This window comes from Balearica regulorum, chromosome 7, assembly GCF_011004875.1.
Source record: "Balearica regulorum gibbericeps isolate bBalReg1 chromosome 7, bBalReg1.pri, whole genome shotgun sequence".
In the NCBI taxonomy this organism is placed as follows: Eukaryota; Metazoa; Chordata; class Aves; order Gruiformes; family Gruidae; genus Balearica; species Balearica regulorum.
In genome coordinates this window covers 11,798,488-12,086,845 of record NC_046190.1, presented here as the reverse complement: position 1 = coordinate 12,086,845, position 288,358 = coordinate 11,798,488, and the positions used below count along the sequence as shown (strand labels likewise).

General features: G+C 43.1%; 2 protein-coding genes and 2 long non-coding RNA genes across 17 annotated transcripts; 2 read left to right on the top strand and 2 right to left on the bottom strand.

The window, feature by feature from the left end:
* Positions 1–111,122: 111,122 nt before the first annotated feature.
* XPNPEP1 (X-prolyl aminopeptidase 1) lies at positions 111,123–144,272 on the bottom strand. 3 transcript variants are annotated; one of them, XM_075757973.1, is made up of 21 exons: positions 143,817–144,272; positions 142,420–142,515; positions 139,580–139,710; positions 133,845–133,908; positions 132,021–132,125; positions 131,626–131,718; positions 130,549–130,692; positions 130,058–130,153; positions 127,756–127,837; positions 126,607–126,817; positions 122,563–122,652; positions 121,196–121,246; positions 119,959–120,017; positions 119,212–119,289; positions 118,614–118,685; positions 116,773–116,833; positions 115,846–115,915; positions 114,477–114,650; positions 113,524–113,600; positions 112,730–112,828; positions 111,123–111,681 (listed from the first exon to the last, which is right to left on the bottom strand). In XM_075757973.1, the coding sequence occupies exons 3-21, from the start codon at positions 139,694–139,696 to the stop codon at positions 111,553–111,555; spliced, it is 1,872 nt and encodes a 623-aa protein (XP_075614088.1). In that variant the 5' UTR covers positions 139,697–139,710; positions 142,420–142,515; positions 143,817–144,272; the 3' UTR covers positions 111,123–111,552. The 3 variants fall into 3 exon arrangements, with proteins under 3 accessions (XP_075614088.1, XP_075614089.1, XP_075614090.1); XM_075757974.1 differs by having other exon boundaries at positions 143,779–143,856; XM_075757975.1 differs by lacking the exon at positions 142,420–142,515 and having other exon boundaries at positions 143,817–144,240.
* Positions 144,273–150,328: 6,056 nt separating this feature from the next.
* Positions 150,329–167,463, bottom strand: LOC142602578 (uncharacterized). The gene is made up of 3 exons (XR_012836321.1): positions 167,337–167,463; positions 152,861–153,107; positions 150,329–150,690 (listed from the first exon to the last, which is right to left on the bottom strand). It is a non-coding gene; the product is annotated as an uncharacterized LOC142602578 (long non-coding RNA).
* Positions 154,084–158,519, top strand: LOC142602579 (uncharacterized). Its single transcript, XR_012836322.1, has 3 exons — positions 154,084–154,401; positions 154,801–154,877; positions 158,414–158,519. It is a non-coding gene; the product is annotated as an uncharacterized LOC142602579 (long non-coding RNA).
* ADD3 (adducin 3) lies at positions 165,752–266,683 on the top strand. Of its 12 annotated transcripts, XM_075757956.1 has the most exons (18): positions 166,225–166,342; positions 191,500–191,617; positions 192,549–192,631; positions 201,629–201,673; positions 238,770–238,993; positions 252,415–252,553; positions 254,032–254,183; positions 254,307–254,387; positions 255,492–255,641; positions 256,511–256,654; positions 256,743–256,841; positions 257,877–258,059; positions 258,599–258,856; positions 259,710–259,829; positions 261,148–261,237; positions 262,439–262,562; positions 263,475–263,570; positions 264,294–266,683. In XM_075757956.1, exons 5-18 carry the CDS (start codon positions 238,799–238,801, stop codon positions 264,590–264,592), a joined length of 2,130 nt encoding a protein of 709 aa, XP_075614071.1. In that variant the 5' UTR covers positions 166,225–166,342; positions 191,500–191,617; positions 192,549–192,631; positions 201,629–201,673; positions 238,770–238,798; the 3' UTR covers positions 264,593–266,683. The 12 variants fall into 12 exon arrangements, with proteins under 12 accessions (XP_075614072.1, XP_075614070.1, XP_075614079.1 ...); XM_075757959.1 differs by lacking the exon at positions 192,549–192,631; XM_075757958.1 differs by lacking the exon at positions 192,549–192,631 and having other exon boundaries at positions 191,500–191,649.
* The last annotated feature ends 21,675 nt before the right edge of the window (positions 266,684–288,358 follow it).

Sequence of the window (288,358 nt, the reverse complement as noted above, 5' to 3'; positions counted from 1 at the left end):
TAATTAGCAAATTGTTATCTCCAAAAAGGTGTAATTCTGATTAAGTGAGGCTATTTTTCTCCTCCACTCTGCTAATCACTGCCCTTCACTCGCAAACAGATACAACCACCCTGGATATCTAAGCCGTACTGCAGCATCAGGCCCCAAACAGTGCAAGCAGGAAAAGCATTCATGTGCTTGTCTTATTTTTTCCTGCATAGCTCCCTGCTCAGTGGAAACTGTCAAGCCCTTCCTCTCCTCCTCCCACCCAGGGACAAATAACTTGCAAATAAATAGTCATTCTAGACATCCTAGTTTTAGTGAACAAACTATTTTGTTAAATCAGGAAACGTAGCATTGGAGCTGCTCCTTTTTTTAATATAAATTATGAAAGTGTTTTCTTTTTGGCTTGGGTTTTCAAATTGCAATGAAGATGCTTTTTTTTTTTTTTTTTTCTTTCTCAGAGATAAAACACAAGCCTTCACATTACAGCTTCTGCTTCTGCCAAGCTGCATGGGTGTGTCGGCAAAGGAGTGGAGAAGAGAGCTCTCCCAAGCCTAACAGAGAGGGACTGGAGTCTCAGGGGACTGGGGCAGGGTGGGGACACAGATGGGGGGGAGTCTTTCTCTAAGGCCCTACAGTTCTGGGTTTTGAATTTGAATCTGAAACCATTCAGGGCTGGATTTCAATAATTTGTAGGAAATTGGTAATTCTAAAAGAATAATCTGCAGAAAAACAAAGAGGAGCAAATAAGAGTCAGGGAAGGTGGAGCACCACATAATGAATGAGAAGACTTCCACAAAGGCCTACATGGCAGGGTACTGGGATTTTACTCTGTGTTCATAAGGTCCTCAATATGATGAAGCTGTGGTGTCAGATATGGCATTGCTGCAAGCCATAGTTAGGACGATCAGAGGGGAGGAGTTGTATAAGAGATCTCTCTCTCAGCCTCTTCCATCTCCTGTTCTTCCTACCATAAGAAGGCATCAGGTAGCTGAGAAATTCAGGTGGCTGGATAATTCACCTACCTGGATTTTACCAAATACACAGCATTAAAGCTTCTGTCATCACTCAATGAAATGAGCTCCCTTAAGCTGTGTTCGCTCATAACCATTGCACAGCATCTTTCGTGTAATCATGGTAGTATTTTTCCCTGAAGGAAGCAAAATTTTAACACTTACAGAGATGGTTCCTGAAGATGAAATAAGGCACCTTTCATACTACTGAATTCATGCTCCATGCCCATGTTGGTATATTGGATTAATAGGGCTTCAACAGAATGTCAGTATTTTACTTGACTGGAGGTTCATAACTTCGTACGCTGAGTTTCAGGGTCTGTTCTTCAACTGACTGTAATTATAATTGGCAGGGGGAAATGCTTTACAGATGACCCTCCTCCCTAAGTGAAATTCCCACAAATAGACCTGAGCTCAGTGTAGTTTGCAGCACTTAGGCAAAGCTCTGGACTGTATCACAGAGTCTCCTTTAATAGGTTCGCCTCAGCAGATGTAAAGTCCTATTGAATCGTAAAGGAAAGATCATTTGAAAGGCCTATAGACATTTCACTGATTGCCTGTCACTGAAAGGCAGCAAGTAAAAGATTTGAGCGAAAGGGTCCCTAGGAGTCTCAAATCTTTAAATCTGTCAGACTACACAGCCCCTGTATATTTAAAATTAGGGTAGTTTAAAGAATTCATCTCTCTGAGAAGGACGCTGTGCATATTATGCATAGCATCCTCTGCTATGCTGCTGGTACCCTGTACTTTTTTCATGACAGAATCTATTCATTTAATCCACTCCCCTCTGATTTAGAGCTTGATAACATATGGCAAGTCATCAAACAGAAATTATCGCTAATAGATAACTGCCAATCAATTTCCATTATGCCCAACAAGATGTGACTGAGCCTTTTTTTTTACAAGACATATTGATTCGCAGAGCTGATTTCCCTGTCATTTCAAACATCTCCATGGGATATTTCTATTGAGCTTGCTGTATGCATTTGCTGCAATGAACCAGATGCTTGTTTTCTCTTTGGCCTAAAGATTATTTATTTTGCTTTTTGAGTTAATCTGAAGGCCATATATCAAAAGTCCCTATCTTTTATATCAGAGAAAAGTCAAATCCCAAAGGATAAACAGAGGAAGATGACACATATTTAGTATTGAAATTGTTTAAGGTGACATCATTTCATAGCTTTCCAACCGAGCTGCAAGACATTTCTGTGGGACGTGAGATTATTTGCTTGCTGGAGTATGGTCAGGGCAAAATGTTGCCACAGCTACATGGGCTGTGGATGCTTTCCCACCTGGTACAAGAATGCTCCAGAGGGGTTGGGGAGATGCTGCCAACTACCTGTCCCCTGCTGTGGGACTGAGCCCACACAAAATGCCCCTTGGAGTTGAGAGCTGGCATGAAGTTGACCATGTACAAGGTCATCTAAATAGATGACGAGGAATGGCTCTTGCCCTGCTTTTTGGGTGCACAGCTGGTGCTGAAATAAGGCAGAACAGTCATAATGTCCCTAAGTAGTCACAGGAAGAAGGAAATAGAGATATACCCTGTCCATAGACTCCATAGGACACTAATGTATTTCATGTTGGAGAGTTATCTGGAGAAGTAGCCCAGTGTCAGATGTTTAAACAATCCGGGGGCAGGGAGGCACGGCAATGGTATGATTGCCTCATCTCTGCTCTATTTGATGTGGCTGAGTCAGGGCATGAGTGAAGGCTAGGTTAGTGAGACCTCAGTCTATGCAAAATCCACTTTGCCAAAAGTGTAAGATTTTGCCCACCAAATCCAACACTAAATGACATTGAAGGGGAGGAGGAGGGAAAAAAGAACCGTTCCAAGCTCTCAGCAGCAGCTAATTTCACCTTTGGAAACCAAAATGGGTTTGATCATCCTCTCCAAGTAAACCTTATCTGTGTGTTTTTAATGTGAGTAACACTATCTCTAGCCCTGCTAAAATCTACTAACTATTTGACTCAGGGACTCTCCTAGGGAAGTGAATTTCACAGCCTGACTGCTTTTTAATTCTTTTAAACCTGTAAGCCATTAATTTAATCAAATGAAGCATTATTCTTTGGTTCTGGGACTTAAAAGAGAGGACTGATCAGTTTTTCACCCTGTCTATCAATCTTGCAAAGGAAATTACTGTAGAATTTCAATTAGAAGCAGCCACACTGCTTGGGACTTTTTAGAGTGAGACTAGGGAAAACTGTGGCAAATACGTAACATGGGGATATACTGGTTGGGCTGGGGGGATCCTCCATTATTGAAATTAGTGGAAGTAAAACCGTATCTGTGGATGGTGCTTATTCTTTGATTTCTACCATATTCTTTATTTCTGTCTGTCCAAGATTCATCAGGGAAATCTCCCACACCAATAAAATTACTTCCAAAATGCAAACATCAATCCAAAGACTGGAAATGCCTGAGAAACAAGACCCAAGAATACAGTGAGAGAGTATGTAAGAAGCCAGTTAAAAAAGGAACTGAAGCAGTGGGTAGTAGATGAAAGTGCGTTCAATGAGCACGATGCAATCTGACAGTGTGCAGCAGATCTCTGCTCTCAGGGGCACATGCCAGGCCCTCTTATTCTGTAGCTCTTTACCTAAACATCCACATTATATGTCCAACAGGTAATGTATCGTGCAGTTTACTTTTTAAGTTAATTTGGAAAGCACCTTTATTCTGTAACAGGTAAATATTAAAATGTGTGTGTCCAACAAAGACTGAAACAGCTTTCAGGACTAAACAGTCCCAGATACAACATGCACCTCTGATAAAAGTTCAAGACCCAGAAATGCCGAGGATATATCTTCAGTGCTAGTTCTCAGGGAGCTGGAAAAGAAGATGTGAAATGATTTGAAGAAAGAAATTAAATGCTCTGTTCCACTTCTGTAACTGTGCTGGGTTTATATATGTATGTATGTGTACATATATTTCAGCATTGCAAAACCTAGAGGTGTTACAGGAAGAAAGATTGTGTTAGAAGAAAATTGGAAATAAAGTTACTAGGGAGGACAGTAAAAGAGTTGAAGTATTAAATGGGGACTTCATAAATGTCCTTGCGCAGGGATGCACTGAAAATATTGCATCTAAAATAATGCTAGCTGTGTCTTTGCTAATGTAAATAAATCTAGGAAGAGTAAGGCAGGTGCTTAGTTTAAAAAGTAATGCCAAACAGTAAAGTCACTAGGAAGAGAATGGGAATTAACTTAAAGTTATAAATGTGTTGTTAGGGAAAAAAAAAGAAATCCTTGCGGTCTAGTGTACTCCTCCATAAGAATGATGGGAAAGCAAAATAAGAGGACAGGTTTATAATAGCACAGGCTGAGAATGCGGGCTTGATGGATCCCTCTTTGGGTCCTTGTTCCCCACACATGATTTGAAGTGATTAAATTACATGAAAAGCAAATCCTGGAGTCCAACACTTTCCTCTTTTCCAGGGCCCCAATATGAGATACAAGGTACAAGAGAGACCTGAAATCAATTTCTGCGGGAGGTGTAAAAGCCTGTGAGTAAGAATGGGGTGGAGACGGAAGATGTTCTCTGAGTGGGAGCAACTTCATCTGCTTTTTCATTCATTTTCTCTCATACACTTTGAATGGTTAATGAAAACAGTTAGGACACTCCATAATTGACTGGCTTTGGGGGAACTGAGATAAGGATTTGTGTCTGGGGATACACAAAGACACCTTAGTATTTCGACAGTAATTGGCAAGGTTTGGGTAGAGGACTGGGTGTTTCTTTTCATAGGAAAATATTCGGAATGCCCTAAAATTCTACTTGATTTACACATTAAAAATAAATACAGCTTTGAGTGTGAACCAAACAGTTGCAAGAAGTTTCCTCTAGTTTAAACAGAACGTTCATTTCAATTATCTCTTCTTACCTCTACCAAATAAAACACATTACAAACAATGCAGTCACAATCTCTTTTTTCATATGCATATGTACAGAAAGATGCTGCTCACGGTGCTCTTCAGGCCCAAGTGATCAATTTTGGTTGGGGGAAATGTATTTTCTTTTTGCTTTGTACTGGTTTGGGAGCTACTGTGTGGGAGCCTACAAAAAACCAGCGGTGGTACCCTTGAGATGACAGCAGCTGTCTCACTCCCCAGTTCACCTCCCTGGGTGACGGCGTTTGCTGGCACATTGGCAGCGGCCCGTGAAAAGCTGGACACCTGGCTGCCTCACAAACAGGCCCAGGAACAAGCAAGGAATTAGATCTGGTTTTGAGTTATGATTTGCTAGATCTGACTTTACATTGTATGTGGTTTCTCAGATACAAAGCGGTGGCGTCAGCGGCAATTCCAGAACCGCAGTTAGGCTGTGATTTGTGCATTAAAATAGGACCAGACATACTTTGTTTTATAATATTTAACCAGAGATTGAACACAGCCCTTTGAGGACAAAGATGTATTGATTCTGGTAAGCTTTTTACTGTCTCGTTTTGAATTTTTTCCAAGAATCAGACTTCTGGGAGAAAGGACAGATCCAAAATCCCAGCAAGCATCTCCCCCACAGATCTCAAACCACATATGCAGCTAATTTCTTGTGTTGCATTTCACACACACAAAAAAAAATGAGTGGGTTATTCTTGTCATCATGATTAAGCTACCTGAAGGAAAGGCAGCAAGTACCTATCTTGTTCATTACCACTTTTCTCATGGCTAGGTACTGGGCACTGGCCTATGTCTTAATTTAACACACACGCCTCATTGTTCACTTGATTTGGGCAACAGCATCTGTTTGTATGACGATTCTCTTCACTGCAGTGATTTTATTTTATAGGAAATTACTTGGAGTTCCCCTGTAAGTGGGATATTTTTAAATCACAACTACAGTGAATCACCTCTCACATCTTTCACTTTCTGAGGCTCAACACACCAGAATCTTCATTTTCCTCTGCTAAAATAGACTCTGTGTTCCTGTGGTCACCTGTGCAGACCTCATCTGTTTGGGTTCTTCTCTCCTCCTTAGCACCTGGGATGCTTGAGATAAGGGTCCTTATAGGGTTCTCTGCTAATCCTCTCCAAAAAAATTTGGAAAAGGTTTTGGGAAAACCTTGCCTGATAGGATTGCATTTGCATTTTTATAGGCACATCTCATTGCTGGCTTGTAGAGATCCTGCAATTAAGACAACCAGGCCTTTCTCTTTCCCTCTCATTTCCAGCTGGTAACCTCCCTGATGGGTCCATTGAAAGAAGGAATGCCTTTCATTAGTCCCCGTATACATGACCTTGCAATCTGGGCAATTACATTTAATCCCATTATATTATTCTAGCCTGGTTGTTCCAAAATACCAATTCAGGCTTTCTCCACGCTGGCAAAGCTTTTAATCTGTGTTTCACCAGCACAGACCCACTCTTCATGCCAAAGTCATTACAGAAAATATCAAATATGATCAGTCCCCAGAATGATCCTTGAAAAAACTTCATTCCAACCCAGTTAGGTCCCCTTCCAGCACAATTTCTCTCATCAGTTTCTTTATCCACCTGCAATTCACCTATTCATTCTCTTCTTCTATGGCTTGCCTGCTCACGTCCCACGCAGTCTTGAACCCAGCACTTTGCTGCAGTCTGGGCAGATTTGTTCCACTGCATTTCTCTGGCCTAAAAAAAAAAAATCAAGTTGGACAGATAGATCTCACTGGTATGCAACACTCATAAATACCTTTTTGTATTATTTTCCCATTTATCTCCACATCTTCTAATTATTCTTTCCTTCAGATTTGCCTAATGCTTTCCATACCTTCAAGGTCAGAGTAATACCCTGCTGCCTGCTCCCCTGCCCTCTCCCTGCCCACCTTCTTTTGGACACCAAGTGTGTAAGTAGCTGCCTGTCTGGCACTGAAATACTCTCTTCCTTTAAAAATCCATGAGTGCATTTTCTGTGCCAAAATCTGTCTTTCTTCCAAGAGAGAGAATGCCAGATGTCCCAAAGCTCAGTCATATTGAGTTCTTCTGAATTCTTGCTTCCACCTCAGACATAAGGATGATTTCCATTTCCGCTATGCTCATTCTCTGCAGGAGCCCTAACCTTTACCTCCATATTTTGCATCTTGCAAAGAATTAAGTCAAAATAGCCACTATACTTGAGGCCATATCCCAGTTACCTCTAACCTTGTCCTCATTGTGTCACAATCTATGTCCTCATTCTTTGCTATTTTTTTATTTACAAGAACCTTTTTATTTACAAGAATATATTTTAACTCTAGTGTGAGAAAAATATTGTCAGAAAATAATGTAGATTCTACAGTTTTTAAACAATCTGTAAATATGAGCTAAACCAGTCCAAATTAATCTAAATTAATAATACTTAATTTCCGGGCACTTATGAATTTTGATGCTTAAGAATAGTTTGAGATATTAAATATCTTTCTTTTAATTTATTCAAAGACACAAAATATCTCCTTCAGGGGGGGCAGAAGATCTTATTAGCCAGTATTTATGGAAACTCTAGATACGAAAGTTACCCCTTGGAACTGCCATAATCCTGAGAGGGATTTAGGGGCTGAAGAAGCTTTCAGATGCATCTTGCATGTGCCATCAGTCAGACTCGACTCTGCAGACTCTGCTTGGCCTATTAATTACCTCAGTCTCAATAACCAGAATCTCTTATGAAATAATAATGTGTTGCTCAAGCAAACTGATATGTTTTAACCATGTATACGCCAGCCCACTGGCCTATTACCATTTCTCAATAGAGCCATAACCACTGCAGTTCATCCAGCACTGATTTGTCAATGATCCTTTCCTTTTAAATCCAGTTTTGAGTCATTTTGTACCTGACAGAAAAAAACAAGCGACATCTAAAACTGAAAGGCCCGCACCATGCTTTATTCATAACCAGCGCACAGAAAAAGGCCAATTCCTCAAATCCAATTTCAGTCGAATTCGATTTATAAATAACGAGTGGCCAAACAGGAGAATAGAGTGGGGGAGAAGGTTAGAGGAAGGTGAGGGAGCAACATCTCCCTGAGGGGTAAGATTTCATCTTCTTCTTTTGGCAGATATCTGACAACTGATAAACCCCCGGAAAATAGAGCTGACAGTAAGAAAGGGTGAACACAGCTTGTTAAGCAGAAGACCAAATGACACTACTGTAATTTGCCAGCATCTATTTAAAGGAGTTACAAGGACTTTGCACAGTCCTTGACAGGGGACTCTGGGAGACTGTTGTCCCTGGGTTTCCCTTCTGTTCTTTCTAGGAATACAGTTTCCAAACGCTGAAATCGCATTAAGTTAAGGGTGTTGAAGGGAGGCAGGGATTAGCACTGTGAGATAAAGCTAGAGGCGGGGGAAGAGTGTCTTGAGATGAGCTGTTGGGGAAATAGCACAGGGGGAAAGCATGGAAGCATGTTAGGAAATTAAGATCTGATGTTCCACAGATAACCTTCACTTTCCACTAATATCCAACCCCAGAAACTTCCTGTCAGTTCTTGAGGTAGTCCCCCAAGTCACTACAGTGCAACCGCCTGCAGCTAAAAGGGATTCTTTCCACCCCCCTCTTCTCCTCAAAATTAAACTTTTCTAATTTTTTCCCTTTTTTCCCTGTGAAAAATGACAGTTTTGCATGGATTACAGTAGCCCCTTGCATCCACTTTATTCCCAGGATGAGTGGATAATCTTCCCTCATCTATGCTTGGGCCTATTTTCCATTACCTTATGGAAGAGCAGGACTTGGTGTGCCTCAGCCTAGACAAGCTCATATGTTCACTTAAGCAAGCTGGTGTCTGGGAACCAGCATCCCGGGCTCCAGGCGTTGACATTCGGCACCTGTGAAGGCAGCCCGCAGCACTCGCTGTTCCACAGCCCCAACGTGCAGAGCAATATGTTCCTCTGGTTTATACTTTTGCATTGAGTTCAATTTGGTCTTAAAACTAAAGAGAATACTGGGGGGGGGAAGGGGAAAATAGACATTGAATTGCATAGGTCTGAGTACCCTGAGAATACAGTCCTAAATGACTTCATTATGTCATGCCTTGGTCACATCGTAATTTATGCTAATCCTGAAGCTGTAGTGGAAAGTACTACATCATATGCCCATGATTTGAAAGAAATGGTTTTAATCTTCTGTATTAACAAGTTGTCTTTTTTTCTTCCCTCACTCAGGCTCCACAGGTGTTTGTCTTACAGCCAAAGAGCTTATAAAAGATAAGAACCAATTTCTTTTCCCTTTCTTTTCCTTCCCTTCCTCCTGCCCACCACCAGGCTACTCAAAGCTCTGAATTCACTTGCAGCAAATCCAGCCCTCAGTTTCAGGAAATTTTTCTCTTCCTGTTCCCCCGCACTATTGAGAGCAAGGACAGCATTTTGCTGTGACTTTTCAGCTATCTCTGCAACGAGGCAAGGGGTGAAACACCCCGAAACAGCTGAAGGGGACTCCAGGTGTGAGAACTGGCCCTGGGTCATGAGACAACAGGCTTGACCATGCAGACACATAACTTGAAACACGAGGTTACCATGCACAAACTGCATCAGTATAGGTCAGCTGAAAGTTTATAATATTTCCCTCCAAATTTCATATTGCATACAAGGTTTTGAAGACTTTCTACCCTCACTCACCAAAAAAGACTCTCATTTTTTTTTTGCATAACAGCAAAAATTAGTCTGTGATTATATTAAAACTGGGAAGCTAAGCCCTTGGTTGTTTCACTGAATACATGGCATTGGAAGTATTTAAACTAGTGTTTATCTCTGCACTTCTAAAATTGCCGGGAGTGGGATCAAAGTTCAAAATGATAAACTCTAGCAAGAAGAGGTCCTTGTCATATGTTTGTATAACACCTAGAAAAATGTAGGCCTAATCTTGCTTAATCCCCCAAGATTTACCATAAAATTAAATACTTCATTTTTAAGCAAATATAAAACCACACATGTAGAATATGAAGTGTCCAGTCCTACTAGTGTGGAATACTACAAATTCCATATGAAATTGTTTAAAAGCTGAGAATACTGAAGGACCAATCCCTAATTCATTTTGTTTTCCTATTTATTCAAAATAAATCATAGAGAGACCTTCCACGGGGTTTTTAAGGTGTTAGTTATTAATTTTCGCTGTGTGCTTCTGAAACAGATAAGCATTGCCTCCCATTTTACAGATTGAAAAGCTGAGAAAGGGATGTGAAATGAGTTTCCTTGAGCTAGAGAAGGAGACATTCCTGAAAAGCCATGTGATTGCAAGGATTAGGGGGAACGCTGTGAATGACTGACCAGGGCAAATTTGTAAACTCACTATAGTAAGTGTAATGACTAACTGTGTTGGTTTTGTGTGGCAAGGTTTTGGTAGCGGGGGGGCTACAGGGGTGGCTTCTGTGAGAAGCTGCTAGAAGCTTCCCCTGTGTCTGATAGAGCCAATGCCAGCCGGCTCCAAGACGGACCCGCCGCTGGCCAAGGCCAAGCCAATCAGCGCCTCTGTGATAACATATTTAAGAAAGAGAAAAACAGTTTGAGAGCGCTTTTGCAGCCAGAGAGAGGAGGGAGAAGATGTAAGAACATCTGCAGACACCAAGGTCAGTGAAGAAGGAGGGGGAGGAGGTGCTCCAGGCGCCGGAGCAAGATCCCCCTGCAGCCCGTGGTGAAGACCATGGTGAAGCAGGCTGTCCCCCTGCAGCCCATGGAGGGAGGATGAGGGGGTGTAGAGATTCCACCTGCAGCCCGTGGAGGACCCCACGCCGGAGCAGGTGGAGACACCTGAAGGAGGCTGTGGCCCCGTGGGAAGCCCGTGCTGGAGCAAGCTCCTGGCAGGACCTGTGGATCCGTGGAGAGAGGAGCCCACGCCAGAGCAGGTTTGCTGACAGGACTTGTGACCCCGTGGGGGACCCACGCTGGAGCAGTTTGCTCCTGAAGGTCTGCACCCCGTGGAGGAGACTCACGTTGGAGAAGGCCGTGAAGGACTGTCTCCCGTGAGAGGGACCCCACGCTGGAGCGGGGGAACAATGAGTCCTCCCCCTGAGGATGAAGAAGCGGCAGAAACACCGCGTGAGGAACTGACCGTAACCCCCACTCCCCGTCCCCCTGTGCCACTGGGGGGGGCGGAGGTTGAAGCCGGGAGTGAAGTTGAGCCCGGGAAGATGGGAGGGGTGGGGGGAGGTGGTTTTAAGATTTGGTTTTATTTCTCATTCCTCTACTCTGTTTTGCTTAGTAATAAATAAGATGAATTCCCTCTCTAAGTTCGGTCTGTTTTTGCTCGTGATGATAATTAGAGAATGATCTCTCCCTGTCCTTATCTCGACCCGTAAGTTTTTTTTTTTCATTGTACTTTTTCTCCCCTGTCTAATGAAAGAGGGGAGTGATAGAGCGGCTCTGGTGGGCACCTGGCCCTCAGCCAGGGTCAACCCACCACACTAACTTAATTTTTTGTGTGTAAATTCCTTCACTCATAATTCCACGGCCGATGAGCTCAGATACTTCAGTGTACCATGGAGGGTTGCTTTCAGACCTTGATCACACCCAGGTTTCTTCAGCCCTGATTGGCAAAACGTGACACTTCAAAACAGTTTGCATTTATTATCTGCAGGCAGCAAATGACAAATTGAAGCTAAGCAATATGTTGGAGAAGAGAGGGACAGATTTGGTTTTTCCAAACAGCTCCACATGCCATCTCCCTTTGTGCCTTGCTTTATTCCCAGAAGTCTTGGTTTTGCCAGATCTCCCTTACCAAGAGATCCCCTGCATCCTCTCCTGCCTCCAGGGTTCACTGCTACGTCAGTGTGATTCCCCATTGCATGTGACTTGTCCACACCGTCTATTTTCTCCTGTTCCACACCTTTTTACTTGTTGTTTTACTTTGTAGATAGTTGCTCATTCATCGATTCAAGGCCGTTAATAGACCAGTGATCAGATAAAAGGACCTCAGGCATAAACGTGACAAGAGGGGGAAAAAAAAAAGTAAAGAAAAAAGGCTATACAGAATCTTCTAAAATCATATTATTCCTGTGATACTGTACAGTTTTTGACCTTAAGCAAAGGAAAGTTGATGACTTTAATAGAGTTTCTCCATAAAGTTTTGTCTTTCTCTTTCCTCCTGAAAAAAAAAAAAAAAAAAAAATCCCAAACAATCCTACTATCTTTTTTCATTCATTCTTTTTAAGCAAGACACTCTCTCCTGCCCTACCAGAGCAATCAGACCTGTGATTCACAGGGCTGGCTTCAAGCTACTAGCCTGGGAACTAGGCAGCACTTAAAGGAAATTAATCTGAATTTTGCTTCGTATAAAGGGCATATTTTCACTTTATTTTTAAATTAAAGAAGGAAAAGTAGAAAGAAGGGGGAGCAGAGGGGAATGAAGAAGGGTGGGGCTCATTATGAAACTGCAGGACAAAATTGGTTCACATTAGAAATGCTTCAGAGCTCAGCATTAACTTTGTTCCTTCATAGTAAATAAGCTAGTAAGCAATAAGAAATGTGAAAGTACTGCCAGGGGGGTTGTAGATTGATAGACACAGGGGTTTGTTTAATGTCTCCCTCTACGTGCATATTGTAGTTGATATTAAAAATTGGATATTAGAATTTGCCTTGGACTATTCTATTATTATTTTGTTCTGTGATGGAGAATGAAATTCTGCATCCCTTTTTTTATGGGTGGTTAAGCTAGATAATCTAATCATCCCTCCTGGCCCTACACTCTACACAGCTGGAGGTTGCAATAAGGACTGGAAGGCTCCATCTTATTAAATACCAGAGCAAAGTCACCATTATCATTTCTTGCTTTGTAAGAATACATCAAGAGGAGAGCGTTGTTGAGTTAGATGATCTACAAACACAGAGCCAAGGTGCAGTCTTTACTGAGAAGTGTTTACAGCTTAAGGTGACAGAAACAGGCGGGAAGAGAGGGAACAAATTCATAGCTTCTCTGATGCTAGTCAGTATGATAAGCCTAGATCCTGCCTTCGTAAAAGTCCTTTCCCTGAAGTTGTGGCCATTCACCAGACACTTAACTCTTCATTAAATCCAGGATGGCTGTCCTGTGCCCCAAGGGCTACACCTGGATTCTGGGAGAAAGGGACCACACCAATAACAAGGCTGGATGGACATGAGCTGGTCTCTGCAGAGCCACCCATGAGTCTCTACTGCTTGGGGATCTACTGGCCAAAGCCCACTCCTTCTTTTCCTGGGATGTCCAAGGTTGGGAGATGTAGCCATCCCACTAGCTTGTCCTGCCTTTGTAGGGTTGCCTGGAGAAGATGGACCATAGCGCAGAGTGGCTGATCCCTGGTTAGGAACAGAGATATAAATCACACACATCTCAAAGGCTGGTTGCCAAACTGTGTTTGTTCAGAGGCTGCAGATTGTCTTTTAGCTCATGTTGTCCAAGCCCAGAGAAAATGAACAGGCTGAAACTTGGTTAAATGGCAGCTACAATGAGGGAAAATATCAAAGGGCCACAAAATCTTTGGAGACAGGTAAAGTTCCCCCAAAAAGTGAGTGAATGCTGCTCAGAAAGCATAGGAACCTTTACTGGGGCTTTCATGTGTGCTATCTGGTTCTTCCTAATGAATCTGTGATGCTCTCAGGTGATTTGAGTGGTTTTTCTATGCCTCCATGTAAATCTGTTTAGGACTGTGAAGTACTCAAAAATGAGATCCAAACACTGCCAGACTCTTAATTTGGGGATTTCAGATACTCATTCACAGTTTCTGTCCCTCATCCCATTTGGGGCCTGTGACGGACAAGTAAGAGCCATGATATCCGTCTCCTGTCCCGCAGCCTTGCCTGCAGCCCTTCCCAGCCTTTATTTCAGTTCTGCTACCTAGGAAAAGCACGTTATCTGTTGTGCGCTGTGCTGTTCACATCTAAGAGGTGACCTTTTAGAGGAGTTAACAATTTTACTGAAGGAGGGGAAAAAAAGAAGGGAAAAAGAAGTTTTTTTATCTGATACTATATTTTTTAAAGTTTCACTAATGGAGATTGTATGTGCCATGTTATTAACACTTGGGAAGATGGGTAAGGGCTGATATTTGAACAGGCTTTTACTCTTTTCTCTACAATGACAATGAACCCAAATTCCAGATTCTCATGCTACTAAAGGTCAACCAACTTTTGCAAAAAAACCACAGGAATGGCCATATTGTCTGACACCATCTAGCACACAAACCCTTAGGGAAAAGTAAAACTGCACAATTATATATGACTTTTCCCCTAAGCTTCCTGTGGCCTGTCTGTTTAATAAGTCCAAAAAGCTCTCTGTTCTAACTATTTCTCTAGCCTTCCTTTCAACCCATGTAAGTCTGCATCCAGAATATCCCCAGGAAATGAATTACACAGGTCTACCACAATTTTTGTGAAGAACCAGCTCCTCTTGCTCGTTTTAAATCTGACTCCTACTACTCTGGGGAGCTTGGGTTCTCACTCTTTGGCCCCTTGTTCTTATTTCAAAGTCGATGGTGAACACTAGATCCCTCTCTGCCCTTTCTGGATATTTATACCCACTTCTGCTACTACTTTTTCTTAATATACTTCTTAGCATTGTAGTTTTGGAAACTTCTGCTCCAGCCTCTCCTCCCTAACTGCTTGCTAAGCTGTGCCTTAAAAGATTTCAGGCAGCTTTGATTCTGTCATTTCTCTCAGATATTGGCTCCCTCCCTCAAGGGTTGATTGTATGCTCATAACTTATTTTCTTTCCCCCCTTTTTTTTTTAATTGTAATTATACTTCCCATAGGACAGCTGTTGTGTTTTATATACACAAAAACATCCTGAAAATTTAATGTCAGCATAGCAATGGGGAATTCAGAATCTAAATGCAACCATGCATTCATTTCCCTTCCACTGTTCATAAATTCTTACAATAACAAAAGCTCCCAAGTAAGTTGACTACCTTTAAGTCACCTCCTCTCAACTCTCCCTTTATTTTTGTCATCAGCCAGGAACCGTGTCCTGGTTTTTGAGGAAGGGAAAAGTCTTTTTTAGAGGAGGAAGGAAGAGAGGCGCTAGCTAGATTTTCTCTTCAATTTATTTTGAATGTCCTTTATATTTATGTGGCAGAAAGCAGGCCTGCTTTATACCACAGGCCAGGACAAAATATGCAGCGCTATTCCTTTCCCTTTTCTCATTTGTGCAAAACCAGGAGGGTGCTACATTATCCAAAAGGCAGAACAGACTTATCTGTCACTAGCAGAGCTTGGCTAATGTATGTTGCAGTTGTCCCAGGAATACTGCCTCAGCGATATAAAAGTAATAGAGGCAGTACAAATGCACGGCATTAAATCAAACATCAACTCTGACCTTTAGAGGTCAGAGGATCAAAAGCAGGGAGTCACAGATGGTCTTCTTGAAGCTCCCTGGAGATTTCCTACACCGCGTCCAAGAAAAACTCTGATACTTCAAGCACGTTTGCAGACTGCGGGGTGCTGAGGGCTTATCCTTGCTGGCTCTTGAGGGAGCTGTGGGATCCCCCTCGACCCAGGGCAACAGCACCCCTCTCTCAAGAGACACCCCTTGAGTAGGGAGAAGTTTATCCTAGCTGCAAAAGGGAGGAAGGAGGCTCCAGTTGCTGTGTTTTAGCTATGAAAGTAACACAGCTCCTTTTGCTGGACAGTTTTTGTCAGTCTTGTGGCATTTTGCAATAAGAAATAGCAGTGCCTTGAAGGAACCCTGAGAAGGAAGCTGGTGTTTTCAGAGCACATGCTGGGAAAGAGACTAACTTAGAAATGGAGGCGGGGGTGGGGGGGGGTGGATCTTCAATTCAAGCAAATCCCTGGTAGAGACAATAGTTGAAAGCCCTGAGCTTGCTTTAACCGCAGTATTCATCTCTTCTGAAACAATATATGCTCCACGGACAGCAGCAAATCTTGAAGTACATGAATATTGCCTCAGCAGATCTGAAAAAGAGAGAAATGGAACAATGCCATACAGGAAGGACTCCCCAAACAAGGAAAGATCTTGGGACTGAATAGAAGCTTGACCAAGAAAAGATCAGTTATCCCACCATCCCATCAACACCCATCCCTCCTCTGTCCCACCCACAGTGCTACCGAACATCATTCTCAGGGGCCAAACAATGGATGCCATTTCCTGCCTGGAGGGTGGTCCAGAGATCAGCATAGGTGGACCCAGGGAGGACATGTCAGGGGACCAGCTCTGTCACTGCAAAGTCACCTCCACGAGGGCACCGCCGTACCCAGGTGTGGTATTTATTTCTTAGTTTCTCCACCACCAGGTTTCTGTCAGATCAAGAAGCTGAGCTGGTGACACCCAGGACTGCTACCAGGGAAGAGTGAAAAGGTGTCACTGGAGCCTGCTGATCTCCGGTGGCATTGGCGCACCTCGTTATAGCCAGTCATGAAACAGGCATCACAGTAGTATCAGAACAAACTGAAATGTGGGATTTCCCATGAAGTTTCCTCATCCAAGTGCAACATTAATTAAGCCTGACCCTGCTTAGCTTGTTGAAATAAGAGGTTTTATTCCTGGAGGTGTCAGGTCTTTAGGCTAAACAGATTAACAGACAGGTAAGATACAAAATATCGCATGGCCCAAAAGGGTTAATACTCAGTCTGATGCTGACAGTGCCTTTCCAAAGCAGGTTAATTAAAGTAATAGTTTAGTTTTTCTCATTTTTATATACATTTGTTCAAAGAAAATTATTACTTTGAATATCTCCCTGTGTTTTCCTTAATTATGCAACCTATTACAACAAGGAACTAATTAGGAAATATATCTGGGGTTGGAAACCAACTGCATCAATGCATTTTCACAAAGGGTTTTCATCTTCTTGAGACAAAGATCGCTCTCAGCTATAATTAAGGCTGATAAACACAGTAAAGAGGAAATTAACAAAAATCGCAGTGTGCTGAGCAGCTCAAAGGGCTTATGAAAATATACTTTTGAAAATTAAAAAAAAAAATCAAAACATAAGTGAACACACCTCATGACATTCTTAATTATACCAAAAATTCATGGATTTTTTTATCAAATTGAGCGTTCCCTCTTACGTTCTACAGTTCGATGTTTCATGCCATTTAATTGCTGCTGAGTAAGAGTGGAAGTCACTTTTCCATACACGTTAAGGGAAGCAGCAATCACCAATAAATTCCTAGAAAATGGCTTGTACAGATCGTTTCCTTAATCAAGAGAACTCGGAAGCACTGCCTGATTTACAGTTCCTTTTTTTAATGCATGTTTGTCTTTTGGGAACAGGTGTCAGCACCCCAGGGTCTTGTCCCAGGTTCTGTCCTTGATTTATTCTCAAGCTGTGGACAAATCACTTAACCTCTTTCAAACTCACTTTGTCTCCCTATAAAATGGACATATGAATTTCTTCATCTAAGTCCTGGGTTGAATCTGGCTATAGCAATGTTCCCTGAGAATCTAATACAAAAAGTGGGCTACCATACACATGACAAGTATTGAAATATGAGGGTGTTTCAGATGCCAGCCAGGTTCCCATGGGAACCTCTTCATTCAGTGCCTTTAAATAGCGAAGGATCTTATGCTGTGTTTACCACTACCCATGAACTGTCCATGAAGACTAATCACCTAAGTTTATCCTGTAACACTACAAGGAAGGTTCAGATTGAAAAGTCTCTTAAAACTAGAAAAAAAAAAAAAATCCTGAAAATACAATCAGACCAGATGTTATAAGTCTTAGATATGACATCTTCAGCATACCAGTAAGGGGCTTTCTGTTCCAGCTGATGGCAAGGTGACATCCCACCAGACATTTTCATCTCTCAGGTGAGCACTTTCTAGAAGACCATGAATCTTCCATATAACATTGTCAGCCTCCGCTCTCCAAAAACTGATGGACTGAATTTAAAATCTTGCAGTCTTCATGTTGTCAATCGTGCCAGCGTAGTGTATATGGCACATTGGTGTAAGCAAAGACATCCTGTAAAGAAGCAAGACTAATAGAATTAATGGGATGCTGACAAGGCCCATAGGCTTAACCAGCACCTCACCTACTGAGCCATTAACAGGAGTAACAAATTACACTCCTACAGGGCCTCCTCCTCCCGCTCCACAAGCCTGGAAGAACGTACAGATCAACTTCAAATTTAATAAAAAGGATAAATCCAAGCATCACCTTACTCATGGCTGAGTTTGAAATTGTTCTTAGCCTGCTGTAGGAGATGTTGCTGTCTATCCAGAAAGACAGGAGCAGATGGCTTCTCCACTGATGCTATAGAGAAGATGGTTCCCCTACTTTTTCCTTAGTAAGTGTTGTTGTTGAGAGGAGGGTGTAGTCACGCTGCCTTGGGAGTAATACATTGAAATTTAAAATAACAATGAGCTAACCAGTTCCCCCGTTTGCTCTGTGGAAGCTGTACCTTCAGACAGATTGGCCAACCCAAGGGGCTATGAAACACTGTTAGCTTCTCAGAGGGAAGATATAGTTATGCAAAGCACACTCTTCCAGGTCTCCTAGAGACTGCTTCTGCCAGTCAGTATGATGGTAGGGGTTAGTGGCTTTGTGCAGCACAAGTCAGAGACCAGAACTACACTCACTGTTGGTTTTATCACAGCTTTCCAAGACCACAAGAAATATTGCCTGGAAGCATCAAGGGATTTAGGAGACAAAAAAATGACAGTGCTTTCTGTCCTGAAGAGAATAGGCCAGAAAATAGCAGGGTTTTTGCGCTTCTAATAATATCAGTTGACAAGAAGGTTATTAACCACCCCGTTGAAACTCCCTTTCTCTGTCTATATTTAAAGGCTGCATGTGTTGATCAAAGGATGACATAATTAAATGTTCTTCAAATGTTCAAGCCACATTTGCTGAAAGCCTCATTTTGTTCTTGTTGTTTTTGCATTGTATTTCAAACAAATCATGAGCTGATTAATTATTTAGCAAGTACTAACCTCCCAACCATCCCCTGCACACAAAGTGACTCTGATTCAAGCAAATGTCTTTTTGACAAATGGCTTCAGCCTGTCTGATTTATCGACATAATGTAAATGGGGTACTTTGATAATGTGGCATTGGTTACAGACTTTTCTTTCTGTCAGTGGTCTTATATTCCAGCCTGCTTGCAAGGATGTGCTGAGAAAGGGTTTGGTCTGAAAAGAAAAGATGTGATCTATATCAGTTTGAAAATATGTGTCTTGACAGCCCCCATCCCAAAAAAAAGCAATATGACATAAAATTTTGGCTTCTCTTTTGGTAGTGAAAGTCATCTGCTGACTCTAAGGCAGAAAAATTAAGAATATCATTGCAGTTAAATGAGACTATGAAATTATGAACGACAAAATAACTTCTCAATTTATAAATCTCTTCCAGAGAGGCTCACAGAATCACAGAATCACAGAATGGTAGAGGTTGGAAGGGACCTCTGGCGATCTTCTAGTCCAACCCCCCTACTAGAGCAGGATCACCTAGAGCAGGTTGCACAGGATCATGTCCAGGCGGGTTTTGAATATCTCCAGAGAAGGAGACTCCACAACCTCTCTGGGCAGCCTGTTCCAGTGCTCTGTCACCCTCAAAAAGAAGAACTTCTTTCTCATATTGAGATGGAACTTCCTGTGTTCCAGTTTGTGCATGTTGCCCCTTGTCCTGTCGCTGGGCACCACTGAAAAGAGTCTGAAATGTAAAGAGTTTGCTCCTGTGAAGTGAAATTTTATGTAGGCCATGATAGGTTAAATTTCACCAACAAAGCCTTTCCTCCTCTTGTGCAAATGGAGACAGGCAGTCCCACCGTAGGAAGTCACAGCTGAGAATCTGTCCTTTTCAGTCTTGTTCCTGGGTTTTGCAATGCTATTGCCTCCGCTGAGATAACGACCTTTTGCCCATGGGACACAGCTTTCACTGCTGTGGGTAGGGTGGGGTGTGCTGTCCAGCCAGCCAGCTACAGAGCTATTCTGACTCAAGCATCAGGTAGGAGATCATGATTGTCTCCTCCTCCCAAATCTCAGACCACAGCCAGGGCATATGGCATTACATCTGCAGCAAATGTAATTCAGACGTAATTCTTCCAGCTTCCTGCCCTTCGGCCTTCTCAGACACCAGCAATCTCAGCTAAATCCATTATACTTGGAGACTGAGGGCTTCCCAGTAAAAAAGAGCCATTGGCCTTGTGGAAGTCAAGGTTCCTGGCTGTGGCAGTACAACTCCCTCTCATGAGATCTAATGGACTAGAACTACTGTACCTCTTGAGATATCTCACACAAGGTGGTCTTGAAATGAAAGAGAGAGATAACTCTTATGGTGTATTCATCTATGAGTTCACTTCCGTGCTGAATGAGGTAGGATAAGTATACAGCACAGTTGTGACTGTTGTATAAAGAGTGTTGCATCAGCACCGATTTACTTGGCACGTAGGAGGTGAGCAACCTGGAGCAGCCTGCAGACCACATTGCTCCTTCCTTGCTGTGTCTCGTCAGGCTTCCCCAGCAATTCACCCCAGAGGGGTGAATTTAGGATTATATTGCCTGAATGACAACAAGGCAAACCTTTTCAAACAGGGTAAAAAATAACCTTCCCTTTCTGAAGAAACAGACAAGCAATCTGGAGCTACCAATCACTTAAGGTGAATAGTTGAACCATCACATGTTGAGGAACATGCTTTCTAAACCTTCCAAATCCCCTCTGTGTGGATAGGTGTCTGTTTTGCATATGTAAGGCAGAAAAAAGGCCAGTCCATGAGAGACTGAATAACCTGAATAATTTATCTCATTCCTGGGCATGTGGCAGTGGGAACTTTTCAGCTCTTACTAAAATGAACCGGGTTTTAATTGAGTCCCACACTCAATTCAAGTCAACGAAAATTCTGTTCCTTCTTAATCAGCTCTAACTTTTCTGCTTTTTCTCTTCCTTCTGCCTCACTGCTATCTTTGCATGGATCTCCCCTGATTTCTCAAAAGAGACCCTTGAAAGAGTATGACCATCAGTCAGCCCTCACCCTCACACAGACTGTCTCAGCCATTCCTCCTCTCCTGTCTGGCGTCAGCACAAGGTCACACACGGGTTAAAGCAGAGCTCGCCTTTCGCACCCTCCTTGTCATCCCTTTTCTCGGTCACTGTGAATCTCACTCCTGTGCTGCCCATAACTCCAACCAAGGACCTGAGCATCTTCTTGCATACCTTAGATTCTGGCAGTGTCTAAATGTTGCTTCTGTCTTCATTCCTCAAAGCTTTTGCCTTTCTCAGCCGGTACTATGAGTAAAGTCCATCTGTCCCTGCTTACATCAGCATTTGTTCCCAGCAAATACAACCCTTTCCTACACATTCAGAAGGCTTCCAGATAGGAACTGCTCCAGCCCTGGCACAGGAAACCAAGTACAGAGCTTAGGAGGCCGGTGTGGTACCTAAGTTCAACATGTTTTTAAGCAATTCCTTTCACTGCGTATGGAGAATGTCTGACTCTCTTTATGTATCGAGAAGTGGACTGGGCTCCAACTCCATACCACATGTACATAACTGAAACTCCCCAGGCGCTGCTCTTCACTGACTATGCAAGGAGGCAAGTCCAAGCATCCTTGGGAAGGAGGCTGTTTGGATCATTCCTGACTGCAGGAGCCACAGGAGGAGCCACAGCTGAAAGCTGTGCTGACCCCAGCTGAGATTTCCTCCCTTGGTTTAGAGTCCTTTCCCTCTTGGGGGCAAGAAAACCTGACTTGGATGCACATTGTAGGAAAGCTGTTTATTTTGTCTTGATCGTAACCCAATGCAGTCCTCTTCCTCCAGCTGAACTAGCAGATGCAATTAGAAAAATAAAATAAAAAGAATGTATTTGATTTCCCAGACAAGAAAAAATTTTAAAATATACAACCATGGGTCTCCAAACTTCTATTTTCTCTGTTCCCATCTGGAGCATCAGATCATAGAATAAATGTGCAAGGGAAATAAAAGTCTCTCTTAACTCCTCGGAACCTTATTTTTTTTTAAATACAAAAGGCTGGAAAGGGACTGGGCTTACTCTGTTGTCAAGGTACCAGTATTTTACAAGAACTATTGCCTATATTCATCCTAAGAGAACTGTGAATAAAAATACAGAATCTCATTTATACCCATAGGTGAAAAGATTTCAAGGTTTAACACGAAGCATCTCAGTAGCATGGCAACAAATTTGCTACCCTTTCTCAAAGGATTTTATTATTTTTATCAGCTACAGTTGCCTCAGGATGTAACTGTGCAAGGTACTGTGCAAACATGGAGCATGTTTCTGCTAGAAAAGATCATGTTAAAGCAGATTCCAAAAGGCAAAGTATCAAAGGAAGGAAATGAGAGGGAAACTGAGGCACAGGGAATGGTGGTTAGATGTCCAAAGAGGAATCTTCAGCCAATGGGCTGCACCTTGACTCCAGAGCCCCTAAGAACCAGCTGAGGACCAAAAACATGAGAGCATCCTTCCTCTGCCAGGCAGACAGGGCAAGTATGAGAAAACCTGCAGCAGATTTCCCTTGTCCATGAGACCTGCTTGGCCATTGTTCTGTTTGTCAATTTGAATCTAAAGACATGAAAGATCAGACCACTGGGAATAACAGTCCAACCCCTTGTGCAGAGGCTGGAGGGAGACCAGGCAAATTCTCCTGGGGGACTACATGGGGGTAACAGTGGAAGTTTTTTTGGGGGTTCAGAAAGATGTGAAGCTGTACCTCAGCAGGGCAGTTTACTGAACCAAGACTCTCTCCAGCTAGTGGAAATGTGCTCATTTTCTGCCTCTGGACTTGGGATCACCTGGGGATGCCTGTTCCAGGCATCATTTTTTCTGACATTACAAAGTTTAGATACTTTGACTGCTGCTGAAAATTGTTCTATAAGACACACGTAGCATTATTGTTGAAAACATGCTTTTAAAGTATTGAAAAGGGTTCATAAATGGCGGGTGATCTTCTGCAGGTGAAGACACAAGGGATGAGGATTTCCTGAAGTTCATCCATATGCTGGTAAAATAGGAATAAAAAAACCCTTTCACTACAACACATGAATTCAACTGGTAAAGGCAGAAAAAGACACAGAGTTGGCAGTGCATTTGAATCACAGATTTTCATTCAGACCTATTTTTATGAATAGGATGGGTTATTCTTTTCCTTAATGGTTTAAACTTAACTGGTGGAGAAGCATTTTAGCATGCAAACATCTTCTGGAAAGCAATAAACAACCCCTCCTTCCATATCATTTACATCTGAGAAACACATCCCATTAGGTCAGGACAAAAAAAAACCCAAACATAGAGAACAAGCTCAAAATGTACTGCTAGTTCTGAGTTATGTGCTGTTGTTTTTCCTAATTATTCTTATAGTTGCAAACATCGTTAGTTGCAAATGTCTCTTTCCCTGGAGTACAGAAATGAGAAGCAAGTCTATTTTGAACGAAAGAAAAAAAAAAACAACAGCTACTATATATGAATGATGCTTTCTTTCTTGGATTCCATCTGCATGTATTGGCAGCATTTCCATAAGCACTTTTTTTTCTTTTTATTTCACTAATTTTCCATTGGGAAAAGAATACAACTGAATGGGTCTGAGTGCATTAACAGGGCTGGAGGAAACTCTTCCTGTATTCCTGTCAGATAGAGGCACTGGGGGAAAGGTAAGCAAGTACAGTTCTGTTCCACAGGTTGAGACAATAATAGCTTGACTGAACTTAAAATGCATTTCTTGTTTCTGTACAGGCTCAGCTCTAAAGATGGCAGGGGCATAGGGACATCTAACCATCTCTGAATACTGTCTCCAGCTGTTAGTTTTTAATCTTGTCCTTATTTTCTACTGGTCACTGTCTTGCCAAAATGGCAGAAAAGTTATTTTACCAGGAAGGAACCTGCAATTTGGGCTATGAATGACAATTTTGGAAGCTTCTACTTTAGAAGCAAAAAGGTTAACGTACCAGAGAAAACATTTGTTCGATCTGGAAAGATGTCACTAAATGTTTTGAGGACTGCTTCTATTTCAAATGAGTAAACTGTGTACAGTGATCTGAGCCTTTATAATCTTTTCTTGAAATGACTTATGCTATTAAAATCATGATATAAAAGACTTGAGGGCTTCTGTCATTGGATCTCCACTTATGGAAAATGAAGGTGCTGTTCCTTGTTCTTTAAAGAAAAGCATCATTAAACTGTTCTAACATCTTGCAGATCGTACTGCAATTCTTTCACCCCCCGAATTAATGGCAAAGTGAACAAGGGCAGTTTTAAAAAAAATCCAACTAGGATCATGCAGCATAAGATGCACTTTATTTCTTTGACAAGCATAGTTTATTTTTAATTATTCCTTTTGCTTTACAGTACATTAATAAATGCTCTGGAGTATATTTAGTGTAAGTAATGAAATCTTAGTAATACAAGGCTTCACTACAAGCTTCTGATGCTTGCTGACAAAGAGGCAGGGACCTTGGGGGAGATTTTGTTCATGAAAGATACTTCCATGAAAATTAGCAGCCCATAAATTAATGAGGTTGTCCCGGAAGGGGGGATGCTGCTCCGCAATATGAGCTCCCTGAATTTGGGATCCCTTTCCAAACTAGTATACAGACTTCTTGGAAATTCAGCAGAGAAAGAGCCTGACTCATCCTCATCCCATCCTGAAGGAGGATGTCAGACTGCAGAGGCAGCAGAAGGTAGACCCAGAGTGGTGTCATGAGCTAAAGCACCAGCCTCTACAGCACCAGCACCAGTGACAGTCAGTGCCCATCAAGGCCTGATTACAGCGATAGCAGCAAAACCCCCACACCTTTCCTACAGGGATCCCAGCACAGCAAACTTGCTGTTGGAAGAGAAGAGGCTCCAGGGTTTCCCAGCCCCAGGACCTGGGATATCACTACCCTGAGGTGACCTCTAGGACAGAAACCTCCAGGATTTCAACAGGATTTCCCTGCCAGATCCCATGGCCCATGCCACACACCTTCAGTCACTGTTGACTGCACATGCCGAATGATGGAAAACCGTTACTACTCAAGACAACCACCTCCTGCTTCCTGGCCTCTCCTCAGCAGAGGAGCAGTAACGGGAGAGAGGGCTCTCCGAAGCAGGGGGAACACACACTGAAGCAAGTGTTGGCAGTAATTTGGACAGCCCACCCATGCAATAGCACACCAGTTTGTCTTCCTTAAGCAGCAATCATGGGATGCTCATGGGACAAAGGGAGGGAGATTGCAGTAATAGAAGGAAAATGAAAAGGACATGAAGAACAAGTGGGAGAACAACTCTGCTGTTGAATTTCTAGTCACAAGGGAGATTAATTATAGCCTCCTGCTTAATGCAGACAGCAAGGCACTGAAGTCAAAATGGAAGCTGAAGCTGGACAGAGCCATCAACAGGCACACCAACTTCCTTATCTTCGAGCTGACATGGTTCGATTTCCACCAGTGCAATGGAGGAGTTTAGCACACCTCTGTGGGGATGGATGCACCTTCAGCTTAACAGCCATTCCTTCAGCTGCAGGACTTCCTCTGCACCGCCTGCTTTCAGCTCCACTTACACATGTTAGTTCTTGTGCTAAGACAAGTCAGGGTTGTATTTCAGGGTGGAAGGCCAATTTTAAATCCCTTCAGCTTATATTTCATGATCCCTGGGAATCTATTTAATTATAACCTCATCCACTGAAGACTGGTGTTTGCACAGCACCTAGCATGTTAAGCTTGTCATCCCTGAGCAGATATCCTAGAAACTACCATGTGCCAGCAGCAGCAATGACAGTACAAGCTAGCAATTCTGGTACGAGTTTCTGAAGAGTTCAGAGGAAAAATGCAGTTGATGGCATAAACTTCTGCTAAAATGCCTTCTTACCTGCCTCCCTGCAAGAACTGCAGAGGCTTTCTGTTACCCTGCTTCATTCCCCTGTGACAAGTCTGTGAAAGGGATGGTACAGTCAGTTATCCAACTGAAGAGTATCCATCCTCCATCTCCCTCACCAACCAATTCAGTCTGATTTCTTGAACTGCATAAGCATGATTCCTCCCTAACTGCAGTTAAAATCAGTCATAAAGAGAAGGCAATCACTCAAGACAAACTCAGAGCGAACACTTTCCTACACTTCATATCTTCCAATGCAGCAAAGTGTCTGTTTGAAAAAAAAAATAAAAAATAAGGAAGCCCTCTTAACTGCAGGATAGTTCAGAGCAATCACATTAGAAAATCATTTTCCCTGTCTGGCAGCTGCCAGTTTTCTACCAGTCAGAAAGTAGAAGATGCAGAATTAGTTCCTTAATGTCTGTTGTTAAAATATTTCCGTCCAATATTTCTCATACGAGCAAGAAGTCTCCTCGGCTCTCGGTTTATTTCACTGAGACATGGACCTGACTAATATCTCTGGCAAGTGTTGTGGCATTGAACAGACTGCAGTGCGGGAAGGGCTTTGAAGGCAGGAGATGACAGCGAGAAGAGATACTTTGCCTTCATCTTTTGGAGAGAAAAATATGTGTGTGAAGCAGCAAATCGTACAGAGCAATTTGTTGTGTAAGATTCCCTGTCTAATTCCAGCTTTTAACATGATTTACATGACCTGCAAGACCACATGTTTTTTCTTATTTCTGATTTTGAGATAATTGTGTTTATGTTTTAGGTAATTATGCTTAAAGTGTAAATACTGTCCTTTATATAACTTCTAGAAATAAAAATACTATATAACAAAAATTCAAACAGAAGCAGAAACAGGCTAAGAGACATCTTCTCCATGGAAGAATATAACACCCAAGAGCCAGATTCACAGACTCTGGGAGACCAAAATGGCCAGATTTGGCTCCTCTCCATAAATCTTGTTTGTGTCACAGTATCAACTCTAAGACGACTGCTAAATACTGTTGAATAGCAGGTATGGATTTCCCCAACATGGAAGGCAACCAGCAAAGCTCCCATCCACCTCTTCCCCACACACACCCCTCTCTGAGGTGCAGCTGTGGAGGAAGAAGAGGCACTGCAACAGATGTGAGGCTGTGAGACACTGTGTGTTAATTAAAATAGTGTATTGCCCTGAGGGGACTATTTTAATGTGAGGGACGCTCATGTCGTTAACGTCTCTCTCCTTTCCAAACAACATCCTTCCCAGCACAGCCCTTTCTGTCCCCTACATAAACAAGGTCCTCCAGCTGTTGTTTTCCTGTCCTCAGACCACAAACCATCTCCAAGGTCTCAGATCATACTATGCAGATACATATTTAGGTGGGAGGAGAATTAAATACAAAACATAGCTTTCCACATTAAAGTGCATCTAGATATACCAGAAACAGACTCAGAGGCACCTGAAGCACTGTGCTGGAGAAACATGGTGATGTTTGGTAACTTCCAAACAAAGGACCACTTCAGTGCAGGTTATACATGCAGGTTCCTGACACCGAAATTCAGCAAAAGCAAAACCACTTTGCTTGAGCTGGGGCTTGAATCCTGTGTCACAGGATACAGCCAAGGAGGAATTTGGAAACAGAAGGTGATGCTGTGATGAGCATCTCCAAGTCCCAGGCATAGGTAACCACACTGCAATTCTATCTAACAGAGCTCCTGCTCAGTGTCCTACCACTTTATTTGTCAGTGCTTGGCTTTTGGAGAGCTTCTGTGAGAGACCTCTCCATGGTGACATGCAATTAGCTCTAAAGTCCGGTCCCAGTTCTCTGTCTAGCTGGAGAAAAGATGAGCCCAGGATGATACTGGTTGAATGATATTTGGTGACTCTCATATTCAGTGAAATTTAGCAGCAGGGTGAGAAATTTATTTGATTCCCACTGGACTAGTAGTACATCCAGTATAAACACGGTTTTAAATCCTGCTGTGACTTTCTGAATAATTATACATCAAATACTTTTTTTGTTTGTTTTTAAACAGTATTTATCCATCCTCTATTTGGTTTTAAAAGGAAGCAAGAAACTGACTAAAATGCAGAGGCTTTCAAATTTGTGATTTAAATTCAATAAAGATATGAAAGAGTAAAGATCATCTGTAGGCCATACAGTTAAGCTTAAAAGCTTTGCATAAAAGCAATAGCACAGTATCACATTGGTGTATTATATACTACTAGAGCAGTGCAGTCCTCCAGTCAGGAAAACTGAAGAACATTCTTTATCATAGCTTGGTCTATTGCTGATACCTATATGATAAAAGAAACTGTGTATACACATGATTTGAAGGAGGCAATTAACTTCCTCCTGGAACTGCTAGGAAGAGATTGTACCCCCATCTGCTTCAACCACAGTCTACTTTTATATCTTGCAGCTGTTGTTCTTAGTCCTTATCTCAGACAGAAAAGAAAACTGAGTCTGAATAAATCCCCTCCGGTTCATAATTTAGAAATATCTTATGTGTTCACCACAGACTCAGTAAGAGGATTCCAGTGTAGCCTGATTGCTCTTGCCATCATTTGAGCAACAGGTCAAAGATTAAGCATTCCAGATCTCAGACTTTCTACTTTCTAATTCTGCCATTGATTTATTTTACATCATAATCTCATTTCTCTGCCACAAAGAGAAGTTGTCCCTGACTAAATCCATCCTTCTAAAGCCTTTTGCAGTTCCCTCATCCCAGACTGTAAAGCAGACGTGAGCGTGTGTATGTGTCTACAATAAGACAAGTGTGTCATTCGAAGATGACTTTTCATGGTAGACTCCTGGCCTTGCTAGCATCCTTGCTTCAGCTCACTGTGCAAAAAAATGGTCTGTGCTGTCTCTAGAGAAGACCTGCATTTACAGTATTTTAACTCCAGTCACTGGATAACACTGAGCATGAAATTCGTATCAACCAAGATGTAGCAATAACAAACAGGATGTCTTATACAACTGTGATTTTTCTGCCTGGCTTTCACAGTGCTGTCTGATGGGTTGGCTTTTTTTCTTTTTTTCTTTTTTTTTTTTTTTTTCCCCCCCCTTTACAAATATATAGGTGGAGGTATCCAGGAGCAATTTGAATTCCTGAATTTCCTGAGCACGGTCAGGTGCTTAAACATTTGAATGACCTCCAGCAGAGAAGTGATTAAATTCCCCAAAGGAAAATGTACCTTGTTATGCCAGGTAAAGAGACAATATGATTGGAAAGTTGACACCAAATTCTAGGTTCCTTGGTTGCCATGATACCTGACTGATAATGCTGTCATTTTCCCTGTTTAAATCTAAGGCTTGCTGCTCACCTTCATCAGCACTGGTATAATTTTCGTTTTCTTCATTTCACTTAGGAAACAACTTCAGCATTTATCACTTCTTTCATTGCACATGGTTGTAGACCTTGAAAATCTTGCTGTATGCAGAGGATCTAAATGTGTTTTGAACAGTACCTCAGTGCCATTCAGCCTGAAAGGCAGGCAGAAATTATAGGCACCAAGAATATATGGAACATTGGCATTTTGCATGTGTATGGCTATCCTCATTCAATCAAAGAATGATCATTGATTACCATAATCTTACTGCCCACCCTGCAACAACCAGAGATATAACATGGTCTCTGTTTCAAAGAAAGGGAAACTAAACCACAGGAACTGATTTATGGCATATGAAAAGTCTGAATCAATGCTGTGACTGAAATCTAAATTGGTAGGTTTTAGTCCATAGTTATATTTAAAAAAAATAAAACTTTTCAAAGAAAATTAAATAATATTGAGAAACTGAGGCCACTAATATGTGGTTTATAATGTCTTAATATAAAAATTGATGATGTTCAAGTGAAATGTTTCCCTAAAGACTATTATCAAAACACCAACATGGGAGAGAAGAAGGGAGGAAATGAGTGGGGTTTTTTTTCAAATGTGTATAATGCCCCAGTGTATTGGCAAGACAGAGATGCAAAAAGAATGTTTCATGCAGAGCCGAAAGAGGGAAGATGCTTGTCACAAAGCAATGGGATGGCTAGGGGAACCCACAATAGCTGAGTTACTGGGCAATTTAGAGACTGGGAGGCCATCCATTGGTCAGAAGCAATAAACAGTATCTGTCGTCTTTCCTGCAGTGGGCACAGATAGATAATGAGATTATCTTGGGCAGCAGCTGCCAATGTGAGCCTTTGGTGGCAAAGATGGCACTGGACAGAGTTGCACGCAGACTCAAACTATCTACAACACCTTCCTTTGGGAGCCCCTAGACTTGTCTCCAGTAGTCCTCAAAACTGTGATTAATAAGTGTCACTGCTCATTTTGCTGCCATGGCTGCTGAGTAATAGGAAGGTTAAATGATTTGTGCAGCATGGGACAGTATTTTAGCTCACCTCTAATGCCTTTTATGCACATGATTGCAGCTCCAAGAGCTTCTTCTCTGACATGCTTGGCCCCTGGATCCCTCCTGGCCCACCCATACTTTGTGTCAGACTTCATCTTTCACTAAAGTCCAAAGTCAGGAGGACACCAAGACCGCTGGAGAGGGGATCTGTAAGCCAATCATATCAGTTAACTTCAAAGCACAGAATCAATGAGGAGCTCTCAGGAGCCCCTGCCAGACATTCACCCCATCAGCTGCTCCTTCCCTCCATGTAAGCAGAGTTGGCAGCAAGTGAGCTGCAACAAGATAAAATGGTGCATGAGCTCCATGTCTATGCACCATCAGCGTGGTCATGCTGGACAATGAGGTGTCCAGCTGAGTCACAGGAAAGATTCATCTCCTACACAGGTGAGAATGAAGGAATATGAGCTGGAGCCAAAAATACCCTGTATGACTCCACATTTCAACACTCTTCTGAATCAGTTACATTATTTCCCTACTCATTTCGCGCTCTCTTTTTTCGTACCCAGTTAGGACCTCATTAACCATCTACCTACAGTGCTTCTAGTCTCAGCCATATTTAGCCCCTCATTACATGACACACAGCTTGGTAATCATCACTGCAGGGGGATCTGCAGATGTTCTGCAGAAAAATCCAGCTCCTCCAGCCATAACCCTCAGCTATCCTAGAGATGATGTTTTTGTTATGATTTTTGTATATATGCAAACAGCCGCAGGCAACATAATCCATTTTCGGGTTGTATTTCCTTGATGACAGAAGTGCAGCCACTTCTGCTGCAGGAGGAAAGAGCATATGACTGGGGATACTAGAGCATCTTTCCATTTCTCAGTACTCGTGTTTCCCAATTCATCATTTTTCTACCTCATCTACTTAGACTGGTAGCACAGATTTATGGTCCTTCCCTTTGTTTCTAGCAGAGCATCTAAGTGCTGCCTTTTAGGAGCATAAAATTGAACAGTTCTGCAGGTTGAAGACAATGGTGATATGGACCATGTTCTATCATTGTACAGGAGCTCAAGGGAGAAAATAGGACAAGTTCTGGAGAATTTCTTGGCCTAAAGTGGGTCAAAACTGTTCGCCATTTTATTTTTTTTAAAGGAACAAAATGCAGGGTATAGTCATTGAAATAAACATCCTGAAATCTGTGCCAGCTGTTTGCTTGGAGATCTTCCACAGTCATCGGTCATCCATTCCAGAAATCATACAGTTAGAAAGAGAAGATGAGAAAGCCTAAAGCCCACAGATGAGCAACAGCTGTCAACATTTCTCAAGACCTTATGTCAGAATATGCTCATTTATCACCACATATGTGAATCACATGTATATCAATCTGAAAATGAAGCCTGCTTCATGGTCAGGAGATCAGCAGAGAGGCACCTCAGTTTCCCAGGAAGACTCCAGTCTATGTACATGTAGTGTTGGCACTCGTTATGAACTCCTTCTCAGTGAGGGGTTTCCTGGAGAGTTATCAGGCATAAAGCTATTGCTCTGTGACATGTACACCTAAACAGACAGTAAAACACAGTATGATACAAAGATGGTTCTTTACTCCCAGACTGAATTTGAAGACCTCACTTCCTGCATGCACAATAAGAAACCATCACAGCTTCAGAGTTCAACTCTGCTCACTGAGGTACTGAACTCTGGACCTCCAGAGATTTGTCTCATGCAAGCCTGGCCATGTCCAGAGGGGGAATACAAGATCTGTCTTTTTCTGTTGCTGCTGTCTGTATATAGCAGCTGTTCTCTGAGGTGATGTATCAAGGGGAAAACAGAATACAAACTGGAAAAAAAAAAAAAAAAGATAAAATAATAGATATATAGGGAACAAAGGAAAAAGGGGATAATAGATAATAGATCATTATTTAATCAACAGAAAGCTGACTATATTTTACAGCCACAGAGTTACATTACACAATTGGTTCTTGGGGTTCTTAGAATCACAATAAATCAAAATATGATGCAATATCCACCTGAAAAAACATCATTAGAACAGATACCAGTGTAAATACATGTGAGACAGCCAATTTACACTAGCTAATCTGCTTTACAATACTCAGAATCACAGGGTTAAGGAAAATCCTCAAGAATGCAAAATAGGGATTACCCGTGGATAGCAAACATTTCTGTCCTGCCCCCACGCACAGGGCACCTAACCTGAGAGTCAATTGCCACAACTCCAGCAATTCATGAATAATGTATTATGGTATGAATTATTCAGGAGAATATGGGTTAATAATGCCAGTACAAACCAGGAGAGACAGCCCCACATTCATCATTTGCTAATGTTCAGCCTTGAGCCAGACCAGAGTGGGAGACACAAGATAAATGACAAAAAGCCAGACAGGTTCATAGTTAAAAACATGATAACTTACCACAGTCTTCCACTGGTGCTGAGCTGGAAAGGAGGGAAGATGATTTATTGACATTATCTTGGTTTATTTTTGTTTAAAAGCTTGGCAATGGAGAGTGAAGTGATACTGAAAAAGATCGTGCCAGGTCCTGGTAGGAGACTTGATATATCCTTCTAAAATAGAGTTAGAAAATGTCTCTGTGCAGTCTTTCAAGCAAAATGGTGAGCAAGGAGGGAAATGATCTTTAACTGAACAGTCTTTTACTGATGCTCTCACCTCTGTGGGGTACATACAAGTGGAGGGATGAGAAAAAACAGTGAAATGGATTAGTGTGAGGGCACTCTAAAGTCAAACCTTTCTTCAGTGTACCAAGCTGCAGATGTGGTATCATGGCATCCATGACTTTTGTGGTCCCTGTCAATTGTTGTGGTGAAATCTGTGTCCCCCAGCATCCAGAAGGAGATCATATTTGACAGGCTACTCAAGGTAAACCGAAGGGAAGGGAAGTGAGCTTGGCATCAGGCAGACCTACCCACCAGCAGAAAGTTTTACAGTTCACTTTTGCTTCCCTCAGACTGAACTCTTGGTTTTCTTTAAAATAGTTCATATAAACTTTTAGACTCCAGACTTACCTTAGAACAACTCCTCAAAAAATGACACAGGTCCTAGGGAGTCTCTTGTAAAAGGGGGTACATGACAAACATTCATGAGTGAAACTGCTGAGAAATGGCTAAGTAAAAGGCCTTAGCCTTGGTCACACAAGCAGAGTATGAGGAGACAGTCTGAGGTGGAAAAACCTCCTTTGACTTTGGCTTTCTTGGTAAGCCATCTCCCAGTGCCTGGTACTGGGGGCAAGCACAGGCTAGGAAGGCAAGCCAGAATCAGGAGACAAATTAGTGGGGAAGAGGATGTAATACATTCCTTAAGTCCCAAGATGACGTGATATGGAGTAATACAAAAACCCATTTTCTGAAGTTGAAGCCTTTTGGGAATTCTGTTCTTATTACTTTTTAGAAAAGAAAAACACATCTAATTTATCTTGTTCTGTTCAAAATATCTGATTTATCTTGCTCTGTCCAAATACAGCAAAAGGTTTATGTAAATTCGTTATTTTCAGAAGTGTCATCTGGCTTTGCTTTTTATTAAATATTAATACGTTTGTCTAGGGAAAAAAATTAAATTCCTTCCTTGGCAAATCCTCCGGAAGTAGAAAGTTAAACTGGAGGAATTAGAGCTAGTATTGTCTTCTGTGGAATCTCATCAAAGCAGATCTTTTTCCTGGGCTAACTTTCATTACATAAAAGCTTTTCTGTACTTTCCACAGCCACAGTAGGAAACAGGCAAAGCAATAAAGTGAGTACAGGCACTGACCATGGAATCAGAGCTTACAGCTGATCCTCTCTCTGCACTGAGAGGCGGGGAGGAAGGGAGGTCAAGATGCAGTTTTGTAGTCACTTGCTCCCTTGTTTTCATTTGAGTGATAACCTGGAATTTTCTGTTTTGAGAAATGTGGAAATATCACATTACTCACACTCTTTCTTTCCTTCCCTCTCCGTGACTAAATAGAAAATTAGCATGGCTCTGTGGACTCCCTTCTTTCACCATCCCTTGATATCCCTTGGCACCACGCTTACTGGACACTTGAAGGGGTAGATCCCTCCCCACTTACTGGCCACATGGATCTTCAGGTTTTTCCCAGCCACCCTTGAGAGCGTTGTGGTTAACCTCCATCCATACATGGGGACACTCAACAACATTCCCACATGCCAGGGCTCCCTCTTCCTTTCCTCAAGCCAAGCTCCACCTTGCTCCTAGCAGGCACTCCAACATTTCACCAAGCTGAGTTTCTCAATGCCATCCTCACCCTCACGTATCATCCTCTGTGCAGTCCTGCTTCTCCCTGGCCCTTGACCAGCACTAGGACAGAGAAGGCCACGGCCAAAGAAACTCATATCAACCTGTCTTGTCACAATCCAGAGCCAGGGCATTTGTGGAAAGTCTTTGTTCTGTGTCACTTACAGTTGGTAACTATATTGAGATGAAAATCAGTATTTCCTCAAACTGGAATTCAAATTTTATCCAAGATTTGCTAATATCCATTTGCAAAAAAAAAAAAAAAAAAAAAGAAAGAAAATTCAAAAATTCATAGCAAGTTGTACATGAAGGTGATTTTCATTCCTTCAACGATTCTTGAAGAACAAATAAACCATTTCCCAAACTATTTTGAGTCTCTAGCCCAGATCTCCCAGACCACAAACATACAGCTATTTGACTCTCTGTAAGGACTTTCCTGTGTAACCCACAGAAACCCAGCTATCCCCATCCTATTCAGCTTCATGGTTCCACACTCTCAGCGTCCCTTCAATTTAACCACTCTGCAGGAGTCTCCCATTTCAACTCTTGTTTCCTTGCAAGACTGGTCCTCCTTCCATTTTTGGCTAAGCTGTCTCACTTTCTTCCTCCACACACGCGCACCTCTTTGCATAGCAAACTGGCCATTTTCTGGACCAACAATTAGTTCTGTGAGGTTTCCATGTGGATGATCTTCCTGCTTTGTCTGTCACATATCACTACAACAGTGTCTGTATTGCCAAAATAATCTCCACATCTCATGCCTGACCTTTCTCTTTGTTCTGATGAGAGGGGCAGAAAAAAATTAAAGGACAATAAAAAACATCTTCTCGTGTCTTTCTTGCACACTGGATGCCTTCTTTTCTATTCTCGAATCCTTTCTGTGTTAGAAATTCTGTATTGTTGTGATCTACAATAAAAGATCCATTTTCAGTGCCTGTGATGTGACTCTATTTCAGTCTCTTTTCCTTTTCAGTTCACACATTTTGTCCCCTTTCTTCTTGCCATTTTTGCAACAAAAGGAAGTCTCTGTGTTATATCAAAGCAAGATCTTCCTAGGGAACCATTCAATTGACTTCCTTAAAACCTCACATTCTGAGTGCTGCATGCAGAGGCTCTTTGAAATGTACTGACACTAATATTTTAAAAGACTTCCCTCTCCCCTTCTCTCCCACTGGTTCTGGTCAGGGAATCTGGACAGTGTAAGGACTTGGATATTTTCCCTCTTCCCCTTGTAAACAGCTAATAGGGAATAGGTCTCAGGTGTGCAAACTGCAGTAGGCATTGAACAGAAATGAGACACAAGCCTGGATCCAAATATTAGCAATGTCTGGAGAAGACTGGATCAAAACCCAGCAGCAGGGAGAATTTTCTCTTGCTTTGATTGTCAGGAAACGCGTGTGCTGCCCCTGTTCACCAGTCAGGCACTAAAGTATCAGTCTTTGGTCCATTTTGCTTTCCGAAGGCAATAAAAGTACTCAGCATTTGGTTCTGTGGCACTGGAGTAGAAATCAGATGGTACACAAGGACTAGAAGAAACAGGACTTGGGCTAAACTCCAACTGCCATTTTTATAAGTCTTGCTGTAACTGTAATGATTCCCTTCCACTGGCACATATTCAGCAGTGAATATTCAGTGTGAACGTGCCCTGCCTGCTGAAGGTCTTGTTTTTATAAGTCGATCCTTTTGATGGGTGGATGAATGCAGTCTCCTGAGCTCTTGCTGACAAACCAACAGTCGTGGCCTTTGCCTATACAGGAGACCCTGAGTCAGACAAGGTAAGCCCCTCTTCTCCTACTGAGGTTACCACTGCACGGGGTTACTTTTGGCTGTAGCCAGCAAGTAGAAAATAAGACTCCCTCTTATTCTGAAGAGAGAGAAGATGTCATATCCAGGAATGTGTGTGTGTGTTTTAATATCAAAAGAAATTAAACTAACGATGCGAAATGAATACGAAAATTTGCAACAGAACAATTTGATTGTTCTGGGAAAACACATCTCCCATTTTTAATCATGGTAATTAATTTCAAAGATTAAGAGGATTCATAGATGAAAATAAAGCATTAAGATTAGAAGAAGGATATGCATTTTACTGGGCATTTGGGTATTCATAGGATTTTTTCATATTAATTTTAAAAGCATAGATGATGAAGATATAAAAATTATACTTAATACTTACATACTGTAGTGCTTTTCATCTTCAAAACATTTTGCACACATTACCTCAGTTGCAGAAGACTTGCGAAGAAATGGATTTCACTTTATAAAAGTAAATGATTCAGTTGCCTCCATATTAAACTGCAGACAAAAGACATCTCTGCCATTCATGTCAAGTTACTCATAAGTATTAAACTGGAAATAGATGTACATCAAGGAAAGTTACTATTGAAAAAGAAAAATCTAGCTATCTGAAACTATAAAAATGAGGTCTTAAGGAAAGGAGATAGATATTCACACATCTTCATGGGTCGGACAAGGTGACGTTCATTCTTGTGCACAAAGGTTTGAGTGGGATGTAATCGGTGCATAGATCCTATCTGGCCTTCCGATGACTTTCACCCACAGCATCCAAATAAATGGATGCACATCAGCTACTGCACAGTTCATTGCAAAACCAACCCATCTTTCTGCTTGGCTCATCCCAGCCCAACCATGAAAGTACACAACCTAAACCATTCTTCCCCATTGTCCCTGTTAAAATGGGCATGCAGACTGCTTCACAAACAACTGAGTTTCTGCTCAATGTGTCCTAACTGCCACAATTTGGTAGCTTTCATTCAAGAAGATCTTCCCCAAATGTTTTCATTCCCGGCTATGACTTGTAAAGATCAATGTCAAACTGCCTTTTGTGCCATTCACAAAGCAAACGGCAGGTATTTCCCTCCCATACCTCAGTGACACTGGGCTTGCCTTCCCATTCTGTTGTCACAGTGTAACACCACTGATTTTCAATATTTTGTGAATAGAGCAATGGAGCCAAGATGTTGCCCTCAAAAGTGCCCCTTTCACTTTTTATGAGTCCCTTGATACCTAACCTTCCTCATAACCCGGAAGAGGAAGTGCTGACTATGGTATCACTACACTCATCATCTTTGACCTCAAAGTACCCCTTTCTCTAACCCAGCCTTAATCTCATCCCTGAGCTCCCTGCTGGAGCAGCTCCTGTTGGCCTCTCTGGAACACCCTTGCTCAGGTTGAGATTAGCACTCCAGTACACTGAAATAATCTATCTGCACCCTTCAAACATAAATTGGATGTCAAACATCCTGTGATAACTACAAATCACTGGGAGTACTCTGCGTGGGCAGTGCCTGAACCCTGACCTTGGTCAACCACCGTGGTCCATCAGAGCAGCACAGCTCACAGTGCTACATGCCATGCAGCCTCATGCTCTTGCAGTACCACCTGGTTCACAAACACACCTCCTGGAGAACAGCTGTGAAGACAGCATCTTGTAAAATGTACTAGCTTAAATAACCAAGAGAAAAAAATGCACCCAAACCCTTTAATTGCTTCAGTCTCTAAAGCAAAAGGAAGAAAAGGGGAGAAAGAAACAGCATTCTGAACTGCTTAGTTACAGGTATGGATACATTTAGCTTATTGTGTACACTAGTCTGTGCTTTCTAAAATCTCTCCTTATTAAGAACTGAAGCAAATTACCGCTGAAGAGCTCTTATCTACACTGTATTATAAGAAGTCAGCAAAAGACTGATTCAGCCCTGATGGGGAAGAAGTGCCTTGCGGCTCTGCCTGAGTGTGCGAGCGGAAGGCAGGTTCAAACAGGCTGGAATAATTATAATGAGTTGTTTGCAGTTCTGCTTGGCTGGGAGATGTTTGTTGTCACGCTTTTTTAATTGCTAAGTCCTTCTGTAGTACAATTTACTTTCATTTGATCATTATGGTCACCGATGATATTTAGAAAGAAAGAGCCTGTGTGAGATGTGGTGACTACTGGAACAGTTACTACCCAGTGAGCAGAATAATATGCTGTGGAAAAAAGAAAATTCAAAAGGGGTTGCATCTATGAGATGCGAATATAAAACCACATTGCAATAGTTAAAGGCAAACCCCTCAAGCACCTGGAAGTTAGCTGGTGACACAGTGCACTAACTCTAATTTGATCACATTTGCCATATGCAGAGAAAATACACAACCCAAACCAGGAGTCCATCTACCTGCTGCTTTAAAAGGTAGTATAATAAATTGCTCTGCACTGCAAATGGTTATGTGCCAAATGAGCCAGAAGGGAGCATCTGAACTGGGGGGTAGTGGAAAATGGAGATTTGGAAACATTTAAGAACATTTCACAATAAAGCCTAAAAGCCACACTCCTACTATCAGAAAGTTTGCTGACTAAAAAAATAACTTGTCTTAACTGAAAAGTGAGAACAGCTAAAAGGTATGTGAGTATGCATGCACATAAATCACATATACATATCCACTCAAAGGCACTGTGCAGGCATGGATATGTATTATAGATATATCGCTAGAAAATTTTTCTGGACCAGAAAAAAGGTGATAAAAAAACCACATAGTTCAGACTAATTTAAGAAAACTGCTAAAAGAAGGAAAATACCAAACCATACCAGCAGTTTATGATGTTTCCTGCTCTCTTCTGTGACACAAATGAGTTTTTGAGGGTTTTGGTCTAATGTTTCCAAAAGATCTTAAGCTTGTCATGGGATGCTGACAAGCATTTTCTGGATTGTGTTAGGCTGGAGACACAAGATGTTTGTTTGTCCTCTCTAGTCCTGTTTAGCCCAACAAGAGGAATCCTAACCACAGTGTTAATTTATTATTGCAGGACGATACTGTCACAAAAATGATTCTGGAAGAGCAGAATTTTTTGATACATATTTTTTCCAATGTTCGGGGCAACAAGTCAGGGACATCTTTCTAATCTAATATTAATGTTCCGGGACATTAAAAAACATCTATTTAAAGTTCAGCTTTTTCAAATCAATAAGAACAGATCACTTCTTACACTCAAGAGTTTTAACTCTGAATCAGAAATGTACCCTAGAATGTGACAGCAAGCACAGACCATCAAGACGCAGGAGCAGAGCCAGGAGTGATGATTCAGGTTGGCCACAGCACAGCACCCAAATTCTGACACCCTGGAGACGGGTCACGAGTACCACCAGGGTCAGGGCAAATCCCCTGTTCGGTGAAAGGCGCAGGGGAGAAGTGCTTCCTTCTTCGGAGAGAAAGCTCAGGCCTGTCTTGAGTTCTGTTGGCAAGGGCAGGGTTCCTCTCCCTACATGTTATCTGTCCGATATTTACATATCTCAGCCCAGCTGACACCAGAAGGTCTCCGAGCAGCAGAGAGGGAGGGGCTGGCTTGGCCATAGGTGAAGGCAGGCATCCCCAAAGGTGAGACCCCCACTGTCCCCAGACAGCCCCAGGGAGGACCCGAGATGCCTGCCAGGGGACAGAGATCTCACAAAACTTGTGTTGCCTTTCTCCTGCATAGAGCCTTCAGCATTTAACATGGGTGAGCCCTGCAGACCCTCTTTCTCTGCTCAGCCACCCGCCTCACTGGAAAATGTGACAGCCTGATATCCTCACACACACACCCCCCAAAATCTAGCTGAGACAAACCTAAGCAATCAGGACAGATCTTTTTTTGGAAACCAGGCAAAAGTGAGGTAGGAGCTATAGATAACTGAACCAGAAGGTAATCTTATTTACAGATGGATTTTGTTTTGTTGATGACACTTTTATTCTGGGACAACAGAAGAGGATATCCTGAATCTTCCACTGCCCTAATGATCTTTGCTGTACAGCCTGCAATGAGTCAGGATGGCATCTGAGATCTTACTGAATGAGCTACAAACCAAGCCTTGCTTTCTTTATACAGGTTCCTTGTATAAGGAAAAGATGACAAGGAATTATATTTTTATTATGCCCACTGATTAAGCCGGAAAACACCAAACATGCCTTGGTAGGTGAGGGGTTAAAAGCTTCTCTGCTTTTCCAATCATAGCAGCTAGCTTATCAAATTTAAGGCCTGCCCTTGAAATCCTTGCCATGATTGAAGTAGCTCTAAAAGTCTATTACGAATACTGATATCAATATCCACTGTAAACCTGATGGATAGATTAAAAGGGAGGGAAGTCACAAGACTAAGGTGGGCTTAAAGCAAAGAATACACCCACATCTCTTTCAAACTGTGAAAGGTGAGTTCACTGCATCCCAACTAGAAAAAATCTTGGCAGCACAGGGACTACATCACTTCTGGTACAAACACAAATAGATATGTGTAACTGCATTGAAAACTGAATAGGTGGAGAGCAAAGCTATAAGAATCTTCAACATTAACCACAAAATCTGTTGAAGTTTTTACCTCAGAAAACTCAGTGCCATCTTAGTCTAAATTTTCTGGAGAAAAATAATTTTTAAATAATTTTATATCAAGAAAAGGAAAACATTTGACTGGACCAAGTCAGCCTAAAACTCTGCATCTGTCTGAGTGATCAGTGAGCCCCATTACTTTTTCTTCATTCATCACAGGTTATTTGCCCTGATTGGACTACAAGCCCCATGAGGTACTGAGATCCAGCTCTGCATAACTGGAGCATGGACTTACACCCCAAAATGTTATGGTGCCAACACAGGCATAGAGATTACCAATAACCAAATCCTAAAGTGTCAACACACTCAAACAAATTCCATCAGAGACAGTCAAAACATCTTAGAATAAAATGTGTTGAAACAATGCAACTTGACATTTATAGATCAATATATTTGAAGATTTTTTTTCCCAAAAGTTTTGATCTTTTAATTTTTCATTCCAATTTTTAATGAAAACAAGTGTCTAAATATCAGAATTCCTCAAGGGAAACTCCATTTTTCAATCTTCTCTAGCTATAAGACCAAACTTTTCTTCTAGAACCACAGAAAGTCGCAGATATGTAGATGGGATCAGAATTTACTACCTATTGCTCAGCTAGAAATCGGATTACATACCCAAAAGACTTCACAGGTTTACAACCAATTGCAGATTTTTCCTTTCCAACAAAGCTTGAACCCAATCTGGGTTAAAACTGGGTCTCAGATGCAGGAGGAGCAGAAGTTTCCAAACACTTGGCTTCTTCCCTTTTGCAAACCCAAACGCCACTGCAGAGGAGCTGCTGCAGGAAGAGGCGTTGTCCACAGACACGGCCCAGGCGCCAAGGTCCCCAGCATCGTCTGGGTGTTGCACTGTGACCAAATCTATCACGCTGTCTCTGCCTCCAGCTGGACTAAGGGCTGGTTTCCTCAGCAAACTCAAGGTGTTAGAGGAAAGCCTTCTGCTTTAAAACTAGATTAGTTCTGCTTCACTGAGCACCCTGAGCTTAGATATTTAACACGCTGAAATTTTATTGCCTTTAACCATCATATTATAAGCACGTGAAGTTTCAGCAAAATTAAGGGAAAACTGTTTATTCTAAGAAATGCTTGGGTTGGCAATCCAATAAACTCTCTAATAAGTTGCAAATTTAAGTCATCACTGGACCTTAACCAATAGTATAATTAGCCTGGTGTACACCTCAGCTCTTAATCATTGCACAAAGACCCTGTGATGCACAGCTGAGTCTAAGCATTTGAAGGACAGGACTGCAAGGTAGGTCCTCACAAAATGAAAGTTTAGTGCCTTCAGTGATGCAGTGCTAAATTGCTGTAATTTTCCATTTCTGCCCTGTATTATTATTGTTGTTGTTCATTGAGGTTCAGCTGTTGTAACAAAAGACACAGCAGAGGTAAGACCATTACTGCCCCATGCAGACACATAGCCAGGAATAGCTCCTGCACCCAAAGAGCAAGAGCAAACAAAATGAAAGGATGAGAGAGGAGAGAAAAGCAATGAGAGAAGACTTACCCATCCTGACTGAGTGGATCACTGGCCTTCACCTTGGCACTGGTGTTTTCTCGGCTGTGCAGACAGGCGATTCCGTCACAAAGACAGACCAGATTCTCTCATTCATTTCACTACGCTCTTCACAGTTAGGGAAGAGAGTGCTTGAAGTGCCATGACTTTTGTGACTTACATGCTCACTGTCATCACTTGTTAAGGGCAAGGTGCTGTAGAAGGCATCTTGTAATTTTTCTCCATCTCATGTTAACTGGTTGAAAAGTTTAGGGACTGGTACAGTGTCCTCTTGTTTTCTTCTCAACTACCTCTTAAAGCAAGAACCTCAGCTTCTTGTTGGGAAAAAAAAATTCTAGTCCATATAGTGTCAGAAAAATGATGTAGTTGCACTGCATATACCATGCAGTGTATGGTAAGAGATGAGAACAAAACCCCTCACTGACTCCAAATCTTTCCATATAGAAAATGAATTCAAGTGTTGGCTGGAAACAATTATTTGCTGCAGCCTGCAAAGGTATCTCAATGAATTGCCTTTTATGCTTAACACCTTCTAGGTCTGTGCTCAGACATTCTTCATGCCATGTATATAGTGAACATAAAAGACCTCTGCTGTCTTCCACCAGTTTTACACTACATAAAATCTGTTGGCTCTAATGAAGATGCACCTTTTTTATATCTGTGTAAGTAAAAAGAGAACCAGATCCTCTCAGTGAAAATGTCAGGTTGCTAATTGTGTTCATTTTTAGTGTAGAAATAATGAGGACAAATATCTGGCACAGAATTTCCCTGGCATAAGGAATAATACATAAAGATGAGACTCATCTCAGACATTTCTACCCATCCAAAATACGTGTCCCAATGCCTTACATAGCAGATACAGAAAGGGATGTCCATGATGGATCCAATCTCTTTTAGGTATCAGTCTTGGGATGAGTTAAGTCTTCACTGGAAATGTTTCTTCCTCCCTCCAGTGACTGTAAAGGAAATCTATATTAGTAGCTGAGGCTAGCAAACTAAATTGACATGAATCCCATCACTGATCTTTGCATTTGTTAAGGACCTGCAAGGCTGCAAATGTTCAACTTCACTATGAGACACAGTTTTAGCACTTCAACATCCATGATGAGCCTGACTTAGGGAGCCTGCACTGACACAACAGCTAAGGAGATGAGGCAGAGCCCCTGTCTTTCAGAAACATCTCTAAAGACCCAGAACCCACAGCTCTGTGAGCAAATTTTTTTCATTATAACCATACTGAAAAATCAGAATATTCCTTTGGTTGATCCCAGGCATTGGTTTTCTTCACAAGCTGTCCAGTGAAGTACAATATTTTGTTTACCCAGAAAATGAATAATTTGTTTCATGTTATTTGCTTTACTTTTATTTGTTTTTAAGTTAAGCACAGCTGGGGTTGTTCCCATCAAATTGAATATTTGATGCCTTCTGTGCATAATAAAACAAATATTTTTGTTCTTTTTTTCCAAAAACAATCCTCAGCCAAATAGGAATAATTTGATTAACATGAAGTTTCAGTTTTCAACAAGGAAATTATTCATCCAAAGAGACTTGAAACATTAGGATCGTTAACTAATTACAGCTTGTGATATCCCCAGTGCACTCGTAAGAGGACATTTTCCATGTTATTAAATCCCAGCCAGGCTGGAATCAATGTATTTGCAAAGACTGATGAAGCATCAGATCTTTTGAACATGACCCTGTGCATCACATTCCAAGGCTGCAATTTACTGAAAAGAGCAGGTGCTTTCTTTTTACCTTTATTAAGACCACTGCGTGTTGGCTGCTGCATGTATTTAATCATGTTGCATGCTGTGACATTTGGTGACACAAGGGCTCTGAGGTCATGGAGACTGTGTTGCTTCATGTCACTGAGAGCAGCTACCCATTTATCCACCAAACACCCTATGAAGTTCTTAAAGTCGTCTGACATGGTCTTGGCTGTGTTTGACATGCAGCATCCAACTTTGTCTAGCATAAAGTGTCATTATGCCTTCCAATATGCTCTGTAGAGACAAATACAATTGCAGCTTAAAACACAAATCTATCAGGTGAGGGACAAAGTGGTCCAGGAGAGGAAAAAAAGATATTTTCAGCTTGGAAATCAATGTGAGTGGTATTCTTCATGTCAGAAACAGCCCATGAGAAGGGTCTTTCACCATAAAGGGGAAAGTGCTTATCAGAAGAAAAGGGGTTGTGTAGTGCCACCATACATCACATCGATTTACAGTAGTGCAAAGCCTCACAGGGAGCCTTTTTGCTGGTGAGGGTTAGGGCAACACACAAGGCACTTTTCCAGGCAGATAGAAACCATAGGTCACAAACGGGTACCTGCTCTGCAGTCCCTTAGGCATCAACATCCTGAGCAGGTTCTCACATGTTTCTAAATTCTGATCAAGTCCTAACAGACTTTGAGTTTGATCCCCCAAACCTCTGTCTGCTCATCTGTCTTCTAAATCTGCCAGTTCTTACTGCTCACTACAGAGTTTTCTTCTAGAATAAGGAAATCAAGACCTTAAATCAAATCTCTCTAAGTGAGCTGAGATTTTGCACATTCTCTCTGCTATATGCTTGAATAATTCCGAGCAAAACATTTGTTGCTGAGGTCTGCACCATATAACTTGACTGTTGAAGTAGTGATGCAGAAGACAGAGGAAAAGGTATACCGGGTTAATGAGCCATGCCCACATCTATGCTTGCTGCAAAAGACCTTCCAAGTGGAAACTATTGAGGTTTCCTTTGTGTCATTCTATTTATCAGAAGACCTTAATCCTTTCAAATGTTTCACCACTGGGATTTGATGTTAAAATGATGTCACAGGAAAAGTTTTGGAGCGCGAGATTTCAAGAGGTTCTGAACATCACAAGATGATGTTCCATTTTCCCTCAAAAGTCATTTCTGTGCTGAATGAGGACTCAGCATTAAAAAATTAAAAAAGCATATAGTCTGAGAAATACCACGTGCAGAGACAGTTTGATCCAACGTGTCATGATCTTCACATTTTAAATTTATCCTAAAACCTTTTTTTCCAGTTGAGTAATTCATACTTTAACAGTTTATCAGACTGATATGCAAACCCAAATTGTTTTGAATATCACATTAGTCAACTATTTGTATTCCTCATAATGATTGTTTTCTGTTTGGTTTGCTCCATGTACATGATCAAAGGCTACCAGACAGCTCAGATGATAGAAGAGGTGTATGTTCATAGATATTTTTAGCTCTAGCAGAAACATATGACATTGTATTGAATATTTTCCATTTATTTGATGAGAAATCAGAAGGCATTACCAGCTAGCTGCTTCCTGTTATAATCTGTGTCGCAAACACTTGAAGTTGCCAACCTGAGAATTAGGTACTGCTACTCTAAGAATCCTACTAAGAAGTACAATAGTTTGCCCCACCCCAATGAACTTCTTTCAAGAATTGAAAGTAAAAATACACGTTTTGTCAGAAAGAAGTACACTGCAGTAATAAAACTGGAGAAGAACAGAAATACTTCTGTGAAGTGTTTTACTGAATATGAGGTGGGCTTGGTTTGGATGCAAGACTCAAAAGGAGGGCTAAAGAGGAGGAAGGCATGTGTCATTGGTACCCAAAAATAACTGCTGTATGGGAGGCAGGAAGCAACCCTGGCTGTACCTGCATCTCATTTCACTGCCCAATTTGGACAAGCAGAAAAAAAAAAAAAAAACCTCATAAAGGTTTTTCAATTCATCTGGTGTTTCAGACAATTATTTGGGCACAGACTAGTCTTCATGCAAGACTACCCACTCCCAGGCTGCTCCACTACTCCTGCCAGTGAGAATGCCAACAGAGTTGGTGGTTTTGCAATATGTCTGTGCTAGTGCCTGGATGATAATCTCAGACTGCCTTCTCTGCCAGTAGCTAATGGGTTTTTCAGTCATCACCATCCACACAGGCCAGTCAGACGACATTGAACCAGATGCTCAATGCTCTTTATTGCATTGCCACTCTCTAAGCCATCCACACTTGACTGTTTGCCAATTTTTCTTTTAATAAAAAATGTCTTTCTTCCTGTTTATGCAGAAATCCATCACAGAAAACAATATTATTTACAGTATACTCTGGCTATTGGCTATGCCCAAAAATAGTGCTTAACAACAGGAGGTAAAGATCTGCCACTAGTACCTCTGCGGAAAGTGCTACATCTAATGCCAGCCATATAATTACTGCTCTTTCCACCTCCAGTAAAATTTATAGGCAGTACTGTCATTTAGGGTTTCATGAGGATGGACTTTCATGCTTTATGGCAAGTACATTAATAGCTTCTAACTACTGAAGTTTCTAATCATCCATATTGAAAAAAAGAAATTTATTACTACCCTATTAGAGCCATTTTAATGTTCTACAAGCATATTATTTGCACATTTGAGTATAAGTCATCAATAAGTCCTTTCTAAGGAGATTACTTTAATGTAACTAAATAACATAATGATTCTGCAGACTATGGGTGAATGTCAGGCCTCTGCTAACAACCAGAAAAACTCCTGGAAGAGGGAGGCTCAGGTGGTGGTTGTGTGGTGGATGGTGTCTTGGCTAACTCAGCAAGGGTTGAGTTGGTGATATCTGGAACAGAGACACCAAGGAGCTACAGATTAAACCTGTGGTTTACAGCCAATGAAGGAGGATTATAACTTCTATACAATGAAAACCAAAATGCTACATGTGGAGCCTATCCTGTCCCCTCCAGAAAAAGTTTATGGAATTTCTTCACAAAGGAAATTTGGAGGAGAGAGAAGGGTCTTCTTGCCATTCTTGTTTGCTGCAAAACTTCACCCGAATTGTGATGGTTTAGGAGCCTTAATGTTGTTCTTCACGATGGTGGCAGAGCTGTGAAGTCTCCAGTCCAAACTGCTGCAGAGGACAGGGCCAGCTCAGAGCTGGTTGCTCAGGGCTATGTCTAGTCAAGGTTTGAATATCTATAAGGATGGAGGACAAGGAACTCCTTGGTCCCTTGTTCCCATGTTTGGCCACTCTCATTGGGGAAAAAAAAATCTGAGTATCTCCCTTTCTGCAGCTTGTATCCACAGCCTCTCATCTCATTGCTGTGCACTGCTGAGAAGAGTTTGGCTCTGCCAGACACCGTCACACCCTCCGTCAGGCAGCTGAAGCCAGCAGTGAGGTCTCCCCTGAGAGTCAATTTCTCCCTGAGTTTCTCCCTTGGAAACACTAAGTGTTTCCCCAGTGTTTCCAGGAAACACGCAGGAGTCCATCAGAGACTCCGGGAGGACGATTTCTTTGGGCTATCACCCTGACTACTCTTCGCAAGCCAGGCAGGAGAAGCAGGTCGCAGTTGTTGCAGCCTCCTTACTTCAGGTGTGTGAACATCAGCAGATGAAAAACTTTAAGATTCCTACTGCTGTTGTCCCATCGTTTCCTTCAAATAAATGCATCCTCTCTGTAAAGATGTGATAACACACTGAGTGTCAGCGATAAGAGATTTCCAGGTGAAACATCTGCGTCAGCTGCTGTGCAGCACCTCACCACCACTGGCATCTAATTATATATCTGGGCACTTTCATCTGATATGGTGCGTGGCGCGGTTGGAAGCATCTCTGTCACTTCACACAGCTTTAAGGGTTTCTATGATGCACTCAGAAAACGCTGCCTTTGTCCCTGCGGAAGGACCGAGGCCCCATGGCAGGAACAGAGGAGCACGGAGAAGGGCAAGCACTCAGAGGTGCTGGATCCCTGCACATCCCCTCCTCTCCCCCTTGCCCCGCTGGGCTCTGACGCCAGACACTGTGGCTGGACGGGAGCAGAAATGTTGATGGTCGCCTCTGAAGCCAGCATCCCCAAGAACTGTCCCTCCTCCCCGACAGCACTTTCCAATCTCATGTGCCCTCAACCGCAGCAAAGGCACATTTTACTGGGCCGCTGTTCAAACCACTAGGTCTCCTTGTAATTGAATATCTCTTCGAGTTCCCTTTTGATTATCTGTCTGAAAACAAAACTCTGTAGCTAAGCATTACTTCTTTTTTATGTCGCTGCTGCTGCTGTGTCAGGGCAGTGGTATTAATTTTGGACACTTCATCAAAAAAAATCTCCTTTTGTGTTTCCTTCTTGCAGCCTCAAGTCAAGCAAAGCAAACAATGAAACTATTGGGACTGAAGAAAGGAACAAGGTATTAGGCTTTTTATTAGTTACAAAATTTATTTCACTGCTGTCTCAGCTTGCTCCTATCCTTGCCACAAGGCAAACGTCTGGATATATTTTATGGAAGCAAATGCTAGGGATGCCGTGGCCATGTTGCGGTGCCGTGCAGCAAGGGGCCTTAAAAGTCTGCAGCACCTTTGTAGGCATTTCAAAAGTACAAATAAGGAACAGAACAGTTTGTACACGACGCTGATTTCAGGTACAACACCGTCACTTCAATAAATATGTTTGTCCATGCACATGCAGCTCAGTACACCTGGTGAATTTTTCAAAACTACAAAGGATTCCAGGAAAAGGCCATTTGCAGCCCATCTCCAATTCAGTGATATTTGTGATAATTTCACAGCCCCATTTTTGCTGTGAGGTTGGAGGTTTTTTTCACTTGGGAGGTATTAAACAACTGTTCATTTGTAAATGTAGTTACTTGTGGAGAGGGCAGAAATCTAGAAGAAAAAAATATTGAAAAATGAAGTTTTACAATTGCCTTGAAGCAACATTTGATTTTATCAGTTCACTAAAATGCTCAAGACTTTACCTCTTTACCTGAAATTACTCTGGGAAATTGTTTCAATCTCAACAATTAGTTTGGGATGGGAAAGCCAGGTTGTCTGCAATCTCAAGCACATCTCATGATCCCCTTCACTGTTATTTGAGTCAACACTTGCAGTCTGCTAACGGAGTTACTCCATGTAGACACTGTTTTATTTGAATAGATACCTGCACTAGCAGAGGACTGGGCTTTCAATCTGGACACAGATCTAATTTTCCTCAGTGAGGGAATTGACATGCAAAAATACACATGTGCACACACCATTTTTTTTTCACATGCTAAATGTATACAGTGGGCTTTAAAAGAATGAAAAACATTAGGGCCAAAAATCTTACATTGCTCCTGCATGAGGGCAGAGTGTATTTTTATTGTCTAGGAACCTGCAATATGGGAAATGGAATAACCAGAATAGAACTCTTTAAAGGAAAGACATAAATGGAAGCTGCAAAAAAAGTATTCATCTTTATTCAGAAACACTACGTGCATCTATCCATTTCCACTTCCACAGACTAAACTTGCTTTTAAGCCAGTAACATGCAGAAAAAAACATACATATTTCAGAAAGTTTGAAGGCAGTGTTTCATTGTGCTGCCTACAGCCAAGCTAGTGTTATTGGCCTTATCTTTAGCAAAGACTCAGATCAACATCAAATAGAAACTTTTTTGTCTTGTGCAGAATGTTTAAGGATAATCCATTTCCCCTACCCAAACATATTGATTCCTTCTTTTCTCATGAACAAGTGCCCTGTGTCTCTACAAAACACACATTGACCTTTCTCCTCCATGTGTGTATGAACATAAACATAAACATAAACACAAATTTTATGTTCATATATGTGTATATGTTCATATGTGTGTGTGTGTGTATGAGACACCTGTTTACATTAGTAAAATTATATGCCGCCAAAAGAAAATGGCTGATCCTTTGAGAAATTGTACCTCTTTTATCTGCAGCACAAACTGTGGAGATACCCAGAGCCAGAGGAGGAAGAAGGGGCATCATGAGCAGAAGTTCACAATCAGCTTTGCCGGTCCACACTTCACAGGTCTTCTATTCAGACCATTTGCCCTCTCCAGAGAGATGGTCAGGAGAGGGACCAGTCCCAGTGCCCGTGTGAGAAAGGGGCACAAGCTAGGGGTTGCTTCCAGCCCCCAGGAAAATCCCTCTGGAGGGGGAACTGTGATGACAAACCAGCAGCCGCAACCAAAGCCGCTTTTCCTGCCAGCGTCTCCACCACTGTGCTGACCAATGGGTTTGCATCATTTCACATCGTTGTGCAAGGATGGCTCTGCCAAAGGATCCTGACATTTACAGACGGAAGGAACCTTAGCCCACCTCATGCAAACTACCTTTGCTGCTCTCTGTCTGCTGGTTAAGTCTGAGGTTGCTAATTAACATCTCCTTATTAACAGAGCCAGGCAGGAAGTCCCCAACAAAGTGTAATTTGAAGAATTGGGGGAAATGAAGTTTTATTGCATTGAAAATTGTATTTTAGAGAAATTAAAAGTTGGAAAATGTCAGGAGCTCAAAATGAAGTGTTTGGAATTATCTTTTTATGCATTTATTTATAGCTCATTGGTTTGATGGGGAAAAAGCACATCAAGATTTTGATTTTTTCATTCCATCTTAGAACAGGGAAAAAATTGTTCTAATCTCAGAAATTCTCCAAGGATGAAAAAACATTTCTTTCTCAGCTTTGGCTGAGCAAGGGTCATTGCTGATTTCCCACACTACTTCCCATGGATTCTTTCCATTAATGTATCTCACATTCATCCACCGCTATGGGTGACATAGCAAGCTCTTGAAAGTACAGGTTGCCTTAGTGTTCTCTGTGTGTGTATAGTGTTAATGCATCCAGTCAGCAGAGAGTAAACTTTTGCAAATCCAGATCGGATATTGACACCTGAGTATAAGGAATACATTATTTTGTTCTACACCAGACTTACTTACAAGCTTTGATCTCACTTTCAGTGGGTGATCAAAGCTGGACACCAGTTCCATCTTTGGTACCAAGCCCAAATCAATGTAATAGGACCAGAGTGTGGCAAGTGTTCACTTAAGTCCTGAGGTCCCAAAAAAGAGCCAAATGCTTTGTCACAAGGTAACTATGCTGTGTGGCACCAGGTAGCCCTCCATCCCCCTTCTAAGCTCCCCATCTCCTGCACACTCTAACAAACTTAAGATTCCTCATCCAAAAAACTGGAAGGTGTAAATGATATCGTGGCATACAAACACAGTGGGGTAAGTCAAGGACATTTGTAATGCCCAAGAGGTTCTTGTAGGAAGTAGGGAGTAGGGATTCTTTCAGTTCAATCAGTTCTTAGAAGTGCACAGAACAAATAATTTTTCCATTACTATTAATACCATCTTTATAAGCACAAAATTTTCAGCAGTTGCTGACACAAAAGCTGCTTTCTGTCACGTATTCAGGTATCTTCTCAGGTGCAACAAGACTACCAACAACCTCTTTTCCTGGGACACCCCTCACAGTACTGAAAAGATATAACTGGAAAATTAGTCAAGTGCAAACAAGTGTCAGTTGGCAATGGTACAGGGAGATATAGTTCTCTTATCTCAGTATTTGCAAACCTTTCCCAGCTCTCAACAAAGTATATACCTGTCTCAATGGTAAAGAAAAAAATAGCTTTGAAATGTGTCTGTACAATAGCACCATTACAGGAATCCCAGAGGGCTCTGGCAGTATCCTGGGCTGAATCTACCAGATGTACATACTATTTAACTCTCCCAGCTAATTCAGTGCAAAGCTCTGTTAAGTCTTTGGCACCCAGAAAGCAACTACCCAGTAAGAGAGTCGATGGGAAAAAATTAGTTTACCACTTACCATTACACTGATCGATAATCTATTAACTCTAACCTTGCTAGCAGTGGACTGTGCCACGATTTATGGTCAATCATTTGAACTTTCATTCCTCCAGAGTTATAGCCATGATAAAAAAAATTGGATGGATTATCAATGGACAGAAATTAAACATTTAACCTTTACACAGAGGTTTAATATTAAACTTCATCTAATGCATTTATCCTTTCCCTTCCATGTCACAGCCTTATAGCATTTGTTGCTCAAGTTTTAAAAATAATTGATTCGTGTTTCATTTTGTTCAGTATTGACTGGGGGGATGGCAGGAAATGACAAAGAAACACGGAGTCATCGATACAAACAGCTCCTAGGAAACAACTCCTGCTTTCCATTGTAAAAGCCATTCCTCCTTAAGGTCCATTCCTGCCATGCTTAGGTGTTGTCTGAACACTGAGAAAGCCAAAGGATCTAATGCCACATTCAAGAAGGGCAATGTCAGGTCACTGAGAAGTATCTTATACCATCACAATTTAATATCATGCTATTATTCCAAAATAGGAGCTGCATTGCAATAAGGCACCTCTGTATTGGAATAGTACCTCCACACTGGAAGGAGGTTTGCTAACTATATGGAATAGCAGGACATGCACTGGTGCTTTGTGTCAGCCAGATTGTTGTCCTGCGGAGTACCTTCCTGTGGGATTCATTATGTCATTGTACAGTGGATAACAGGGATAGTGATGTTAGTCTTGGACTTGTCATGGGAGTAATATGTACTCTTGAAAATAAGATCCATCCTTTGCTTTCCTTTCACTACAAGAAACAAGTTGCTTACCTCCAATCTATACCAAAGGCAGGTCATGTCCTCATCTGTTCTCCTTACTGACCATCTATCAGGTCTTTCTTAGAAAACAGGTCCACAGCTTTCATGGAAAGTGAAAATCCTGCTATCTAACCTGTCTGTTGGCAGGTACAGAAAGAATTGTACTGGTGTGCAAAAGGCTGGGCTGCAGTGGGTGTCATCAAGATTAATGACTTCATCATGGCAAGCTGGACAAATCAGAGTCCTTGATGGCAGTGTGTCATGGTTTAACCCCAGCCAGCAACTAAGCACCACCCAGCCACTCGCTCACTCCCCCCACGGCAAGATGGGGGAGAGAATCGGAAGAGTAAAAGTGAAAAAACTCATGGGCTGAGATAAAGACAGTTCAGTACGTAAAGCAAAAGACACACACACAAGCAAAGTAAAACCAGGAATTTGTTCCCCACTTCCCATGGGCAGACAGGTGTTCAGCCATCTCCAGGAAAGCAGGGCTCCATCACATGTAACAGTTACTTGGGAAGACAAACTCCATCACTCCAAACATCCCCCTCTTCCCTCTTCTTCCCACAGCTTTATATGCTGAGCATGACGTCATATGGTATGAAATATCCCTGTGGTCAGTTGGGGTCAGCTGTCCCAGCTGTGTCCCCTCCCAACTCCTTCTGCACCCCCAGCTACAAACTGGTGGGGCAGTGTGAGAAGCAGCAAAGGCCTTGGCTCTGTGTAAGCACGGCTCAGCAATAACAAAAACATCTCTATATTATAAATACTGTTTCAGCACAAATCCAAAACATAGCTCCATACTAGCTACTATGAAAAAATTAATCCTACCCCGGCCCAAAAGCAGCACACAGTGAAGAAGACCAGACCCCATTACCCATCCAACCCATGTGTCACCATGAGCTCCGGACACTGCTCAGCACTTGCTGGGAGGGACAGACCCCACACCTCACTGCTGCCCTCAGCTCCTGAAACACGCTCCAAAGGCCACTGTCCCTGCACACACTATTTTGTGCACCAGGTACTCCGCAAAGCTCACTGGAGACATCCTAGCCAGCTCTTCAGAGTCATCCCACCAATGCTGATGAAGAGCTGAGTAATAGTGCTCATCATGAGTGTGGCCAGATGAACTGCCCCCACTGCAATTAGACTTTCTAGGAAGCCTCTGCTTAGATTCAGATAGTTCTCAGTTCATCCCATCTACTTTCCTTTGCCTGGAAATCAGCCAGAGAAGCACATTTTTGCAAGCACTGAAAGGGGGCAATACCTTCTGTTAGCTGAGTAAGTGGCAAGGGAAGCTAAAACAGGGAAAAAAGGGAAAAAAAAAAAAAAAAAGCAGCAAGCACTGGTAAAAATTTTAATGGAAGATTAGACAGGGCTTATCTGACCAGCCAGAGAGACTAAGAAGGAGGCAGGCTATAAAGCAAAGTCAATGCATCGTCTCTTCCCCATTCCTCTGATATTCTGCCTGTGATGATGTGAGATTCTCCAGGCAAGAAAGGAACACCCCCACCTCCACAGGGCACCGTATCCTTGAAAGAGAGGAGTGTGCACAGGTGTATGACTCATTCCTCTGGTTAGGCATAGACTGAAGAACCCTTTTGCTCTCCAAAGCCGCCCACGCCAGAGAGAGACATCTGGTAAATCCTACATGAGTTAACCTCATGCCACAATCTCACAAACACACACAAATGAAACCAGGTCCCTCCTGCTGGCAGCTTCTCTGCATGAGAGGGAATGACAAGCCTTGTCCTTGAAAGGTGATTACTCTGTGGGACATGGAAAAGAGCTCCCTTTAGCACAGGGACTGGTCCCCATGTAGGGAGGTACTGCAATGCCTGTGCATGAGCCTTGTGATGATGAATGATCAAAATTTTCTCTGGTGTATTTGTACCTGATAGAAATTGCAGAGATCTGGGCCAAAGCAAGAATGGTTGCTGGAGGTGGAATACGATCCAGATGATCCAAAACATTGCTGTTCTTTTGCTCCACTCTCTGCTAGAGACCGGTGGAGGGGCCTCACCGCTGTGGAAGGGCTGGAGCTCCACATGACCCACCCTGCCTGCTCTCAGCTGCACTCTAGGGGAGTCACTCCCCCAGGGGATACACAACCCTACGTGCCCAGTCTGAGCTTTGTTAATACTCCTAACTGCTCTGTGTCTCACCTTCTTAAAGAAAAAAAAAAAGAATAAGATCACAGCACTTCCTGAGTAAAATATCCTGCAATTAACTATCACAGACCTGGGCTTGTCACTGCAGGAGTGACAGTAGACCCTCGAAGACATTTAAGTTTCTACACTCTAGACGCCAACCTCTGGTATTACGTATCAAAACATCTTTGAGGATCTAAGCTTTCTCTGGGAGCTTCTTGCTTGTAATTTGACAGGATCCACAGACAGTCCTATGGGACATCCATGGATTCAACATTTTAACGGATCAATCAAAACACTCAGTTTAAGACATTTTTCTACCACCCACACCTCAAACTAGTCACACTGCTGAAAGTCAGATGTACAGAAGGGCTTGGGCATTATGCTCTGATATAGACCATCATTTATATACACACCGTTTTTTCTACAGAGGAGAGGTGTCTGAACTCAACCACTTCTTGCAGCCCACCAAGAAATAGGACTGGGTCTTGTGAGTTGCCTCCATACAGGTCTGGGTTAAACTGAGGGCATTGATGAAATGTAAATGGAAGATACTATGTAAAAAGAATTGCATAATGTTCCCAGATGTTTTCAATTTTCTGAGTACTTCTAAAAATAAAATGAACTTTTAATACTTAATCAACATAGTTATTCATTCTCTTTTACCCAAGATGAAATTACCCATGAATTTTTTATGGATACATGTTAGTTATTATTGCCTTTGGCTTCCTGGTTCAGACGCAGTTCTGTCCTCTGTTCCACTGATTGTACAAATTCCCCACCCTGCATAGGCTGGGTACACTCTTAAGTCCTTAAGAAAGTTCTCCAATTGATTTTTATAAGTCTGTTCAGGTTTGGCTAGGCTTACTTCAGGAGAGGAAGATTTGTGAGGAGTCTACTAGCTACCTAATGGGGACATAGTCCACCTGTTTGTTAGTACCACTCGGTCACAGACCCATGTAATCCCCCTACCCCAGAGTGGCACCCGTCTTGCACAGAGCCCAGAGCAGCCTGGCAGTATGGGCAAGGTATGGCATGGCTTATCGTGGGTGCCTGGCCACTATTTGTTTCCCTTGATATCATCTTCCACTCGTAGATGCTGGTGGTAGAGATGCTTTGAACATGGTAAAATGAAAACTTCATTGGAAGGTACCAGGCTGGATGTCTCTGTGATTTTTAAATGTCTCTGTGATTTTTATTCCTATGTTTATTGCATAGCATTCAACAACACAAGTCCTTAAAGACAAGAATGTGTTTTCCGGATATGTAAGAGATGAAATACCAGCCAATTTGTGCCTAAGGTTCTTGTGTAAATGCGTTGGATGCATGTTGGTGAAGAAATTATTCAAAAGGAAAAGGAGCACAGAGGAAGCTTGAGTGACCACTGAGTGGCTGATTTGATTGTCTGAACAAATAAGAACGCTTGCATGACCACCTCCTAAAAGCAAAGTGCTGCAAACAACAGCCAAAGAAAATGACCAGGGCGATATTGAACTGTCAGCCAGAGATAACAGAGAGGACACTCAAGAGGCATGTCAGCTCCATGTAAAAATAAAAGCTTGCAGCTTCCAAATGTTTCTGTGAGTGCTTTAGCTTGTTGTGCCATCTCACATCCCTAGGGAAATGATGAACCATCAGTAAGGAGGTCTTCACGTCAGGGACAGGTGAAAGGCAGGAAAATGTGGGATTGGTATCAATCCAAGCACAGCTACTGCTTGGCTCGATATCAGCACCAGTCTCTGCTCAGCACGTCCCACTCATAAAGCAGGAGATTTCCCAACAACACTGTGTAGCCACAATTACAAAGCTGAAAGGCAATAGCCCATTATGTTGTTTTCAGCACCATTGGTACACACTCATACAGCATTTAGCAAAGGCATGTTTAGTGCCTTGTACCTCTTTTTCTGCCAAGTTTGGGAATCCATTTAGAACAAGCCATTGAGCTTTATTTTTATTTTACTTAATTTTTTTTCCAAATGCATTAAGATAAATAAGTGTATTACCAGCCACTAGGGCAAACAGAAAATACTCGTTTGTCGCAGACAGTTAGAATCCTACCACACTTTACCTCTCATAGAGGAAATTTCTCCTGTGATGAATTAATCTTTATGAGCTAGTTCTCATTTCTTTCATTTCTTCACAGCTAGCATGGGTTTTTTTTAAAGAGGAAATTAGGTTGGGTTTTTTGTTGGGTTTTTTTTTGTTACACGAATTGCATTTTCTGCTAACACCTATTTATAAAAGGGGTGCCTCATCCTTAGCTCCAACTCAGAAATCTAAAAAAGACCAGAATATTTACCTCTGTGGTATGCTCAGTCCTAAATATTTCCACTGAATTTCCAGAAGCCCTTGAAGGGTAAACATTTTTGTAATGACCCACTGCAGTCACCAGGAGAATGCTATTGCATTCTGAAATTGGCAACACAGTTTCTTCAGACTGGTCCATTTGTTTTTAGTTTATGGAAACCACCAAACAAACGGATCTGGTCTGCCACCACTCTTGTTATAAGGGGTCATGGGAAGAACAGGAGAGAGGGGGTCCAAGAGGCTTTGGTGGGGTGTGCAGCTATATTAATGTATGTCACCTGTGTGCTGCAAGAACAGCAGTCACCAAACAGCCGTTCCAAACACGCACTGAACCTCACTGCCTCTCTCCTTTCTCTTATCTTCTGCCCATCATCACACAGAGAGATTTTTCACTTCCAGACCTTATGTTTTTTCAGTTTTCTGGGTTTTAGGGGGCTCCTTTCTCTCCATGTCACCATTCTGCAGGTGCCAAAGTCACCAGGTTAAGCTGCAGGGACCACTGCGGACAGCACAAGGTGTTAGAGATCAGCCCTGGACCAGCACCGGGACAACGCGGGTTGACCCTTTGGGGAGCACTGAGTCCATAGTGGAAGCGCTGTGACTTCAACGCCTCTGCTGCCTATTGGTTGAAAATCCTGTGGTCTGAAAAGCCAATTAATTGACATTATTTAAAGACTGCTTTTCAGGGGAGTCCTTTGTTGGAGGAATTGAATCTCAGCTCTGTGCTAAATTATGCACAGGAGTTAAGGGAGGTGAGAGTAAGAAATCCACTGGGTAATCATAATCACTGTGCAATTAGGTTTGATATCATAATAGAAGGTTACTCTCCTAGGGATAATGCAGTGAGGGTGAACTTTAAAAGGCCAGATTTTAAAACTATGAGAAAAATGATTAACACAAGGCTCAAGGGCAAAGTGAAACTCTTTAACAACTTACAGCAAATTTGTTCCTAGAGTAACTCCTCTGGCAGCCCCAGGAGTTGTACCAAGGGTGAGTTTGGCTAATGTAATCAGTCTGGAGGCTGTTTAAGAACCTGTGCTAGAGAAGTAGATGGTGGTTGGACCTTTGAGCTGAAAATAAGAACAGGAAGGATAAAATCTTCATGGCTGAGCAGAGTTTATTGAAAATAAACATCCTTGTAAAAATTAAAAGAGGTATCTGACTAAAGAGCAGAACAGAGGCTAAAGTAAATGCAGGGAAGCTAGAAAGGAAATGGACATAGAGACACAGGACTATAAAAACAAAAAGAACAACAAAAAAAAACCCAAGGTGTTTCTGATACAGTAGAGATAAAAAAAAATTAAACCCCCAACCAGGCACGTAACGAGTGAAACATAGAAAGCGCTGTTGTTATGTGACAGCTTTATTGTACCTAATTAACTCAAATATATGTATCTGCTGGAAGACACCACCCTTTGTGGTAAGTCACTATCAGATGTACAAAATCAGGCATTTCTTCTGCAGAGCCCTGTATCTTTGTGGGGAGAGGCTGAAAATCAGAGGATGCTGAAGCAGGAAAGAAACCCTTGGCCTGAGTTATTCGTACAGATGTAACTAAAGAAATTCCTTGTCTGTGCCGCTTTCTGTGGGAAATTAGAGAGTGACTTCAGCGGTGATTTACTTTAACTCTGTGGAAGGTGAACAGGACCTGAGGAAGGAGTTATGTGGCTGCCAGTTCACCGGGGCAGTAAATCACCCAGACTAGCTAGTCCCTAGCCCAGGCTGTAGAGAAAACAAACTACACAATAGTGAACCTGTCAGACAAGGTGCCCCGCTCACCTTACAGGGTGAAGTGCCCCCTTGAAAATGAAGGAAGGGATTCAGTGCTGGCTCCTGTTGCACGGTAACAGCAAGGGAAAACTCACCGAGAGCTAATGCAGGAGCGGTACTCCGCGATTCTTGCAGAAATACTGCCCATGCAGGCAGCACCGCAGGCAGCGCACCAACTGCAGTCAGCATCAGCACTGTGGGGAAGGGCGCAGGGTCCCCGGGGCTGGCTCACACCCCAAAAGTGGCAGAGACACCCTGGCTGGGGAATGATCCCCCATCCCTACGAACAACCCCCATCCAGCTGGTGCCACACATGGCACAAGGGCACAGACCTCAGCATGGACAAAACTAGCACGTTTATTTAAATTATAAGTTTTCCAAAATATCACCAGTCTCTCCTTTCATGTTTGTGCAGCCTCAAGCACAACGGGGCCTCGACCTCAGCTGTAGCCTGTAATGTCACCGTAATGGAGGCAAATAAATGACAATAGGGAGCAAACCCACTTCAGTCTCCGTAAGGAAATATCGTTCTTTTAAAGCAATTCCTCATCTGAAAAGTTAATAAAATAGTACATAAAGGTGACCTGGTAGATATAGTTTACTTGGGGTTTCAAAATGCTTTTGATAAGGTCCCTCATAAAAGAATATTAATGATAATGAGAATGATCTTACATTTACGATGGTACCTTTCATTCAGATGAATCCCAAAGTGCTTTACAAAGTTTTTACTAACTGATTGTACAAATCATGTGTCATATATATCCCCAAAGTGCTGCTAGGTCTGGGAGAAGGCATGACAGCTATTTAATTGCCTAGCATGCTGCTGTTCAATATTTTAGGGCAGGGTGTAAAAGCAAAAGCTCCAACCATGTGCAATTAGAGTGAATTTAGGCAGGTAAAAGCTACTTTGCAAAGCTGAGATTTGGCTGACAACCAAGCCCATCTTCTCCATCTGCCCTCACCCAAATGTTGAGGGATGCCTTAGGCTGAACAGATGAATGGCTCAGCTGGAAGAAAGGCTTCTTTTTCATATTGCTCCCCAACATATAGTGGCCATTTCAGATTACTCCCAAACATACAGTGGACAGTTTATGAGCACCTATACTTGGCCATCTAACTCCAGAGAAGCAACAGCATTTAAATTTTCTTCTCCAAATTTTCCATAGGTTTTTAACCTATGTCCTTCAGCTTCATAAGCAGCTGCCAATGCTGACAGCCACCAGCAGAGCATCTTCAGCTCTCATTAGTGTTTGGGAAGCTATCTCTGCCTCTATTCTGCAGTCAGCTTTCCTTTGAGGTGCACATCTGAAACACTACTAATCCAGACTATTATAATCTTGATGACAGCTCCAGCCATAAGCGTATTCTGTTTAGAGAGTATCAGAACACTTAATTTAAAGGCAGAAAATGTCTCATTTAATTGCCTGAAATCAAAGGCTTCATATTTTAATTAAGCTTTTAAGAGGACTTATTTCATTGCTCTGGTTTTTTTTCTTTATTCCTCTCAGATATGAAGGTCATTAAAGAATATCTTTACTGATTAAGCACTAGTAACAATAATATCACCAAATATCTTACACAGTGTGGACACAGCCCCAGACCTGAACTTCACACATATTACCAGTGACCAGTAGATGAACATCACTTACTTGCTATGACTGGCTCAGTGCAAAGGGCCACCTGAACTTCCATGTCTTCTATTTCCTGTTACTCGCAAAGAAAGAAGATGCCAGGAAAACTGAATCATAGATTCTACCTAGATACAAATTCCTCCATGGTTAGGCTGGTTTGGCAGATTTTCTACTATCATCTCGTAAACGAGCAGCCTAAAACCAGATACATGATCAGTATAAAATCAAAGCAAGAAGCTAATAGATGGGGATCGAAGAGGACCTTGGAGGTACCAAGGTGTCCTAGTTGTGTAGGCAGAAAGATCTCAGCTCAGCTGTAATACCCTTGGGCACACCTTCGAAATGCTCCATCTAGCCTTCTGCCCGAGCTAGCACACATCTCATGTTTATCACCATCCCGCGCAAGTGCTGCTGTATTTTTTTGCAGAGCTAAACAAAGGACAGGGTCCCTTCCTCCACCGTGACAGCTTGTCAGACTTTGCAGTACATTCCATATTTCATATCAAAAGAGTCTCCCTCAAATTCAAGTTATATAAATTATATATTGCTGGGTAAACACGACCTTCCTCCGACAATTCTTTCAGGCCAGAGCCAGCAGCCAAAACTACAAAAATCTTGTGACAACAGCCATCCAGGGCCAAGTTGTCAAAAATCCCCAACAAGGAGCTGATTTGTCAACAGAAGTCATCATTTCACAGGGAGCTTGATTCCTGCTTCAGTGCTCCCCTGGCTAAATTGCTGACAGATTTTTGCTGAGTGATCCTGTGACCTCACATTATAGCCTTTTATTTCCCACATAACCCTTCTCAGAGGGTAAGAAGGTCTCATTTTTAGCACATTCCTTTGGAGACAAGAGGTAAGAGCAATGCTTATGTGAAAACACTGCCCCACAGCCTGCCCCACAGTGCAGCAGGAGCTTCCCCAGACCCCAGCAGTAAATTCACATTCCCTTGGAGATGCCCCGTCTCACCCTCTGCCTCCCACAGGCTCTGGAAAGCAAAACCCTTACTGTTTGGTGGCTTATTTTCAACTACGAATAAGCATTCATGCACTTGTGGCCTATTCAAGGAGGCTCTTTAGGCAAAATAATGGTTTTAAACTTCTTTCTGCTGCCAGGGTGACATAAAGAGGCCTCAGAGTACTGCAAGGCTGATGTATATGCAACATATTAGTTTAAATTTTGTCTCCAGTAAGTGCTCTTTGCTTGTGGTGTACACCTGGCCGCTGTAACCTGATCAACAGTTATTGCTTTGTTTCTTTACAACAGGTTTTAGTTACCTCAGTAAAGACGTTTTTAATGCAATGAGCCTGCAAGGGCCCTCGGAAACCATAGAAATAAAGGTTGGGAGGTTTTCCAAGCCCACATGAAGCTATCCACTTCCCCACACCCTCTGGTACTCTCATGCCAGGGAGACACAGGTGCAGGGTGGTGGAAAGGGGGGAAATAAAGAGAGAGAAGGTAGATCGGTCCCAGATGCCCCTCACACTGATGAAAGGCATGCTTAGACCTCAGGGTTCAAGGTACAGATCTCATCTCAGATATTCTCTTGCTTTTGGAAGTCAGCGGCACCACAGGTAACAGGGGAACATTTTTCCTGGGTACACAGTTGCTTGAAATATTGCTAGCCAGGCGTTGATTGCTACTGGCATTTGTCTTTCAGCAGCTGTCACAGCAGGCTCCTTGGGAGGTGTGGGAAATGTCTTGCAATTAGGTGCTTTATGATGCACCCCAGAGAAACATTTGACCATATGTGTTTACACAAGGATGCACATATACAGTGTGCAAGAGGGTCCGTGCTGGGTGCTGTCAGTATAACAAAATTATTCTCCCTTTCACCTCTCTGCCTGTCTCTGATGCACCTGACCACTCCCTTAAACAGATTAAGGGGGTGGAAATACTGATCTTAAGCAAGGAGGTCTCTAACTCTGATTTTCCCTTGCTTTGCATCTTGCTGCTTCCTGCCTTGTGTCATCCCTACAACCAGGTGAATCCCCTTTCCTAGGGACTGTATCTCAGCTCTTCTCAGACATTCAGAGCAGCTGGGAACTGGGCTTCCTGCCCACATCACGTACCTGTGACTGACTCCTAGACATCGAGTGCAAGTGTGTTCAATGCAGTGTTAAATCACTGACTGTCCTGGAAGCTCACTGAGCTCTGGAGTCTGTGGGACAGCCTTCTAGAAAGACTTCATTTGATTTTGTCACTGTGAACCACTTTTCAGAGCATCATCAAAAAGGCTGTGGGGATAGCAGTTTCCAACATTCCTTGGGAAAAGTGTTTGTAGTTAAAACATGACTTTTGCTCCCCAATACACTTTTTTTTTTTTTTTTTTGATTGAGGTGAACTAGTATCCCAAGAGATTTAAAGTCTTTTTCAAAATTTACCCTTGATAATGGATACTGGACCCTGGAAACCTGGTTCGGAGCTATACCAAAACCTGCCCCAGCAAGGCTGACAGAAAGCCCAACGAGCAGGAGCTAACACCATCACCTCTCCACACATGCTTGTACCATTTCTGCTTAATCATTTAGCTCTTTCTTTCACAAGCCTTTTTGTATGAGTAAGCCCCACTTTGTAACACTAAGAGTTACCCATCTGCACTCACTGCAAGTTGGTACAAAAGCAAGCTGAACAAGCCAACCAGAATTGCCTAGTCTTGATCCCTTAAATGTGTCATTTTACAACAAAACATTCTTTTTCTTCTTTTTAACCTCCCAGAGGAAAGCAAAGGAACATGGAACAGAAACTTTAAATTCCTGAACTTGTCAAACAAGCTCGAGTCTCTGGCCGGACCAGTGGTACAGCCTGCAACAGTCCTGCAGGAAAGCCTGATGGGCGGAAAGGGAGAGTCCATAGACTTCAGTCCTCTCATGAAAGCCAAACAAATTACTTCCCCACCTCCAGTGCACTGTGGTATTCTCTACATTAATCTGAGATAATTTATTTTCTTTTTTTCAGGTGTATTTTTTTCTTTTGCTCACTTTGAAGGTCCTAGAAGGACCTCCTGTGGCTTTCACAAAGCGGCTCAGAGAGGCACAGTATGGTACCTGGGCGGTTTCTATGAATCCCAGGATTAAAATGGCAAGCAGCTACACAGTATTGTTACAAAGTTAGACAAATCTGGCTGACACATGCAAAACCTGTAGTTTTAGGAACGAAAAGGACAGGAGTTTAAGCTTTAAAACCTTCTCAACCTTCCACCCACCCTCCCGACCAGCTGGTGTTATGTGGTATATGCTTTGTTTTACAAGAAAGCTAGGGAAAATGTTTCGCTTGAAAAGTCTCCTTTCAGACTTACTTAGGCAACCATTGTTACTCATTTTAGAAGAGTTTTATAGCAGCTGAAGTCCTGGAGAATAGCAATGTTTAACTGATCTTAGTTATACAACATTATTGGTACTGCTAATTCCACAGCCATTGTTTTTTTTTTTCTCAGGACAGGGAGGTAATTTTCCTAAAATTACGTTGTTTTCTAAAACAGCTCTATTCAGTGCTATACATCTACCTTCTGGCAGCATAGTTTAATTTGCATTTAAATAATTTCCTGATATCATTGGAAAAGTAATTATACATAACACTAACCAATTTTCAAGCTTCAGCTTCTAATCTGTCCACGACCAAATCCCTCTCCTAGGTTCTAAAACAACCTCCCCAAAATGTAAAATTCCCTAATACCAGAACCTGGCTCCTTTTCTTAAGGTCCCTTCATTTGCTCATTCATTTCATGTGGTGAATTCAGATCAGTAGAAAACCACATTGGTATATCTATCCTTTGGTTTCTCTTTGGTTTGCTGACTTTTTCCTGGTAGAAAGGTTTGACTCTGTCTGCTGTCTGAGCAGAAGATTTTATGGACATCCCACGCTCACGATGCTAAAAGCACCACAATGCATCATCCTTTAATAATAGTTACAGGTGTTGGATTATGGCCTGATTCTGAGATTTTTATCACAGATGAAGCAGGGAATTGATGTAGTTTGGGCCAATGAGATAGCGGACATTCAGGTGTGATCTGGAGTGTCCTGGGCCTTTTTTGTTTGGTTCTAGAGGCCATTTGTCACACTTAGATCCAGATACACTTGTTCCTGGATTTTCCAGGCTTTTGGTTCAGGTTAATTATTCAACAAAAACCAAAACCAAAACAAAAAACAAAACCAAAAACAAAACCGAAAACAGTCCACTGGATATGTAGATCACTCTTAACAAGACACTGTATCATACTAAAAGAGAATATCCCCAAAAGCTGTTTAATATGCCACAGTCTTTTTCCCTTAGAAAGATAATGCCTATAGAAGATGAGCTGTATTTTGCAGTGCTCTGATTATCTGTTCATGAGCCATGTGAAGAGAAATACAATCCCCTGTACTAAAAGTGCCAACTCAAAAGCGTTAAGCCATTAACTGTAGAACAAGTCCGATGCGAAAGAGAGAATGATGCATCATAGGGGCCATCACATGGCCCATAAAGTCAATATTGAAGCCATGAAATTCAGACGTGAGTGCAGTTTTCCTCAAGGTTTAGGATCAGCCTTGACCTAACCTGTTAGCCAAGCCCCCTCTCTACCACTAAAAGTGTTTCAACCATTAAGATAATTCAAGACTGAAATTGCTAATGACATGCTGTGGATCTGCCTTATAATCAACTCTTATCTGGTGCTTGAAGAGCCCTCAGTGCAAGGAAGGAGTCCTAAGGATTTTAGTGCAGGAAATGGCTGTCTAAAAGAGGTAACACCCTGTACAGTTAATGCTAGCAAATCAGATGTTTTGCACTGCTGTACACTGAGCCTAGAATGATATTGAAAAGGATTCCCTGGCACCAACCCTTTAGTATCATACACCAGATTTCATCAGTGAGGTGATAGTGAGCCAACGGGAGAATTTTCAGATTAAATTTCCACAGCTTGTCAGACTTGACAGTGAATGACAGTGATGACCCCTGCTATTCTCACCTCCCAACGTGTTTTTAATTTGTTCTCAAGCTTGCAACCGTTCCACCGATGCCTGCAGCAGATCACTCTGGGGCCATTCCTCATCTGGATGACAGTGGCAAGTGAAAGGTCTCCACTGCCAGCACATGAAAATGCTAAAGAATCCATTTGCACTAAGATCTGAACTAGAAGGTGGAGACAAATTAACAGATCGGTGTGTCAGCCCAGTTCAAGTGCACGAAAGATTTATCAGCCTGGAAAGATCGTCAACAAAACCACTCCGGAGGGCTATTTAAAGGCAATGGCTCTGGACTGCGGTGGGAGCTGGGAGGCATGAGATCCTCAGCAGAGAAGGCTAAACAAGCGAAGCTGCGCTGAACTCGTGAAAGGCATTGCTGCAACAGCATCGTGGTGTGATGTCCCCTTATGGCTTTTCTGTCCTACTGATTTCAATTTGGACCATGAAGGAAAATTTCCTGAGAAGTGTTTCAACATCTGTCTGGCACCTGTGTCTGGAGCAATAGGTCCTTTGCCCCTCTCCCCACCCGAACCAGCACACTCAGAATAATGTCAGTCTTTGCAAATTCACTGCAAAGTTTCCTGGTGAGGTTTTGGTTTTTTTTTTTTTGGCCTTTTGCTAACTTAAAAAGTAAAAATAGTGGAAAATAACAACATGAACAACCATATGAGAAAAAAAGCACAGCCTGGTACTACAGATAGGCCTATTTATAAGAATAGATGCATCACAACAGATGTCAGCTCTGTAACGGTGCTGCACAAAGCATCCAAGCGGCAGCCAGAGAAATAAAAAGAGAGAAAGGGAGTTGTTTTGAGCAAGGAATTGCCATAAAATTGAGAATTCTTTGTAATTTTATTTTAATTGAATATCTGTGTGAACATGTATATATATAAGTAAAATCGTTTTCACTTATTGTGCAATATAATGATTTAACAGTAACCTGAATTCTTAGTGAACCGATCACTGTATAAAATCAAGCAAATTTTTCACTTTCTATTATTCCAGCAATTTATCTTCATTGTATCTATCCTTGTTCTCCCAGTACTCTCCAGTTAAGGAGCTGATAGCTTTTTCTTTCAGAGCCTCTTTTCCCTCCAGAGAAAGAGGTGGCCAATCTTCAAAAAAACCCAGATAATTCCTGACACTTGGAGATAAGTCACGGGCATCCTACAGACTATCTGTCTCACTTATTAGAAGTCACTTCATCCTAGTCATGTCTCCCAATTTAAAAAAAAATATATAAGGCGTATGCCTCTTTTTCTATCCAAAGACTAGAAGGTCTTCAGGACAGGACTCTTGCTTTATTATATTTTTGCACAGCATTTAGATTTCTGATACTCCCATTTCTTGCTCCTGCTTGCTCTGCCTACTTCATAATACAAAATATTGCTGTTGATAGTCCTGTGTTATCATTTATTTCATTCTAGTTATGTTTTTGTCCTATAAGATACCTTAATTAATAAATTGTTTTAATTTAATTTCTTCTTTTTTCTTGCTCTGACAGAGCTCCAAAATTGAGCCTATGTATTTAGTACGCTCCAGCCCTCCTCTGGCCTTTCCACCAGCTGCAGAAGGATTATACTGGTGTGAACCTGACCTGATGTTTTATGGAGTTTTAATTTTTTTACTACACCCTCTGTAAAAGCAGTGCACACACACATACTTCCGAACAGATCTGGCCCTCACTGGATTGATGGAGAGGAGGTTAATAGCATATCTGGATAAAACAAATAGTTCGATGGATAGCACATATTGATTAATATCTGCCGCAGTGCCAGCAAAGCTGGGAGGACTACACATCGTAATTCTGTTATAACTGAAGATGTGTTGCCAATGGAAGGGGAAAGGAGATTATCACACCGCTCTGTTTTCTAGTTGTGTCTGGCAGCTCAGTCTAATACGCAGATATAGGGGCAATGTCTCCCCTCCCCTCTCGATATCAGAGACGGTGAAAGATCTGGACCGCGAAGCTGCAGAGCACTTGAAGCTCAAGACGTGCCCTACATTTAAATGTACATTGCCGGTAAATCCCTTCTAGGATGTGCCTGAAGAGGGTACGGGGGCAGATTAAAGGCAGCACCATAAGTCTGAAGAAAACGAAGCCGACATCTTGCATAGGAGCAGGAGGATCCCTGCACGGCAAGGAGCTGACAGGTGGCACAGGACCCTCCCGGTGCTCAGCCCCGGGCTGGCCAGCACGGACCAGCCCGGCAGGACGGGGAGAAGCTGTACATGAGAGGCTGAATTCTCTCACCTCCACTCACACCACCAGGGTGTCATCACTAAACACCCTTGCTTTTTGTTTGGCAGTAAATAATTCATGTCCCCGAGCTGTAGGTGGGATACGTTCCAGGCAGAAAGGGAGGATGCCGATGAGCAACTCTTTAAATATACATCGCCTCCTGTTTGCAGGCACAATGTGTGGGAGCAACTGTAAACTGAAATGGTCTTGTGTTCGCTGGCACCTCTGAATACAAAATTACCACTGTGGCTACTTATGGTGTGGAGGGGGAGGGAGGCTTCAAAAAGAAAAATCAGGCTTTTTAAATCCGATACCTTTTTTAAAACTGAAACACTTGGCGTTTCCGTGGCGGCGTTGTATCCCTGGTGGGCGAAAGAGTTACAGGTATTTTAATTATATATTAGTACAGCATTAAGCTAGTTTTATTTGCTGAACATTCTGTCAATTACTGTTGTTACTTGAGAAGCATGACTGCTCCCAGGTTGATCATGTATTTAACTAGCCAGTCAATGCTATTAATCACCAAGCATTTTCAGCCAAGGATATTAACTTTGAAACCCATCCAGGAGGGCTTATAAATGGGTACTGGTGTTCTTTGGAGGGAAATGCTGTTTTCCAATGCAAGAAAGGTTCTCTCAAGTCTTTTTTCTTTTTTTTTTTTTTTTTTAAATTGCAATCTAAATCCAAAAGGGGAATGAATAATTGCCTTTAATGAAATAACTGCCATCCCAGAAAATTAGTAAATATGTGATCATCTCATTACCATACGAACAGAGGGCAGGAGGTCTGTTTCCGTGGTGCAGCTGCTGTAAAAAGCAGTGAAGTATAAGAAAGTAGACATGAAAACCAAACAGGGACATCCTCCTTTCTGGGGACTGGAACAGGGAGAGAAAGGATCGAGGTAAGGTTGAAAAACAGTTAGCATTTAGTGACTGGAAATGGAACTCTGCAGTCTTATTCTTGATCGCAATGCCCTAGTCTTTTGGGCAGAAAAGACATTGGTCCTTCCCTGCCTGCTGCCCAGAGAAGCCGGGGACAAGAACTTGACCTGAAGGCAGAGGCTTTGATACGATACACACCATTTGGAATCAAATGCTTCAGATGATACACATTTTGCATTCTGCATTGCACTTAGTTGACACACAGAATATATTTATTTCCACATTGTGAATAATCAACTGAAAACTCACTTTCATTAGCTTCATCTCCCCATTGTTGGCTCACATCCTGAAGTTTTCATACAACATCTGCAAAAGTAATAAACTAATTATAGAAGCCATCTGGAACTAGAACAGAGTGGAATAATTATTTTCTTTTTTTTTTTTAAAAAAAAAGCCCTCACTAAATAAATGGTGCCAAAATAGATGGGATGTCAGAAGAACAATGATCGTAACAAACTCAGTATCATTAAGGAGGGATGCAAGGAGACTTACATCAAGAAACTCATGATTGCTCATTAGCAGAGACACCACAGAGAGGCATTGTGATCCATAGATGACACAGTCTCTGTACTGAGAGAGAAGTCCTACCAAAGACCAGAGGCTACTGCATGGATAGCCCAGCTGGCAAAGGAGAGGAGGAGCAATTGTTGCTTCGTCCTTGTGTTCTGCATTCAAGACCAGGAGACAAGCCCCTGAGGAGGGAAGGGTGAATCAGTCATGGGTAGTCACTTCTCTATCACCTTCCATTGATGCTGACATTAATATTTAATGTTATTGCACAACAGTGATGTGTGGTGCTGATAGGCTACTAGAGTGAGTAAGCAGTGAAATTCAGAAGAAAACACACAAAATCTTGACTCTCGTACTGCTGTGAGGTAGTCCTCTCTTTTTTCAAGACATGTCCCTTGCTTTTAGACCTTTCCAGATGAATGGGGAAGGTCTGTCCACCAAGGAACCACCCTATTGCTTCAGGGCTGTCCTCAGTCCCCTGAAATCCCCCACTTCCAGGAAACTCACAGTGACTGCAATGTTTCAGCAACGACTACTTTTGAGCCATGAACCTCTTTTTCATCCATTCCAGCACTGTGCATCCCAGCGAGCATCATCCTCTGCAACATCACCCACATCCACCAGCTCCTAGTCTCTGACATTGAAAGGGGCTCCCAGTGCAGGAGGCAGCAAGCCCCTGAGCGAAGGGGTGACTGCAGCCACCAGTGCAGGGACCAGGGACATGCACCACGAAAGCAGAGAAGAGAGCACCTCCTAGACAGAACCCTGTAGCAAGCCCTTAGCAATAGGATACCTAGATCAGCTGCAGGTACTGTCTCGTGGGCATCCATGTACAACAGGATATCCAAAGGGAGTGAGGGCCAGGAGTCCTTCTGACGTCACTAATGTCCCCAGCAGTCACCAGCTCTGGAAGGCACCATACAGCAGCGGTTTTTCTAGGAGAGGTAAAGATGGAGCTGCACTCCCTTTTCTACGAGGAGGTAGGAGTTGGTAGGCCATTTTCCCCAAATGGAGCTTGAATGTACGTTTTCACAAAATACTGGAGATTTTAAAGCAAGGCAAAAGCCTCTTTTATCTCCTTAGCCTGGTACTAAGTGATGAGCTGGAGGTCAGCTTGTGGTAAAATGGGGTTTTGTATTTATTACTGCTATTTCTTACTAATTAGGGGTGATCGCTTTGATGTAGGAGATCTGGACTGTTATCTGCTTAGTGCATAGCTTCTGTTAGCAGCACTTTCAGGGCAACCTGTGTTTCAGGTTTTTACGAGGAGAATGACACTGTGGTAACATGCCTAAATATTTTGTGCTTGATACTTGCACACAAATTCAGAAAAGTGGCACATATATTAGCATCTTTCAATAGCCCTAATGGTAAATGTATTCACATGTCCATTCTAACACTCGATCGATCGATCGATCAATAGTTAGTTTTCCCAAAAGGAAAGTCCAGCTTTAAAGAATTTCCTTATCTATATTCTAACTAATTACCTTTGGCCTGAACTTACTTAGAGGAATGTCTGAGATGCTGTTACATACCCAGCTGCTGAATCAACGGCATCCTGCTATAACATATTTCAACACACGTCATTAATTCTGATTAAAAAGCATCACCCAGTTGTGATTCTTATTAGAACTCTATTAGTGTCTCTGCTAATAGATGCCATCTCCATTATTATCATAATTATTGTTATTTATCACTTATGTTACTGCAGCAATGCCTTAAGGGCTCATTCATAAGCCATGCCCTTATTGGATCATTTGCAAATACAGAATCAAAAAATGTTTCTTGCCCTCAGCGTTTTCCTTGGTGAGAAAACAGATAAAAGATGGAGGAATATAAAGAGACAAAGGGACCATCTGGGTCAGCACTGAGACACTGCTTTCAACACATCTGGAGCCTATGTATTACCATGCTTCCACCAAACAAAACCAAAGAATGGTACCCAAAGTTCAGCACTTGCATATTGATTTTGGCATTGTCTGTGTCTTTGGATGCCGAGGATGCAGCGGCCAGTGGCTCCTGGAGTGCAGACACATTTCCAGCAGACACAAGCATGGGGATTCAGAAGACATGAATCACATAACACCGCTGCCACCCACCAGCTGCATATGTCCAAGTAAACTGTAGCTCCTACATATCTGGGGCTCACAAGATACATTCAAGGAATGCCTAAAATGCTGAAACTCATTTATAGCAGTGTTAATATAAGCAACGTGTTTCTATATTTGGTCTTATAAATAAGCAATCTGATTTTCAAAGTGCCACATCCTGAAGTCCCAACACCCTGAGTAGCAAACTTTTTATTTGACGTCCCAGCTGTGGGCAGTCATGCGGGGGGACATGACCCCTGAATACCCTCTGGAAAGTCAACTGCATAGCTGGCAGAAAGTCCTACACATGGAAGGGATAAAGAACAGGTTAGGATGAAACAAGGGAGCAGGCATATTTTCAAGTAATAAATAGAGCAGGGAGCGTAAAGTGAGTTTGATGAAGAAGGAGGCCAGACTCTCTCTAGCTCCTCTGATCCTCCCAGCCATCTGGAATCAATCATTTGTTTCTATGTGGCCTTGTAACATAAAGGAGAACATGAGCACTGTTTTGAGGCTTGTGAGATGCTTTGTAATCCCAAGACAGAAGGTATCAAAGAACTGCAGCATACTTATTGTTAAAAATGTTTTCATTCTGGATTATAGCACGTTGCAAAGAGATCTTGCATTCCTGCATCCCTGTAGCCCTGGGCTGTCTTCTTTCCACAAATTCTTTTGCAACTTAGCTTGGAAGATTAATATTTTAAGAGCATCTAATGCTGCTAATTGAACAGGGAAACAGATATGTCAACCTTTGTTTTCCACAGGACTCACTTCAGAAGCATGAATGATAAATGCACCCCAAGAGACATTATCATAATCATCACTCCAAATAAATTTTTCAGACAATGGAGTTCATGGCCATTAACTTTCAGTGAGATGCAGAAAACACACACAGTGCTAAGCTACTTCCTAAACATATGAATATGTGTTTTTTCCTGTTGTAATGAACTGATACTGTTTAGATGAAAAGGACCATGACCAGGTGAAGGCAACACGGAGGAAGCTCAAAGCAAGGAGAGATGCTGAATTAGCAATCACATTTTGCCTGTACACATACTGTGGAGCTCCACATTAAATGTCTCGATATGACCACACAGCCAACAGTTCCTGCAGCAGCTTTTGGCAGTGAAACAGGAGAGTGGTCCTGCTACCAAAGAACAGGAGATATTGGTCGGTGGGATGGAGGGTTTTAATTCCTGGCATAAAATGACCTACTGGAGCTGAGAAGAGCTGCAAAAAAATAGCTGGCTTTGTTGTGCCATTAGGCATCAATGATATAAGGTGACTTCTTTTCAAATATATTCTTCCTCAGCTCTATCATTAATTTAGTATTTTGGAAGGTGTTTCTCTGGATTGGGTTTTACCAGAGAGAAGTGGTTTTCTGAGCCAAACGTCACATCCCCACCATACATGTATGAGGATCTCCAATGTGGAGCTGGCAGATTGTTAACTGTGCAGCAGAGATGCACATCCTGTCCTGAACCCTCAGAAATTCCAGGCTGTCTGGGATTTCACTATGGAGTTGGGTCCCCTCTTCTCTGATGCAAGAGATCCTTCCCCCTAACCTTTGAAAATGAATTGTTTTGCAAATGATGCTTCCCACTCCTCTGTCCCTGATGCTTTTGTCAGTAAATAAATAAATTAAAAAATTTAAAAGTCTTTTTCTTGAATGGAAGAAAAACAGGAAACACATTTCTTTTCCCTGATTTTTAATGAAGGACATTTGGTTAAGAAATTATTAGTTGGCAACTTTTATATCAATCCTACTCAAAGGCTCTCTGCATTAAGAGGCACATAGCTGCTTTCCCAATTGCACTGCATTTCTTTGTAGATTCAGCTGAAGGAAAATATGTTAAATAAATTATTTGTTTCCAATTACTCAGCTCTAAAAACAAATATGCACACATGTCTTTACATAGAGACATAGCAGGCAGACCAAAATATTTACTATTTTTTGAGCTTATTGGGAAATACAACAGACAAATATCTCTTCTGATCATGAGCAGGTACGTCATCACTCCTTGTGCGTAACACAGAGGGCAGAGGGTTGCTCCTGTACTGCGGGCAACTGAAATAAGATAAAATTGAAGCCTATAAATATTACTCCATAAATGTTTTATTTATTTTAAAGATAAAAATGAAGGCACACACCTGTTATACTGTATCTTTGCCTTCAGAACCATAATCTATCACAGAGAAGAGATTCTGATGGTGACTTCCAAAAGCTGTGCAATCCTCCTTCCTGATGAGCTCTTGTATCATCATCTAAGTAGTAGAGATGCGGCTATGAGAGAAATGAGCATTCAAGAGAACATTTGTTAATCCTTGAAAATATGTACAAATATATTTGTTGTTTCATTATGTTTTGAAGCAGTTTCACTGTGTTTTGGAAAACAAGTTCTGTTGTCTCTTTTTCTTATCTTAGAAACACTTCTTTTTCATACTTTTCTTTTTCTTTTGGGTTTTTGGGGGAGGTTTTTTTTTGATAGTTCCAGAAGCTAGGTGCAAAGCAACATTGTCAGGAAGCTGGATGCTAACATTAAGGGATCAGCTGAACCTGTAGACCTTCCCTACGTGCTGTCCTTAGTCGTTCTTTCCTGCTTTATCATTAATCCAGTGAACGCCTCATTGGCCCATCTGCTGGCCTGAAAACAAGCTAGTATGGTTTACAGCCCCCTCCTGAGATGGGTCAGCCCAGGCAAAGCCATGGTTCTTGACCCATCCCTAGGAACCACAGCAGCAGGTAGAGCTACTTTCACCTGTAATGTGTCCTGGACAATGACGCACTGATCCACTCACTCATAGTCAGAAGAACATATACCTTCCCAGGATAAATAGAAAAAGAATGGGCTTATTGCCCTGGATACAACCTTATGGTAACTGCTAACAGAGCCACCAGATTTCCAGCCCTGCAGCTCTGTATCTGCTCATAACTGCAGACCTCAAACCATCCCTGTCTGTTTTTCCTGTTTGTTGAGGAAAGGGATAGAAGAGGCTTACAGGGGTCTTGGTTTTGCATCAGGTGAAATAATAATGCAATAATAAAGGGACTTCAGACATCTCTGAACTATTCATCAATCTGCAAAATTGCACTGGAAATTGAAAACCATCAAGCCTGTCATTAGCTCTATGATGTCCTCAAAAGACTTTTTTGCAAATCCTGACTGTGGGTTTCTCTCTTGTTGTTCACATACTTTGCTGCAAAAGGCAAAATTTTACTTTGGAAAATCAATGTTGAGTCTCTGAAGTGTAAAAAATATAAACTAAAAGGTCCTGAAATTTCTTGCTCTTTTTCATTTCAAAAAAGTCTGACTGATACAAGCCAGACTAAGCAACAAATGAACTTTAATAATATTGTCTACTTGGTATCTTCACAGTCATCTTTGTTCCAGAGAGAGAAATTGTAAAATCCAAGAGTTTACGTTATTTAACAAGTCCCTTAAGCTTATCATGCCTAAACTCATGCTTAAGCATTTTTGTTACGTGTTAATGAGTGCAGATTCAGCAATTTATTTAAGAATTCTCTTAACACTGTTTTTAGCTTTGCAGATTTCCCAGCAGGCTGCCAGCCTTCTCCAACTAATTGACCTGGCTTCTGCTTCATAAAAAAGGAAAAGCAATAAACAGGGAAGCATTCATTTCCTACAGCAGAAAAGGCCACTCTCATCTGAGCAATCCTTACTGACTTGACTGAGCAAGAACTGTAACTGCCCTAGCAAGACAGTCCTTGGGAGTCTTTACCATGAGAGAGCTCAACCCTGTCTCCACTAAGCCCGCTCAGCCTCCCACACACACAGGTCTGCGTGCTTTTTCTTGGCCATTCAGCCCAAAGAGAAGGACTGAAAGCCCCGGGGCAGCACTTTTTACGCAAGTGATTTCTGACACTGCAGGACACAGAAGTTTATTTCGACAATCAGGATCAAATCCTAACACCTTCCCACTGGGTGTCCTGTCTTAACTCCAGTCAACTCAGAAATGGCATAAAATTATCTCATAATAAAAACTGGCATGAGCATGTCAGAGGACCAGTAAAAAAGTCCTTACAACCCTTTAAATTGATTCCCACTTGGGTCAACCTCAGAAAAGCTCAAAAGAAGATGATCCACATCTTACAGCCCTGCTTGAAAAGCTGCAGCCACTCTGAGTCCCAGAAAGCTTTTACCTGAGGCTTCCCCTCCTCTTGCGTGCTAGCAAATGAAGCTGTCTCACTTTACTGCCCTGGTTGCTGAAGGGGACATGGCAAAAGGAACAAAGGTGACAGGAGAGCCTCTTCTGCTTTTACCATATCCAGTAATGGTCATTTCAGAAGAAGGTGAAGTGGGCAATTACAGGATAACCTCTCTAAGAGGTCTCTTCTGACCCATGTTTAATTGATGACATTTCGGTACAAGCACAACATCTTGGCTTAAAGCAGGGGGAAGTACTTTTCTACTGAGAAGTACAAGTACTTCTGCACAGGGAGATGAGTAGAGCAATAATAGCTTGGAGACCTGCAGCAAGACAGACTGGAGCTTACGAGCGCTGGTGGCAATGGTTGTGCAACACTCAGGCCAGGGCTTCCCGCCCTGCAGCGCTGCTGGCAGGTTCAGCAGAGGAAGCCTTATCAATTTATAAGGACCCAACACTGATGCTTTTTTAATCCTGATAATGGACAGGCAAAGTCTGCTGAGTTGGGGGATTTCTTTCCTTCTCCTGTACAAGAAATTCAGGGAGGATGATGCAAAAATCCGAGGCTGAGATTCCTCTTCCCATCCAAGCCACCTCCTCCCTATACAAGGGAAGCCCTTGAGTGTAAATATTTCCCTTCATGGAGTGACAAGGACAAATTTGCCCTGAGCTGTCTAAATGTACTAGCAAAAGTTTTTTTCTTCTGAGGACAAACCAGACCAGGAAAGATGATCTTGTGATTAAAATTCCAGCCTGATGCTCTGGATATCTTGGTTTACTCCTTGCTCATTATTCACTTTCTGCATGATATTAGAAAGGCCACTTAAACGTGCTATAAGTTCACCATCTGTAAAAGATGCATAACCATATTTCCTTTTCTCTGTTTTGCTTATTAGAGTGTAAATCGTTTGGGTCATCTCCCAGTACTAAGGGGTATTTAGTCATAAGAACAATAAAATAAATTCTGAAAGAAAAAAAAAAAAATCTGCTAGAAATCCCAGCCATCACTATGGCTCTTAGTTCACCAAGAATGTGCTGTCTGGCATCTCCTGGGTGTCCTGGCAGCTCTGAGAGGTGCCTTGACCGAGAAGCCCAAGTGGGGCACCCGTGATGAGATGACAGCACTGCTGGTTTATCAGGCTCCATGCAATGCTCTCACAGGTTGCAAGACATGTCTGGTGAACTGTTTGCACACCGGGAGATAAATGGAGTATTCATCACATCTATAGAAAATGTAAGTTTTAAAAGGATATATTGTAAAACCATGTATCAATTAGGTATCGGTGCCAGGTACCCGAGGGACTGGCATTTCCATCCTAACCAGGCATTTTTCCAGTCAATCTGAGACACTATATATGTGGAAAATTTCTGTGAGTGTGTGTGCATATATATGTGTGTGTGCATATACACACTAAAATTCCCCCTTCTGCAAAGAAAGCATATCTAGAAGAAAGTCTTGGAAAAAATGAATGAACTCTTAAAATCAAAAAAACACATGAATTCCTTGTAGTCAACAGAGTTGGACACAAAGTTACGAAGAGATTCAAAAACTCTGTGAATTCAGCAGGACTGAACCAGCAATGTCTTCACTCATTTACTGCAGAACTCTCCCAGAATGACCTCGCACAAGAAGATACAAGGCATTTCAGTACATCTGATACATAAGAAAGAAGAATAATCAAAATGAAATTAGTGAAATGAGAAATAATTCTTAAGAATTAGACTTTGAGAAGAGTACTGACTGCTAGCATTTAGAAGAACAAATTTAATTGGATCAAAGACAAGATTTTACTCTATAAATGACCAAGAACAACTCTGGATGGGGAGTTCATGAAACCAAGGAGGAAATGTTTGACAGCTGGGGCAAAACCTTACTGCTAATAAGATATGGCTTGAAAAGCATCTTCCAGGGAAGGTTAACTTAAACGACATTACTACCACCTTTAGGAAATATTGCCAGGTTACAGTCTGAGCTCCGTAATACAGTACCAGTGCAGTAATAGCACAGCCTTCACAAAAACATGAGCAATTCCATGAAAATCACTGGCTTTTTTATTACTGGTTTAAAAATTCTTCCTATAGAAATATATGGTTATGTAAATATGCATTAGCCTACCTCCCTGCTTAGGGCTATGGTCACACAAACAGAAAGTCTCCATCACCCAGCTGATTCATGGTAAATTGCTGAAGTGCAATAAATTAATCATGTGCTTGAACCCTCTTTGACAAATGACTTCTCATAATTATTCCTTTTCCTAGGGAGACTTCAAGACTAGAAATTTAATCATAAGCAAAGAAAATCCAGCAAACAATTTCTTCTAGCCCCAGATTTAAAATTTTGGATCTGTGATTATATTGGCTGTAGAAAACGCCATATTACATTAATTAGCAGAAGCTTTTGTGGTGGATTCACTCCCTCGGCAATCCACACGTATGGTGCCGTAGGTGTAAGACGCATGAGACGTTGTAGTAAACCATCCTCTGTGAATAACTACTGCTGTTGTTCAGCAGTGCCTTTTACCCAAGCAATAGGAATGTGACCGGATCTGACCCCTTGCCAGTGGAGGTCGGCTCTTTCAAAGGAAACCTCGGCCAACGAGGCACTCACTCCTTCCTGCGGCAGTAAGGAGCTCACTCGCTTTTAAATCTGATCTGGAGCAATTTCCCTCCACCACCAGTGGAGCAATCATTTAGCAGGAGCAGCCTAGAGCTTGACCCCATTTAGTGTCTGCAGACTCAGCCCCTTCTGCTCGTGCCCCTGCCAAAACCATGTGAAGCGGCAGCCAAGAGCATCTCTCGCTGCAGCCGGTCTCACCCCCCCATGCCACCGGGCTGCCCCCACACCAGCGGGGAGCTGCCGACCAAGCCTCCCTGTGCAGGGAGAGGTGGGAGGGAGAGATAAAATAGTTCTCCAGCTGGAGCTGAAAGCAAGAGAAAGCTTTTTCTCACCCAAGGCATGAGAAAGCTGTAAAACAGCACGGTACGTGTGGGAAGGAAATGGAGCCTGACGGGTTTGTATCATGAAAGCACCAAGCATAACCCATTAAAAGATTTTGCTATTACTTAGCACAGTTGTAGCGCAAAGATACTGCAGGGTGGGAATCCTAGGTCTGACCATGCCGCCGTAATGAGGGAGAGAGAGCCAGACCTGCTCCTCTGTGTGCGTGTGTGTCTGTGCAATATATGTCAGGGCTCTTTCAGAATACATGCTCTGTTTGTTCAGCATGCCTCTCCTCCCTTCCTCTCAGAAAGGGGAAAAAAAAAGAGAAAGGGAAATTTATTTGTCCATGAGGCCTTTTTAAACAGACGAGGTAATTACCTGAGTACATCTATTATATGCAGAGCTGCTCCAATCATCACAAAGCATGATTGCCAAACTATAATTAACTGGGGGAAAAAAAACCACACACACACACAAAAAAACCAAAAAAAAAAAACCAAAAAGCCACCAACCAAAAAAACCCCACCCAACCCTGTTTAACTAACTTCAATGCATGGACACGGACCAAAAATTTCTATTGTCAATCCCACCATGCAATGTCAGTGAGAGGGCTGGAGGCCAAGAGCAAGGCTTTGCCCTGAAATACATATCCTTGGCTTTTCAGCTCCCTGTGTCAAAAATTCTTAACACTGTATTTTTTTAGAACTAGTCTACTATGGAGAGTTACTAAACATACATCAGCAGCCCAACAGAGCACTAACAGGAGTATGCGGCAATCAACTAAATGGACCGAGCGAGAGCCGGGAGGAAGATAGTGTGGGAGAATTTTAAGTGAATTGGTGTGTTCATAAAAAATGACAAATGGCCCAAAAGACTCAAGGTTCCCTGTTCATTCAGGAAAGACAGAGAAGCGGTGTGAGCTCCAGCGGGGGTGGTTAGAGTGTACTGGGGCTGCAGAGCCTGTGGAGTTCCCAGGGCACAAACCCCACTTTTCCTCCCCACTTCTGTGTAGGCGTTGGTCTAAGCAGAGGCATTTCTCGAGGCTGAGAACTGTGGCCTGTTTCACTCCATTCACAACTGTCTCCAGGGGAAGAAGATGCATCAGTGGGAGCTAGACATTTTCCCAGGTCAGTGGTACCAACACCACAGCAGTGGTGCTGCCACGGGACCCCCCCAGTCCTTTCCCTTCACGTGGCTGTTTGGTGTCCCTCCTGGCGATGGAAGGAGTAGCTGGGCTGTGAGTGCCTACCCCCATTTTTTGACTCAGGCCCCAAATGCTGCCAAGGTGAACCCTGGAAATACAGGATTCAACACTTGCTGAGAGTGAGTCCCAGCAGTCCCTCTGTAGCCCACCATAGCCTCCAGCATCATGTAGTGCAGGAATAACAGAGCAGCCTTTTGCCCTTTTTTTCTCCCCTTAAAGATTTTCCCAGTTCAGTTACAGCTTCAGACGGGCTTTAGTTTCATTTCTTGCGCCTTCACCATCCGTGCCCAGGGAAAGGCAGGAGTTCAGCCAGCTGCATCCCTACTGCCTGTAGAGAGAGGGTTCAGCTGGAGCCCCACATGACCCAGTCCCTCCCCACTTCTCCTCCCTGGCCTTTGACAAACTGGGGCAAAGCTGAAATGAGCCCTTAAGTGGAGTGGATAACAGGGGAGTATGAGCCTTCGTGTGCTCAAATCCCAACGTGATGTGACAGTGCAGACACAGTGTCATTCACAAGCCTAGAGGCAGGGACCTCTGAGACTACAGAGAGTATCTCCAGAGAAAGAGATATTGCCTGGAAAAATGTTTTCTTCCTGCTCAGCCTTGCTCTGCCCTTCTTGTATGGCATCACATCCCCCCAAACACCAGAGACTGTTCCAGGGCAGAGCCACACCAGAGCAGTGTGCAGCATTGGAGACCAGCAACATGGACAGATGTCTGCAATCCCCACCGCTCCTCACTCAGCACCAGGAATTGCTCCACTGCCTGCCACTGAGAAACCTCTGGGTTTGTGGAGATGTAGGTGCCTAGAGAGGAAAGATGCCCATGAAGCATTAGGCAGGGGTAGCTAGTTAATGAAGCACCTTGAGAGAAGTGCTCTTCCATCCATAGGCTCAATATTGTGTTCAGAGGCATTGGACTGGACAGGTTCTTACTGTTGTCATCACCCCAAAAGCACTGTGCTAGGCACTTTTCAGACCCACTGGGACAAATGATCATGGCGACCATTTAGTTCTGTTTAGAAATACATATACCTACAATAGGAGGTCAGTTGCTTTAAGACGCTCATGCTGTTGGATAGCAGCCAACATCCTGTACTCACACAACAGCCATGCCTGCTCTCTTTGCAGATAAGAGAGCAGCAGCAGCAAAGCCAGGTCACTACGACTTGTTCCCTAACCCACATCCAAGCATCCAGCGACTGGGGAGAATTACAGAAGACCAGAGCAGGCAGAATGAGAAACATTTCATTTCCCCCGCCTCACCCCAATGTAATTCCACAGAGCTCAAAGTCAATTTGGCCTGACTTCCACAAGCGTGGAAGGAGAAGCAGGAGTCACATATCTATTTATTATAGCAGTAAAAGGGAAGAAATCAAGCAGATGGTAAAGCAATGGCTTTTTTTTTCTTTCTCCAGCCCTAAAATTATTGGGACATGCATTCAAGGAAGCCTCCAGAGACACCCCAGTCCTGCAGTTGACTTCCTCCATTGAGCAGATTGCTTAGCTGCATTTACACTACCTGACCCAGTTTTCATCTCCCTGTTTGAAGAGCAAACAAAATCATACAGAAAACCAAGCACAGCCCAGATGCACTTAGAGAGGCTTTGGACTGTGATTCACATTGAAAGGAAACTTGAAGAAAAGAGAGACCTCTTTTTACCCAGTGTTCAAAAGGGACTGGTATCATATTTACTTTCACAGTGACTTAACCTCCTTGCACCAGATTTCACCCTCACTAACTAGGTTAAAACCACACACGCCTGTTCTAAATCTACTGTAACTTCATGCCTGTTGTAGGTCAAAGCAAGCTGTGTGTGAGCAAATTATCGTATACTCTTACTTCTAGCAGGGAAGGGTGCTTAACCTTGAGATGTTTGTCTGCAAGAACCCCAAAGCCATCTGCCAAAATGAGGAGACTCTCAAAAGTTAAGGTCACTGACTTCAGTATTAGAAACCTTGATATCCCCCTGCTTCACACCTTTTGCAACCTCTTCTCTGGATGAAGATCCAGTCCCCAGGCCTTCAGCTCACAGCTAAGTGCACATGCATTAATTTTGAGGGGGTCGATGGCAGAGGAACCAGCTTTTCCATCAATTTGTGTAAGCCCTACCAACCTACCCAAACCTAAAGTAAATTTACTCCCTAGTCTTTCCCCACATTACGCTTTGTGACTGGTCTGACCACAGCCAGATACTGTTCCCAAAGTTCTGCCTAATGAACGTCATAATGTGGCCTTACAGTTGAGAATAGGAATGAATGGACTTGGGCTTCAAATGAGAAATAACTCCCAGCTGTCTCAGGAGGAAGAGCTCCACTTCACATATGTGTGTGGACATGTGTGCACATGTGCTCGCCCATGCATGTGACAGACCAAATTTTGCCTATTTGCAACCAAAACAGACACATTTCAGGCAGCAAGTTTCTCTCCCTACCTTGCGTGATGTGTACAAAACACATTGCAGTGTCCTATTTTCCCTTGCATTTTTAAAAGCAAGAGCTCTACAGTAATTTAATGTCCCCATTTACCACACTTTTTATTGAATACAGAGATCAATAACAAACTGCTGGTCAATAAAGAGCTGCTTATGGAAGGCAAAAGCTTCTTGCAGGTGCTAAAAAGGAAAAAATAGAGGAATAATTAATATGTGTTTGACAGTGGCCACTGGGCTGCAACTAATAAGGGGAATGTATCATCTGTTAGGAGAAAGTTTTCACTTCACAGCTGCCTTGAAGACTTGGGGACATTTCTCCGGCTGCCTGCAAGAGCCAGACATAGGTAGTTACCATCTCAGATAAATGTTTTAGCCAAGCAAGGAAAACTTTTTTGCACCTCTTTGAAAATCATTATTGCTTGCCCAGAATTGTTTCCTCCTCTCCCCAGCAAATCAAAAAGCAGCTTTTGCATTCCTGAGAAGTAGGATTGAGATCCTAATGCCCTCATCATCGTGTGGCTACATCTGCTGTCTCATCAGGGTTTAGGTTCTGCTTCCTCACTGACACAGACCTTCTAATCTCTACTGCATGACTTAAAAGCAGATGCTAAGTGCGGCCTGTCACCCATGGTTCAGTGGACTTGGTACCATCCAGCAGAGCAGGCTGGCATAAGCGCTGCCTGGTTCATTACAGAAGTGGTTTCATGCTGCCCCACTGAACTGCACAGGACCCTGGTCAGTCCCAACAGACTGGCTTCAGCTCATGGGAATAAAGCAAAAGGGAGAGGAAGAAAAATCTTACGGTGGTTACTCTGTAAAATAAAAGTGCCCATAAAAGCTGATCCCTCAAACTGGCAGAGGAATAAACGCATCAACTGACATTCACAAACGAGTTATTCCACTTTTAGGAACCTCCTTTATTCCCTCCGGTTTCCAAATCCTGCAGCGAAGCACTCCGGATAGTCAGGGTACCACCATCACCTCTGCTCAACCTCGCTTTAGCGACCTACAGATCCAAACGGCGCTGAATTCACACAGACCCAGGTGCTGTGCACGATCTTTATTTAGACAGTTTATAACCTAATTTCTTTTTTCCAGATGAAGACAGAAAGATGAAAGAGTATTGCACCAGGAAATAGTGAGTCTACAAGGCAGATATCAAATCCTTTGCCTTGACAGCCAGGCTCTTTTGGTAAGGTTTTGTGGACATAATTTCTGCTGTGTTATATCACTATCCAAACAATTCAAATGCACCTTCTGCCTTCTTTTGCTCCATAAGCTTTTATTTTTCTCCTTCAGTGCTATCATATTTTAGTTAGAAGTGATCACTCCACATTATCCCACTGTTCTGACCCCTCAGGTGCCTCAGCTATTAGATTATACTGTCCCATCCGTGAAGACAAGGATATCAATATTATCTATACATCCATCCTGATGAACCGCTAACCACTACAAGATCACCTTGAGGGAGGAGGAATTTAAAATGCCCAAGAAATGAAATTTAGAGGGGAAAAAGAAGACAAAGCCAAAAAGAAATTAGGTGTTTGCCTGCATGGGGTACAGGTCTGTGGAATAACAGCCTTCAGCAAAGATTACCTCCTTCTGACAAGGAGAAGTTGCTGCTGCTGTTGTTTTTAGAGAAGTGAGTATGAACAAAGGACAGAGCTGTTCAGGTGGGAGAAATAATTGAGCCTGTAATCAGTTATATGTCTCCAGATGGAGGCTCATTAGCTTTTTGGGCAACATACATTAACATTCTGACAAGTTCATACCAAAGTCCAAACAACTCAAACACCTCCCCCCCGCAGCATGTCTGTGGCCTGTGAGGATCTCTTTAACCCCCGCCGCTGCAGTGGTTTAGTTATAGGCAACGAGGAGAATGCTCCAGCTCTGAACCCAATCCATGCACAGCAGCGATGCGAAGGCGTCAGGATGTAAACAGACTGACATTTGGTATATTTAGGGTTTAATCTATATGTAAATTTCCTGAACATACTTCAATAAAAAATAATTCAGAAAAATTTACGTTTACAACTTTGGGTGTGATTCTTTATGTCTTTAACTAATGGTCTCATATCTGTACTGTTGTATTTTATAACACAGAGCTGATAGATCATTTGAACAGGAGCAGAACTGAACGTTTCCTTTTGTAAAAACAAAAGAGACCTGAGAGATTTTGTTAGATGGGTAACAAGCAGTGGTAAGGAACAAAAGACCTTACACTGAGTGTAAGTCTTTTCTAAGCTAGGCATCTGTGAACTGATGTAGAAAAACATAAGAACAGCGTGGATGTCCAGTTTAGCCTTTAAATCATGTGGCCAGCTGAAACCTTCCAGTTTGCCTGCTCATCTCCAGCTGTTTAGCAATATGAGATGGAAAATCCATTGCTTCACGTGAAGGGTAGGTCATTATTCCAAGTACTGGGACTGACTCCCAAGAAGCTGTTGAGCTATAAATTCAAACCACTGGACATTTCCCACCTGCTGCTAAACATCATCTGGTCTATACACATTAGAGTTGGAATTTTAATATCACATGATGTAGGTGAAATGAGTCATGACCTGCAGAAAGCTTAAATCTTTGTCCGTACAAGCAGTGGCAAAATATGAAGAGCCAAAAATAACTCCCAGTACGGATATAGGAAACACCAGTCAAGTTCAGACCACAGTTTGGTCTCCCTCAGTTCCTGTTCTCTACCAGTGGCCAGCAGCAATGCTCATGGAAAGAGTAAGAATCAGAGCAAGCTCAGTGATCATTCCTGAGACTGGACTCTCTCTCTCACTGCTTGTAAGCAGTGGCTGAATAAATCCTCTCTCAGTGGGCATGGCATTGCTTGGATTTTGTTGGACTACTTCATCTTTTAGCCTTACTCAGAATGCTGGTGCTTAATTTAAAAAGGGTTGAAGTGGATGTCCGTCTGAGGCCATCCCAGCCCAATGAGATGTTTCAGCCTAGTTGACACACTCTGTTGCAGATGGTGGTGGGAACAGCTGACTGTGCAGTAAACACTTACCAGCCTCCAAGGGCTGCTCCAGCACGCGGCTAACAGCCTGGGGCTTCCACCCTGCCCCAGTGGGAGGGTGTGGGTAGGACACCTTATCTCCCCTATCATCTACAAGTGGTAGGAGCTTCCCTGAGGTCTAAAGTTGCTTCCACATTCAGGTGCATCCCTATGTGCAGAAGGGGCATATCTGTGTAGCATGTGTCACCTGTGGCATCACAAACAGGGGATCCACTCAACGCACACATGCAGCTGCCTCCACTACCTTGACTCCCATGGAGAAGAGGTACCTCCACTTCATGGAGAAGATAGTGCCACTGTTTTTAAGTCATGACTGTGACTAACCTGGAACACTCAGGAGAGCGTCCCAGCCTATGCCCCAACTCTGTGTCAGTACACACCACTTACCTCACCATGTCCCTCAGCCCAGTTGTCTTTTGAATAGGCACACAGACCAGCAGGGATGCTCCAGCTGCATCTCCAGTTTGGAGAATCAGAGATGAGGCTTTTGGAGACCTCTGTGTAGATCACCTGCTCCACAGTCCAATCCCCACTCTCTCAGCACCATCAGCAGGAGCTGAGACCTCCAGAACATCTGGCTAGACTGAGTATTAAAAAAGCAATTTGCATCAGAGACATCATATTAAGGCCAGAAAAGGGCCTTAAAAAAAAGACATAGGTCACTACCTCCTTTAGTTCCTCCTGCAATGAGAACAATAACTCTCCAAGACAGCCAGCCTTGATTGAAAGTCTTCAAGCGATGGAGATTCATCATTCCATTAACTCTCACAATTTCTCATTTCCATGGCAGCGAAACAGTAGTTCTCATGAAAGCTGAGAAGCGAGCATGTTGAAAGTAAATGCTCATACATACAGAAGGAATGAATCACGAACGCTCGTACTTAATATCCATTTAAATATCTCACACTAACATGAAGGTTATAAACAAGACACCTGACAATTTTGAGATCTTTATCTAGATGCAGAAATGTTCTTTTTAATCTTAAATCCTGTGTAATGTATGAAATGCTAAAACATATACTTTTGCATATAACGAAGCCATTCATATTCAGATGGTTTAATTGCCTAGTTCAGTATGAGCCACATTAGTTAGCTGCATGTAATTTTAAGACTATTTTATTATGTTTGTAGAAAGACTAAAAAAAATGGATTATATGCACTTTGCTGGCCTTGTCTTAAAAAGTAGGAATATTTACATGTCATATCTGATTAAAAATTTACCAGTTAGTAATACTGAATAATTTCAAGGCAAAAAACATAAAGAGTGCATGTAGGTAAGTTAAAAGCAGACCTGTTGCAAGCAAAATCAATAAAAATATTCATTAAAAACCTTGGCTGTTCAGAGTTAATGGTTCTCTTAGAAGGCTCTCAAACACCTTAAGGGGAAGACAATGCACAATGAAGACATTTAATTAACCTTAACTCTGACCCCCATAGCAATAGCATTCACATATCTTGCAATCATTATTTCTTTCCTACCTGCAATGTAACTCTGAAAGCACACTTTCTCATCACCTTCTCACCACATGGATCTTTCATGCTTTTCTAAATTTCTCCAAGATGAGCATAAGGGACACTTAATGAAATCACATAAGGAAGCATAGGCAATGGAGTGAGATTAAAGATAAGCATAGATGGAGATCATCTCTTCTGCTGGGATGAGAAAATCTTCAAGATATGAGAAGATGATCAGTAGTAATGCAAATGCAGCTATTCCTCTCCCCTGGCTGTACCACAACAGGAGATCAATGAACAGAGGGGAAGAGTTATAGGGAGAGACAATCTTTTCTTTTACACGCAAGAAAAAATTACATGATTCTGGGAATCAGGAATGCTGCCAGACCACCCTCTTGCCTTGATTCCCTGTTCGTAAGAAATAATAACAAGGCCTTTCCCATGGACACCAAACTAGCAAGCCCTATGGAGGTAAGATGAAGGATGGGAGGAAAAGACTGGTTCAGGCTCCTCATAAAACTTCCCAGGTTTCTGCTAAAACTCTCTGTAATCTCCCCCCCACTGACACTATAACCATGATGAGAACCTCAGACTCAGTTGTTAGAGATTTATTCACTAAAAGCTTTTCAACTCACCTTCCAAATGCACGGCAAATTCACACATGAATGTCAAGAACTCCTGAAAAAAATACCATTTGGAAAAAGAAAAAGGCTGAGGATTTTTAAGAAGTGAATGAGAAATGCCTGATTTACACACAGAATTTCTCCATGTTCGCAGGGGTCTGTGAGGACACACAGGTTTAATGGAAAGGGAAAGGAACCCCACACTTCAGAGAAATTCCTGCTATGAGAAGGGATGTAAGAAAAGTGTCATTTCCTTGCCCCACAAAGAATACTCACAAAGGAAGCCAGACAGATCTTAAAAAGGTAGATCAGCCAAAGGCTGACATGCATTAAGCCTTCAGGTGCACTGAAGGAAGAGCAAAAACCACAAATGAAAGGTGTATTTGGAAGTTATTTGGAGGAGAACTCTCTCTTCTGCACTGTAACAAAATAGACTTCCTAAGACAGCACAGTTATGGGAAATAGTGCCATAAAAGGAATGCAGACCATTTAGGAGGGTAAAATTCAGTGTAACATGGATTATTTTTCCTTGACTTGCAAAGGCAGTATATTTTCACTGTACAGGGTGGTAACTGAGAACCTAACCCAAAAATCCTCTTAAGTCAATGAAGAGGCTGCCATTGACTTTATCAGACTATAAATCCAGTCCCAAAGAAGGTAAGTGCAATGTGTGTACTTTCTGTCATTGATAAATGATGGAACTGAGAAGAGCTATTTTCCAGCCATAACCAGTTCCTTTGAATGCAGCCAAGTGCAAGTCATGGCTGAAAGCAACTTTCTTTGCAACGCAACCTCTGCCGGGTCAGCACGTGGATCTTTTAAACAGCGCAGTACAGCAGCATAACCTGCTTTAGAGACAAGAGCGGCTCAAACGCTCACGTATTGGTGAAGAGCATGTACCTTTATCTGGTCGATCCCCTTGCTCATGATTGCCCAAAGATGTATGGATATGCTTTACCATCTGCAAGTCTCAAAACAAATGCAGGTGCTTCCATTGCCTCTCCCAGGCAGCCCAGGACCTAGAATTCAGTATCAGCAGAGATTCTGTTGTCCCTTCAATCACCAGACCCACTCCCTTGGAAGATGCTAAGATGAAGTCAGCTCAACCCTGTTTCATTTATGAGATTTGATGTGATGATAGGCCAAGGCCTTACAACCTGAGGGCAATGGCCTTTTGCATCCATATACAAAGCAAAATATCTGAACTCATTGCTTGCTGGAGCAGGTAGCATCTATTACATCGTGTCATCGTGTGGACTGTCAAAATAAATGACTTTTAGAAAGATCAACACTGGTAAAAGATACCGGGGGGAGGCAGAAAGATGGCTTAGATGGGAAAGCCAAACTCTTCATCATGGTTCTGATTTGTACTCATAGTGTCTTGGCTGTTTCCTTAGACCTGACTTTTCAGGGACTCGCAAACCTCCCTGCATAAACAGACCTGCCTGCAGGTGAGCTTAGAAAGCATAAAGAGACAGTCCAGACCCTGTCTGTGAGAGCTGAAATACATCACTGCTGTTGTTTCACTGGTAGAAACTAAGCCCTACATTTAGCTCCAGCATCCAGGCTTTGACTGTGCTCTCTAAGAGTGAGTCCAGTGGCACATTGCAGCAGTAAGTTTAGTCCCTTTCTTTGAACCAGACATGGAAGGGCCAGGCAACACCCGTGGCCTGAATTACCTGCTCTTGAGCACCCATCCATGTGTCTTTGGTGTTGGACCAAAACCCAGGACTTTTTGATCAAACTGCAGAAGCATCTATCTGGCAGCAGATATGAATGACTTTCTGATAAATACTCCCTCCCTGCCCTTTGAAATCCATATGCTGCTGATAGCCTAGCTATTGAGTCTTACTGGAAAAGAGTGGAGACTTTTTGCTCCACCAGCTCTTGCTTCGAGCCTAACTGCTAGTTCAATGTCGTCATGAACTTTTGCCTTCTTGCATGCAATATTTTGCTACCCAAAGCAGGAAAAGCATGAGAAAAAAAAAAAAAAAAACTCATCCTGGAAGGAAATTAGCATCTGGCAGCCTAATAACACATTCTCTGCATCACATGCAGGGTGGTGTAATTAAAGCCATAAAATATTCAGAATTGATTTCTGCATTTGGAAGATACACTCACAACATAACTAATGATGGCTGCTGCTGTGTGCCTGGGAGAGGAATTCTTCCCCAAAAGGCTGTTTTCCCTAGGAAGCCTGCTGGTCCCATTCTGCCTTTCCCAGGGGGGATGAAGGTCAGATAACCCAGGCAGCAAAAATCTTCATTTCCTGCCCAGCCCTAATCCACATCTCAAGCAGTCACAGCTCAGTGCTTCAAAATTTGAGCTGGGCTGTTCTCCATCAAAAACCCCCTGCAGCACGTTTATGCTGTCACCCAAATGCACACCCAGGCCTAGTGGCATGTCCTGCAGCGGTCCTGTGCCAATGCACAGCAGTAACCAACACCACTCAGCAGCAACTGAACTCATCAGCAAAGCAACGGGCACCCAGAGCCCAGCAGGTTAATGAGATGTGCCCACAGATTCGCAGCACTCACAGAATTGGTCCCAGTTCCCAAGAGGCTGATGACTTACCGATGCACCTTGTGGCACTGAAGTTTGCAAGTTGCCTCTCTCTGTCAGTATTGGCACTGCTTTAAACCTCCCATCTGCAATTTCCCATAGACAAAAAGATTACCTTGACCCAGGATTTTGTTTTGATCATCTTGGTTTTGTTCGACAAGTGTGAAAGTCTCCTCGAGTCTGTCATGTTCCCTTTAAAAGCAGAACAAATTCCTTAATTTAGAAAGTTTTAGAAGCAGCATGAGAATTCAAGGTGAAAAAGCTTTTAAGCAGAGTGCATTGGCAATAGTGTTTCAAGCTGTACAGTAAACAGAGAGTATCCAAACTGCTTTAACAAGAGATCTTTAAACTCTGTTTTGCGTTTTTCCTGCTCTGCTTTCTGCCCCTAATGCAGCCACTGCACTGACAGCTTTGCCAGGTCTCACTCATCACGCTGCAGGGCAGGTTTATAAAACCACTGTTCTCCTTCCGAAGCCAAAGCAGGTAATTTCTCATCTGCACCAGCCTGCTTAAGAAAAGAGAGGAGAGCAGGTTGCTGCTGCAGCCAGCAGTGCTACGGTCACAAAAGATACACGATCCATCTTGAAACTCTTTGGTAGGGGATCTCTAGGCGGATGCCTCCTGCCAAGTCTCCATCCACCTCAACACAAGAAGGAAGATGAGGAGCCCTATAGCCAGGACCAGCTCTTCTGCGCTGACCCTGCTGCAGAGCAGCAATCCCAACCTGTCACATGGAACAAAACCCATTACCAAAACCCTGGACATCAGAGCCAGCAACTGCAAGAGTTTACTTTAAAACCCAGTAGTTTCTCCCACTCTATTTCATTATGAGAACTAGAAATTCTTCTGCCACGTGCAGCTAAGAGAGCAAATGCTGCCCGAGGTCCACCCTGCAGCCATCTCTGGGCTAGAATAAAACTATTCCCACAATTCAGCTAAAATTTGCTTCTTGTCCTTTCAAAAAAAATAGCTGTCTTGTAGAGAACATCGGATGACTCTCCCTGATTTACAGCTACAGTCTTTAGGAGACGTAAGAAGTAATAATGACCTGCTTCTGAAAGCCAAAACCAATCTGAATAAAAAATTCATTGATCAATATTCTCCCACCATTTTTCGCCAATTAAGCCTGTAAGTTAGTGTACCTTAGAAACTATGCCAGAGCAAAGACTTCGTGGCATCAGTCTTGGCTGTTCACCTGTGAAAAATAAAATCTGCTTAATTTTTATGTGATAATAATTATGTAACTTACTTTTGGAAGTAAATAATTCAGCAAGGATGAGATGCACAACACAGAAAAATGGGCTGTGCCTGTGTTCTGCCTACTGATAAGGGACAGTTTTCCTGTCCCTTTGAATGCCTGCAGCACCAGCATTAACCTCTGCGAGCATCTTGAGAGAAAAATAAAAATGAGCCCTCCCAGCAAAGCTAAATTCCACTGCCAGCTGACATTTGTTTCTTTTTATCTATACATTTGTCTAATTAAGAAGATATAGTGCCGTTTTAATTTTCATATAAACTCTTAACTTCAATGGGGATGCATTCTGCAAACCAAACAAGAATTTATTAAGATAATAAAGCAAGCACTTCATAAAAATTTAAATGCCTGCTACAAGCATCTTTTTCATGGAACTAAGAGACCAAGAAAATCTCTTCAACTGGGGCAGGGATCGGCAGTAGTAAACATCTTCAGCAAGCCCATGCCCAAGCACATGTGTGAAGTGCGTGTGTGTGGGGATGGCTTCCCGTGTCGGAGGACACTCGCCCCGACACTGAGAGTTCAGCAGGATTTTAGCTGTGTGCCAGCTTTGCACCTTTTCAAGCACAGGGGTGCACTGGTTGAAATTAATTGATTCATTTACAAGATCCTCAGCTAGGGGGGGAAAGCATATTAGTTTCCCTTACTTGTGCTGCATCGTCTGTTTATAACAACATAGTTAATCAAAGGAAAGGGAGGTGAAGATCTTTTTTTGCCAGTGTGGCAGGAAAGACCGTGAAGCTTTAATTGACCCCTCGAGAGACAAAGTGAAAAGCTGGCAGAGTGAGTTGAATTTTTAACACAAGGGCACGTTTTCCTTTCAGTTCTGCTCTGGAGACTAACAGAAAGGGTCGCACTCCCAGCTCCCAGCCATCCTGGGTGCAGCTGCCGTACCACCTCCTTACCTGAACCATTTCAGAAGCAATGCAGATATTAATACCTCAGGGTAATGACTCACAATAATCCCTTAAACCCCATAATTGAAAAAAAATGGCCACTGCTGACTAATGATTTTGGAGGCTGGGCCATAATGAAGTGAGTTCTGCATAAGATGCCTGAGGATTTTAAAGTGATCAGTAGCTCTGCCTCACTTGTCTGGGCTATGCAAGGTGTTTCCGAAAGCAACATGTCCTGGGGCAGCCAGGCAAAATGTACCCGGGGCCTCTGAGACCAGGACTGGGAGGGACCAAGGATGCTGTCCCAGACGCCGTGTGCTCCATCCCCTCCCCGTACATGGAGACACCAAGGCAGATGTAGCAGTCACAGCACTGCAGCAGCCTCCCAGCAGGGTGGGCGAGGAGGGATGATGGCCCTTGTGATGGACGGGAAATTTTGCAAAATTAAAGAAATTGTTGAGAGCAGGGATAATATTGCACAACTTTTTTTTTTTTTTTTTTTTTTTTTTTTTTTTACCCCAGAGGGTGCTAAAAATTCCAAACTGGTGAAGTGCTCCTTCTATCTCTTAGATCCCATAAGATTTTACCTGACAAACTGTTCCAGTTATCTCAATCAAATCAGATTTTCCACCTTCCCCTTTAGTTCTTGGGGAGAGAGAGACCAAGAGGCTAAAAATACATGTTACAGGACCGGCGAGAAAAGGACAAGCTTCCTACTCACTCCTCCTCCCCTGGCCATGACCTACAGCAAGATTGCACAAAACTGAGGACAGGCAGAGATTAGCTGGCTGGCCAGATGAGGAAAGATGTGCTCAGAGGTAGTTTGTGATAGCAAGACTTGATGATGTTTGCCTTTCATAAAGTGTGCTGTCACATCTGGAAAGATGGACATCAGGTTTCAACATTGAGGGTTGCTGAGGATTGCTACAGTTTATTTCCCAATGCGGCATGTGAGCTCTGCATCTCTTTTCTTTCCTCTCTCCTGGTAAACCTGCAGCACAGAGGCAGCAGTTTCTTTAGTGGACATGATAGTCAATAGGTTGCTACAAGTCCCAGCCAACAATCAATGGTTTAACAATTTCCTGGAGGAAATAAGCCTATGGCTTGCAAATGCTATCATGAACAATTCCTCTAGCCAAAAAAGCAGATGATCTGCTTGCAACTTGCATGATCATTCCCCAGATGTGAACAACTATGTGGCAACAATGAAAAAAGGTTTTTTAGATAGCAGCAACAGCTTTTGTTACAACTAAAAGTTATTACTTCTTACAAAAATGATTTTGCCCTTCTCCTTATGCCACTGCAGCTCCAACAATGCTATCATAAATAATGAACGTACTCAACCGTGTGGCAAGAAAATCTAAACATCACCGTAGCTGCTACTCACTCAACTTAAAATATTTTAGTCGGATTTCCTCTCCGTTGTAACAAACATTATGTTTTCCCTCTTCTTCTCAAACAACTGTGACAATCATGACCACATTGCAAGAAAGTTCCCTGCAAGCCCCCAGGATTATGCAGCCTCATTAGTAGCTTTGATTATTTATTCGGCACATCACCAGCTTGCCTGAGTGGCTGTAAGACTGTCCTGTGCACTGATTCATATTGCTAGTGGTTAATACAGTTCAAGTGCCAAAGGCAAGCCAAAGGGCAAAGCCAAAAATAGATAGTAGCATCAGCTGGGAAAAATAACCAATTCACATAATGTCAGCAACCCCATGATGACCCCTGTTGAGCTGGTGTTTAATAGAAGGCATTGAAAACGAAGACTTCGTGCCTAAGGACATATTGATAACTTCATGGAATTGACCATAACCCAGCACTGTTCTTCTGTGAGCTGTTTTTTTAATGATTGCTAATCTTGTTTAAGACAAGAAAAACTGCAGTTTACTTGAATGTTCCGGGTCTACAGGGAGGTTTCATTTCATTCTTCCTTTCCTTTTGCTGAAGCACCAGCTGCTAGACAGGATTAGACAGCAATTTGAACTAGAATGCTAAAAAATAGCCTTAAGAAACATTTGCATTGCCTTTAAAACGCTCCTGGAACCAGACATCCAGATCCTGGTCCTCATTGGAACCAGCTTTGCTTTCCTTCACTGCAGCAGTGTTAAGGAGATTGACTGAAAGTTATCAAATATGTCCTACATGTAATGCCCCTGGGCACCACTGACCAATGGCCTGTTGACCATCACCAGTTTTTAGTGAGCAGGGCAGGAACATATCTTCAGCCTTGTCTGGAAATGTCCAGTTTTGACCTCTTTATCTTACACTCTTCATTTTGTGGAAATCAATTTCTTTAGCAGCATTGCCTCTGGCTTTCCAAATCAAATTGTCACCTAGAAATTCTTCATCGCTATACCAAAATACAAGTGATGAGCATTGTCACCAAAGGAAGCAACAGATGAATAAAAAATAGCTTTATTTTTAACTTATCCCTTAAAATGCATGACCCCAGAGCTGTCCCACAGGAGTTATCCTTTATCACCACTGGATGAATAGAGATTTTTCTGGTTCGTGAAGACCAAATCATGCATATTCATGCCAAACACAGAGTTCCTGTCAAAAAGGCTTTAATCAGACACAAGGCAGAATGTAGGTTACTCTTGCACCCGCTATGGTGATCTACAAAGTGTCATAGCAATCAGTCCTGCAATGAGCTGAATTTTCCCTGAGTTATGCCAACTACTCAAACTTCTTCTTGGGCTGCAGGCTAGAGGGAGTAACCAGTCCCAGGGCTTGATGGCCCTCTCCTTTTCAAGCTGCCAAATTCCTGGGTTGACTTACATGTGGAAAAAAAGACATGAAGTGAAAAACCAGGAAGAATTTGGACTGAAAATGTTCTTTCCACCGGAGTTAAGCAGTATGCAAAAGTTGAAGCATTATGTTCAAGAGCTGACCATTGAGAAGGCAGGTTCTCCACTCCATGGGGGTGGCTGGGATGGGATCTGGCTCCAAACACAGCTTTCTTCCTAGCTGTCAGTCCTGCCAGCAACTTTAAAGAATAGCTGGCTGTGCTGTGACCTTCACAACACACCAGCTTGTAACAGGAGAGACACACCTACCTTCAACTACACTCCTCCAGCCCACCAAAGCTCATGAGGGACCAGCACTAGAGAACTCTGCACGCTGGAGGACCATGACCTGACATTACAGGAGTACTAGAAATGCTCATGTTGCTTGTAACTCATACAGCACGGTGTGGCCACGGTGTGGCCTCAGACATGGAAGCCCAGATGTTCTCCAGCCACAAGCATCCCACCACGAGGCACAGTGTTATGGCTCCCACCATGTCTTCAAAGAGCACTCTGGGACTCCACTGCCCTACAGCGGGGAGCTCCGACAGCCAGGCAAAGCAGCTTTTCCCACATAGTTTTATCCTGTGTTTCCTCCCAAGTCTACCCTTCACACTGCAATCAGCCTTCAGACATCCCTCATCTCCTTGAAACTCACATTCCCATCTCTTCACGCGCACACCATGTGCTTCTTGTACTCTGCTGGGGGCAAGGAGAAAAGGGGAAGGGGTCATATCCCCCTTCAGGAAATGTTGATTGGATTATTTCAGCCTGCTCCCTTCAAAATGTAGCGTTATAGACCAACAAATAGCACACTCAGAGGTGACATTCCCCAAATAAACGATTACTTAAGGATTAGTCACGCAGCTGTACTGAAGGCATATGGCTGGCTTTGCAGGAAGGATTATTGTAGCAAAGATGAATACAGATGACTGAAGCAGCCAGGGCAGGAACCTGTCCTTCCACTTCAGCCAAGTATAAAACTTCTGGCTCGAGGTCTGTCTACCTGTATTTGGCATCTCCTAGATGTTCTCACAGCACTGCGTTTGGTAATTATGAAAGAAGGAAATCCTTTGCAAAAAGAAAGGAGTGAAAAATGCAAAAAAGTGTTTGATTTCCCAAAAAAATGTTGATCAATGCACTAAAAAGCCTTCCCCCTCCAGCAGGCAGTTTCTGAAGGACAGCAGAAAGACAAGAACTTTCTGAAGCACTTTCAATTGCAGAATTCATAGAGGTACCCAGAGAGCTCTTGGCACAGCCCGAGCAGGCAGCCATCATGCTGCACTGCAAGCACAGACGGTCAACAAACTCCCCTCCAAAGGGCCATTGCCTTGAGCGAGCTGAGGCCGGGGAGTTCATGTCATCCTTCAAACCCAGGAGCCGCACTCGCTTTGGGGAAAACTGTTCTCTGCAAGACCCTAATCCAAATTTTAGCCCTGATAAGGGTAAAAAAAATGGTACAGTTGAGTTCACTAAGCTTTCACATCAACCCCACTGTCTGTTACATTAATAATTGCAGCTTTTAGTGTACTGGAGCCCAGCGTTTTCTCAGGATGTAGCAGATGCCCTTTGGTTGCTCTGCTTTTTTTCCTATTTCTAATTTATTACCCTCATGACTCTGTCAAGAAAAATACACAGGGCATTTCTTTCTTTTTGCAGGGGGAAGATGGAGGGGGGGATGAGACTCACCCTCTAATGCTGAGCCACCAGCATATCTAGAGGCATATGAGGTCCCCCAAGAAAAGAGACCTTACTCCTGCTATCACCTAAACCCACACATAATCACCCCCTATTTGTGTCTTAGTGCCCATAAAATCATGAACAAGACTATTACTGTGGTGGTTTTAGCTGGGATAGAGTTAATTTTCTTCATAGTAGCTAGTATGGGGCTATGTTTTGGATTTGTGCTGAATACAGTGTTGCTAACACAGGGATGTTTTTGTTACTGCTGAGCAGTGCTTACACAGAGCCAAGGCCTTTGCTGCTTCTCACCCCACCCCACCAGTGAGTAGCTGGGGGGGCACAAGAAGCTGGGAGGGGACACAGCTGGGACAGCTGACCCCAACTGACCAAAGGGATGTTCCATACCATATGATGTCATGCTCTGTATATAACTGGGGAAGCTAGCTGGGAGGTGGGATCACTGCTCGGAAACAGACTGGGCATCAAGTTGTTGGGTTTTTTTCTCCACAGATGGTGAGTAATTGCATTTATGCATCCCTCATTTTATATATATTTATTATTATTGTTATTGCCATTGCTATTATTATTGTTATTATTCTCTTACTTGTTATCCTCTTAAACTGCCTTTATCTTAACCCATGAGGTTTTTTTTCCAATCTCCTCCCCATCCCACTGCGGGGGGGGGGGGGGCGGGCCACGACTGGGCAAGCGGCTGCGTTGTGCTTATTTACCAGCTGGGGTTAAACCACGGCAATTACAGAACAACTTTGATAGCAACAGGCCCTTCATTTTATGAAGGCTGCTCTACCTTCATAATTTCAAATACTTGTCAGCAGCAACAAGTGTCAAGCAAACTGCAGGTGACCAGAAAGTCTTGATTATTCTCTTATTCCTTTTTCCCCCATTTTTTTTTCCTTTAGCCATAGCTCTTTTCCACACTAACTTGCCACGGTAGAGAGCAGGTGATTTATGCTGGGTCCCTGCAAAGCTTTCCAACGCATTGCATCGCTGCATAATTATCAGCCGATTTTCCTAATGGCCACGTACCGACGCAGGGCCCGAGGAACGGAGGTGAATCCAACCTGTTTGACATCTCTATGCCAAGCCTGCTGGTTTCTATTTGCTCGTGTCGTCCTCTTTTTTTATTATTTTTAAGCCCGAGCTTAAAGGGGTTTCTGGGAAGCGCAGCCGGCCTTGGCTGCGGGGCCGGCAGCCCCGGTGCCCACGCAGGACCCCCCCCCGCTTGTCACCAGTTCCCCAGCCGAGCCGTGCTGGGGGACCCCATGGCCGGTCCGAGGGGTCCCTCTGGCGATGGGAAGCGGCGGCGGCCGGGAGCTCCTGCTCCTGCTCGCTCTTCACGGAGAGCTAACCGCCCAGCCAGCCCCGGGCAGGTTTGTCTCCCGGAGAGCCCTGCCCAGCCCTGCCCGGCTCCCAGCACCCTGCCCCGAGGGGTGCCCCAGCCGGGCCCGCATCCTCCCCGGGATGCTCTTACCCAGCAAGACGGGCTTTACATCGGCGGCCGTCTGGGATCTGACCCCATGGTGGTGCACGGCCCATTGGGTCGGGCAGCGTCACACCGGGCCGGTGCTAATAAACCCCATGTCAGGGGACAGAGGGTTGCTGCCCCTGTAGCAGTGCGGGATGCCATGCACCCCGCGGCATCCTTCCCCCTCCTCTGCCTCAGAGCAGGGAGAGGGTCAGCAAGTCGCACCCCAAAGGCAAAGGCAGGCACTGTCTGTGCTCCGGTTTTTCAGGCTGCCGGATAATCTGTCTTTTAACAGAGTCAGAACTTTCATGAACAAGGAATACCATTCCTCCCCGGGCTTAAGCAAATGAATCAATAGTCCCTCCTCCCAACATGGAAAGCAGGGACACAGTGACATAGCCCGACTCCCACACATGCAGCAGTTTGGGGAGAAAAAGCAGAATGGGGAAAGGATGGGTCATCCTAGTGCAGTGGGCAGAGGATGGACCAAAAGTGATTTTCTGATCACTGCAGTTCAGCAGCTCGCCCCCAATGAACTGGCTTTAAATACCTTTCTCACAAATCACCTACATGTTCCCACTGATGTAGTCCAAAATAATGAAATCTTCTTTAGAAATTGAAATCCAGCCAGTATTTACATTTCAAGTACCCCAAACCACTAGACAGAAGAGATGGCTGATTCACCATCTCTAATGACCTGCCAAACCTGGAGGAAGGGGGTCAGATCCAAGGAGTTTTTTCTAGGACCCTTGGGCTCAGGGGAGACCATAGCAGCTCTGCTAAGTGGAAAATAATGTGATGCTGGTCCCAGTCCTCCTTTCACACTCATTTAGCCAGGTGTGATGCTGTCAATAGTGGTGGCAATGCATTACTTTAACACAGGTGTAATTTAGCAGAGGGTCATGTCTGCTTTTTCCCTAAAGAGCCTTTAAAAAAAGCAATCTGTCAGACCTTCCAATTCAGGTCATTCCCAAGTCATCTTCTGCAATACAGTCACAGAGAAAAATGCAGAGTGTTTTCACTTTACAGTGTGATGATAAAAGAATACCTGGTAGCCAGCAGGAAATTTCAAGGGGTAAGAGCAGTCCTTCCAACTGCTTTGGGGGTCTGACATTACATACTCCTCAGATGAGTAAGTTATTAACTTGCTTCATTCATGCCCTTTAGCGGGAAGCAGAACTAAGTGCAAATCCAAGTCCTAAACTATTGCAAATTTCATGCCTAGTTTGGCATCTGAGTTTTCCAGCTCTCACAAGTAGGTGTTTATCATCTGAGAAGCTCAGCTTTAATAGAAGAAGAAAAGTCTGCCTCAGTGCTCCTGTTTGCAGAATACAGGTGTTTCCAGTTGCACCCTTTCAGAGGCAGCATGCTAGCTTTCTGCCAGTGCTACGGGGCAGCAGCAAGGTGTTTTATAAACTAGTGAGGACGGTGGCTCAGCAAACTCAGTTGAAGCATCTCTCGCACAGACCACACAAATGGACCCGCTTGTGTTTCAACACCAACGCACTCTAGTAAGGTCCTGTCTGAATATCCTGGATGGTGGGAATGCTCCCGCTTTCTCACTGACACCTGGACTCTGTAAGAGCTCAGTCTTGTCACCTCACGTGGGACTGGATACTTTTGCTCCACGATAAGTATTTTCAGTATGTTCATAGCTAATGGGCAGAGCTGGCCTCGTGATCAAGGGTCTCAGTCGTCTGCAGAACACAGCCAGCTCTGTCAACAAGCAGCTTTCTTTGCAGAGGCACTCACACACTCCATATGCCATTTTTAGCCTAACAGTGAGGAGTTGCAGGTGCCATCCAGCGAATGCTTTGCTCTGCTTATTACTCACCAGGAGAAGGTATTACTGCAGTCTTAGAGCTCTGTTGTCCATTCAGTGCACTCCTGCTTAGTGCTTCCTCTGCCTGGAAAAAAGAGCATTAAGGAGAAATTTTATGCTGCAATTTATTCCTATTTTACTTTCTCCACATTAAAACTGCATCCAGTCCTGCTTATAATGACAGTCTTATTCCCAGCAAGGCAACCCCCATACCCTCAGAGATGCATTTCTCTCCACATTCTCACAGTAGTAATGATACCCTCCACTTTCTTGGCACCAAACACTTTGGAGCAGACAGCCGGTGCCCCACTGAAGCGAACAGACAGACAGACAGACAGACTGCCTTTGATTCTGATGGCTCATATTAGGCTGCAGGTTCAGCCCCAAACTGTGTAGCTCCATCTGTGATAGGCCCAGGCTTCTTGCCTGATTTACTGAGGGCAAAAGCATCCAAACAGCTTCTCGCAAGAAGATTTGAAGATCTAAATGTAAAATCAATATTATGGACTGATACCAGGTTTTATCCAACGTTTTAATTGCCTGTTTTCCGCCTTCCCAACTCAAGGTGGGAAAGAAGAACTGAAGTTTGTTTCACAAGCACTGCTATGCCAAAGATGAAGCAGCAAGGACCTAGCATTTCAGAAGCTGTCTGGCAGCTTTGGTGCTACCGAGAAACTTTGAGGAACTTCAACACGTTCACCAAGTTCAGCACATCACAATGTGTTGCACAAAGAAGCCATAAGCTCTTTTCTGCATCCAGCTCTGTGATAACCAAAACATTTGATCCGCATCCCTTTGAGATCCACCAAAACTCTCCCATTAGTTTGGTCAAGGTTTGAGTTGGGCTCAGAGACAATTTCCTAAAGACTCATCTAGCTTTTGCCAAGGTCCAGCAGATGAGGAGGTGAGATATTTGTTTCTGCTTTGAAAATTTAAGATGTTCCTATTGTATAAATAACAGAGACATCCACCCCTGTCATTTCTAACTGCCAGGAGTGGGAGGACATGGCTGGAAGGGAGGGGAGCGGTGGCTGGATGCATCTCTCCACCCAAACAGCAAACAGATCTCACCATCCCCTGGCCCCGCAGCCAGCTGGTAAAGCTCCTTTGTGGCATCCACATAAAGATCAAGCTTTTCAAAATTGCACCCTACTATAGCTCTTGAAGGATGATTTTCCCACACACATGAAGAAAGAGAATATGCTCAAAACAAAACTATGATATAAATATATGAAGTGTGAAGCTGAAGGCTTATGTATCACCTTTACGGTGCCTCAAACTCCATTACACATTACATTCCATGCACAAGTTGGTTTGTTTTCCAGAAGTGTTCAATCCTGTTTCATACTTAGGAAAAGGTGGGGGGGGGGGGGGGGGTCATATATCATATAGCACTTCAGGCTACCTTGAGAAACCTCTCTCCTCCCTCATGGGAAGTAACGGCAGGCAAGGAGTCCCACCTCTCTAGCACAGACGGATGAACTGGAGCCCAGGTGCCCAGAGATGGCATTTGCACACAATTTGCCAGGTTTGGGACTGAAAAGCATAAAATTTGACCCTAATTTTGGTAGAGTTGTGCAGGGATGCTCATCCTGTCCAGAAAAACAGAGCCATGAGCACATCAGGGCGTCCCAGACTAAGCTTACCCATGGCAGGCAAAATTAGTGGGTGGTGCACAATATTAATTCAGCTCCTTATCCATGTGCACCAGGATGCTGCCTTTAATTAAATTAGCATAAGCTATATCTTTGACATTCTGAATTAATATTATAGACTCGATGTTTTATGCCAGTAAATGCATAAAATGTGACCGCATCTCAGAGTCATTTTTTCATGTTTCTCTGTACACTCACTGTTTCTATTGTCTTAATGATCTAGTTTGTCTTTGCCAGCTGGGATGTGTGTGTTACAGACCAAGCCAATATTTTGTTCTCAAAAGAGGAGAGCAAATCACTACAGTGGCTTCTTTATTGCAGGGTTGTGGGTGCTCCGCAGTGAGATGGAGGAGTCTTACAGCCATCATCTTCCCAAAAGTCATCCTGAGCCTGGGGGACAGGTGCTAATTGAAGAGCAATTTGTGTTGGGCTTGAATCTGATCCCGACACATTCATCAGGGCAGAGCTCATGTAGGTCTCCTGACAATTCTCCAGCAAACAAGGAGGGCTGTGGAAAGGCTCTTCTCCCTGGGCTGTTTCCTCTCTTTTATAAGCACTTTCACACTGTCAAGTGGTGTGAAAATGTCATGGATAGCTGAGAATCTTATTCAATATGCAATGTGCTGAGCAAGGACAGGTCATCCTGCCTTGCTCATACAAGGAGCTCCCCTGCACCCTCTTTGGGTAGGATTTGTTTTAGGCCACTTATGTGTGAAGTCTCCGGACCACACTGACCCACCTGGCCAGGACCTCATGCCCAAGTCACTGCCCACCGCCACCTGTAGGTCTCCCTCTTGCTGGGTTTCTGCCACCCAGGTAGCTGAGTGCCAGCCCAAAATCCATCCCGGATCCTTCATTGGTACCAGCACTTTTGCTTCAGACAGGCACAGAAGGCTTACTGGGAGATGGTGAACCCAGGGAAACCAAGGAACCAAACTCTGGTTGTGCAGCACGGTGTTTATGTGCTTTCATTCAGCCTTTGCATTTGCATGTTCCTGAATTAATCACTTTAAATTAATGCCTGCTGATTTTCTCATGTCAATAAATGCACTGAATGCAAAACAATATCATCCTTACAGTGACTGTTTCTAGCTCTGCAGCAGATTAAAACTAAATTTGCTGATGTTTCAAAACTGGCAAAATCATGCTTCTGCAGTACAATTTCTAATGCTAGGCAGACTGTTATTAATGGTGGGATGGCTTGTACTAAAAATTCTATAACTATGAGATGCACTTGTAAATGCTTGACCATAGCAGCATAAAGCTCACTTGCTTTGTTCTTTAAAGGTGATGGGAACCTGCTCTACTGCAGGGTCATTACCAGGTTATTTGTGACTCTGCTGCCTTTCTGGTGCCATTGCACATCTTCTACCAATTCAGCAGCTGGATCTTTTCTGTATTTTTACAATTCTTCCACCCTACTTTGGGAACCCATCCTCTTCTCCTGCTATAGGTCTAACTATATCCCAGATATTTCAACCTAGAAAGACTATCTGACCTGTGATCAAGTGAGCGATGTCCCTCTGTACACAGATAACCAAATAAACGGAGCCAGAGTTCTTTCTTCTAGAGAGCCTCCTCCGTACTATTATTAGTACTTTTCTGCCCTCACAGAAATGCCTCCCACTTTTTCAAGAGCTTTACCATTTATCCAGATCATGCACAACAGTCTGTGATCACCCATGTTGCCAGGTAACTTCGTATTTTCAGGCTCAGGAAAAGATGGGTGTCCCAGCTCTTCTTAAGACGGCTCACACCACTCAGGAGGAAGGCTGCAGGAGGGCGAGCCCTGCCCTGGAGCCCATCTTCCATCCCAGGTCAGGAGTGGTAGGACCACGTTGATACGAGTAGGGTTGCTCCTGGACGAAGCTGTTCCCTGGGAACATCCCATGCTTTGACAGTGCCAGCATCCCCGGCTAGAGCGTTGGATTCACATAATCTTCACCTTTTAGCCCCCATCACGGTTAATGAGCCAGACAGGCATTACGCAGAGAGTGCAGTGTGCTCGCCCAGTGCAAGCAAGGTCCATGTGATTTTACAGCCAGGTCTGGTAGGTTTCAAGGTTTATTTTTACTAAGAGTTGACAGTTAAAAGCAACATTAATTTCTGGTTGTCAGCTTTTGCTGCCAGTTACCATTCCTGCTCTCCACCCCTGTCAGGGCCTGCGGTACCCCCTAATGCCAGCACCTCCCTGGTGCTCAGCTGGGGTCTCGCAGAATCCAGAGCTGGTAAGAAATTATAACCAGTGCTGCAGGAGCAATAGGCAGCACACAAAAAAGCTGTCTCTATCGATACCTCACAATTAAAAACTGAGTCCTACTGAGCCTCCTTGTAGCTATGCTGAGGCTTTAATATGAGGAGATGAGTATCTGTCCATCAGGCTGCTCACACTATCACAATTAACGATGCTTTCACGGGAAGGTTTTTGCAGGAGATGTTACATTTCAGCCTGGCTTCATAAGGGGCTGGTTATTCCAAAGCAGAGGCAGTCTTACCTATTGCTTCCTGCCCAGGAAGGAGTTTGTGTTGATGACTCGCTGGTTGCTGTGGGGAAAACACATGATGTTTGCATTAAGGTGTTATGGAAACAGCCAACTTTGCTCCTGTGGTAGTAACAAAAAGCATCTTTAAACAGTGCTCTTATGGAGGGGCTATTTTTTAAGCAATGACCCAGGCACCTGCCTCCTGTCACCTCTGCTCTGTGGCAGAAGCAAGGCAATGCCATCTGACTAGCGAGCAGCAAGGAGCGCTTAACTCCACGGGACATCTCCATCCCAGCCCCTGCACTGCAAGGCGCACAGGTACCGTTACCCACAGCCTTCAATGAAGGACATCCAAAAGCATCAGTGTCCACGGTTTCTCACTTTGCCAAGTAGAAACCCTTGTTCTCTTTCCCCTGTGGGAAATCCAAAGACGGTAACAGCTCCTGACGTCTCTGCCCCAGGTGGAGAGCCCTTTGTAAACTGTCTTGCCATAATCTAGACAAGATGTTAGAAGAAACACATGTTATCATAGCTCAGTTGCGGGTAGCAGAGGTGGGATGCAGTTTGCTCGCTAGTCTGTACTGGCATACGGTGCTGCCTGTCCGCGGATGCCACAGCAGGTCTCAGCATCCGTGAGGATGAGGAAATGGCCACTGGCCACGAGTGTGGTCTGCCAGGCTGCTCACCAGGCTCAGCCCTCGCTTACCATGGCAGTTCTCATCCATCTGTGGTCAAAATCTGATCGATTCAGAGCTATTGGTCTGGATTTGAAACATTTTTAAAATCTGAATAATGAGAACTTTGTAAATGATGTGATCACTTCAGAAGCAATAACACAGCATTGATCCTAGAGGGGGATCGGTGAAGGTCCTAAGTGGGAATCATCGCCCAAGCGAAGAAGAGGTTTGCACGTCAATCCTGAGTCTTGTCACTTGAACACCGGTTTATTTATTCCACCTAGCTGTAACAACGTGCCTGAGATGGCTGAGAGAGAAGCCTTGGCTGCTTGTCCAGTCAATGGAGGAGGCGATAACCCCAAAAGGATGCTTCAACTCACAAGTATGCGACATCATTTTTGGGGTTACCTATGTCTCCCCACTGACTATGGAAAGAAAACCCAAGGTGTTAACTCTGTTTCATAGGATGAATACACAGCTCAGTGCATCTTAGCTGCTACTCCTGCTTCTCAGGAGTAGTGCAATCACTGCTGCAGGAATTTTTCAGCAAAATGTTTGACTTCAGGGGGGTTTTTTATGTTTTTTGTGTTTCTTATCTGAAAAATTCAAGTTCTTCATAATTCAATCTGCACAGAGGATTAGGGCTAGGTTTCACCAGGTTTATGTCAAAAAATATTTTAATACAGTTTCAAAAATTGTTAGATTGCCTTGTTTCAACAAGTTCTAAACTGAAAAATCCCAACTTGTACTCTTTTTTTTTCTTTAAAAATTAATCCAATCTTTTAAGTTTAATTAGAATTGCCAGTATTTACAAAACATCTTCTAAACCAATGAAAACTAAATGGTTTGACAGATGTCACTTTTTTGTCTCAATAATTTTTCCAGGCTTTTGGTTAACAAAACTTTTCATGATCTTATCATGGCTTTATCATCTCACCACAGAACAGAGTAACCCTACAAAATGTTTTCAAAAGCCAGAAAAAAGAAGACTTCTTCTTTATCCCTTGTTGTGACCAACTCTGAAATTGCAGTGATTGCTGTGGTGTTGAGCTCCCACAGGCGCTCAGGCTCCTGAAGGGAGAAAGGGAATGTTAGTTCCATGGCTGGCTTTACTTAATTAAATAAAAAGAATATTTGGGCAAGTAAAATAGAATTCTTCCCAGCCCCTGCCCTGATCAAGCTGTGCTCAGAAACATGCAATCTGATTATTCTCATTTTAGCAAACTGACTGTCAGGGTTTGCAAGCCAGCAGGAAGACAGGCTATTAACAAGTCAGGTATTTATAGTGCAGATGTCAATAATTTGAAGTATTATTTAATCACATAGTACTTCAATTTGTCCATGGCTCAGACAAACAAGCTGGCTGTGCCAAGGGTCATGGATGCGTATGGAGCTGGTCTAAGCCTATCTAATATCATTAAATATCTCCTCGTTCTTGCATAGAAAAAGAAATAATGGACCCACCCTCTCATCAAGCCATGCTGGATTATCCCATCTCTAGTCAAGGCCAGGTCCTGTACATCTACTAAAGCTCAGCTCTGTGTGGTCTTAAAGAAGCTGTGGGTGGGGACGGGCAAGATTTGCTTTTTCTGACTAATGGCATGGCATACATTTTGCTTGCAAAAGGTCTCTCAGATATGAAATTCTCAAATCTTATGAAAAGGTCTTTTCTGAGTGCCCAGAGAAGGTGCACAAGCTAATCCTGTAGCACTGAGATGATAAAAGCACACCCTGAAGGAATGAATAATTGAAGCCTGGCCCTAAATATTAATAGCATACAAGGAGAAGAGGACGCTTTCCTCAACTTGGCACTTACCGAGCTGCCTGTTTGGATTTGAGCAGATATTCTTACAACCGCTTCAAGCTCCTTAAACTCCTTCCTAGAAGACCATAGCTCTCCGAATTAATGTTACCTTCGTCTGAAATTCCCCAGCTCATTTTCTATTCAAACCTCAAGAGGAACATGGTGGTGTTTATCGGAAGATGTGATCCAAATACAAATGGAAACAAAGGATGCTCGCCAAGTCCCCCGTCACCGCAGAGCGGAGAGCAGCATCTGTGCGGGAGAGAGGATGCACAGGGGGACAGGGCATAGTGAGTGGGGGTTTGCTCCAGCTCCCGAGATGTCCAGCCATGGCTGCTTGACACAATGCTGGGGTGGGGGGTGATATTAAAAGCTCATGGTAGACCCTCTCCAATTGCCTGCGCTCCATTTTGGGAGACATTTATAAAACATTGGCCCCAGACTGGTTTTCAAGCAGGAGCAGTCCAAACTGCTCCAAAGACTGCTGCGAGAAAGGGCTCACAGCTCAGCGTGCACAGGGGAGGACACCCACCTTCAGGCTCCGCAGGCGAAAGGCTCCCGTGATGCCAGGAGCCAGAGCAAGCCACTGGCAGGTACATGAAAAATGGATGAAGAATGGGATTGGATTTCTTTTTCTTCAAATGCCATCTGAGCATGGAAATTGCTCTGCAGATGGTGCATCGTGGGAGTGGGGCAGCACTGTGCGCCAGGAGCCCGTGCTCCCAGGAAAGCTGGCAATGGGCAGCCCTGAGGAACCAAACTCCCCTGCAGCCTTCACCAGCCCTCAGGCCAGGAAAATATAAGCAATTTAAATTTAAAAAAAAGAGTTTCTCTCTGACCAGTTATATTACTTAGGCTGCTCTCTGCTGGCTCTGTGTGTTTGTGGTCAGGATCACCATCAGCGTTATATGCGCTAACACTCACCCCTGGATTCAGCCCTGGGCTGGGAGTTGGGAGGCACAGGGTCCCCTCTTCATCATGCTGAAGGTTTGTTAGAAGAGCTCAGACCTCTGTCTTTACATTTTTCTGATCCCAGTTTCTAAACCCTGCTACTGCCTCTCCTACCCTCTGCCTGCAGCCTTTGCCTGAGCAGCCAGCAGAAGACAGATGATCACACAGACCGACTTGTCCATCAGCAGAGCTCTTCAGCACGAATCTTTCTCAGACCCTTCCACCAGTGTCCCTGTCCCCCGGCCAAGCCCATCACAAAGGGTTGTGGCTGGAAAGGTGTGCATTTCCCATCCAAAGCACCAGGGACCTGGTGCATTTCTCATCCAAAGTCCCTGCAGAGGGCCCATCACTCTGCTGTCTTGCTGAGGGCTGAAGTGATCCAGCTATCCTTCCCATCCTCCTGGTCAAGCTCCTGAGCCATTTTCCCCTTGCAGCCTTCCCCCAACTCTAAGAGACACCATGGAGGGGTCCAGACCATGTGCTGTTCAGATGAGAAGAGGTTGATGGCTCCTGTTGTTCTTAAGCCCCTTCTCCACCAGACAGCGAGGTTTCATCTACCCTTTCTGCTCAGTCTTTTCTTCTTAGTGCCCTGTGGCTGAGCTTAGCTTGTCTAAATTCAAGATACGTGGCATGTGAGTGAGAACATAACATGACATACCAACCCTGGGGTTAAATTTCTTCTTCTTCTTCTTCCAAAAAGCTAGCTCTCAAGGAATGTGATGGCTAAAGCCCATCTGGTTTTGCTAATGAATCCTCTCATGAGCTCCTCCTGGAGGAAGAAGGATGAGCAGGGTCTCGGGCGCAGTGATCAGACAAGGTCATCTTGTTCAGGCTGGTCAGACGCAGGAGGTACAACTGCTCCTCAGCAGTGCATTTGCGAGGGTAAATAACCAGGGAGAAAGAGCGATTTGAACAAATGGCTCTAGTACTCAAGTACCTTCTGGCTGTGATTCAGAAGGTTCCTAGTCATCAGAGCAGCAATGCTCACTGACCACCACACCTGATTGGGGACCCCCCCCATTCCTGCTGCTTACAATGGAGCCAGGCAGGCTCCTGAAGGCTGGTGCAACACAGTGACGGGACAGCCAACGAACAGGCAACATAACTCGGCACGTCCCTTCCAAATGCACGCTGTGAGCTCACACCGGCTGTCCAGGCTGTGTGTGCCAAACCAACACACCCCACCATGAGTATGGAGCTGCCCTGCAGCCACCAAACCCTCTCCTCCTCATGGAGCGATGCAGAGAAACTGTGAGAAACAGGAGGGGTTTTACGGGGTCAGATGGCATCATGGTCCCGTTTCATTCCTGTGCTAATCTTCATCAGACAGACATCACTCCCCTGCCTCATGGAAGAAAACGTGTCCGTGGGCATCCGCCACGTCCCAAATTTAGAACAATTTGAACGAGCTGGAAGGAGTAAAATAAACAGCACTTGATCTGCAAGCTCCCCGTTCTTGACAGCATCCCCAGAGGAGGTGGAAAGCTGAGGAGATAGCTCCTTGCTTTAATTGGTACATTAAAATTCTTCCAGGCCACTACACAACTGTTAACAGGCAACTTAATTAAGCACTAACCCAGTTCATATTTCTACTCTCCAGAGGCTCTTTTTAATTTTTTTTTCTTATTACATCCAAAGCCATGGGGAGTTTTGTCCTAATCATGTAAAACAAGCTGAGGGCAGTGACACCAGGCAACTTATTTAACTCCTGATCTCCAGACACCTCCACCAGATGCCCAGGCCTGCAGTTTCTTCCCCAAAAAGAAGACTGAGGACTCTGGGAATGAGAAGTGAATTGCTACAAGTCAGCAAAAATAAATGGTAATAATCCTTAGTACCAGCAGTCAACTCACCCCCACTGAGTGCAAGAAGGAGATGGTGTTGGGCAAAGACATCAGGTGCCAACAAGTAAGTGTTTTTTAGACACTTGCCTGAATGACTGAAGAGCCTCATTCAGCCTATCATGAGCATCTTCCAAATTGCAAGTGTTCTCCATGCTGTCCTCAGCCACACACCACCCAGAGGAGACCCGTCAGAGCACCACAATAGAGAAGGAGTAGCAAAGGAAAGATGATGTTGTCTCCTGACCCCCAGGAGAGCTTTAAGTTTCGGCTGTTCCAACCACCTGCCTCTAACTGTCACTATCTGCTGAAGGAACCACAGGAATAAACATCTGTGCCCCACAACACACCCCAGTCCCTCGTCATTACTGGGGAGCTAATTCACTGGGTGCAGCTTGGATGTCAGGCTGGTTTGATGGGTTTGCTGAGGAGGTCCTCAGCAACCATGTTCTCAGAAGTTTTCCTTTTCTTTCTAAGGCTAGGCTGGGGTAAATCAAAACTTGCTCCAATAGCTGTCATGGAGAGCGATGAATTTAATGGTCATGCGAACAATAGTGGGGGTTCCATTACAGGTGAGTTATGAGCCATTTAAGTTAAAAAACAACTGGATTTTACTGCTGCCAGGTAAATAAGGTAATACCCACAGATTGAGGAAAGAGGAGTGACTGTGGAGAAGGCAAGGAATCACCTGGCTTATGGAGACAAGGAGCATTTGTTGCTGGTGATGAATGAGTATGAATCCCCCTGCTCAAGGAGAAATGGTCTATTTGCCTCAAAAGCCTTGTACACCAACAGGCACATTGCCAATGCACACGTCATGATTCGTGATTGAACGGTAAGGCCAATGTGGATTTTCCTCACTGAAATATAGGGTCTATCTCCTGCTGCCTTCCAGCCTCACAGGTCTCCCTCCGGCCGGGCGAGGCTGCGGCTTTCAGCTGCCAACTGCCCAATGGTTCAGCTTCCCTGCACGCACAGCAGTTTTGCTGATAAAGTCCTGCCTTGTCACAACACAGCCTGTTCAGAGACCCCCCCGCTTGTCCTCTGATCCTGTGGCACAGATGTCTCTACAGAGGCAACAGGCGCCTCTGGTAGAAACACGTTCCCCAACTCGTTTTAGTTGGCAGCAGGTACCCATGAGACGCAGCGGTCTGGTTGATGTGCGAGCCAGGTTTCCCACAGACACAGCTGAGACAAAAGCGAATACATCCAGGTGGTGGTGGGAAAGCACTTGGATATTTAAATACATACACCTACCTGCAGAGGCTGGGTGTGAAAATGACCTTTCAAAGCACTTCTGTTTCATTACCTTTGTCGATAGCACAAGCTAGGAGGCCAGGCAACTTTGTTTCTCTTCCCAGTCCTGTTCTGTTTGGTGACATGATACTGCTTCCAATTTCCAGAACTCTTGAGGGAAATACTAATTTCATGCCATTTAACAGAGATTAGTATTTCCCTCTCAGAATTTCTTGGGGGGTGGAGGGGAAGAAAATTATATATACAAACATTTCCATTTGCACAGAACATTTCTTTAAAATAGCAGGAATTTGAGTTGCTGTTACTCGATTGCTCTTTTTAGATCTAATATTGAAGTTGAGCTTGATCAAAACACTTTCAGCATAAACAGTAGGAATGATGACTCCTTTTAGTAAACATATTCTTACCCCATCATTTAACGTTACGAACAATGCTGTGACGCCCCTGCACACAGTGATTTTTGGAAGACCGCAGAACAGAGAACTCCCATCTGGGGAGGGGATCCCGTGCTTGACCTGCAGTAGCTCACTTAACCACCAGATGTCTTTGTGCACTGCCTGGCAATGCAGAGTGCAGTTCCTGGTGGCCAAGGCCAGGCTGATTACCAACCAAAGTTGCACCCAAGGCCTTCTTTTGTCCATTGTATGCAATTATTTTTTTTTAACTTAATAATTGCTTTGTGTCCAGGAAGAGCTGTAATTCCATGACACTGCCCACGCATCCTGCACTGCCAAGGGTTATACAAGTACTCAGTAAGTCATAACAATAGACAGAAGAAGTACTGGCCCGGGTACTCTGCACACACAAACCTCTGCTGAGTGTCACCGCATCCCTTCCACGATCTGTCACAAAGCACAGGCAGAACTGACTGCTCCTGGCAGGCCTAGCACAGGGCAGCCCTATACATATTTCTTCACTGCCTGAGCTGGATGTGCACATAAAGGTGGAATTATCTGGTTCTTGCCCTTCCTCAAGCTGTTAAATCCAACGCATCACTGACTGCAAGAGAAGGCAGACGGAGCAAACAGTGGGTTGCAAACTTTTATTCAGTGATCAGTCCTGCTGTGTGGGTAGCATCTTAGCAACTGGAACCCAAGTATGCAAAAATACTGAGTTTTCACAGTGAAAAACCAGACAGTATAAAATATTCCAGTATTGCCTCTTAGAACCACTATCTCATTAAGACCCCTGTTTCAAAGGCAACATGCCTATTTATTTTCTTCGCTTTCTATTCTCAGCCCCTCCCCCCCAAAAAAATAATTGTTCAGACAGTAACTCTCCTCACCCCTACATTACCTGCACATGTTGGGGGGAGGAAAACACTACATGAAATCCCTTCCTGATTCCCAGAGGTTTATTGAAGAACGTTCTCCCAGTGGTGTCAAGGCCCGAGAAGACATAGATTACTGTGATACTGAGCAGTCCTGATGTTCTACACACCACAGACAACTGTGGTGCTACTGGGCTCTGGTGAGAGGTTCCGTCTCCCGGATGAGCCACTGAAGAGCTTCGTGCCGGCCTTGCCTCTCCAGTTCTGCTCCAATTACTTCCCTGCACTTCCGATGGTAGTCGTTCACCCAGTTACACTAGAGAAAGGGAGGGGTATGACATTCAGAATAAACACAGAAGAGCTGGTGTCCTTACAAGTTGTGTACAGCCAGATATTTGTAGGCCCTTGTGCTCTTTGGGACTGAGCTGTTAGGCTGGGATGGGATCCTGTCCCAAAGAGACAGGTGTCTAATTATGGAAGTGACTTGTATATTTGATGAGGGTAGGAACTGAAGTAATTCATCCCAGGTTTTCAGAGGAGCCAAGGTTCAGTTCAGCTGAGAAGTATTTAAAAGTCTCTGCAAATCACTGCTTCCAGCAAGTCAGGTTAGCTACCTTGGCACAGTCTAGCAAATAACTTTGCAAATTTGTAACTGAACAATGCAGTCCTGAGACGCAAGATGCCCTATTGATCTGAACAGGCAACCTTACGGCAGATCTTGGTACTCTGCACAGTCCTCTTCAGAAAAAGGAAATGCAAATAGGATTGTCATTCAGAAAAAGAGGATGGGTTGAGGCAAAATAAAGAGTATGGTGGAAAAACAGGAAGAAACACACCATAGTGAAGGCAGTGGGAGACCTAAACAGAAAGTTTAGAGTACGAAGCTATTCAGGAAATAAATGCTGCTGAGCAGGTATCACTGATGTCTGCTCAGAGTCCATATGTACTGCAGAATGTCGTGCGGCTGAAGGGAACTGGTCACAAGTAGATACAGACAACAACATGGGATGGTCATTAGTCCGGGGAGACAGCATGATAGTCTGACAGAAACAAATCAAGGCGGGAGTACGAAAAGAAAAGAGATGACAGTGGCAAATATGATATCAAGAGAACTACCAAAACAATATCATTGGAGGGGTCCTTGCTGCCTTCATCATAGAGTAATTTAGACTGGAAGGACCTCTGGAGAGTTTGTCTAGTCCACCCTCCCACTCAGAGCTGGATCAAGTTTAAAATTAAGTCAGATTGCTCAGGATTACTCTGTGGATCTATGAAATGGAACACAGGCCAGTGGTTCTTGTAACAGAACAGAACAAGCTGGTTCTAGTGCAAAGAAGGCAATGCAAACCTACTGTTTCGCTTACCTCTTTTTGTGTTAGCAAATTAACATCAATCATTTTCGTCTGGATTGGAACCAGGGTTAAGGGTTCAAAAGTCAGGCTCCCTCTGTTTTTGAAATTGTACTGCAGCAGAAAGACAAACGGAGTTGTAAATTTTTAGAAACAGCTCTAGCCAGATCACACTTACTCCTCAGTTCATGTCATCACTACAGAACAACCCGTGTAACACTCAGATGAGAGGATAGCAACTTACAATAACATTTTTCTTATAGCTCAAGCAAAGAATCTCAATACAAGCCTTAGTTATTTCTTTCAACAGTCACTTTTTAAAGGCCATGTCCCAGCTCACAATTGTACAGGACTTGATGACTATATGGTCATTTTCAGTTTGGCATTTCTAAAAGCATAATCCAGCCAGACTGGCAATTATAATGTCAAAATCTGTTTCTGCTGCCACTGAGGACTCTCTATCAGAGAGGAAAATCCCGACTTGAAAAGATCAACCTACTCTACAGCAATGACTCCAAGGGGCTGAATAAAGATGCTTCTGATCTTTGACATCCAGACAGAAAACATTTTAAAACAACTCTCACATAGACATTTCAACCTATGGAGACTCTGCAGAAGCAGAACTGTCTTCTGTGCCCCCATTAGCAAGGGAGACTTAGAATCAGTCTTCACCAAAGTGGGGTTTTGGAGACCAGGAGCCTTGAGTAGGATTCCACTGTCTGCAATACAGTCCCACCTCAAATTCCAGTACTTTAAGTTTTACAACTAGTAAGTCACAGAGAAAGATAGATCTTGAGCAAATTATTCACCTTCGTTTCAGCAGGGATCACAAGGACAACATTTTCTATTCGGATCCCAAAGGACCCATCTTCGTAATACCCAGGCTCTGCAGAAAGAGACAGTAATTAACTACGCCATATAGCTGCACTGTGCAAATACTTACTCCCTATGGCCAAACTTAGCCTCCATGGCACTAGTCCACTGAAATCACTAAGCAATCTTGACATCAGGCACCCACAGAGGCAAACAAATTTCTGACTCTGCTTAATCTGCACAGAAGCCCCGAGCAAGGTGACAACAAAAGTTCTCAAAAGACAGGAGAGACAAGACAGACAGCCGTCCAGCTCAGAGAGTCTCCTTCCAAGACAAGAGGGACCACAGAGTACATGTGTTCCAAATACCAGAAACTCTGAAAATATTAATGTCTTTATAAAAGGCAGGTGGGTAACCCCGTCCCCAAAACACTTATTTTAGAGAGTGCTCCCCTGACTCCCTGAGAGGACTTTGCAGCCCTGAAGGAACATAAGTCTCTCAGCAAACCCCAGCAGGCTGTTAATTTACTACTGGAAGAATAAGGGATGTAAAGATTTAGCAGCTGCCTCAAATAGCCCACAGCAAATATAGGATTAGCTGCTGAAAGCTTGGTGTCCACCTTGTACTGTAGCCAGCTCTCCACTGTAGCACAGGAGGCAGTGTGCCAGAGCTGGGCTGGTCAGCGGCACAGCTCTGCTGAGGTTTGCACTGTAGAGAGCAGGAAGCAGGCCTGCAGCACCTGACTGCAGAGATGCTTTATGGAAGGTGGAAGAGCTAAAGTCAGATGGTCTTTACCAAGAGAACTTAAATGACAAAATAACAGAGAAGGTAGGATCAGAGCTTATGATCCCACCTTTCCTTTACACCATTGTCAAGATTTATTCCCTCTGCATCTTAAAGAGCTTGGTCCCTCCCCCAGTAACCAGAGAAAAGCACCAGGGCTAAATACCATCAGAAACGATCATGCCAGCCTCCAAGGGCTCATCTGCAAAGGTTTTGTAGCTAATGCCACAAGGACCCTCATGTACATTTAGGAAAGAGCCAACTCCATGTCCTGTCCCGTGCAGGTAATCCAAACCACAGTCCCACAAGGCAGAGCGGGCAAAGGAATCTAGAAGGTGACCTGCAGGCCAAGGGGAAGAGACAGACATGGAGAGAGAACATGATCAAATCAGGCTCCCTCAGCGATGCTGATAATCACACTGAAGGCTCAAACCTGGAAAACATGCAAAAAAACCCCAACCAACCAACCAAAAAACCCCACCACCACCCCCTCAAAAAACCCACCAACAACCAAAGAAAACAAGGCATTGGTTTGTTAGAAGTTACAGGGCAGATTTGGCAAGTCTGACATTCAAGCCCTTTCTCAACTGAAGAGCCCCTCTCTCTCTCCTCTTACACAGCTCTTCAGAAGATGGTCTGTAACAGAAACATTGCACTGCTGCTTGCTCTACCGGGGTTTTCAGGAAATAATCTGGTGGTTAGATGTCCCATGGAGAATTCAAAATCTTTCTTAAAGGTAGCTGCACTAAGTGAACTCAAAGTAGAAGACCTGCCAATTGCATGTGGTGAACTCATCAGCCAGATTTCTTGCCTGGATAGCCAGACATTTCAGATTGCTTCAACCAGAATGCAGAGAATTTCTGTTGCCTGCATGTCAACACCAAGCCCATATGTTCAAGTTCAGACACTCTCCAGTTTCAGTTGGGGTTTCTCGTACCACTACATAGCTGCTTTTTCCTCACCTACCCAAGAATGCAAACTGGAGAAAACTCTAAAAAGAGGCATCTTTGTGTATGGTGTCTGATCAGGGAGAAAATAGTTCTGCAACAAATTCACCAGGGGTGAATGTATGTCACAGCTTCTCCTCCACAAAATCAAAACAGCTCCTTTGTGTGTCATTTTCCCATGCTGCTCACTGAAAAAAAGAGATTCCACATTAACTGGAAGAGAATTAGCCAGTCCTTTTGAAGCTGTAAAGTGACCTTTCACTTTGACAGGGCCATGAGTAAAGCATAAAGACAACCTCCAAGCACAGAAAGGCCAGATGTGTCAGAGAGCCATTGACTGATGAAAGTCACAACCACCCTAGAACCAGAGCATTTCACCCTTCAGATTCCCCCCTTCAGAATTTTCAGCACTGGTTGATGCCAAGAGAGAAGGCATCAGTAATCCAGGATCCAAAATGTTGTGATGGAAACAGACACAGACAGTTACGTCAACATCTGCCTAACACACCTGGACCTGTCAACCATAATGTTGCTCTCAGACCACTTAATAGTTCTTCAGAGGTCAAACACTCCAACTTACCAACCTACCTTTGGTTCCATTTGGGAAGATGGCTGCACTCACAGCTATATGTCCCTTCAGGACATAGGTGAAGCATTCCTGTCAAGGAAATGTGAGCCATAAGTAAACAGGGAGAGGCAAAACTTTGTTTTCCCCAGGAATGGAAAGAAAGTCTGCATCTTGTAACAAACTGAGGAGGATCTGAAAAGACTTGCTCATGGTCTCCTATGGCTGGCAATACCAAAGCAAACCATGAGCATAAAGAGTTTAAATTACTCTGAAGATCCTTCTTTGCTAATTATGGAGAGTGTGTCACAAACTCAGACTGCAGGTTTAGCAGCAGGATTCACCTGACCTACATGACTGATTTTCTTTGTGGCTGCAGTTTTACTTCCTGAGCATACCCTACAGCATACTTTCATCACTGAGTGAACTATAATGATGAAATTAGTTTTAATTAAAGAAGCAATTTAAAATAAACAGAATTATATTGCTGAATTTCCAACACAGACCTTCTTAGTTAAGTCTGGACTTATCTTTGATATGGTACACTAGACACAAACCACCACTGCAGTCTTGCATTAGACACTAAGCTTTGCACTAAATTAAACCCCCCTACTTCCCATATTGGACAAGCCAGTAATGTTTATCCTCAGCCCGCTGAATTTATTATTTCTTAGAGGAGATGTGTCACTTCGCAGATGAGAGATGTGCATTTTAAGACAGAAAGGTGTCATTCTCTAAATCGCTTAGTTTATATTTTGGAAGCCCGAAGTCTGACAGCCTTCTTTTCAGTCTTTATCAAAATGCTGTCACATATTATCAAATAAATGATACTTGATAGAGCAATGCTTGATAGAGCATTGACTACATAACAATAGGGCACATTACTAATTTGTTTAAGTATCTCTAATAATAAGGGTCAGATTGCAAACTACACTGGGATGCCAACTTACCTTTTCATAAGCTGATGGTGTGCCAAAATGCATTGTCCTGGTCACATCTGTTGTACCATCTCTTCCAGAGGCAAAGATGCAGGAAGCAAAGGGATAGCAGAAAAAGAAAGATCAAAGTGAGAATGCACAGAAAACCCAGTCACACTGCAACAAACCAACCAAACTCATAATTGTGTAAACTCATCTGCTCTGTGCTACACGAGACTGATGATGTAACAGTTCCTAATCTCAAAAGTTCCTGAACACACATGTTCCAGATGTAGTAATAATGATTTACAATTCAAAATGTTATCTTTCATCCACAAGCATCCCAAAGCTCCTCACTAACTGGAATCTAAACTGTTCATAAGAATCATGCTAGTTTGAGGTTTAGCAACTGGTACCTGCCCATTGAGAACAGAACAAAGAAGGCCAAATTTATACTATTTGTATGGAAGATGATTCATTAGCAGCTTAAAAATATATACTGATGCACAAATGACAGCTACGAGCTCAGGAAAGGGAAGTGTAAAGGGGCATAGCATCCCTTTCATCCTCGGGATGTCTTGTGCTAAGCTTTCTAGAAGTTATCCAGCATTTGAATAGGGGTCAGCCTGAGACGTCAGACACTGGCTCTAAGTTCCTTGTACAAATATCATTTTGAGCCTGCTGTCAAAAAACACAGAGGCTCTTGAAATAATGAGTTCCCTTTGAAACACTCACTCCTGTGCCTACCCTTTTACCCAGCACGCACAGGCCATGGTCAGAAGGAATTCATGGTTTAACTTCTCAGCGGGGACAAGTGGAGAATCCCTGTCACAATGCTGCAGTAAGTGCCATTCATGTCCAGCTTACATTGTATTCAAAGGGCTGCTTTTCACAGTGGCACTAAGGAAATCATTAATTAGGCCATCAGAGGGGAGGAAAAAAAGATCTCCTTGTAAAAACCTTATCAAAGGATGTCTGTATGGTTCTTTTTTCAAAGCTCTTCCTGACTGACACAACAAAAAGGGCATAGCTCTAAAGACAAAGCTCATCTCAAAGGAGCAGCCAGGTCTGTTCTGTATCTTTCTGAACAAGCCACTTATCTATTTACACTAGTTGAAAACATCACTTCTTTCATTTTCCATGGAGTCAGGGTTCCACAGTAAACAGCTGCAGAGACTGAAACTACTGAATGGTACTGTCAAAACAGCACTGAGTGAGCCAACAGACATGACGCCTTCCCAAAACCACACCTGAGTCCCAAGGCCACTAGGATGAGAAACCCTGCCTCTGAGTCTCTCTCAGGGCAGTGCTGTCCTGCTCCTTTGCCCCACCTTGTTCTGACCTCGACATCAGCCAAATCTGCCCACATCCCGGCAGGGCAGGTGCCTCACTTGGCTGCGCAGCCTGCTGTGTAGGCAGCCTGAGGCTAAATCAGGGCAGTCAGGCCTGCTCCCTGTTTTCTGCAGCTCTAACACCAATGCGCCAGGTGAGCAGAGCTGCAACAGACACAAACATGCAGCACCAGCTAGTAGAGCACAGCTACCATCACACTGGGAATGGACTCTGGTGGGAACTGCACTTTTAGATCTCATCCCCTACCCCAGACAAGGCTTGTCTGCAGCCCTAGCCTGCTGTTCTGAGCCTAGCTCAGGGCCTCCTGTCACGGATCAGTCACCCATTGACTGATGCACTTGGCTATATTCAGAATCCCACAAACTCCCTCCAGAGGGGACACAATGAGCAGGCTCTCTGTGAAACGGCACTGTGCTCAAAACTACACTTTGCCATGCCTGCCACAGCAGCTGCAAGCTGACCCTGCAGGTGGTTACTGGGAGCGGAAAACATAGCAGTTCAGCATCATTCATCCCACTCACTTGTACTGTGCTCCTGAATCCAGGAGGTAGATCTCGTTCACGGACAGCGTTCTGTTGGTCTCAGGAACTGGCCTGTTCAGTTAAACACAAAGTTTTTTGTTCCACAGTTTAAAGGTTTCCAGCCTACATCTGCAGTCCAGAAACCATATTAAGTGCAAGCTTGGATGTGTCGGCTCTGATTTCTGGTAGTAGTGCTGGAAATCCCACACATGCTGAGCCAGAGATCACGCTGAGAAGTGTATTTGTCTACAGTAAATACCACTACAGTACAGAGAATAGCTTTGTTGCTTCCAGAAAAACCCTCAACATCTGTTCCTGGACACATTTCAGAACAGTCTGCACTTCATACTTGTCCTTCCCAGACTTCTACCCCCAAAATAGCCCTTTTCTATGGCCCCTCAGCATCATAGTACATAGCATGCTGCCAGCAGGGAGAGACCTTTAGTAAGCATGGAAGCTCTGGCAGAATAAAGCAAGACGGCAATCAACAGCGACTACATCTCCCTGGAGTACTCTGTTGTGACTCCACAAAGAAGCTAGACAGCTCATCCCAACTATGTTTGCTGAAGAATGAAAGAAGAAGCTGTGTTTCTCTTACTTGTAGTGAATGATAGCTCCATTTGGACCTGTGCTTGATATGGTAGCAAAACTCAATTCAACAAAGTCTTTCTGTTGGCTGAAAAAAAAGATTGTGATTACTACAGCACAAGTGAGAGGAGCACACCAGGCACCTGGGGCACCCGAAGTGTCCCATCCTCAATTTCACATGACCTCAGCCTTGCCCTTAGCCTTGAAAGCCATCTGGGCAAGCACACTTGGGTAGGAGAATTGTACAGATCCAAGCCCTATCCTCGCAACCATGTGGAAACCTGCTTTCCATATGTACCCTTGCCTTAAAAGCAGAAAATTCACCAACCAGAGATGTCCTGAACAATTTCTTCTTTGTTACTTATTTACTCAAAGGTGTTTTTAGAGGTTCTGTTGATGTACACATGGGAGTATCTCTCAATACAAGTGGTGCTTATTCTCCATCAGAAAAGGAGGAAATCTAACTCTTACATCAACTCCTCTGTGGCAAGAAAGCAACTGTCTCGTATTTAAGCGTCCTAACCTGCAGCACTCCTCATTGCTATCTCAAAAGGAAAGCGGATAGGATCCAGTGGGCTGGGACTTGTATCTCCCAAGAGACCCAATTCTTCCCCAACTCTTTCAAAGAAATCCTGTAGTAATGTTTTGTCCTCAGGTAAAAATATATCTGCGAGTCAGCTGGATTTCTAAAGGACAAATAAAAACAAAGGATAAAACACCACCCAGAAAACATCATCACAGCGGATTTACTTTTTACCTGCGAAACTCTTCTGCTTTGTCTGCAGCAATTATTTCTGTTACTGTTCCCTTTGGAACCTAGTGGACAAAAACATAGGTTGAATTAGTACACCAACAAGCAAAGAAAATGCTATATGCTTAAGCACTAGGTCTCGTCTGTGCATTATGAAATTCAATCCTGAAGTGGCCTCTTTCCAAGTTTTTTGTCCTTATTCCTCAGTAATGACAAACACAATATTGTGTTTATATAATATAGCAATATTGTGTTTATATAATATAGCAATATTGTGCAGGGCATGTGAGAAGCAGGAAGCAGAAACAGCTACAGCAGAATCGCTGAACACTGGTTAGGGAGCAGTTAGTGTGGTGTTAACTTCACTGAGATATGTACAGAGGTAACACCTCACAAGGCAACATCTCCTCACAGACAGGTTATGCTACATTTAAACAGTTCTCTCCAACTGTCCATGGTATTAGCAGATTTTTTATGCTTTTAAATCGTAAATGGAAGCAGTTGCAGAAAAAACAAAGGATGTCAAATTTTACTTTAGGCATTTGATAAATTAAAATCTGTGACACAACTTCCCCATGACTGGACAACAGGCAAAGGGGAGCAAGAGCAAGGTCTCATAACCCCAGAGGCAGATTTCTTGAGGTACTCAGACATATAAAAAGGTATCTTTTGGAAGTCATCAAGTCATCTCCATAGGTAAAGTCAATGGACTCAGATATGCAGTAGTACAGAAGGAACACAGCAACTTACTAAGTTGTGCAACACCTGGCACTCTGCACCTCCGCTGCGTACTTCTAACTCAGAGCAAACATGAGTAATTTCTTTATTCCATTTTCACTGCACATGGGCATTCCATTCATAAACGCCAAATCTGTCCATACTGCCAGACAACACTGACTATCATTAGAATAATTCCAAAGTATTGCACCAAACTGGGCATTATTTCATGATTTATACTACCAAACCATTAGAAGACAGTATTAACGCTGTTCAGGTAATTTCTCAGCTGCTCTGGCTTCGGTCTGTGTAAAATGCATGGGAGTAGTATGTTTTCAAAAAAATTAACTCAGCCTTGGATAGAAGCATGATTGAAATCCCCCCCCAAAAAACAGATAAAAACCCCAAGTGTTTCCCCACTTTTAGCTAAGGCACTATTAAAGACTGTCAAAAAAGTTTATGTTAATGAAGAATTTTACATATCAATACAATCTCCAAGTGGAAAAAAAATAAATTAATACACTACCTCTTTCTCCAGCCAGTTAAAGAGCTCACAGAGGGCAACAGCATCTTTAATCTATGTTAAAACAGGCACACAAAAAGGGAATTGAGAAGAAAAAAGCTTTATCAAGCCTCAGTATAAACGGTTTTTGATGTAAAAGAATCCCACCTGCAAGTTTCAGAAACACAAACTAAGAGATGATTTAAGAGGTCTTTCCAGGTTCTGCATCCTGTAATTAATACAAGCACTGGAAATGTATCTGGACAATTAAATAAACATTAATAATGGTTTACTGCTGGAAAGTATCTTACTGTGAAGAATTACCAAGAACTGAGCAAACCCTGGCTTTACCCCACACGTGACTTTCAAGTCTCTCTTGCTTCAACACACAAAATCTTGCATCTCAGATCGTGGAAGGTGACCGCATGACACATCTGGCGATGCGACAGGGGAACAGGCCCTTTGGGCACACGGGCACCACACAGTCTCTGTCACACAGCTTCTGGCTTCTCTCTTGCCTGATGACCCCCATTTTTCTGCCTTTTTTCTACATGCTTGCAGCATGCAAGGGCAAGAAACAGGAGACAAGCACAAGAGCAAGGCACAATTTTGTCCTCAGGTGGCAGGTAACAAAGTGTCTCTGCTCAGTACAAGTATTTTTACTTCCCCTTAAAGGGGAAAGTAAAAAGCATTGAAATAGAAAGTAGCAGTTCCCAAGAAACTAGCAAGCCCAGAATTGCCAGCCCTGCTTTAACTGGCACATTTCTCCTGTTGTAAAAACTGCTGCTTGAAAATTAACAGGAAATAAACAAGAGAAAACTTCAGCCCCACCATGAACCTCTTTCACAGGCAGCTTCTTTGCTTGAGAATATGAAGCTTCCTGGGAAATCAGCCTCATTTCCAGAGTGTCATGATGATGACACAAAGAGCGCTTTGAGGACACTGGCTGCTTCTGAACATCTTGGCCTGTGTTTTGCACCACGTGTCAAAGAATTTCTCTGTGTTCTTTAGGCTGTGTTTATTCCAGCGATAACAATTTGAAGATTCCACTGAGAAAGACAACAGAACCGGCAAAGGGGAGAGAGCATCCCTTTGAGGGTCCATACTCTAAACAACACTTCTCAAGTCTGCACAGTCTTCCAACAGAGTAAGGTTGGTTCTTCACACTATCGCAAATGTTGTTCTTCACTCACAGGGAATGCTAAAGAAGCAAAACAACCTGCTTCAACAGCAGCAGATGTCTGACAGAAAACCATTTTTATCCTGCCGTCCAAATTCTTATTTGCTTTTTAATCCAAAACACTAAAACTGAAAGGAAAATGTCATTTCTTTCCCTAAACATAAAGCAAACCTGTTGCCATGTGCAAGGAGGCTCTCAAGGCTCCACTTACATGCGCTCTTCTCATGCCTTCTGTTTCCGATGCATTCTTCACAGCTTTTGCAATGCAGATGGGGGTATATGGGGTGAGGTATCGGTAAGCCTGCAGCAGAAGGACAGGGATTACTTGTAGATTAGTCAGACTACATAATCCTACAGGTTTAATAACTCAGCCTGGCCACAATTTGTACTTTGGCAGTCTCTCTCAACCTTCAGCACTGTGAGACACTGGTTGCCAGCAGTCAGCTAAATGCACAGGGGAATAAAGAGGAGAAACAGTCCCTGACTGAAGGAAGAACAGCCACAGGGAAATCCAAGGAACTAAAGGGTCAACAGCTTGTCTTGAAGCAGGGTGAAGATTTGGATATCCTAAATACCATATATATCAATATCTGAGCCATGGTTTTCCTGTTGTTGATGTATACTAAAGGCCCAGAAACAGCCAGTAAGAAACACCAATCCCAGGGACTCAGGTGGAACTTAGGCTGTGCAAATAGACCTAAAAAGTCACCTTGCCTTGTTATCTCACTGTCACCCTCAAGTAGCAGGGAGCAAAGGGTACCCAGCCCAGGTACCAGGCATTGGAAGTGAACCTGGAGGGTCCCCCCCCAAGGCTCTGGCTCCTCCAACACTGAGCATCACCACTTCTAATGATCAGCAGCTCCGACAAACACATCGAGAGCCCAAGAAACATGAAAGGTCTTTGAAAAGCTGTTACACGCTGTCCACTTCTGAAAGGAACTTACATCAGCAGTTTGAGACAAAGCTTTCCTGTGCTTGAACGGGGTGGGTCTGCATGAAGAACTAGCAACTGATTCCTTATCACTGTGCATTTCCCCATTAGCTGCCCTTAGATTAGCAGGAATGCTTGGCTGGTTCTGAGCATGTCTTTAGAAATTCACCAACTGAGGCAACTTGCCCAAGCCTCATCACATTTAGCATCAGAACGAACAAAAGTGAAGTCTTTTGCCCTGCAGTTCTCTGCTCTGCCCATCAGGAGATGGGATGAGCACCTACACAATCACAGCCCAAGCAACATGTTTTCCTATTCTCAGTGCATCAGCATACAAATAAACACCACTCAAATTCATGGGAAAGGCCTGGGACACCCTCAGCAAAGACCAATTTCACACAAATTCTACAGGCTTACTATTTCCGAATTCTTTAAAATGGTGAGACAATTACACTACATTATGCAGAAACTGAAGTACTGAAGAAGCCACAAGAAAGTCAGTGTGCTGGTTTTAACTGGGATAGAGTTAATTTTCTTCACAGCAGCTAGTAGGAGGTTGTGTTTTGGATTTGTACTGAAAACAGTGTTGATAACACAGGGATGTTTTAGTTACTGCTGAGCAGTGCTTACACAGTCAAGGCCTTTGCCACTTCTCATACTGTCCCACCAGCGAGTGGGCCGAGGGTGCACAGAAAGTTGGGACAGCTGACTCCAACTGACCAAAGGGATATTGCATACCATATGATATCATGCTCAGCATATAAGCTGGGGGAAGAAGAAGAAAGGGTGGGATGTTCGGAGTTATAGCTATTGCCTTTCCAAGTAACCGTTACACGTGATGGAGCCCTACTTTCCTGCAGATGGCTGAATGCCTGCCTGCTGATGGGAAGTGGTGAATGAATTCCTTGTTTTGCTTTTGCTTTACCTATTGAACTGTCTTTATCTCAACCCACGAGTTTTTTCACTTTTACTCTTCCGATTCTCTCCCCCATCCCACCAGGGGGGAGTGAGCAAGCAGCTGCGTGGTGCTTAGTTACCAGCTGGGGTTAAACCACAACAGTCAGGAAAGTCCTTTTATCAGAGTCATGACAAAACTGCTCAACAGTCAGATTCTTGGATTGGCTTGCCTTTTACAGATACTGTAGGTTCTATTAATCTTCTGTGAAAAGCATATTTACATGCAGCTGTAGGCAAATCTATAAAGAGTTTGCAGATCCATGTTTAATAATGGACTGAATTTTTGCCAATATCAATATTTGGCTTTGATGGAGACAGGTAGTACGCAGACTTCCAGCACTGGGGTTCTTCAAAGCACCCCAGACCTGTTGCTCACTTGGTGTAAAGTGTTGTAGAGCTAGAGAAAAACACCCAGCATGACAAAGTGGGAAACCTTTGGCTCTTTCAGTGCCTCTCTAAGTGTTTTTTAAATCCAGACATTTCAGTCCTTCCTCTCCTGCTTTCTATTGCACATAGCTCCTTGAGGCAGGGACTCTCCCATTGCATACAGAGGGCATGTAGCACTGTAATGACTCAGTATCAGCCAAAACTTCCAGTGCTAAAGGGGTAAATAATGTCACTACAACTCATTACATTCCTTAATCTAGGCTAAACCTGTTGTACTTCTCCATATGGATGCTCTGTGTAAATCATCTACAGCAACTTACTCAAACTGGGGCTAGTCCATTGACTCAAACTACAGCAAAGGGTATTCTACTTTCAAGTCAAAAGAGCAACAACAATTTATCCTGAATGCTCCATAGACTATATGCTTTCTACTACCCTGAACAAAAGAGTGGACAAAATGTCAGTATTCTGTATTAAGAGGCCATTTGCACCTAGAAATGAATTGATGGTGTCAGAAGATTTAACCCTGGCAAGATTTAACCCCTGGGCAGGGGGAAAAAAAAAAAAAAAAAAAAACAATCTTGCTCATGTGTATGTCATGTTGGTTTTTAAACTGCACAAGTAACAGAGCTAACTGCTATTTTGGCCATGAGAGCAGGAGAGTTTAAGCAGAGATTTGTGCTGGTATCAAACTGTGGCAGCCTGGGGATAAACAAACTGACCCTGCTCTTGGGATTTTGTCTTTTGGGAGGCACAAAGCTGAGACCATTCTTAAAATTCCTGCATACAGAAAAAGCGTTCAGGCCTCATGAGTTAGCTCTTGCCCCAGGTAGGGCTGTATCATACACACACCTGCAGCACAACCATGCCATACATGAAACAGGTAGGAGATATCAGAAACCTGGTGGTGGGTGAATGCAGACTTGCAGCCAAACACTTTTTACCATTTAGTTCTTCCTTCAGTGACCCCTTCATCTGAGCCCCGTGATTCTGAGGTGGGAAACCTGGAGTGTTTAGTAACCCAGCACAGGCACAGGTTCTGTTCTGTGCGTCTGGTCTTCCAAGGCATCATCTGGAAAATACCCACTGGTGCCTGATTCCCAGCCATATTTACTCACAGTATCTGTAAGGTACTGGGTATGTCTGTAAACTGGATGGCATTCCAGAGAACGTGATCTCTAGCAAACAAGAGATGTACACAAGATGCATGGAAACTGGCTTATTTGTCCATAGTTGCTGCTGTGTCCTTCCCCGAGTATCTCCTTTCATGACTATTGGAATATTAGGTGGACTGCAGGACCCCCAGATAGCCAAGTTCAAGTACAAGGGTAAGATACAGCAAGTACAGCTGTACAGAAATTATTCTGATGCTACAACTGTCCCTCAGCAGATGCACTCACTGCATGGACAACCAGTGCCTGCAGGTTATCCAAGTCCTCACAAGGTTCCCTGCTGCAACAACTCTGTCACCCTGTCCCTCCTGTCTTCGATACAAGACGTCACATATTGCCTGATATCCTCAAGCCACTGAAATAAATAAGGGGAACCATCTTCAGACACTCTGATCAAGCCCAGTGTCCCCTCCCAAAAGTCCTGCCCAACCTTCCTGCTTCAGTTTCTGCAAGTCTCCAGCTCTTACTGCTGGTCCCCATAAGACTTATTCTTATTCTTCGGGGCACAGCAACCCGAGTTCACCCTGCTTCCTCTCTCCCTCCCCTCTCTCACTATACTTGTCTTATCTTAAGCTGACAATTCTTTGGGCAAATCGGCTTAGTGAGTTGGAAGGGCAGTTCCAGCAAGAGCAACCCCAGGATTAACAAGCCCTCGATACCTTAGCACGGCTGGAACCTTTCCGCATAAACTCCAGCCTGCATCATGCTTTGCAAAGGGGAAGCTGAGGCCAGCTGCCCTCATTAACACCGTTCCTGACGATGCTGAGCAGAGAGAAGAAAAGTATTTTCCCTTGCAAGGGCCACTAACCTTGGGAATAGCCTCAGTCAGAGCATAGCTGGCTTTGTCACTGAGCCATACTTTCTCCTTGGGTGAGAGGCTTGCACCAACAGCCTGCAGCTCTGACAGGATAGATTCGTAAGGCATCACCTGGATTTTAAACTCAGGCTCTAGGGTGGAGTTAAGCTGTAAGTGCTCCCTCACAGCTGGGTCCATCATCCGGTCACCATCAATGAAGAGCCTGAGAAGCAAATCAGACAGAACAGATAGGTGGGACCACATCTGACAGTGGTTGGAGTAAAGGAGGGAAGGAGAAACCATTCTGGTGACATTTCATGGAGAAAGGAGTTTGTTAATTATGTGCTATACTTTGTTCTATATTTTTTTAACCACTGACCTTCACACAGCTTAAATCCTGCTTTGAAATTAAGATGTACCACCTTGCTGAGAGGAAAGGATTGATAGCATTTCTGTTTATATGATACATTCAAAATGGCTGGATCCCATCACTGCACTTCAAGCAGGAGAGAGTAACAGGCAAATAATGGACGTTCTCTATTTTTTACGGGCAACATCTGGAAGTGGAAGAGCTACTGTTGTTCTAACTACCACATTGTTCTTGCTTTCACTGAATTGGAAAGTTCAGCTCAACCTTCACATACAACCTGTACTCACCCAGCTAGGTTTTACCTCAGATGCATCTAGCTAACAGCTTGGAGACGCCTCTAAAAGACTTGTGCTTGCTGAGGCTCATTATACAGAGCAGTTGCAGGAAAGAAGCCTTCTGTCATAAACCAGCCCTGAAACTTTTCTATACAGTCCCTGCAGTTTTGAAGTCACTCATCAAAGACATTAAAGTTTTCCAATGTCCAGGCCAGTGTTGGCTCTTACCCACATTTCACCCAGGGTTCCGAGGGCTCTCCATGTTATCTCAGAGTGACAGACAGAGGGGTCACCCGTCAAGTCAGTCGAGGTGCTGAGGAGAGCAGCAGAGCTCTTGGCTGCCTCTCTAGCTCTGATCAGGGGAGGACAGTAATTAATGTTGAAGACAAAAGTGCTCAGAAGGGACATTAAAATGCCCGAGTGCAGGCGTTTTAAAAAAAAAAACAAATGCTTTGCTAGAACAGTTCTCCCACAGAAAAACGCATCTTGGGGGACAGAAGAGGGGAATACAAGCACCTGATTGTGTTCATTCCTATGACGGCGTATGCAAAAAACACAGGATTGTACTCAACATCAGAGCCTCGGAGGTTGAAAAGCCCTGGAAAATAAGAACGCCAAGAATCACAGTCCTGGTTCATCTTTTGCAACATCAGAAAAAGCCAAAAATAATCTCAGCAAAACACAGTCAAGCAATGAGTCGTCATGGGTGCAGGCCGTGGGTCCAGCTCCCACTCAGCTGTCCCATGTCCTGCTTCTTTTCTGACAATCCTAACTTTTTGCCAGGAGATGGCACCAGAACTGCAGTTTAAACACTCCCATCGGGCAAAGAAATTGAGGTTTAACTTCTAAAGGAGGGCTGGCTTGGAAGAAAGCAGGTACTAGCAAAAAAGATCAGGACACATGTAAAAAAAAAAAAGTAGTCTTTGCCCTTTCTGATCTCTGTAATGCAATAAAAGTTCACTTCTCAACAGCCAGAAGACTTCAATGTTTCAAGCAATCATTTCATTCCAATCCTTCTGTTCATACTTGAGGGAAGAGGGAGACACAATAGGCAAGACTAAAACACTCCAAAAAGGCCTCTCATTTGGGTGCCTACAACATCTCAGACTCAGACTACATAGTCTTAGATTTTTTTCACAATGATTTTATCCCTTACAACTCCAGGCAAAGCCAAGAGGGGAAGTAGATGTTCAGCATCTCCAAACTCCTGATTTTAGGGTCAAATAAAAACCCCAGGGTATCCAATTAGCTGAAATGAGTTACTCAAGGCAGTAAGGCCAGCCAGCAGGACAGCTGGGAAAAGAACCAATATGTCCTAAATCACAACCCAGCACTGCATTCATTGAACTGTGCAAATTCTGCCACAAAAGTAAAAATAGTTTGATTGTCTCCAGGGAAGGAGTAGGTCACTTGAAAGCAGGAAAGAGCCACAAAGAACTCTTTACTGCATGTGTACAAATTTCCTCACTCAGTCAACTCCCAGTGCAGTAAGGAGGCAACAGCCTCCTCTGTGGCTCTCTTTCTGTCCCCAGAAACTAGTCTGGAGTTTATTAGAGTGAATTGAATTACATAAAATTAAAGACAACTTCTCCCCCTTCCCCCTTTAGGATAGGAAATCAACCAGGCACCCAGCAATAAGCTTCTCTCATGACCTCCTCTGGTCCATCTTAAAATCCTTGATTCATAAACGAGCTTGGCTTTGCTGGAGACATTTAATCTGAAACCACCTCAGGGCACCAATTTATCATTAATTTAATTGGAGATGTGCCTGAAAAGGTGACACACAATCTCTGCTCACACAGGCCTCCCCAGGGAGGAGTCAAATCACCACTCTCAGAAGTATTTCTTTCATGAAATAAGCTCAGTGTCCCAGATCCAGGAGAGCCAACAGACCTCAGCAAACTGGCTTCTCCCAGTGGCAGAGACCTTGTGCTGGCAGTGCTGGAGCTAGGAACACGCCATTTTCATTTCTACCTTTTCAGATCAGACACAGGGCACAGGCATTAGCAGCACTCACACCCTGCCAGCAGTATGTTCCCACTACACCAGTCTGCGCACTGGTGATTTCTGCACAAAGGATACACAGCACTAGCAACAACAATCCTGGGAGAACTACTGCTGTTTCTGGCCATTCTCCCTTCCTACACACTGGGCTGGGAGCCAGGGTGTGGAGACCTAGTCATCCTGGGGACCCCAAACACAGAGGGGACCCTCTAGTGGGTCCCTAGGACTCTGGGTTGAAATGATCTGGAAATACAAGTTGAGCCCTGACTGACTTGTTTTAACCAAAGCATTTGCCAAACACTGGAGAGGTAGAGACTGACTTAAAAAGTCACGGCAATTAGGAAGATTACTGTGAATGCCGCGTACCCCACCCTCGCCTTATGTAGACAAAGCCACATGTTGCACTGCTTTGTTTACAGCCCTGCAAAAAACAGTCTACATCTTCCCACAGAGTGAGGCAGCATCAAGGTATTTTATAGCCAGAAAGCCTCACAGGTCTTTTTTTTCCCCTTCAAACTGCCTCAGGCTTTATATATCACCTTCCTTTCTCTCTGCCTGGGCTATGGTGATTTGCTGCACTTCCTGGACCAAAAATGTACTCAGGAGCTGTACTGGTGTATAAAGCACTGGGTAGAAATACCACCTCCCTTTTAGTGACCAGTTATTGCCACTGTACTTGATACAAGTTCACTGACCTCTAATAAACACATCAGCTGTCATGAGTGCCTCCCACTCTGGCAGGGCTCTTCCTTTCCAAGGCAGGAAGGACATTTATTTTGTAATAAGAACGGCGAAGGGGGATACAAAGACTTACATGCTACTTCATCCAAGGCCGTTACCACAAACCACAGGACTTTCCTCTCAGCCATTTTTGCACGGAGGGCTACAATTTTGTCTCTCCAGCTGACCCCTGCAAAACACAATATAAAAAGCTACAATCACTAACTTTACTGGGGTTGACGATGTAAACACAGTCCAATGCATTGGATTTTGGAGGTACCCAAAATACACTGTGTTTGGCTTGTGTGCCTCAATCCTTTCTAATAACTGATATGAACTATCTCAAACAAACTGCCCTCCAAACATCCACAGATTTGTTTTGAAGTTACCTAGCCTCTAGCAAATGGTTCTTTGAAGTTTTGAGGGCAAAGGGATCATTAGCTGAGGACTGATCACCTTCTTGACCTATTCATAGTGGATCATATTGAGCTGCAATACTGTTTTTCTCATGACTTTGTAAGAGGAAAGCAAAGGGGGATAGGGCAGTAGAAACAGTTCCTGTCTATTAGGAGTTAAGCTTCTCACCTGTGTAACTCAGGTCGAGCGTGATGAGAGGCTTGCAGGGGCGGTGAGGGCAGTCTGTCCAGATTGTATCAATCAGGTTTTCTTTGACAGGCACAAGGTCGTGGCCAGCACTTCTCAAGGCTTTGGACATCCTCTTCCACTGGTCTGCCAAAGGGAAGAGTTAAGAGTGACCACTTTAAAGAACACACACTGGTTGAACAACGGCCTCGTTGACAGGGGGCAAACTCAAGAATCTGAGTCTTCTCCTTTCCTTCCAGCTTCTCCTTCTTCCTATTCCCTTAAAACACAAAGCAAAAGCTATTCCAGTTACAGTTCCACAAATGCAGCTGCTACAGCCAGCAGCAGATATAGAACCTCACAGCCCTGGAGCCTCATGCTTGAGCTGAAGAAGAACTGCTCCAGCTGGGAGACAGAAGTCACTGGAAGAAACCACTCCAGAGGCTGCCATAAGGATGTCCCCTACCCCAGTGCAGAACCATGCTAGATCTAAGCTAGATGATAGATGAGATGGGCTTCCACACAGCCACAAGACTGATCCTCGGCCCATTTAAATGAAGGAAATGTCTCCCCTTGCCTCCAGCGACCTTTGGATTGGGCCCCATGTCTGAAGCATGAGTAGATGGATACTTGTTCATCTGATATAAAAGACACCTTTCCAGGGATGTGCTTCCTACAGGGAGAGCTGCAGAGATGCCAAGACCTCCAAGCAGGAGTAGCAGCATGAGTTTTGCCTGGGTGTTCTGGCTCACACGCTGGCCAAAGCATTCAGTGACTTTGTACTGAAGTGCCCATGACAAGCCACAGCACAGACGAAAGGAGATGGATCAGAACCCTACTTTTCAGGGTCACTGCGAGCCCCGAGAGTAGTTCTTTTTGGAGTCAATGCACTGCTGTGGAGCTCTTGTGATACATACCTGAAACCAAAATCCAACCTGTTTTGCGTAACAGTTTAACCCACCACCCCATCCGGGCTGAAACATGGTTAGCTGCATACCATCACCCAACAGCTTAGCCAGAGAAGCACGGAAGCAAAATCTAGTTGCCCAACGCAGAGTTATAAAAGAAAGTAAAACCAACCAGCCGGAATAATGAAAGGGTCCACTCCCACCTTCGAGCCTTCTGGGAGGACACTCACTAGCCAATCCTCCTGAGTCGGTGTATCTTTCAGACCTCCATGGATTAAAAAAAAACAAAAAAAAAAACCAAAAAAAAATGAGATTCAAAGAACTCATACTGAAGCATTCCCACAATACCCAAAAAGTCCAAGCTAATGCATCAGATATATCTACTAAGGAATGTCTAGACCCATGGGCACAGGATGCTAAAGCAGAAGCAGCAGAGTATCCAAGATGTCCCTAAGCCCCTGTGTGATGGGGCATCCCTGCAACCCAAGCTGTAACGTGCAAAGTGACCAAATAGCCTGTGATTGTTCTCTGTTTATCAGAAGAGCAGTATCCCAGCCTCCTGCATACCCATTTTCATGAGTGTCCAGTTGTTATCCATTTGATGTGCAGCTTGCAGGAAGTAGCGTCCATCTGTCCACATGGCTGCATGCTGTTCAGTTACTATGGCAGTACCTAGGCAGAACAGAAAGATGCTGTGATTTAGAGGTGGCCAGCCACCATGCAGAGACATAGACAGCAGGGGGAGTGTTTGAAATGTACCCCAATTCCCCAAAAGGCAACTCTGCTCACTGTTCAAAAGTTAGCCCAGTTTCAATGGAGACATTCACTGTTTCCCCTGCACTAAGACCTTCCAAATCCTATCGGAGACAGTATGCACAAGGATGCAGCTTAATGGATTGCCTCAGATGAATTCAAATTAAGCGTATCTCAGCTAGTCAGTGGAACTGGGTAAATGGGGCTTTCCAAACCTTCTGTAACAGAGACTGTGGTCTGCATCTGGCTGTTCTCACAGTAACATATATTGTACCTCCCCAGACTCCATCCCATCTTCTTACAGGGAGGAAGCCTGAGCTCTGGCCATCCAAAAGAAACAGCTGTTACTAGGCTAGATGACATGGGTATCACTCCCAGCTGTCAGCTGCATCCCCTTCCCAAATGTTACAAGCTCTAGCAGAGATGGCTGAACAGGAAATATGAACATAAACTTCTGTTGGTTTCAGTGTCTGTCCCATTCCACTGACTCCAGATGGTGGGATGCAAGCAGACAGCTGAGGGGCAGTGACATCTCAGCAAGGTACTCTCACTGCCCTTGCCTGTGGCAATTCAAAAAAACCCAACCTAGGCACAAACAGAAACTGAATCCAAGTCTTTTGAGTCTCTGCATCTTGACCATACTCTGTCACCAGAAACTGAAGCCCAGATTAACAGAGCAGAATTTCCAAATATGAATTCATTGTCTTCTACCAAACTCCCCCAACGCAAATCCCATGTTAAGCTGCTTCAGCCTGAAAAGATGAAGCAAGAAACACAAGGTGAGTCCCTGCGTGAAACCTCACTGATTCGCCAAGTGCTAGGCTGGGAACACAGACCTTCCAAGTACATAACAAGGGCCCAAAATAGAGAGGAAGGTCATGAAGAGGCCATGCAGAAGGCGTGAAATTAATACAGTATTCATGTTATCCATTAACAGCAGCCTGCAGCCCTGGATTTATCACCTTCCACATGAGGTCCCAGAGTAGTTCATAGGAACTGACGGTAGCAGACACATAGGTAGCAGTATTTGTTAAACCGATTTACAATTAGCGGGGGAAAGACCTCAACAGACTAAAGTGACTTTCCAGCAATAACACAGCAGAGTAAGTTGCAGAGCTTAGGGTACAGCTAGGGTAAAAACTAGGTCTCTTGAAACACAGACCTATCCTACAGCCAAGAAAACATCCTGTCTCGGCAAGATAAGCAAACTTTTCCACAGCATTCAGTTTCCAAATGCAGTGTTTCTGACCCTGGCTCTGTTTAAACAGAAGGCCTAGCTAAAGTCCATCTATTATTCACCCAACCCAAACAGCCAACATAAAAATCTGTTCGTACTGGCTGCACATCAAAATAAATGACCATAGATTACAAGCACCACATTAAAGAGTTAACAGGATTTTACTTTACGAGTGGTTCATTCAGGGGTCAAATATTTTCTGAAAATTTGTTATTGCGCTGATATTACATAATTCCAGTGGGTAGCCAAGACATAATTCTGCAGATGCTGAAATGGGAAGAAAACAGTCCAAACAAGCTGGATAGGTTTCCTTTTCCATCCTGCCTCCATGCCATGAATGAGACTATTTCTTTACAGGGGAATTATGTACATTATCAAGAACCCAAGCTCTGGAAAGGTACCTGCAGAGCCATCAAATCCAGAGATGAACGCCCGTCTGCAATCACAGGGTGCAATGTACTCGCTCTAGAAAACAAAAGAGGCAGCAATTATTTATAGCGCGGCGGGGGGGTGGAAATCAGCTGATGACAAATACTTTGATAAGCTTTTTCTCCTAACGACACCACAGAGAAAGAAATGAGTTAAAAAATCCTGAGCTCTACTACACTGGAACATTTAATCATCTGTGATTATATTGTATTTATGTCCAACTGTTTTTTCTTTAAAGCTGCAGCACTTTTCTCCCACAAATGTCTGTAAACACTGAAGTACTTCAGATTTTGCAGATGTTTATTTCACACTCAGCCTCCCCTTTGGGTAACAAACAAATGCTGCCTTTGAAGCTGCAATGTGAAAGGAAGAGAAACCAGAGGCACCCCTTGATCTTGGAGACCAAAGTAATCAGCGCATAAAATCTAAAATTCACTATCCCCAGTGAAGTCCCCTCACTGGCATTTATAAGAATTCCTCTAAGACTTTCTTTTCCACAACAACGACATTGAAAGAAAATCATCAAGGTGGTAAAACTGTAAAAGCTTTAACTCTTACGACCTTTCATAATTAGATGCTGATCCTCTCACTTCTTTGTTGCCTACTCAAAATCTGACTACACCAGAAACCACCGCACTATGCTTTGGTGGGTGAGAGGGAATCAAAGACTACTAGTCCATCCTCATCCCAAACCCATCACAGCCTGTGTTTGTGGACGCATCTGTTGGCAGCACTACAGAAGAGCCTGAGAATTCACAGATACCTGACATCCACAGGAGCTGCCAAAATTAAAATAACAACTGTACCTTGAAATGGCCCACACACTATTTTTATGGGATCCCATTCTGGCAAGTTCGGAGGTCAGAACTGCTGAGTCCGCCTGTTAATTAACTAGCACAACTCAGCAAATCAGCTTAATCCAGGCTGACAGCACCACTGAGCTGCAAAACCCCTGGATTTGTACCTTACAAATGGTCTGAAACCAAAGTCTGTTCCTCTGCCCATAAAGTTCCTCTGTCCCCAGCTGTGCTGTGGCAAAAGAAACACTTTGGGGACTGAGCTGAGAAATCACAGCCCAATTCTGAGGTGGTTTTAGTTCCTACTGTGAGAGAGACTGCATTTCCCTTCCTCTGGCCAGGGCTATTTTTAAATCACCTGTTAGAAAATACTCCCTTGAAACCTGTTACTCTTCACTGTTGTAAAGAAGGCACAGGGTTCAAAGCACAGGAGTAAGAAGCACAAATCGCAGCACCTGGGACCAACACTTTATTTCTGCTCTCAGTCACACCATGGTCCAAACTCCTCCAGAACAGCTATGTCTCTCCCCTCCTGGGAGATGCTCTAGGCAGCAGCTACCAACCATTCACCACTAACATTTTGAAACTGAGCCTTGGGACAGCAAAATCCATTGCCCCAAGAGGCTGTGGTTGAGTAGCTTTTGCTCCTGATTGCTAGGGAAGAGCTCAAAAATTCCTCTATTTTATCCAACCACTAATGAAAGTTGGCAGAAACAGGGTGGGTATTGAGACCACGGCTGCCCTCACCTCTGAGTCAGCCCAGTTCCCTGGGCCTCTTCCTGTCCAGCCCCACAGACCCCACAGGGCTGTGACATATGCTCAGCAGTTGTGGGGAGGAGAGGGGTCAGGACACCCACCTCGGGAAGGGATGACTGCTCTCTACACACCTCTAGCTGACAGGGTGGATCTGCCTCAGCCCACCACAGCACCACCATCACCACTAACCTGCCTCAAAATAACAAGGGAGGCATCAGCAGATAAGAGAGGACAAAGTTGTTCTGTGAACAGAATCAAGCGCCAGTTTCCCTACTGCCTGTCTCAGAACAGCTGGACATAACATGAAGACAGAACGATGCCGGACCTGAGGAGGATTCCCCATTTCAACATTTCCTAACGACTATTCAGCCTGTTGACTGCTAGAACTGCCCCTCTCCTACACTTCTCAGCTCAAAGCTGGGGCGCCATCTCACAGTGTCTGACACCTAAAGGGCATGCTACAAATTTCCTATTCCGGATGATATCACTAAGTCCATCTCAAATCAGACCAGTGATTTCTCTTCCCTTTCTCTTGACCAATGCAGCAGAGACTACAGGCTGGTTTGTTTGTGCAGACAAACAATCTCACATTCACAGGAAGGGTTAACACTGAGCTAGCTGCATTAACAGCACAGAACAGTGAAATGGATTGAAATATTTTTTCAAAAAAATCATCTACAAGGAAAAAAGAAGTCTATCAGTCTTAGATCTGGTAAAAGCTGACCTAAACTAACAAAGACCTTAACTGAGTGGGAAATATCTCATGCTGTCCCATTCACAGACAAATCCAGGGCATGTTTTAGGAGTTTACAATGAGGCAGATGGGCTTTAAAAGGGACTATGAGGGATCTGGAGGGGAAGATGGTTCATTCATCTGTCAGACTGAATTCCTGCACACCCACCTGTTCTATTCCATGCAGCAACCCCCACTGTGCAAAGATGAGCCTATGTTTTGCACGAGCTAAAATTACGAGGGGAACACCTGCGTATGCCACACAAAGTACAGGCCACAGCACGGTCAGAACAAGGTATTTCCCTGGGGCTTGTCTTGCAGCTCCAATGGCCTTCAAGCTGGCCCTCCTCAGGCCTTTCACATCTGCTTTCCACCACACCTGTCAGTCCTTGACAAGCAGACAAAACTGGGAGCTGCATCACAGAAACCCTCAGCTAAGCCAGGAAGAAACCAAAAAAATCAGTGGTGCTTATCACCAGAGCCTGCGTGGTTGGGCCATTAACATGTTAAAGCTTATTCTATCCTAATGTCAACCAAGAGCAGCAATGAAAAGTGCAGCTTGCTGCCCTTAGAGCTACAACACTGATGCCTTTAAAGAACAAACACTGCTGTGTACTTGGAGGGACGTTGGTATTCACTGCCAAAAACCTAACTGCATTGGTAAGGTCTGGAACAGGTCAGTGCAACCTCTGCACAAGCCGTCTCTTGCTTTATAACTCTGCTGATTGCTCGGCTTAGAACAAGCGTATGTCAGAGCCAGCCCTGAGCAGAAGACAGCATCTCTGCCAACCCAAACATGGGGCCCTGAGCTGGGCAGGTGCTTCCTTGATATGGAAGACCAGCCAGATCTGACCAAATTTGTTTTCACTGAGTTAAGGCCTGGGGGTGAAAGCCAGCCCCAGTTAAGCTGTGACTGGCTCCAAACCCAAGCTCTAATCCAAATATCACTCCCTCCCATTGAGAAAAAAGCTCCTCTAATCTCTGGATATTCCCATATGGGAAAACTTCGGATTCAATATAAACTGGGTGACTTGACATAAAAATGGATCCTATATTTACCACTGCAACACCCCAAGAGCTCAGACAGGCATTTTTAACTGAACCACAAAGGATTTAGGTGCTTCATTCCCAAAAGAATGGTATTTCACCCCTTCATCATCCTTTGACACCTCCAGACACATAATCTACCCAGCACTCATGAAAGGAAGTGGGGCTCTTCGTATGGACTTCAGCCCACTTTTGGCTAGGACTGCCCTCCTTTCTCACCAGCCTTTGGACTACCCAGGTCCCCAAGGAAACAGATCATTTAATCTGACTTCTTTATCACCAGCATTAAAAGTTCCAAAAATGAAAGCAGCCAACATTCAGGGCTGGCTGCAAGAGCCACAAATCCAAGGTATTAGCAGCCTTGGGTAAGCCAGAGTCAGAGCCAGCTGTGTTTGAGAAGCTCTACAAGTCTTTCAGCTCCTTACACAAGTAAACATGGAAAGCAAAGGATACAACTGGTGACAAGCCTCCTGGCAGTATTATAACCTAAGCCTTCTAGCCTTGGCAGGAAAACCAATATTAAAAGCATCACAGAGCTAAGAGCTCAACCATTGCCAGTGTTACAAAGAGAAATTAGTCAGCAAGTAGCAGCATTGGGGTTATCAGCATCAGTCCAATCCAGGGGTTCCTTTGCAACCTAGAAGGGAATAAAGTTTCCCCCAAATCTAAACCCTGTGTCAACACCACAGGAGGGAAAGCCTTCATTGTTGACAAGTTCTCTGATGTGGATCCCAAGACAGCCTCAGGAACAGCTGAGAGAGGCAAGGACAGCAATAAGTAGCTTGGGTTGTGGGGAGGAAATAGCTCAAGCCATGAAAAGCTTGGGTATCATTAAACCACAGTCTTCTGAGTCATGGAGGGAACTGCCTAAGAGCAAAATCTGACTGCAGGGCTGTATAGTTCTTATTTGCGTACAGGAAACAAACTCTTGCTTGGAAAGTGGGGAAGCTGCAAATCTCAGCTAATCACAATTTACCTCGAATCAGTAAGCCTGTTCCGGGATCAACAGGTTTCCACCAATGCCTAAAATTGCACCAATTCCCAAACCTCATAGACAAAATCCTGCACTAGCTAGTCAGGAGGCGCCAGAATCAGCAGCTTTTAGTAATCGTTTCCATTCAGATAGATTTGTTCTGCAGAGAAACCTGACCAACTCGCCCGGCAGGAAATAGCAACATGGGGTTCTCTGCTTAACTGCACTCTGTCAAGGAAAAGAGAGCAACAGAAAAACCCAGAAGTCCTGAGGGTCACATTCTTCAACTCACATGACAGCATTTAACGTCTAGTGAAATGAAACCAGGGTTATATATGGACAGAGGCAGCTTGAGGCAGGAATGGAGCAGACAATAGCAGCTGCAGAAAACGCCTTCCCTCTACCTGCCCAAGTTTGGATCTCCCTAGGAGGAAACATGATGCTGCACATACGGTCCCAGGGCACAGGCAAGTCTGGACCCAGCTCACCCCAGTGCCAAGTGAAGGGCAAAGGTTCCGATTCAGTTGCATTTTGCTGTTGTGCACCCTGGGGTAAAAGGGAGCTTTGGGTGTGAGCCAGGAAAGCTTCAGGTCTTTTGTTTCCTGAAAATGGCTGAGGAGGGAAAAACCCTTGGCAGTTCTTGGGTCTCCTAACACAGAAGACGGAGGAGTAAAACTAGCATATGAGCAGGTAGGGAAGATAAAAGGCAGTTCAGCAATTTAAAATTGATGTCACAGACTACAAATATCTTAACAGTGGAAGCAGCACACAACACGGTTAGTGCCACGGGTTACCATCCTGGGCCCAGACTTCCCTCCGGTCTTTAGCGCACAGAACAAGCTGATGCAGAGCAGCATTGAAAAGGAAGTGTTGTTGCGGCCTGTTCCTTCCCTGCCTCTCCAAAGGCCTGTCTGCATAGGATCTGAAGGGCTTTACCATAAGGCAGCAAATTTCAGCAAGAACTAGATCTAGCAAAGTGAAAGCTCTGCATCTAATCCTTCACCACCTCATTTAAGAATATGTGTTCATCAGGCGGTGCGAATGGAGAAACTAAAGCCCAGATAATGCCTCTTCCTCCCCCAGTAAAGCCATTCTTCCCAACAGCCAGGATGGAGACAGCAAGTGCTCTGGTAAGCTCCCTTTTTTGCAGCATGAGCTCCCTGGAGACAATCTGATGAGAAATTGCTGGTGGAACATCCATGCTGATTTGTTACAAGAGCATAAAAACCTCAGGCTCCTGAATAGACTCCAGAAACTTTTTCCAGCATGACGTTTCTCAGGTTACCCAGGCTTTTACGCTTGAACCATTAGAGTGAACAAAGGATGATTTTAGTTATCCCTGGCTTGTATTTTTTGCAGGGAAGGAAAATGCAATTGTTCCCATAATCCATCCATGCATACCTGGTGGGCATCTCCGGAGGGCACTATGTAGGCTTGGACAGGCTCCTGGACATACTTGGGACTCTTCATCACCTGACGGAGTTGCTTCAGCAGCTCTGTGGTAATTTTTGGACTCATCTTCCCACCTGCAACTAAAACAAAGCACAAAACTTCAGAGCTTTTCCAGCCATTCCGGGCCGCTCATGCACACGAGCTGGAGGCTGTCACCACTGGAAACTCCCCTTGAGGACAACTGTGCCAACATCCTCACTCTCAGTCCAGAATTTCTCCTGTCTTGTCACTTCACTCATGTTCCTTGAGAATTAGGAATCAGGTTGAGGCCAGAGAGCCTAAGCTGGTCTATCCTGTAAAGGACCTTTCCCACCTGGTGAAGGACTGGATGCCCCGTGGTGATACACACGAGCTCAACACACTTGCCAACCCTTCTTGCATGTGGACAGCACCAGGAACCAGAGCACCTCAGACACGCCCTGTGACAGCCAGCAAAGGTCTTGGTATGTGATGCTGAAGGTCCCCCTCTGATCACATGCAGAGAGAAACTTTCAGTCTTTTCACTGTGGGGGCAGAGATACTGTGGCTGATATGTCACAGGAGCACAGGCTGCTGGGAGAGCAAGCCATGCACATCAGGAACTCAGCAATGGACCAGTTAAGAATACAATTTTTAAAAGTTTCACTACAGTCAAGGATTTCATAGTGGATCGGTGACCAGATTAACTCACACAAAAGAAATCTGCTCCCAAGGACATACACAGGGATGCATTCACTGGGCATATTTATCTCTGGGCTGCACGTTAGTCCACCTAACAAGAACACAACTGTAACAGGAGGAACAGCAATTGAGCCCTCACAAGTGACTGCCAAGGGACAGTAGGGAGGCTTAAAGGAACCTTCTCTAAAGACCTTTGGCTCTGCAGATGTCGGCTGGTGTCAGGCAGACAGAGGTGGGGCACAGGCTGGATGGAAGATCAGAGGGGAAAACAAGGGCACAGGCCAGTCACCCTCCCTCCTATCACCCTCCCTTGCTGTGGTTTTGCAATGGATGTATCTTTGGCATTGCAGTGAACGCCAGCCTCTCAGGTTACTACCCAGAAACCATCAATAGCCAGGGCCCTCTGTGAGCACCACACACAGTGACGCATCAGGCCATGCTCCTGTGCTGGCTTGAGCAAAGGCTGCAGTGGAAGGCACCAGCTGACTGCAGAGGCTGTTCAAGCTGTGGGGGAAGCCTGGTCTGAAAGCCTATGAAAATCGAGTAAGCTGAACCTCTTCAGAGGTTCTCTCCATCTTTTCTTTATTCACATCTCCAAAGCGTACCCGAAGTGGGATAATCCCCGTCGTGGTTCTCTACCCATTCCTTTCACATTTTTAAGAACATGCTGGGATCTTACGACTCTAATGCTGTCACTTTCCAGGGCAAGATGGGTAGGCTCTGTGCTGCTTGAATACCATGCTATGCAGTATTTTATTCTGACCAGTTCATTTCACAGCTCATTTCACAGCCATGCCCACAAACGGATCATTGATGGGAGAAGCAAATAGAATGCAAGTCTCAAACATATTTGGCTTATCCAGGCACTTACTCTATTTACTCCTCAGTAACTACCAGGAGCCCCAAGCAACATTACAGTCTTATGCCAAAACACAGTAAGTCATAGTACCTGCCCTGTGATGTTTGCCATCTGAACAGGAAGGCAGAAAAGCTGCCTCCATTTCACAGAGCCAAAAGAAGACATGATTTGAGCAAGGTCATACAGCAGTGCCATGACTGAGTCAGGAACTGAACCAAGATCTGATGCATTCAGGTGTAAGAATCTCAATCCAAGACCACCATTCACACATCTCATCACAGGAAGTTTAGAGCACAGCAGACGCGTGTGACTGTCTGTCTGCCCACAGGTACACTGTGTTTTACAACCCAGACCACAAGAAGCAAATCAAGCTCAAAAGGCATCATATACCAAATCCTCAAATAGATATCTTGACTCCAGTGCCTTTGCTGGGATTAGATTACACCTCAGATTTATTTCCAGGACAAATTTCATAGTTTTATACAGTGTTTTCAAGCTACACTGAACTTTATTATACTGTGATTGTTTCTGTCTGTCCTCTGTAACGAGCTGCTGTAACATACTATAACATTGTTGCTGATTTATGTTCAGACAGAGGAAAAACACAAAGGAGAGAGAACAACAACATAGCGACTAGCCAACAGAAAAGAATCTTTTTCTACAAACTTGTAAGGAGACAGCTTCCTTTCTTGATCTGTACTTGTCTCTAGGAGCCTGAAAGTCTCATTTAAACAGGCAAAGAATGACAAAGCTTTGCCTTTCAATAAAGCTCCTTGCTGACAAGCCACAGTTTTCTTAGCAAGCAAGATTCTCTGAAGGACAAAAAAAAAAAAATTAAAAAGTACTCTCGCTGTTGAAAGATTTGCCTGTAATACTAAAAACACAACTAAGCTAGATTAGCAACAAAACTCATATTAAGGAGGACATCTATTTTAGATAACCCCTACAGTATAAGAAATAATTTTTAAAAAATCCTCCACAAACTTTCCAATAAAACTGTCTTCAATTTCCAGAGAAAGAGAAACTGTTTTCTCCCAGATCTTTTCTAGTCATTTACTCTGGTCCCCCTATAATTTTTAACAGGTGACCTTTCCTTTCTTGGCCATAATTATAAGCCTGTGCAAAGTTAAAGCAGTTTCTCTATCATTATTTAATCACTGCAGTGATTAAAACCGAAGATAGCTGAAATGAAGGTAGTAAATTTAGCAGTGCAAGAAACAGTCCCATTCCCTGCCCTAACTCTTTCAAAGATATCAGACTGCCATGTTACCTGCTTCTGCAGTTCCCCACGTCTGGATGCCTCTTGACTCTGCTCACACAAAATACCATTCAGCTCTTTGCTTGGCCTTCATAAGCTCCACTGTGCCTGAGAAACCAAAGGGCAAAACTGAAATGGCTAACAAACTTTGCCCCCCATAAAACATTCTCATCCCCTGGCAAAGAGCTGAAAACGCATTAATACTACGTTCCACTGGCAAGATGCACTGAGGGTGAACCATGGTGATGCAGGGAATATCAAGGGCCAGGCATTTGCTCGTCAAGACTTACGATTAAATCTTGCAAGCGTGTGCTGTTTTACACCAATTTGTTTTTGCAATCATTCTGTAAGAGGCCACTCCCCATTTTACACATGGAGAAACTAAGGCAGAGCAAAAGTAAAGCGCAAAGTATCACTGCAGCATGATGGCAGTCAGGGTTGGATCCCAAGATCTGTGGCTGTCTAGACATAGATTATCTACACCCCATTCAGACCACAGGAGTCAGCTCCGCAAGAGCCACCTGCCTGGACAGCATCTCCATCAGACACACAGGGCAAAGAGCAAACACAAAAACATTGCCGGAGGAACCAGACACCTCCTCCTGCCTCCCACATGCACATAGTGCGACGGGCTGCTGCAACCCCAGGCGCCAGCGATGGCCAGGGCTGGGGACACCAGGCCTGCTGCGTCAGTGCCATGGCAGGGAAGGAGGGGAGGCCAGGAGGTCAGGCTGCATCTGGGTCTGCCTGCAGCTGCTGTGTTAAACCACTCTGAATGTTTACATCCTGTTTGCTTCAGATGCACTCCCCTTCTGATAATTTCCTCTTCACCTTCTCTTTTATGAATAAACTTGTTCAAAATAAGCACATAAGTTTGCATTGTCAGGAACAAGCAACACCACCTCAAAAGCAGGCCTCTCTAGCCTGGGCTGGCCACATGCGGGGCAGCCCGAGTACCCACAGCCATGCACTGAGGCACAAATCCTACCGCTTGCCCCCCGGTACCTGCCTGCACCCCAAACTCACCACAGCCCGCGGCCTGGCCTGGCCTGGCCTGCCCCTCCTAAGCCAAAAGCCTCCCGCAGCCCCACACCGGGCTGGCAGGCCTGGGCACCCCCACCGGGCCTGGGCACCCTCACCGGGCCTGGGCACCCGGACCGGGCCCGGCCGGCAGGGCCTGGGCACCCCCATCGGGCCTGGGCACCCCCACCGGGCCCGGCCGGCAGGGCCTGGGCACCCTCACCGGGCCTGGGCACCCCCACCGGGCCCGGCCGGCAGGGCTGGCAGCAGAATCCGGACCCATCCCGCGCCGAGGCCCCCGCGGCCCCACGGACATGTAAGGTTTTCTACCATTAACCCTGGAGCACCCACCCGGGCCTGCCTCCGCCTCCGCCCCCGCCGCTCCTCACCTGCCGCCGTCCCGCCTGCCGGCCGCCGCCGCCGCGACGTCAGCGCCCACGTGGGCCGCCGCGGCCACCCGCCGCTGACGTCGCGGCGGACGTCACGGGGGAGCCGGCGGCGCGAGGCGGGGGGTACGCTGAGCGGGATGAGGATCGGGACCGCCCGCCGTGCTCCTGCCGGGCCGGCACCGGGCACGGCACCCCGCGACAGCCGCGCTGCCCGGCCTGGCCGTTCGTCCGAGCCCTGCGGGGGGGGCGGGGGACGTCCGTCCGTCCGTCCGTCCTTCCGTTCCCCGGGGTACGCCGTCCCCCCGCCCGGTGCTCGGCGCGGTCCCCGCTGGGGGAGCCCGGTCAGGGGTCGGCGGGCAGGGCCTCCGTCTTCCGGGGAAAGCGGGCCAGAAAGCCGGTGTGAAACCCAGGGCGGGCCCAGCGTGTTGCAATCGACGGGAAGCGTCGGCGTTTGGCGGCTGCCGGTGCCTCCCCCAGGGGAAAAACCGGAGCGGAGCGAATCGCCTGGCACCGCCTGAGGGCCCTGTCCCCAAAACCTGGCTCTGCGCTCGCCTCTTCGTCCGCTTCGATCTTAGATTTCTAAATGCGACGTCTCGGGGGGGACTGGAGGCTGCCCGGCGGACGCGCCTGGCTCCTCTCCCTCGCCCCACGCAGCTCGGCCCGGCTGGGGCTCGCTGGTGGCGGGGGGAGAAGGAGCCAGGGCAGGGCCGGAGGTGCTGGGGGGTCACACCAGCTCCCCCAGCACCAAACTGCCGGGCTTTAGGTACCCCAGAGCTTTATTTCTGGTGCTGAGCACAGCTCCAGGAAAACGTCAGCATCCCATTGCTTAAAGCCCCTGCAGAAAAGGTGCCATCTACTTTACAAGATAAATTACCAGCAATTTTCTGCTTGGAAGGGAAGAGGGTTGTATTTGTAACAACAGCAAGTGCAACTGTTGTAAAATGTGGCCATTTGCCATGCCTGCTCCCTAATGAAAACACCTTCTGCCACTCTCTGCCCCGGCAGGTTTTTACAGGGGGGCTATAAGTTAACCCTATTGTCAAAACCAGGAGGCTGTTACAGAAATGAAGAAATGAGAAGATCACCATCAAGAGAGGCTACAACAAAAGCAAAAAAGCTGCTTTGTACCTGCTTCCAGGCTGGAGGGGTTTGCTTGTAGCAGTTGGTACCCTGGGAAAACTCTGGTCCCCATGCTGTGACAGTGCTGCAGCCTCTCCTCTCCCACAGCGTTTGTGACTGCATGCGGTGTAGCCATGACTCTGGAGAGGATGAAAAGAGGAGGAAAATGTGGTGGAGAGTGAGATTCATGTTAGTTCAGGGCCTCCCACACATCCTGGGGACTTGGTAGGAGAGGAGATGCTCAGCTGGCTGCATGGTGCTCAGGCCTTTAAAGATGCACAGGCTGGGCACTACGCCTGGCATCCCGCTGGTAAAACAGCCTTTGTGGGTACATGGCCAGCTCATGAAACCGATCCCTGGGCCTCAGTCCGTATGCACTTTTCCAGAGGAGAAAAAGTGCTGGCAGCAGCTACTCTGTCCTTCCTCCTTCCTCTCCCTCAGTCCACACCAATGCTGTAGCCCACAGAGCTTTACCTGCAAACTGCCAAACATTTGCTGCTACATCTAGTGAGCAGACATGAGCCAGGCTGTTACTAAACCGCCTGGGTCTCCCTGACTATTCATGTATTTCCAGAGGAAATCTGAAGCAAAAACAGGATGAGAGAAACGTAGAATAATTCAGAGGAGAAGAGGCTTTTGGAGGTCTCTAGTCCAACCCCCTGCTAAAAGTGGGACCACCTTGAAAGCTAGAGCAGGTTGCTTAGGGACTGTCCCGCTGGGCTTTGGGTATCTCCAAGAAAGGAGAAGCACAGCCTCCCTGGGCAGCCCATATTAGTGCTGACCACCCTGGAGCAGAAAGGTTTATTCCTGATATCCAAGAAGAATTTCCTCATTGCAGCTTGCCCCTTGCCCTTTCACTGTGCGCATCTGGAAAAGGTCTGTCTCCCTCTTCTCTCTGACCATTCACCAGGCTGAGCAATTTCAGCTCCCCTGCAGCCCCCAATCCTGCAGCCAGCCCTGGCCAGTAGCCGCTGCCCTCTGCAGCTCTCTCCACATTCTGGAGCTCTGTCTCATACATTTCTGGAGTGAAATCTAGGGCACAGCAAAACTTGTAATCCAACAGAAGAGAATAAAAAGTCTGTCCTGCAACCAGCATCCCAGCATTGGGAAAGATGGGATGGAGCTGGGGCTGCAGGCTGGCCCTGAGGAGGGACGGGAGAGAGGGGAGGGCCCTCCACAACTGTTACAACGAGAAGAGTTTTCTTTCCTTGTTAATCTCCTTGGGTGAAGCTAATTGCTGTTTCCTGATGATTGTCACCCCACCTTCCAGCCCTGCCCGCAAGGGATCTATACAATCCTGGCAGTCTGGGCTGGAAAGGCCCATTTAGATCATCACATTAGTGTCCCCCTCAGGGTAAACTACAGCCATGTTTTGCATTTGTGTTACAGACCACATTATGCTCACCCTGCACAATATTTGCTGAGAAGATTCATTTCTTGGAAACCAGCCAGAATCCAGCGATGCTCCTACTAACGCACACATCAGGACGTTTTAACAGCGCTGCAACATTGGCACGATGATCACGGAGATCATTTGCCCATGGCAAACTCTGCAGCTGAATCCAATCAGGGTTGTGAAACGGTCATTTCAGCCTCCTCTGACTCATAATAATAATTCGGGGTTAGATTTTGCATTTGGCTGCGGCTCTGAATAGAGGGTTGTGGAGAGCTGCACCTGCCGGAGCTCTGTGCGGCCCAGGGAATGGGGATGGACGAGTCCAAAACATTTCAAATGTTCGTCACATCCTCTCCAGCTCACCAAGCAGTGCTGCACCGCGGGGATGCCTTTTCCTCCCCCGTGCTTCCTTGCTTGTGCTCGCTGTACCCAAGGGAACAGGAGACTCTGCCCCCCACCCTCGGCCTGGTCCATGTGCTCCACGCTGGCTTCCCAGGGGCAGAGCTGTGGGTGTCTGGCCTCTTTCCCTCCTGCTGTGCAGAGCTTTCGGTTTGGCTGAATTTAAGGCAGTGGTTTAAACACAGGGTAATCTTAATGCCTGTGCCAGTGAAATTGTTTGTTTGATTATTTTTTGCCAGTGAATCATTATGAAATCTGTTTGGGTTAGCTAATGGACCGTGGGAGCAGCAGCAATCAAATACAGGGAGGAAAGAAAATACATCTCCTATCCGGGAGCGTGACTTGGGGAGTGTCCATACCATGAAATAACTAGGCTGCTCACAGAGCCCAGCGTACCAGGGGAAGGACAGGGCAGCGGAAAGCTCAGCATCTCCATCAAACTTTCCTCATTAATTCCTGCAGGTCTGGAGGTGCCATCCTGCCTGTCAGGAGCCAGACCAAGGAGAGCAGTTACAGCGTGAGAGCAGATCTGTCCTGCCTCCTCTAGCTACCCTGCAGCGAGAGGGGAGCAAACCAGGAGGATTGCATTTGATTTACTTTCTCCACTTTGGTCCCAGCTCAGGGCAGAAATAACAAGCACCACTGCGGACAGACTATCAATGTGATATTGATGTCTCTCTGTAATTTAAAATGAAATAAATTAAGCAACCATTAAAAACACCTTACTATGTTATTTGGTGACCAAACTGTGGCCCTATTCTGTCTTCCTGATCAAGATCTTGATTTAATAAATGTAAAGAAAAAAAAAGTCTGTATTCCCATGTCCCAAAAATTTGCTAAAGGAAGCAGAAAATAGAAGGGAAAATATTGATGTCTGCAAGAGCTTCTTAGTTGCTATTAAGCGCCTGGTATTGCAGAGCTGTGTTGTGAAGGCTTCTGTACCCAGAGGTGACTTCTAACTGGCTTTGACTTATTGAGCACTTAAATTTAGACTAATTTTCTTCCCTTCCTGGTAGAATTAATAATGACAAACTGATGGGTATTCTGCATAGGAACCTCATTCCAGAAGAGGAATGGTCTTGTAAGAAAAGATGTATTGAGGTCAGAAAGCATTTTACAGACATCTCCTGATTGTGCTCGTGACAAGTTCTCTGCAGTAAACAGCCATCTTACAAGTGGAGGAGTGACTGCACCACATGGGCTGGTGTTCTGCCTGTCTGCAGAGACCTAGGTCTAAACACCATGAGCTACCCAGTACCACCAGTGGCCTGAGCCAGCAGAACCAGTGTTAAGCCCATGGATGGCTTAACACCCATGGGGGTGTTGGTTGATGAGAAGCTCAACGTGAGCCGGCAATGTGCGCTTGCAGCCCAGAAAGCAAACTGTATCCTGGTCTGCATCAAAACTAGCATGATCAGCAGGTTGACGGAGGCAATTCTGCCCCTCCACTCTTGTGAGACCTCACCTGGAGTACTGCATCCAGCTCTGGGGTCCACAACATAAGAAGGACATGGAGCTGTTGGAGTGAGTCCAAAGGAGGCCACAAAGATGATCAGGGGGCTGGAGAACCTCTCCTATGGAGACAGGCTGAGAGAGTTGGGGTTGTTCAACCTGGAGAAGAGAAGGCTCCAGTTATAGCAGCCTTCCAGTACCTAAAGGGGCCTGCAAGAAAGCTGGAGAGGGACTGTTTACAAGGGCATGGAGTGATATGGCACTGGTGATAGTGAGGCACTGGAACAGGTTGCCCAGAGAAGCTGTGGATGCCCCATCCCTGGAAGGGTTCAACACCAGGTTGGATGGAGCTTTGGGCAACCTGGTCTAGTGAAGGGTGTCCCTGCCCATGACAGGGGGTTGGAACTAGATGATCTTTGAGGTCCCTTCCAACTCAAACCATTCTATGATTCTGTGAGCCCTGGGGGGGGGGTCAGGGGTGCATGGGGAACTGGTGCTGAGACATGGCCCATGTGGAGGCTGGTGGATGCCCAGGCTGAACAAGCCAGTGGAAGATTGCCGCTAAAGGCTTTGCCTGGATGAGCACAGGAGGCAGAACTAGTTATTTCATTTGAATAATACATGACTAATAAGTTAAATAAGAGAAAGTGGAATGAGCTTTCCGGTTAAGCCAAAATGTTTGATGCTTGTTTCCTGGGCATTTTGGGCCTCTGGGAAGCTTTGAAGTGGCCCTAATGAACTTGCCAATATAGATAATGTAAAATATTTTAATAATTAATTTAGCAGGCAGTGCTGTCTATGATATGTAATCTGAAATGCTTAAAGAGATGAAACTGTCCTTTCTAAGCACCCGTTTGATCTCAACTAAAATGGTGCAAGTTCTGTTGCAAAGATTTTTATGAAAGCACTTCAATATACCTGGCTTTTAATTAAATTGTCCTAATTGGGCTATCTTTTATGTTCTCATAGCTCTGTGTTTGCATCAGATGACAAAAGAGAGGGGTGACAAGTAGCAACAAAAATTGCCTGAGACCAACCTCGCCAAGTGACAGAGCCATTAACTCCGTTGTAATCTTGATCTGTATCAAGTGATCAAGGTCAGGAAATAAGCCATAAAAGAACACCTGTTTTCTTATCAACTCTCCTATACCCATGATACCTTTATTACCGTTCTAACTTTCATTTCATGCACCTTCTCCTGTTGGGCACCTGTGAAATTTAGGCTCCTGTTTTGCAAGCTGATGTCCCAAGATGTCCCCTGCCCGCAGGGCATGCCCGCAGCCTTTTCATGGCGGGAGCTGTTTGGCACATTGGTGAGACCACGGCATTGGAGGTCAACCCAGTGACCCGTCTGCAGCCAGGACACATCTCTTCCGCCCAAAGTGCCAGTTGCGGTGCAGGGTGCTGTGGGAGACAGCAATAGGAAACGGGGATTTGCAGCAGAGGGCTGAGCATCTGCACGGCTCTCACCGAGGGTGGGGAATGCTACGGCTCAGCTCATGCTATAGCCTGGCTTTTGGATCGTGGCATTTTGCCAGTGGCTTGGGACATCTCCTGGACACCAGCCAGGTGAAAGGGTGCTCTCAGGACCACCTTGCCACCACAGGGACCAGGGCTGCCAACCCCATGGAGCTCTTCCATTGCCATGGTCTCACAGCAGCCCCATCACAGCCAGGGAACGTCTTAGGAGACCTGTAAGGGATCAGAGGCAGGGAGGGGGAATCACTTCCCCTGGAGCAGAGGAAAAACATGCTTTTACGAGGTTGCACGTGTGGCCAAACAGCCCCTTCCATCCACGTGACAGCGTTGGGATTGCCCAGACAATAACCGACCCACTTGCATTTGTGTTTCGCAGAGGCTGTCCTGCAAACTGTCACGTGCAAGTTGTTCTACTCACAAAAGCCCCACAGTGAGTTTGGTCGCAGTCATGTGTCTGTGCTGGCTAGGAAAGATCACATCCTCCCAGCCCAGAAGCACGCAGGAGAGAGCGAGTATTTTAAGTACAGTTTTCTTCCTATTTCCACCCTAGAAAATTACCTAACAAGAATTAATGTCAGTGTTTTGGTACTATATAACAGCAGCACTGTAATGTGCCAAGGCAAGGAAGGGCCTGAGAACAGTTCAGCAGAAAATTGCTTTTATTTTAAGCTCTCAGCTCTGAGTTAAATGGATGTTTACAACACGTGGCACAAGTCCTTTTGGATCACATTTAAAACGAATTTTGTATGTTTGGAAACACTGAAACTAGAAACTGCAACAACAAATGGTGTGTTTGGGGTAAAAGATAGCAAGGAGAGGAAGAACAAGCGTATCTAGAGATCATATCTTAGTTTTTCTTGGGAGGACAAGTTATCCAGCCAGCCCTGGAAGTTGATCATGGTTGGGTGGTTCCCAGCAGCTGCATTTGGAAAGGAAAGGGAGGCAGCAGCAGGCCAGGTAGATATCCCAGTACTTCCACGTCTTGCTCTTTTCAGTTAAATACCAGATGTTAGGACTTCACTTGTAAACCTTTAGCAACAAGGATAAAAATGAAATGTTTGCTGAGTTCTCTGCCTGGCTCTGTTTCCACACCAAACAATGCACACACATCCCTGCTCACCTGCACTCGCCTGTCTGCAAGTGAAATGTGAGCCTTGTGGTGATTTCCAAGACTTCTTCGTTTTCCCTTGTCTGCTCTAGCAGGAAAAAATATGGGAAAAGCTAGCTCTCACGCATGCAAAAGAGACCACGGTGGTCACTGGTGCCCTGTTAAGTGCTTTAGGAGATCATTTGTTCAGCTTGCATAAAACTTCATGCTGCTAAGGAAGTATATCCTGAGGAATTGGATATATTTATGTATATATTCCATATTTAAATCTGAAAATCATGCATATTGCACAACAAAGGCTTTTATTCGGTTCATATGATGCCGTTATTCCTCAAAGTCTTCACTAGCACAAACATTAACAGGGTGCAGTGACTTGCCTATGTTTTGGTCTGACACCTGGGAAGCATTTTTATTACACAAGGTTTTCTTATCTGCTCCGGCAATAAAACTAATGGAGCCAGGTGTCTTCACACGCGTGGCCTGGATCCAGTGCCTCTGCTTTCCATGCCACCCCTAGGTCCCACTCCTCTCCCCATCCGCTCGGGCAGCACGCGGGAGCCTTCCTGTGAGCTGCGGCCAGGGCTGGGGTGAGTACCACGTCTCCTCCGGGCTGTTTAAGGGCTCCAGGAATCTGTGTGGATGTGGTGATGGAGAAATAGAGATGGGCAACGCACACAACCTCATTTCCTTAGGAAGCCAGTTATCAACCAGGCACGCATTTTGGTTTGCATTACCACACCTTTGAGATGCATCTGGGGTTGCCAGTGAGGGACCAGATGTGGATTTTGTTTCTAAGGAACATTTGGACATTTATTTGTAAATCATACATATATATATATATATATATATATATATAAAAGAGCCACATTTTACAAGCCCTGACTCCCACCTGACGTCACTCCTTTGTGAGCAGGGCCCACTCACCTGTCACAAAATCCCTTGGGCCTGAACGTGTTGAAACAATTTGGTGTCCCATGCTGTGCAATATATTAAAGGAATCACACTACAAGAAACAGATGTTTATTCCAGTGGGTGCAAGAGTCCAGACAAAAAGTATTGGGTTACTGTCTGTCTCAGATAACGGGACAAAGCGGAAAACTTGGGATTAAACATTCTACATGTGTCCCACATAGAAACCGTAAACCTTAAAAGTGTAGCCCAGGTCCCGTAACTGGCCTCATGGGAGTGCGCCCTGCAGTTGCCATGCGGCTGTCCCAGGTTGCCATCAGCACTCGGGCACAAACCTGGGCGCTGGCACGGGCCCTGCGTGTTACACCAAACTCTGAGGCTGTTTGAGTGCTTTCGTTTGGTGCCTTGTCACATTTTTTAACTCCTGTGCCCAAGGTGGGTGATCCGTAGCCTGTGTCCATGAGAGGTTTGGGACCATCTCAGACCCCATCTATGATATTTCAGGTCTTTGGGCACTGCCACTGCAGAACTGAGCCCTGGGCTTTTCAAATGAGCTGTTTTCCATAAAACAAAGGCTCATTATGTTTGATTAGTTGTTTTTATCTGTGAAACCAAACCTCTAGATTAGGAGTCAGAAAAACTGGGCTGACTTTTTTTCCAAATGAAACATGAAATGTGAGGAGCTCCAGAGAAGTTTGGGGCTGGGATGTCACTGTCAGGTGGGCTCCTTGGCTCTTAGCAGCTCAGTGCAGGCAACGTTTACTCAAAACTCTGTGCAGGAGAAAGCATGAGCCTGAAAAAGCAAATGAAGGAATGAAAAGGGTTCCTGTAGAAAGACAGTGCATATTCAGGGATGCTCCTTGCCTGTAACTTTTCTGCCATGCACTAATTCTGTTACCGTCCGCAGGAAATCGTTGCCCACGTGGGTCCTGTTTGGGGTCATCTGGAAAAGACCTGGGGTCTGGGCAGTGCTCTGTGCCCGGGGTCCCTGAGGGATTGCAGCCTCTGGCCCCGCAGGCTGGCAGTCACTGGAGAGCAGTGTGAGATCAGACCTCCAGCCAAACACCCCTGCTTTAAACCCACCATTCCTGCCACCTGCAACCACCGTCCTTTGGCTGGCAGCAACTGTGGAAAATGAAAAGCACCATTTTTACATTTTTAAATCTGTCTAAACAAACAGACCTTTGCTCAGGCAGAGCTCTGCCTCCTCTTGCCCCCACCAAGTGCAGTATCACCACGGGTGCTTCTTGGCTGCAGGAGCTGAGCTTCACTCATAAAGGAGGAAAGATCTGCTGCTTCTTTCCTGTTCCTGTTTGCATCCCTCACCACGCTTAAAATGTGCTGTATCCTGAGTTATTCTTAAACAAGCCTTCCCATTGTTCGAGTTGCGGGTTATGAATTCTGTCCCTTTGAAGAAATATGACCCGTGCTATGGAAAAATGAGAACGATGTTAAGTCTGCACGAGATACTCATGGCTGTGACATACAGGAAAACATGAGAGCTTTGCACTGTCCTCATGAATGAAGCTACAGGAAGGAGGTGTGACAGGGCAGCGGGTGAGCTGCTGGGAAACTTCCACGGTTCCTGATGCTGCACTGGCTCAATTTACATCCTCACTACATTTCCATTGACTGAAAATGTTCCTAATTTATTAAAGGGCTCCTCTGGCACTAAAAGCCTTGTCTCTGCTAAGAGATTTTTTTTTTTAATACCTAACAGCGGTGATTCAGATCGAACGTGTGACATTTGTGTCGTGACGATCTGTGCTGAGCAGGGCTGGATGACATGGAGACAATCATCAGTCCCCTGCACGTCTCTCCACACTAGCACGGCTCCTTTATTCTCATCAGCAAAGCCAGCTGAGTATTAGCAAGAGTGGGGGAAAACACTTGTGCCATAGACACCAAAAGTGCCTCTCTGATGGCTGCACTCTCCTCCCCAGGACGCCGTTACCAGCCGTGCAGGGTGTATTTTGCTGGAGCAGGAGACTTGATGTCTTAAAGGTCTTTCCCAACCAAAAAGATTCTATGGTTCTATCAAAAATCAAAATGCTGCAGCCAAAGGCCTGGTGCGGGCCTGGTGTGGGCAGGTGCTGAGCATCACCGGGTACAGCTTGCAGTCTGGAGTGTTTGGGGGGCTCTGCACCCCACACTGTCCCTGCAGCCCCTCGGCCTTTTGTTCGCCCAGCCCCGCTCTCGGCTCCGGCAGCACCCACGCTCGCTGCCGCGGCTGCGGTGCCCATGGCTCAGCTCCTTCCCGTGCCTCGGCACCTCGCTCCTGGAGGCTGCTATCGTGTGCAAAAGGGAAGAAGGCAGCAAAACAAGCACAGCCAGGATTCACATAATATTGCTGCAGCTCTGCCAGGAAACAGACTGTAAAAGTTCCTGTATTTAAAGCCTGGAGATGAGTTTTATTGTTAGTAGTTGTTATAGCAACCCGAGGTGCCGGAGAGTAATACATGCTCGGCGTGTTGCAACAGACTCTGACAAGTTCAAGGCTGTTGCCTTGCTGCTAAATCTTGTTGCCAAGGCAATGCAACATAAGGCAAGAGCCTAGAGAAATGAATACTGCTGACAGCTTGTGCCAGCAGGCTCGGTCTGATTAAAAGGGAACTTTTGAAAATAACGTTAACTTAAACAGCGCAGCAGCAGAAGGGAAAGGGGAGCACGGAGATGGAGGAGAGGATCCAGAGGAGGAGCAGTGGGTTAATGTCAAGCAACAGGTAAAGGAAAGCATTTGATTAAAAAGCAGTGTGGCTGAATGGGATGTCTTAGCCTGTAATGCAAGAAATGCACCACATTTTCTGGAGGGAGTAAAACAAAAATCACAAAATAGTCGATTTTGACTTTTTTTTTTTAATCTTGGGCAGTACTGCTGTAACTTGAATGGGGACTTTGGCTTTTTCCCAACGGTGTTGATAGTTTTCTCAGCAAATTTGTTCAGTGACATGGGTATTGTTGCTACTGTAGTAAATGCCATGAAGTAGCTCAGTTAACTTTCAATTTTATGTTCATTTCCAGCTTTTTTAAACATACTTCATGGCAAAATGTTAGCTGGAAAACAGATGCAGCTGCAAGTTGATTTTTCTCTCCTGACTATGATTCACTGTTAATGTTGACAGTATGCTCTGAGTTAAAGGAAGAGTACTACCCCAAGGACCATAGAGTCAAAATAGACGATCAACGCTGAAGAAGTCAGGTAATTAAGTTAATTTCAACTACCAATACAATATTTTGACATGTGCTTTGGGATACTAGGGCACTAAAATGCAAGTACTACTGAAGTGCCTCAAATAGATATGCAATGATCTCAGATGAACTTGTTGACTTGTCTATTGATTTGTGAGTAAAAGCATAATATTTCTTAAACGCTTACCGTAGAAGTATTCTGATCCGCTCCTGCTTACATCCCATGCATTTTACATTTTCGTGCACTGTCAATAGCTAAAAATTTTTTTTTCACGTTTTCCTATTTGAGGTCTATTTCATCATGTGCATCTTGCAGTACAGCAGCAGTGTACAGTAGTTTACCCAAGACTACCAGATGCCCCGTGGGGGAGTGTGTTCTGGCACCTGCTGCGGATTGTGGAAAAGTTGTCAGGTCTGCAAGTACTTTGTACTATTTAAAAATGGGAAACTAAGACGTGGGGAGTGATTTGCCAATTGTACCGGAAATTTTTTGTGTGCAATCATGGGCAGAGCCATCTCTATTGACCTTCATAAAAGTAAGGCTTTTAATTAACTGTGAAATATTTTTGTTCTAATTTGAAGTTCTTAAGCCATGGGCCATGAAGCAGGCAGGTGACTGGTCATATGCTTGTAACCATCATTTGTTTTTCAGCAGCTAAATTATATTCAAAGAAGCTAGCAATGTGTTACTTGCAACCTTGCTGTTGTTACTGGCATGTTTCCACAGTCTCCATCCACCTAGCTGTAAGATATAATATGATCAGAATGTGAGATATTATATGATCAGAAAGAAGAGAAAATGTGATTCAGGCAATTGTGAAGGGAACATGACATTGCTCAAGATGATGCTTTTATGTGAAGACTGTCCATTGAATAAAGAAACGTGAGAATCCTAGAACTGGGCATTAGCATTTTTTTGAATAAGAAAGCAAAAGGAAACTCTATTTTTAGCCTTAGTTGAATTTCTCTGCTGGTGATTCCACACATGGTGTCACTTTTTAATATATGCAGGAGAAAATTTCAAAGCCGTATCTTTCCTTTTTCTGAAGAGATGCACGTACAGAAGTCTGGCTAGTAAAAAGGCAAAACCATACGAGCAGGTCACACAGCAACATCTACACTTACTTGATCTACAGGATCCCAGAGCATTTCCAAGCCCTGGCTCTCCTATCTGCAGGTCCCATCTGCCCTTGATGCCTGTGACAGCAGGGCCCTTCTTGGAAGATTTCTAGACCATTTTTACAACCCCGAGTGTGTCCTGTGATGTCTCCTCCAGGACAGATGGGATGCAAAGAGGAAGCTCAGACCCCTCCAGAGGAAACCACGGCTGAATCACACTGCAGCTAAGTGCACCTTAGCATGTGCTCCTAAACACGGGGGCACAACCCAAGGGCTTCCCCTCTGCTTTCTTCTGCCTCCTACCCCTCTCCCAGGGTCTGCACCTATTTAGTCGCTCACGAGTCACCCCCAGAGAGCAGGGAAGCAACGTGGAGCCAGGACAGCGTGTCATCAAGATAGCTACTGATAGCAGAGTAGACAGAGCTATTTCCAGAATGATTAATACTATTAGCACATGCTGAAGCTTAAGGCTGAACATAAGCTTTAGAGGAATGGATTTTGATGTAACAAGTGAATAAATGAGACAACTGTCAGAACAATGAGTGGTGAACCAAGTAAAGATCCTTAGCGTGGGAGATGCAGAGCACTGCCTGCTGGCCTGTTTTCACTGGAGCTGCTGGTAAAATTCCCGTTGCCCTTCAGGCTGCAGAAATAGCCCAGCAACGGCGTGTGGCACAGAGGTAACCAAACTAGCCAGCAGCAAGGCTACTCCCACAACTAATTAGCCACACGACATTTTAGCAGGGCCACAGCGATGGTAACACCCTGGGAGCCAAGGCACTGCTCCCCCCCCCCCAGCCCAAACCATGCACCACCGCTCCTGCAGCCCGTTGGGGGATCTTTGTGCTGCCCTTTGCTGCCCATGCCTGGAGTGCTTGCAAGAGGACCAGTCTGAGGCTTCGTCCTGTTGCTGAATAAAAAGCATGTCTTAAAAGGGCCATCTGAGTTATACTATCTTCTCATAATCCCCACTCTGGAGGTCTCAAATGCCATAATTGAAAACCCACTGTTCATCTTCTGGAAGTCAGGTTTAACCTAATATAAGCAGGTCCCAGAAGGACAGTATTTTGTATAATCGGTTACATTGCAAGGAATATGTTTAGCATTTTTCTGTTTTTCTTCTCCTGACAGTTTTCTCACAGGAGAGCAGGCAAACAAAACCTAGTCATAGCTATGCAATATCCTCTTCCCCAATTTCTTTTTTTAACGCCAATCACCAAGGATACTTGTTTTCCTAAGAATATCACATTGTAGGGTCAGTTTTTAATTTCCTTTTTGAAAACTTATTCCTCTCTTTCTTACATGAGACATCTTGACAATAGATGTCCTAAATGGATTCACCAAAAACTGGTGGGTTTTGTTACCTCAGAACTGTGTCTGCAAAGAAGTCCCACGCTCAGGGTGTTTCTCTGGAGTAGCTAATTCAGCTTGGACTGAGCCACATGATCCCCCTTTCCAGTCTTGCCTTATGGCCTCTGAGGAATGTTGCATTGGCTGCGAGGGAATTACTAGGTCTTGGCAAGACATGTTAATATCCTCGCAAAGACTTGTTAGGGACCAAGACTTCAGTCTCCAACTATTTCCTCTGATAAAGCAGAGTATTCACAGCAGTTCATTAGTCTTGAATCACTAGTTTGACTTTATTTGAGAGAAATGAAACTTCCCCACAAACCAGAAGGACTCTGCAAGTAAGGCTGGCTGGTGTTGCCTGCCTGTCAGCAGACTTTAAAACAGGAGCACAAAGTATCAGATCCGACTGGAGAAATCAGTGGCTCAGGACGCTTCAGTCCAGGGTTGGGAAAATGAACACCCAGGTGGAAGAGACATTATGAATTATGGTAATATCCACTCCACTGGGATTTGAAAGACAGTATATAAAGTCCATCAGGACATCTGAAAACTTGGACTCTCACATGTGGGGATGCAAATTTGATGTTTCCTCCCAAAGACCTGCCCGTGTTCATACATAAAGTTCATAGCAGCAACAGAACTACAGTCCCATTTTACTACATCTGTTGTTTGGGGTTTTATTTTAACACTCAGTGTTATCTTTCTGTTAGCATCCAAAATTACACTGATAATCCTTGAAAGCACGAGAGCGTGAGTATCATATCTGCAGCTGGATCTCTCTGCTAGGAAGTTAGTTACACAGCATGGAAAGTATTTTTACTATCTCATTTTGAATCATTGATAACAACATCACAAGTGAAGGGACCGTATTGTTTGTCCATGAAATGGGGAGGAACTGCTCCCACAGTCCCAGCACGTCGCTATCCTGAGTGCCCGCTCGCAGGGCAGAGAGGCAAGACCTGAGTTACACGTTTTGTAAACCAGGAGCAGCTTTCTCGAAGCATAGGGGGCATGGCACCGGTGTAAGTGACAGCATGCGGATCATGAAACTGGTCCTTCCATGACGGTTTTCCAAAGCACCGGTACCACTGAGCTGAACTTCAGAGGACACCGTAACGGAGCTGTTTCCCTGAGAGCTGCCCCCAGCAGCAGCAGCCAGCCCTGGCCCCTGCGACCAGAGCGCTCGATCCGAGTAAGGGTATCAGTCCGATGCTCAGAAACTCCCGGCTGACTCACGACCCCCTTTCTTGCCTGCGTGCTGGTCTCTTTACACCTCTGGTGTTGGAAAAGGAAGTGAAACAGCCAGTTCTCGTGTATACCTTCAACAGCTTTGAAAAGCCCCCGTATTGTAGAAAAACGGAGCAGAGGTGTGAGGTCTGGAGCTGGTTTCCTACCCGAAAGGCAGGCAAGATGCTGGATCTGTAGCTGCAGTTTGGTTTGACAACGGGCCAGCTCCAACACCGGTGCTCTCATCTGCTTTAATGTCAGCTGAACATTTGTGTGTCACTTTCCTATCTGGCACCATCCAAGCCCATACCAAAGACTAAAGTCCCTCCAACTTTCTGAGGAGTGGTGGCACAAATTGCAGTCTTGATCAGTGTCCTTTGCTGTCATCCAATCCATAGTTTTGACACTGGGATCCAAATCAGGACCCTAGCTCAGCAGCTATGCAAGGACGTATCCTATTCCAGCCTCCCTTGAGCTGTGCGTATCCTTAGTTAAGCACATGTTTAAATAAGTCACTACGGCCGTGCTTAGGTCTTGAGAAGTATCCCAGCAGAAGGACAGAGAACTGGCTGGATCAACCGTACACAACGAGACCTGTTCAAGCCAGCTAATGGGTAATCCTGTGTGTATGTACCACAAATCCACAACATAACTCACTGTCCTGCTTGGCAGAAGAGTGTTATTGCCTCTTGGAAAACAAGCATTCCTCATCAAAGGCTTTCCTTGTAGAATAAATAATCAAACCTAACTAATGCGTGTGTATGTGTGTATATATATATAGTTCACATGGATTTATATGACATGTTGCATATGCTAATGTCAGTCCATCTGAGGGGGGTAGAAACTGATGGGGAAATTGTAGCTACATGGAAAGAACGGGAATTTTCTGGTGAACCTCAGCATGGCAGAGAGACTGTTCTCAGAGGTTGTAAAAGACTTCTGCAGCCTGCTAATTATACGCTAACCAAATCTTATTACAAACAATTACTAAGTATAGGCACGTTTGTTGGTTTTGCTAATGACATTAATGTCTTTTTTGATGATTTGCAGAGCTACAGGGGGCCAGAGACTCAATTTGTACCGATGTATCTCCCACTCTGGTGAAGCCTAGGGACCTCTGTTGATGTTTGACATCTTTTCACCATCTATCTTTAGACAATTCAAGGTCTGTTCTCTGCACAGTAGTTTAAGCTGCGTCTTCTGGTGTGTAACATTTACACATATTCAGAATTCTACTTAGTGGATCTGTATATTATTTTCTAGTTTATAAGTGACGGCACGTAGAATTACACATTACTGTTGTTAAAAGGAATTCATGCTTTTACTCCTCCACAGTTTCCTTATCTCCCTGAGCAAAATGGCTGCGACACTGAAGTTTGCTGTGTAGTTTCATTTATCTTTCCCTGTGGAGTCCCAGAGAGTTTGGACACCCCACTTCAAACCACTGACTTTGCGATTTATTGTAAGTTTTCAGCAAGGAAAGGGACAGACTTGGAGCTGGTTAAAACACATTCTGAAGAATTACCAGGATTTGCCGGGCAAAGACAAGCAAAGGTTTTTCTCTCACACCCTTTCACATACCTCTGCGACTGATTTGTTTTGAGCTTCCAGCGTCTGTTTGCACAAACTTGATCATTGGTCCCGCTGCCCTTCTCCGCTTCCTGTCTGAGAACGAACCGAGACAGTCAGCAGAAGCAATCTCACGTCCTTTAGTACGAAAACCACTGAACACAGTTTGTCCCGCCAGGGAAATCTGTGCTTTAAGTACGTGAGTAATCCACTGACTTCATAGGAATATCTCTGGATGGATTTTTTTTTTTTTTAAGCGTGCTCTCAATGGCTGCAGCAACAGAAGGACGTTTGCTGAGCACGCGAGTGCAGGGAGCTCCGCGTAGGCACTGCCGGCCCCTGCAGCTCTTTGGGGAGCCCTGCCGCGCTGGGGCAGCAAGCTCCTGCCCCCCAGCTTTCGATCCGGCCGTTCCTAGCATTACACATCCCTGGGAATACACTCAGAAACTACAGATGAGGTCATTCCCAAGAGTCTGCTAAGGTATTTGGGGCCCTTGACACTGAGAGGAGCTAAAATCTTACACTCTATGCATGGTTTTTAAAGGGAAAGTGGAACTCTTTTTATAGTACATTAGCAGTTTGTTAATCTTGAATTGGTAAATGATTAACTCCTCTACAATGTTTTTGTCTTTATCGTTAGAGATTGTGCTAACATACGTTCTTCCTTCTTATTTGCTTCAAAAGAGGTTTTGGGAGTAACAGTTATCTATGCAGAATCCAAAATCAAATATTATTTGTGAATTACTATTGTTTATGCATATTAACAAATTTGAGGCTGATTTCATGTCTCCACTGCCCTTTCAAGTGATCCATCAAATATGAAAAGCAACAATTTACCCAAAAGGCCTTGAATTTGACTTGATGCTCTAAACTTCAAAACTTTTGTCCAGGAAATTATGCCACATGCTCCTCTGCAAGTCCAGACTTAGAACGACAAGCACAGTGTGCGAAGATACATCACCGCTGAGGGCAGGGGGTGACTCTAGCTTTGTCCTATATCCAGTTTTCTTGGGATAACGAAGTAAGTGGACACTTACCCTGGAGTCGAGGATAGGTACAAAAAACCTTTTTCAGAGCTACTGAATCAACACTCACATCCCCCAGCCCTTGACCTTACACTCCCGCACTTCCGTGCTCCTCTCCCCCAGGCAGCCGTACTGGGCTTCCCACCAGGTGTGGGTCTGGTGACAGCACAGCCCTGTCAGAGACAGCAGTTCAGCTTCAAGTCACAGTTAATGTGCTGACAAAGAATTCCCAACTTGTTGTTCAACCAACGTAGATCTTTTGCCCGAGTGTAGATGGTGCTGAGCTGACAAACGTGGGTTTCTTGCTGTGCTCCAAATGCATCATCAGAATCACAGATTAGAGATGTCTTTTTAAAAATGTGTTCTGAACGTGAGTTTTTGCTTCCAAAAATAACTTGTATTTTGCTCATATTAGAAGAGCAGGATGTTCTTTCCTGTCCTGAAGGGATAAGGAGGAAATGAGAACTATGGGATTTTTATATGAAATGAGCTACTATTCTTCTGGACTAGTGCTGTGAATCTTGATTTATTTTTTTTCCCCCAGCCTTAGCATTTTATTCCCCCTGGACCTCATTTTGCTTTCATTCATGCTGATGTTACCCCAGTGAAGTTCTCTTTGATTTCAAAGGAATTCCTCCATATTTACAACCTCTCCCATCCTGAGGCAGTAGGCATTAGAAGGGAGGCATCCTACTGAAGACAGCCGATGCAGAATGTCTCAAATCCCATTCTGAATGAAATTAAATCAGTTGAGAGACACAAGTGGGGGCAGAAAGCATCCTTTCCTGTCCTCTGCGTTCGAAGGAAAGAGACGGCTGTTTAGAGGAAATCTGAACGTAATGGACTGTACATTTGTGTCCCATTGTACTGAGGTATGACAGGAAACACTTGGGGCCGATTCAGGAAAAAGTAAATAGTATTCCTTTATAATACTCTCATAACCTCAGCTATCCTGCAGTATTTGACTACATCCCTGTCTTTAATGTATATATTCTCACAGCTCTCTCCAGAAGACCAGAAGGAAATCTGGCCACTGGGGAGCGGGGGAGGCATGGGAAGAGATTGTGCAGCAATTTCCAGCTGATGGCCCTCCTCAGTGACAGCAAAAGTCCAGCGGCTCTCTCTCTTTTAAACCAAAGGGACTCCGGAGCAGCTGCCATTATTGACTGCCACCATGGCGGCTCCTTATGGGAGGAGAGCCGCAAATACCGAACTTTGGGTAATTTCTGAGCAGCCTCTGCCAAGCCCATGAGAGCACTCTCTCGACATCGGCTCTCACCGTAATGTATAGGTGGTTGCGGCGAGGTCTCCCACCACATGCGTGGGGCCGCAGACTCCTCACCAGGCACTGGGGAATCCCTTGGCTAGAGGTTCGTCCTGCAGCAGCGTGGAAAACGCTCCAGCCCTCAGCATTTAGAAACTTAGCTGAAGCTGAAACTGAAGCGGTCTGTAGGATCAGTGCTGGTCCCTGGAAATGCCTCTCATTGCTCCCGAGGGAGCCTGCCTCCCGGAGTGACCGGGGTCAGGGAGCTGTTACTGTCCTTCGTCCGTGGGGAACGTGCAGTACCACCGGTGTCTGGCTTTTGCTGTATGACTCTGGAAGCTGCAAAGATTGCAAAAGAAACCAACCCCCCCCACATAACCCAGAAGAGATGGATTGAGGACATAATGCCCTTGATTGAAAAAGGAGGCACCCATGAAACCTTGTGATATATATTTTTTTTTCAGCTAGAGCGAAAGTAATTTGGCATGCGTGTCCCCTGAGCTGCTTCCTAAACCACAGCTGCATGAGGAATTATCTAGCTCTTAGCTGAAGAAAAAAAAACAACCAACTAAAAAAAATCCTTAAAAAAAACCCCAACATGTAGGTCATTAAAGTGCTAATAAAAAATGTTGATGAAACTCTGAGCAGTGCTCTGATTATCTCTCTGTGGGGAATGAAGAACTCATTAACATGAGCTCCATGCCACTCCCTCCTCCTTTCTCAGAGTTTGGCATAAAGCAAGGAAACAAATGTTTGTGGTTTGGCCAAGTTTCTAATGAGTAGCTCAGCTAGGTCCACTGATTAGACACATGGCTTTACGGAGGGTGAAAAGGCTGCAGTACCATGTAAATTGGCAAAGTATTTCTGCCAGATCGGGTCCCCCAAAAGGAAACACTTTACCTGTTCTGTGGATTTTTGCAATGTAATTAGCAGGAAATGTACAGAGAGAGGGTTTCGTTGCCGTGGCAGACAGGGAGCAATGCAGGTCCAGAGAGTGTAACAGAGCTGGATGTATGTCTGAGGACCCAACTCTCCAAAAATGCAGGGCCATGTTAGCTTACTATGGGTTTGGTTTCACTGGTGAAATGATTGTTTTGTTTTTGTTTTTTTTTTTAATACTAAGTTACAGCCTGACCCCAAAAGAACAGTCCTAGCTATTATCTGTCCTCCCTGCTCTAGATGTTACCTCTCCTGCTCCACAGAAGGATGTCTACACAGCAGCCCCCAGGCACCGCAGGAGCCCGCAGGCAGGCAGTGCAGGCAGAGATCTCCATTTGCTGCATCATCCGCAGGAGCTGCAGCACGGAGACGTGCCTAACTAGAACTGGCTGGGGCCAGTGATTCTCCAGCAGCACCTGGCAGTTGTTTCAAAGGAGGGAACAAAACCTCCAGAACTCCTGGGAGAAGTCTCTCCCATGCAGGAAAGTTTCTTCTTGATCCTGGTTGTAATCCATTTACAGCCTGAATCATGGGGACTTGTCATCTCCATAATCTTCCCAGGACTAAAGTAAAACTCATCCACATGCCCAGGAAAAGAAAACTCACCCTACAATAAACACGAAAAGCATCTTTACATGCCTCAAAGCATTCTGCTGGGATAAGCAACTGCTGCCTCTGAAATTCAAATCTCAAAGCGTGTGATCAATGTCACGCAGCACCTTACCACTCAAATCAGGCTCCTCAGACATCAAGTCTGTCCCCTGCTGTTGCAGACAATGCATCAAATAATGACTTTAATAAACTTTGTCTCGAAAGCAGTGAGATTTTTCCATTCCCAATACCCCCCCCCCCCCCCGAAAAGGTGGAATTTGATTGCTTTAATGGTTAACAACCCTCCTCTAATGTTGAGCTTAAATTTGTGCGTGGCCAGTTCATACCCCATTGCTTTTGTGCCAGCACCATCTCTAGCTAAGCACTTGTCTTGACCAGTGCGAAGTCCCGATCCACTGATTTCATTGCACTATCACCCTCACTTTTGAAATCACACCTAAAGTTTGACCTTTCTTGGCCTTTTCAAGTTGAAAGTTTATTAAAACGTGATACAGCTGTAATTTTTTCTAAAAGGAAACAAAAATGAGGGGATGAGCATGCAAGGAACAGCCCTACTAATTCCATGAATGTTGTACTGAATAAATGGCCAAACTGGAGAGCTAATTGCTTCAACCTTCAAAATGCACTCTGCATGTAGGTAGGTGCCTGTAAACACACTCACCCATATTCTTCCTGCACCCAAAGTAAGTTTTAATTTCCTACAGCCACCAGATAGTTAGTTGTGTTAAATAACAGATGCTGTACCACCTCATCCCATCATTAGTGGCTGGTGCCTACAGGTTCCCATAGCACTGGTCTAGTCTGGCGGAGCCATCTCAGCACTGGGTATAAATTTGCAAAGTTAAAACATGTTCTGCATCCTCTTCCTATCCAAATCAAATATGCCATGGCTGGGTAGTTTGGTGCCTCAAGCACTTTTTTTCTCCGAGGACCTCTCTACCTCCTGAACGGCCTTGCTTGCTTTTCTGTGAGGGACTTGTAGCTCCTATACTGATGGGCTGGAGCCTCCTTGGTGACTCCATCAGAAGAGGGCCCTGGGCATGTGGTGTCTTCACCCTGCCCTTGCTCCAGCCCTGCTCATTTTCCTGTGATCACATTGCCCGAGAGGCTCTTTAAAAGCGAGCAGTACACAGAATTAAAAGGTTTTGTCCTCGAACCTACATGAAGTTAGTTGTGTGAGTAATTTTACACCTGTAAGCAATATTGCTGATTTCAAAGGGAACTTTTAAACCTTTCAAGCATATTTTAGACAACTTTTGAGTTTTAGAAATAATTAAAAATATAATTAAAATACAGACTGTTTTGCATATAAAGGACAACTGTCACCCAGTGCTTCTGGAACTACAACAGCTGGTCAGAAGCGCTCAGATGTAACCAAACCACCCCGAAACTAAGAAACCAGTAACTTTGGGTGGGGAACCAAGACAGAGATGATTTCAGCTGCAAAGTAGAAAAATTACAGAAAGCCAAAAAAAAAAAACCCGAACGAAAAACCCACCAACCCAACCCCCCCAACAATAAAAATGAAAGGACAGCTTTTGCCAAAATGAGATTTGCACTTCGTGCAGTTTTGGTTTTGTTTGGTTGGGGTTTTTTTTTTTTTTTTTTTTTTTTTTTAGCCAGGGCTGCTTTCTCCCCGTGGATGGCATGAGATCCTTCTCCTTGGCAGCATGAGTCATCTGGAGAAGCCTTCTGCTGCCTTTCAGCCCTACGACTGTTCAAATCTCTCAAAATTTCATCTCAAAACAAGTCTTTTTTTTTTTTTGGTTTGGGGGTTTTGGTTTTTTACTAATTGTTCCCACACACACCGCATTTTATTCCTCCCCCCCCCCCCGCCTTAGCTATGCACCGGCCATTGCAGAATCCATCTCCTCACGCCAGAACCCGCTCGCCGGGGGTTATTCGGAGATAACCGCTCCCCGAAGGATGCCTCGCTGGGAATCGAGCGGCGTTGCCCGCCCCGCACTGCAGGTACAGCCGCGGCCGAGGCACGGGGAGTCGGGCCGGGGACAACAATGGAGGGCGGCCGGGAAGGAGGACATTAGCGGTGCCGCCGCCGCCTCCTCGGCCAAGTTGGAAGCCGGGGGAGAGTGAGGGGGGGCGGCGGCCGCCGCCCCCCCTCACTCTCCCCCGGCTTCCAACTTGGCTGAGGGGCGACAGGGAAAGAGCAGCAGGCGAGTCCCCGCTCGTTGCCAAATAGTGAGCCACAGCAGGCGGGCGGGCGCGGGAGGAGGAGCCCAGGTGTCCCTTCCTGCCACATAGTGCACCGCCCCTTTCCCCGCCCGCCCGCTCGCTTGCCGCGGTGGTGCTGGGGCTCCCGCCGCCGGCGAGGAGGGATGGACTGAAGCACAAAGGCGCGGGCCCGCTGAGGTAACGCTCCCGCGGTGTGGGGGAAGAAGCGGAGGGAAGGGGGTGTCCTCGCCTTTCCCGCCGTTGCAGGGCTGTGGCCGAATCGTTGCCGCTGTTGAGGAAGAGGAGCCGGGGGGCGGCGGCCGGAGGCCTGGCTGGCTCCCTCCGTTCCCTCAGCCGCCTCACGGCTGTGAGGCTAACGCGGGGCCGTGGCTGCCAGCGGGCTGAGGCGGTGGAGGGAAGGAGGAAGGGAGGGGGGGGACTGCGGTCTCCGTGGGGCTAAGGGGGAACTTCTCCGTGGGTATACGGCAGCTCTCCGGCCGGGGGAGATGCTGCAGTGCCGCCTTTCTGCCTCAGCGCCGAGCTGAAAAGGACAGGGCTTTGAATAATGCGCCTCTGCTCGGAAACTCAGCTAATCGAATAAAACCTTGAAAGTAATTATTATAATTACGGACTGTCCTTGGTCCACCGCAAGGCTCTGGAGTCCCTGCGAGTCTTAGAAAACTTCCAAAAATTAATTTTCTCTAGCCTTTTTCTATGTTTAATCGTGCACGGCTCCACCTTTGCCGTCGATAATGGTGCGGGGAGCCCAGGAATGCGATTTCCAAGTGGAGGCACACGTATATTCTGGTCACGGCAATGCGTACCTACCGGCGTGACCAGCATCTGCCCTGCGCCGCTGGCTGCTGGGGGATGCGCTGCGGTCACGGAGCACCCTGTTTTGTTAACAGTTTGGAATTATTTTCATTGTGTGTTTATGTTAGCGAGGAGAAAATTCAAGATCGGTGCCTTGAACTTTAGGCTCCAGAAATGAGGATTACGATGGGCCTTTTGGGTGTTTGTGCCTCAGTTTTGGTCTCACCCCAAGACAGTCTTTGCCTTGCGTTAAAAGGCTTACTTAGGGCTTCAGAGCGGATTTATCAATTGGTGTTCCTCCCGGACTTCAGGGCTGAATGATGTGATTTTAGCAGGGAAGCCTTGGACTGGCTCTGTAAGGAGAGTAGAGCGTGCATACCTCAAAAGCAACAACCGCTGCAGCCGGTCATGAAGGTGGGTTGCTTCTGCTTCTGTCTTCTCAGCATCGTGACGGTGCAGGCGGGTTGAGGCTGAATCTGCTGGTTAAGGCTGAATCCACCAGTCCTGGGCTCGTGTCTGGAGGGTAGTGATGCGATACCAAGCAGAGGAAAAATGTGTAGGATTATGCCTCCTCTGTGTGGTGCCGCTACGTGGAGGAGTTAAGTTTTAAAACAAATAGATAAAATCAATGGCAATGGATATCTAGGCAAAAAATAATTGGCCAAGGGTTGTAAAAGCATGACTGTACGAAATTGCTGAATTACTAGTTGTGTGGGAGAAGTTGTTGCTTAAATCAGCTTTGGTACCAGAGGAATGAAGGAAATAAATGTGACCTTAGCCTTTAAGGGAGGGATTTGGCGAGCGTGGGGCAGCTTCGGGCTGTCTCACCTGCCTCCTGGTCCAGTTGCTGGTGACTGGAATAAAGCACAGGTGTGGGGGACGTGTGGCTGTGTGTGATCTGCTGGGAAGGGCACTGGTGGCTTTGGGGGGAAGTGGTGTGAGCTGGAGCAGTTCTGCCTGTGGCCACTTTGGTGGCAGACCTGCTGTGAAAGGCTCCCTTTCGCCGTCCCGCCGGGGTTTGCTGGCACATCTCTTCTACCAGGGAGTTCTCTGGTCCGCATGCCCCGTCAGGTAACTGGCCTGGCTGAAAACTCCTCGCTCGAGCCTCCTTGGTGGCACCGAGTACTGATAGGGAAAGGTGTGAAATCTGGGGACGCTGTTGTCTCTTTGCAGTTATCAGATGAGCTGGTCAATCCTGTGTTCAGTAAGGAGTGCGTGTGCTCCTCAGTGAAACAAAACAATAATTGTGTGATTAATAGCATACACCACTTTTAGCTTTAGAAATTTTCCAGTTAACACTTTTAGTGATACAGTATTTTTCAGAAGACATTATTACTTGCATTTAGTTTTCGCTGGGAGAGCGTGAAGTCCAAAGCAGGGAGGAAGGGGTGGGGTATTTAGGGGCCGAGTGTTTAATGATCGAGGTTAGTGCACGATGCTGATGATTAAGCACGTCCTTAATTCTTGACCAATAGATGGAGTACTGCTACGCCTTAGGATATCTGGGGATTTAATGGTCTCTTGGTTAAATCAGTCATTATCCTTGACTCTTGCCTGAGGATTGAGACAGCTGACATTTTTATTTAAGGAAATGATGATTTTGGGGTGGTGCATTTAGGCTGTTGTGTACACCGCGATCATCTAATCCAAAGAGGAGCTCCAGGTGGTACTTCTCACACCAGAGGCTTTGCGTTGCTTGTAGGGAGGGTGGACTTCAATCTGGGTGAATGGGGATGTTTCACCGTCAGTCAGCAAGGTGTACCGCAGCTCTTTGGTCGACCCCTTGCTGGTTATGAAACGAGCGTCGGGTATTTGACAGGGCTGGATGAACTGAGCTGGGTTCAGTGCAACTGTGCTGGAACTGTCCCTGTTGCATGTGATGTTAGAGGTGACATTGCACGCGGGGCTGCCTGCTTTTGTTCAGCTCAACTTGTTACGGGCCAAATGACCTGGCGTAAGATGCCAATTGCTGTTAAAAGCATTGGAAATTAACGCGCAAGAGACAAAAAGTGAAATATTTTAAGACAGGCAAATGTTAGTTTGTTTTCTTTTGTAAGTGCAATGTTTTACAAATCAAAAACTGAAGTGAAAGAAGGTAGAAGGCTGCTAGTTTTTCCCTTATTAAAATCATTGTTGCTAGTTAAAACTGCAACAAATGTCCTTGCCATGGTGTGGACGGTGTTGGAATGATAATGCTTTAAACAAACAGTTTTAATTTAGGATAATAACTTGTGTGACTTTGAGCTGGTGCATAAAATTGCATTTGCTAGCTTTTTTAAACTGGATAAAATTTTTTGTTTCTTTAAAAATGTCCTGTAACTTTAGCAGCCATATCAGCCTCTGGCTATTATTTCCCTTGTAAATCAATTTTGTGTTTTTGTAGTGCTGCTGTTTCAAAAACCTAAGTCGGTCATTGTTTTGGTATTGACTTAGAAGAATGCAATCTATATTATTTAATAACATTGCTTCCCATTACATCACAGCCTTTTTTTCAAGCTTTGTTCTGAAATGCTGGTTGCTGTATGAGTGATGGTGATGTGGCTTCTGGTAGGGTTCTTGGGGAGTGGGGTGGGTAGTTGTCTTCTGTGTAGCATTTTTTTGGCAGATGAAGATGAATGAAAGCTACCTGACCCCTAGGGAACAAGCAGTAGCTTACTCATTGGATGTTAATGTTAGATCTGTTTGCCACAGAGTCTACTCTGCTTCCTATATTAACTTTGAGTCACTTGGCATATGGGGAAATACTTTTGATTCTTTTCCGTATTCAAGATAACACAAGTCATTGTACCTCATTGCGAATGAGATTATTGAGATATTTCTTTTAAAGATATCCTAGCAAGTATATGGCTGTTTTATGGATAATTTGTGGTCTGGATTATTAGTTAAGGTAAACCAATTTTAATAAATTGGATTAGATAAGAAAGCATCTTTAGTTATGGCATGCTCTTAATCTAGACTATGGAGGAATGAGGAGTGTCACTTCAAAATCATCAGTAAACTGGAAAATGTTTACTAATAAAAGTTGCTATTTTCTTCCGATTAATTGAAAAGTTAGTGAAAGAAGGCCTGAGACCTTCAAAACTCAGTTTGAAGATGATGGCTCTGGTTGGGTTTTTTTTTGTTGTTTTGGTTTTTTTCCCCCTGGATCTTCACAGTTTCGTAAACGTGATATAGGTACCTATTTAGTTAGGACTCTGGAGTATATTAAATGTAATATGTGTCTTATGGTAGGAACGTCAATTCTGCTTGACAAGGATGCAATTAGCTGGAAGAAAGTGCTAATTAGGGAAATATTATAATAGCTTCATTCATCGTTCCAGTCTCTTAAACTGTTCTGGTCTTGGCTAGGAAGAAATTCTTTTCTTACCTTGTATTGTTTAATGTGTTAAAATCCTACTGACATCAAAGCAGCAGGTAGTTTTCATGTGAGTTAGCAGGTTGAGGTGAAGATCAGTAAATCGCAAGCTGGTGTGAGAGCTCCAGCTTGCTTTGTAGCTTTTAATGTCGTGTTTTCTTGACCCGCAGCAGCTAACAGCTGGTAAATCCATTTTCCCTCATGCAGTCGGTACCTCCAGAAGTTACTTCTCCAGCTGAAGTACGTGGCAATCTTGAATACCGTAGAGTTGATGGCAGCTTACCGCTGTTCTTATTGTCACTGCGCTGCCCTGAACAAGTACCTAGCACGGTGTTGGTGTTAGCAGTAGCTGGCTCTTCAGCCAAGAGCTGAACTGTCTGCTGTGTTGGCCAAAGAAAGAGGATTATGTTGATTTTCTTTGAAAGTCTGTGCTTGTTATCATCCTTAATACCTGTAATAATTGGTCTCAAGAATTTTGTTTAGTTGTTGCATGTATTTAATTATTACATGATGTGAGGGTTTTGTAGAAGACAAGCATTCCTATGCATATCATCCACAGCTATTACACTAAATGCAACGTAGTTTAGAGGCCAGTTGGATCTGCATCTTGTGTTTGCAGATGCATAGTAAATGTTAGTTCTGGAAGCAGGGTGACTACCACCCAAACAGGCATTCCTGTGTATGTCCTTCTGGGTGGTAAATAGACTGCAAAATAGAAAAGCTCACTTTTTGAGTAAAGCTTGCTTTACTTGTTCTAATACAGTAAAAACAAGAAAGGAAAAATACAATTTGAAATATATATTTTTTTTTTTCCCCCCTCCAAATGTGGACTGGCTTTTGTTGAAAAAAATGCTTTTTTAACAGCTCTAGAAGTCTTGATACAATGCTGCAGAAGCAATTTAGTATTAAAGTTGTCTGTGTAATTCAGATAAATAATTTCTAGATCAATGAAAATTATAAGTTGGTTGGGTTCAGAGAGGTTGCTGATGTTAACGTAAGTTGTTTCATATAATCCAGTATCCCAGTACTTCCTTAGTAACTCGTATGACGTTTTACTCTTTATGCATTAATATAAAAAAACTCTGTATTTATAAAAAAGCATCAGTAAGGCCACAAAGTCAGGTATTTGAAAGCTGGGTAGTGCTTTCCAAAGAGAATATCATGGATTTAAAAATGAAAATTGAACTATAGCATTGGAAAGTATACAATACTGGAGCCCTCGCGTCAGGAAGAGTAGAAGTGTTTTGGCTCAGATGCTTCAGATCTAGCAGACGCTTAGCAGAGGCAACCTTCAGCCTAACGTATGAAAAATTAGGTGAAATTGAAAATAGGATTTTGGGACGGAAACAGCGGACAATACTAGGCAGTGCATCCAGCTCGGTGTAGAGCTGAATACAATGACACAAAAGTAGTGACCTTGCAAGTACCTTTGTGTTTTCCTGACTCGGATACACAACCCTTTTTAGGAGTGCTATTGAATTGCATATCAATTTCTTCAGGCTCCTGGTCAACGCTAAAACAGGAGTTAAACACAATTTAAGCCAGCTCTATTTTAATAGACCAATTATTGCTACACACCAGATGACCTACCATATTTGCTGTGCATCCTAAACCACCAAAACCAAACAAAAAACCTTAATTCTTAGAACAAACAAACTTTATTTGGAGATTGCATGATACAGTAGCCTGTGGAGGGTAAGACTGAGTATTCTGATTATTTTCAGCAGTATTATCTGCATTTTCTATAATGCTGCTGAAATTTAGGGTGCAAGAAACTGTGTATGAAGTTAACACCTGGCACTCACATGTTAACTGAATACAACTTTAGCCTTTCTGATGTAGTATTACTGCCATAATAAATGAATAACTAGTCAAATAGATATTTCTGTTACCATGATAACATTGCAATAGTGCCCAGAACAAGCCCATCATCCTGCCCTTGGTCTTGATTGCATATGAAACATTGTACTAAATACCCAGTTAAGGAGCAATTGTCTTTAATGTTCACAGTTAATCTGTACAATTTCTGGCTTTCAAGAGCAGCTGTCTTTATATGCCTGTTTATCTAAAAGTATATGAAAAGGCAAAACTCTTCTGGTAACTCAAATTTGTTTTGACCCAGCTGTCAGGGTAGAAGGCAGAATATGTTCATGGTCTTTAATTCATTTACTAAATGGAAGCTGTTGTCTCTTAAGGCAAACTGTGTATTTTCACGCCAAAGGTTGTGTAATTGTTTTATTCTAAAATTATTGATGTTGTGAAAGAATCTGTGGGTATGTGTTGTTTGGTTGTTTTTTTTCTTTTTCCATTCCCATCGATGGCCATAATACTGAATACAAATTAGATTTCTTACTGTCCTGCTGATTGTTATGGACTAACTATCCAGAGCTATTTGTCTTTGACGCATAGCTGACTTGGCATTCAAAGGACACGTGCATGTTCTCTGTTAAATGGCTTAAGGACTGGACTGACACAGTTGGAGAGCTTGGTGCATACCTCTGCATGTGCATGATTTGGAACAAAAAAACTCCATCTTCTAAGACAAAGTGTCTAAAGTAGATCGCTCAGTCAAGTTTTCATAAATATTTTTATTGCAAAGTTTCAATCCTGAGCAGCTGAGGAAGAAAAATGAAGTTGTGACACATGCTTTAATAATGGCTGGTATAATGTTTTGTAAAGCAAAGTATGCCTGTGACCAGCAAAGCCTTCTTTATATATTTGGCTTGTTCCTCATCAACCTGATCAAAATCATCAGTCTGGTATTGAGCAAAAAATAAGAAATGTGCTGAAGAACTTGCAAATACATTGCAATTTGTGGGTTTTAAAAATAAATAATAAAAAAAACCCCAAACCAGAAACCAAACCCAGTGGTCTGGCAGTCAGGTTCCTCCTCCTTTTTTTTTTTTTTTTTTACTCTGTTTCAAACTTTGTTTAAATAGTTTTGCAGCATGCAAAGAGATTGAATACATCTGTGTAGTGCTAGCATGAGTGAGTCTGTAGTCAAAACCAGGTTAGTTTAAAAAAAAAAATCTTGAAATGAATCCAGGTAGCTTCCTAGTTAAAACATATCAAATAACAGAAAGCATGTGAACTCAAGACAACTCAGTTTAACTATATAAAACATTTGAGCTGTAAAACATCAGGAGGTTTTTTTTTATAGGTGCCTGGATAATTTGCCCTTAGGTGGCAGAGGGGCAGTGTGTGTTCCCTTTTTACATCAGATGTTTTCCTGTGAGCCAAGCATTTGGGGAAAAACTGAAATACTGCTTCCTCTTTAAATGGTTGTTGCATGCATGTTATGCTCTTTGTGTGTGTTTGCTCAAGCTTAGATGTTTTTAAACAGCAGTGTCCCGAATTTTACATGCCCTAAGTCAAGTCCAGGTTAATGGCTAGATTTCAAAGATTCATTAGTTCTTCTCAAGCACCGTGCCATTCAGAATGGAAATTTTTGCTGTCTGATTAGCAGAAAATGTTCTTTTTCTTGCTGTTACCTAACGTGAGTGTTTTATTGCATGTCAGTGCTTCTAATCAAATCGAGTGACTGTTAACATATTGCCAGGTAGGATCCTCTGTCCTTCAAAATACGTTAAGTCTGAATGTCTCCAGTTGCCTGAATCAAGACACTGTCTCTTCAGCGATGGACCCAAAGTGGCCAATGGAGACCATTAATCTTCTATACTGGAGAAGTGTCATCCAGCAAGTGCGGTCAGTCCTGTGCTTCGTGAAATCCTTGCTTAGATGTGAAGATTGCCAATTCTCTCCTCAGTTGGCAAACAGATACCACATAACTCTGAGCGAAAGGGAGGGAGAGCTCCGAGTGGAGACGCAGGAGGTAGGAGCGCTCTGCTCCGTAGGCAAGGCCAGCAGGAGCCAGAGCTCACCCAGTGGTTCCAGTGCCAGCAGCTTCGGCTGCCCATCTTTCCCTATTGTTGGAAGAACAGACTGCCTAGCCCGTACGTATGTGCATAGCGATGTGCGTATGGGTAACCCTTTTCAAGAACCTCAGTTGCTATATGGTGCTTGGGTCTGTGAACTGTTTCACAGGAGTCCACAAGACAGAACAAAGTATAGTAGTCTTATTGTCCCAACAGTTGTATTAGGAGATCCTGTCTCTCCACTGGAAAAATTCTCTGTTTTCTTGTTGAAAAGGGTTAAAATCATCTCCTTTAGGGGGAAAAATAGTAAAAAATTTTTAAAAATCTGACGTATTGCTTCCTTTCCTGTTAATATTGGCTAGTATGTTGCATAAGACTGTACTGTATGTACAATGTTGACTAAAAGGAATTAGCTAATGGTGGGAGAAGGAATAACAATGGCATATTTATAACCTGGGTTAGCCTTTAACAAGAAGAAATAGCTTGAGGTATACCATGTAACACTAGTGTCTGGCTACTATCAAACATGCTGCAGATGTATAGTAACAGGTATTGTGTGCAGTAAATTTATCTTTGTAGTAGAAAATGTTGCTATTCCCGGGGGTAAGTTGAATTACATTATTACTGAGGCTGAGCTAACAGAGCTTTGCTTATAGTATACATACAGACAAGAGGGTTCTTCAGAGGGGTGACCTTTGCTGTATTTTGGTTTCAGATTTCACAGGGACCTATTTCAAAGTTTTTAGCTTCAGTCCACACCCTGCTGGTAGTTAGCTATAAAAGTCTCTTTGAAGAAAGTTTAAAAAAAAAAAAAAGTCTGCCCTTTATTACTTTAATAAAGTTAGATAAAGGTCATTTGTTTACTCCTTTTGTAATATACACTGCTGCCACTGTTACTTGTCAATATAACTGATAGGTCAAAGATGAAATTAAAGCTACAGAATTACTGATTACAACGTGCAAATGCATAGTGTAAGTAATTCTTTTTTATGACTCTTCTGTTTATTAGTTAACCTGAAGAATGTGTACTAGCATTTATTTGTGCTGGGGAAACTATTATGGCTGACAAGGCATAAGGTAATGTACTCCTTCCAAGGTTATTCCACCCTCTCTCTAAATGTTTTTTGGGTTACTCTCTCTTCAAAAACAATTTAAAGAACCAAATTAAAGCCTTGTAATCCTATTTAAGAACCCAGTCAAATAATAAGTCTGCATGTCACTGTTCCAATAAATATAATCACCTCTTCAATACAGCCACTTCTCTCTAGTACTTTGATTTCCATCTGATTAAAATATTCGGGTTGTATGTTACAACCAATCTAAAGGGTACATCCTGCTCTTCCCATCTGGCTGTGTGATCCTGCCCCAACGTCTCTTGGGTAAGCCCTGCTGCTCTCTGAACTTCTGCAATTCACTGCAAATTGCAGCAGAATACTTCCTCTCCCCCTGTCTGCATTAACTCTCTTTATAAAGTGGAATTCACTCAAAAGAGGGTTGAGTGAGCACTAGAGTGAGTGCAAGGTGTTGAAGGCAGCCGTGAGAACCTGTGGGGAAAATGGGGGGGATAGAGAGATGGGGCACTGTCAGCACTGAACTTTAGGTTGACTCCAGCCCCTTAATCCTTCGGTGGTGACAGCTGTGCAGGATCCTGCCTGCAGTGCTGGGAGGCAACGTGAAAATGTAAGTGGGAGGTGTTTGTGAGTTGAGCCTTCTGCAAGGGGACTTGTTTGTAGGAAAGTAAGAATGAAAAAGCTGTTTCTCTAGGCTTTGAGATACTATATGGCAGCCACTAGGTTATGAGGTCCCCCCTACCCTCCCAGTACTCTCAAAATCTGAGGGATCTTTTTTAAAGGGAGGCCATTTGGGATAAATGCAACATTTTGGAGAAACTACATAGACTTTGAAATTATTTTAATTAAAATCATCTCAGCATGCTGGGCTGAGCTGCTTTTTGGCTTGCATGTCATGGACCCATATCGCAGCTCTGTGAGGCTTCCAGCGAGTGACAGTCCTGGGCGGTGTGGAGGTGTTGGGTTCTTGGGGTTGCTTTCTCTAACAGCTTTCCCTTGCCTCCAGAGCCTCCAGTATACATCCACAGCACAAGACGCGCAAATAAATTTTTTTATTATAAAATAAAAAGGTTTTCACTGTTGAAGGGTGCGTACCATTGCTGCTTTTATGTTTTTGGTTCTATTTCATAGTGATGTATAAGAAATGGAGGTTAAGTATTGCCACAGGAAAACTTCATTGTGTCAGGTAGACCACAGTGTCTTTGTGTTCAGGAACAGGTAGAACAAATTAGCTCTTTGGTGAGAGGAAAGGATGAGGTTGCGCTTGGCTCTAGTAATGAACTTATGCATATGTTTACAAGACAACTTTATATATAAAGAAGTAAGAATTACATAGAGGAGAACATATACAAGGAAGTTGCTTAGTATAGTTCAGCCTGTGTCTCAAAATGTTGTGTAACTATATCTTGCAGTCTCTTACATGCATTTGAAAATGGTATTGCCTCTCTTCTCCTTCCATCTAGGTTCTCATCAGTTAAATGATGTGTAAGAAAACGTAGTGTTGCTACCAACAAATTTGGCAGAAGAATTGTTTTAGAAATGTAATGCTGAGTTTCCAACAGCAGAAAGCTGTTTGCTCTTTTAAGTTGACTGAAATTGTTCCAGTTAGTCTCTGTGCAGGTGGTGAATGATAGAAATTCACAGTGTGAATAGCTGTCCTGTAGATAGCCCTTTATGATCTTCAGTGCTGAGTCCTCCTAGCTTTTTCCTGGACCTCTCTCTTTTTCCTTTTTTTCTCTTTTGCCAGCTGCAATGAAGCATCATCTTCAAAAGTTTGCATTTTCTTTGCTTGATGTGATGTGCAGGCTTCAGTGTAGATACTTAAGGAGTCTTATCAAAGTAATACTGGCTCAGTCAGAGTAAAGATGCTTTAGTTAAATAGACTATGGCTGTGTTTAAAAATAACAGCTCTGGCTGTGTCAGCGCATTGGACGACCTGATACTGACTTCAACAGAAAGAGCTTCTGAAAATTACTTTGCTTGTTGCACGTATCACCTTCAGTGTGAGCTTGTTTTCTGTTGGTAGCATTTTGGTGTTAGATGAACCAAAACAGGGCCCCTGAATTTTAAATATGATTAGCCAAATGGCGTCAGAGAGAGCTTTTTGTACTGGGCACCTTTTAAATGCACAAACAGGAGTAGCAGCACTTCTGCTCTTGTTCAGACCATCAAAACAGTGGTGTCTGGGGTTGGGTGCAAATGCTGTCCTCATCTAAGCTCAGTAGTTTGGGTTCTCAGCCACTTGATTTCTGTAGGAAAAAGGTGGTGTGAGTACTCTACCAGCCCAGGATCTGTCTGTCTGTGACTGCCATGCTTGCAGTCATGTAGACTGTTGCTTTCTCGTAATAGTAAAGCATGTGGAGGAGCATGCAATTGTCTCATCTCACCCCAGCCCTGGTTTGGCTCTGACTTCTGCTGCCTTTCTGAAGACTCATTTCAAGCACTGGTATTCTTAAAAAGTCTTGGTTAGTGAGATACAGACCATATGCAAAAAAACCCAACTTTTTAAAAATACCATGTATATCTGATGTTTTTTTCTGTTTTTTTACAGTTCTTGTTCTGCGTGGGGTTTCTGTCCTTTTTTGTTTCTTGGCAAGGAAGATAGTATTACATTCTTGTACCAAGAGGAAGGGTATTAAGCTTACTTATAAAAAGAAGATTTATTATCAAATGTAGTTTTTCATTTTGTCCATCGGAATTTTTTTTTTTAAACTCTAACCATAGCCAGATTACTGGCTTCATTCATATGGTCATTGTACCAAGTTTGGATGCTGTCTTTGTTAAATTATGGCTCCTGAGGGTTTTCTGTTACGGAGGTTTCTTCAGTCAGGGGAAATGAGGGTATAATAAAGAGGATCCAAGGACCGGACATAATGATTCTGTATAATTGAAACAAACAATGCCAGATTTGGCTGATGTTGGATTTTCCATCAGATTTTTTTATTGGCATTTGTTCATTTTGCTTTAAGCAGAATTTAAAATTGAGGCAGCTTGAGTGTCTGAAGTAATCAAAAGACCAATAGCAGATGACTTGGGAAATACTTTTGATCGCTGTATCCTATCTTCATGCATTTATCCTGAATTCTGGCTTACTCAGGAAGTCTCCTTGATTCAAATGCCATTAGAGCAGTAAATTCAACAGGAGGCAGCCAGATTCACTGAAAGGACTATAACTGAAGCAAATATAATAGACCTGGCTGTGCCTGAGGTTCCTGAAACCTTGTTCCAAGCGTTCAGCTCATGCTCGGCGAGAAGCAGTGCTGCTTTCTGGCACAGTGAGTACCTGACCTTCCTTAGTGCTACCTCTGATTTGCTGCAACTGTCTGCTAGCTGTGAATGGTATCTCTTGTCTTCTACTACAGTTATAAAATATTATTAATTGTAATATGCTAAAGCAGGGATAGAATCATCAAAACGTACTTCAGGATGCAAGCAAATTTGCTGAGAGGTTCCATAAATAAATGACTCTGCCTCTCAGCCAGAAATACAGTGTGAAGCAAGAAGGCAGAGTATGCCAATGGTTTTCTCTCTCTGATGCTGAGCACTGCCAGAAGACGAATGATGCTGAATTCATTTCTCACTGCCTCTGCTATGCCAGAACATTGATCTTTCAGGGTAGAGAGTGTGCAGTACTGCAGTTTTCTGCAGATAACTCTCAAGGAGAGAGGAGGAGGAAGAAAAACGTACTACTAGCTTTGACATTTACAAACTAATAGATACAACAGTAAAGCTGCTGAAGTCAAACTGTAGCCAACATTTTAATGTTGTTTTGAATTCGTTCAGAATGTTTTGGGGGTATTTCCCCCCTCTTGTTATTTTCAATAACTTCTGTGTCCCTGCGCATTGGTGAAATTGGGTGCAACGATTGAATTGTACCCAATACACAAAACTGTTTCCTCTCCTCATCTATTTCTGTACGTGCTCTTCAACATACCTTATCCTCTTCCATATTCATAGAAATCTAGGAAAGACTTTCTTAATGTTCTTTGTCTTATTCAGGCTTAACTGCATAACTTTAACTCCCTTTCTATTCTTACTACCCACATTAAAAGCTACTCTCTCTCTGGTAAAAATGAAAGCCCTTACAGTGGCTAATAGTGTAGCACTTTGGAAGATGAAAACTGTATTCCTCATGGAGCAAAAAGCTGTATGTGATTTGAGATTAGCACTTGCAGTGCATTAGCACTGTGCCTTATAGTCAAATTTAATGAACACAGCATTTTTAGTCTTTTTTTGCACCATAATATGCATGTGGTACAATAGGATTCTGCTTGATGAAAAAAGAAAGCTGGCAGAAGGGGTAAAACTACGTATTGCCCCGAGGATAAACTTTTGGAAATATTTCTGTGGATTACAGCAACGGTTATTACGTAAGAAAGAAATTTGCCCTAAAGTGCCTAAATTATTAAAGCATTTGTAAAAGCAGGATTTGTCTGTCTAGAAATTTATTGCAATGTCCACTTCTGACCAGAGGCAAGACAAGTACAGATGCGTTGTAAAACTGTAGTCATCTATAGGAGTCTGTGGAGTTTGAGAGTTGCAAGGTTGTGTAACTTGGTATGAAAAACAAAAGTTACAGCTGACAGCACCAGATTATTTATCTTCCAGTTGTGTGAAATTAAGTTTCCTGAGAGGACTGAGTGACAATATTTAGTGTATGAGGATCTGATCTTCTAGTTGTTTGTTTTTTGTGGTAAACTGAACTAGCACAGATTTGGCTGAAAGTGTGTAATTGTGCTGCTTTCTGATTAGACCACTCTCTTTAGCGTATTTGATAGATTGGTGTGGAGGGTGTGTTTATAAAAGGAGAACTGTCTTGGTTGTGAGATGCAGTGATTTCCTTGGAGTGTCTCATGGGGAGGAGTTTGCACTGGACTCAGATCCACAGCTACTGAGACTTTCTCTTGAGCCACAGCATCTTTCTTTGGCTCAGCCCGTGAGGGAGAGGAAAGGCAGGAGGTATTAGCACCATTCAGCTGGGCCAGCTGAGGCTCTCCCCTTAATCACATTCCTGCTTTGAATTGCTTTTTGAAGAGCTCTCTATGGATGCCGGAAGCCTTAAAACAAGGCAAATCTAACTCAGGCTTGGCTGGCTAATTAAGGTGCCCTGGTAGAGTAGTGCAAATAGCACACTTAGGTTATTAGGCCTGCATACAAATTCCATGTACAGTGGGGCCTGGATCTGTGGGTCCTCTCTACTCCGTGCAGATAACACCTGGACAACAATGCTCTGTTTCGTTCTGAATTCATTATGCAGATTGCTGTCATATTTAAATATCCTGTCTGCATATTGGCTTAACCTCTGGAAAGACTTGGGCTGTGAGATTATTATTTTTTTCCTAAACTTTTTAATACAAGTGTAAATACTGCAATATGTTATCTTTCTCCTTTTAAGATATTTTATCCCATACTGATGGGACAGCTGCTGGTGTTCACCCTTTCTGAGGAAATAGTTGGCACCTAGTAAATGAATGAAGGTTTTGCCATTGATTTATTAATGTCTCCAGAAACCACCTGTATGTTTTGGGTTCTCAAGCAGTTCCATTTTTTTGTCTTCCTTTTTAAATAAATAAACAGATGGACACACATCCTCGCTTGTTTCTCCTCTTCAGAATCAGTCAAATCAGAATATTCTCAAATTTGAGTTTCTTTTATGTTTGAAGAAAAAGCTTTGCTAGCAAGTCTTCTGTTACAAGTAGTAGGTAAGTGCACCAACCCAGCAGGGCTCTTCTTTTTAAGTAAGGCTGTAACAGTTGAAGTTCGGATGTAATTTTTAAGCACGGCGTAGATAAAGACTGCATGTGGGCAGAGATGCTCACCTGCATCATCCACCCTAGCTGAAGTTGCTGGAAATGCTTGGGTGAGAACATGGTTGAGCCTCGGCGCTCGGACATTCCAGCAGCCTCTTTTGCTGGAATAACCTTTTCCTTGTGGAGCAGACACAAATGCTTTGCTCACCTCTGGGCTCAGATTGCCTAGTTTATCTATCCTCACCAAAGTTTCCTCTCTGAACAAGCCATTAGATCTAACCACACTTTAAATCAATCTGATTCCACCACTAAAGACAGTGTTTATACAACTCTCTCTCTCTCTCTCTCTCTATATATATATATATATTTAATCCTGTTGAAAATTGTGCTCAATTCAGATGTAATGGATGCTTAAAGTTCTTGTTAAAGGTCGCTTGGAACATCTTAAATAGTTGTGAAAGAATCCAGTTGTCTGATCTTCCTGCCTTCAGAAGCGAATACAGTTACATGCCTGTTGATTAGAAATTGGCTGATCATGAGAGGGTTTTAAAATTGAAGCTCCATTCACATTATCTGACACTATTTCTTAGGTGAAAATAGGACTTTTCCCTGCTTTGATTTTATTCTTCAACTTTTTCATCATTTCCTATGACCTTTTTAATACCTTGCTTGGAAAAGATGATAATTTAGATTAATCAAGTATCTCAGCTTTACCAATAAATGTAGGTGTGACGTCCCCTGGAAGAGTGAGTTAGTCCTATCTTTCAAAGGTCCCACCAAAAGATAATTTGATGAAGGGAGTTGTTTTCTTTTCAACTGTTGATTTTAAGTGATGTCACTGGTAGTTAACTAACCTAGCCTCAAGTACTTTAAATAAATTTAAATAAATATGTTACCAAAGCAATAACCTCAATAACCATGAATGATTTGGGGGTTTTAATAATCTAGTTTTATATGAACATGAATGTAGAGTGAGACTAAAATGATTACATAGAGAAAGAATTTTTCTTAAACATGGGATTCTCTATTCATATGAATATGAACTTGTCTGGTCTAGTTCAGGAGTGTGCTTGTTAAGATGACTGTTCCTCAAATATCACCATATCAAATATGGTGAAAGTCTTCTGGGTTTAGATGTGGAATGATGCAGTCAGTCTTTTCTGTGGTGTTTCTATCCTGTTTTGAAAACTTTGAGGAAAACTTTCTTGAGGTAAGTTGATAGGGTTTTATAAATCAGCAAGCATGAAAGAACCAAGTTCTTTCTTAGACTTTTCTAATTTTGAATTTAAAACTTGCTTGTTATTTCTATTCATTTTGTTGATTGATCGGGGTTTTGTCAGAATTAAATTACCTTTTATGTTCTAAGCAATGCTAGAGCACAACAATTAAATCTTTATCATTTATTTGAGTTATTTTACTGAGACCTCTATAAATTGGTAAAAGATTTTAAGGATGTCATTAGTGATCAAAAACTTGATCAGTTGATTTTTTAATTTTTTTTTTTAAACTAAAAATAATTGATTAAAGTGTCTTAAGTTTTTCCACTCCTGCAAGTAGAGTTGTAGTAACTATTTTCGTAGTTTGAAAATCAAATTGCAAGTCAGGTGCAGTCCTAGGTAAGCATTGTTTGTAGTAAAGAAGCTCTGTCTAGACTTAGTTCTAACCTGCAATGTTGCCTTCTCACAGCTGGTATAGCAATGAGCAGCTACAAAGAAGTGTTTCCTCAGTAACTTGTTCAGCTTTTTTTTGGTAAGGGTATGCTTGAATAATTTTTGTGGTGGAAGTGAGAGAGGGGTGGGTGTAACTTTTTTAGTTCCAGGAAATGTTTTTTTGTGAGTTAAGAGACTTAGAGAAAACAGAAGATGAGTGAAATGATTATACATAGAGAGAATTTTTCCTTAAACATTGGGTTCAAGATGTGGGCCACATCTGTAATCACGTTTTTAGAAATGAGTCCATATTAAATCTATTCTCTGCCAACAGCATCTGGTTGCACTTTATGTATGTGTTTTCTTTCATAAAGAAAGCAAACCATATGACATAACCCCAGTCAGATAAAAGTGATTGTTTATAATACTTTTTTTATTTATATAGCACCGCAAGATGAAATAACGTCTTCATCTGAAAAACCTTACAGCAGATTACAAAGGTGGGCAGATGACATCTGCATTTCCATATGGCCTGGTCTGGGGTACTGTGTAGTGTGGTTAATAAGCCCTGCTTAAAGGGATATAAAATTAGTAGCTGAATTGCTAATCAGGTGGGGGCTAATAATTCCAGGTGCCTTCATGGGTAGTGTCCCACATCCTGTAGTGGCCCTGAGATGCTGGTAGTGGTCCTGAAGCGTTGTGTGGGGTCAGAAAGAGCAATACTGAGCAGTGACAAACCCCGACAGATGCAGTGCCTTTTAGGACTAGTAGCAAAGCCCTGGTACTGCTCACTGCTGTTTGGGAGCCATGATTTACTTTTAATAAATTAGACTGCACAGTAGTCATTCGCATGAATTGTTCAGGCTAATTTCAGCAACTTGATCTTAATTACGCTCTTAAAATGGCTTCTTCGCATACAACACAAGGTCTGTCTGTAGGGCTTGAGAAGACGTGCAGCCTGGACTCACCCTTTGGGTGCCACTTGGGAAATGGCCAAAAGATAAGAATTGGAAATACCTTGCAAACACCAGAGGCGTGATTTCCTGTAATAAAAAGAGTATCGGGCTGTGATGCCCTCAGAGCAGGGGGAGCTATGCAGTGGCTGTTGTGATCCTAAACAACAGATCTCTTCAGCACGTGCCCACCAGAGTATTTAAGGGTGTCAGCCGTGTCTTTCCCACACAAAAGTTGGGCCACCTGCAAGTGTGGGAAAAGCCGTAGATAACGCAGTGTTTAATCAAGCATGTATGGTACTGAACTGCTGATTTTGAGGTATTTGGAAGGAGCGATTTCCATACAGGCCAGCAGACAGTTACTTCAGAAGTAGCTTTTTGTGTCAAAAACTCGATGGGAGTTTTATGGCCTGCAAGACCTTATGTGTCAGTGAGGGGCATACTTATGTGTGGTTTATTTCTTCCCTTAATGTACACAAGAAAGGACGTTTTGACAATTTGTGTCTAGATAAAATAACCTCATGTGGTTAATGGTCTCATCTGAGACCCAGGGTGTCTTTCATTTTGGGTTTTTTTAGTTGATTATTCATACATTAAAGTTGCTTAGAGTATGCAGTATTCAATAAGTAATACTTTATTTGACTCTTTCCATTTCAACTGATTAACTTATGTGTTAACAACACAACTTTTTTTTGACTCAGCCATGATAATGGCAGTGGTTTAGAACAGATTTTTGTTGCAATACCAGAACAAAACAGGAATTTAAATACTGTGGCTGTTAGGCCTTTTAAAATTAGTCATCCTAATTAACAGAGCTAAACATCTTAATGTAATTAACAGAATACCTATTACCTTTTTAGCTGCTAGGCTAAAAGGTTTTTAGCTGAGTACAAGCTTTTGCTGTGCATGATGACCCTTTAAAGGCTTTTGGGACTCGATCCAGCTGGCAGCTTGGCATTGCTGAACAGATGTGGCTGCTCTCCGGAGAGCTGATCTGTACTGCTAGCTTTATTAATTCCTGACATTCATATTGATCTGTGGGTCCAAGCAAAAGTAAAGAGTCTCATGTGGAAGTGGCATAATGTGTAAGTTCCTGCTGGTCTCTTCCTGATATGTTCAGGATATATTTTTATAGGTCTAATATTAGTCTTAGCAGCTCTTATTCGTTGTTTGTACATGTGCGTGTTTTACTGTTTCTTGGCTTCGTGTTCTGTTCTTGGTGATTCATAGAGCATCAAAATGCACAGAAATTATGTTCTCAGCACTTTGGAAGACCTCTCCAGATAATTCCGAACATTGCTTGTTCACGGGAAGCAAGTGGGCGTGCTGGAGGAGCATTCAAGTTTCCTGAAAGTGCTCATGATTGCTGAGGAACTGCTTTGCACTTCTCTTCTGAGAAGAGAGTTCTTCACTTCCTCCAAATATTATTTAATAATTAAAATCTTGAGGTTGGGAACAGGTACATTTTCCTGTAATAAAGACAAATGGTGTTGAAAAAGCAATTGAAAATTTGTGGTGATGTACTGGAGTTTGACTTCTCCTGGAATCTAATTTATATCAGCAAAAGCTGAGCTGTAGTAGATTGGGATTAGTATGCCTAAACTTGAATCACAAGTGACAGATTTTTTTTTCTTAGGCTGGAGAGAGTTATAGTCAGATGTTCTGTGTATGGGAAGTCTTTGTGGGCCACCCATTAATGTAGTATTATCAAAGTACTAAATTGAAGATTTATTTTTTTTAATGCTTATCAAATTTAAGAGGTAACTCAAAATGGTTTAGGAGTTTATGCAAAAGAACAGTATGACCAGAAGTTGGCATGTTGGAGACGCCGATCACAGGCAGTTGCAGATGGTGTTCTGGAGGTTCAGTGGAGGATGCAAGTGGGCTATGAATTTCCCTCTTCAACCACACTCTGGCACGTACAAACATGTTGCTAATTACTGCAACAAAGGTGCTGCATTAATGCATGTTACTGACCTTATCCCAAGAAGCAAACAGCACTAGCTGGTTTCTGATATAATTCAGGGAAAACATTTGTTTAAATGCTTACTGAAAACAGATGTCCAGGAGGTTTTTGTGGGCATGTTAAAGTCTTTTAAAAACCTAAAAAAAAAAAAAAAAAAAATCCTGAACTTATAATAGCTATTGTTTATACCTTTCCAATCCTTGGTCTCTGAGGGTGTGCTTTGATAATTTCTCCAAGGGAAGCACTTGCTGGTCAGAAAGTGGATTCAGATTGAGACCACCCAATAGTCACTGAATCCAGTCATGGCAATATGTATGTTTTCATTTAGTATAAACATTTTGAACTTAATGACTTCCTGTTTCTAAGGATGAGAACAATCTTGCTTAAAAAAGGAAGAAAGGGAATATTAAAACAGGAAACTTGAGAACATGACTGCACTTTGCTAGTAAGCCTATAAGTTGATGCAAACTCAGGAGAAAGTTCATGAGATGTTACAATATTACAATTTGCAATTCCTAAGGTGTTTGTTAAGCAGTTAGGGTTGTTTTTATACAAAGACCCAAACTTGTACATTTTGCCAAACAGAGATGAAGCAAGCAACAGGAGCAAATGAGGAAGGAGCAGATGGCCAGGAAGACAGTGAGGCCAGAATATGGATAGTGTGTTGAGTAGAGTCTTGACTTAATAAAATGTTACGCTGGGTAGGATTTCTGTTTAACTAGGTAACAAGTCTCTGTTTACATTTCCAAACCCAATCTCAATGGGCAAATAGTACTATAAAGGAGTAAAAAGAAAAGCTTAGATAAAACCTCAAGATTAGACTTGAATCATTAAAACATTCAACAGTTGGACTCAAGTTGAAGATGTCAATTGATTCTATTCTGCTTTCGCTCTGTTTTATAACTGAATTTTTTGTACAAGTTCTCAGTGTGGCAGTGTTTTAGAAGCAGCATATAAAAATGACTATTTGTTTTGTTTCTTGAGTTTAGCAATTTTAGCAGTGGAAGCAAGTGAGCTGCAAAGATCAGTGAGGGCTTGTCTAAATTTCCTGAGGTGCGCATACTCAGGAACTCTTACGCTGCTGTAGTACTGTTTTATTTTAGACCTGGACTTGGATTGATTCTGCTGGCCTTCGATATATGTGCAGTCTTGCATCACCGCTTTATGTGGCGCTCTGTTTGATCAGTGCATGTTTTCTTCCCTTTTTTAAGTAATTTTTGTTGAAGGGATCAAAGTGTGTACAATAAATGTCCTTAGCCAAAGTTGAGGATCTTGTTAGAAGGGTGGCTACTGAGAGGTGAGGAGGGGGGTGGCATGGTTTGATTTAACTTTGCAAGAGCTGGGAGAAGGGAATCAAAACCAAATGAAGACTCATCCTTCCTTTCTTGCAGGAGGAACATATAAAACTGAATAGCATCCTTTTTGTACAGCGGTAATTTACACTTGTACTGTTCTAACTGTACAATTGAGTATCATTTCAACTTATGGTTTTGAAGGAAGATAAACAACCCTCTCCCAAAAGGGCTTTGCTAGAAGTGTGCTGGAGGAGCCTGTGGAAGTGAGTCAGTTTGACTAAGTTGCAAATAATGTTTTCTATCAAGTGGAAAAGGGAAAAAATTTGATTGTTGAAGGGGAAAGAAAGGTTAACTGCTCATGTTCTTACACCCTGATAACTTCTATTTTTGAGAATGCTTGACCTGTGTTAAGTTGCAATGTTCATGCTGATTTGAAGTTAGGATTATCGGATTTGGAGAATAATACGTGTATTGTGAAATGAAGTCTCTTCCCAAGTCAAAATGTAAGAATTTCCTTTTGCTTGTGATGGCAAAATAAGCTAAACTAATTGAGCAATCTTCTGAAGCTCTGCACGGTCTAGGCATTCATCAAAGTAGGGATTTGTCTCCTGAATGTTAGTAAATTTGGGTATTTTTCTTGTTTACATTTTCTGTAAACTGACTTATAATACTTACATGTAGTTTTAACGGTCCTGTTTGTGGGTGTGTTGGGTGTTTTTTCTCTTTTCCCATTTGGAACACTGGAATCTCTATGATGAATGACAAACAAGGATTGCATCAGTAAACTTTGCTATAGTAGCTATTGCAGCAGTATCTGACAGGATCTGTCATTTGTTTTCTCAACGTGGTGATCCAACCAGGCAAAACTGTGCGGCAGCAGTATTTTCATTGGGCTGACCCTGAAATCTATTCCAGTTATCTGTTATTTAAGAAGCCGTGCATTTATTTTCCTATATTGTTATTTTATAGATTTTCTTCATACCTTAAAACTAGTGTAATCTCAATGTGAAATTTAGTATCTTCTGGTTTACCTCTACGTGGCAAAATGTTGAAGAAAGCAAAGCCAGGGAGGGGGGGGGGAAACGAAGACTGCTGTGCCATAGAGCAGATAGACATTCTTGTTGCATTTATGCCTGAAATAGCTACTGTCATCATGTAGCCACTAAAATTCCTTATTTGCTCTCTTCCAACTGATAGCCTAAATTTCTTGAGTTGTAGAATTGTCTAATTAAAAGCCTAATCTCCCCGTAATAGCATTATCTTGAAATGTGTTTTAACACATGCTGAAATTTGGCTTTATAGTATGGGCAGTGAGTGGTATAAGGAATTTCTCTTGTACCTGGCATGAAGAGGACAGCAGTGGCTCCTGCTGCCTCCCTGGCATATCTGACCTGGCCTTTCTCATCTACTTCTACCTGTTCAGTTTTAGCCCTTCCTTTCATATGGTTTGCTTGCAGTGTAAGAAAGACACTGTGAAATGAAGAAAATTCTACCTGCTAAACATGCCTGGAGTGCATGTCAGGGACTCATTTCCATGGCAGGCGTTAGGAGGTTGGTTAGTTACTTGCTGTGGCTATGCCTTTCTTCTTCTCTCCCAAGCAGTAAATGCCCCACAACCCTCCCCCACTCCAGGAATTTTCGAGTACAGCCTTCATTTATGGACATTTTGAATACAAAAACAATCATGCTTTGCTTGAATGACAATGATGTGGTAAACAGAGTATTGTCGCTTCTAGTGTTTTTAGCAGGGCAATAAGCAGCAGCATTTTTCTGCTTGGGGAAATACGATTATTCATCTCTATTGGAATATCTTATAGGGTATGTCTTGTAAGGAAAGTCTTTGAAATTAAACAGGAAAAAAATGCTAAATATATATATCCCATTGAATACAGAATGGTATCTTAAGCGTGTTCTTGCCAAAGATGAGATCAAAGTTATTTGACGTTTCCACATTGTGTTTACAGCTAAAACCATCATTCTGATTTGCATTCAGAGTGATGCATGTGACAGGCCATTATCTGGATTATTCAATGTGTATAATTAGTCATTTACTTTCTTTCCCTTTCAGAGTATCTGTGCAGGGCTTTAAAAAGTTGAAGTAATAATGATCTGTGCACTTTCCTACAGCATTTGCATAATTAATTTGGGAGGTTCATCAGAAGGATTTATTTTGAAGCTTTTGTGCCTAAAATAGGTTCCATTGATTTATAGATAGAGATGGGTATTGACATGCAGTCTGTAGTGGAATAGCATAGTGAAACAATATCCTGGCCTATGGTAACGTATTTGGGATGTCAGGCCTGGGCTGTTACCTCTGGGCTGCTGGCCTCCAGGCAAATGCTTTTGGAAGTAAGTTAACACTGGTATTTCGAGGTGTATTGGCATTTTCCTTTTGAAAAGTCGACAATTGTGCAAAAAGAATTGTCCCTGTCCGAACCAGTGCAGCAGGCATGCAAACCGAGGAGCATTCTCTCTCAAGTTGGAGTTAGCCTCGCTCGTATTGCCTAGCCTCGCTAGTATTGAAACTGCTTTAGAGAGATTTTATTCTTATTGAACAGAAAGGAGACACAGATTTGTTGGAAATGTGAATTTAAAATAACTATTTTCTCTTTAAAACCCTGTGTATACCCAGAGAGAAGCTTGCTGTGTTGTGAGAATGATGGATAACAAGACTTGTTTTGCCTCTTGCGGACAGAAATGCGCATTGAACCTTCATGGCTAAGCAGTGGGTTACATGTCTGGTTGGTAGGAGGAATGTTTCATTTCAAAGTTTTGGAAGTGCACCGCGTACTTCTGAAGTTTTAAAACAGAATTCTTTGGAGAACTTATTTTGGCCTGGAGGAACCAATCTTGTGGAGTTCCCTGGTGTAGTTGCCCTTTGGGTCTGTCTGCGTCCTGAGTGCGATCCCTGCACATGAGGCGCAGCAGTGGCTAGGGAGAGCATCCGAAGCAGCACTGTGCCATCAGCCCCGCTGGTGGGAGGGCTCGAGGGGACCCTCTGCAACGTCCATTGGACTCATCGCGGCAGGGAAACCCGCTTGGAGTTATGGTGTGGAAACGCCTCCTGAAAATCAGCACCTTTTACCTGGACCCCTTTGAGTTCTTGGAAAAAAAAAGAAATATTTGCTGCCTCACTGATTAAAAATTTGTTTTCCCTCTGAAAGAGGAGCCATGAGATGGGTGGGCAGAGTTTGTTGGTTTTTTTTTTTAAAGTCATAGAGGAACTGCAGCACGCATGAACGAGCAGACTATATAAAGTGCCAACTGTAGTGCAGGTTATTTTTAGTGTCTCTTTTGCACTGTTGTTGAGAGGAGCAGGCTGGTACTGGCAGTGAGTGGGTGTGCATCCTTCTTACACCTCTGTGCTCTCCCTCCTCGAATAGATGGGTGTGCCTCGTCAGTGAGGTTGCTAGTAAAATTGCTGGTTTAGGATGCTCAAGATTCAATTCCTTAATCTTTTTGGAGGGATTTTGCTTCATACACCTTCTGCAGCTGATGCTGTGCTTGCTGCAGAAGCAACACAAACCCAGGAACTTTGTTCCCTCAGATTCTGCTCTGTTTCCTTATAAACTAAATTAGCACCATAGCTGCAGACTGAGAATCAAGTCACTTCACGTTCTCTCTGTTAGAAACATGTAGAATCAAATTGATGCACAGTAAGTGCAAATATATTGGTCCTCACTTCTTTGCAGATTTTTCTCTTTACTGCAGTGAATCTTCTCTTACTGATCACTTTCCAATTCAGATGCTCTTGAGAACAGAACCCATTAGGCTGTGATTGCTATTCCTTTGATTAAGCTGTGAGGAGTTGTCGTTGCTGGAAGTAAAACTTATTTTTAGTAGCTTGCATGAAACGTTCAGCTTATATCTCAAGAAGAGGAAGTTCAGTTGCCTAATTGATTATTGTCCATGTCTTCACTTCTAAAAGAAAAAAATACTGTAAATTCTGGGGAAAATTTGGACAGCTTGAGATCGCATAAGGGGGGGGGGGGGAAAGTCCTTACTAGTAGAAGTATTGCTCAACTGGTAACAGATCTCCTGGGGTTTTGTTTCTGGTAAATAATTTCCCTAAAGCAGAGATGTGTTTCATCTTTGCTATGATTCAGCTAACTTTAATGACAATCCATGTTTAATCGTAGTGATAGTCCTTTGAGTTTTGGAGATGAGGAGGAAAAAACTGGGAAGGGATAATGTTGAATCAATCTAGAACTGGCAACTGCAAATGCAAGGAAGCAGAATGTTTGATTTTGTTATGTTAACATTGTATTAAGCCCTTGTTTCATAGACATGGAAGAGGTGAATGTTGGCAAGGGAAGTGTTTCTGCCTCAGCTTTGTCCCCGTAATTATGCTGGTCCAAGCATTTGTGTGGCCACAGAGCTTTATGCAAAATTTTAACTATCTATTTTGCATTATTTTATATGTGGTGGTATTTGAGTGAGTTATTTCAGTAGTTATTTTTTTTCACATGGACACGTTCAATTACACTTCTAATTCATTGTAATCTCCACACTATGTATTGCCTAGTCTAATGTGTTGTTGCCTAGTCTAATTGTGTAGTCTACTGTGGTTGTGGTATGGAGCCTCCTCCCACACATCTGTAATTGGTCTTCTACTCCTTGATATTCCAGAAGAGCTGCTGAAGAGACAAGAAGATACTTGACGTGATCATTAAAAATCATTATGCCTCTGAAGGGTCACTTCTTTGAATTAAATTCAGAGGTTCAACTTGAAAATAAACAACAGCAGGTAGTTCTCTTTAAGCAATCATACTCTAAAAGGTATTTTTCTTCTAGTACCTGTTTTATGTTACAGTATAGTCCTACAGTGGCATTTTTCCCTTATTACCTGTATTAGATTCGCTCATTAAACGGAATTAATATTTGAAATTAATCAGATATTTGGGTCAAGCATCAGGAACCTTTGATTCCTGATGAAAACGTTAGCCACATGTCATGCATTGATCATTGCTTTCATTAACTTTCTCTGTAACAAAAGGGCTGATCTGGCTTTCATTTAAACATGGTACAGATTTCTGGTGGAACAGAGTAAAGCCTCAAAATAGCTTTTAATGATAAGCTATAGTTGACTACCTTTGATCAAAAGAGATAGTGTGCCTTGAAAAATAGGGTTATAAAATGCACTGAAAGGGAAGCATTATACAGCAGCTCAGATAAAACCAGATAAAAGTAGGTGGGTTTTAAGAACATGTGAAAGTAAAAAAACCAGTTTGAGGTAGTTGCTTGTCTTCTGCAGTTTGCACTTTTTCTGCAAGTCTTCCTCAGCACATCTGTATCTGCAGTGTTGGGAGAGGGGTCACAGCACATATATTTTGATGAAAAATGGAGGAACAGTGATGCAGCAGTCCTACGCTAGCAGTGATCTACTGGGGGGAGAGATACCATTAAAATGGGTATGACTTCAAAAGTAAATGTTTGTCTATGTTCCTTTTAAAATTTGTCTCTGATCTTAGTTTGGCAATGGTTTATTTTATTTGCAAAACTGTCGCTTGTACTGTCTAAACAAACACTTTGGTACAATTGCTACTGTCCTAATCAATCATATATGAACTTTTGTGTTCTTTGTAAGGGCTTCTGTGAAGAGAAGGTGAAAACTGAGGAGAAAGATAGCAATTTTTTTTTTTTTTTTTTTTTTTTTTTTTTTTTTTTTTTTTTTTAAGGCAGCATTAGAAAATGGTAAATGAAGAAGTTGTATGACCTCAGAGCTCACAAGGAAGATTGTGCCCTCTGGGGAGCTCTCACAGTAAATATTTTTTTTTATTATTTTTTTTTTTAGAAAATAATAACCTAGAAAATAAGTGTGCAGACAAGACAGGAAGATAGTAAAGGCATTTTCTTTGTTCATGAACAAGTTTAACTTTCTTCTTAGTAAAGTAAATACAGTCCAGATGGCTGGAAAGTACAAGATGCTCCCAGGGGTTAGGGTGGAGGTTGGACGAATTAAGCTTTGTAGAAGTCAAAAGTGAACAAGTGAGAAAGAGTTTAAAAAAAAAAAATAAAAATGCGTAGTTGGTTTCTATTCTTTCTCAGGTTTGGGGGCTGGATTGAGCCTTTCATGAAAGTGATTAAATTAAAGACTATGAAAAGGTAAAATTTCTGTTTATAATATCAGAATAACATAGGAAGAATACTGATAAAAATCTGTTTTTCTTTCACCAATGGAGTTAGTTTGTAAACATCATAATCTTAACTTCCAAATTCAGCTTGCTTCAATAAATAAAGATTTTCGTACTTTGTAGCTGAGAAAAATATTTCAAGTATGTTCACTGATAATTCTCAGTTTTGCAGCAATAATGGCGTCGTGAATCCAGCTATGGCTTTATCCATAAATTAATACTGGAAGAAAATAGTACCATACATTTGAAGTTTATGTTGTGAAACGTCTTCTGATTGTCTCTTGTCAGGCACAGAGATTGCTGGTGGGAGGTTGTGCCGTGCCTTGGTGTGACTGGGCGATTGCCTCAATCGCTACTGGGAGCGTGGGGAAAATCCTCTCCAGCCCCTTGAAACTTCAGCTGCAGGGCTTCCTTTTTATTTACATTCTTTTCTTGTTTTCGGGCATGGTATGAGGCAAGTTTGGACAGTCTCAGAAAATTATGCAGAATGCCTGTAACCTTGCTGGAAATGCTCAGAAGTAATGTTGCTGAAGTAGAATGGGAGTAATGCTTCAGCTGCATAGCTGAAAGAGAAAACTGTGCTAGAGCCAGGTGTAGAGGTGCTGTAGATTTGATGGCTTAGAAATAAAACAACATAGTATTAAAGGAAAAGATGAGATTAGAAAGGAATCAGTGGCTGCTCAGGTAGTCGAAGCATCAAGTTAGCAAGCATCACTTGTAAAAAACATCCTGAATGGTCATTTTTTAGGAGTGGAGTGGCAAAGACAGTTTGCAAAAAAACATGCTGTGGAATGAAATGTAGTGTGAGAATGTGCTAGATCCTATTGTTACTTTATATGAAAAAGTATAGAAAGATTCCCTCTGAAACTTGCCTTGCTTTTTATCCTTAGGCAGACCACTGTTGCTGTACTAGTGTTGTAACTGCAAATGTTTAAGTGTATTTTTTACATGCAAGTCTAATGAGAATGGCGTATCAAATGCACATACCTGAGTGAGTTGGAAAGTTGGTCTTGTTTCCTTGTGTGATGGATCCCAAGGGAGTAGAAGTCTTGCTCCCTGAAGTGCCCATTGCATTCTTGAAGCATTGATGCTGTAGTAGGTGTCTTGGACAGAGTAGGAGAGAGGTAGTCTGCATATACCACTAGGAAGTTGCTTCTGATAATGAATTTGAGGTGATTATGAACATGAAAATGTTCTCTTGTGGGTGTCAGATTGAGAATAAAAATGGCTAGATAGGTGCAGGGCTGTTTCTTAGTGGTAAACTAGTATATTTATGATTGATGGGAGGTTAGCCAAAGCAATGCTTATGGGCAGTTCTCATACCAAGAGCACACATGGCAGTGGAAGAGGAGGAGTGGACCAAAGGTGAAGTTTTGTAAGTGCAGGGGATGGTGCTGAAAACTGAACGCAGAAGTAGGAGCAAAGCACGAAAGGAGGGAGCTGCAATAGGTGGAGGATGGGATTTCTTACAGCTGTTAGTAGTCTTGGCATTTTTGAACCACTGTGTGTTGCTGAGGGTGGGATCTTGCAAACCACTAGGTAGGAGTGGTTGGAGTGGATGGTTTCTGGTGAGAAGCTGAGCGCAACTTTTAAAATGTGGAGTGAGTATGACGTGTTAGTAAGTGAAATCTGATGACAGTAACGAGTTGTAGCAAAAGCTACTGAGTTGGAGCTGATACTGAAAGACTGGTAGAAAATGAGAAAGAGATTTCTTCTCAGAAACATGAAGAAAGCAGGAAACCTGTGCTGACAAAAGGTGAGGAAGGAGTCATGTTGGGCTTTCACATTTCATTTTGTTTTAAAAATGGAATGTAAGAGAGATATATATGTTTTTTTCTTCTAGTAGAGATTTTATATTTGAAGACTCGGAGTACCAGAATATACATGGAGTGCGGCAAAAAAAGTAGGGGGGGAAGATTAGGATGCAAGTTCAGGGGCATTAAATAGCAGGTGGAAAATTCTAGGTAGTTTTTTGTTGTTGTTGTTGTTGTTCACAATTACCCAAATCTTGGACATAGCTTGAAAATTATTTTGCTTAAATGTATTGTGTCTAGCTTTAACATATGATTTTTCATATGCAGGCTAAAGGAGCACTGTCCACCTCCCCTTGACAGACTTTTTGAAGCCACAGTTAGCACTTGTATTTTGTCTGGCTTGAAGTACTGTCACTGAAAGAGATACAACATATTAACAAATATGAATGAATACAGCTTGACTAATGCTGATCTCAGTAGAGACTTCACCTCATTTTAAGGGGGCGAGCGGAGCAGAAGTATGTAATGCTGAAATTATTTTCCTGAGGCCAGTTAGGATGCTTGTTGAAGAACTGTATCCGGCATCTGGATCCTTAAGGACATTCAGATGACTTCTGAAACTGCCATTTCCCACCACTTTTATTTATGTGAAAAGTTAATAATGCAGTACTTAAAATACCCTACCTGAAAATATTTTTATGGTCTTGCTGAGAAACACTTAGCTGCTGTCTGGTATCTACTCTAACTACTATGTTCTTTACAACATTGAATTGTTGAGCATTGGGATTTATCAGATGACAAAAGTTAGTGTGAATTAGCATCTTCATTTTCATATGTATTTAGTTCAGCCAAAAGTCATAATTAAAGCTTTTCAGATATTCTTCAATAGCTTTGATTTGTAAGATTTTTTTTCTAAAATCAATCTCTACTTCCTTATCAACACCAAAGCTCCCACTGATTGTAGTGCCAATTCATCTTTAGTTTGAATGTTACATAGGCTCTGCCTGGTCATTTATTGCCATTTTGAACATGCATCTTGGTGCAATGACTGTAGGGAAAAATAAAAGTGAACTGTGCATTTTAATGAAAACCAGCAAATAATTTTGTGTATAGCTTGATATTACTATGTTCTAATTGTGGAAATATGTGGCGTGCTGTAACTACTGCCTTGCCTTACAGTCTGCAGAGTTTGGGTAGTTCTCTATAGCATCACCAGTAAGATTAAATTGAAAAGCTTTTGGTGCATGCTTTTTTCTAGAACACTGACAGTAATAAAAGTAAAAAATAGTTTTTGAGTAATCTTCTAAATCTCAGCCAGACCTTGACATATCAGCTGATGTGGGGTTTTTTTGTTGTCTAGTTAATATAATAACTAAAAAAATAATTTTTACTGTACTATTTATAATTAAACCAAGCTGCTGCTTTGTATAATTTATGTTTAGATCTTCAGCATCATCTAAAAAGGAGGGGAGGGTTCATATGTATGTAACTCTAGAAAAGTTGAATTCTCCAAGACCAAAAGTGTTCTGCGGCAAAAGGTCAGCGCTTTGAGAGTTCAGTGCAGTCTATTTGAAAGAAAAAATCAAGAGATGCAATAGTTCAAATAAACCTAGCTTGAAATTTTTAGCTTCCTGTTCAGTAACCCCTGGTAAATGGTTTTGTGGGTTTTTATGTGAAAATATTATGGAAGACTTGCAATGGCTATTCTATCACTTATCATCTCGGAAGATTAAAGTGCATTCTCCTTTTTAAAGAGCATGGAGGATTTTTCCGTCCTCCCTCCTGTACTGGTTTTGCCTGGGACAGAGTTAATTTTCTTCATAGTAGCTAGTACGGGGCTGTGTTTTGGATTTGTGCTGAAAGTACTGTTGATCACACAGGGATGCTTTTGTTATTGCTGAGCAGTGCTTACACAGAGCCACGGCCTTTGCTGCTTCTCACACCACCCCACCAGTGAGTAGCTGGGGGTGCACAAGGAGTTGGGAGGGGACACGGCTGGGACAGCTGACCCCAACTGACCACAGGGATATTCCATACCATATGACGTCATGCTCAGCATATAAAGCTGTGGGAAGAAGAAGGAAGAGGGGGATGTTTGGAGTGATGGCGTTTGTCTTCCCAAGTAACCATTACGTGTGATGGAGCCCTGCTTTCCTGGAGATGGCTGAACACCTGCCTGCCCGTGGGAAGTGGGGAACGAATTCCTGGTTTTGCTTTGCTTGTGCGCACAGCTTTTGCTTTACCTACTGAACTGTCTTTATCTCAGCCCATGAGTTTTCTCACTTTTACTCTTCTGATTCTCTCCTTGATCCCACTGGAGGGGAGTGAGCGAGTGGCTGGGTGGTGCTTAGTTGCCAGCTGGGGTTTAAACCATGATACCTCCTAAACAGGGAATTCCAATATTTGAAATCTTGTAATTGTAAGGTTCGTTTCCTTGACTACCAGGGTAATAACAACTCTGCCATAGATTGTAAACACCCTCCCACGCAAGCAAAGTCTTTTAACATCTATCTGAAGTTAAGATATTTATCTGTCTTCTCTACCATCCAGAATTCTTGACTTGTTTGGCACACTAACTCCATAAAGCTTTGTCTTTCATGGGTTTTGTTTGTTTTGTTTTTTCCTTCTGAAAACAATTTGGTCTCTTTGTAGCACATTTCAGTTTTATTCTGTTTTTATGACTTGTTCCCCTTGCTTTCCTTCAGCTGCAATGGAGAGAATTAAGTACAGTTGTAGCCCTGATTAAAATCTTGGCTTAATTGAGTTGCAAATTTGCAATGACAGATATTTGTCAGGGTGCTGATGATTAGTACCTTTTAGCATTCCTGGTGCCTTCCTGAATTCTGATGATACTCTCCAGTTTTACCTTTGCTTATGTTAATTTCTTCTCTTTTTCTCTCTTTGCAGCATGAAGCTCAGCACAGGGTGTAAATTGCTTTCTCTGTGATAGAGTGACTTGTTAATTAGCTGTCAAGAAAATCAAGTCCCTTTGTAAGGACTGTCTTGCCTTTCCCTTGGGATATCTCTGATACTTGGTCTCCTCATGCAGGGTCTGAAGGCCGGTAGACCGTGAGTACTAAGAGTGCTGTTGCCCATATAGATACGCCAATGTTTCCAGCTTCCTTTGGAGGGACTCCTAGTGTCAGTTGGCATTGCTCAAATAGTAGTCCCAAACAAAGAATGTGGGAGGAAAACTATTCATTAGACTAACATGGGGGATATACCCCTTGTACCTTATAGGATACTAATAGTAGTACTGCTTTTTCTTCCACTTGGCAAGTTGAGTAACAACCCATGTTTTTGTGCCAGTGCTCCTCCTTAGCATCACCTGCCTTACTTTCAGGGAATGTCGCAGGACTCAGTCTTGTTACTGATATACTGAGTTATGGTTGGGGCTATGGGTCTGTTTCTGGTTGATAGGGATGCTAACAGTATTTTGAGAAAATCCAACAAGTAGAAGTAGCAGTATAAAAATAAGCATTGATTAGACGAAGATGCTCAATAATTAAACATAAGTTCTCTGTCTAACCCTCAGGAAATATATTCTTGTAAAGCCTCTTAGGTGCTGAGTTCTAGTAAAGATATCTTGTGGTCCTGGTATGACGCTTCTGTATTCTATTATATCATCTATTTTGTATGCTGAGCGCTGAGAGTGGAAAAGATGGAAACATGGTTAGATTGTCAGTTGTTTCCAATGAAGAAATCTCTGTTTGGTGGAACTGTTTGCATTCCTGTGGTCAGTGGTATAAGGAAATACCATGTTATGAAAAATTCCCAATTGTTTCCTTAAGGGCTCTCAGAGTTGCACAATCTTTTGATGGTTTTGTTTGTTAAAAAAAGAAATTAGTTGCCAGCTCTTCAGTTTGGAACTCAAAATTCTCTTAAATATTTACTAGAGCTTTGCTTTTTATATTCAAGATTTGGATTCAAACCAGAAGTGGATTTTCCTAATATACGCTAATCAGCCATTATAATATGAGTAGTTGAAGAAGATTATATTTTCATTCCAGGAGGTGTTTCTTTGGGATATCCCATCAGTTCCTGACTACCCATCATTGTGATTACTCATAGTTTCTGGATGTAGCTCTAAAATGTTGCTTCTCTGAGTGGGGGAGAGCTAGCTCTCAAATAACCAAGTGTCTTTTGCGCTTTAATTCTCAAGAAGAGAAATGGTATCTCTGACACACAAATCCTTTTGTCCTACAGGACGAAGCTCTCGTTTAACATTTAATTTGTACTTGCATTTTCAATATCCTGTTAGGATTTGTGTAATATGTCTGATTTCTGACATATGCATTAATTCAGATGTATTCCAATTTTTTTTGAAGCTGCTAGTATTCAATATTTGTCTTACTACTGTCGTATCTTGAGTTTAAATTCTCTTCCTAATTTATTCATCCAAGAATGTCTTTCAGTTGATATTTTCCTTGGTCTGAGACCTGGATTTGACTGTTACTCCTTTTCAGATTTTTTTTCCCATTCTTGATGTGATCTGCATCCTTTGTTACTGGATGTATAGTTTTATTTCAGCCATAGAAGCATTTAATTAATGAATAAGAGCTGAGAATATGGCCTAAACAATCCTAAGCACAGTGAAGACAGCTGCAGACCAGTGCCTATGTCAAAGAGCTTCTTGCGCATACTCAAGGGTCGGGTAGAGCGGGATGAAAAGACCCTGATAGATTAAGCAAAGTGAATTAGGTTATGGCACCAAATGACGTAGTAGATTTGTAATTGTCATGGGGTATTTGTTGGGGTTTTTTTAATAAGAATTTTGAATTGAAGAGGGAGGAAGAACTTGTGAAAGTGCATTGAGTGATACTAGGAAGGAGGGATGTGAAGAAGAAGAAAGGGATTGTAGCAAAGAGCTTGTGACAAAGGGCAGAAAAAAAATCTGCTTGAAAGCATAGGATGTTCGTAGTGTGTCAGTTCCTGGCTTCAGCTATTTCCCCCTCTGCCTCCTTTTGCTGGGAGCTGTAGGGTCTCCAAATTCTCCAGTGCCCAGAGGTAGGGACGCAGCCAAGCAAGCTGGCTGTTGCTTACCTGAGGCTATGCTGGCCCCCACGGGAGTGAGCAGTGCTCCAGCGGGGCTGAAGTAGTGTTAAACACTGTCATAAATGGGCACCTCTGCTTTCTGCCAACCAGAGCTGACAAAATTGGAGAGAATATTAAATTTTCATGTTGGAGTCATCTACCAATGCCCTCTAGAAACAGTAGCTGCTAGCCTGCAAAATGGGATCTCTTCTTGTGGGTGATGGCTGTGCTTAAAATAGCGTATCAGGAACTTGCATAGAAATAGCACTCCCTTATCTCTAGCAGTGTGAAGTAGATGAAAAATAAACCGTACTCATGCCAAGAATAAACAGTCACGTTAAAGTGTTTAAATTCCTGACGCTGTGGAGGGCTTCTGCTCTAACATGACATTTTGATGCCAATACACTTCCTCCTCTTTCCCCAGTCACTGCCATCACTTTGTGTGCTCTGCCAGGGAGCAGTTGGCAGGACAGCGAAATAAGCAAATATCCTCAAGCCCCACGCAGAGCACCTGGCTAGAGCCAATTCTGTCCCCTAAATCTATATTCCTGTCAGGTCTAAAAGTAGACAAAGTAGTTTTGTGGCTGTTTACCTGTATTAATACTGAGTATAAGTACATTGTTCATTCCTAAATATGAACTTGCTGAAAATAATGCCGTATTTATGCCAACATTTATTTTTCAACTCGGTAAGGAACTGACTTTCGGTAACAAAGTAATTCAGGGAGAATAGACAATTTGAGCAATAACATCTTATTTTAACCATGGTTGTCTTGGAAGTTTTGGGTTTTGCTTCACAGTATCCTGTGACAATAATGTCTTAAAGTAACTTTGTGAAGTATTTCTAGTACAATATACCGAGAAGACTGAAACAGTAATGCTTGAGAATACTGTATTGAAGTCATGGGAGAGTAACGAGGAAGACCTGGTGATGATTGAAAGAGGCTGTTACAACCTGATGAATAAAAATGGGTTAACAGGTTGGTGAGAAGTACCACCTGTGCCTGATGGTAGGCTGAGCTTAGTGTTTTCACAATGTAGAAAATGTCTAGTTTGCAATGCATAGATCTTAAAAAAGAAAATGTAGCATATGTTTTGTATGCATGTATGTAATCAAGGAGTCTGGCCCCTGTCCCCCAGAAAATAACTTCTTTTCCTTGGAGGAGTGGTTGAAGAAAAAGGGAAGATGATGGAAATAGATCCGTCAGGTTTGATTGAAGATAACTTGTGCTCAAAGACAGAAGACAAAAGATGATAGAAGTAAACAATTGCTATTATTTACTTCTTTTACTTTCATGTTAGAAGATGAAGGCAAGAGGAAAACCCATAGCTGCTCAGTGGTGGGAACAGGTCAGAGCAAGGCAGTTGTTTTCTTACGAACTTTGCATACCAGCAGTTGACAACCTTCAAAGAGCGGTATTGTATTCCTTTCCCTGGCTCCCACCCGACCGGAACCTGCCCGCTCGGCTGCAGAGCAGCCACTCTAGAGTTCAACTTCTGCTGGGCTAGAAAAGCGATTGTGGCTGTTATGCTGTATTTTAAAAATGCAGCAGGTAGGCTGGATTTTACTTTTTGATTTGTAACCTGGTGTGCATGAGGCAGAATGGTGAGATTTCCAACTAGGTGGTCATAAATGAGACTTTCCTTTGAGACTTTTTTATATGAAAAATGTGTGTTATGATAACAAAGTAAAATGTAATTCAATTAAACATTCTGAAAAAGAGTTCAAGAAATTAATTGTTGTGTTAATGCTTTTCTAAGTTTTAAGTGTATGGTATATTCCAGTAATATTGAAAAGCCTACCAGGAGTCAGTAATCTCCTTCTTCTGTTTTACAGGTCAATTACATTACTAGACCAAGGAGAGCTGTGGAAAAAATCAAGGTACCTAAACCGTTTTACTGTCTGAATTCTTGGCTGTGTTCTTGCTTGTCATTTAGTGTATTGATTTCAAGGGTGAGGAGGGGAACTGAATCAGCAAACTGCCACTTTAAAGTGGTTTTATTAAAAAGCTTTGGTGTGTGTGCAAGAGTCTGAACAATACTGCATAATATTTGCTCTAAATATGTAATGGAACTTCTTATGTGTAAGGATATCGAGGTGTTCTGCAAGTTCCAGCCACAGTGAGATGGATGTTACCCGTTTGTACCACTGCCCAGCTGTTGATAAGTATCATCAAAAACATATAAAGCTTTGATATTCATCACAGTAATTAGCAGACTTCAGCACATTATTTAACCATTACATGTACAGTTCCTAAAGATGCAAAAGGAGGAGTATGAAGATGGCAAAACCTGAGCAGTAGCCTATAATTTACAAGTGAGGAACGGGTTTTTTTCGTACCTTTTTCAGACACTTCTGACTACTGTGTCTTACAAGTGTTACTGTGGTATAGCTAGCATATATTGTGTTGTGGACTTCACTTTTATAATAGTAGGCAGCAAACATTCTTGCAGTGCAATCTTTTAGGGATTTTAGTGCCTAATCTCTTATCTGAAGTATCTTTTTTCTGCTAGGGTTTTCTAGAGCTCCCCAGTCTTTGATTAAAAAAAAAGGTGTGTTACAACTTATGATTTCAGGCCTGTTATGTAGTTAAAATGACTATATTAAAATAATCCTGTTGCTAACACCTGGCTAGGATTCTTTTGGAGGAACTTTTTTGAGTTGGAGAAAGTTTTTTCTCCTTTATTTGCTGTGAAATATTACCTGCAAAATGCTACGCATACCTTGCAATTGCAATGCTATGAGGCAGAAGCAAGGAAGGAGTCAAAACGTTATCACTTTATCAAAGTGGAAAGATAATGGCTTTTATTAATAAAAGCTTGCTGCATTCTTCTGTGCACTTAAAACTGAATAGTGCTGAGCTGCCTTCTTCCACTAAGAGTGCATGAAACTGTTAGTTGCGAGTGATGTAGTGAACTCTGGAGCTTTCTGCCCCATTGAGAAATTAATGCTAAGTTTGTGTATTTTAGCTGTGCAGGTTGTTCATGCAACACATGCAAAAGCAATTTGCTGTAGATAAAAGTACAGTTTTTATGGAAGTAATCTCTTAAATGTCTCCTTTCAATTCAGCTTTTAGAGACCGGTTATGTCAAGCATTGTTTTATCTTTGCAATTGAGGAAAAAAAATAATGGCTGTTTTCTTTTTTGATTGGTTTCTTCAAAAGTGTGGAAGTCTAAAAGAAAGGGCAGAGCAACTTACAGTGCTGGTAAAAATGAAATGTGTCTAATTCTTGACCTGTTGGTGGATAATTATGCTTACATTGCAGGTGATGTAGAACTTCTTAGGTTAGTTATTTGCACAGAATTGAAAATACAGGAGAGAAATCCTGTCCCAGAGCAAAACGATGATATTGACAGTGACACATTGACCAGTTTCATTTCAAGAAACAGTAATTTCTTAGTCTTTCAACTTCGCTTTGTCATCATTCAGGTGATCACTTCCACCTTTAAATTGAGGTCTTTTGCGATGCTTGGGGTGTTTAAAATGCGAGTTGTTTTCTGTGATACTTGGGAGACTGTCTGCTGTACATGGAGCCCCAAAATGGCTACGTTCCCTTTAGTGCTGGACTGGCCTCTTGTGCAGGCTCCTGGTAAGATGAGAAGCTGGCAAAAAGCGTAAAAAGGAATTCATGTGTGGCTGGAAAAAATATACAAGGGAGTCTCAGACTTTTTATCTGGCGTCTCCAGTGCTGCAGGAGAGGTTTCTATCTCTTTGCCTAATTTAGACAAGAGATTTTACACCAGACGTCTTTTTGCCCCTCACTGTGCAAAACCTGTCAGATCCTTTTCCTGACACTTTCTTCCCCGTCAGTCCCTCAGAAAGACTTCAAAAGAGATTTTTCCCTATTGCAAAAGGAACCAGACATGGCCTTTCTTACTCACCCTGCATTTGAAGCATTGATAAGTAACATGTGGCTGGCTCCAAACTCCAGACTTTCCCAGCCATTTGAGAAAACACTGTTAATCGTTGTTTTAAAAAACTGTAGGACTGTTCTTCCTTCTTTGCAATTGCTCTTTTGTGTAATATATCCCAGGAGTTTTGATTCTCTTCTGTCTGAAGCAGTCAGAATTCACTACTGTCTTTCTGATTAATGCATATTGAAAAGAAATGTCAAATTTTAAAAACTTTTCCATATGGGAAGGGTTTCTTTATTCATAATCTGTGTCACACTGTTTAAGCTGTAACTTTTTTCTTTAATGCCTTTGGATCATCACTGTTTGGAACATTTATTTCAGGAGTGCCCTAGCAGAAAGAAAAATATTATTTTAAAAACTTGAGACTGAGTAAGAGGAGCCTGGAATCGAAATCCACCGTCTTGCAGAATTGTTTAAACCTGCTATGCAGTTTGGCAAAGGTACGAACCGAGAGGTCTTTTCCATAAAATGTAGCTGGGGCTTCATCTTCAAAGACAGGGTATGCCTGAGGACAGTTTCTGATCCTTTTAATAAGAGTAGAGCTCACTTGAAAGGCAAGGCTGCAGATGAAGAAGAATGTAACCTGGGGGTTTATGAGTTTATTCAATAACTCCAATCTTGTACATCGCATTATAACGATGGCAGAACATGGTAAAATGACTGCTGCCTTATTTCCTGCTCTAAGGAACAGTTGAAAAGCAAATGGTACAAAAGTACAGTAAGATGGAAGGTTAATCTAAATCTGTGTTCAAATTTATCACCTGAATTGATTTTTCCTAAAAAAATAATAATAAAAAACCCAAGCTCTCCCTGAAACACAGAAAGGCTGGCAGCATTACTCCCAACCATTTAACCTGGTTAAATAAAATCCAGCATTGACTCTGAGCTGTTGGGCAAACTGTGCTCCCTTCGGCTTCTGTTGTCCTATGTGGTTCGTCTGAGAGGGGCTCAGACCTTGAATTGTTAAAACGTTCAGGGGACCTCTTGGGGCCATTTTCTGAAACCATCTCACAAAACTCCACTTTAAGATTCAGCAAGTTTGTGAAATTGATTATTTTTTTTAATGCTTTTTGAGAGCGGTGGGTAATGCCTTTCTCTGATATGAAGCACATTTCAGTGCCCCAGTTAGCATTACTCATTTTGCTATAAATTAGACTTTTAAAATCCCTTTACACATAGTATTGAGGACGAGGTCAAGGTAGGGCAGAGTAGGGCAGTTACCAAAGTTTGGGGTTTTTTGCATATTACCAATGTAGAGTTGACCAAAATTTTTGTCTCTAACCGACTTAGTGTCAGTCCTTAGTGTCCCATTCCTCCTTGCACACACGCGCACATGGTATGGGGCATATCTGTTTTGCAGGACGATTGTAGCAGCACTGGTGAAGGTCATGTTTCTAACCAGGCTGCTGTAGTTTTGGTGCTTTTGAGCCCCTGGACTTTCTAAGCTTAGAGAGAGGCTAGATGTTGTTTGTGGGACTATTTTAAGCATGCTCTGGATGGTTCCCGCTTCCTCCCCCCAATGCGTCTTTCAACACATCTGTCTATTTTACCATCATCAAGTGTACGTCTCCATTTTCCTACCAGCCCTCACCCTTCCAGTCCAGCAAAGAGAAATTGGGATGAACATTGGCTTGAAATCCATTTAAGCACACCCCTTCCTAGACTTGAGCAAGGGACAGTGTTTAATCAGTGTTTACTCCTGAATGTTATATGGCTCTTTATGCAAATGTGGAAAACTTATATTCTCTGTCCTCTGTCAGTTACGAGCCCTGACAGAACCATCCTTTAGCATCCTAGAGGCCTGGGATCCTCCTGTTAAATGTGTGTTTATTTGCTCCTTCTGAGCCCCATGGTCAGGGTGAACTTTCTTATTTTGGTCAGTTTTGAATTGGGGCCGTTTAAGTCACTTAGGTGGGGCTCTTCAAATGTCAGTGATTCTAGATAATCCTGTCTGCATGAACGATGAAGCAGAATATGTGATACAAGTGTATTTCTGCCTTAAATGCCTGTTTCCAGTAAATATTCATAAAAAGAAGTTGGTCTTGCAGTCTGTTAACAAAAACAAAACTAAACACACGGTTGTGCTCATGCACATTTCATAAAACCACGTAATCAGATACCTTGTTCTGTATAGGAAATCGGTTTGAAACTTTTTTTGTTCTTAACATGAGAAGTTTCAGTGCAGAAAAGTCTGAGTCTTTGACTTAATCTTCTCACTGAATATTTGTAGCTGCAGACAGTAATAGTTGTTCATACTGTATCTGCACTCTGCATTTTTCTCATTCATGATGAGTGTAGTTATCTTTTTCCAATCTGAAGACAACTATGTTTTTCTGGAGTCCATTTATTGGACTTTGTCTTTCCTGTTGAGGTGAAGAAACTTTTTGGAATTCAGTTCCTGTTTGCTTGGCTGGTCTCAACCCTGTCCTGTATTGGACGTGACAGTGGTGCTCTGTCTCCTCCACCTCTCCTGCTTTCCCTGCTGGTGGTAGTGCTCGTGCTGAACTGAGCTGTTCGTTGTGACCGGTTGCATCAAAGCACTGGAGCTCTGCCCAGATACTCATAAACAAATGAAATACAATGTGGGGTATATATTGTGCAAGCTAAAGTAATCAAAGAGAATATAAAAAAAAGACAAAAGGAGATCCTGTTCAACATTTCTACAGTTGTTGTCTTTCTTCTAAGAAAGCACTTGCTCTGCGTGTAGCTCCTGTTGCTTTATTACATGTGTGAAAGGGCTGTATGGTTGTTTGTGTTTTGGTTTAATTATTATTTTTAAACCACCATCATTTTCCACATAGATTGCCATTGCAAAATAGAACCTGGTTCTCTGTATCCTCAGCACCAAACTGATGATTGTCTTGTCTCAAAAGAGCCAAAACTAAAGTTTTTCTGTCATGATGAGACTAAGCTTGAGCGCTTGCACGGCTTCTCTCACTGTGATGGAAAGCTGGAGGAGGAGAGCTTAGTAGCTGAGGATGAGGAAGCTGGTAAAGTAAAACAGGAAAACATCACTCTTCAGAATTACTGCTATTTATATGATCCACAGGAGTGAGGAAGGTTTATCCAAATTCATGCAGCCTTTTAAAATGTGAATAGGGCACTTGAAGTGAAGAACCTGCTTCTTCAGGCATGCTGCTGATCCTTGGGTTTGTGCAGAATTTTTGTAGATATTACCCCTGTTGTGGATTTAGGGAAAAGACATTCAGGCTTTCCCAGCCGGTGTATCTTTTTAAGGCATTATTTTCATTAAGCTAAAATCCTGAATTGTTGGTGCCGGTCTTCCCCCTCTTGAGTGCCTGGAACGTGTTGAAGAATGTTGGATTGCTCTGTGCCATTTTCCCTTTCCCTTTCCGATGCCCCTATTGTGGAAGCAGTTTGCTGGCAGCAGATAAGCTTCTGTATCTCATTCCCTGTCAAATTCCTCAGTTCATGTGATAAAGCAGTTTCATACAAGGCAGAAGGAGGAAGAGAGCAGCATTCATGTAAAGTCTCTGATTGCAGCAGGAGTCAGAGGAGCTTGGCAGGCATCTCCAGAAGGAATTGTGGGGATCGGGTGCTGCTGAGCATGGGAGAGAAGTGCTGGAGCTCTGGAGTTCACCAAACAAAAAACTTGTCCTTTTTCAGTTGACACGAGCAGGCTGTTACAAGTTAGTAGTACAGATTGTGTTATCAAATCCTGTTAATTATGACTTATTGAAGAACAGATCTGGAAAAAAGAGTTGATTCAGTAGCTTGTGACGCGGTGATCAGATCTTCAGCTCGAAGTGTGATGTTGGAATTAAAACTGAAAATGCCAATTCAAAATTGCAGACTGACATATTTTAAATCAATAAGCTAATAACTACAAGAGAACAGGTCTAGCTTAAATTGAATATTGTTTCCAAAAGGCAAAATCATTCTATTTTGCTAGCATTTTAACTATTATTAACAAAAACCCTATCTCTACCACATTGTACTTAATTTTTTCAATTGCTCCTCAGTTTAGGAGTAAGTCTGTGCTTGATGGCTTAACAATGCTGAATCTTTGTGAGCATTATCAGCTCATCACTGCAACTTTACAGTGGAGATTGTTGGGTTTTTATCCAACCTAGTCTGGTTTGGCTTTATTCATAAGCTGAGTGGAGTGAATGAAGAATAAGTGTTTAAAAATTGAACTTTTTCCAAAGTGGTTATGAGCCTTAAAACTCTCTTCCACTCAATACTGATATAATAATTTCAACAACAGCCTGTGTTTTTAGGAATTTTTTCCCCTTCACTTACTGCACTGTATTCAGTAATGATGACCTCCTTAGCAAATGTTGATATTTAGAAAGTCAGTTTAATAAACATACAGCTTTTTGTCTGCCCTCTGCTGAAGCTGGATTTACCACTTAACAGTTCAGTTGTAATAACATGAGGGTTTTCTCTGTCTGCTAATGACCAGTGACGACTCATAGAAAAGAATCTCTTAAACGTGGAACTAGTTTTAAGGTTTGGCTTAGTTGTGTACCTTGGCATGTCAGGTTAAAACAATATGTCAGTTGAGTTATTTGCAGTTGACACTCTCTTAATTCTGTTCCTTTTAAAGGGCTTATGCTGTTAACTGAGCATTTCCAATGCTACAATCTCTGCTGGTTATCAGTGTGGAGTGCTAGGAAATGTGATTTGTCTTGTGTCATCTTTAGGCTGAGGAGAGTCTTGGTTGAAGGGTGATGGGGGTAAAAATAAAATCTCTAAGGTAGTATAAATGCAAGTCTGACTTCTTTATGCTCTGTCTGCATTCAGGAACTGTTTTCAATGCTGAATAGTTGGTGTTATTGCCTGGTGTCTATACCTCAAATTGGAGAAGGATACATAGTGTTTCACATCAAAAGGTTCAGTTTGAAGTTTGCCTATACAGGTAATTGCAGTAACCTATAATTAGTTCTCTTAATATTAAGTTCAAGTTATCCACGTTTCTGGATTAACGTTAGTGCAACTAAACAAATCAGTGGCTGATCATCACTGAATCAGATCTGTTTATTCTCAGCTAACCATCTTTAATTGTAGGGATGGTATTAGACCATTTATACTTGACATAGGCTGTAACTTAATTTTAAGTTAATTCTTCTAATAAGCTAAAGCAGTCAAGTCCCCAAATATTAAAATTTAACAACAGAACAAACCCCTTTGTTTGCATTCTGTTTGCAGTCTTTTAATATGTGTTCCTTAAATAATTATGAAACATATTGTAACTCACAAGAGTTCTGATCCTGGTTGTAATACGTTGAACAAATGGCCTTGATGTTTGGAGCGGTAACTGCTACTGTGAAGGTACAGGAGGAGGTAACTTCGGGAGATTTTTCAAAGGAGGAAGCCTGTTGATACCAGTCTCAAGCTTGTAGAAGGCAATGACTCTAGAAAGTGTCAGTGTCACTTTCAGTATGTTGGCATGGAGTCTGGGATAGCAAAACTGGTCTTACCTGGCTCCCAGTAAGTAGAACTTTGGACTTCGGTTATGTTTGTATGGTTGAACTGAAAGTTCACTGGTAACTGAACGCTGCAGTTCCCATGCCAGCCTTCTGCCTTTGCTAGTCGTGAAAGTGAGAATGCTTGGAAGGAAGTTGAAGCCTGCAGGTAGTAAAGTCTCTCTTTAAAGACTGTGAATTAGAAGTTGGATAAAATATATACTCTCTCTCAAAGACTTCTGGTTTTTGGGTTTTTTTTGTTTGGGTTGGTTGTTGGTTGTGGTTTTTTTTTACTGCTACTCTTTATTTTGAAGAGGTAAGGAAGGTTTTATAGCAGAGTTAAGGATTCTCTTAGAAACAAAGAGACATCTTTTAAAAGTTGAAGTTTTCTCCAAAGAAAATAGAAAGAAAAAAAACCACCTCTCACAAATTAAATTTTAAAGTATAATAAGTCTGGCCAAAAGATATTCTGAGAAACAATTCGCTAAAGATATGAGAGCCTACAATAAATCATTTAAATTGAATCATTTCAAGTACATCAGAAATGGATGTCTTGCCAGACAGACTGGAGAGCTGATAGATGACTGAATTGTAAAAGAAGTGCTCGGCAAAGATAAGGTGCAGAATTAAGTTAAATCATTTGTATCCAAGTTGACTTTCCTGAGAGATTTTAATGGAACTTCACTCTGTAGGTGATATTTTGAGACTTGGTCTCAAATTGAAATGTTGGTATAAAAGTTTTTTAGAACCCTACAAAATAATTACCAAAAAAAAAAAAAAAGGTAGCAAATTGCCAGGAGTAAATAACATTTGCCCAAGAGACCTTATGGTAACTGCATGCGACAATACTGATCTGGCAACTGTGATCTGTTACTTAAAACCACCACAGGATCAGAGGCGGGAAAACAGGCAAACACAATTTCAATATATTAAAAGCATTCCAGACATAGTCAGGGTACCACAGACCAGCAGGTCTGTACAGGCAAGTTGGTATGTTTTGTTAGGAACAAAGGCCACAGAATTGGTAAACATGGGGGCATATATCATTTGTCTTATGATTTGCAAAAAGTGCACATGTACATTTAGCCTTATGGTGGGGCATGCAGTTAGTTGGGTCTCTTCTTTTTCCTCCCCTTCAGCTTGCAGAATTGAAACTGCTAGTGGTGTCAAATGCACAAAAAAACCCCAGTAACTTGCTCAGTAATCATATAACTTTGTGAAAAATATACTTACTTAATAACCAGAAACAATATACTACGCTGCAATGTAACTTTTGTTAAATTAGGTGGATGTCAATAAATAATTACATCATAAGAAATAGTGGACTGAAATTAACTATTGCATTGAGTGCACTAAATGACCTGTATGTAGTCAAAATCTGTGACTGCCGACATACGTTAATTTAGATGTGAATGTTCAGTTTTCGTCAAGTTCTGACAACAAGATGTAGGTAAAGCTTAGTTTGTGGTAAATGTGGCATGGTCGGGAAGTAGTCCTATGGAATCAGACAAGTCCAAGTTTTCTCCTGTCTTCATACGTGATTGGCATACATCAGGCTGGATGAGAGTGACTTTTTTTACATTGCTGATAACACATACTTCTCGGTAAGGTATAGTGTCATCCTGGCAGCAGATGCAAGGGTTTGGGAAAAAACTCTTTGGACTAATAGTGACTTCATGCAAGTTATTCCATGGGTACAGCCTCATTAAGGTGTCTAACTTTACATGTAGACATTTTAAGTTTCTTCAGTGTAAAAAGTTTGCATTGGAATTAAACATCAGGTTTTTTCCTACTAGTTCATCATAATGATATGAGTTCATGACCAAAGAAAGAGGAAACGGGTATTTCACAGACTTCACTTTTTGCAAGAGAGAAAAATACCTGATTAAAAGAAAGGGCTGTTTGATACGCTTATTTTAATGACGTCACCCTTGGAGGAGTAAACAGTTGCACAAAGCAATAAGGCTTCATGCTGTGAGGATTTTTTTTCAGCTACTTATCTTAAGCAGGAAGAACTTGAATTTCACCAGCTGTGTATAAAGTTGCTGATGACCTGTGGATGTTTGAAAAGATAAGTAACTGTGGGGAAAAAAACCCTCTTTATACTGATTTGTGTAAAAAATGTTAATACCTTAATGATGGTGAAATAACTTTAAAGTCGAACAGATTTACTAGACCAGCTGAAAGGCCCTCTCCTGCATCTGCCAGCTATATACCAATTCCATACCAAGCAATCATATAATAAGGAAGGGTTGCCAAATAGGTCAGGTTACTTGCATTGAAACATTTTCTTTGGCCATATCTGTCCTTCAGGCTTGGGGAGATACACTGTAGATTAAACTTATGTTATTCTCTTCAAAGCATGAAACAATGAGTTTGCACCATTGTTATTTTGCACACATTGTGTCATATGGAAGAAAGGATATTTTTGTAGGTGGGTGCTGATAAGCTTGCATGACTTAGAAAAGTATTCAAAAAATCCTTTCATCTTCACCATAACTTACAATGTTGCATGTTTGCCATGAATCATGCCAATTCAACCCCAGATCATCTAGCTCTTGTATAAGGAAGTGAGCTTAAATTAGTTTTTACCAAATACGTTTCAATGCAATACATGCAATACATCTCACTCCAATAAGCTCTGTGCTGCAGTGAGTATAGCAAGGCACTTGCAGCGTGCTGATGGATGCGAGGGGTTGTTTGTTGCTTTAACTCAACTTTCAATATGGACTGTTAAAAGATTTCTAGTATAAAGGAGTACTTTTCTTATTTACGTGTCATGCTAACATTGAAAAGTAAAGACTTTAGTACCACGTTGATGTCCAGAATTGAGCTAACTTTTTGGCTCATTTGTCTTTCTTGACAGCAATAATAAAATACAGAAGACAGTCTTTGAGATGTATATTTAGTGTCAAGAATTTACTGGGAGTGGGAGGGAAAGCATTATCGCTGCTTTAAAAATCTTTTATGGAACTTGTTAAACACCATTTTCTCTTAAACTTGTTTGCTATATAGTAGTCTGCATGGACGTACATTTTCCTAATCAAGTAAATTTGTATTTTGATCACAAATCAAATAAAATTTAAATCTACTATGTGTCCCCCGTTCCTGCTCCCCTCACTTTTCCCCCTGCTCTGTTCCCTGCATGTTGACTTTTTTTTTTTAAGGAATCAGACATGTATTTTCACTTAATGTTTGTTATGTTAACAACTCCTGCACGTGGTATTCTGAAAGCTTGTTCATGCCTGGTGACATTTTCTCACAACATATTTTAGTCTACACTCACACTGCTGTTGCCAGATCTTGGTACTTGCTTGGTACGGCGAGGTAGTCATTTTATACCGTGTTGTATTGCAATGCAGAAAATTAGTGTTCAATATAGCTTGTTGACTGGAACAATGTAAGAGACCTCACCTCTGAATTTAGTGAGATGCAGAGAAAAAACACACACCAAAATGTATTGCCCATTGTGCTGTGTGAATTGCAAGAATTTAATAAGTAGGCTCTTGATTTTAAATCCATTTTCCTCCCCCCGCCATGGTATTTAAAATAGCTAAGTGATCTCTTCTGATGTGTTTCCTCAGTCTTGCATGTAGCTTGCTAGTGTTTTAGAGCAGCATGCATCTTGCATAACTTAAGATGTCTGCAATATGTGAATTATCTTGTGAATTATCTGCCTCTGTTGCAATCACCCTAAGTCTGCAGTGCAGCCAATGAAGTCTAGAAAATGAATCACTTCATCCTAGAGAGATGCTTTAATTAGATACTGAATTCAAATGCTATGTAAATATCTAAAGTTAAGCAAAAAGAATCGCACTCTAGGACCTCATGAATTCGTGAACACAAATGTTGAATGTGAAAATGTTATGTTTTAGTAGTTAATACATAATATGAATGATAAATGAAAACTATTACTTTAGGACTTAGGAATTTTCCTTTCAGACTTGGAACTTTTAGACGTTGGGCAACTTTGTTCCTGATTCAAATTCCAGAGAGAGAAGAGCTTAAATCATCCCAAGTGACTCACAAGTTATTTACCGATGAAGTATGAAATGTGGTAATTCACCCACTGAACTCCTCTTGCGAGTTCAGATGGGTGCGATTTGTCCTTAAACATTATGTAATGTCAGCATTTCTAGGTGCTATCAAGCACCTTCCATATTTCAGTAATCATTCCAGCATATGCAATATGTATTGCCTGTTCATTTGCACGGGCACTTTCTCAGCATGAGTAAAAGCAACCCTCCTTATGCTATGGCTGAATGTGAAAACTAGGGATTTTTCTAAACCCCTTTTGCATTCTTTTACCATGAAATTCTGCTGTGTAGCAAATCTGAGAGCTGTGCACCACTCACTACTACTAACCCATAAGTCTATTTTGGGATGTAAGTGGTATGCAGGCTTGGAGCCCTCTCTGCATCTGAATTTTACCCTTAGTCACTTAAATTTATCTCCAGCTTGAAGCATCATGCCTGAATTTAAATGCTAAATCCTTAGAGCAGAAGAATTGTGATATTTATTCCTGGGACATATCTTCCATGCTTTTGACTGATGCATAGATCCTGGATAGATTTGCTGCACAAGAAGGAAGAATTTTTCTCTGGAGAAGAAAAAGCAGAAAGAGAAGAAACCAGTCTGGGAACAGTTGTGTTTGGTTACCCAGTTGGCATACATGCACCTGCAAGATTCACTTGAATAATTTCTATTTGTAGTGCTCAGCTGAATTTTACTGATGCAGTGAAATTTACTCTGTTGTCCCTTTTAACATCTGTCAATATTTCCACAGCCTTCTACCAAAATATTACTTAAAACTGAGCCTGAGGAACGATTTTGAAATTGATAACTATTGATTTAATACTCATTCTAATAACTGTGGGTGGAGTGAGAGTCACTTCTAAGCTACATAATTTTTTGAGAGGCAGCTACAGCACTGTCATCATCCCTTAGTTTGCTGAAATATCTTAGAGTTTTGAGGTAGGTCTGATAAAGCCTTTAATCCCTCTGGGATTTTTAAATTAAAAACTTCACATTGTTTTGCTGTTTAAATGTAGTTTTGCCTTACACTGCCAAATATTTAGATAAATAATATATTAAGTAATATAAGATTCTGTTATTCTATGATAAGTAGTAGTAGTGATGAGTAGTATTGCAACACTTCATGTGAAAAGAACTAACAGTTTTGGAGAGCTAGCCTATGTGCCTTGGAGGTCTTGGGGCTGCTCAGCGCAAATGCTGCTGTGTGCCCTTGCTTCTACCTCCTTCCCCTCCCTCCATGCCGTCTTAGAATCATAGAATCATTAAAGTTGGAAAAGACCTCTAAGATCATGAAGTCCAATGGTCAACCCAACACCACTGCGCCTACTAAACCATGTCCCAGAGTGCCGCGTCTATATGTTTTTTGAACACCTCCAGGTGACTCCACCACCTCTCTGGGCAGCCAGTTCTTCCCCAATGTAAAACTGGATTGATCACATACAGAAACTTTTTGTGTATTTCTCTAATATATGTGGCAGGCAAAAAGCAATGTAAGAAATCATCCCCCTGCAGAGTGTTTTTCTTTCCACACACTGGGACACAAGCCTGTAGTTTTAGCAGGTCAAATTTGGTCAGCAAAATACGCAAGATGGTACTTCAGCCTGCCTTTTTGTAAAGGGAATAGCCCTTCAGTAGTTACTTCTTCCCTTAGGTACTGGTCCTGAAAATTGGCAGGTGCAAATGTTTCCTTAGTGTTGTTCTTCTGAATACCTGTGGAGTTTGAGATGTTGCCCCTCGTTGAGTGTTCCAGCAAATCAGAAGGTGAGCTGCTGTTACTAAAGACCAAAGGAGCTCTTTTTAATTGGTGGTGGTGGATCTGAAGGAAAAAATGCCAGTAACATATACTAGAAGAGTCTTGCTGTGTGTGGCTTTACCCAGCAATAAGGAATCCATATGGATAACTTGGATTTTTTAAATGGGGGCTAGCTTGGGTTAAGTGAGGAAAAAATGTGTGTTGTTTTTGGTTTTTTTAAATATGTAGAGGAAAAAGATGTTGTGCATGTAGTCTGGTGACTTTATTCCAGAGCAGGATGAAATTTCCAGGCACTCACCAGGGCGGAGTTTGTATATGCTACCCACAGCATCCTCCTTTTATATACTCTGTGCCGTTCCTGAAATCCCAAGGGTGGCATGAGGGGATTTTATTCGTAGGAAAGACTCTAAAGGGCTCAATTCTGCCTTAAGTTTTGGAGCTTCAGGGCTGCATACATTGGTAAGATTGCTTACTAATAAGTAATAATTACCAATAAAGAGTAAGACTTACTGGTAAGTAATTACTATACTATAATATAGATGGAGCCAAGTCTCCAGCAACTTCATTGTAAAAGCACTGATCCCAAGTAAAAGTAAAGGTTTTTGTGAAGTGCCCCCAATCTACCTGTCTGGCATCAGCCAACATAAAAACATCTCGGCAGAGCTGATACAGACACATGGGTTTCTGAGGCCATCCCGCCTTGGCTCTGCCAGTAAGCGACGGTCGTGTCGGCTCAGCGCTGAGCCTGGCTTTGCCAGGAGCTCCCTATCCCCGTCCCCCCTCCCGCTGCCCTCTCCCCCAGATAACTTTATCCTCATAACACAGATACACAGTGCTGTAGTCTGGATTTCATTTCTTCTTCTTCAGCTCTGTGCGATCTCACGTGCATTCCTAACGCGTTACCGACAGCCCGCGTCTCCAAAAGCGCTGGATCAGCTTTCAGTGGCAAGAGCTTGGAGAGGAAACAGGCCGGTTCCTCTGTGCACAAACAGCTGGGCAGTTGTGGATGGAATTAATTGCTGATATACACTGGCTGTGTTTTTCTTCTCTTGTCATTTCCTTTGCAGCTGCAAAAGACAAGTTTTTAGGCTTTGAAAACAGCACAGACCTCTCAGCAGTAGTGATGCAAAAGTACTGAAATATGTACGCTTATTAGGATTTGCATACAAAATAAAACTTCTCAGCTGTAACAATCAGCACTGATGTTGGTATTCAAATTCCAAATGCACCTTCCAAAAGTAATTTCTGACTTTTGGATTTCCAGCTTGAAAAAAATCTGTTAGGGGGGATTTGGCTTTCTGAAGGCAACAGTCAGTATTTTCTGAAAATAGGAGTCTGAAGTTGGGCGTTGAAAAATAATCTGTTCCGAAAATGGTTGTCTTCAACCTATAGCCTTGGAGCTATTATATCAAATGGGCTGATGCTGCTTCACGCAAACATGAAACAGTCGAGTTGCTGAAAGTCATGTTCCAGACCAGCAGTTATGGGAAATTTATCACGGGGTTGGAAAATACGCATGTTATCAACAGAGCTGCATGTCTGCCTCGAGGCTTCACCCAGCCCATAACAATGCGAAAACAAACCACCCATCACAAATCAAAAAATGCTGTCAAAAGTAGATTCTGAGCACTAATGGTGTCAGAAGCTACAGCATGGTGGTTTTAGTTGCAAAATCAGTGGAAAAATGTGTAGTATCTATTGTCGAAGATAATATTTTGCTAGCTTCCACCCTGTAAGTCCCACAGGTATTTTTCCCGTTGTTTATTAAATTGTTCTAAACGCACTTTTGTTTTATGGAAATTGTTAGGCCTCCCCTACTAGCAGGCTTATGCTGCTATGTAATTTACTCCAGGGAACATCTATAAGCACTGTTGCCAAAATAACTAAAACTATCCTAGGGATTTTACTGATACACAGTAATTGCTTATTGTATATTTATAGATAGTCTGATAGGTAGAATGGATTGTTTATGTAAACAAGTGCTAGAGAAAGTTTTTGTTGTTTTAAGACCTGGTCTTAATAACTTAATAAATGAAGTTGTACAAATATGTTGAAAATGTTTTTCCACCAGCTTGCATTGTGCAACTACTACTACAAGATGAGTATATCAAAGGTCCCACTGAAACCAGGGCCGTTATTTGTGCTAGGAAATACTGTCTGGAGTGAGGAAGGGTTGAGAGATGAATATATTAAAAAAAAAAATAAAAAATAATAAAATAAAACAAAACCTTACACAGCCTGTGAAAGGAGCCAGGCTTTCAGTCCCGGCACCCACATCAGCCAAACTCTTGCAGAGACTGCTGCGGAGATCGGTGTGACTGTACTTGCAGCAAATACAAAGGAGTGCATCCTAGTTTAGCCTTTCACCCAAGGGGTGAAAGCTGAAAACTTGCATCTGTCATGGCTAATAGCGCGCAGGTAGACACCAAACCAAACCTGGCTCATATGGCACGCAGGAAGTGCAGCTGTAGTAACTCGATTGTAAATCTGAGCCAGAGAGTCAAGTATGTGTGAACCGTGGCTGTTACTTCAAAGAATAAAGGCTGCCTCTTTCAAAGGCTTCTAGTTTTTATAGTTATACAAATGTTAACTATTATATAGGTCATATTTGTATGTATGTGTATATATATGTATGTTCATATTTTATTTTAAATACACTCATATCATAGGCACCCTGTCCTGTATATGTCACACTAAGTACTTTTTTGGCAGGTAACAGAAGTTATGGAAACAATTAAAATTCCTGTGCAAGATTGGATTACTTATTTGTTTGGAAGAGTGGGTGGTGTCTGAGGAGGGGAAAAAGGCAGATCTGTATTTTAAAACCAAAATGTAAAAGCTTTCTGGAGTGTTTTTACCATAAGGTCTTTTTGTCAAATTGTATTTTGACAGACAGGTCTGAGTATCAGGGATACAGTTCTGGGTTTTGTACTCTGGTATATCTTATTAGTAGATATTTAAGAAATGATAGAGCTGCAGTTGTTTTTTATGGCCAATAACCAATGCTGTTCATTTCAAGGCACTAAACAATGTATGAGAACTGTACTCTTAACTGCCCCGTAGTGCAAGAAGTTGTTAAAGTTTAGAAACTGATTGCTTTCTGCTCCAGCTTCATGTTATTTCCTAACTCCCTTTAATCTAGCGCCTGTCTGACAGAGAGCTTAAAAGTGGCAAAAGACCCAACCAGTTTTTAAGAACTGATATAACAGCTGAGCAATTTAATTTCAGCTAACAGTGAATATCTTGATCCAGAGAGTCTGCAGCTGCATTTTCCTACAGGTTACGTGACAGGTTGGTGTCATGATTTGCTTTGCAAACCTGTAAATGAGTTCGTGTTTGTCAATCTTGTAGCTGTGGTTTCTTTCTCCACCCTGTTGTCATGAACAAACTTGAAAAATACTTAAGAGGAGATTTCTCTGGACTCACCACATCTGATGATATCTTATTCAGCTATGGTCTTTGTATATATGCGTTTCTAAAACAATTGGGAGGTGTGGTGCAATGTCCTTCCTTGGAGGGAAGAACACTGTTAGTAAAGATCACTAATTCTGTGAGAAGAGTCAGCCACACAAAATGCTAATACTGTAGCTGGGAGGAGTCTGTGGCTTTGGTTCTTAACTCCCTTTGGGTTTTGCCAGTGACTAGGAGCAGAGAAGTGTTTGGTCAGTTATGGTGAAACACCGAGAAGATTTTAATCTTCCTGACAGCTACATGTCCCAATATACTAAAAGTTCGATGTTTTAACCACCTGACTTGCTACATGAAGTGATTACGTGCAATTAATAAATATTTCAGATTGTTCTGCATATGACTTACAAGCCTTAGTTGACTAATCAGATACATGATTTGGCAGTACTAAAGCTCGAGACATCGTTGCGTGAACTTTGTGTAAGAGTGGGTTCATTCAATAAAAAAATAAAAGGAGCATTTAAAGAGCCTTTTATTCCTGTCATAAAGATGCTTTGTGCTATTGCTGTTGTGTATTTGACAGAACGGTTGGGGATGGATGCTGCAGAAAGTTGTCTTGTATTTTGATTGTCTTCTATTTGAGACTTGCGTGATTTTTATCTTCAATGTCATGACATGACTGGTGAGTTACAATTTCTGTGTTTTGAATGGTGTTTTCCAGTGTAATTAGTATCTGTGTAATCTATAAATCAGTTACGCTATTTGTCTTGTTTGTTCTGAATATTACGTTTGGGGTTTTTTAGGAAATGTGATCTGATTTTGCTTCCACTTAAGTCAAGGAGAATGCCAGCCTCGGTAGGACTGGGCTCAGAGTTTTGAATATATGCTGGCAGCTAAAGTGAGCGCAACCACATCAGGCACAGGGCTGATTCTGCTGTGGTGTGGTACCATGATTTGCTGAACTGGCCTTTGAGGGTTTTAATTTGAACTCTGTGAAATAAAATGAAATATGTTTTGTTTTGCAGTTGGGGTTGTTTGGTTTTGGTTTTTTTTACAGCTGAGCACAAATAGGTAGGTAATCTTAATTTAATTTGGAAGATGCACTGTAACACATGACTCAAACACAGCACCAGTCACACAGTTACAGCAATTGTTGCACTGTAGTTCCTATCTCAGTTTATTGTATCAAAGCAGCTCAACTTCTGTGAGTATGTGTGCTAATGGACTTTCATCACGTGTATGAGTAGTAGCAGACTAGATATTCTCCTGCATTAGTGACTGCAGTGGGAGATAATAGCGAAGTCTGTTCTTATTTAAAGCTATAGCAGAATGCACGAAGCAGCCTTTGTTAATGTATAGTATAATAGCAATGAATGTCTTAGATTATGTTGGATAGATTCCTTATGATAAACACATGACCAACTATTTTTAAATTGCCTATCAAATTCAATTTTCTGGTGTCCAAAAAAAAAAAAAAAAGCAAAGCACCCAAGTATTTTAAAATACATAAACTTGAACTGGGGAGAAAAGATGAAAAAACTTCTAGGTTTTAGTAGGTTAATCGTGCTTTCAACATCTGGAACTGAGGGTTTTCTTAAATGCAGTTTTGAGATATGCAGTATTAATCTCAAAGTTTTGTGAGGGCACGCAGAGCTTAGCCTGGGAGTCAGATACTCAGTTCTGGCATTAGTTTTTTGCATTGTTTCCACATTCTGGCACTCTACTCTGTTTCCTCGCGTCGCTGAGCACTGAAAGGGACATAAATTGACAGAACTAGATTTTTCTGACTGGTGCAAGGGAAGCAGCCTGAAAGATAAACTTTAACCTATCATCCTGTCAACAAATTTGCATTGTTACAGAAGCAAGAATTTATATACCGTGGAGTCAAGAATAGTATGCAGGGACAATGTATTAAGATAAAGAAAGTGCGTGTTTGAAGTTATATGTTTTTTTCAGCCTAAAAATAGGAACTAAGCATCCTGCTATCTAATTTGCTTTTCCATAACTTTGGCATGAGAAAAATTTTCTCTGGCCTAAAGCAAGAAAGTCTTAACTACTACAAAAGTTGAACAAATTAATGGGAAAATTATGAAAGGATTTGGCCTGTCACTGTAGTTTTGGGATGGCTAACTTCTCTTAGCAGTCTATACGGTGTCTTCAGCTTGCCACTGTTCAGTTATGCAACCTTGGGAAATTTCTCTCCCACTGAACGCAGTCGTCCTTTATTAAGGCTAATGGGAGTCATATGTTTGTGTCAGTGGGAAAGCAGACTCTTACAAATCTTTCTGGTAGATTTGGTAGAAACAGAGCTCATGTTCATTATGGCTGTGTTCTGGGCAGTTGGATGTCTCATTAGTGGGACCTTAATGATGTTCAGTGCCTTTCTTTATTGGACAAGAGGATGTGGTGAAAATATAAAATGAGTGACTTCTCGATCTTATTTCCTGTATTGTTGGATTAATTTCTGTCTGTTGTGTCCTTTCTCCCATCCCAGTGCTCAAATGTTATTACCTGTAACCTGGTGGATGTGATGCTGGGGTGCTCCAGTGATGCTGGGGCCACTCTGCCTGAGCCCATGGCATGGCTCCCCTCTGCCTGGAAACTTGCTGCAGCTCAGTAGCAACCATTATATTTTCAATCCTTATGCAGTTGAAGGCAGGGAGCAGATCGTAAACATTGATCAGGTAGGAGCCAAATTTTAGCTGTGGGACTGTCTATATAGTATCTTTATAGCGATGGCTACGTGCAGAGGGAGTAAACGTGGTTTTGCGCAGATCTGTAGGGAAGGGCCCGCAGGTGGTGATGGGCAAGAGCCACACCACCGCTTCGCTGAGCAGATGTTCCTGCAAACCGCCTGCTAACAAAAACAAAACCCCATCTCCCCATTGAGTCCCGGGTCAGGCTGGCCCCCGGTGAAGCCGAGCCCTTGGCTAACATCCTGCGACGCACGGTGGGAATTCGCTTCCCCTCAGGAAACTGTGGCTTTCGTTTTATCTTGCCGAGGCGAGAGAACAATAGGCTGCTAGAGCATTAGAAGAATGCGGGCTGCGACAGACCCCCTTGTTACTTCATTGTGCAGGCAAAGCTAAAAGGAGAGGTTGGTCACCCTCAGAGCTAATTTGCCTGCCGCACGTGGGGGCCTGGGCTGGTGGTGGGTGCGAGGTGAGGGTGGCCGTGAGGGAGCATGGAAGGCTTCCCCCTGTGAAAGGGAAGGAAATAAACATAGAAACAGAGTGTGGCAAAGTAAAAGTTTTGTTTGTTTGGGTTTGTTTTTTCCTTCCTGGCACAGAATCTGTCTTCATTCTTCAGCTTTTAAGGCAAAACTATTACATCATTGATTTTTGTCACTGTGACTGTAAGAGTGGCTGGAAATGGCTGACCTGTCGGTGAAGTGTCCAGTCACAAGCGAAAAGGTGCCAACCTCCCCAGTTCTATGTGGAACGGGACAGGCAGGCTTTCACCTCCCATGCAGAGTCTGCAGACGTGATTTTATCTTGAATGCAGCCTTTGGAGCCGGTGTCCTTCCTGAGACTGTGCACATCTGTAAGCAATTAGATAAATTATGCCATTGATATCTCAGAATTTAAAGTCAAAACTTGCTGCACTAGGAATTTGTTTCAGAGGAGTAAGAATATAGGGGAATGCTTTAATCTACAAACAAGGTATGCTCCAGCTCTAGGTGCCGTTAGTCTTAAAGATGCACTTTTATTAGAAGCACTCTTATTTCAACGCTGGTAAAATATGTAAGAGCTGCAGACTGGATATGCATTTTGAGGAAAGTCAGATGGGACACAATATTCAGATGTTTGCCAGTAGCTCCTCCTTTGTAAAACAGAAACGAGTTTCTTAGTCTCTCAGCTTTCACTTTCACACATACTCTTAGCAATAAAAAAAAGAAACTAACCCTCCTGATGACATTTCAGACTGTCTTGGGTAGAATTTTCCTGCCTCCGTGGCTGGAGGAGGAGCCCGTCCAGTACATGAGTTATTTGTAGATCAGCTGATCTTTCCATGATGAGAAATAACAAAGTGATGAAACTAGTTTTCTCTTCTGGACTGGTGTACCTGTCACATGCTGAGGATTATATGTATTTTTTTCAATGTGTTTTTCTCAAAATATGTAATGATGAAGAATTGTGGCATTCCCTTTCTGGGCAGTTGTCTCCTCATTATGTAAATGTATTCCCCAGCGCCCTGACTGGAAGCCTGCTGGAAGTCTCCCAGTCAGTGCCCTCACTCTGCAGCGCTTGGGTTGTGTCCGAGGGTCCATACCGGAGATTTTGCCATCAGTTTGATGGGGCAAAATGGGTTCTCCATGCGGGAAGGACTATTTAATAGTGATGATGTGCACCTTTTTTTTTTTTTTTTTTTTAATCAGTTGAGGAAAAACAAGCGATGGCAGCAGCTGTGCCATGTGAGCGAGTGTGTCATGAGCCTGCTGGGCAAGGCATAGTGAAGGGCATTATTCTGCTGGGAGGTTGGCACTGGCCATGGCCCTCCAGAGTTGCCACAAAGGATTTTCTGTTCGACATCTAATGCAACAAGCACATTCATATGTTTGCAGAAGGTTTCCATGGAAACCGTGTAAACTGTGATGCTAGCAGACAGAGGCAAAGGTTATACTATTGAAGAGGCCCTTTTGTGTTCTCTTTAAATGTTTCAGAACAGCTATATTTCTTAACTAATACTCTGAGCCTATGTCACAATTTGTTCAGATTTTTGGTTTGGCCTTTTTCTTTTTTTATATAGAATCACTTGAATATCATGATCATATCACATATTCTATGACTCTATGAACTGATTTATCTTTTTGTTAGTGATAATGATGCAATTAGAAATGGAAGAACAAGGCACAAAAGAGAAAAATTCAAGCTATTCTGTCTGTACTAGTACAATTCCTAATTCTGTTGCTTGCTCTTATTGCTCAGGTAGAACTAACTCTTTCAGGTCATCATTCACTGGCACTTGGGGAATTTTGAATGCTCTTCTCTCAGAAGTATGAACCGATGCTATTTATAGATACCAGTTTTAACATTTGATAGCCTTAGTATGCTTTGGGAGTTCATGCTGGTTTAAAATTTATACTACAAATTTAAATTTCCAAACATATCTATTGCTTTGTTCATGTTTCAGGAAGTACTACCACCATGAGCACAAACACGACTTATTATTAAAAGAAAGAGAAGCATTGGTTCTTCTGTATGATTATTCGAGTTCCCATCTGACTGTCCATCTTTGCAAAATTGTGCTTCTTCGTAAGTTTAGCTTAATTATCATGGGACGCTTTTTTAAATGATTGGACTCAGTTCTGCGTTCATGTCTGGGCTCATGCTGCATGTCAGCAGGAGGTCCAGGTACCTGCTTGTTGTTCACCTGCTGCTCTAGCAAAATGACTTCTTACCTGATCACACTGTGCACATATTCACTCCTGCCACTTAATTTTTGAACCTACTGGTTACTTTAAGTCAAATTTGGTACAAAGGTAAAAAAAATATTTCTCTTGCGCATTACAAAAAGTTGATATCTGGTTAGAAGAGAAAGATGTAGGGGTTTGATGCTGAGGTTGAAGAGATGTAAAAGCTGGTCATTCTATCTGATCATAGGTCAATGACAAAAGTCTAGTACAAAGGTACATAATTAATTGAACTTGTGATCAAATTTACACAACCAAGAGACAATTTAAATTTTCAATTTTAAAGTGTTTTATACTTTGCTGCAAAAAGTACAAAAACCTCTTAGCTGTGTAAGATGTTCCCATCTAATATAGACAAGTAACCTAAAGGCATTAATTTTGTTTCCAAACAACGTAGTTTTCAAAGCATTCACAGTTGTGCTGTCACAATACACAAAACAACACTTAGTAATTACTTTTTGTGTATGTCCCCTACGAGGATGAAACAGCTGACTTGGAGTACCTACTGTTGTGGGCAATAGTTTCTAATACGGAATGAGAAGGTGAAATGCACTGTTAGCTCAGGATCACTCTTGACTGACTTTTGGGCAGCTAGATGTGCCCATAACCTGCTGCACCATGCCAGGAGGGGCCAGGAAGGGATGGATTTGTTTGTTTATTTATTTATCTTTCTCTGTCTCCTGTTTTGATATTTAGATATCAGTTGTATAATTATTAAAAGTTTTGTATCCAGTGCCTCTTTAATGTGACAGTTAAAAATAACTTCAAAAAAATAAACCAGTTGGAATAGCTCCATCCATTTTAGTCTTCTAGAAACCACTAGTCTTCTAGTCCAGTATCACCCGATTACAAACAACGCTTTGAATATAACATGAACACAGGATAGACATAACAAAAATCTATCTTCAAGTTTCATATAGCATACTTGTATAATTGCACTCTGTGAGGGACAGGGTTGTGCACCAGGTGGGAGTGTTTTTCATTATGAGTTCCAGCTTTCTGAATTTGAAGCCAGGCAGAAATCAAAATCCCATAGCAATTTGCCAGAGAATTGAAAAGAACAAAACAAAAAACCCACAGCAACACATGAATGACATCTTGAATGCTTGTTCCAATGCATACTGGAAGCATCACTCAATAATTAAGATTAAAAAAAATAGAGATGCAGCTATCTCCCTGCCCAAAATAATGCAATAAATTAGCAAGTTAGAACAATGCATCTTTTAAAAAAAAATAAAAAAATCTAAATACTGCCCAACTCTAAAAGCAGCATCCACTGTTACCCGTCCAGAAACCTTTGAGACCAGATTCCTTTTTTCCTTTTTGGATTAGGAAATGAGTTCCAAAAAAAGATGTGGTTCATCCACATCCCTACTGTGGCTAATGCAGAGCTCTGGCCGCCCTGGGTCAGTGTCATCCTCCGCAGCATTCCAGCACATCTGCGGAAGCTGTTGTGAATGAGCCTTTGGCAGGCATCTAATCACCTATTATTATCATCACTTGATTAATAAACTTTTGTGGTATTTTTTTGGCATGTTCTTACACTAATACAGAGATCTTTAATTCTTTGTAAAGTGTTAGGTTTTTACAGATGTTTAAAAAAAACCCAAACCACCCAATGCAGGAGCAAACAAGATAACTGAAAGCCATAGAAAATATGTGATTTTACTTTCAGTCCTCAAGCAGATGTAATCTGTATAGCCTCAGGCTTTTTTTATATAGTCAGTAATTTTCCTATGATATAAATGGAAATACCATGTTTACCTAGGATGATTTCCATGGGCTATTCAAATACTCAAAAATAAGAATCACCAAAGCTCAGAACACAATGTCATTTTTTACAGCAATTTTTATTTTATTTTTCAATTGGTTGCTTTTGATTCATAGTGATGAAATTGAGAGAAGAATTGCCCCCACATCTTTCTGCACTTGGACTCTGAATTCCAGCCCATAGGTAACATCTGATGCTTGCATTCAGTGTAAACATAACCAGATTTGATTGCAAACAGGCAAAGACTATTTCCAGGCCAGGTTTACAAACGAGCTTTGGAAATTCAAATCAAACAACTTTTATGTTATTTTATGACTTTTTGTTGTAATACATTATATTGAAACAGTTTTATCTAAGGGACAGATCCATCTAATATATTTGTTTGTTTCAGAATATTCTTGAAATTACAAACAAAAAACCAGTAGAAGTCAAAACTAGAGGAATTGTTTGGGGAAGGAGCTGAGGGAGAGTCATTCATGCTGCACACGGGACTGATCAAAGGCTGCACTTGTCTTCCAAACTATAACCCAGGTCTTCACAACCAGACTTCTGAGTTGTGGGTGCTGCAACTCATTCAAGTGCCTGGTTTGTTTCTCCTCTAAGAGAAACCATGAAGAGGCTTTTTTTCAGTTGCATGACTATGCTTTAGTGGAAGGTGTCTCCTGAGGCCGCCTGTGGTGAATGGTGTGCGTTTGTGCCACTTTGGCTACTAGGAAATTCTGTCCCTGGTATATTGGACCGACTCCTCTTTAGACGTGAAAATCTGCCAGTTTTATTCACGCTTCGTGCAAGTGCTTAGGACAAAAGAGAGGATCATTTAAATCTCGGGAAGTGTTCGATGTCAGGCTGGTTTTGCATTCTAGAAACAACCATTGCAAATGTTCACAGTTCCCTAGGATTTTGTGTAGCATGCCAGGATGCATCCATGCTCTGTGACACTGGAGTAGTCTGTTGTGGAGTGTCTTTTATTTTACCTGGACTTGCAGTGCTTATGAGTGACGATGGAGAAGGAGAATTATGGGATAAAAGTAGATAATTGCTTGCTTGCACTGGAAAATAACAGTGACCTAATTATGAAATATTTCTATATTCTGCTTTATGACTTTTAAAAAACTGCTGTTTCTACTGTGCTTAATGCTGACTCACCATACCCTTCACTGTGTGTCCTACCAAAGCTCTTGTTAGTAAATCGTCAGTGCTTGATCAGGTGTGTGCTGGCTACTGCTCTGGGCACATCTGCTTCTCTGTTCAGTGCTGTGGTTAAGGCCAAAATGACCCTCTGACTTCAGACTGGCTTGCTTGAAATTCAGTGGAGCAATTTTCCATTCCTGAAGGTGTAGGAGACCTTTGGCTTTCTAAATTCAATTTGTTTTTCTAGTACCATGAGCAAAAAGTGGTAGAGATGAGAAGCAGGTGAAATGCAGGCCAAGTAAATTGAGATTAATGTACATCTTTATATAGGTTTTTCTTTGACTGCAAATGAAACTTTTTGTATTTACTAGCTAGGTAGCTGGTTGGGGTTTTTAATTATTTTGAAGCAAGCTGAAAACAATATTAGCAATGTGAGTAAACATAGAAAAAGTATTGCTGTACCATCATAAATCCTAGGGATTTTCCTGGAAAGGGTAATTAAAGCAACGTGCTTTGAACACAGTTAATTGAGTACCTGCCTTTTAAACTTTCAAGGAGGACCTGGCTGCCCCCTGCACTTCCATGTGGCCCTTCTCTGCTCCGTACTTTCCCCTGCCCTCCTTCTACCAATTATTTTTAACCCTGATATCCAGTTTAGACCCTAGTTTCATGGAGAGGTGTGCCAGCACAGCTAGGGATGGTGTTTTGAGAGGTGGGGAGCTGGAACACGTGAGTTGGGAGGGGCAGGGTTGCCTCAAGCCAGCCAGGAAAACATGAAAAACTGTAGCATAAGGTGTGCTTGACTTAAGTCCTATAAAGATGATGATTTTGTATGTATTAGGCATGTGACCATAGCCTCAATCAAATTCTGCATGTTTGTTAACTTTTTTCATGTTATGTCATATACATTAACGTTTATGTTTGTGAATGGATCAAGGAGGGGAAAAATTGTCCCATAGGTTAAGGCGAAACTAATTCCAGTAATGGAGGGGAAAAAAGCAAGATCCTGTGGAAACTGAATGAGATAAAATGAGAAAAAGACACTGTCAGCATAATTTGGGAATAGTGATTTACAGCTGATATAAGCTGTTAAAGTCCTACCAACAGAGCCTTCCCTCTACACCTCAATTCGTAGCTTGCTTTTTTGGAGCATTTACTACAGTAAACAAGTAGCTCTGTTCTTGAGATGCCTAGGGGTTTTTTCCATGCTTCTCATGGCCAGTGATAATGTGCCTGCTGCACAGTCAGACCTGGCATCATTTGTCTTACACTTTCATTGATCCCTAAAATTACTATTTTTAAATTACAATTAAAAACCTTAAGACAACCATAATGTTCCCACTATGCCTGTACTTCATATGTGAAATCAGTATATGCAATTGTGTTGTTTTATCTAAAACATTCTTAGTTTTTGACTATAACTATCATAAATCAGCTTTTTCAAAATGCTCTTGTTTTCTGTTTAATGTGAGAATGTATGTACAGGTCAGTAAAATGTTAAAATTCCTTTTTTGAAAAGCTAACCAATTTATTTTGACATGGTCAAGCTGATATTTGTGTATTAATGTGACTTGTCTTATTGCTCCTTATTTAAAATTTATAGTAGAGTGATTCAGAGATCCCAAGATGAACTGGGGGGAATCGTGCAGGGTGTGGTGTATAATATCAATGAAGATACAATTTGTCCTGAAGACTTTATAATTGAAGGCCTGGCACAATTTCATCTTTTCTTCAAGTGTCCAGTTACAAATGTCCCCACAGAGATTAGCTGTTGGCCGGGTTTCCCATTCCTCACTTACGAGTTATGGAGGCTGTTGAGCTGCAATTCTATATGGTCAGTGCGTGGTGATGGTCTTAAATGAGGTCTTCACTGAGCTGTTGGTGATGGTAAAGGTCAGGATTTGATGTGAAGCGGAGGAACTCCAGGGGTTTGGGCTATAAAAAGGTCTGGCTGCATGCTGCCATACACGAGATGGGTTGTTCGTGTAAACATTTGTAAAATCCAGCAGTTGCCTCGTGTCGATCATCTGGGTTGCCCACTATCGCAGCCTATGACCCTCCAGCAAAACCCAGGAGGCAGCTGCTCTGGCCATGACATTTCTCAGGATAGTCAAACTGCCATAAATCTAGAAGGCTTTTGATGTGCCCTGGGATCAATAAGAGTTTTCCCTGCTATCTAATGTCACACATTGTACCAATGACCGAGGAGGCCTCTTGCAGATTGCCAGGAGTAGCCCTTGTTACTCCAAATGGTGTTTTCCAGGTTGGTGTAAATCAATGGGATTTTTAAAATAATTATTTACATAACAAACTTGGTGATTCTACTCCGTAAGTCTTTGTACATCTGCGTAAAGAGTGAAATTCTTTCCCCCTGCATCTGTACAGTTCAGAGGAAGCCTAAGAAAAAAGTCACTAGAGGAAGTTGGAGGCTTCACATTGCAACAGAGAGAGAGGAAGAGTGTTGCAAAATGTAAAAGGTTTTGACTGCAATCAGCTCTTAGAGTTACACAGTTTTTCTCACAGATAAGTTCTTAGTTTATGTTGTAAAGGAACCCAGGTTTCATCTTTTTTTGAAGGATTTAAGGAGATTTTTTCAGCCATTGCTTGTGTATGTGTGTGGGTTTTGTGTTTGCATACTTTCACAGCTTAATACAGATAAGTACTAACAGAAGATAATCTTTTTATTTAGCTCTCTGTTTCTACTGACTCGTGAAATATTTTAGGTAACTTAGCCACAAGTGATTATGCAGATAAGCAGAGATAAGTCTTTTTCTTTTAAAAAAAAAAGAAACCAAAAACAACACACACCAAAAAACTTTTTATTGTCCTAAAGTTGCAGTATTTTGGAAAGTACTACCTTACCTTTTCATTACTAACATCTCAGATATCTCTGACACTAGATGAATTCAAAATATTGTCCTTCCCACAAGCACACCTTGTGTTCTGCTCTGTCTCTTTGTAGTGTGAATAGGAGCTGGGTCATGAGAACCAGAAGTTGAAGCTGCATTGGTGCTGCAGCATTTGTGGTCATCAGCATCCTTAAAACCAAAAAAAGACAAGCAGTTATTCCTATTGAAAACTGGTATTTATGTCTTCATTTCTGGTTTTAAAATAAAACTGAAATATGCGTTTAGGGTTAAAGCTCCCTGACGTTATTTTGAGGGGTTCCCCGACTTAAGTAAGCTCAAACACAAATAATCTGATTTTTGCTCTGCAAGTGTAGTTTACTTGTATCCTGCAGGGTATCGGTTATTGTCAGAAATGGATAAAGGCAGGACATTAATACCTAGTATGTACCGAGATCACTGATGGATTCTTTGAAATATTGACTAATAATATTTATGGCTTTTGTTCTAAGCATCCAAATGGGTTTGACATGGGTGGGTAAATGTTGTCATCTGTAAAAGAGGGGTAACAAAACCAGGTCAGCAAGAGTTGCAATGCCCTGCCAGTCTGCGGAGCCGGCTGTGCTTTTGGGGAGCTGCTCTGGAGGCCCCGGACCTTCCTGTGTCCCATGGCCTGCTGGCACACTGGACTTAACGCTTGTGTTCATGTGCTCTCATCACCTAGAGCTACTGTTTAGGGATGATTTTAATAGGTATATTCTTAAAGTGATTAAATTTGGATGCATGGTTTATTCTCTATAATGTCTAAGCTTTGAGGTGGCGTTGGGAAAGAGCCAGTGCTTTTATCTTCATTTGGATTTGCCAAAAGAAACCGCTTCCAGAGCAGACTCGATTGAATTCTTCCAGGTCAAGCGTTCCTGCTGCCTGTGAGCTGGCTGAAGGTGGTCAGGAGCAAATGCTGTGCCAGAGCAGTGGCACTGCTGCCATCGCTGTCCTGGCTGGCTCCTCTGCCAGAGGTCTTCTACAGTCAGATCCTTCTTCTTCGTAGAAGTCCTAAACACTGTAGAGGAATAATAGAGCTTCAGAAAGCTTGGGGCTTGAAAGTCTGCAGCAATTCATGCTGCTCTGGTCCTTACCAAACCCTCTGGAGCAGCAGAGGTGGGAGGGGGTTTCCTGTGAGCGGCAGGTGAATTTTTACCCTGGAGCAAAGTGGGAATGAGCAGAAGAATTTTAAAGGGGGGGAAGAAACTTCATTTCCGTTATTGTCATTCAGTGCATCTGTGCTTTGTGTGAAAGCAGCTTTTTTTGCAGATGCCATAGGGAGAGATTTTCTTTTCCCTGGCAGCTCCTGTACATCTCCTTAGCTTTCAGCTACAGCGAGGACACTCTCTTCCCACAGCAGTCTTGCCTTTGGATAGAAACAGGTTATTTAAGTTCAGTGTTCAGATATTTTTGAGTGATCTCGTGTCCTGTGTGTGAAATTTTAATTTTATGCTGCTATAGAAAAACAGCTTAAACCAAGAGAAACTTATGTTCTCATCATAGAGCTCACTTTTACTGTGCTTTTTCATGAACTTCAGTATAACATAAAAGATGAAAGAAGAACAGAGGAAAAGTGGGTGTGAGGTAGGACTGACACGCTTTTCAAGTCTAGTAAGTACAAAAGCTATTTATGGTTACCAAATAATTTAATTTGTTAGCTGTTCTGGTGTTTGTACTCAATTTAAGGAAGGGATTTTTTTTTTTAATTGCCTTGGAAATGGTCCCCATCCATGGGCTTCATACCATTTCATAGAACCACTCACCCTGTGTACCTGAGCAGACATGACAACTATCAGCACTCCAAAGTGCAGCTTAATTTTATTTCAAAATATATATGTACACTTACATATGTAAATAAAACTTACATATGAGAAAAATATAACTGGGCTTTAAAACTGTTTCTGGTAAATTGCAGTGAATCAGGTACTTGTTAAAAATAACAAATAAATAAAAGGAGGAAATATGACTACCACAAAGAAAATTTTCTTATAAAGGAACAAGTTTAGGGAAAGAGAAAAAACAAACCAATGTGATATCTGTGGGTGACTGACCTCCTTCTCTTAAAGCAAGGTTTTAGCGACACAATCTGTTGTGTCTCTTTTTAAAGTTACGAATTAATAGTTTATATTTTCTTCTATCACACTGTTACAGAAAACTGGTGTGGTAAACTGTGTCCAGCAGTAAAAGAGGATTTATAGTGAATAATCAATGTGTGATATGAATCCCCCATTTCCACTCTGACATCTCAGTGCTTCCGTGTTTCTCGTAGTGCAGCCACCCCCTTCCTGGGGCGATGCAGCAATACCTGTGCCCACCACTTCACCAACAAACTCTGAATTCCTCCTGGTAACTTCTCTGTAACCAGTTTGCTTGTGTGACTGGGTTCTGACTTGAATCTTTTATGTAAAGAACAGTATAATCTCAAAGTGTTCTTATTGTCTGCACAACCTTAACAATTTGCTAATAAAAGAAGAAAACATTATTTTATGGAGTGAAGCAAGGAAGCCTCTATGCTGCAGAGTACTTAAGGGTCATGCAATACAGCGATGGAAACAGCCCGGTTACATACAACCTTTCCTCAGCACAGGGGGTTCGATACTGGGTGAGATGGACCTTGGATCTGAACTCAAGGTTGTCCTTTTGAGACAGGTTTTGTCTTCTATCATGCTGTCACTGGATGGTGGTGACTGGATAACTCGCTCATTAAGAGTTCTCTCTGTCATTAACAACTGTTCATGCAGCACTGAAGGAATACCAAAATGTGAATGATTAAAGTAGTTTGGGTCTACAGGGTTAAGCATAGAAGCTCGTTTATGAGACTTAACACATGCAAGTAGCATTGACGGTCATGTGGTAGAGCATATTGGATACATCAAACCATCATTCTAGGCTTGAGTTCTTCCCCACCCGCCCCGGCTTGTGCTGCAAAATGTTGGCAGGCTGGTCTGCAAATGTGGAGGTGCAGACTGCACCTGCTACAGGCTGGCTGCATTATGAGGAGCCTTCCCTAACAGAGAAAAAAAAGTCACGTCTTCAGTCAAAGGTAAAGCAATAGACCTCATATTTTGGGTGGCTGTCTGCAACCCGCTACGTTATCTTACTTTTTGACAGTAAAGAGTAGCTGGCTCAGTTCCAGTTTACACCGAGTAAAGTGTAATTTGCACAGCTTGAATATTTACATTGACTTTAGTATTGCACAATATAATTGGGCAAAAATAATGCTTAAGACTTAACACAAAAACAAGGTTCAAATACACTCAAGTTCTTATTTCGTAGGAAAAATATATACTGCCGCCACATAGTCTCTTTAATGTGGTATCTGAAAGGAGGTGATGATTATTTCATTAGCTTACTCTGTTTAAAGCAGGACTTAAATTAAATATGCAGCTCTGGATTAGAATATTTGATTTGTAGCCAGTTTGGGCTGTAGTATGACAAATTGTTTATGCCTGCATTGCTACTGGAAGAAGTAGTAATAGACACCCCCATATCGTCACCATTTTTGTTTCAGAACAAAGATTTGTGTAAATATGTGGTTAAGTGGCTGGGTAAACTGATACAGCCAAAAATAAATCCATTTTAAAAACCCAAAAGTTAAAACAAAAACTTCAACTCGTCCCAAGAGTAATTTCTCCTACCCATTCCACCATATGACCTTACAAACATCTCCTGGCATGAATCTGGAGAGGTTATACAGCAAGAAAGACTGAATGGCTGGGAAGGTTGGGAGAAGGTGTGACTGCTTTTTTTTTTTTTTTTTTTAAATGCAAACACTACCTTGTGTCAATTTAAGGGTGTAGTTTGACAGCTTGACTTGAGTGCTTGTGTACAGAATCACTGTATATTAGTAAAATCAGTTAATATAATTTTGAACAAATGCTACCTGTCTATTGTAGCAGAAGTATTTTCAGTTCCACAAATTGCATTTAGAAAATGCTAACGTCTGAATGTACACCTTACTTATCTTACCAGTGCATAAGGTGAAACTGATAAAGGAAACCCAAACCTCTTGTAATGTTAAAAAAAACCCCAAAATTTGTCAACAAATTGTCAGATATTTATGGTATTTCACCGCCTGATCAGGAGAATAAAAAAAAGATTTTAATTTTGAGGTGTTTAGCCAATTTTTTTTTTATTCCCTAGAACAGATGCAATTATTCAATTCTGTGTCATTACTAACATTTATAGGAGGGAGGATGAACAGCTGACTTTCTAATGCAGAAGACAGTGAAGGTGACCCTCTCCTCAGTCCATATTTTCCTGCCCCTCTTAAGCATTCCCTCATATTCCTTAAGCATGTTTCTTTCTGCCAGTTTACTTACGTAGCTAAAGCCAAGGCTTTGATTCAGACTGGAACCTGCCTGTTTCACAGGGAGGCTGGAACCGAGATCAAGAGACACCCAGTTTCCTTCCAACAAGTCTCCTGGCAGACAAGATACTGGAGGAGGGGAAGAAAGACCAGACTGTTCCTTAAAAACAAGCAGGCGAGAAATAGCAAGAGCAGAAAAACACAATGTGCTCCTTAAAAAAGAAATGCTCAGATGTGGTATAATCTAGCTCAAATGCCCAGACCTGAAATCAGTCGTACAGGTTAACGATGCGGTGCACACATTGCTGGTTTGCAGTGCTGGAAACTCTCAAACAGATGGATTGCACCGTGTAGAGAAAATGAGGATGTCTGAAACCAGCCATAAAAAGTCAGCATAAAAGGTAGGTTAAAGATTTCTTGCTAGGTCATCTAATGATTCAATCCCTTTCTGTTGCTCTGTCTTTCTCTTATGGTGGTATTTATTTTTATGTGCATTCAGTACGTTATGAAAGATGTAAATATATTAAGTCAGTGCTTTCTGGGGTGTTCTTTGGCAAGATAAATTTTCCTTGCATTTGGTCTCATGCTCCTTTTTTTTTCTTTCTTTTTTTTTTTTTCCCTTCAGTCCTCCTTGTTTCTCTGACCTCATTATTATTTTTGAGCTGCTTTTGTGATTTGACATTGCAAACAGTTACTCCGACAAAAGCTGCACAGCATGTTACTTAGACTTTACAAAGTGTCAGATGGGGATGCTCAGGACTTAATGTCGCAGCCTAAAAGCAACAGTTCCAACTTCCTGGAATAAATTGGAAGCTTTTGTTAAATAAAGCTTACTTCTAAGTACAGAGATGCATATCCTCCTGACAGAGGTGCAATGTTCTACTTTCTCTCTGTAGCCCAGTTATGGGTATAAAATACAGAACAGAATATGGAGACCAAACTCATGAGCTACATAAGGATCAAAGCACCAGAGGACACGACCTGTTCTCTTTTGTAGCAGTATCAGAGCTCACTTCAGCACCAACCAGGAGGGCATAACTAGCCAGGGGGAAGCCAGTTAGATTAACAAGTTACTCTGTAGCAAGACCTTCTCAGCTGCTTTGTTTCACAGGTCCCTAAAAGTGTTTTCAGCAGAGATTGGGATTCTGTATTTAAAAAAACCTAATACATGCTCATTGGCTTTTCTTAGTTTCTTTTGCCTCCTGTTGGAGTAGTTGAACCGTAGGCAGGAAAACCGCTCTTCTGTATGCTTGGAATCTCTTTTTGGCATAACAGCATATGCATGTTGGGCCAAAACGTGGGCTAAAATGTGTGTCTCAACTGAGCAAGAGTGATGGCTCTCACCAAGACAAAATCAGGTCCTAGCTTAGGTTTGATTTTTCTGTGTACGTTCATCCTTTCTGACCAGTCTAGATTTCGTGCCTGGTTGCTGTAGGGATGTAGAATCTCTCATTTCTACCTGTGCCTCATTCTCTGTAACCACAGATCTCCCCGATGCAAGCAGTAAGGCATGCGTAGGAAACATCAGCTAGTACCACTCAGGAAGATGATAGCTCACTTTCTGTAGTTCATGAACATTGTTGAAAGGGGTGGAAGCCAAAAGTAGTCGTGCAGCAAAGCTGATTTTTCTTTTAGGCAAAAGAATCTCACCAAAACAATGGGGAAGTAGAATCCTCCATCACAATTCATAGCTTTTGAGATCTGGATTTTCTGTGAATACTTACTTCTATGTTGTTGCCAGTCCTGTGCTGAGAAGGAGGTACAGATTTTTAGATCCTCAAAAGCTGAGCGCATTTTTAACAAGTGTCTCTTTTTAAAATAAAATCAGTGCAAGATGCAAATAAATAATAAAAGAATGGCTGATTTGTTTGAAATTTTTCCAGCTGAACAGTAGGGGTTATATGAATGTCAGCCTGGGCCCAACAGAGCAGGCATTGAACCAGACCTAATAAGAACAACCGGACCCAATACCCATATTATGTTCAGTAACGGAGGGTTTTTTGTAGTACAAGGACTTTAATGTTGTAATCTTAATGGCTAGAGGTAGCAAACCAGCCTGAAAGGAAAGAGGAAAAAATGAAGTCCAAAGCAATTAGAAAAATCTCTTTTGTGGATTTTAGGTATTGCCAGTCACATTTGTGTCTTTTTACAGATGAATGGGCTTTTTGGTCACTGTAAGAATGAATTGTAAAGTAACGGACTTGAACTAATTATATCCTGTAAACTTATAATAACAACAATGAAAGTTTTTTGAAGTTCAGACATGCATGTAGTTGATCCAGCCACCCGAGTGGATCAGCAGTTGAGCAGCAATTTGCCACTCGGGGTTCACAGGATTTAGGAGCGTTTTAGGAAAAACACTTAGATAAGACATCTCCTGGGAAGAAGTAACTGAAGAGCAGGAGTCGCAGCTGGTTGCAGATTCAAGCAATGTTCTTCCCATCTGCATTTCTAGACTGCTTTCAGTTACCAGCAGGTGCTGGAAGGTGTCTGTTCCGACTTGGAGGTGTTTACCCCAACGCAGATGGAGAACAGTGTAGGTTGAGAAGTCTGATGTTAAGCTCTTCACACCTGGTGGCATTTGGAGAGTGAGCTCATGGTCTTGTGTCTTCTCATGATGCTTTTTTCTTTTGCTTCTTAAACCATGCCATTTGGGGGTGGGGGGGAGACATAATACATGGTTACGTTTATAAGGGTATCTCTTCTAGCCTGAACAGAAGGTTGCTGAGCTGTGATCGTATTCCTAAATGCTGTCCCAAGAGGTTTATCCTTCTGCTTCAGTGTTCCCAGTTGGAAGAGACAATAATTCATTCTTTAGAAAAACTTGAGCTTCTTTTATACCTCTACTAGATTTTTCCCAGACCCCCACTTCCTTGAAGCAAGCCCCTGTTCTTCTCGCCAGCATCCCCAAACTGATCACACGTAGCAGGCTTCCCAGTGGTCAGTCAGCAAATGCAAAACTCACCGGTGTGCTTCCACAGCCTCCGTAATGAAGCCATCAGAGTTCATGGAGCTTGGATGTGAATTATACGTCCCAGAACGTGGTATGTTCGTCCAGCATGCCAGGTACCTCCTGGGAGCTCTGGGTGTGCAGCTGGATAATGTTACATCAAGAACATGTTTTCTCCCTCAAAAAAAAAAAACCACCAAAAAACCCCAACCAACCTGCAGTGATTGTTTTTTAGTAGGGTATTAGATATGTTTCATCTGAATCCCAAATTTTATCACAATCTGTAATATACACAAAAATCATAGATTTGGTTTTCTTGTACCTTATCTGCTAATGCTTTCCCAGTCTGTAGGTGATAGCTGTCTTGTTTTCTGTCTGGGATTTCATATTTGGTAGCAGGGCTGCAGTGCCCCCGCATTTCATCCTCGCGCTGTCCCTTGCAGCGTGCCAGCAAAACCGCTTGGGCGTCAGTGTGGGAAACTGGCTGAAAACCAGTTTGCATCCTCCTGCCAGCCCGGTTCGTGGTGTGGCTGCGCAGCAGAGGGTGCAGCACAAGGACCGAAAGGGCTTGTCGCAGGTAAGAGGGGGGCTTGGGTTGCTGAAGCTGGTTTTAACAGGGATCTCCCCAAATGTTTCACCTGGAAAATATGTGAGGGTGTAGTTGGAAGAGTTCAGATGCTCTGTGTCAGTTCACTGTTCAGAGAATATCCCAAACAGTAGTTGCACTGACCCAAATGAGGGATGGGTGAACTGTGCCACGGAGCAAGGACGCTTTAAACCACTGATACCGTAATGTCAAACCACACTGTTTAATATTGCTTGACAACTCTCATTCCTTCATGTTTGGCTTTTTTTCCTCTGAAGAGGTGAATTATTTACATACCAAATACATTTGCGTGCAAGTATTTTTATATTAAATATATTATTGAAGGTAGATATTTGCATGTTAAAATGTATTTTCATAATACACTATCTCTCACTACACATCTTGCTTCTCTTTGTTCTTCGAACCTGAGAAAACATCCCTCTTCAGTACCTGTTTGAGGAGCAGTGCTCCTGACACTGCTTCTGAGCCTGATTCTTTGCATGAAAATTGAGGTGTCTACATTGCTGCTTTTGATGCAGTCTGTTTGTGTTTACAAATGCTTATCAGGTTTCTTAAATGAAGTTTTAAGTCTAGCTTTCTACCAAGACATGAAAGTTTTGGGGTTTTTTTCCTAATGTAATGAGCTTCACTTTTTTTCTAACGTAATAAGCTTCAGTGAGAATCTTTGTGTACAATTGCACACAGGAGGAGAAAAGCTAAAACTCAGCTATTTGCTGTGGACGCAGCCGCAGTCCTGTGCAACCCAACATAAGATCTTTTCTGCAGTTCCCTCGGTGTCTCTGAGTTCCTCCTGAAAGTGCAGGCACCAGCCGGCGCTCTGCAGAGATCCCCTGGCAATCTTTGAGTGGCCCGGCGCCTCGTCTTTGAGCTGGGGTTATGAGATGCTTCGGAAATGCTGTAATTGAGGAATGTCTTCATTCGAGTTGGGAGATGAGCTCTGAGCGGATGTTAAACAGAGGCCTCATCTTCTGGGTGTGTTTGGTTGAACATGTCAGGAAGGAGAGCTATATAAAAACCATGGGGGGGTTGATGAATGCAATGTAAAATGATACAGGAAAGTTTGTCATAAAATATATTATGGTCATTTCAAATGTCATAATTCTTAATTGTATGCTGTTCAGTTTGTATTTGAACTTGAATAGAGATGGTTGTGCACTGTCAGAGAGCTCATTAATGATTTTTAAACACTTTTCTAGAATTTTTCATTAGTTTTCTGATTATAATAATTTCTCATTTGTTCTTCTTTCATTTTTCGATGCTATTCTGCAGAGATTAAAAAGAATGTTATTTGTGTCCAGACTTGGAAGTTATATTCAATGCCCTCCTTTTAATGGTTAATCATTCTTCCTTCTTTTTTATTTGTTTCAGGTGAAGCCTACCATCCTCAGTGTTGAAGCATGAGTACTGATGCCAGTCAGGCGGTGATCACTACTCCTCCCCCGGCCACCATGCCTCACAAAGAGCGGTACTTCGATCGCATCAATGAGAATGACCCAGAGTATATCCGGGAGAGAAACATGTCTCCTGACCTGAGACAGGACTTCAATATGATGGAGCAAAGGAAGAGGGTCACTCAGATACTGCAGAGCCCTGTGAGTGGGATTAAGGGGGGATGAGAATGAGAGGCTGTTTTATTTTCTGAGATTCCTGGTTAACTTTTTGCGACTTAAAAAAGAAATGTACGTCACAGCTAGCTAGAATAGCTCTGGACCATCTTCTAAGAAGAGTCACTAAACAGATCATCCAGCATTTTGTTTGCATAGTTTTTTGTCTGTGAACAAGCAGCCTTTATTGTGTTGTTTTTTCTTCTAATGCTTTTATGGTCTCATGCTTCATTACAGTGTTACAAGAAGATCTTGCTGGCTGCAGGGTACTTAATTAAAACTTAGGGGCAGGGAAGAGAGTGAAGGAGTCACCAGTCAAATAGGAACAAATTAGGGCATTACGTGGTGTTCTGCTTTCTGGGTTTGAATATTAACCTATCGTTTGCATCAGGAATGCTTTAATTAACATTTTTAATTAGGTTAAGTTTGTTTAAAAGCTAGACTATGTGTTCTTTTCATGTCCTTGGGGGTGAGCATACCCATACGTGGCCATATTAGCACTCATCTACTGGTTCTGTAAGTTCAGTACTTGTGTAGCCTACATATAAATCTATTGAACCACCCTCAAATTAGTTTTAATTTATATTTTGATACATGCCGCCTTTGAATTTAACCTGATGAATACATTGGAAAGTAATACTGTTGCCTTGAGTATTTTGAAGCCATAGGGAGTGAGTAAGGACTGTGCGATGGTGAGTCTTTGGGGGTGTTGGGGTGTAATGTGAGTAATGAGGATAACGGGACTGGGAAGGGGTTAAGCAGCTTTGCAGATCCTTCTCTCTTCAGTTCCTCTGTAAGTTGGGGTGCTTCTTCTGTAATTTTTTTTTTGGAAGCTTTTCCATATGTAATGAGATTGCAAACAGCTGTTAGTAATCACCCTATTATAGTCATCCATGAATAACAGGATTGTTTGCTAAAGTGTTGTCATGGAGTGCCTCTTGGATCTGTGTGTTGCTCTGAGTATAATGTGAACCTGTTGACTAGGGAATTTATTACTTTCAAGTGAATTTGTGTAAGTTTGGTTTTGCAGCCAACCTTTTTTATAAAGAAAATACTCTAAGGAGGTATTGCATAATTCTCTAATCATGATAATTTTACGCTAAACACTCAATTGTAAAATGTGATTGGAGTCTGCTCCTTCCTGTTAAAATACTCATATTATGAATAGCCAGTACTCACAGCAAAGACAAGATCTAGATCTCTAGCCTAACAGATAAAAAAAAAAAGTTACAGAGATCTTGTTTGGGCTGGTATGTGTGTTATTCTTTGGTCCTTTCGATGGCAACATTGAATCTCATGAGCATAACTATTTCCCTAACATTTTGAGGAACCTTTTGCCAAGTCTGCCTAACATAATAAATGTCCCTTTGCCACAGCCTCTGTGGATTTTTTAAAATAGATGCAGCATCAGTGTGCAGATTTTGGGAAGGGGGATGAAGAGGGGCAATCCCTGAGTCTAGGTAACTGCTTTAACAGAAGATTGGGGGACAAACAGCCGCCGGGCTGCTGTTTGTGTCCTGCTGCAAGAGCTGAGCCCAGCACTTTTTGGAAAGTGACTGTTTGGAGCTGCCAATAAGTTCCAAGTTTTTGTTGTGTAAGGGAACAGTTGTCCAAATAAGCCAGGGGCCTGCTGCCTGCTCAGCTCCTGGCATCTGCCAGGGAGAAACGGGAACGTGGGAGCTGAGTGTGTGATCAGGCACGAAGAGGAGGTGTTCCCCTCACTTAAGTATCTCCTTTTATTGTGTCTTTTCTTGAAATAGAAAATTTAGGGGAACCCTACTATGATTTCTTGTATGAAGAAATAAAAGCATTTTTAATACAGTATCTGTGACTTGAATGTCCATCAAGGAAATTTCATAACTGATTTGGGTATAGAAACTGCATTATTTCTTCCAGGTTCCAGCTGCGGTGTGCCATAGTGTTCTTGAGGGTCAGGACTGAAAACAATTACCTTGTCTCGTCCTGAACATAATATTTGTCACAAAAGGGCCAGAAAACTTTTTTTCTTTTACCGGTCTGCGTAACACAGGTTCAGGATTGAATTAACGAGTATTGTGCTCGTTAATTCAATAGCTGTAGAATTACATTGCATTAGAAGTTTGCATAGAGTTTTGTTGCTTCTCTGGTTTATTCCAGTTGACAAGGAGGAAATAGTATGAAGGTGTTTGGAAGAAGAGGAAGAGAGGTTATCAGACACATTTTAAAGAAGATCTTGCTTGCTGGTAAATCCTCACGCAGTCTTAGATATATGCATTCATATCTTTACCCAATCTTGATATATGCATTCAGATCACAGAAATAGTCATTGACTCATCTTCTGGCAAGTATTAGTAAATATGAAGTGTATGTAGCAAGGATAATACCTTTGTTAAAAATACACAAGCATGTATAGACTTGAGGTGAACTTGTTTGAACATGAGCAAAGAATTATGGTTTAAAACTAAAGGGTTAATCATTGTCATATAGTAGAAAGCTTAGGTACTGATTTAATCTGTTTTATTAACAAACTTTTTTCTTTCTTTCAAGTAGGAAAATCTAAATCCTCTAACAAGAAAATAAATTAAGAACCATGATACATTTTGTGTAGTGCGTGTTATTGTAAGGGATACAGCCCTGACCAGACATCTTCAGACATCAAACTGCTGCATCTCTCTGATGTGCTGTTTGATGCACATATTGATGTGCAATCTGACGACTGACTAATCTCTGATGTGCAATTTCCCTTTCCTAAATTAAATAATTTAAAAGCTACTGAAAAGCTATTCTCATTACCTCTGATGTTTGCTAATGTCTTAGAGTCTGTTCATAATAAGTCTTAAGCAAATTACAAGAGTTTTATGACCACTGCCCACAAAGAATGTCCTGACATTGTCAGTGAATTCTGAGACATGCTTGCTTAATACTGCATGTAACCCATGACGGCCTGGAGAATCTGTTAGGACCCGCATGTTTGTTCTTCTGTGTCTGTTAGAAAGGTGGAAAAAATATTAAAATGAGCTAGGTCTGAGCAGCCTGACAGCATCCAGAGGTACTGCTGGCCAATCTTTAGCATTAGACCATTTAAGTTTATTTCAGTAATATCTGCAAGTTCAGAAAGTTCAGGTACTGTGCCATTATTTTTAAAGGAAAGGCACTACATTTATACAGTGGACTAACTTTATTGCTTTACACTGGGTCTGAGATACTTGACCTATAATATATCCAAAATTTGAAAAGATGGGTGGGGTTTGAGGGGTTTTTTTAAAAGATTTTTCCAACATAACTCTGAAATTAAAAACAGTTTTGTCTTTTTATATGCTAAACAATCATATATTGCTTGTTACACAGAGTAGCTACGTCTTCCACAGAGTAAACATTTATTTGCTGTATTATCAAAACCCTTACTTCAGTTATGGTATGCAAGTCCTCCTGGACTTCATTTCCTTCTCTATTTCTCTTGTGTCTTCACCATGGCAACCAAAAGCTTCAAAAACACTTAAAAAAAAGAAAACAAAAAACCAAACAAACACAAAAAAACCAATGGTTGTGCAGTTAAGGTGTGTGAAGACTCCACAGTCAGTTCAGCATCAAGGAGCTGCGTGCACATACAGGAGGGAGAAACTCAGTGCTGCCTTCCCGGAGCAGCCAGGGAAGGTGTCGGGTGTTTCTGTGGACAGGCGGCAGTGCCAGGCTGCTTCCAGTGAAGTGAGACCACGTAAAACAATTATCTAACTGGCAGGAAAGCTAACTACAGGCTTTAGCTGTATGTGTAACCTGATGGGAAGTTAGGATCACTCCTTAAACTGCATTGAGGGGTACCTTACATCCACTTTATATCACTGTATTTGCAGAAAAGCTACAGGTCAGAGTGGAACCGGAAGAGGATGCATTCTTATACACAAAGTATAGTTATATGAGAGATACTTCATTATTTTTACTGATGTAAAAAGAAGTTGGAGTAGACAAATTTGTGTATAAAATGATGAAAACATCATGTACGACATGTTAAACATGTATAAAACAGCTGCAATATGTAAACATAAAAATGCCCAGTTACTGGAATTTAAATGCCCAGTTTATGCTTTGAATTTACCAGTGAAAGTTTTGTGTGGCATGTTGAGACCAATTGAATGTGCACTTGCTATTTTTTCATAGAAAACACATGGTTATTTGGAGCTTGTTTGGTTTTAAGTTGAGCAGTTTGCTGGCAGGATCTCATCACGCTTTGCTTTAATTCCATGTTGGACGCAGAGAGCGCCTACCAATCCATCGTGGCTCTGCAGGGTGTTTGGAATGACTCTGGCTCGGCGCTGGCATTACATGAGGGCACTGATTCAGGTCTAGCCGTCCAGGCTGCAAAATCAGGGAGTTTTTATGCTGAAGTTAAAAATGTACTTCTCTCCCGTGCCTCTCTTCTTTCCTGCCTTGTACATGAACACGCGCCCCTGCCTCCCACACCAGCTTGGTCTTGCCCAAAAAAGTGAGGAGATAAGTCCTGCTTAGCAACTCCTCTATTCAGAGGTCTGCCTTAACATGCAGCATGTAGGCAGATTTTTCTCCTCAAAAAAACAAGCAAACCCACCCACACTTGATTTTTTTTTTTTCCTGGCTATGTTATTTTCAAACCATCAGGACAGAGATGAAGGATGGTTTAATTTATTTTTCTCCCCAGCTTTTGCAATTGTCTAGCTTACTTTATTCTGTATTGAATGAATGTGCAGTATTTTCACACCACCACTCCCTTCTTAGGCAGTTTATTTTCTTAAAATATCAAAGTCCTTTCAGTTCCTTGCATGTTTCAGCTTCCACTGCTCTTTCCCCGCAAGTTCAAAAGCCTTTCAGATCCTTGAGGAGCATTAGCCTTTGGCCGGGAAGGGCTCACAACCTTGTACATTCCCTGGGGACCTCCTCACTGGGCAGCTCGCGTTGCAGCTGCCTCCTCTGGCTTTGGTCTTCTCCGACATCTTCATGACTTACTGCTGGGGAGTCATGACCCTCCTCTCATCACAATGGCTTTTTTAATCTCGTGCTTTTGTCATACGACCTGTGCATTGTTTCATTCACCAGGGGAGATGAGCTCAACTTGGCACATCATTTAAGACATGTCAGAAAATGTGTCTTAAAGATCCCTGCTGAGCCATGACAATATCCCACTGAGCCCAGGGCAGACTGGGGGGCCAGGCAAGTTCAGCATTTTAAGGGAGGGGAATGTGTGCTCAGGGTAATGCTGTGTTGATTCAAGGCCATCCACTGGATCTCTATGAGAAACCAAGAAATCCCATTGCCTGAATTCCATTTCTATAGCTGCGACGGTGCAGGGTTGATTCATATCCATGTTCATCTCGTGTTCAGATGCATACCAGCACTGCAAGTGCGATTGAGAGTTTTGTGCTGTTCCCTGCTTTCTGATGTTAAAAATGAAAGTTACCTGAAACTCCTCTCTTGTTTCCATATTGCTGGTTTCCATTTAGTTGGAGCTGTGGTTTTCATTAGATATAAATGCCAACAGTTTCCAAATTTTTTTCCCCACCGCCCCCCCCCCCCCCCCCCCAAATGTATTTCTAATCTTCCTTCTGGTTGTTAACTGCTTGGGTTTGGCTTTTTTTTTTTGTCTTGGAGGGTGTCTGCAGATCCTGTTGTACTTTTGGCACCACGTTCTTTAGATTACTCAAATCATTAAACAATCAGATCCATCCTCCTTTACCTGATGACTTTCCTATGGTCCTATATGTGTTTGAAGTTATTAATTGTAAATAACACTCTAATCTGAATTAATTCCCTAGGTAAGTGATAGGGAGATATAAAATAAACTGCACTGTAACAAAATCCACCATTTTTCTGTCATTCACTAGTCTTGTAAATTCTGTCCAATAAAGGCATCAAGTTGGTCTGGTGAGAGCAGGAAGAGAGGTTTCCATTGCAGTACAAGTAAGGAATAACAATTAAAAGGACTTACTTAGCTGTATTCATTTTTAAGTTGGGGGGTTTTTTTTGGTTGTTTTTTTGGGGGGGGGGGGCCTGTTAAATAATCCTTTGATTTAGTACAAGCTCTTAACAGTGCCTGGAAAATCCCTGACTTTCTTCCCTCACTGCATCCAGAACACCCTGCGAGAGCTCTGCCCGTCGTCTGTCCTGGTACATCACCACCACATGTGGTCCCACCTGCCCTACTCCTGCACTTACTGAAAGAACACTTAATTATGCTTGGAAACATGTAAGACTCCTGACAAGTTCTTCTAGCATTTTAAATTTTGGTGGTTATATTCCATCTAGCAAGATGCACAGCGTGGCTTTACTCCATGATAAAACACAAGTGAGGGACCCAGACCCCCCCATTCGTGGCAGCAGTTGTGTGAGTGTGGGGATTGCTGGCGCTGGGACTTTGGGAGCTGGGTGTGCTGAAGATGGGCTTTGCAAAGGACTTTAATGCTTCAGGTTTTGCTTTAATCTTACGGTATCTCTAGGCTGGTTATCACAGGAGTAAACGTGCTGCTTCAGCTCATGGAGGGAAGCTAGCGTGTACCAGGTTAGAGGAGCCGGAAAAACCGGCGCAGGCTGTGCTCTGTATGGGACTGGCTTGCTGTTGATTGAGTCGCTGAATCCAGCCTACTGGAAGTGAAGAGATTATTATAACCTTACCTAATTCCCCATATTTATTACTGAGCCTATTTCTTTCTATCTTAACACAGAAGCCCCCTCTTTTTTTTTTTTTTTTTTTTTTTTCTCCATAGCTTTAACAAACACTTTTTGTGACTCTTATCTTCTCCCTGCCAGCCTTTAACTCACTGGCGGTTTTTTTTGTGGCCAACTCCACCCTTTTCCACTTAGGGCACCGGTTGTTTGTATCTAAAAGCCAGTCTTGAAACGGCCTGTTTCGAAGCTCTGTCGGCTGTTTCGGTGAAGGTCTTCCTCTCCACGGGCAGCTGCATTTACAGCACAGGAGTTAAAATTAACGTGTCTCTGCTCTTGAGATGAAAATACCAGTTAAGTTTTGAAACTTTTTCTTCAATGGTGGTGATTTAACTTAGAAACTCTGTATGGATCTATTTATATGTAGATAAGTTGAATTAGACCCTTATTTTTAAAACTGGATTTAAGATATATGAACTCTGATCGAAAATGGGTGAAGGAGTTTCTTGTATTATTCTGCAGCTTGTAGGCTAACAGCAGTGCTGCTATTAAATGTGGGGACCTCACATATCTTTTCTAGCTACTTTCCTGTAGACTGATGTGTAAAACTGTTTGGACCTTACTGTAGTTAGTCCTCATGTGAGCACATGCTTTCTCCACTTAAAGGTTTGTGATGGTGTGGAGTATTTGTAGATGACCTGTGTGCCATTGTTTTCTCTGTGTACAGGAGAAAGAAATAATCTTACTTTATTTCTACTTCTTTTGAGTGGATAAGGACTAAATGGAGAAATAAATGGTCAACAAACAAGAAACAGCATAGAAAGATAGTCAAAATACGTATGAGCCTGTATACTTCTTAACATCCTCAGAGAACTGCCTACCAAGATGAAGGGATTAATACTAAAAATTTCTAGCAACATTATTATTATTCTCTGCTATATATAAATGTGTTTACATGTAAGATAGGTTTTTTCCAGCAAATTGGTTATTCTAGTTTTTCTGCTTATGTTGACTGAAAAATTCCAGTTGTCCACTGGTCCATGCAAATGTTGTTTTGATTCTTAAAAGCCCTAATTTATACTGTTAGCTCACACTTAAGACTGTCCTTCTGAAAGAAAATGGAAGTAAATGAGTCAGAACTGAGGCTTGTAACTTCAGTCTTGAGTTTGAGAGCCCTTGCAGGTCTAAGTTGAAAGATTTTTGCATCTAAACTGCTTGAGTTTATGATGTGTATTTGCAAGATGATTGCAACTATTTCTGGAGAAGTAATTTTATGATGTTAGAAAGACCTTGACCTCATCATGCAGCTAATGACTCCATCAAGAAAAGCTGTATCTGTTCTGCAGGCTGCAGTACCGTGTAAGGCTATCTAAGCTGGTGTAAAAGAGCTGGCTGGAGTTTTAGAAACAGCAAGTTTGGAAACAGTTTTAGGAACAGGCTGAGCTGCCCTGTATATTTTTACTGGTGAGTCGTGGAGAAATTCATGTCTCAGTGCAAGGGAGTGGAGTGGCATTCCGAAGGTGCGTGAGGTGGAAGCCGAGCAGCCGGGCACCGCTAGGTCAGCACAGCTGGGTCAGCAGCTGGCAGGCTTGACTCTGCAGGGGATGCTTTGGTCCATGGTGTAAGTGCAAAGCGATGTTTTCCTCTGGTGTAACTTAGTGTAGTTCAGCTCACTGCGGTTTTGAAGAGAACAATCTCAGCTGGCAGTTGTGGAAGGGGAGTTTGGAGCCAGCTGCATACTGAGGTCAGGCTGTTTGCTTGGGTGGCTGTCTGCTGCTGCCAGGTGAATAAAAGCTCTGCTCAGCATCCTCCTAGTTGTGCATAGAAAACAGTCCATGGTATGAAAACTGGGCCCATGACAGCTTTGCCTCCTTTCTGATAGGTGTCATGGCCCAGTTTTCATACCATGGACTGTTTTCTATGCAAACTTTCAGCAGGATGTGTGGAGTGCTGTTCCAGCACAAACAAGGGGGGATGCGGGTGCTTGGCTGGGCAGGTGAGCTCACTGAAGGCAGCAGGATGTTTGTGCAAAGAGGAAATGATTCTCAGCTACAGCGGGGTTCGTTATCCAGGCGGCAGCCTTGCAGTAGCACCACAGGTAGGTTGGTGGAGTCCAGAGGTGGTGCGGGGGTGTTGATGGGCAGCCACGGTGCTGTGCCTCTTGCTTTGGGACTCAGTACCCCGCTGTAAAAAATCACTGCCCTTATTGTATCATCTTATGTCTAAAGTTTTAGTGTTTTAAACAAAAAAACCCACATACACCCAAAGAGGTATTTAAATCCCAGAGCTGAAACTTTCTTTTTATTGAGCAATGCTGAGCATACAGCTGAATAACATAATTTTTCATTCATATGACAGTACATTTTTTTCCTTTGTCAGCATTTTCTTCTCGAATACTACATCTGAAATTACTAGTGACCTTTCCGCATTAAAAATGTCTGCTTTGTGCTGGAGCAGTGTGTTTGTCATCTTTTTGGAAACATCTCTCTCAAGCATGGCTTTTACTTGGTCACTTGTGGGCAGTTGCAGTGTAATGCCATATATACGTTACAGTCTTGCGAATGAAAGCAAAACCAAACTGCATGGACTCCAGGCTACAGTTAGGTTTTCAGAAGCAGATCCCAAAATCAGAGTCCTGTGCAGTAGTGATTTTACAGAAATAAGTGCTGTACATTGAAAAGTCCAATAAATACAATTCATTTAATGGCTAATATTTGTATATATTAATATAATATATACAAATAATATTATATATACTAATATAAGTAAATTGTTCTCCAGAAGAAGGTGATGCCCTTCATATGAGCCCATATGAATTATCAGAAAGGGAGGAAGGTTGTGTTACCACATGTGGGATGGTTATCTAGGGACATACAGATCTGAGTTTTAATGGTCTGTAGCAGTGAACGAAAGGTATTGAAATATTCATAAACATGCATGGAGGAATGTGTCTGACACACTGAATGTTGCAGTCTGCCAGAAAACATTGTTGCACATTGGTATGTGGATAAATTGCATAGTTTATTTTATGTGCTTCATCCACATCCTAACCTCTGTTTTACAGCTCATCCCAAACCTCTGTATCTGCTAATTGCCCTGGCTCTTACCTATCTTCTGTTATTTCTGAAATTATTTCTAAGGAAAACTGTTTGTTCAGTTTAACAAAGTTGTCGAAACAACACTAAATCCTCATTTGTAGTAGCCTCAGTAAGTGTACCATATAGTACTGTTAGCATCAGAGAGCAAAACTAAGCTCAGAAGAATGAAAATAGCATGATCAGAAAGCAGAAGAATTAGAAGTAAACAAGAAATAAACCAAAAAATCTTTCTGTTAAAATTTTCCCAAAATACATTACACTACCTTTTTTTCTTCTGTAGAAGTAACATTACTCTTACAGGTTTACAAAAAAAAAAAAGTCTGAATGTGACTAATAAAAGTTTACTGTGAATGTTTTTGCAGATCCTTTTTATAGTCCTTGTTGAATTGAAGTGAGAGTGATTTAATATAATACAGATAACTATTTTTCTCCATCTCCTCCCAAGCAAATACATACTTCCATAAATTTTGTGAATTCTGTCTTCCACATGGCCCTCAGGAGACCACAAATGCGCAGTTTCCTTATATACAGATTGTAAACAAGAGAGAAAGAGCATTTCAGCCTTGCAGAGTGTGAAATGGCAGAGCTTTCTTGCAGGGGGCCTCTTTCAGGAATATTTGAGAAGCAATTTAATATCTTGGAATGTCAGAATTTGAAAGTAAGTGTTGGTATAGCTTCTTGATGAAATATGCTGGCTAGTCATTGTCTCTGCAGTCTTAATAGGTCACAGTAACAGAAGGAGAAAGTGCCGTAAAACTGTAGCCACATGGTGAACCATCAGCAGAAAAGTGAGCTGGGGCTGGGAAGGCTGGTGCTTGAAAGTCTGTTTTATGTGTTTTGGGGATTTTTTTATTTTTTTTTGAGGGGGGGAAAGCCTTTTGTAATGTGAGGGATATGATGTGCAAAGGCCCAAGGAAGTATCTCTGTTGTTATTTTACACTTTATACGCTTTTAACCAGGTTGGTAGAACAGAAAGTCTGGACCTTGGCTCCTTTTTCTATGCACTGTGAGCTGTTTGACCACCAAAACGCTTTCTTCTAGTTCTGTGAAAAATCCTTGTGCCTTCTACAGGGGATCGTATAAATCACACGCATCTGAATTTCATTCAAAACCACTTTGGTTGTAGTGAGAGATGCTCGGATTCAGGTACTCACCAACCTCAAGGATTTAAACTGGGCTGTCATGGGTGATGCTCAATTATGTATTTACTGGTTTTTCAGATTGTGATATTCTGTGTGTGTCTCTTGTTACCCTGAGGTACAGCAGCACATTAAACACTCAGTGCTGCACTTGAATTTTCACTGAGAGTTGTGCTTTGAGCATGTAGGAAGCTACTTACTGCCCAGTGCTCTGCAGATGGGGCTCTGGGCCTCTCAAAATGAATGTCCCAAACTGGTGGAAGCATCTGACCTTGACCTCCTTGCTGCCATTCTGTGGAAATGACGACAGTGCCCTGCTGCGCCTTAAAGGCACGTTTTTGGGGATTAGTAAGTTAATGCTTGTGAAGCACTTGGATTTATACTAATTATCTGCCCAGAGAAAATCTTATCAGATAAATAGTTGTCATCTCAACAGAGTGTGAGTAGCATGCACAAAAGGCATAGGGCCACGTGCTGAGCCGTGAGAGGAGGAAAAAATACTGAATTTCTTTCCTAGTGAGAACTAGCCATTGTGTGCCAAATGAGGCCTGGGGGCAAGACAACTGTGGTATGCTTGAAGATTATTATCTGTATGCAGGAGGGGCAAAGAAACATCCTCTGCATGTCTGATTTCCAGCAGTCTGGGCTTGTGGCCACATTCGGGTTCCAAACTGGGGATGGTGCTTGTTATTTTGTCAGTATTTGTGTCAGTAAGGGTGGCACCCACGTTGCCATTGGAACACAGCAAGTCATGATGGTGATGATGGCCATCCTCGGAGCTGGATCAGGTTGAAGGGAGTGGGTTTCACAGTCATCTGCTGATAGATGAAGGATGAGAGTCGGGATGCTTTTTCCAACTACTTGCTGTTTTCCACAAATCCTTATTTGCCTTTCTGGCAATTATTTCCCCACAGTTACCTCCTATCAGTTTCCCTTATGGGCTCCCAGGGCTGATCCACCTCCCATACCTCCATTTTTTCCCAGTCCCAATTAGGTTCCTTTCCTCACTCAATTCCCTGTTTCTTCCTTCCTTTTCCCCATCTGCTCCCTCCCCCTGCTGCACAGGTCTTACCTACAGCAGCCGCTAAAGAGAAAAATCTGACTTTGCCCGTGTATCTTCAGGCTAGTGAGAGGTTGTTCAGATCTTTGGGGGATGCCGCGTGCATAGTCTGGTCTGCACTGAGAGATCCATGTAGCAGATCGATGCATAGTCAGTCCACGTGGATTTTTAGAGGCTTTACTTGTGGAAATCTGGGAAGTCCCAGGTACACACAATCCTGACAAAATTACTCCAAAGAAGTGCTTGGAAGTTAAAGTGTAGTTATGGATGTTCAGTTGTCCAACTGAGAGGCCATATCAAGTAGAGTATTGAGGATGTTTTTTGCGGTCTGGTGGCACTCGGTCTCTTTTAGAGTCAAAACTGTCGATGAACAGACTATGTCATGAGATTGGTGGATTTTATCCAACAAAGTGGGTGTTTTGGAGGACTGAATTAAAATTCAGTGAAGAAATTACATTTGCCATACAGAATTATTTGCTTTTTTTTTAATTGAAAGTACTCCGTTAAGGAAGGCAAACTGAACGGCACAATTACATACTGGGAATAGCCTGGAGTTACAGTAGGAGCCAGCGCCATGGAAAGACACCAAATGTCTTTCTCGAATGAACCAGCAAGAGTGTTCACAGTACACCTCAGCTCGTGTTGTGTGCAGCTTTGTGTACTGTTCATTCAGATAAAAGCTGGAAGATGCTGCCAAGAAATAACGAGAGGGTTAGAAAATATAACCTACAAGGAAAGTTTGAAGGAACAACATTTACTTAGTCAGGAAATGTCAGGACTGAAGTAATCCTAGGACAGGCGTTTGTGGTGGACAGCGGTTAATCTGTCTTATCATCTAGAAGGAACAGGCTTTGTCAACAGTGCACAGTATATTAAATTTGATACTGTGAAAACCTTTTTCATGATATATTATGCAAGAGTTTATCTCTTGGGGTTGCGGACGTTTTATACAGGAGAAGAAGGGAAGGTTTTTCCTTTTGGAAGAGGGAAAGAAATAGAGAGGAGATGACATCCTGGCGTTCCTTCTAGTTTTTGTATGTCTGTGATACTACTTGAGCATGGATGAGCTCCAGTTTTCCAGCTGTTTATAACTTTATCAAATTTGGATGGATTTTCAGAGGGATTACAGAATTTAAAAATACCCAGTACTAAAAGCAACATATCCTGATCGAGTTTCAAGTACCTCTTCCAAAATATGTAGAACTTCTTAATTATTGATTTTTGTTATCATTTACAAAAATACATTTTATATTGTCTTGTTCTGGGAAATAGTTAACCCTCTGAGACCAAACTCCTTCCTCCCACCGTCCAAATTGCCAATACTTAGCATACAAAGTTTAGGTCAGATGGTTAAAGTTTGGTGAAGTTATAAACAGCTAAAAACAAGGTCTAAGGGGAAGTGTCATTTAACATTAATAACAGGCAAAGCTACTAGCCCCACCTATAATAATCTTATTTCTATCAAAGCCAGATTTCCTTGATGATTCTCAAATGTTTCTACAGGCTTTTAGAGAAGATCTGGAATGCCTTATTCAAGAACAGATGAAGAAGGGCAATAACCCCACTGGACTGCTTGCGTTACAACAGATTGCCGAATACATTACAGCAAGCTCTTTTGCAGGTTTTTCCTCATCTTCACTCAGTAAGTGAATTATGCATATAATTGCATTTTCTCTTCCTTTTTTTATTATCACCAGGGCTTTCTTTGAATAAAAGTTTTGTCAGAGTTTGCTTCAGCTGTGAAGTAGTACAGATGGTGGTCTTAAATTTCTTTTTTTAGGCTTCTTTCTCTCAAATTCATTGATTTGTGTAATGATATCCAAAGTGTTTTGAGTCCTCATACTCAATTATTCAAGAATTTACTAATAAAAGCTTAACTGAGATAGGGAACAAAATGCTGCGCCCCTTCACTATTAGCAGTTTAACATGAGCATAAGCTGAGATGTGAAATACATAGCAATTTAGACTGTTTGGTTTTCTACTCTTGCATATAAATTATTATTTTTAAAAAAGGTGGGGGGAGTAGCCTGGCAAACTGAATCGTTACACAAGCAGCTCCCACAGTTAAAAACAGCTTGTAGTATGCACTCAAGTTAGGAAGATGTCGCTAGGATCTTTCAGTTAACACCCAAGTTCTTTCCAAGTCGTGAAGCACTGAAACATTAAAGTCGATTTAAGTTCTGTGGGTGGACATCATATGGGAGCTTACAAGCCTGAAGTACAGTGGCAGCTGTCAGCATTCAGCATCTTTTGAAAACTGGTCCCAAAATGGCTCTTTGGAGTTCATTTAACAAAACAAGTGGAAGATAACAACAGAGACCCCAAATAATCTTATCTCTGTGTCTCTGGCCGGTTGGTGAGACTGCAGGTCAAACTGTTTTCTCTGCTGCGTTTGCCCAGGGACTCTGACAGGACAACTAAACTCAAAGTGCATACTCTTTTTGCTAAAAACCAGAATTACTTTTACCTCTTCTGGTCTTAACTTTCCTTGTAAGCAAAGGCTGTAGTTCTCAAAGGGCTATTGTGCATTTGTGAAGGGGAGAAGTATATGATGTGTAGTCACAAATCAAAGAGATAAATTGATCTTTGTGCTCTCTCTGTTAAGAAGTGACCTCCTCTGTCCAGCAGTTTGAGAACTCTTGCACTAATCCTAATTTCTCCATTAGGACTAAATTAAGGTGCTCAGACTGAGACATCTCTTCAAATTAGTTATACTGGTGTTGGAAGTTCAGCAGGAATGTGTTCTGTAATTTTCAAAGTAACCTGTTAAAATACTTCATTAGTAGCACATGTCTTAAAGCGCAGTTCCAGTCCTATATAGGATCTTGAATCAGGAGAGAGCTCAAAATCCAAGAGGTACTTTCAAAGGAAATCTGTATTTCACCTCTCTCGTGTTTGAAAAAGAGATGAAGACTTAAATTCAGGGTATGGTTCCTACTGTCTTAAAGTAACAGAGGTTTCAGTAAAGACCTTAAAAATCCTGTCAGTGCAGTTCCAGTCTAATAATTGCTGGTACTGCTATGCTAACAATTTAAATATACTGTTTCTAGAAGATCATGGCATAGCTAGAAGTTATTTAATTGTCCAACTGGCCTTCATCTTTTTTTACCTGTTTTTCAGGCCATGGAATGATTACACCCATCAATGATCTACCTGGGATAGATACCTCTTCGTTTGTTAAGGGAGAAAAGCTTACTCGTTGTAAGTTAGCCAGTTTATATCGATTGGCTGACTTGTTCGGGTGGGCACATTTGCCAAATGCCTATATCACAGTAAGTATTTTAGCAAATAAAAACTTTTACTTGGAATCTTACCTATTCATTCAAATTTATTTTCCTCCTGAATAATATAAATTCAAAAATAAATCAGTAATCTATTTTCTTCTTCCTTTCCAGGTAAGAGTAAGCAAAGAACATGACCATATTCTAATCATTCCACGAGGTCTGTCCTTTTCTGAAGCTTCAGCTTCTAATTTGGTACGTGATTCACCCGCTGTAATAAGGAGCAAGGCTCAACCTGTTTTCTAAAAGACTTTTGTGGCTGCTGAAATGGACTTCTAAACTGTAATCATACTGTTATTTGATTTTAATGTTTACCCAACAGATGAAAAGCAGATTAACTATTTAGATACTAGCATCCTTTGTCCTCAGCATTTCTTTTTGCTTTAGTTTAGCTTTCCTTTCTGTAGCTTTGTCTTCAGCTTCAATATGGAGCAACAAAGTTTTGTTTTCCTGTCTGGTGAAGCTCATCAAATAGCCTCAGTGTAACAGCAACCTTTATAACCTGACCATATGGTAATACATGTGAAACAACTCTGTAGGAGTAGTGTTAGTTCACTCAGCTCTTATCTTTTATAATTGGGGAAATAAAGTTGAATAATCTTCCCCGGGCCCAACAAAGGAGCCGAGTGAAGTTACAGATTGGCATTTAGGCAGTGTTAGCTGCTAAATCACGCATCTTTTGGTGCAGAACTTGCCATATGTTCTTCACGTCAGTACATATCAGTAAAGAAACTACCTCCGGTTGGAAGGGGTAGCAGATTGAGATTGATAGCATTGCACCAGCAAACACAGAACCAAAATATAAACATGAGAACAAGACCTTGTATGACCCTGCTGTTGTTTTTTGTTGATCCTGGAATTATTATTTTAATACTCCTGTGAAATTGAAAATTCCCTATGCATTAAATTTTCTTACTGGAAATTTCTCAGAGGCTAAATTTTCTTCATATGTAAAATGTAGGAAATGTTAACGAAATTCAGTTTTAAAAAAGTCAGAAACAAGGAAAGGTCAGCTAGACCAAATAGGAATATATGTTCTGTCAGGGCCTTATCTTTACTTCTTCCATGGCTGGACTTCCAACAGCTATCAAGGGCTTGGGCAGCGTGATGTTTTATCGATGCGCAGATTCATGGCTGCTCTCCTACTCTTTTTTTTTTTTTTTTTTTTTTTTTGGTACTCTGAGCCCTAAACATATCGGGGGAGAAATTTGGTACCAAGTAAGAAAAGGAAGGTATTGTGTAGATAATGGCAGTTGTTGCAAGCTTTTTAAATATAATTCCTTTGTTTGACTTTTCCAGGTTAAGGTAAACATCCTAGGAGATGTAGTTGACCAGGGAAGTACGACCCTAAGCATTGACAATGTGGGATTCAGTCCACATGCGGCCATCTACTCCACACGCCCTGATGTCAGATGTGTAATACACATACATACCCCTGCAACAGCAGCTGTAAGTGTTCCTTCTAGCATAAAGAATCTGAAACGCTGGCTACGGCACTTTAATTTTTGTTTTTAACATTGACTCTACACTGGTAAAAGAAGGTGTGAGATTATCAAATAAGCAAATAAAAAAAGCAGGGCCACCACAATGAAATGGGTAGGAATAAATTCATTCTCAGATACGATTGTGCTCTGGTTGAGGAGACTGTAAAGTATATAGTCTACACAGACTTCATCTATAGCATCTTAGACCATATAATGTGCTGTATACCCCATCATTTGCATTATGCAACTCCATTTTTAAGTGGTTTAACTAGTAGTTATGTTCAGTTTGGATTTACCTCACTATTAAAAAGTCATAGTTAACATATAAGTTAAAAATGGTCTGTATAACAATGATAAAAATGTAAGGAGGATTGAAAGAATTGTTTTGAGATAAATAGATAAATTCATATTATTTTATATATAAATGCAGACATATGTATTCTGTGACTACAGACAAAAGAAGGAATGGATAACTTCTGTTATACTAGCTTTTTGAAGTTATAAATGTGAGAAAGAAGGAAAATCCATTAAGTAGACTTGTGCTGAGAATTAAACATGGATAAAATTTACAAAAGTTAACTTAGTTGGGATATTTTTCCTATCATGAATTGGTCCCTAGGTTGGGTAGCAGCAGCTCTGTCATCCTACTGCAAATTAGAATGGGGGCGTGGGGTGGGCAGGCGGGGAATTTTTTCTGAGCTTTCACTGTGGAGAGTTTGTTTCTCTTTTAGCAAACGTACAAAGTACAACCTGCTAAGGTGTGAGTGGTTGAGATGTGGGTTTTAAGAATTTCATTTTTTTCCTAATTATCAGTATTTCATTTTCTTGAAACAGGTTTCATCTATGAAGTGTGGCATCCTTCCCATATCACAAGAGGCTCTGATTCTGGGAGATGTTGCTTACTACAACTACCAGGGATCTCTTGATGAACAGGAAGAGAGAATTCAGCTTCAGAAAGTTCTCGGACCCAGTTGCAAGGTATTCAACCTCATTCATGCTCTTCATAAACAATTTTCATGTACTGCGCCAGTTTCTACCATTTAACATTAGTGTCTTCATTTACTAGGTATTAGTCTTGAGAAACCATGGTGTGGTGGCACTAGGAGAGACACTGGAAGAAGCATTCCACTATATTTTCAATGTTCAACTGGCCTGTGAAACACAGGTGAGAGAGAAGTTATCTGTATTTAATTTCAAACACACTGCTGAATTATAGATTACATCCCAGATGGGAAGATCTCTAATATTACAAAATGATTACTGGTTGTGGAATGCAGTAATTATATGCCAGGTAAAAGTCAGAGAAATTGGAATAATTAAGACAACATAAAAGGAACAGCACAAATACTGTATTACTCTTCCTAGAATGAGCATTGGTGGTGTTACACTCTGAAGAGTACAGGTTCTGTTCCATGCTGTGGAGTGTGAGCTTCATGTAGGGAATCTGTCAGATAATAGATTCAGTGGTACTCACAGCATGTGGAAGTGTGACTTAAATGACTTGGATGTTGAGAGATCTTATCAAAGCTGAATATTGTGACGAGGAAAGAAGCTTCTTCCTATGATTACAAGATTTGTAAAACCAAATAAACAAAAGGGCTTTGGAGCAATGGTGGAGGGTAGCTTATTTAAAACTAACTCGAGTTCTAAAATCAGTTATTTCTGTTTTGTCTAACTTTACATAGTTAGGTATCTAGGTATTATCTATAACCTGTGGAGAGAGACCACTGAAAGTGTTCTCACCTTCCATAACTCTTAAGCCCATCCCCAGAAACTTCATCACTTTGGACTTACTCGTTCCTCAGTGATCCTGTCTCCCCAAGTTGGCATTCGGAGGTGCAAATGGCAGTCTCCCACTCCTTTGCTTTCCTCCCTTGCCCTGCCGTTCATTTTGAGTTTGATCACTTATTTGTTTTGAAACGGATGTAAAAATGAAAAATTTTTAGTCTTGTGATGCAGAAAGACCTTTTAAGGTGCTCTGAAAGTGAGTCTACTCCTTTTAAAGTGCAATTATTAGCAGATATTATCATCCTTTCCATAAGAATGACTTGCTCTATATTTTAATACAGTTTTGCATGGTAGAAAACTAGCCTGAGAAATAACTGCAGCATGTGTTTAAGTATGTTCCTCCTGTGAATTCAGAAAAGCAGAGAATCCAAAAGCTTTTCCACAAGTGAAACGCACTCATTGATGTCTCTAGGTTCATGCATTAGCTGGAGCAGGTGGGATAGACAATCTTCTACTACTGGATCTGCAGAAGTTCAAGCCTTCCACACACGCTGTGGCAGCAACTGGAGGAGGTGGAGTTAATATGGCTTCACAACAAAAATGGAAAGTTGGGGAGCAAGAATTTGAAGCGCTTATGCGGATGCTGGACAACCTGGTGAGAGCACGTTGATGGTGTCTGTATAGTCTCTGTAAGCTTCTGAGAGTGTAGGATTAGCTTCTGTAAAGCAAATGATTGCTTCTGGTTTCTTTGTGAGTTTGAAATTGAAGATGGAATAACTTTTATTGTATGTGAAATCTCTTCTGCTTGGTTTAGCTTTTATTATGTCAGTGTATATGACAGTAGTATTTTGTCTTGATAAGAATTTACAATGTTTTGAACTTAATTTTTGTCCAACTCACAGACATATTTGCTCTTTATCGTAGCTTAATAGTAAATGTATTTTTAATCACCACCTAGTAAGTAGACGTAGCAGATTCTCTCTATTTTGTTATTAACGGTATTAAAATACTGTACTGTATTTTAAATGGGTCTCTTGAATGTTAATAGCATGAATGAATGATGGACGACACCACAAGCCTGTTTTCTGAAGAGCTCAGTGGACCTATTTAATACATGTAGGGCAGCACAAAACTTCCATGACTACTTTGGATACCTTTTTCTGATTTTTTTTTTCTTTTTTTCCTCCTCCATAGGGATATAGAACTGGCTATGCCTATAGGCAACCACTAGTCAGGGAAAAACCCAGACATAAGAGTGACGTTGAGATCCCAGCCACTGTGACTGCCTTTTCCTTTGAAGATGATACAGTCCCGCTTTCCCCCCTGAAATTCCTGGCGCAGAGGCAACAGAGGGAAAAGACAAGATGGCTGAACTCTCCGAACACATACTTGAAAGTTAATGTGCCTGAGGAGTCCTGGAACGGGGAAACCAGTCCCAGGACTAAGATTACGGTAGGTAGATATTTTAGGCAGTCACTTAGTTTTTTGCACTACTTGAAAGTGAATTACACACAGTTTATATGAGGAAATCTTTAACAGGATTAGCAAATAAGTTTATCAAGCAAATAAAAATAGGCTCTGTCATTAATTCGTCTCTAACTGCCCCTTTCCTGTTTGTGAGCCTGCTGAAAACAGACTTCAAAGAGTCTGTTCATGCTACTACTTCTAATCATGAGCAAGATTTTTCCTCCTCCTTCAACTCAGCAAGATGCTTCCACTGTGTTTCCAGCCTGGAGAGAGGTGGCTGTCTTGGGACTATGAAGCATGTTATTTGCTATCAGGCTACTCAGAGTTGCATAGTACAATTGAAAAGCACCAGCTCCTCCTGCTGGCAGACTAGCGAGTTTCTAAACTTAAGCTCGGGAGAAGCACCCTCAACCACTGATTTAAAACCCTGCTTACAAAGGCAAAAAACTACAGACAAAATGTGGGGTTAGCAGAAGTGGAAGTTGATGGCATGAACAAGGGCTCCGGAGCTGGTGGATCTATATGCCAGTTACTAGAAAGTGTGATCCTTTCCAAATATGACTTCATTAGTACACAGTACTACATTTTACAGGAATGTATTTCAGTGTTTACAAAAAGTAATCTTCATGATACATGTTCAACTTCAGTCCTCTTGGGCAAACATACAAACTTGTAAGGAGCTGGGATCATTTTGTGGGTGTCACGTGGAATTGAGAATAAAGTCAGAAAGTCCTTCATTTGTATCTCTTCTTTAACAGTAAGACATCACTGAGAATTGTTCTTCCCCATCATGCTGGGATTTTTATCTTCTTTTTCTTTTTTTTTTTTTTTCTTTAAGTGGATGAAAGCTGATGACTCCTCCAAGACTAGTGGAGGAACACCAATCAAAATTGAAGATCCAAACCAATTCGTTCCTCTAAACACAAACCCAAGTGAAGTGTTGGAAAAGAGAAATAAGGTAAAAGAAGTGTAATGAAGAAAATTGCAACATTTCCAAATAAAATTATATGTTCAAGGAATGATTCAACACAGCAGCAAAATAACATTTTCAAGTGTTTTGATTTTACGAAGAAGTTTCTTACGTTGTACGTGATTTTTGGCACTAACAAGCATGTATTTAAATGTATGATATACATGAAGTCTGTAGATACATATGCAATATATATAAATTTTGAATGCAGTAGTTCGACGAAGGATGAGTATTAACTCTGGAAATGACAGACTGGAAATGGTAGTCCCTGCTATTTCGCATTATATTTAGTGGATAATTAGGTGTCAACACGAACCAAATTGCTGTGCGTCATCGGCAGCATCGTTCAATCTCAGACTGTAATCTCACTCTGTTCTGTATTAATTCTCCTAGCACTTCTTAAGCTGGAGTTTCTTTGGTCCAGCTCGCTTCCTAATGGCAGTAAAAAGAAGAAAATGAGAGATTATTGTTGGACCGCTCTGTAAACACAAATATCTCGCTGCTTTTCCCTTCCAGCACATAAGACATTGACTGTCAGGCTGACCAAATACTCCACCCTTGGCATAACTATATTAAGAGATATTCAGGACACGTTCCATTTGATTACATTTTTTTTTTCTTTCTTGGAAAGCACCATATCAGTATCCATGGGGATTGAACTGGAGTCAGAAAGAGCAACTCCCTTCCTTAGAACTGGAAAGGCACCCTCTAATCATCTAGAGATTAATAATACAAGTCCCAGACAATGATTTCTAAGTTGATGCATGTCACTATCTTATTAGATAGTTTATTCTTATTTTTCTGCTGTAGAATTTTTTTTTTGTATGATCTGTATTTATATTTGCATTTATATCTAATCTGTCAACCTCTTAAGCACTGCCAATGTGAAGCTGGGGCTGTTGGCTTGGGGAAAATTATGAGGTATTCATGGAAGGAAAAGCTTTACCAACCTTTATGATCACAGAGATCTCTCTGATAGCTTAACACAGGTCATTTATTTTTGGGGCATGGAGAGGACAAATTTAGAGACTTACTATTCCTTGGACCTTATTTCCAAATACTGGCTTGCATGAAGTGCGGGAGCTGGGACTACGGTGGATATTCGGGAGTACTCAAAGGGCTAAACAACATACACAGTGCATTCAGAGGTGCAAGGAGAGATCTCAGTTTTGGGCTGCAGCAGCGTTATGGGCTTGATCCTCCAGCCATTCACTGCTGCCTGTGCTACTGGCTTTGCAAAGCTGGTGGGCGTAGGATTTGTTAAAGAGAAATACTGTTTGTAACTCGGTTTATTTTCTCTGCGTAGATAAGGGAGCAAAACCGATATGACCTGAAGACAGCAGGACCACAGTCTCAGCTGCTCGCTGGAATTGTTGTGGATAAAAAGCCGAGTCCAGTGAGTAGGAGATAATTAACTGATTTATAAATATTTGTTTATTTGGTTGCCTGTCTTTCAAATATCAGTTTGGGCCATTTTCTTTCCAAAATAAAGCGTTAAAACTGATTATTTTAATGCCTAATTTTGGATGTGTGCTACATTTTATTAATGTTTTATTTCAGAGATTTAAAATGTTAGTTTCAAATGGAGATATGAATGGTAAGTTTGCCTGCCTGTGTAATTAATGAAGTAGGACCCCTATCTAAGACCATTTAAGCTTAAGAGTGATGAACTTTGCAATGCATGGTGCCCAAAATAATCTTTTCATCAGTCTGTGGAACCGCTGCTAAAGGAAATGATTGAGGCCCAGAAATAACTGAGTTTAAAAGGTGGGATGGGACTGCGCAGAACGCAGCTTTCATTAGAAACAGGCTTCTTATTGAGCAGAAGGGTTTCTTGCCTGTCCACACTAATCTTTTCTTGAATAGAATATACTTATTTCCAAACAGTACAGGTATCCCTAAGAAGGTTATCTAACAAACTGTGATGAATCGTAATTGGAATTCTAAGAGTTTCCAACCATCCAAGGGTTAGTACATCTATTTCCTCATTTTGGTTGCCAATAACCTTTGGAGATAACACTAAGTTTGCTTATTTATTTCGGGCAAAAAGAATATTTTCCAAGTTAGTTTTCTTTCAATATGAGAATAATTTTAAATTTCTCATTGTAAGATTCATCTCAGAAGAGCTCTTTCAGTTCGATTCCTAAACTGGAGCATAAGCACAGTTACTTTGCTACCAAAAAAAAAAAAAAAAAAAATTCCTAGAACTTGGGGCATTTGCAGAAAACATGGGAAACCTTATTTTTGAATCCCTGTTGTTAAAGGCCTTTCACTTCTCTGAAGTGTATATTAGTCCCTGAAGTGTAAGCTATTGAGGCAGGTCTCTACTCTGAAGCTGTCCCCCTTGATATAAAAATATACCCTCAAATAATGATTGTGCTACTGCACAAGGGTAGTGATTTACAGCTTGGTAGTCCGTATTCATTACAATGCGAATGCCTATTAAATGGGGTAAGTTTCATCTGGATGCATCTGTTTTTCTTCTGTATTCCCTGTCAACCTGGTGTCACCAAACTTTGGGCAAAAAAAAGACATTAACCATGTATATCTTGCTTGCTTTTTTTAACTATTAAATTTTGTGGTTTTCTCTTTTCCAGCCAATGCAATTTGAAGAGGATGAGCATGCACCACCGGCACCACCCAACCCGTTCAGCCATCTCACAGAAAAGGAACTGGAAGAGTACAAGAAAACAATTGAGCGCAAGCAGCAAGGATTGGAAGGTCAGTGGTGTGTTTTTAAATGTTGGGGTTTACATTTTAATGAGTTAATTTTTAGTTTGAAAATATCTACTGTAAAAATCATATGCATGTTAGTTGCCAACAGTATATGCTAATGATTACTTTAGAACTAATCATTCCTTTAGACAGGATAATTTTTTGTTAAATGTTTTGAAGTTTTTTACTTTGGTTAGTGCTAAAATTAAAGCAATGAAAGGTTTGCACAGAAATTAGGTTGACAAAAACACACTTTAAAATAATTACTTTTTTTGTCAGAATCATAGAATAACTTAGGTTGGAAGAGCCCGTGAAGGTCATCTTAGTCCAACCTCCTTAAAGTCGATATCAAAGTTAGATCAAGTTGCTCAGGTCTGTGCTCAGCTGAGCAAAAGTTTACTGAGATGTTCTGGGCTGCCTTAATTTTTCTTCTATTCTCCCAACGTGCATCTACTTTCACTTTTTACATCTTCTTCCACTACTACTATTCCATAGGGAATTACTAATTCAGGGTTGACTTTTTTTAACAATAGCACTTACTATGCTTTCTTCTCCACTAATATTGTGTAATAAAACAATTTTGCTATATATCACATTCAGGGCATAGCATAATAGCTTATTATAACAGCAAACTGTGTGACTTGCAGCTAGATAAAACCATGAGGCGTGCTACTTGGAATGCAATCCTGCCACTCTTTTTAATGCTTTCTATTAAAGAACTAATATATAATGTTTGTTAGCAGATAAAACATGTAAATCTGTAATTCTATAGAGTTTAAACTGTGCATTGTAACTTCCTGATGTTGTCAGCATGAGCAACGCAATGCTAGCAGAGCTGTAAATCTCGTAGCACTAGCACTGACATTCTTGCTTGATTTTTACTTTTGCATGGCTACTAATTCAAATCTTGTCCTGCAGATGCTGAACAGGAATTATTCTCAGATGACGGTTCATCTGTGTCACAAATTCAGTCACAAACTCAATCCCCGCAAAATGTCCCAGAAAAATTAGAAGGTATTCCATGCAATTTCTGTACAATGCCAATGGCTCTGATAACCTGAGTCACCCACCCTTCTGCTGCGTTCTTACACTTGCGTGAAGTCGACTGAGCCAAAAAGAGCTCTCTTTTACCAAGCCTGGGTGGGACTCTGTCCAGAAAATTGTTTTTCTCAATTTTTTCCTGATACATAATTCTCACAAACAGAAAACAACGCAGGGCATACTGAAACTTAGATATTAATAAGGTGAAGGGAATAGATATTATGTTTTTATTTTACAGAATGTGTCGAGATTTTTTTCTTTTAAATTTTTTTTTGCCTAAAACATTTCCAGCAACATCTAAGGCGGCATTTTGAAAGGCTAGTTCTCCAAAGACTTCCGTATGGAATGGCTACGTTTTCATAAATAAGTCTCTTGCGGTAAAGCATAATTCTGAGTTTGCTTGAGACTGTAATCGTGTATGCTGTGTAGACTGTATTTGTATATACTGTATACAGCTTGAGCTATACATATACCTGGCAGAAAAAAGGTTAGCTTTTTCAGCCTGTTTCCCTTTAACGACATTTTCACAGCATTGTCTGCTTACAACAAGTAAGAGTGTAGATAGAGGGCAGGGGGGAAAACCACATCTACGCACTTTGGGTTTCATTCTTTGGATCACAGCCCAGACTTTGTATCAGTGCTGTTGTTTTGCATGATAGTGTACATAAATAATTGCAAAATTGTCTGTTCTTTCAGAAAATCATGAAGATCTCTATACCCAGAATGCTAACCTAATATCCGTGGAGTTGCCAGTTGTGGTGGTGAATGGCAAAGAAGATGCGCATGACGTGGAAGAAGATCTCACTAAGAGGGTCAGTCAGTTAACCACTAGTACTGTGGAGAGCGTAGAGATTACGATTAAAAGCTCTGAAAAGATAGAAGAGGCCCTGTCCCCTGAAGGGTCACCTTCCAAATCCCCATCAAAGAAGAAGAAGAAATTCCGCACCCCATCTTTCCTGAAAAAGAGTAAAAAGAAGGAGAAAGTAGAAGCGTAAGTGCAGTTCTGTTGTGAGGAGACATTGCACGTTTTAAACGTTTAAGTTGATCATTAACAGCGTAGTGTTAGGGGTGTGCAGTAACTGGACTTTTAGCCTAAACAAAAAGGAACTGGAAGAGGTTTTGCTTTAAAAAAAAACAACCAAACAAACAAAAAACAAAAAAAACCCTTTCATGTTAATTGAAAATTAAATTCATCTCTCACTTAACTGTGTCCAAAATTGCTATGAGGGTTGGAAACGTTCATTAGTTTCACGTAGAACTACACTGTCAGGTGCTCAATTACCTTCATAGCAAGATCAAATACCATCGCCGTATGCAGCAGCAAGTTGTGCTTGGAGTATTTTGCAGACCTTAAGCTTTTCAGTACAGTTAAATTCTTTATTAAAGTTACTGTTGAGTGATCATACAACTTTTTAAAACTGCTGTCTCATTTGGTAACCAGATCATACATTTTTGTATTGTGATTTTGACCATATATTTTATGTTTCTGTACCCCTGTTTGAGTGGGTGCACATTAACAGCACACCTTTAAATCTTTTTTAAGATTAGAGCATATAGAAATATTATACACTGGCACATAATATTAGGGGAAAAACTGTGTAAGAGAAAGTTTATTTGGAATTATACAAAATGTCTAAAGATTTCCATTCTTCAATAACTCTTTTGCCAAATATTTCATTTTAGTGAAATATAATTTTTGAAGACTTCTTTTTTATTCTATCAGTTGGGGGGGGAAAACCCTTATTTTTCAATAAAGGGGGATTTTATACACTTAACATTGATAATTTAGTTTAACTGGCAAAACAAAAAGATTTTATATGTTCAAATGTTTGTATACCATTCAGTATAAAGGTATTATAAGCATGTGAACCAAGCATTTAATAGTAGAGTGTATTTAAGAATGCTTGGGTTAGAGTATACTTAAATATAATTCAGGAATCCAGCGACTTAGAAATCAAAAGATAAAAGCATATAAAATTGAACTGGATTCATGTTTAAAAATTACTCGTGGGTTGTTGGTTTTTTTTTCCTCTCGTGGTATTGCTAATGAATGAAGAAAAATAATCTCTTAACATAACCAAATGAAGGAAACAAAACTGTTAAAAGGGAAAGTGAAATAGTAAGAAAATAGGAGGAGACAAAGAAAGTTAAAGTCTGGTGATTATTTTTTTTAAATATATGATATGGATTATGGGATATTTTTATTAAATCAGCAAAGTGACATTTCCATATTAGATGTTTTAAATAATTTGTATGGATTCATACAGAGTGCAACACTTTTGGTTTTTCTTCACTTTCATTTGAATTGTAAAAGGGTCTCATGAATCTGTGTTGTCCTTTGGATGAACCCAGAGCAAATCAGAGCCTAGTGCCATGGGTAAGGGTGGTACTGCCACTTACTCATTTTTACTGATATTGTCATTTTAGTACTTTTACTGTATTGTAAATACAAACTAAACATAGAAATTAACATAGGGTTTTCTTCGCTGTGTCAAAATGTCTGTAAATCAGTCATCGCAATAGGAAGTACATTTTAAAGATCCATGTGATTCCCAAATTGCCGGTTGAAATATTATACAATATATAATTGTTAAATATGGCTGGAGAGTGGTTTGGCATGCAAAAATGTTGATTATAGCATGTTTGGGGGCTGGTTAGCTTTGACCGTGTAAGTGTGATAATGCAATGTTGGAATGGATCCTGGAAACAATTTTCTAGCTATCACTAAATACTGGAATCAGTGTTTTTAATCATAGTGAAAACTTTCAGTTGCTTACTTTGTTTTTTATGTTCTACATTATTTGTGTTGTATTACAACATATGTAGAAACAGTAACCTGTGAACTACGCTTTTCATAACTTTTTTAAAAATATATCTAAATGAATGCAATGTGCATAAATATTTTTTAAAATGCAACCGTGAACTATTTGCACCTTTTGCTAATGCCTCTATTTACTTGCTTTGGCATAAAGAATGAGCCAGCCAACTCTTGTGTCCTGTGGAAAATATATAAATGTTATCTGAAATTGCTCATAGATGTAATGCTAATTAATGTTAAATCACAAATAAACAGTATTTTAAATAGATGGATTTTGTAGAGCAGCCTTTTGTTTATACAGTGCTCTTACATCTCTCACTTGCAGAAAAGATGCTTTGATTATGCACCTTATTCCTCAGGAATTTATTCTGAAGGTGCTTCTTGCTTGTGCTTATTCTGAAAGCTATGCAAGAAAATAGTCTGATCTTATTAGAGAACAGTTGTTTTCTCTTGCAGATCCTGGAAATGAGAGGACAGGCCCGTGGTGAAAACCATGGCATTGTCAGGCAGTTGTGCGGAACCCCGGTTGAGTTTGTGCTGCGGGCTTTCCTCTCCCGGGGCACGCTTCCCCATCTCCTCGGTCTGTGTCTTCGACAGCATGGGTTTATGTATGACGGCCCGAGACATAGGACTTGGGTGGTTTATGTGCTGTGTAAGTACAGAGCGGGGAAATAGCTTGTGGAAATTACTATTTTTTCATTTTATTAATGAAAACAAAGGAGTTTTTGTAGGGAAGGCTTTTAATGCAAAGTTATTTGAAGACCTCTGTGTCGTGCCCTGCCAGCATATGGTATACCTCGGAGTCTCTGAGGCTGCAGAAGTTGCAGTGTTATGTTTTTAAAGCTGTATCAACTCTGTGAGATGTCTTTAAGGAGTTTGACAAATGTTTATTTTCATTGTCTTTGCACAAGTCAGCCTTTTGTTTCTCTTTACAAGAAAGTCAAGATCCAGCCCTCCGAGTCTGGTGACAGTTTCATGAACTCAGTCCCCGTGTGGGAGGATAATTTTGGTTTAGCATTTTAAATAGATCTTAACCAAGATTCAAGTAATTTTCTTACTATTGTTTGTCTCCAGGAGCATCTACAGTCTGTAGTGCTGCGCTAGCATGAAAGTAGACACTATATCAACATGGAGGAGCTTACACTGTTAGGGCATAGTGCATCTATAGTTTTCTTCTTTGAACTCTATTCCCAAGAGCGTATGAACCATAGCAGACCCTTCCTTTTCACTTAGATCTTACTCTTTCACAATGTTACAAGAAGGATCTGAGATTCTGCAAGCCTAAGCGTGGGAATAAAGCAGATGTTCATAGGAGGCATAACATACATGAAGGCTTAGATCTTGGGAAGTTGGAGCCCTTGGAAAGACAAGCTTCAAAATGCATCACTGATGCTATGGGAAATAATTATTGCCATTAGGATACTGAACCCAAGAAAGAGCAATACAGAGGAGTAGTAGTGTAGTCTATGAGGAATTATATGCAAGCTACCATGTAAGAATCCTAGAAGGAAAAACGAAGGATTTTTAAAGTTCTGTATCTTTCCACCCCGCTTTTGTCCCTGTATGGCCATACTAAAATGTGTATTGTGATCCGGGTGATCACCCGCCGACTTCTTTTACAGGCTCTCGCCTGTTCTGGAGATAAGTGTTACATAACAAACCTTGATTTGCAAAAATTGCAGAATGACATATACCTTAGATCAGGCTTTAGATGCTGCGAGGAGACAGGATGTCATGATGAAGGTGCTAATAGGCCATTTGACCAATATTTCCCTGCCTTGCCAGTTGAGCTGTACGTGCAGCGTTGAGCATATAGCATAAATTGCTGTTTTGTAGTTGAGGATTTTCTATTTTCTGGATGTCCAGTTTGTAAAACTGTTGAGTTTTCACTGTTTCAGCCTGTGGAAACTTCTCAAACACAATGTGCTGCTAAGTAGCCGAGGACAGGGAGAAAGGGCCACCGTGTTCCAGACTGGGCACACGGGTCTGATGGAAACTTCTGACGCGAACGCTGACGTTCCTCATCTCCCTTCCTGCAAACTAGCAGGGAAATGCATCCCATTGCCCACAGGGTTGTTGCGCGGGTGGGTGTTTGTTCTTTCAGAGATCCAGTACGTTAAATGAGGCGGAGGACTCTTTGAAAAGCACTAATTAGAAACTGCCCGGCAATGTGCACACAGGCAGCTGGAGCGCAGTCTGTCTGCGGGCATTGCCTTGTGCGTGGCTGAAGCGGCGCGAGCAGCCCGGCAGGGACGGCCAGGAGGGTGTTTGGTGGGGATGAGCGCTTCTGACGTTTTAGCTGCCACAGAGCCTGTATAAACTCCTAGGTTTAGGGATTTGCAGATTGGCCAAACTTGCACAGACTCTTAGAGGAATAGTGGAAAGCACATCCCTAACATAAAGGTTGCTCAGCCCTTTGCCACAATTTCTAATCTCAGTTGCAAAACCAGCAGCAATTTAAGTTTCTGAGAGCAAAGATTGCCAGAATGTAACATGGAGAAATTTCTACAGCCTTGTTCTTTGGAAGTGTTTGATTACATTAGCTTTACATTTTGTGCGTGCTGGCAGTACGTGCAAACACACCCGAGCAGTTTTCATTTGGAGCAGCGCGCAGCGTGCAAAGTTTCAGTCAAGTTTGATCAACTTGTCAGAAGGCAAAGCCTGATGATGAGAACTGGAGAGCAAACGTGGTCGCAGCTTATGCCTCCAGCTCTGTTTATGCAGCTCTGGTACTGCTCAGGTACATATTTAATCCTTTAAACCCGCTGCTACTTCTACAGAGATGGGAGCGACATAGGACAGTTACGCTGAGCCGGGGGGTCAGAGAAAGTATTTCCTTGGATGCGTTCTCAAAGTCCCTTTACAACTGGTTGTGCCTTTCTTCTTTCTGTGTCTGCAGGGAGCAAAGGCAAATTCAAGAGTTCAGGCTCTGAAATTGTGGTTGAGAGTCCCCAAGTCAAACACAGCCGTTGAAAGGTGAAAATTCAAGCTGCCTTTAGATGGCATCAGACTTTCACGTTTGCTGCCTTCATTCCCTGCAGTCAGAAAGCCATTAACAAAGGGCTTTCAAAGAAAGTATTTTGGTGGAGATTTTGTGGGCTTTATTCCATTTCCAGTGCGGCGAGATGAAAGCAGACATCTGGCTGTCAGATTCATTTTCTTTATTGATTTATTTCAAAATCCAGCAATGGAGGCAAGATTCCTCCGCTTCCCCTCCATCTTCTTGTACTTTCACAACTAGCTGAGAATTATTTTATTCTTTTTGCACTTGTAAACTCACTCCACTGAGCAGAAGAATATCCTTATGTTCAATATTTTCTCTCTAGCATCCTTACCCACAGGCCAGAGGGCTCTCAGCATTTCTGGATGATGGAGGCAGAATGACAGGAGACCCTGTGGAAGGTGTGCAGGAGGCCAGGGCTGGGAAGCTGCAGAGCTTTAGATGTCTTGGGGTCGTGGCAGAGCCTTGCCGATCTCCCCCTCGGGTGAGCTGCGGGTGTGCGAATGGAGACCCAGAAGTCATGGCAGCTGTGTCTCCAGGAAGCTCTATGGTGAAGAAAGACATTAAAAAGTTTTAGAAAAACCTGCTGCTTTGGAAGTTCAACCGCACCAGTTTGGAGGGCTGTACTAAATTTTTTTAATTCTTTTAAAGGCACTGGTGTGCTTTCTCACTGCCAACCCACTTGTGTCCGCTTGCTCTTCGGCAGGTCAGCTCTGCCAAAGGCACACGTGGCGTCTCGGTCTCGGTCTCAGGCCTGAACAGCGCGTTGTTGGAGGCTGAGGGCAAGGTCTCAGGAAGCGTTGCTACGTGCTCGCCCTGTTTTTATGCTTTTCTCCAAGTAACGGGGTATTGGGCAAGTTGGACCTTCATACTGATTTGCTACAGTTGTTTTTCTGTATTAGTGAAGCTTGGGGAAGGCTTAGCTGTTTGTGCTGTTAACTGCTGTGCATGGAAAATCAGGGAAAGTGGGGGAGAGGATGGAGATAGATCTACAATACATATTTTAAGATATAGATCTATAATATAGATATTATACTACATACTATTATATCTCTCATATATGCTGGTCAAAAGGACGGATGCTCTGAATTGTGTCCAAGAGACAAAAAGGCACGTTTGACTTTAAAAAAGTGGAAGGTGTCAGTGTGTTTCTTACTTGGGATCTGCCTGTAAGTGAAGCACACAAAGGAAGGATGATGGCTGGAAGCATTCGCAGCACGTGTTTAACAGAACTTCCTTCTGGGTCTGTCCTGCCTGACTTTTCTGGTTTCTCCTTCCTGCCCCTGGTCAATGTTTGCACTGGATCAAACTCGGGAAGAAAAAACCAAATGCTTGAGCTCACATGGGCGGTGCACGCTCACCGGCATCAGCAGGACCACGGAGGTAAAGGCACTGTTTGCCCCTATGTGCGGCTCTCCTCCTTTCTCTGCCAGCACAGGGGAGCGTTTTTCCGGGGGTCCAGTGCGGGTGAGCGGAGGCCGTGCCCCTCTTGGCGTTGCATCTGTTCGGGCCCCCCGGGCTGCCCAAAGGGGCCTCGGCTGCCGCTGCTCAGCTCTGTCTGAAGCCAGCTCCTCACCATGCACATCCCTTTGCTGCCAGCACTCCTGACTTGTTTTATTTTCAGGCTACATATATTAAATGAAGAGGGAGAGAATGAAGTCTGGCAGCCAGCAAACGTGGGGCCAAGGTTCACTGCCCACCCTGCTGCCCACCCTGCTCCGCCAGCTGTGCCGGGCTGCCGGGACTCCAGGAGACGCGTGTCAGCTCTGAGGGCATCCCCGCGGTGCAGAGCAATGCAAACTCCGGCCAAATCCTGCTGCAGGACCCTCCCAACGCTGATGCTGCGGGGCTGCTCCCTGCTGTTGGATTTTATTTTTAATTTTTTTTTCTTCCTGATTTCTGCAACTGAAGAAGTTCAGTGAAAAACACCTTGTCCTTTATAGTTGTGTGAGAATGGCTGCATATCAACACGCCAAAAGGGGGGGAAGAAAATCATTTAGGGGCTGAATTGGCTGCTGGCATGCACACAAAAGCTTCCCACCGCAGTTGCACGGGGCCGGCAGTGCAGTGCTTCCCCCGCAAGTGTCTCTTCAGCCTGATTCCGCTTCATTTTTTCATCATTAAGATGCTGCTGGAGTTTCTGTGGGGGATTTTGTCATTCAAATGCCGGCATTGCAGTCGACGGCTGGTGCTCAGGGCCAGATCCTGCACGTCCCCCGCCGGCCTGCCAGAGCTGGGGTGTTTGCTCGGGCTTCGCTGGGTGCTGAAGCTCTTCAGTCTCATTTTTTAGGAGCTCCAATCTACTCTTGCGTTTAAGTTTCACTGGAGAAATGGCCATGGTCTGCGCTGAGCAACATTTTACCAAACTCCCGGGGGAGCTTTTGTTTTGGAGGACTTTGGCACTGGGGAAAGCGGACGTGTCGGCTCTGGCTCCGCATGGGGACAAGCCCCTCACCTGGAAATGTTTGCCGTAACTGGCAGAGGGGGAAGGGGCACACGGGGAGGGGGACATCCCCTCCTGGCTTTGTGTCCTTGTGTCCCCACGTTTGGAGGGAGTGTTTCCTGTCAGTCCCAGGCGGGATGCCGGAGGGATGCGGGGAGTGACCGATTTGAGAGCTTTCAGCCCAGATGTGCCAGAGCAGCCTGACCCCTCGCCTCCCGCATCCAGAGGAGTCAGGGGCTGCTGAAGGCCCTTCCCAGGGCTCCTCGTCTCTCCAGGGGGAGATATCCAGTATCCACTGGTGCCGAAGGATCCTGCACCTTTCTGTCTTGCCTACTTCAGTGGCATAATTTCCAGGCGCCTTTCATTTTACCTTTGCAGCGATAGCTTGGTATGACTGTCTGTCTCTGGACGCTGCTGTAACTTCTGCAAATTTTTAATTTGCAAATGTTATTTGAAAAAAAAACACTTGTGCTCCAGGTTATCAGGATGGCGAGTAGGTGAACTCTGTAAAGGAATAACAAATGCTTTGGGGCGGTGGCGTTGTCCCGACCATGGCTCTGAGCAGGAGCCTTCTGCTCCCCGGCAGACGCTGCCGGCTGGTGCTGGCTTTGACCTTCGGCACATCAGCTGCTGGCTGCTCTCTGACGTCCTCATCAGCGCTCATCCCTCTCTTCCCAAAGGTACAGAAAGTTCAAACGTTGCCTGAAATGAGGTGCTTGAATTAACAGCCTGATTTTTCTCAAAGGGCTGGGCCCACTCACCGATGCCGGGAGAGCCACGAACAGCAAGTTGCTTGTTCAGCCCTCGGCTTGATGCGTCAAGAGCCAAATCACCCCTGAGCTGCCGGGGGCAAAGCAGCCCCCAAAACCCAGCAGCGTGGTGACGGCTGTCGCGCTTGAGCACCTCATGGGGATCGAGTTTGCCGGAGAACATCCCTACGGCCGAGCCCTTTCCCTCTCCTCCATGCCCCGCCAGGGATGGGGAAGAGGGGTCCCTGCAGATGGCTGGTTTTCTGTTTCCAGGGTGTTGAAAGCAGCTAATTGACCCTTAATGAACGTGCCTTCATGTTAAGGGTCTCTGAGTGTTGATGGTGATGCAGGGACCTGCCCCAGCACGTCTCTCAAGCTGGTGCTTGGTGCAACAGCACTAAGGCTTGGGGATGCTGAGGTTCTGCAGACTTTCAGGACTTCATTAAACTCGTATAAACTCAGTCCCGAGCTGTGCCTGCCTGTCAAGGTAGCCTGCTTTTAAAATACTTTTTGTAAAGAAATCCAGCTGTAACCTGAGGCAGTGGGATGGACTCGCCTTGCCGCTGCGCCGTTACCTGCGTGTCGGAGGCCGTCACCGTGCCCCCCCGCGTGCTGAGGTGCCGCCTGCCTGCAGGCTCCTTGGGTGTGAAACCCCGCTCCCTTGGACACCAAGGTCCAAACATCAAACTTGAGTAAAGAGAAACAGCAGCCAGTGCCTTGAGAAAACTGGAAAACAAATGCATTTAATATGTGCAGTTGCACGTGCATCAGCCGCACAAGCAATTGCGTGGTGTCTCCCCCCCCAGCAAGACCAGGCCCAGGGACTAATTCTTGCCTTGCCCACGGTACAGCCTGAACCCCAGATGGGTCATGGACTAGTGGGCCTTTACCTCGCCGCTCCGTGTGCGCCATCTGCCAGGTGTTTGGGATGGAAAAGAGAAGGCAGTAGCAGCAGGTAAGCCTTTCTCCGCCCGGACAGCTGACCTGACAGCGTCTCCAGGACCTGCAGCGCAAGCGACCTGCGCAGAGCGATGTGTGGGCCAAGCAGGAGCCCGGCTGAGCAGGGAGGATAAACGCAGCCCAGACTCTGCTTTGTCACAAGGTGGAGGGGGGGTGCAGATATGGTCTCAGGCAGCTGCTGTGCTGGGGCCTCAGGGATGCTCCAGAGGCCCAAAGCCTCATCTGCTCCTGAGTTATGTCTTCGCTGGGTGCCAAAAATGACCTACAGAAGTTGATGTGAGCGCGCTGCAGCAGCTGCGGTTTGGACACGGCGCTTTGACCTTGGATGTTGGACACTTCCAGCCCCAAGCCTTCTTTAGGTGGATGGACAAGATGGAGAAGTTGGTTGTCAAATCCACCCAACAGAAGGGAAACGTGAGGCAGTAACTCCCTTCCCCAAATTCAGCTACCACTTTCTTATTGCAGTGACTGTAGGCATCCTTGCCCTTCTAGCAGGCAGCAGCAAAGTGTTTTCAGTACTTATTCTTACCATCTGGCTAGACAACTCTCTCAAACGCCAATACCTATAATTACATATATTGTGTATATTTGTATATACATATTACACGTGCTAATTATATCTACAGAGGCATTAAATCATTTCCCCTGCCTGGCTGCAGTTTTATTTCAAAGTCGGTAAGAGTCGACATTCAAGCAGCATTAGGAACATGCTGTATAAATAATTAGAGTTTGTTTAGATTTATTCAACAGTGTTTACATCTAATAAGTAACCACAAGCATTGATCTCCTGGCTGGCATGTCACCTAAATGCTATCGTTCACCTTCAGCTGGAGCAGCTGGTCCTTCCTGGAGTTACTTAATGGGAGCAACTTCACAAATGACCTGGAAGAGGCACATTGGGCAGACTTTGCTCTGCCGTCGTCTGCGAAATGGGAGAATATTTGGTTCTTGGAGTGATTTTTCTTATAACCAGATGTTTTGGGCTGACTTACTCCATTTGGCTTCATTTCTCCATTGCTTTATGGTACTAGAGATGCCCTGAATGCCTTCTCGGGGGGAGGATGAAGGTGCCATGTCCGTGTTAGCTGGATCGTCCTGCCAGCCTGTCTGGTGAGGATGCCTGGGGTACCAGCGGCTCGCTGGGGGCTGCTGAGCCTTTTACAAATGCTTCAAGAAATAACAGCATCCCATCCCCTCGTTTAAAATGAGCTTTGTGTGAACAGGGCGGGGACAAGGGGAAATATTCTTGATGATTTTCTTACATTGGGCATTTTAGGCTTAAAAGCAAGGTACACATGCAAAAGCCTTCGCTCTTCCTTTCAGCCTCTTCCTCCGATTTAAGCCGTGTGGGTGCTGGTGTGAACGCCACGACGCGCCCACCATCACGTGCTGCACAGGGTAGTCAGAGGCATCACGTTTGCCTGGAGAGATCAGTGTTTTACACCAGGGATCAGCACCTTTATGTGAAAATAATCTCACCTGAGCCTTCAACCCACGGAGGGTCCGTGCCAGCAGTCAAAGGCTCCCAGCTGGCAGCTCCAGCCCCCCTGAACCCCACATCAACGTGGCATGGCTCACCGAGACTCATCACGCCTCAGTGCCTTTTTGGGGTGGATTTTGGCAAGCCGCACACGTTGCATTATCCCCCTGCGAGACCAGGACTCGACCTTTAATCCTGGTGCACCCCAGGTGCTGCCCCCCAGCGCAGGGGAGTGCTGCTGCCCAAAGCAGGGTGACCCCAAAATACGGTCCCTGCTCTCATTTCGATCTAATCAAGGCTGTCAATACTGCTGGATTACTGGACACTCAGAAAAACCGTTTACTTGGAGAAATCGATATTACAAGAAAGAACGATAGTGGCGTCTGGGTGAGTGGAAACACGGTGCTGCGCTCCCTCGGCGTCCGTGTAAATGCCGTCTGCACTGCACGCAAAGCAGCACCTGCCTCTGACAGCCCTAGGCACCGAGCGGAGGGTCTTAAAGAAACGCGTGATGCGTGCGCAATGCAAAGGGGCGACAAGCCTGCGGAGGGCACAGGCTCACGCAGTCTCGTCTCCGTGGGTCAATAATTTAGGTGGCTTTTTGCAGTGGCGAGATCATGAAATGTCGTTATGTTTTAACACGAACTTGTGATCTTGAGCATCTTTAGTGCTTTGACACGAGGGGATCTTTGGAACGAGGGGATGCTGTGAGAGGCAGCTCCAAGCCCTCCTCCTGCTTGGCTGGGCAGGGACCTGATGCTGCTCACCAGGAGCCTCTCCGTGCCAAGTAGGTGCTTGAAGGAGAGGCTGCAAATTAGCCCTGCGGGATGATCCCAGCCCCAGCAATCTTTGAGAGAGGAAAAGTGGTTCTTACTGTAATTAAATAACTTTGAACAGAAGCCTGGTATCTGCAATAGAGCTGTCAGGGACGGCTGAGCCTCCTACACCGTGCAATTGCCACCTGGGCACCGGGTGAGCGTGGTGCGGTCCTGGATGCCCCGGGCTGCAGTGGGACAGCCGGAGAAGCGTTAGAGCAGGAGCTGCTGTGCCCGGGTCCCATCACTGTCATCTCTTGGCTGGTACGGACTCTGAAGCCAAAGCTGCAGGAGGAGCACTGGACACGCTGCCATCCTTTCCGAGCTGCTCCTGGGCACGGGCAGGCGGAGACAGCCAGAACTAACCCGTTTCTGGATGGGATTTAAAAGGGCAAATTCTTCAGATCCAGGGGTCAGCAACACCTGGCCGAACTGCAAAGGTCACTCTCTCTGCCCAAATTCCCAAGTTTCTGTAGCCCACAAATGGCTTAATATCTGGCAAATTTACATTAAATGGGGTATATTCCCATAAGGAGAAAGAAGAAGGTCTGGTATGTGCGGAGCAATCCCCTGTGTCAGGCTGTGCCCAGCATATGGATTAAATAGCTTCTGCTGTGTGAAGCCAGCCAGGCTCTTCAAGGAATGCACACACGTAGGTGTGCCTCTAATTTGATAGATGTGATTACGAATTGATTTTAGGATTAGACGTTGTAACTCCCCCAGTTCTAAAGGAATGGCAGCACCTCTTAGCTCCCCAGTGAACCCAAGTGCTGCCGGGGCTGTAGCGGGGGGCTGGGACGGCCGCTCCCGTGCTCCAGCTCCGGTGGCCGGGAAGGATGCTCCTCCCCACCGGCCGGCTGCCTTGCCGGACAGCCGGGATCCAGAGCCGGGGTACGGCGATGCCCAGTGCTGTGCTTGCCGGGCAGCAGGAATAATTCTAGTTCCTGATGGCTCCTTTCACCCCCATGCTCTTCTGTTGGCATGGTGTCTGTCCTCCTTGAGTTACCTTGCTGGTCTCATTAACGCTGCAATCATCAGCAAGAGCATTTAATGTGGATAGGAAAAACGGGAGTGTGGGGTTATGGGGGTGGGTGTATACACGTATATGTGGATGCCTGTATGCACCCATTGAAACTTCTGAAGTCCTCAGCAAAACATCTTAGTTGTTTCCATTTTTCATTTCATCTTTTCCAGGATCACTGTCTTCCTCAGCCATCCCTGATGGGGAAAAAAAATGTGCACATGTAATTTTTTTTTTTTTAAAAGAACATTTTTAAAGCAAGAAGAGTCCGTAGAAGAATTTCCCTGTTACAGCTGCCGTCACAAACTCTCTTTGCTCAGGCCTCGCTCTGCAGGGCTCTCACCCGTGCACACGGCTTTTCCCATGTTAAATACCTGGTTAACTGATTTGCTGGGTTTCAGCCGTGCCCCTCTTGTGCCTAAAGCCCAGTCCCCGGCCCTTCAGAGAGCACTTAAACCCTTGACCCAGTCCAACCCCGGCACCACCGGCCCGTGTCCCCGGGGCTCAGGTTTGGCACCTGCTTTGGCTTCAGGCCGAGGGCTGAGCAGCAGCGAGGGGGACGGGGAGGGACAACTACAGCTTAAATAGTTGGGGAGGGTGCTTTTTCTGAAATGTTTAAATTGAAAAAGACATTGATGTTCCTTCTGATTAGGGATGAAAGGGTAAGACAGGACTGAGATGATCATCAAATTCACTCATGGGGTGCTCTTTCATTTACCATCCACCACAGCTTAAATTGTGCACAGGAGAGCATGCTGCGATCCAGGGTGGCTGGCTGCATCTCTTGGGCTTCTTTTAAAATGTCGCAGGGGATGGGTGGAGAGGTGAAGGGTCCCTTGGCCAGGAGCGCAGCGAACAAGATCTGCTCCAGCGGCGCTGCCAAACCTCTGCCCGCTCCTGCCTCTGCTCCTGCGCTTGGGAAACAACACGGGGGTGCGCCTTGCCACCGGCCGTGGCTCACCCCTGCCCTCCCGCTACGCAAGAGAAAAATCATTAGAAATGAGGCCGCGCAGTAAGTAACGAACAGCTCCCAGACACGCGATGAGCAGGAGCGAGGTTGGCTGTGTGTCTGCTCCGAAACGTGCTCAGTGCTGCTGCTGCCTGGGAACGGGGGTCCTACCCCCAAACCTGCCCACCAGCGGGTGCTCCCTTCCACCCCAGGGAGGGAACACACACCGTGGGTGCCGTGTGGCTCTTCGCCGTTGCCAACACAGAGCTTTTGGTGCGGTGGAGCTTTGGAGGAAGCTGGAAAGCATCCTATAGCTGCCCGCCGAGGGTACGGCTCTGGACAGGCAGCGGAGCTGCATCCTGGAGACCCCCCGGATCCCGCAGGCTGAGTGCTTGGCCAGGGCTCCCCAGCAAGCCTGTCCTGCCGTGCCAGCGGCAGACAGACCCAGACTTCTTTTGCATTTCTGGGTGGGATAAAAAACACCCGGCCATTGTTCGCAGCTGTCCTCTAGAAGTTTATAAATAAACCTCACTTCCCTGCTGGCTCTGTGCTTTTCCATTTTGACGCGCCCCTGACTTCCTCCTGTTCCAGAGAGCTTTCCCTTTTTTTGTTCCTTTTTTACCTGCTTCTGCTGAAGTCGAAGTCCTAAGAAACACTGAGGCCTCAGTGTTGGCGTTATGGCAGCCCTTCTGCCTCCTAAGTTAAAGACCTGTTGGGTTTTTGATCTCCAGCTGGGCCATTCCCAAGCAAGAGCAAAGTTGTCATCTCCCATATATGTGCTCACACCACTAAGGTTAAAAATTAGCAGAGAGAGAAATTCTAAAGTATCTTTACACCTGAAATTCAGGAAAAAGAAAAGAAAGCCCGATAAAAGGGATGCGCTGAGCTGTAACAACGCGTGGCCAGCCCCTGAGCTGGCATACGGCAGCCCGGCCCTGGTGACACTGGGGGCACTTACGGCTTCGCCCTGGCTCACCGCAGCGCAAGCGCGTCTCTTGTTTTTTGACATTTTTTTCTTCCTCCTCCCGAAGGCCAAGACGTCCGTCGCTTCGCATCCCGCCCACGTCTGGAGCCACCAGCTCCAAAGGGGAGCAGCATCAGACAGCAAAGTTTCCCGGCTCCACTGCCTTTGTGTGCAAACCGGGTTTATCTGTATTGTTTGACCAGCGCTGGCAAATTACACCCTGCCTAATGTGTCGTTAGGGAGAGGCAATTAAATACCAACCCAACGAGTATTGCGGCCAACGTGACTGGGGAGAAACAGCTGCAATCTGCCTGGCAACTGGGAGAGATGGGTGGAAAATATTAACCTTTTTATTTATGTCTTTGCTCCAACCTCCGCCGTGTCCGGCCGCCCGGCTGGGTGAAACCTGCGCAGGGCAGGGTTTGGCAGGGAGCGGGCAGGGGTGACGCCTGGATCCAGTGAGTTTCCACTGGTTTGGCCTCAGCCCAAATGGCTGGTGCTGCCCACCCTGTGCAGGGCCGAGTCGGCTCACCGGCGGCCACGGGACTCTTTACTTTCACGCTGCAGCCCCCACCGCTGCCTTTCTCCAGCTGCCTTCTGGCCACTGCAGCCCTGCGGGCTGCTCCTGCTGGCAGCTGCGCCGGCTGGCCACGTCCTGTACACCTCCGTACGATTTAGTGCTTCAGCTTGGTCACCCATCAAAGCAACCTTGGTTTTCTACGGTGTCCTCTTCAGCGCCCGTGTGCCCCGGATCCCAGCACCGAGCTTGTGCCGGTGTCGTCCCACCACCGCCTCCTGCACCGTCCCCAGGTGGGATTTGCTGTCCCCATCCTGCTTCACCCACCACGACCTGCAGCACATTCACGTCTCCCTCCCTCAGCCTCCAAAAGTGAATCGCACCAACTATTTTGAAGACAACGAACCCTGTTGCTGGTCCCAGGCACCCCAATAAATCCTTTTTTCTCCATTCCCTGGAGGCTGTGAATGCTCTGAGGGATGGGGCCACCTCGCTGTGGGCTGAAGTGTTTTCTCAGTGTTAGACAAATAAACAGGGGTAGGTTTTAACCAGGATCTCTGGGATCAGCTTCCTGCGGATGCTGAGAGCATTTCTGGGTGGATTTAGAGGGGTACCTTCGCAAACAGCATCTCTAAGCACTGTCGAAGTGATGCTCATGGTGAAGTGGTCCAGCAGTTGGAGCAGGTGATGGGAAAATTGGCATCGGAGGCTCCTGGCAGCCATGGATTTAAACTGGCTGGCACGGACTCATTTGCCTCTGAGTTCAGCAGCCTGAAATGTAGAGCAGATAATTTGTATTCCCCTCTGTCATCGGCTTTCTGAGAGTCAACGCCCGCAGGTTTGTAGAGTGAAGGAAGGGCGGCCGCAGGAGCACGTGGGAAGGGAAATACCCAGTGCAGGGCAGCGAGTCAACAACACGGAGCAAACCTGTTCCTGCCGAAGGCGCTGCCTGGCCGGCCCTGCCAGGGACCTGCAGTCACTCCCTCCTGCCCTGCATGTCAGTTTGGGGGCGTTTTATCCGATTTTACTCTGTAAGCAGTTTGTTCTTTGGGGGATCCTACAGCATCTGGGGTCCTGGGGAAAACAACAGTCAGAGGCCTGGAGAGGATGGGGAAAGGGTTAAAAGTGCAGTGAACAGGTCACGCCGGTTTTTTTCCTTTACTACCGGTGTTTTTTCCAGGCCAGGTGATGCAACAGATCAAATCTCTTCTTCAGACATGTATCTGACAGCACCGTGCAAGAAGTTGTTAGTGGAACCGGAGCAGGTGAGGATTAGTGGATGAGCTGCAAAGTGAGTAACATGTTGGCCAAGGGCAGCGGGGGGCTGGGAACGTCACCCCCGGCTCGGCAGAGCCGGGACCCGCACAAAGGGGGAGTCGGGACCGGCAGCAGCAGGGTTTGCTGCCATACAGTGGGTGTAAGACACGGGGATCTCAGTTGATTGGAAAGAAATCAGAAGCCATCTGCGTGGCGTGGCTGTGGGCAGCACACCAGGAGCCGAGATGCCGTGACTTGCCAGCAGCGCCGGTGCAATGGTCGGCCGTGTCTGGGGTGAAGGCAGGGATGCCGCATGGGATCACCCTGGGAGGATGCACGATCCTTCTTAGTTACAGTGAGAGGGGGAAGCCCCAGGGAAATACTGGGGAGAGAGAATAGCTTTTAAACCGCAGATAACGTTGGCACACGAACAAATGGGTATTAGCTGGTGGGGACTGCTGGGAGGCTGGGAAATTTGTGATGGGGATTATATGACGTGGCTGCTCAGAATAGCAGGAGTTCGACTAAACGACCCAGCAGATCCCCTCCAGTTTCACCCTCCCCTTACACCACCAGGTGTTCCGAGTAGCAGCAGGGCCAGTCTGTTTTTATTTTAATATTATGATGTCAAGCAAGTAAAGATGAGCAAAACTGCATCCAGATGCTGCTGTGCTTTTTCTGTTCTTGGGATGTGCCAGGAAACCTTCCTGCATCAGCTCCTGAGGTCGACCGCTGCCTGCCGGTGCCCCGCAGAGGCACACCGAGCCGTGCCCCGGGCCGCAGAGGTGCTGGAGGGAGATGCTGGTTTGAAATGAAGGAAATCATTAGGCAACCGTAATCACACTGTGAGTCACGCGTTGTCTCTCGATGCATCGCTCCCACGCTATCACGATGGCGGGTGGCACCGGCTGCTCCCAAAGTTCCTCCTGAAGCAGAGCTCCTCCCAAAAGCGCCGTTACCTCAGAGTCCTGTGCTCCCTTCCCCGGCTGGTCTCCGTCATTGCTGACACCACAGCTGGGGGCTGCTTTCCTCTGCCCACCATGGCCTGGCAGTAGGGCCAAGAGCAGCATCCTTGTGTCCCCCTGCCCCCCAAAACCACCCCAGCAGCCTGTGTCCATCAGGCTCCTGCAGTCTTACCCTGGGCACTGACCCCTTCTCCTGCCTGCAGGTGGGCAGTCACGCCAGGTCTGGGCACAACCCCTTTAGCACACATTTTTTTCTCAAATTTAATTCATTTTTTTTTAATTAAACCTTCATCCATTCTTTTATTCAGAATAACCGGGGAGCCCCTTTGAAGGGCAGCGGGTAATTTTTCACGATTATTTTGTTGCTACCGTTACTGGAGTCAAGTGTCGGCTGTGCCCTGGTGGATTTCCCCACCTTAACGCCAGCCCCAGCGATTGCAAAGCCCAATTTAGCCATGAAAAACCAAGGGAACTAACTTGTCTGTTAGTTAATACGCCAGGATCTCCTCTTTGTACAGACTGTGCCATGAGTCCAAGCTCTGAAAGCTTTGGCAGAGCAGAAATAAAGGTATTGCTGAAGGGACGGCCCTGGGGAGGGCAAAACTGAGCCCCCGTCTCTCCGAACCCCTGGGCGTTGTTTCTATGCGCTTCATCATCTTGTGGGAGAACAGCTGGAAACCTCCCAGGACGTTTCTTCTCCTAAAGTCGCTGCCTTTCTCTTCCTCTAGTCTTTATTTTCTGCAGCCAGTTCACTCTCCCTGAGACCCAGGGAAGCGAAAGGGAAAAATGAGGCATCTAGGGAGCTAAAAATCTGTGCGTGGTCCCAGGACACGTGGCTTTGTAGCCATCAGCACCTCAGGAAGTCCGTCCTGAGCTAATGCATGAAAACACAAGGGGATCAGGAGGTTTTTGCTATGAAATCAGTTAAAAGGCCAGCTGGAGGGACAGAGACAAGATATTCAAAAGCGAGAAGAGGCTCAAACTACCATCCATCAAGAGGTGTGGGTCCCTCTTTCCATGCCCTTCCCCCAGTGCATCCCGCAGGGCTTGTCCTAACGGCCCCTCGGCCCCAAAAGCACAAATCTCAGCGATGTGTTGGATGTCACAGGTATCGAGTTTAACATAAAAACCCAAAGCCAGAGCATGGAAGATTGCACACTGCGAATATTACAAGTTCTTCCTGCCTGGAGCAATGTCAAACGACCTTCTCTTTATCCGCCAGCCTAGACTCAAGGATCAATCGGTGTATTCCTTGGAGTGGTGTAAAGTTTTCCGTTCAGCAGCCAGAGAACTAGATCCTCCACTTGGCCCATTTCACCAGGGACACGCTCTCGGGCCTTTTGCCACATCCATCCTCCCACCCGCCTCGGCAGATCCCATCCATCCCTTACGGAGCCACCCAGACCCGCCGGGAATATTCAGCAGTGAATCCACCCACCAAGAGATGTGCTTTTTTCTGCTGGCACAACTCAGGTTTAGACCATATGTGTACTTTCCCTTAAGGGTGGGCAAGAAAAATATTCTTTATTATTTTTATATCAGTACTGTGTAGCAACTACTGTGAAAGGCCAAGCACAAATGGTGAAGAACTAGTAAGAGCCAAGAAGAGCTTGTGCCAGCTCACAGCGTCCGGGACAGAAAACGTACAATTGCAAAGATGGAGAGCGAGGAGGGCAATTAGGAGGCGAGGGGGAATAAAAAAATGCTTGCTCTGAAAGGAGAGATCATAGCTCAGGTTTGCCTAATGAATGTCGGAGGAGATCGGGACACCATACAGGTGGGTTGTAAGGCGGGATTTCAAAGGAAGTAAAGTAGAAGCTTTTAGAGGCAGTAGAAGGATGAAACTGTAAATAATAGCACCATAAATGGGTCTGAGATAAACGGTATGGCTGGGCAGGACAGGAGCAGGCAAGAGGGAACATCAACACCATTTCTAGCTTGGTTATTTCTAGCACACACAAAAAAAACCCCATCAAACAAGGCAAAGGCGATGCAGCCTCCCCGCTGCCTGCTGTGCCCGCCGCAGCGTCGGGCAGTGTGAGATCCACCCAGTGAAACCACGGCGCTTCCCCCAGCCCCAGCAAAGAGCCGTCAGGACTGCTCACGAGCCTGAGGAGCAACCCCACGCGTAAGGGCTGCTGGAGCAGGCACCCGAAATGCTGACAGGTGTCGTTCTCCAGGGGCACCTCTAAGTCATCCTGACCTCGTTTAAATTTAGGGATCAACTGGGGAAGCAAAAGGTCATTGTAACGATGGCTTCGTAACGCAGGGCTGGATGCACGCCCTCCCTCCGCGTCTGGCCAAGTGAGACTTCCCTCTGACAGCATGTCTAAGGAGAGACACAACCCTTGTTGGCTGCAAGCACATACCTGCCTCACAGAAGGATGTGTGGCCCTGCTGCAAGTCCCATCCCGCCTCACGCCTTGGGGACCAGGGACAACAGGCAGCAGTGGCGGGCGGCAGCCGAGGGCCTGACGGCAGAGCCTGTAGCCAGTGCTGGGGGGAGTCAGGTTTATTAATTACTGACTAGTGAGGGATGCTCGGGAGCAGAGATACTCACAGGCCAGTAAAACATTGCCCACAAAACTTCCCGGCTGACTCCTTGCAAAATCCGTGGGTTGAATTGGAAACTTTCACCTAAAAGTTTAAAACAAAACAGATGAATATTGTAGAGGAAATGAAAATAGCAACATTCCTCCTCAAAATCAGGATAGGTGTTTTATGGCACATGAGGTTTATCTGTGAGAAAAATAGTCTGAATGGAACACGAAGAAATACATCTTCTTTAAAACTCTCCTGAAGTTTTGTTTTTTTTTTCTTGCCATAAGCCTTTTCCCTTTTTTCTTTGAACAAGGGAAATATTTGATCTGTAATGCTGGATTCTTCCCATAAATAACCCACTGATGGAATGAGTGTCATCAGGAAAGAGAGAACGCTGGGAAGTTGCCAAGAGCTGGCTGGGGGAAGCCTAACACTGGTAACCACTTCTTCCCTGACCTCCTACAACCCCAACCTGTTGGCAGCCAGACCCCAAGGCTGGTTTTGGCCACCCTATAGAGACCATGCTTTGGACCTGTGATGACAGAGAAGACTTTCAGTGGTGGTCTTAGCAGAATCATGAATTGTCTCCAACAAAGATTGGAAACTGAAAAGATGAAATACAAGGTTTCACTGACCTCTGTGCATCGCTCTGTGCTGGCAGATTTCTGTACGCCGATTAAATCGTGACTGAGTGCCTGGGTGAGGAGCTGGGCACCACCTGCGCTCGCCATCGGGTTGGGACCACTTGGCTGACCACAAATAGCGATGCTAGTAACACGTCTCCCGGGATGGAGCTCATCTGCAAAGCAAGCCCCTACGGCCCGGCACACCGCTGAGTGCCAAGTCCAGGGGATGATTTTTCTGCGAATGAAAAAATGAGCGCCTGGATATTTGGAAGTGCAAAGGCTGATATCAGAGCTGGAAAAGAAATGCTGAAAACCAAAATGCTCTCCCTCGTAGCCATGCTTCTTAGCAGGGATGGAGGCTTTCTGCTTCCCTGCTGCGACCCACAGCTTGTCCTAGTGAGGGTGGTGGTGTGGGAAGATCCCAACCCGCACGCAGCAGTTGCTGGGGCACTGCCGAGCGTCCCACGTGGGCACCCAAAGGGGCTGCGAGGGCTGATGGTGCCCACTAGCACTGCTGGAATAACCACCCTGGTAGCAGCAGCAGCAGCTTCTTGGCTCGGGCCTGAGCTCATAAACTTCCCGGGTCCAACAATAAAGTCGAGCCTTTAGACGTGACCCAGGATCTGTCAGAGATCTGCTCCCCCTCCAGGGTACCACTGCTCCGGACCAGCTCTAGCCCATCACCACAACTGTGTCCATAAACAAAAAACAAAAGAAAAAAAAAAAGAGATGTGAAGATGTGATAGCCCTCCAAACAATTTTTTAATATCTTGATATCACTCTTGTGCAGTGAGAAATGCCCGCCCTTGGCAGATGGGCAGTGCAATTATCGCTTGGAAAACACGTTCGTCCTTCCAAAAGGGCAGCACCAGACTTTTAAAGGCAGGTGAAATTTTATAAAAGAATTACAATGGGATTAGCCAGAAAGGAGAGAGAGCAGGTGCCTCCAGGAGCCTTTGCAGACCAAAACCCAGGGTTGTCCTGGCCCCCACCTTTTCAAACCCTGCCAGGTCTGTCCAGGGGCTGATTTACACTGGTGCTGCCACTGGAACAAACTGAACAGATAACACCTGCGATGTGGGGAAATGGTGGCTGTGAGCGCGTGATACCGCCAGAACAATGCCAAAATACCCTTCATTCGTGCTCCGAGCGGTGGCTGTGTTTTTCACTGTTCAGCCCAACAAGGGCACGACACAGACACACGAGATGATACCCACTGCAGAGCGGAGGGGGATGCTCACTCTCTAACCCGTGGGTTTCTCGTAGGAACTCACACCACCGGGCAGCTTTGCACCTAAACCCACACCTTGCTGTCTTATGGAGCACTGCGAAACAAAAGCACTCCAGCAATCTTACCCCTTACCTGGCCCAATCCCAAAAGGATAGGGTGGATATTTTTCCAGCTTCCACGAGTGCAAATTTGGCAGCAGCACCGCAGGCACCTGACCTCCGCACCCCCGGGTCATGGTCCCCTCGTCGTGCCATGCCGTACCGAGGGCAGCATGCGGTCACAGGCTGCTGATAAAAGGTCCAGACACCTCCCACGTGGTGAGCCACGCTTTGGCGACCTGCCCGGGCAGCAGCAGCCGTGCCAACAGCGTGGGCGGTGGGGCTGTGCCCGTGGCTTGTCCTGGTTCACCCCATCTCTCGTGCCCGTGGGCCCACGGGGCTGCGCTCGGTCCCTCCGCTTTTGTCCAAGAAGCAGATCCACCATCACCTTGCAGAGAAAAAAAATGACAGTAAGATTCAGGGTGAGCTCAAAGGTTAAACAAAGTAAAAGAGAAGGCAAATAAAGAGAGCACGCCCTTAACTGGCTATATTTAGAAGGCTGCTGTGGATGAGGATGCTGGACCACAGCTGCTGGGTGTGCGGAGCTGCCGATACTGCAAAACCTCCTCCCTTATCGCTCCTTCCGTGTTGCCTCTCCAATCTGTCCGTGTGCTTTCCCCTGCCCACCTCTTTTTTTTGCAATGTATACCCCCCCTCGCCCATATCTCCTAGAAACCCCATTTCTCCTAAGCCAGTTCCCTTGGAAATCCCGCCCTTGGACCATTCCCTTGGAAATGCAGGTATCTCCCTACCCCATTCCCTAACAAATGCCGTAACCCTCCATTGTCCCCGGAGCAGGCAGGACAGGCAAGTGTTCCTGCACCTCCCAGCATCACCGACAGGCGAGAGCCTGAGCTGTGCCTTGCCCTGGGCTGTCTCTGAGCACAAACCTCATGGGGACAAGGACCGTCCCCTTGGGAGGTGTCCAGGCGCAGCCTCCAACACTTCTCCACCAAGGACCCAGCCGTGCCCAGGCTGCCAGGATTCAGATGGGACCTGTGATTTGGGGCTGCTACAGCAAAGCATGAGGACAGCCAGGCCAATTCAGTGTCCTGCCACTGGCAGACGAGGATGGACACCCAGAGAAAAAAACGTTAGAAGAAACAGAGCATCAAATGGTTCAGGGCACAGTCCCTTCCCAGACAGAAGCTCTGGGGCTGATAGCTGGGGCTCAAAGCTAGGTGAGACCCACCAAGGTTCCTGGGGGCATCTGGGACATCCTGCAGCCTGGCCAGCCACAGCAGAGCTGCTGAAACCCTTCCAGGGCAAGCTGTTTGGGGAGATTTATAATTCAGATCACTTTTCTTTGTGGAAGTAACTTTAAAGAAAAGGAAAAATAATCTCAGAATTAAGTTAGAAGGCAAGGGGATCAAAATTATGATTATTCTGGCTTTGAACTCTGGGAATGTCACACTGGGAAAAGCAGTACTCGCTACCAACGGCTGAATCAGCATCGTTTCATACAAAGCATTCAAAAAATCCCAGAAGGGTTGCACAGGTGCATGAGGAGGATTAAGAAATGTAGTAGGTAACAGAGGGTGCTGCCATTAGGCATGGGATCTGCTGTATGAACTCCAGATGACCATACGCATCCTCCTCTTCTTCTGGGAGAGGGACCAAGATTTTTAAATCATGTGATTTTTAAGCAATCTCATGCCGGCTGCCTCTGCTGCCTTTGGTGTGTTTTCAGTAACAACTTCTCGTACTTTAAGCTAAGGTCACAGAAAGCCTTCTCCCTGTGGGGGAGCAGGCAGAAAGATGCCCTCAGCGCTTGTGCCTGGGTTTTTGGTTAAAGCAGAGTCTTGTCCCCGGCTTGGTTCCTGTGTGATTAGAAAGCCGTAGACTTTCTGCCTGACATTTTAATGGGAGTGTTTACCAGTGCACACTTGTAAAGCGGGAATTCTGTCTTATCTCAGCTAGTTAGTGGAGTTAACAAAAGCAAAGTACGTTTTGAGTTCTTTGCTTGCCTGGACGTACTCTATGGCTCAGCCTGGCTCCCGCCTCCCGCCCCTGCTCTTCCAGACGAAATCCTGCTCCTGTGGACGGCCAGACGCCTGCGGGTGCTCAGCACGCCCCAGCCCAGCAGCAGCCTGCTGTCCTGCTCCGCTCCCAGCACACCGGGCTCTCACCACTGCCTTCCCCACTCTTCTCCAGGCCATGTCCAAATCCAGCTGATGCTTTGTGCGCCCCCCCCCCCCGCTTCCTAATTTTCCAGGGACTTCCCATCTCCGGGCACTGCTGACCCTCACTGTGCCATCCATCATTTCGGGTAGTAGTAGGGGCACTCTGCCAAACACGGTGATGGGACAAATTGTGGCATCTTTGA

Excerpts from the sequence above, each read along its gene's own strand:
- XPNPEP1 (XM_075757973.1), bottom strand. The coding sequence starts at position 139,696 with ATGAGTCCAAAAATTACCACAGAGCTGCTGAAGCAACTCCGTCAGGTG. Across the intron at positions 133,909-139,579 it reads CCTCCGGAGATGCCCACCAG|AGCGAGTACATTGCACCCTG; the intron begins GTATGCATGGAT and ends TTTGTTTTCTAG. Across the intron at positions 115,916-116,772 it reads CACCATCAGCTTATGAAAAG|GAATGCTTCACCTATGTCCT; the intron begins GTAAGTTGGCAT and ends TTTCCTTGACAG.
- ADD3 (XM_075757957.1), top strand. The coding sequence starts at position 238,799 with ATGAGTACTGATGCCAGTCAGGCGGTGATCACTACTCCTCCCCCGGCC. Across the intron at positions 238,994-252,414 it reads CTCAGATACTGCAGAGCCCT|GCTTTTAGAGAAGATCTGGA; the intron begins GTGAGTGGGATT and ends ATGTTTCTACAG. Across the intron at positions 258,857-259,709 it reads GTCCCAGGACTAAGATTACG|TGGATGAAAGCTGATGACTC; the intron begins GTAGGTAGATAT and ends TTTTTCTTTAAG.